The sequence below is a fragment of the Pectinophora gossypiella genome, chromosome 26, assembly GCF_024362695.1.
Source record: "Pectinophora gossypiella chromosome 26, ilPecGoss1.1, whole genome shotgun sequence".
NCBI classification, from domain to species: Eukaryota; Metazoa; Arthropoda; class Insecta; order Lepidoptera; family Gelechiidae; genus Pectinophora; species Pectinophora gossypiella.
This window is the reverse complement of record NC_065429.1, coordinates 755,404-1,043,761: the sequence shown is the minus strand read 5'-3', so window position 1 is coordinate 1,043,761 and position 288,358 is coordinate 755,404. Positions and strand designations below refer to the sequence as shown.

Below are 288,358 nucleotides of genomic sequence, written 5' to 3'. Positions count from 1 at the left end.
ATATTCTATTCTACATCTCTTCTTCGTCAATGGCAAACTAAATAGTATCGGCGCAAAACTTGGCCACAAGTATATATGGCGCTATCTCCAGCGTGCAGGTGTTCGGGCACGCAGGACACGATGTAAGATGTTCCATCGTTTGGGGAACAGTGCCGCACTTGCACTTTAAGTCCGAGCCATCCGAGAAACCCTACCTGAACAAATTGTCCTTACTTCAGCCCACCTGAGTCCGAAGTCTATTTAGAGACTTCCAGGTAAGCCAAGGCAAATCAAGACCGGGCGAAAAATCAAGGCGAAACAAAAGGTTTTGGGAGGTGTACCCGTTCCTGCCAGATCCTGCATCTTTCCTTAGAGCGGTCCTCATCACGTAGAGGCGACACACACTTGGCGAAACTTTTGCGGCCTTTCAGCCTATTCTACATAAGGTACTTATAGGAATAAATAATTATTGTACTTGCAGGTAAAGGCTGAGGCGGGCAAGATTAACGTACAGAGCGTAAGAGAAGTCAGGCGAGTGAACACCAATTCCACACTGACCCCAGACACCGACGCGTCGCAGGTTTCGGGACGCAAATCCGTGGAAACTTTGAGTTGTGATCCCTCCACCAACATAATCTATTACGAAAGCATGGAAACCGTTAAGAAACCGTCGATTATAAACAACTTTGTCGAGAAAGTAAAGAGCGGTATCACCAGTTACCGTTGGGAGCCAGGTACCACCATTATTCGCGTGTAATATTCAGGTTCAGCAATATTCAGTTCCCACGTAAAATCTCGCAAAACTTCCGTAAAAAGAGCTTTATTTAAACACATAATACCGGGTTCTTAACGCGTTAAAATCACGGATATGAGACTCCCGATATTTCAACACTGTTGCAAGTGCTCATCACGGAATGACACACTTCAGGACCCCGATACCGACCCCGTCGGCGTAGTCGACGATTTCCCTCAATCAGCGCTAGGGGTCGATTAATTCTTTCAAATATTTTTCATCTCAGACGACGCCCTGAGCCGCGGTTCGCGCCCAACTGGGCACCCTCAGGCCTGTTGTCTTAAACGTTGTACTGGATGAGAGTCTTCAGCGCTCGCCATTTGTCCGGCCAAGTAGTTAATGCCATCTGCGGCAAATCTACATTAAGTCAGGTTAAAAAAAACACGGGATGACTGATGAAATTGTAGTAGAGTAGGTAAATCCATAATTTTCTAAGGGCAAACATATCTGTATACTCTTCTTCTTTGCCGCTTGTTTCTGATGTCGGAATGTTCGGAATTCACTACGACAAACCGCACTCATTGTGTCCTCGCGTTTTATCACCGTCTTATATCCCTGAATTTAACGCGGTAAGAACCCGGTATTGTGTTTAAATTATGATAATAACCGAGTATACCTCAAACAAGAGTTTTATTACCTAAGCAGATAAGACCAGAGTATAAGAAAGAACAGTTTGAAAAAGAAAAGCAGCCAATGTCCTTACTATTAAAGAGTTTGGGAACATTCCCAGAAACGGCACATAACCTTTTTAGTAGAAAATATGCAGATTTGAAATGGCAACACTGTAATTTCAAAAGTTTTAAAAAAATAAATGGAATGGGTTTTTGAAATCAGAAATTCGCACCAATAGTTTCGTAATTACGTAAACTGCCAGTCTTTTATACTCAACGTTCTTTTTTTAACAATATCCATTTAGCGCATTTATTTTTCTATCGTGCGGGTATTGAGGCAATGACCATGGGTTACTATTAAGCCGCAAAAGGGCCCGAACATTGCTCATGTAACGACTACATTTAAGTAAACCGAAGCACGCATTTTAACGCTACTATCACATAGTATCTTCATGCAATATGTTTTATAGTCTGTACGATTGTAATTCAAACCGGTGTTGCCAATTTCGACATGGTAAAATTACCTTTTTATTAGTAAATGCTTCTAGTTTAAAACTCCGATGAAGAACGACATTCCTAATAAATGAAATACATTTAGCATTAGGTACTAAATATTTGAACTAAAAAAAATAATTCTTGGGGGTTTCAAAGGACAGTATTTTTATAAAGTGTCCGTATAAACTCGGTGCAACTCCAAAAAGTGGTCAAACTCTAGAAATAAGAAAATGTTTTTCAATTTTAGGAGGTTATATTTTTGCACTAAACAATTTTCGTCAACAAAAAGTTGAAAATTAACGGCTGGAATCCATAAATTTAAAATTTGCTACGTTTCTACATTTCTACAGTATTTGACCACACCTTTCCTGTTTTTTTAACTGCATTTTATGAAAGTTATTTTGGGATTTTTTTAAGTTTTGTTTTTTTATAGTGTTTTTGTGACGTGTCATTATTTGTCAGGTTTTTTATTTTTTTGTAATATATGACTGGAAATCCCGTATATTTGTTTAATTTTATATAAATTCGTATACACAGAAACGAAAACCCTTTTGTATGTAGTACTTTTGCAAGTAGCGCTTTGTTTTCTGAAAAAACTATGTCCCTTTCCTTTTCGGCGGATAAGAAAATGACGGAACTTAAAATAAAATTAGGTGTCTGCAGGAATCGGGGCCAGTGATTATTGACTTTCAGTGTTCACCCATGGTATAAGAAAACCAGGTATGCTCAATCCTATGAAAAGCTGCCATTGCTAGCCGTCTGATGACGTAAGTGTTACCAATGCGTTGCTATATATATTAAATTGGTAAATTTTATTTTTGAAAATTAAGTGAATTACTGACTAATGTATTTAATTACTATTATTTGTCCCATGTATAAAAAAAAAACATTAAAACTGTAAATCAATCTTTTACTAAAAGTTCAAAATTGCCTTGCAAAGTAAATTAAAAACACTGGTCGTGGGTAATTTATTTTTTACGAAATGGCAACGCAGGGTCGGATAACGTTTGGGCTAACCTTGAAATGTTAGCTGTCACTTTTGATCATACTACAATGGAACTGCCCAGGTAACCTACCTACTTATATTTTTCAAAAAGCGAAGTCTAATACCAAGTCTAATACAAGAATCACATAAAATAGACACATATTTTATAAGAATTTAGAATGAAATGTAGGTACTTACCTACTTGCAGGCTCCCAAGAATTTTTTGACGGTCGAACGAGACACTGAAAGGCGTAGTCATTAGGGGTAAAATCACTCTTATATCGCACAACTAGATAATATAGTACACTACATCCTTAGAATCATAGTAACACTCTCACATAGTTTGATATAACAATAACACACGCGTTAATTGAGGCACAGATTCGCGCGAAAACCGATGTGTTCGCTACGAAGGTTCGCGGTAGACTAACTTAACGAACTTCAGTGATTGACGAATATGACGAACTTCAATGCGCACTCGATGACGCACACAAGATGGCGCCACCCTGCGGGCTACGTGCGCGCAACTTAGTAACTGTTACTCAAAACAGCAACCGTAATATTTTGTTTATTATTTCTTAAAATATAAGACTGTAATTACGACGACATAATATAAATAAGTTCTGCTATATTATAATAATAATGTATTCCCATGTTGATTATAATTAATAACCACCGAAAAAGAACGCTATGGCATAGAATAGACTATGTATACATATAGAACGGCGACTCTCCGCTCCCCACCAACGGCTGCGCTAGGTTTACCTCACCCCCTCGGTCTTACTTTAGTCTTCAATCGTATGGCGTCAGACGTCACACACACAGATGCGCGTGTACGATAACGTTAATGTGTAGTGTCGAGAAAACGAGATATTTTGATGAAGTGTCCGGTGTGTGGCTATGATTACTCCAGGTTCACCAGATACCCATGCTGCTCCAATGCCATGTAAATAAAATACCAAAATTCTTACTCTGATAAAAATGTCTTTAATTACGTATTTACAATAATAATTATTACAGTTACCAATTAGTGTAAAAGCATTTTAAAACATGGCTTCTCTTAAAATAATAATATACTTACCTAGAAGGTATTTTAACTTTATAAGTCATTATAAATAACTTAAAATAGACTGGTTCTTTTATTATTTAATAAATTCTAATGTTCTAATTCTAATGCTGCTTGTCTTCCCGGGCATGTCGTAAAAACCGACAGAGGGATTGTGTCCTCCAACATGATGGACTAATGTTATGGGCGATAGGCTGATCACTTATCACCATAAGGTTCATCATATCCAGCTTACGACATCGTATCAACAGTGGCTGCAAGTTGTCTTTGATTACTTGTGGCTCTGCCCACCCCAGTAGGGATTACGGGCGTGAGTTTATGTATGTATGTCTAATGTTGTCATCGTAACGAAAACTTTGACGGATGATTTAGACCACAATTTTAAGTTGATATCAAATGGAATTTTACGTCGAAATGTTATCTCCCTAGCGTCATCCTGTTTTTCACAGGGTCCGCTTACCTAACCTGAACATTTGACAGGTCCGGTTTTTTACAGAAGCGACTGCCTGTCTGACCTTCCAAGCCGCGAAGGGAAAACCAGCCCAATACAGGTTAGGTCAGGTCCCCCTTACGACCCACACGATAGAAGATGGATTTTTTAGCATTGTATAGTAACCACTATCTTTTGGCACCATCAGTTATCTTAAATCTATTACCGGGAGAGCCCTCAGCACTCCCCATTTGTCCGGCCATATAGTAAATGCTATCCGAGGTCAATATTAATAATTATCTCTGCATTTTTGTTTACTTAAGTAAATTTAAGTTTGTTAATATGGCGCCTAATATAGAAATAAGTACTTAGATGTTTTCTTTCTTACACAGAGTGTTAGTGACATCGTATCAAAAACTTTGAAGCATGATTCAGACCATGATTCCGAGTTGATATCTAGTCAAGTTTCCCGTCACAAAATGACGTGAATTCTCTATGTCTAATGTTGTCAGTTGTCAGGTATCACATTATTTTAAAAGTTGAATAAAGCCAATATTTTGGTACTTAATGACTTTATTTATTACTCAAAAATATGGAACTAAAAATAATTAATGAATTCCACTTGATATACAATCAGAATCATCCCTTAATCATCCCCCTCAGTATTCGTTACGATGTCACTAACACCTATACCTACTTGTATGGCTACCTGTATGTACTTGCACGAGATGTAAGTGACATCGTAACAAATACTGAGGGGGATGATTCAGCTCATTATTCTTAGTTAATATCAAGTGGAAGTTTCCATCGCAAAATTATAGAATTGAATTATTAAAAAACACTAAAATTTTCATGAATTTTCCGACAGGAAATTCCACTTGATATTAACTCAGAATCATGGTCTGAATCATCACCCTCAGTATTCGTTACGATGTCACTAACACCCTGTATACATCGTCGAAAATACTTCTACATAAAGGAGTAGTCAAATAGTCCTTGTAATAAGTATTTACAATTGGGTCGTGTAACTAGGTTCAAGATAAATTATGAAATTCTGATTACTAAATAAAGACAGATCTAGAACTAACGAAAACATTTTCTTTTTTCTATTTAACTTATTTATGAATTTTAATTAAGACAAACGTAATAATATGTCCGAAATTTTATCACGTTTTTCTTTGACGTCACAGTGTGCTTTTTCATACAAATTCCGTAGTAATTTCGCGTTTTGGCGTTTAGTAAAACGTAACTGATTTGACTAGTTCGAAACTAGCCTATTAATAATTAAATTAAGTATAATATCACTTTATACGAATGAACCCTCTGGCATCAGTACTCCTGAAAAGAAAAAAAAGAAAATAGCCTTAATATAATGTAAGTTTAAGAATATGTATCGGAGGAGCTCGGTGGCGCAGCGGTAAACGCGCTCGGTCTGCGATTGTTGAAGTTAAGCAACTTTCGCAAAGGCCGGTCATATGATGGGTGACCACAAAAAAAATCATCTCGAACTCCTCCGTGCTTCGGACGGCACGTTAAGCCGTTGGTCCAGGCTGCATTAGCAGTCGTTAATAACCACCAATCCGCACTGGGCCCGCGTGGTCGTTTAAGGCCCGTACTCCCTATCCATCCATAGGGAAGGCCCGTGCCCCAGCAGTGGGGACGTTAATGGGCTGGTGATGATGATAAGAATATGTTGTTGTGTGTATTGAAGGGAAGAGAGGAAGGGGTAGACCTAGGAGAACATTTATGAAACAAAAGAGAAGGTGCAGGTCGTGTCGTATCAGAAGGTGAAGGGTTTGGCGGGAAGAAGAGAAGAATGGCGATTACTCCACCGACAAGAGCGCAGCTCTTAAATAAAGAGAGAGAGAAGAATATGTGGACAGAAAGGGTTACTAATGAAAAAGAGCTAGTAAGAGTAAGGGAAAAGAGGCAAATATTGAGAGTTATTGAGGACAGAAGAGGCAAAATGATTGGACACTTAATAAGACACGACGAATTTATTAAAAAACATCATAAAAGGAAAGAGAGGAAGGGGAAGACCAAGAAGAGCTTACATGGAACAGATTAAAGAGAAGGCGAACGTCGTGTCTTATAGGGAAATGAAATAATTGGCATTTGACAAGAATGGATAATGCTACTCCGACAAGAGCGTGGCTTCTGCACGATCTGGAGGTCTGGGTTCGATTCCCGGTGGGGACATTGTCGAAATCACTTTGTGAGACTGTCCTTTGTTTGGTAAAGACTATTCAAGCTTGAATCACCTGATTGTCCGAAAAAGTAAGATGATTCCTTGCTTCGGAGGGCACGTTAAGCCGTTGGTCCCGGCTATTAGCCGTAAAAACACCTCCACCAACCCGCATTAGAGCAGCATGGTGGAGTATGCTCCATACCCCCTCCGGTTGATTGAGGGGAGGCTGTGCCCAGCAGTGGGACGTGTATAGGCTGTTTATGTATGTATGTAATTTTTAAAATACTTATGCGAATCTGTCAAGTAGCCAACAGCTGTGAGATTATGTTTATGTACATTACCTGCTATGCAAGCAGTCATGAAACATATCCCGCACCCAGCAAAAAACGCTCTCAACGCCACCTGAATCAGAATAAAAAAAAAAAAAGTAATAAACATGATACTAGTAATAAACAGAATAATAAAACAAAATAGTAACGAAAACTGGAAGAACTGGGAAACTGAGGAAACTGGGATTAAGCTCATTTGTCTGAGTTAATATCAAGTGGAATTTTCTACCGCAAAAGTTAAAAAGAAACTAAAAAAAACATGAATTTTGCGACGGAAAAATCCACATGATATTAACTCAGAATCATGGTCTGAATCATCCCCCTGAGTATTCGTTACGATGTCACTAGCACCCTATACATGTATGTATATACAGGATGTTAGTGACGTCGTGGCGAAAATTTTGAGGTATGATTCAGACCATTATTCTGAGTTAATATCAAGTGGAATTTTCCATTTTGTCACGTTTTTCTAGACGTAACAGGGGGCCTACCGGCTAATTCGCCGAACTTCGGCGACTTGAAAACGATTCAGATAAATCGAAGTTCGGCGTTTGGTACCGGGTAATTTCCGATGTTCATTGCAATCTGGATGAAAATCAATCCATAGATAATAATAGACATATTAGAGGGGTGCATGATTGAACGAATGACTTTTGGTCTTGCGTTCCGTTGAGACATTTGGTAAACATTTAATATTTTATATCATTATGAAATTAAAAAATACAGACTAATTTTGTATGTTATTTTTATTAATTGATAATATTTTTAGTTAATCACTTTGTAAAGTCTTACAAATGTTTAAAACAAAAGGAAAATGCAACGACGGATTTTTCTTTTGCAACTGAAGTAATGAAACGCAAAAAAAAAAGAAAAATGACGTTATGTTATATCAGCTGACATACTTGAATTCGCGCCGAATGCAACAGTTTTATCTTCTCAGAATTTATACAATAACAACAATAACGAAAGAAATGTAAGTAAATTATTAATCTAGTAGTAGTAAGAAACAAGTCAAGAAAGAATAGTCACATAATGAACCTATTCATTGTTCAACAACATAAATAGTTTGTTGGAAACTTGTAAATGTATCTTTTTGTTTTTCTAGATCACCGATTTACTACCTACTAGATCTGAGAGTCGGAGGCTAGACATGGAGGAGCGACTTGTTTCAGCAGTTAACAAGCTGGCTGGCTACAGCTGCTGAAGCTAATAGCAAGGCCGCGGATATGCAAACAGAGTTGCTTCGGCTGCTGCTGGAGGAAGCTAGGTGAAGACCAATATAAGGTAATTTACTCAAACTTATTAAAAATTGTATGGAATTGGAGCAAGTAGGAGAAGTTTATAAGGATCACGACACTTAGTGGTCTGTCCTTACTGCCTACCCCGCCAGGGATGTAGCATAAAGATTGTATGTATGTTATATACCCAAATTTACCTCCTTGATCAGCATATTTTACTCCATACTAGCAAGAATAAAGGCCAAATATAAATATCCTTATACCTTTGTATGTGCTACTTTATTACATTCCAAAATATTTCCTTTACATTGTATTTCATTCCATTAGAGTCGGCTAGTGTTCCTAAACTTTTAATTCATGAAGGACCACTTTACAAAATTTTTGTCTTGCCGGGATCACCCAAATGAATAAAGTAATAACTAAAGGATTATAACTAGTCTATAAAGACTATTACTAATGTACATGATAGACGTCATAAAAACTTTGTCATATTGTGACTGTTTATATTTCGCATGTATTTTATATGAATTAATGGATTTATTTATTACAGGTTAAAGAATAGCAGCATGACGATTCTCAAGAACAAAGACACTAGCGAAGAACGAAGATACAAACTAAGTTAAAATACTTAAGTAAAAACATATGTATTCAATAAACTTGTATGTAAATATTTAAGCTAAAGTATAAGTACTCCATTTATGTTATTTAAGTGAAGTTGTATTTAATTTAAATACTTAAGTTTGGTCATGTTATTTAAGTGAGTTTGTCTAGGGGTAACATTAAAGTACATTAAAGACAAAGCAACTAGATATCATTTTACCAAGAACTATTTTGAAACAAAAATAATATAGCATCACGCTTCTATTCCCGAAGGGGTAAGCAGAGGTGTATAGTATATGTATACACCCACTCCTTGCCAACTACTATCTAATAAAAGGATTTGTATAGGTGTATTGATGAAGATGTTGGATGCAATTAACTTATATTTCCATATTATAGTAAGAATTGGGAACAATATTATATTTGTAGTATGTTCTAATTGATTACATTTCTTTGATCCACTCGCAGGGCTTTTTTGACTATACTATTACACATTACAAATAGTCTAGTCCAATAAGGCCCCGCAAGCTTGTATTTATACAAAATAAATGGATTTATTTATTACAAGTTAAAGATAGATGGATAAACTACTTTATTAAGCACAATGGACACAAGATTAGAAAAAATGTATCTACTTGAGAGATAGGTTGGTTAATGAGAGGGGTGTAATGAAACAAATTATGTAATAACACAAAATAAATAAATATGCATAATGAAAATAGTTTATTTGATGTCAATAAAGAAAGGTTTGTTTAGATGTTGTATTATTGAATAACAAATCTGCCACTTTTGATTACACCACACTGACTTCATAATTTACATTTCAAGGACCACACAAGTCCGCTTAATGAACTTAAACATATTAAAATTAAGGAGATGTTCCTTTTCCCTTCTCAAAGTGCTGTTGTTCCAAATATGGTTATCTTGGCTAGTAGTCTAGCACTAACACTCCCATTGGATGCATCATAAATGTAATGCTCATATCTCCATCACAAACCTGAAAATTAAAATATTTTTAGTGACTCAATCATAAGAATCAAAACAAATGTAGCTAGTTAAAGGCATGATTCTTACCAACATAACATGCAATGAATGGTAATACTTGCTATTGAAGAAGGCCTCTTCCCACTTGTGAGGTTGGATAATGGCAATTTGTGTGCCATGGATGCATCCAAGTACTCCAAGAAATCCAAATTTGTCATTAAAACCTCTGGAGACTTCTATATGCTCAGTTTTTGTCCGAGGAAACTTGATATATTATCTCACGATTGCAGGCTGATTGAGGGCATTTGTCACTGTAATTATAACATACAGATATTATATTGGATTCATGTAATGTTGTAGTATAACTTTAATTATCAAAATATAAGGTAAAATATAACATAATATAGTAACCACCTACCTTAAAGTCGATTGCACAGTTGTAGAGCATTGGACCTTCAGATATGGTCCTAAGTCATGATACAAAGTCCGATATGCATCTTTTGATAATCTAAAATTACCAATGTAGCTACTCTCTGAAACAAAACAAAATAGATAAGTATGAAATGATCAAAAATGGCTTCTAGTAAGTTCAGCAACTTTTCCTCTGTAAACATTGAGCCACTTGTCAGAAATAATGTTATAAATAGATGTACCTGTGAGAAGTATATACCGGCTTTTCTCTCGAAGTATCCTGCAATCGATTTGCTCAAGATTCTGAAGACATTTTCTTCCGCAGCAGCCCATAAAACAACTATCTCCATGACACTGTATTTAGGTATTTAAACACGAAAATCCACGCCGATATCAATTTTATATTGATTAAGATGTTCCTAAAATTTGTCGCCCACCGTAAATAGCTCCTAATATTGGTGAAAAACAGTGAAAATAAGAAATTAAAATTGATCACGGTTACTGAAAAGTGCCCGGCTTCAACTGACACTTCCAATGGGAATCGGCTTCAGACGCCGAACTTCGATTTTTTACGCGGTAGCGATTTTAGTGTCAAAAGTACTGAAATCATTCGTTCAATCGGCTTGCCGAACTTCATGTGACGTCACGAATCGGGGATCGCCATCTTGGCTGCTTACGCGGTACGACAGAATCAAATCGATGTTCGATTTGCTCCAATCTGAATCGGCTTCGTCTTAGCCGGTAGCCCCCCAGGTTGCTTTTTCATACAAATTCCATAGTAATAATTTCGTATTTTGACGTTTAGTGAAAAGTAACTGATTTGACTAGTTGGAAACTAGCCTATTGGGTTAGTCGTGGGTTTAGGCAGTCCAGGGTACTCACGCTTGCCAAGACCTCCCTCTGGTTCGGCGCCAGGGCTGCGATGGCTCCAATCATGATGCCGGCTGATGATGGGTTGGTGAACCCGCAGAGGGAGTAGGTCGCGATCAGCTCGCCGCGAGGCTGCGGGGAGACATAGTCAGGATTAAGGGTTAATATAATGGAATAGAATGGAAGGATTTTTCCCGCTAATTCCCGTTCCCGTGGGAATTTTGGGAATTCCTTTCTAAGTGCACCTCTACGGTACCTAAGCTACGTCCCTTCCAAATTTTAAGTGCCTACGTTTAGCCGTTTGGGCTGTGCGTTGATATGTCAGTCAGTCAGTTTCTCCTTTTATATATTTAGATTAATTCAAATTAAAAAAAGCGAGCGATATAGCCTGCGCGCGCTCCCACTTACTTCTTACCGACTTACGCCCACTTAGACTAAAGTGAGACGCAGAGAGACGCAAGAATAAGTCACGTCAAAAAAAACGCACCGCCCTAGAGCCGCCAATGATGTTATCCATCCCTCAGTCACCCAACACTTACAGACAGTAATCCCTCTTTCTTCATCTCCCCCATCCGCTGGTAGGCCACGAACTCATTGACTATGGTCTTCAACCCGATGAGGGTGCCCACCAGTTCGCACTCCTCCCAAGGAACACCTGTAACCAACATATAGAATATCAAAAAAAAAAATCAAAAATCATTTATTTCAGACATGATGGTCCATATTAAGTACATTAATTAATTACACACTTAAAAAAAAAAAATCAAAATTAAAACCAAAATTAAAATACAATAAAATTAAAATTACTAGTAGTTTTTGTTTGTCAGTAAATAGAATAGAATAGAACAGTTTATTTGCTAGAAAACAGTATCCGGGTGAGAGCCTTCAGCGCTCCCCATTTGTCCGGCCAAGAAGTTAATGCCATCTGCGGCAAATCTATAATAAGTCACGTCAAAAAAAAAAAACAGTAAGTACAATTTTATGACCGGTGTTTTCAGCTTAGGTACACGTTTGTAAGCATGCAAGAATCAAATTGTCGTTAATATAAAAAATAATAATAATGATAACACATCATCATCATCATCAGCCGTACGACGCCCAATGCTGGGCATAGGCCTCCCAATTAAAATTAAATAAAATTAAAAATGTTAAAGTCCGAATTTGATTTTTTTTTATCCCTACTTTAAACGCGGTAAGAACCCGTTATTATGTGTTTTAATTCCGAATTTGAAAAAATTCATCAAAATCAAATTCAAAATTATCTGTATTCAATAGGTAACATAGTTACACTTTGAATCGTCATTTTATAATATAAGTATGTAGTCGTTACACGAGTCATGTCAGGGGCCTTTGGCGGCTCAATAATAACCCTGACACGAGGGTTGATGGGGTTGGTAATTTACCTCACAACCCACACGGTAGAAGATTGATCGATAATGGGTAAATGAATGATTTTATTGCAGTTGAGTTATGCAACCGCTTATTATCTTTAATAATGCATACGCTCCCCGGCCAAATTACCGTGAATGGGTTTGGTGGGTCTTCAAAACAAGTGAAAGGGGTTACAAATGTTGTAATTCACTCGTAAAATACTAAAATAATAATAAATAATTAACTACAATAAAACTAACTAACTAAGTAACTGTAATTAGGTAACTACAATAAATTTCATTTCATTTCGCGTTTCGATCATAACGTATCGTTTCCTCTACAACCGCTCTACAGAAACCCTAGGGTTGATGGGGTTGGTAATCCACCTCACAACCCCTACTTCCCCTGCACATTGACGATCAACTTTGGCGATATATCTCACCCATCAGCCAGCAAAGCGGTATGAAGACTTTGCCCATAATCCACTCGAGGCTCAGCTCCGGGAAGCCGAGCAGCCCGCCGCTGTACCCCAGAACTCCGTTGAGGAACGCGATCAGCGACACGAAGGCGACCAAATTGGCGATGATGTTCAACACCAACGCGATACCGTTGGTCGCACCCCGCGTCGCGGCTGATAACGCTGATTGGTCCTGGCTAGAAAGAGCATCGAATTCATTTATTTACCAGCTTGTGTTGACTTTTAGCCGCTGGTCCCGGCTATTAGCCGTAAAAACACAGCCACCAACCCGCAGTGGAGCAGCATGGTGGGGAATGCTCCATACCTCCTTCGGTTTATTGAGGGAAGGCCTGTGCCCAGCAGTGGGACGTATATAGACTGTTTATGTTATGTTGTGTTGTTTTGTGTTATGTTATGTATGTTGTATACTAATTAGATTGTGCCCGCGGCTTCGCTCGCGTCAAATTCGGGGTAACACGGGTCCCCTTTCCTAATGTACTTTACTTACTTACCACTTCTCAAAGGTTTCCTACTTTTAAAACTGCTTAAAGTCCCATATAAAATTTCACCTGGTTGGGGGCTTGATTTAAAAAAAAAAATGCACATTTCTTTTTTGGTCACAAAATCGTACCTGACAATGGGCTGTATGTTAGTGACGGTGGTAAGCGACCGCTTGGTTTCCGGCATAAGCAGCTTGGAGAGGCAGACGGCGGCTGGTGCTGACATCACGCTCGCGGTCACCAGGTGGGCTGGCTCCGCGCCGAAGCCTATATAGGCCGCGAGAATCGTGCCTGGAAGCATTTTTTTTGACATGATTTATTGTAGATTTGCCGCAGATGGCATTAACTACTTGGCCGGACAAATGGGGAGCGCTGAAGCACGGGTCATCTTACTTTCGGACAATCAGGTGATCAGCCTGTAATGTCCTAACCAAACTAGGGACCACAAAGTAATATTTGTGATATGAACCCACCGGGATTTGAACTCGGGACCTCTTAACATGGGACAAATTAAATAAAAAGGTTAACGTCGTGTCTTATAGGGAAGTCAAGGAATCGGCCTTTGATAGACTGGATTGGAAAATGCTACACCGACAAGAGCGTGGCTCTTAAATTGATGATGATGAGTAAGAAAACGTGTCATCACTAATTTAAGAGCCACGCTCTTGTCAGTGTAGCATTCTCCATGATACTTTTTAGGGATAAATAGGGCAGTGGTTTCCCTCTTGCCTTCTGCAGTACTCTGTCTGACGCGAGTGGGATGGCGCCCAGAGTAGTCTATTTCAAAGCCGTACTAGGACTCCATAGAAGGAAAGCTAGAAGGAAAGAGAGGAAGGGGAAGACCAAGAAGAGCTTACATGGAACATATTAAAGAAAAGGTTAACGTCGTGTCTTATAGGGAAGTCAAGGAATTGACCTTTGATAGACTGGAATGGAAAATGCTGCACCGACAAGAGCGTGGCTCTTAAATTGATGATGATAATGACTAGGACTCCTGTCCTCCGCCTCTGAATAGAACACGTGTACTTATCAATATTAATTTTATCTATTTAGATATGAAAACTCGTTTAGCCATTATTACAAAGGTTTTTTTAATAACTCTATGTGTTAAGTAGCCGATTTAGATATAGCTAGATAAAGATAAATTATCTACGTTATTATATCTACCTAGTGCCGACAGCTGGTGACTAGCCGGGTCATAAGATTGATATCTTTTATAGTGATGTGCCGGATCGTTAAAAATGTATATCCGCGGATACGGATCTGAATACGGATATTTAGTGTAAAGATCCGCGGATACGGATACGGATCTTTATTTTCTTAAACAAAAAAAGATTAAAGTTTTAGTTATTTCATTGTTATATTAAAAGTGATATTTTATCTTGCTTTCATTATAAAGATCTATCTATCTAAATGTTTGTAATATAAAGGTGCAAAATATTTGATTTTAAGAAATAAAAACAATCTGAATGGAATTTTATAGTTTTTTATTTAATAATTCTACTTAATCACCTGAAAAAGATCCGTAAAAGATCCGCGTGAAAAGTAACGGACACGGATACGGATATGGATTTTTCTTTTATCTCGGATATCCGCGGATACGGATACGGATATTCGGAACATCACTTATCTTTTATAAGGGCTTGTTACACCCACCTGTCTGATAAGCTACACGTGTCAAGGTCACGGGTGGTTACCATGGAATACTCCTCACCAACGCACTTCTATCGTGTGGGTTGTGAGGTGGATTACCAACCCCATCAACCCTGGTGTCGGAGTTACTATTGAGACGCCAAAGGCCCCTGACATGGCTTATCGTCCCTTAGCTTACAACACCGCTTAAGTCATTTTTACCAACTTTACAGGAGACGAAATAAAATGTCTTATTTAAAATATCTGTAGATTTTTTTATTGCTACTTAATACATACTCTAGTTAGCGGTTAATAAATAATTATTTATACTTATTTTGACGATTTACTTTATTTTAACCTTTATTTTCTTCATCCAATGGCATTAATATGTAAAAACCGCCAATTTTCGACTTGAGCGGTGTTGTAAGCTAAGGGACGTTATGTAACGACTACGTAAGATCATTAAGTAATAACCGGGACCAACAACGACTTACGTACTTAAGTACATCAGTAAACAGAAACCGGTACTAACGGCTTAACGTTCCTTCCGAAGCACGGATCATCTTACTTAGTAGGATCTTCTTCTATCGGGGTTGTGAGGTGGATTACCAACCCCATCAACCCTGGTGTCGGGGTTATTATTGAGCCGCCAAAGGCCCCTGACATGACTCATGTAACGAATACGTACTTACATCAGTAAACAGTAACCGGGACCAACGGCTTAACGTGCCTTCCGAAGCACGGATCATCTTACTTTTGGACAATCAGGTGGCCAGTCTAATCTAATTTTTCATTTTGAACGTGAACTTCTGGGCCACCCTATATAACGAGTATTTAAATAATTAAGTATGTTTGCTTTTATAACCTTATAGGTGCTAATTCCTGTAAATACCATCTAATTTTATTTTAAGTTATATCTGTCATTTTCTTATCCGCCGAGAAGGAAAGGGACGGGTAATCGACAAGCATAAAATTTATGGAACACACGTCAATTTTAAGCACAAATCTAAACCAAACGTCTAAAAATTTTACAACCGTCAATAACCCGACACAGTTAAGTAGACAGCACGTCAAACGGATTGCATACCAGCGACGTACCTTTTGATTCGCCCGGGTTATTCATTCATTTACTCATTCTTCCTAAAATTAAGAGCTGTGAATCATCGGTCCCTTTCCTTTTCGACGGATATGAAAATGACGGATAGAACTTAAAATAAAATTAGGCGGTGTCTGCAGGAATCGGGGCCATAACATACATAAATAATTAATTATGTATGTTATAAGATATAAAAGTGACCTTGACATACATTTATGCAGTTTAGTTTTATAAGGTCAAAACAGTAAGGTCAAATACTTATGATTTAAACATAATATTTTTATTCTACTAATATTACATACATACATACATAAACTCACGCCTATTTCCCACCGGGGTAAGCAGAGACTATAGAATTCCATTAGCTTCGATTCTGACACACTTCTCTTGCTTCCGAACAACACAACACTAATATTATTATATATTATTATCTTAAGTGCAGTTTTCTTGGCCTCCATGAACAGCCTCCGTGGTCTAGTGGTTAGAGCGTTAGGCTCACGATCTGGAGGTCCGGGTTCGATTCCCGTTGAGGACATTGTCGAAATCACTTTGTGAGTCTGTCCTTTGTTTGGTAAGGACTTTTCAGGCTTGAATCACCTGATTGTCCGAAAAAGTAAGATGATTCCGTGCTTCGGAGGGCACGTTAAGCCGTTGGTCCCGGCTATTAGCCGTAAAAACACCTCCACCAACCCGCAGTGGAGCAGCGTGGTGGAGTATGCTCCATACCCCCTCCGGTTGATTGAGGGGAGGCCTGTGCCCAGCAGTGGGACGTATATAGGCAGTTTATTATATTATCTGAAGTGCAGTTTTCTTGGCCTCCATGAACAGCCTCCATGGTCTAGTGGTTAGAGCGTTAGGCTCACGATCTGGAGGTCCGGGTTCGATTCCCGATGGGGATATTGTCGAAATCACTTTGTGAGACTGTCCTTTGTTTGGTAAGGTTCAGGCTTCAATCACCTGATTGTCCGAAAAAGTAAGATGATTCCGTGCTTCGGAGGGCACGTTAAGCCGTTAGTTCCGGCTATTAGCCGTAAAAACACCACCAACCCGCAGTTGAGCATCGTGGCAATTTGTAACAAATTGTAATAATGATTCTGTTTTGTTAAAATAATGAATGAATAAACATACATAAGTACATAAACTCACGCCTATTTCCCACCGGCGTAAGCAGAGACTATAGAATTCCATTTGCTTCGATCCTGACACACTTCTCTTGCCTCCTCCACACTCATCACTCGCTTCATACACGCACGCCGGTTCAGAGTAGATCGTATTGAACCTTTTCTAAGGACATCATGAATGAATAAAAAAGGTGATTTTAAAAAGGTGGTTTTTTGTAATTATTTCTTTTTATTTTGGTGCAATAAAGTGTATTTGTATTGTATTGTATTGTATTGTGATTTATGACATTTTCAACTGTTTTTTATTACATTGGATATGTATAAAGATCTTGTTGGCATGTCCGGCTTTCGGACTCAATCCGGGGTTTTCACGCGTCTTGTCCTGTTTTCCAAATTTTAGAGATGGCAACCCTATGTTGAACCAGCTGGCGCGGGGGTCACCACCGCGGTCCGCGGTTTTATTTTCTTTCTTTCCTTTCTTTCTTTTCTTTCCTTTCTTTCCTTTCTTTCCTTTCTTTCCTTTCTTTCCTTTCTTTCCTTTCTTTCCTTTCTTTCCTTTCTTTCCTTTCTTTCCTTTCATTCACTTCTTCCTCTTCTTTCTTTTCTTTATATAGATAATTACTGCGATGGGGAGAGTTACCTCTGTAAACGTAATATTATTCTTTATTCAATTGTAAATGCACTCACCAGATACAGTGGCGAATCCTGAAGCCATCACGACGTGAATCTCCGACGGGGTGAGCAGGGACAGGTACGGTTTGATAAGCAATACCGATTCTGTCTGCAAACATAACAGATAACGTAAGATGTTAGTGACATCGTAACGAAAACTTTGAGTGATGTTTCAGGCAATTTCCGTCGCATAAGTATGGAACGGTAAATAATTGAAAAAAAAACTAACATTTTCATGAATTTTTCGACAAGAAAATCCACTTGATATCAACTCAGAATCATGGTTTGAATCATCCCCCTCAGTATTAGTTACGATGTCACTAACACCCTATTGTAAAGTACTTATGACTACTTGTATGTACTTGTACAGGGTGTAAATGTCACCGTAACAAATATAGGGGGATGATGAGTCAATGGCCCCGATTCCTGCAGACACCGCCTAATTTTATTTTAAGTTATATCCGTCATGTTCATATCCGTCGAAAAGGAAAGGGACGGATGATTCACAGCTCTTAATTTTAGGAAGAATGAGTAAATGAATGAATAACCCGGGCGAATCAAAAGGTACGTCGCTGGTATGCAAACCATTGTGTCGGGTTATTGGCGGATGTAAAACTTTTAGACGGTTGGTTTAGATTTGTGCTTAAAATTGACGTGTGTTCCATAAATTTTATGCTTGTCGATTACCCGTCCCTTTCCTTTTCGGCGGATAAGAAAATGACAGATATAACTTAAAATAAAATTAGTTGGTATTTACAGGAATTAGCACCAATATCAAGTGAATTTTTAAATTATTTTCCGTTCCATACTTTTCTGGTGGATAATTCCACACGATATCAACTCATAATGATGGCCTGAATCATCCCTCAAAGTTCATCATCATCATATTCACCAACATTCCAAGGACGTGAATTTTATTATTGAAAATTAAGTGAATTACTGACTAATGTATTTAATTACTATTACTTGTCACATACGTAGGTATATATAAAAATCATTAAAACTGTAAGCAACCCTTTTACTAAATGTTCAAAATTTCCTTGCAAAGTAAATATATAAACATTGGTCGTGGGTAATTTATTTTTTACGAAATAGCAACGCAGGGTGAGATGACGTCAGCTGGGGTAACCTTGAAATGTTAGCTGTCACTTTTGAGCATATCTGGGGGGTTAAAATGGCCACATCGAAGCAATTCATCTAAGAAAGCAATATTGCAATTTGACATTTGTTTGCATTGCGCACTTACTTTTATATACTTATGCGGAAATGTCAAATTGTAATATTGCTTTTTTTAGATGAATTACTTCGATGTGGCCATTTTAACCTCCCGACGACCCGATCACTCTAGCCATAGAGGCAGCCAATCAGCTCGCGACACCAAACACTTCAGGACCCCGATACCGACCCCGCCGGCGTGGTCGACGATTTCCCTCAATCAGCGCTTATCGCTATCGACCCTTTCAAATATTTTCCCTCTCAGACAACGCCCTGAGCCGAGGTTCGCGCCCAACTGGGCACCCTCAGGCCTGTTGTCTTAAACGTTGTACCGGGTGAGAGACTTCAGCGCTCCCCATTTGTCCGGCCAAGTAGTTAATGCCATCTGCGGCAAATCTACAATAAGTCACGTCAAAAAAATGGCCATTTTAACCCCCCAGGTCTTATACCATGAGCCATACCATGCCAAGAAATACGTTGCCCACACAAATGACGCTCTCGCACACGGTGGTGCCGGTGGCAGACTTGAGGAGGTGCCCCAGCTTCAGCACGAACCACTGCAGCGCACCCCAGAAGAACAGCACCTCGACTAACATGCTGAAGAAGAAGATTACTGGCAGGGTCTGGAAGGAGACAATAGTTCATTTAAGTACTTGTTTTTTTTGTAATTAGTAGTAGCAGGGCTGGTTTTCCCTTCGGGATTACGACGCCCTGAGCCGAGGTTCACGAAATGGCAACGCAGAGTGGGAGCTCGGTGGCGCAGCGGTTAACGCGCTCGGTCTGCGATTGTTGAAGTTAAGCAACTTTCGCAAAGGCCGGTCATAGGATGGGTGACCACAAAAGAAAAAGAAAAAACATCTCGAGCTCCTCCGTTGGTCCCGGCTGCATTAGCAGTCGTTTATAACCACCAATCCGCACTGGGCCCGCGTGATGGTTTAAGGCCCGATCTCCCTATCCATCCATAGGGAAGGCCCGTGCCCCAGCAGTGGGGACGTTAATGGGCTGGTGATGATGACGATGATGATGAGCCGAGGTTCGCGCCCAACTGGGCACCCTCAGGCCTGTTGTCTTAAACGTTGTACCGGGTGAGAGCCTTCAGCGGTCCCCATTTGTCCGGCCAAGTAGTTAATACCATTTGCGGCAAACCTTAAATAAGTCACGTCAAAAAAAAGTTAGAGGACAATAATGGTCATCATTAGTATCACATCATCAACATCATCATCAGCCGTACGACGCCCACTGCTGGGCATAGGCCTCCCGCAAGGATCTCCACGACGATCGGTCCTGCGCTGCCCGCATCCAGCGGCTTCCCGCGACCTTCACCAGTTCCTCGGTCCACCTTGTAGCGGGCCTACCCACTGAGCGTCGTCCGACACGTGGTCGCCACTCCAGAACCCTTCCGCCCCAGCGGCCATCGGTTCTCCTCGCTTTGTGTATTAGTATCACTTTATTTACTTCCACATAGTTTTTGTATCACGATTAGATAAAGTCACAGCATAAGGTTCACTCACGGCAACGTCACGGTATTCGTAACGGTTACACAGTCTCTCGTGTTTTTTGTTTTTTTCGTGATATTTTTGAAGCTCTGAAGAGAGTTAGCGACTCTGATGGAAGCAGGTAAGGAGTTCTTTTTTTTTGTTGACGTGACTTATTGTAGATTTGCCGCAGATAGCATTAATTACTTGGCCGGACAAATGGGGAGCGCTGAAGGCTCTCACCCGGTGGTAAGGAGTTCCATAAACGCACAGCTTGCACAGTAACAGACTGGCCGTAGTAGTCAGTTCTCCTGATAGATGATCCGAGTATTTTACTTAGTACATCGGTAAATAGTAACCGGGACCAACGGCTTAACGTGCCTTCCGAAGCACGGATCATCTCACTTTTTGGACTATCAGGCGATCAGCCTGTAATGTCCTAACCAAACTAGGGATCACAAAGTGATAAGTCCCCACCGGGTTTCGAACCCGGGACCTCCGGATCGTGAGCGCTCAACCACTGCGATAATGAATAGACCATCTTGCTCAGTATAAATTCCTTCTTCCTTCCTCATGATGATACGACAAGTATTAAAGTACTTACACTAAAAGCGAAGACACCTTCAGTTCTGACCAGCAAATCACCAAAAGTGAAAGCAGCTCCCTCTATACCGTATGACAGAAACGTAGCCACCTGTGAACAGAATTGACAATCATAGTCACAGTAATGACTAATGACACATTTTAATCCTTTTCTTCTCTCGTGTGAGAGGTGGATTACCAACCTCATCAACTCTGGTGTCAGGGTTACTATTGAGCCGCCAAAGGCCCCTAACATGGCTTATGTAACGACTACTTAATTAAAGCACATAGCAACGGGTTCTTACCGGGAGTCTCATATCTCCATTTAAACGCGGTAAGAACCCGTTACTATGTGCTTTAATTCAATCAATCAATCAATCAATCAATCAATCAATCAATAATACAATAATTATGATAATAACCGCGTAAACTTAAAACAATGTAACGACTACTTACTTACATCAACGACTCAACGGTTCCTCAGTTATTAAACAACTTAAGTAATGGCCCCGATTCCTGCAGACACCGCCTAATTTTATTTTAAGTTATATCCGTCATTTTCATATCCGTCGAAAAGGAAAGGGACGGATGATTCACAGCTCTTAATTTAAGGAAGAATGAGTAAATAAATGAATAACCCGGGCGAATCAAAAGGTACGTCGCTGGTATGCAATCCGTTTGACGTGCTTTCTACTTAACTGTGTCGGGTTATTGACGGATGTAAAATTTTTAGACGGTTGGTTTAGATTTGTGCTTAAAATTGACGTGTGTTCCATAAATTTTATGCTTGTCGATTACCCGTCCCTTTCCTTTTCGGCGGATAAGAAAATGACAGATATAACTTAAATTAACATTAGATGGTATTTACAGGAATTAGCACCATTTTATTCCTTTTCTTCTCTCTTGTGAGAGGTGGATTACCAACCTCATCAACCCTGGTGTCAAGGTCTGGTGGTGGATTGAGCCGCTAAAGGCCCCTGACATGGCTTATGTAACTTACTTACATCAACGACTCAACGGTTCCTCAGTTATTAAATAACTTAAGTAATGTATGCCTAAGCACATTGATGTAAAGGATGTGTGTTGGCAACCCCAACATTAAATTTATATTTTCTTTACTGTGACAACATTTTGTCTTAACTTCCGTTCTTGCTCTCCATTTAACTACTGTAAGTAATGTAAACATTTTTTGTACGAATTTTAATTAAATTCAGTGAGTTTTGCATACTTCTGCACGTTTCAATCTCAGCCTTAGCTTCAGATAACCAGCCCTTACAGCCATTAGGAACCTTACACCCCAAACCCAAACAATGTGTTGCTGTTGCAGTTTCATGTCATTTCTCCTCCTCAGAACCATAACACGTTGTGAAATGACGTAGATTCAAAAATGTTACATTGACCTTACAATACAATACAATACTTACATACAATACAACACTTTATTGCACCAAAATAAAAATAAATAATTACAAAATGACTCTTAACTAAGTACATGGCAAATGGCGGCCTTATCGCTTAAAGCGATTTCTTCCAGACAACCATAAGGTGAGGGAAAATGACCTTCAACAAGTTTATCCATCTTCTTCTTCATATCGTGTGGGTTATGAGGTGGATAACCAAACTTCTCAACCCTGGAGTTCCCTGATAGTTTATCCATGATAATTACGTTGAATAAATGATTCTGATTTCTGAACAAACGCGTTTTTTTTCGTAGTCTACCCAGTCAATGGTACGAAAACCTTCGTGAGCGAGCCCGACTCACACTTAGCCGCCTTTTTTTTCTTTTTTTCCTTTTTTATCTTTTTTTTTCTTTCTTTGCTTACCTTGTCAGAGAAGCACTGCAAGGCGACCCGTCCAGTGTCCCACCTGATGAAGATGATGCCGAAGACGAACTGGATGAGCAGCGCCATCAGCACCGTGCGCCAGTTCACGCGACCGGGGTGGGCAGAGAACACCCAGCCTGAAGGACAGATGAAGTTAAGGTCGACTTTTTTTTTGAGTCACATGAATGCATGAGATTAACTGATAAGTATTAGGCAACCAAATTAAAAATCGTTTATGTTCTTTTTTAAAGAACGTCGTCTAGGGCCCTGTGCCGAGGTTTTTCTTACAGCTTTTTTTCCCCGGCTAAACAGGTTGTGAGCTGCACAGTAGTTTTAGGCGGATAAGGCGTTCGTTCGTCGTTAGCTGACATTGTACTGTTCGCGGATGACACTTCTCTTATATTTAAAATCGATAGAAAGTTAGAGGAACTTGACGAAGCAAACAGCGCTGTGTCGCAGGTTCTAAGCTGGTTTACAGTACTTAAATAACCTAGTTCTAAATGCTAAGAAAACGAAGTGTATTAAATTTGTTCTACCAAACGTAAAGAAAGTAAATAATAACATTAAAATTAACGACGAGAAACTAGATTTTGTTGAACACACCGTTTTCTTAGGAATTACTGTAGATTCAAAACTTCAATGGGGCCCACATATTGTATCACTAGCGGGCAAGCTAAGTTCAGCAGCATATGCCGTCAGAAGAATCCGACAACTCACAGATGTACCCACTGCTAGACTTGTCTACTTCAGCTACTTCCACAGCATAATGTCTGACGGTATTTTATTGTGGGGTCGAGCCGCTGATGTAGAAACTATTTTCATTACTCAAAAAAGGGCAGTTCGCGCTATTTATAATCTGCGTTGTCGGGACTCTTTAAGGGAGCTGTTTAAAGAAATAAATATACTGACGGTCGCAAGTCAATATATTTATGAAAACATTATGTATGTGCGTAAAAATGTATCTCTCCTTCCGAGAAACTGTGAAAGGCATACTTACAATACAAGGAATAAAAATAAAATTGTTGTTCAAAATTCTAGATTAAGTAAATTAAATTCATCTTTTTTGGGGTTATGTGTATACGTTTTTACAATAAAATACCAAATTTAAAGCTCACGTGATGCTTACTTTATGTAAAAAAGCCTATTATAAGATTAATGATTACCTAAATGATAAAAATGTCTGGTATTGAATGTGTTCCTCTAGTTATTAAATAACTTGTAATGTACCCTCATTGATTTAAAAGATGTGTTGCTGTTGCAGTTTCTTGTCATTTCTTCTCCTCAGCCATAACGCCTTGCGAAATGACGTAAATTCAAAAATGTTACATTGACCTTCAACAAGTTTATCCATGATAATTACGTTCTTCTTCTATCGTGTGGGTTTTGAGGCAAATTACTAACCTCATCAACCCTGGTGTCAGGGTTACTATTGAGCCGCCAAAGGCCCCTGACATGACTCATTTATAACGACTACGTACTTACACAGTAAGTAGTAACCGGGACCAACGGCTTAACGTGCCTTCCGAAGCACGGATCGTCTTACTTTCGGACAATCAGGTGATCAGCCTGTAATGTCCTAACCAAACTAGGGACCACAAAGTAATTTTTGTGATATGTCCCCACTGGGAATCGAACCCAGGACCTCCGGATCGTGAGTCCAACGCTCAACCACTGGACCACGGAGGCCGTTAATTACGTTGAATAAATGATTCTGATTCTGATTCTGGTTATGTAAAAAATGACAAATCGTATAAGTATAGAATTGAAAATATTAAAAAATAACTGAATTGTACGACGGAAAATTCTACTTGATATTAACTCAGAATCATGATCTGAATCATCCCCCTCAGTATAAGTTACCTACGATGTCACTAACACCCTGTATAGGTATTTTAAGTATTCCTTATTCAGTCAATTCCTTATTCAAATCAGTGCCATAATCTAGCTACAGCTAGGCATTAGCTGAGCTGCAGCCGTTTCGGCATTATTTATAATTATATTGTTAATTACTAACTATCACTGACTTCATAGAAAAATGTTTTCGATTCTGCTCCGCACCACCCAAATCCCCTGGTAGTTGCGGCTTCCGAGTACATTCCGCTTAGGGACGGTACTGAAAAGTATCGGCGTCCGATGGACGTAATATACGATCCCGACACCAAACCAAACACTTCAGGTCCCCGATACCGACTCCGCCGGCGTGGTCGACGATTTCCCTCATTCAGCGCTTATCGCTATCGACCCACTAGGGTCGATTAATTCTTTCAAATATTTTTCCTCTCAGACGACGCCCTGAGCCGAGGTTCGCGCCCAACTGGGCACCCTCAGGCCTGTTGTCTTAAACGTTGTACCGGGTGAGAGCCTTCAGTGCTCCCCATTTGTCCGGCCAAGTAGTTAATGCCATCAGCGGCAAATCTACTACAAGTCAAGGTGGAAAACACACTGGTACTCACCTAAAAGCAAGATGATGGAGAGTCCACTGAGCGACACCAGCCTGTGAGGGGCTGCCCACGTGTCCCACAGCAGGAACCCCACCAGCGCCCCGAGGATGACCAGCGACAGACACCAGCGGAACCATCTGGAACACATCTGATGGTTAACACGGGTTGAAAAGTATCGGCGTCCGAAGGACGTAATATACAATTCCGACGACCCGATTACTCTAGCCATAGAGGCGGTTACTCGAATTTTGTACTCATAGCTATAGTAATTGTCCTATGGACTAAATGGAATGGAATGGAACGGAATGAAATGAAATGGAATGAAATGGAATGAAATGAAATGGAATGAAATGGAATGAAATGGAATGAAATGGAATGAAATGGAATGAAATGGAATGAAATGGAATGAAATGGAATGAAATGGAATGAAATGGAATGAAATGGAATGAAATGGAATGAAATGGAATGAAATGGAATGAAATGGAATGAAATGGAATGAAATGAAATGGAATGAAATGGAATGGAATGAAACGGAATGGAATGGAATGGAATGAAATGAAATGGAATGAAATGAAATGGACCTTGCTGATTTAAGACCTGAGTGGCGTCAGTGTGTCAAAACAGGGGTGGCCACCTTTGAGCAAAATCGTCTGAAAGAGCTCGACGAAAAACGCCAAACACGCAAGGATCGTCCCAAACCCATCTATAGCTACACCTTCAACTCGGATGGACAGCTATTCTGCCTCCAATGTGACCGGGTTTTCAGAACAAAGTTTGGCTTTGCCAGTCACATTCATAGACGACGCCCTGAGCCGAGGTTCGCGCCCAACTGGGCACCCTCAGGCCTGTTGTCTTAAACGTTGTACCGGGTGAGAGCCTTCAGCGCTCCCCATTTGTCCGGCCAAGTAGTTAATGCCATCTGCGGCAAATCTACAATAAGTCACGTCAAAAAAAAAAACCAGTCACGTTCGACCGCACGAGAGAAGAGACTCAGGTCGCCTTTGTCAGATACGACAAGGAGGACAATACATATTGTTGTACTCACGCGAATTTCCACAACGCACTGAACTGTGACTCCACCTTGCTCCAGACTACTGTCTCGAACCACTTCCCCAGGTATCTCTTCACCACCATAAAGTATATGATGAAGAAGTATACTATACTTAATAACGCTATCAAACTCCCGAAGCCGTGGCATAGTTCCAGTGGCTCGTTGTCTGCGAACAAAAAAAACAAAGAGGTATTGATATTTGCCGGACTCGATTCCCAGTGGAGATTATATATCACAAAAATTACTTTGTGATCCCTAGTTTGGTTAGGACATTACAGGCTGATCACCTGATTGTCCGAAAGTAAGATGATCCGTGCTTCGGAAGGCAGGTTACGCCGTTGGCCCCGCTACTATTTACTGATGTGAGTCAGTAATGACATGAGCCATATCAGGGGCCTATGGCGGCTGAATAATAACCCTTACACCAGGGTTGATGGGGTTGGTAATGCACCTCACAATCCACACGATAGAAGAAGAAGTAGGATAACCAATGTTTACTTATGCAGGGTGTTAGTGGCATCGCAACGAAAACTTTCAGGGGTGATTCAGACTATGATTCTGATTTGATATCAAGTAGAATTTCCCATCGCAAAAGTATGGCAGTCAAAAAAATTATTTGCATGAATTTTCCGATAGCAAATTCCACTTGATGTCAACTCAGAATCGTAGTCTGAATCATCTCCCTCAGTATTTATTACAGTGTCGCTAACACTCATACGTATTTGTATGGGGCGTAAGTAACATCATAACGTATACTTAGGGCGTGAGGTGTCACAACCCACACGATAAGAAGGACTTGCCTGAATTAGATGAAATGTTTTTTCGTTTTACTTTCACTAACATGTGTCGAGTGATTTAAACACAATTGTGAAGTAATATACTTATCTACAGACTCAAGTAAACAATTCTTTATGGTGCCAAATTGTATAATCGGCATTCTTCTATTATTTCCTATCGAGCTATAAAACTGATTAATTTGAAACCACAATCGTATGCAGGGCCGACTTTAAACTATTTGAGGCCCTGGGCACATTAGGATCATGGGGCCCCTATGACCTAAAGAAAACACTATTTCGTTATAATAGATAAAGAAAGTAGACAAACTCGGTTCTAAATTTATTTTATTTAGTTATTAACTATAAAAAAACAGGAAAAATAAAAAATAATCTACAAAAGTAACTCGCTTAGCAAATAAATTCTATGTTGATTGCAAAGGTACCCTTCTAGATTTAAGATGAGCAAAATCGTTAATCACTTCTTCAAAATCTATGGTATTGAGAATATCACATTCTATGGACATCAGTGACAAACTACTAATAATCTCTCTTTAAGCATTGTACTTCTTAGTTCATTTTTTATTCGTTAGTATAGTATTATAATATCTGTGGTATTACGTTTGACGTTCGATTACGATTATACGATTTGGTAATCTGGCAGGAACTAGGGGGCCCCATTCGAACGCGGGGCCCTGGGCACGTGCCCATAGTGCCCAGTGGGAAAGAGGGGCCTGATCGTATGAAGTAATTTTATACTTAGACGGCTGCTACTCTCTAGGTGTCCGAATCGGCGGTCATTGTATTTTGTCGGAGTATTTGAGTTGTTGATTAGTATTTTGTTTTGCCGCGGGGGTGGGCGCCTCTTATTTAAGTAGGCCGGAGTGAGATGGTGGCTGAGTTCGAATAGGGACCCAGACCTACGGGGTATAACGTAGAACTGTTGCCCAGGGATACGGGTGAAGACCTCAACGGTTGCAGATACGAAGATGGGAGCTATCAGTACGGCAATGCAGGACGGAAGGGGCAAGTCACAGGATCTAGAACCTGACAGAGGGCAGCAGTAACTGTCAGTACTTTTCAGAGGCGGAGGACAGGAGTCTTAGTACGGCTTTGAAATAGTCTACTCTGGGCGCCATTCCACTCGCGTCAGACAGAGTACTGCGGAAGGCAAGAGGGAAACCACTGCCCTATTTTTCCCTAAAAAAGTAGCATGGAAATGCTGCACCGACAAGAGCGTGGCTCTTAAATTGATGATGATGATTTGAGTTGTAATCAACCGTGGTAGCCCATTTGGCAGAACGGTTGCCTCTCACTTTGAGGTCACCGATTCGACTGCACAGGCCTAAACCAATGATCGCCGCTAAAAACCCCTGAGATGACTCATATAACGACTACGCACTTCCATCAGTAAGTAGTATCTAACCGGGACCAACGGCTTAACGTGCCTTCCGAAGCACGGATCGTCTTATTTTCGGACAGTCAGGTGATCAGCCTTAATGTCCTAACCAAACTAGAAACCACAAAGTAACTTTTGTGATATGTCCCCACCGGGAATCGAACCCAAGACCGGATCGTGAGCCCAACGCTCAGCCACTGGACCACGAAGACCGTTCGATCAATGCACGTGCAATATATTCGCTAGCATCAGCATTTTTTTATTATAAGGCGCCCGAACGAACGAACGAGTGCCCTCTACACCGGTTCCCAGGTGGCATAGCCGAGCTGCATTGTGTGACGGATGCGGCAGAGACTTGGTTGGGGGAGCTTAAGCTGGATATTATGATCCACGCAGGATATTTTTAGTTTTGTCTGCCATACGCAATTATTACTTATTATTATTACAACGCGAGCGGTAGCAAGCAACACCGTTTTAGCAGCTTCGTGTCTGGAAGGAATACAGTAAACAGTTACTCACTAAGAGTCATCCAGTAGTATAAACATCCAAAGAAGAACCCTATCACGAGCCCGTTGATGACGAACAGGGTGACAGTCTTCATGGCCTGGCTGTTCTTCTTGAAGAAGTCTTCAGTTGAGGAACCAGCTCGGAGTAGTGTGGTCTCCAGCCAACCAGAGGGTTCGTAGTCCAAGTTCTCGTGGCTTATCTGCGGGGCAGTTAAAATCACAGTCAGACAAACAAACAGACACTAGGCGCAGTTTTCACTAACACAGTTGCCTCGACCATTATAGACGACGATACGGCTCACCTATCACGTTGGTCTAACAGAAGGTTCGGTGAGGAGGTACTTAGTTCATCTTGCGATGTATGTACCTCTGACTACCCCAATTGGGATAGGTTCTCTGTTTTACTCATAAAATGTTATGTACTAATTTAACATGGCATACTGTTACTAAGTACCCTAACCTACTGTTACCTTATGCCTTCTAATCTTTATGCCTTATATCAATAGGAGAACTATATTTAAGTAGGTATACTTAATGACAAAGTATGCCAAAACACCATTAAGTATGTCAAATTATCATTATGAAAGAAAATTATAGGCCAAACACAATATGACAAATTAAAATATGGCAAAAAAAATTAGGAGAACAAATTAATGGAATCCTTTGGGATGTAAGTAGTTGTGAGCTTGTGTTAAGATTATGTTAGATAACTCTACATAATCCACATAAACTCTACTCTCTAACTCTACATAAAACTCTAGATAACTGCTTCTATTTGCATAAATAACATAATATAAGCTCACCATCATATCCCACCGGGGTGAGCAGAGACTATGGAATTCCATCATATCATATTTTTTTACGTATTTTTAATACATACATACATAAACTCACGCCCGTAATCCCTAATGGGGTGGGCAGAGCCACAAGTAATCAAAGACAACTTGCAGCCACTGTTGATACGAAGTCCAAAGATGGATATGATGATGAACCTTATGGTGATAAGGGATCAGCCTATCGCCCATAACATTAGTCCATCATGTTAGAGGACACACGTATTTTTAATGTAAGTACTTAAATAAAATAAAATACTTACCTCTTTTTTCTTATTAAATTAATTACCCACGACGGAACGGAGCAGGTATATGCGTTTAGGGTGAGAGATGTTTGTTTGTGTGTGCGTTTGTGCAAAGTAATGTTCCCACCTATCTTCTAAACTAATGATCCGATTTTGATGCGGTTTTCAATAACGGGTTTGTTAACATAAAAGCATTTCTATTGTAAAATACAAACCTCTCCGTTCCTTTTTTCAACGTCTCCCATCTCGATTTCGCCACCATTTTGCTGCTAAAACAAACAAAAAGAAACATTTTTATTACAAATAAACTTCGAAAACGGTCCCATCTCAATTGATCACTTTTCATTAGGGAAAGTATTTTTTTTCAACAAAAAATACTTTATTGCTATTTTTGAAAAATAGTTTTTATTTTTCCAAAATGTAATTACATTATGTTTCTGACGGCATTCCCTACTTGGCTGACATATGGGGAAGATATGGGAAGCGCTGGGGGCTTTCACCCGATATTATTAAAGCACCAGGTGCTTGAGGGGTGGAAATATAGGGTAGTTTTCAAACCAGTCAAATCAGTTACTTTTTATGCTTTTTACTGTACGTCAAAATACGAAATTACTACGGGATTTGTATGAACAAGCAAGCTGTGACGTCACGGGAAAACGTGACAAAATGTCGGACTCATTATTACATTTTTCTTTAAGTACTTATAAAAAAAACATAAATATGTTAAGTAGGCAAAGAAACCGTTTTTGTCACCTTTATTTTATTTTATTCGGGTAGCTTACAGCCTCTTTTACAAAGTAGATATTTATATGTGTAAGCAAACGCCAATTACAAAGCTACCACAGGTGAACGAACACACCACCACAGGTGGTTTAGATGTGTCTTTAATTGGTAATCAGAACTTTATAATTTATCTTTGATTTAAGAAACTACCCAATAAAAAGAGTTAATTGGGCAAAATCAAATTCAGAAGACAGATATCTACTGTCTTTATTTAGTAATCAGAATTTAACTACCCAATGAGGGACTTTCCAATCGGCATTCCCCAAAAACACGATAGATGGCGTTGTTAAGGTTTTTCTTCGTTTAAACTTCTAATTTTATGAATAACAGACATTACATCTTTTATCTTTGGTTTTGGGTATAAATGATGACCCTTTTTATTACACGAAGGTACAATTACAATTTCCACCCATTATTATTCTGTACAAAATAAAGAGAAGCAATTTAGGTAGCAACATCATTCTATACATAATGGTGATGTAAACATCAAGCAACAATTAGTTTCATATACTTAATGCTTCTGATATTACATTACATTTTTGAATAATTATGTACCCCAGCAATGAGAAAATGGTGCTAATTCCTGTAAACACCATCTAAATTTATTTTAAGTTATATCTGTCATTTTCTTATCCGCCGAAAAGGAAAGGGACGGGTAATCGACAAGCATAAAATTTATGGAACATACGTCAATTTTAAGCACAAATCTAAAACAACCGTCTAAAAAATTACATTGGCCAATAACCCGCCAAAATTATGTTGACAGCACACGTCAAACGGTTTGCATACCAGCGAGATACCTTTTTAATTCGCCCGGGTTATTCATTCATTTACTCATTCTTCCTAAAATTAAGAGCTGTCAATCATCCGTCCCTTTCCTTTTCGGCGGATAAGAAAATGACAGGTATAACTTAAAGTAGAATTAGGAGGTGTCTGCAGGAATCGGAGCCAATAAGAAATTATCACGGTAAAAGTGAACAACGCCATCATTGGAAAAAGTCTTTAAAACAATACCTACCTGTATCAGCAATAATATAACCATAATAATATAATAAAACACAATTTTAATAAAAAATAAATCGAATAGAATTCCGTCCAATGGGAAATAGGTGAGATTGACAAACTTTGACAAAATTGTAACTACTTAGAAGTACGAAGAACAACTGAACAAATACACCTTGCTCTATTTATGATATAATTTAAATAATGTTTATTTATTTAATATTAATCCAAATATTGATCAATAAGGTCTTCAAGATATCGTTTGACAAATGTAAATAAAAAACAAGGTAATGGTCACAGCTTAGTTACTTTGTGAGTAATTGTGAGGGCTGCCAACCTGGAGGAAAAAAGAATAATGGCCGCGATTCCTGCACACACCGCTTAATTTTATTTTAAGTTATGCCTGTCATTTTCTTATCCGCTGAAAAGGAAAGGGACGGATGATTGACAACTGTTAATTTTAAAATGAACGCATAACCCGGGCGAATAAAACAGGCATTTCGCTCATATGCAATCCGTTTGACGTGTGCTGTCAACTTAATTCTGTCGGGTTATTGGGCAATATAAAATTTTGGGTTTTTAAACTTCTGCTTAAAATTGACATGTGTTCCATAAATTTCATGCCTGTCGATTACCCGTCCCTTTCCTTTTCGGCGGATAAGAAAATGACAGGTATGACTTAAAATAAAATTAGATGGTGTGTACCTACTGGAATCAGCACCATTATTAGCACTAATAATAACGTAATGGTAACACTCCGCCCCGCACCGATTCGTATCGGGTGCCGACCTCACCCCCTCTGAGTCTTACTTTAGTCTAAATGGCTGTAAACCGCTGAGGAGTGAGGGGGATGGTGGACTGACTGTCTTGCTCTTACGCGTTAGGAGGCATAATGGTGCTAATTAATGCACACGCCATCTAATTTTATTTTAAGTTATACCTGTCATTTTTCTTATCCGTTTAAAAAGAAAGGGACGGGTAATCGACAGGCATAAAAATTATGGAATACACGTCAATTTTCAGCAGGAATCTAAAACAACCATCCAAAAATTTTACTCCGGCCATTAAGTATAATAATAACCCGACAGAATTAAGTAGACAGCACGTCAAATGGATCGCATACCAGCGAGATGCTTATTTTATTCGCATGAGTTATTCATTCATTTTAAAATTAACTTGTTGACAATCATCCATCCCTTTTCTTTTCGGTGGATAAGAAAATGACGGGTATAACTTAAAATAAAATTAGATAGCGTCTACAGGAATCGGGGCCACTGTAAGAATAACAGATTTTTATGAAGTATGAGTGTTATGTATGTATATTAGTATGTCAATAAAAATTACAAAATCAAATCATACCTTTAATGTAGTAATATTAAATGCACTTATAACAATCATAAATGTAGATTTTCCAAACAGGATTAATATTTTATTTATTTAAACTATGCTTATCACGAAAAGCATAACCTATCAAAAATTTACTTTATGACTTTTTAAAGGTTTTTTATAGTAACCACTGGGTTTTTTTAGTAACGGATAAATATTTAATGAAGTAGGTAATTTTATAACGTTGCAATAAAGACTTAAAACATATTAAACAACGCGTAACATTTCAAGAAAACAACTTTATCACTGTAATGTTATTTTTATAGTATGTTTGCTATTGTGAACATGATTCAGCTTGTTGGAAGCAGTAAACTGAAAAATAATATTTCACGTTTACACAACTGGCCTGTTGAAGTCACGTTTATTCGCAATATGGCTTATCGTAATTGGCCGAAGGTTTGCAACAATATTGCGTTGCCATTGTAAAATGGTCTCGGCGATTTTGAAAAATTAGAAACCTTTTCTCTGTTACCGTTTTTTATATGATCTCTATCGGCCGGCGGCGTTCACTACACGGCTGTTCAAATGAGAAGTCCTCGCTCTTGCTTAGTTATTGTTGGTTCACAAGAATGTCTCCCTTTTTAGATATATTAAGTAATATTCTTTTAAGTGAAATCTAAAATATATTTCCTTACTTACTTAAATGTATTTTGTGCAATTCACGACAAAAATATATGGTGTTATGGTGTTACAAATAATGAGGGGGATGATTTCAAAAAAAAAAGGTATGAACCTCGCCGAAAGTCTTATGTTGGAGAGAAGAGGCGCCCATAGCGATAACGCTCCAAGAGAGAAAACACTTACCACGCTGGCGGGGTCAGTATCAAACTCTGGCCAAATACACAGAGAACGCCTTTCGATTTGAAAATTAAGTAGGAGAGATGCTTAGTTAGTCGTCAAGTTATACCGATGTGTTATGTTTACTATCGCAAAGTCAAACTTGTTTTTTAAGGACAAATAAAGGTGTAACATTTAAAAACTGCTAATAACGAACTTGATAAAAAAACCCGGTTTGATGCCACTTTTTTTGTGACGTGACTTATTGTAGATTTGCAGCAGATGGCATTAACTACTTGGCCGGACAAATGGGGAGCGCTGAAGGCTCTCACCCGGTACAACGTTTAAGACGGCCTGAGGGTGCCCAGTTGGGCGCGAACATCGGCTCAGGGCGTCGTCTGAGAGGGAAAATATTGAAAGAATTAATCGACCCTAGTGGGACGATAGCGATAACCTCTGATTGAGGGAAATTGTTGACCACGCCGGCGGGGTCGGTATCGGGGTCCTGAAGATGGGTGATTTTACGAAAGTAAAACAACTTACCATGGGCTTTGATTCCGCCGAATAGAGGACGTCCATTTTGATCAGATTTCACTCACTTAAAAGTATTTTAAGTAAACTATTTCACTTGTCACGTGACCACAGGTAAACTATGTTTTTCCACTAAATGTCTGAGATTAATCCGCCATTCCATTTTACCTGAAAAAAAAGGAATTTTAACTTTTTTTTTTAACACGACATATAACACAACATAAGGGGATCTTCCCATTTCATTAAAGCGAAAGCTCGTCGACATGTGGATTCTGCCCATCCTAACCTACGGTGCCCAGACCTGAGTCAAAAGTCCAGGCTCAAGGTTTGCCAAAGAGCGATTGAGTTAGGTGTCAAACGAATTGATCGAGTCCGAAACAGAACACTGGGCTCAAAAACGGGAATCGCTGATGTGGGGCGAAAAGCCGCCAGACTCAAATGGGATTGGGCCGAACATGTTTGTCCCATGCACCCTGAGCGGTGGGCACGGATCGTCATGCATTGGGTGCCTCATGACGGGTACAAGCGTCGTGGTAGACCGCGTGAAGACTTGGACGCTTGCCAGAGGGACTGGCCGGAGTAGGCAAAGGATCGCAAAAAATGGAAAGAGGAAGGGGAGGCTTTTGCCCAGCAGTGGGATCTTGTAGGCTAGATTAGATTAGATTTAACATAACACACGTACAACCGGATCTGCATGACAACCACACCGGGCGCGGCGCGAATTATATTGAACGCTTGGACCAATGGCGGGTACAGTCATGAGCAATATAATGTACCCACTTTAGGACTCTGTCGCACTAACATATTTGACATTTAGTGAGACTTACAGTTCAATTTGTCAAAAAAGTTAATGTGACATGGTACCAAAGTGTACTTATACATAATTAATGCTCGTGACCGTACAGGCGTCGGTATTGTTATTGGCGGCCCAATAATTACCCGGACATCAACGTTAATAAGCTTGGTAATCCACCTCACAACCCACACGATAGAAGAATACTAATTGAAGGATAGGGAGTGGAATTCTTTGCCGTCTTCTCTATTTCCGAATGCATATAAGTAACCCGGGTGCTTTCAAGGCCAGAGAGAACAGGCACCTTCTGGGCTCGCTCCATCTTAGGCCTCGTCAACCTTCGGGCAAGTCTAGGGCCAAGAGCAAACCCATCAAAGATAAAAATAATATCCTAAACTTATCTGCCCCGGTAGGGCTATAAAGCAATTTGTTTACAGTTGCTGTTAATAAAATGACTTAAGTGTTTGATAAAATGAAGTAATCATAATTTCATAACACATTTCCACAGTTAAACAAACACGCCTGGTTGTAAAACAAATATTATTTATCCTAAAACATTTCCATTCATACTTTATAAACTTTATAATAGTAAGTATAAGAAAACAAAAAACAGAATTGTATGGAACATTTCTGATTACTCATATTAAAAAAAATATTTGTGTCATACTTATTAAATATGCATAGCTTATCACCATTTTATGTTTTTTTTAAAGTACGTCTACTGCCCTGTGCCGAGGTTTTCTTCGCCGGTTCAGAGTACTGAACCTTTTCTAAGGATATCTCCAATTTGGTCAATGTAAGTCCTCTAGGTCTTCCTCTGCCAGCCCTACCATCAACTTTTATTTTATATACCGCTTTCGCAATTCTATTATCCTTCATCCGCTCTACGTGTCCAAACCAACCTAACATGCGCAAATGTCAAATAGCAATATTGCTTTTTTGGATGAATTGCTTCGATGTGGCAATTTTAACCCCTTGATTGCTTGTGGCTCTGCCCATCCCGATAGGGACTACGGACGTAATGTGAATTATCTGTCTGTCAGTGTAATATGTTTAGATACAAGCTCCGCCTAGTTTGGGCACCTCTGTTCATTTGGATATATTTTTAATATAAGTACCCATCCTATTTTATATGCCTCATTGTATTGTTTTCTGGTAATAAAAACATTTTTCATTTTCATTTTTCATAAGTACTAAATATGATTAAATGTTTGATTTGTGTGTCTGCCCATCCCAGTTAGGACTAGAAGCGCGAATTGATTGCATGTCATCATTTTTCACAGGGTTTAGGTAAGCTAAACTGAAGATTTGACAGGTCCGATTTTTACAGAAGCGACTGCCTGTCTGACCTTCCAAGCAAGGTAAAACCAGCCCAATACACGTTAGGTCATATACCTCCGAAAATGCATTTCTCGGGAATGTGGGTTTCCTCACGATGTTTTCCTCCACCGCTGGTTGCTTTTGTATTGATTGTATGTATGTCAGACAAATAGATACGTCTAGATTGCTAAATAAATATGTATGGTAGTTATTTACGTAATATGCAATATTTGTATGCCTGTCTGTCCGTCTATGTCACATTTTACACTGAATATACAATAAATACGTACAGATATCAACTCACGCGAATAATTCCTAATAGGGTGGGCAAAAGAAGAAATAAATAATCAAAGAAAACTCGAAGTCCGACAGATTGATATAGGTAATGAACTTCATGGTAACAAGGAAATAAAGAAAGAAAAAATATTTATTCGACAAACTTATTGTTTTCACATATGAAAAAACAAAATAATACAATTATGAATGTATGCCGAAACGGTTCCGCCTCAGCATAATGCCATAGCCTAGACTATGACGCTGATTTTCAGTTGGAACCGGTAAGGTAATCAGAGAACACATCAAACAAAAAGTGTACACGAAGTCTAAGCACATTTTGAATTTTCTAATTAAGTAAATACATATTTTAAATGAACGTGCTGAAAAGTATAATATATTTTTAATAATAAAACTAAATAAAATGAAAGGTATTCGTGTATGTTTGTATTCTTATATGTCAGTATTTAGTATGTAGTGCAAAATATATAAGCAAGCAAGCAAGGGATCTCCTATCGCACATAACAATTGTCCAACATGTTAGAAAGGGCACAATCCTTCTGTCGGGTTTTACGACAAATCTGGGAAACGCTTTAAGTATATTTTTGTCTTCACTATCAGTAAAAAGTATTCAACATTTCGTGTATATGTTAGCTAAAAAAGAATACAACAAATAGTCTTTCAGTTTTCGCTTCTCTCGACAACAATCGTCTTCACTTGTTTTTCTTTCCTCGTAGTCGCAGACGGAACACCCGCCAAAACGTTTTTCTCTTAAAAAGTGACGTAACGTTCCTTTTTTGAAATTGCCAACATATATTATTAAAACAAAATACTTAAACCAAAAAAATAAGTATACGATTGGACGATTAGATAGAAAAATAATTCCGTACTGATAAATTCACGAAACGAAAAAACACCAACTGTCACAATAAAACCGACAAATTAACGTTATACTTAAATACAAAAATAGTTTTGTTACGAAAACACACAGAAATAAATAACAATGCGACAATAGGTACTTACATTTAAAAAAGAATAAACAGGTTTTTAAAGATACCACGTTCGATTAAAAAAATATCAAACACCACATGAGAGCAAATAATTATCCCAACGATTAAGAGACATTACTTTTTTACTTTTAAAAAAAATATTTTATTTTCAGCAATCATTGACACTGATAAGAAATCCTGAGCTCATACATAACGCCATCTATGAACACAACAGTGAACCAAGTAGGTATTTTAGTAGGTACTTTTTGCCGTGGTTTTAAGCTTTTTTTTATAATAAAAAAGAAAGAAAACGTTTGTTTTTTCGTTTTTTTAAATTTACTAATGGTTTTAAGAAACACACCTTCACTTCACAAAATCTTGCAGATATAACTGAGCAATATCACAGCAATGAAAACTATCTCTTACGTATCTATGATAGATAACATAGTTTGTCCATTATCTTAATTTTTTAGGGTTCCTCTAACAATGAGGAATTTTCCAATAAGTATTAGTTATTTTAGTGCTTTTTATAAGAAGAGATGGCGCTCAAATAGAAAGAAAGAAGAAAGAAAGTATTTATTATTTATTATTACTTACACAAAATCACAATTTCTCAATTTTTTCAATTTTTTTTTCTCTTTTGTTTTGTATTTTGTTTTTTTCCTGTTTGTGCAATAAAATATTTGTTATGTTATGTTAATTATTAACAAAAACGTAAAAGAAACAGAAAAATAATAATAAAATACAAAATATTGGTCGTAACAGTCATGTGGCGGTGGTGGACGTCCTCAATAAATGGACATCGCTCAACATATCACTTTTGGAAGTTTATTTACTTAAGCAAATGATTTAAAACGAAATGAATCAGTCCGTTTATTTGCACTATTTATTAGTTATAATTTCATTTTTCTATTTAATAAGAAGAAATACTAAGTACTTACAGAGAATCAAAGTCAAAGTATTTATTGTGGTTGTGGCTCATTATGTGAGTAAATAGGTACAATCAAAGAGCAAAAGTGCAGTCACTGAGCCAAGCGAATTATTTGTGAAATTATGAACCATTAGTTGTCATAATTACAAAATTTATGTAATATATTGCATTACCTACATAGTCGAATCGTGATTGCCTGTAATGTCTACGTAAATTGTAAATAAATAAATAACAGCCTACGTGGTCTAGTGGTTAGAGCGTTAGGCTCATGATCTGGAGGTTCGGGTTCGATTCCCGATGGGGACATTGTCGAAATCACTTTGTGAGACTGTCCTTTGTTTGGTAAGGACTTTTCAGGCTTGAATCACCTGATTGTCCGAAAAAGTAAGATGATTCCGTGCTTCGGAGGGCACGTTAAGCCGTTGGTCCCGGCTATTAGCCGTAAAAACACCTCCACCAACCCGCAGAGGAGCAGCGTGGTGGAGTATGCTCCATACACCCTCCGGTTGATTGAGGGGAGGCCTGTGCCCAGCAGTGGGACGTATATAGGCTGTTTATGAGGTGGTTTTGGTTTGGTCTATTACAAAAACGACATGTTCTTCTTCTATCGTGTGGGTTGTGAGGTGGAGTACCAACCTCATCAACCTTGGTGTCAGGGTTACTATTGAGCCGCCAAAGGCCCCTGACATGGCTCATGTAACGACATGTTACCAGGGGCCTGTTTAATAAAACTTAAAATTGTAAATTACAAAGACAATTTGATGTACATTACGTAGCTAATATGAAACTGCAAAATATTCGTGATCACACACTCCGCAATGTACATCAAATTGTCATTGTAATTTACAATTGTAAGTTTTATTAAACAGGCCCCAGGAGGTCTTAAATGCAACCAGTTAATTTATTACCTAGAACGGCCTCCGTGGTCCAGTGGTTGAGCGTTGTGCTCACGATCCGGAGGTGTCGGGTTCGAAAAAATACTTTGTGATCCCTAGTTTGGTTAGGACATTGCAGGCTGATCACCTGAATGTCCGAAAGTAAGATGATACGTGCTTCGGAAGGCACATTAAGCCGTTGGTCCCGGTTACTACTTACTGATGTAAGTACGTAGTCGTTACATGAGACACGTCAGGGGCCGTTGGCGGCTCAATAATAACCCTGACACCAGGGTTGATGAGGTTGATCATCCACCTCATAACCCACACGATAGAAGAAGAAAGAGTTAATTTAATACTTTGCAATAAACTGATTGGACTTTTGCAGCTTATCGTACAAGTAGTGAACTTGTATGTACCTTTGATACACTTAAAACTCACGCCCGAAATGCCTATTGGGGTAGGCAGATCCACAAAACCAAGAGACAACATGCAGCTTGTGAGCTACGGTGGTAGCTGATGAATATGAAGTGGACTGTATAACTAAATGAAATGAAGGAATAACAGATACTTAGCTTTGAGAATTATTTAATATATTTTCACCAGTCACCAAAAAAGCAAACGACAAGAAGTAAAACAAAATCAACATACAAAACGTCAAAAAAGAATAAATATAAAAAACATAATAATATAAAAAGATTACAAAGAATGAAGCTTCAAAATTTTTTGACATGCAATAAAGAAGATTTGATTAGGATTACTACATACAATATTGACACATACACTCACGTCTCTAATCCCTAATGGGGTAGACAGAGCTACAAGTAATCAAAGATAACGTGCAGCCACGGTTGATACGAAGAAGAAGAAACTGATTGGACTTTTGCACCTTATCGTACATATTATCGTAAAAATAAGATGTTTTTTTAAGTTTCCTTATTCGTGTTTTTCCTCAAGATGTTAACATTGTAATCAGTGATGTAAATAGAATATTCCCAGAGTGGGAAAGTTCCCGCTTTAAAAACTATGACTTCAAAAAAGGAGGAAGTTCTCAATTCGACCGTTTTTTTTTTCAATTTGATTTTTCGTGTGCTCTGTTCTCTGCGTAGAGATGGTAATAAAGTTATTTCTACGTAAGATTTGCGCCTTTTTAGTGCCGGGAACAGAAAGGACAGGTTATCAAATAGACGGAAATACATTGTTTGTGTTGTGGTAAAGATAGCTTCGATAGCTCCAGTGGTGTACGTAAACATAGGTCGCGTTGGTTGTTTGAGCGAAAAGGGCGGTTATGCAAAAATATCCTAAAGACAAGTAACAGAGGGAAGGTGGGAAAAACTTACAGATGCGCTGCAAAACGGAGATTTATATCCCCGGGGATACCGTTGCTCGACGAGGGCCCTCGGAGATGATGATTCAGATGGCTGCGTGCACTTTTATGATGATAATTGTATTTTGTTTGGTCGGCCGGCACACTCACGCACGGTTGTTGAAGCAAGAAGAGAATGAATGATTCGGAAATTTGAGTGAGCGTGTTCGATGAATGAATGAGCGCTGCCGGGTGATAGGAAAGGGTAGGAAGCGAGAATGACTGATACTTGAACAACTTTTTAACAGAAAATGAGAAATCAACGTAATATTATTAATCGCCTTTGAGTTCCCAAATCACCTATCAATTTGATAAATAATAATATCAAATAAATGCGCATTTGATCGCAATTTCGGACAATTACCTTTGTAGGTACTTCCCTTATTGCTCATTATCTCATAGTACCTATCTTTATTATTCAAATCAACCGTGATTAATTTATATACTTACCTTTCTGATAATTATTTATCAAATTATCTATCTGCCACGCCCCTTTGCATACAGGCTGTTTACTAAATAACATAACATAAATTCACGACTATAACCCAATTGGGGTAGGTAATCAGAGGTTGATTGTTCTACCTAGAACGCGAACAGAAGCGCAAAGACATTCACCACTATACCGACCAGTCACCCTATTGAACACTGAACTGATATTAGGCAGCTAAATTACCCAATTGTATAAAAATATTTTATGTTTATTTTTTAAAAGAACGTCTAGAGCCCTGTGCCGAAGTTTTTCTTGCAGCTTCTTTTCCCCGGCTATACAGGTTGTGAGAAGCTGCAGTAGTTTTAGGCGGATGAGACGTTCGTTATGTAAAAATTGTCGATTCAAAGTGTAACATGTTACCTACTGAATAGATATTTTTGAATTTAAATGTGAACATTCTCGGTCTGGACCACTCAGTGGACATGTTCTTTGACACAGAATCGTGACATCGAAACGAATATTGAGAGGGATGATTTAGACCATAACCCTGAGTTAATATCAAGTTGAATTTTCCGTCGCAAAATAAGTGTTTTTTTTTTGTTATTATCAATTCTATACTCTATACTTTTGCGATGGAAAAGTCCACTTGATATTAACTCAGAATAATGAGCTAAATCATCCCTCTGGTATTCGTTACGATGTCACTTACACCCCGTTCAAGGGCGTACAGGTAGTCATACAAGTACGGTCACGAGCATTAATATGTACTTATATACACTTTGGTACCATGTCACAATAACTTTTTTGACAAATTGCATTGTAAGTCTCACTAAATGTCAAATATGTTAGTGCGACAGAGTCCTAAAGTGGGTACATTATATTGCTCATGACTGTACGTATGGGTTTTAGTGACATCGTAACGAATTTTTTAAAATTATTTTTGGTTCCATACTTTTGCGACGGAAAAATCCGCTTGATGTCAACTAAGAATCATGGTCTGGATCGTCCCTCAAAGTTTTCGTTACGATGCCCCTTTGGGAATATTCACGGCAACAGCAAATCTCTGATCATGACGTCACATATCCTGGCCCAGTTTCTTTTGACAAATATGGCGTCGAACTAGGGTAAGGTGGTGCAAGAGTGCGCAGGCGATAAGAGTGCGCATATGGCTCTGTGCAAAAACTGAAAGATATTTGCTGCTAATTTCAATCATGTTTTGAACACCTACTATGCCGGTTTACACTCCCCAAAAATAATCGCGATTGAGTAAAAACTGTGTCTCTCAGGTAAGCTCGAAGTTTTTTAATGCTTTTTATGTTAAATATCAACTATTTCAATGTGTGATTGTTTCAAAAAACAACCCATTACAAGTATTTGATTACAATTATTAAACAACCTAACCTGTCAACTTGCCGCTCGAAAGAAATAATTATAATCGCTGCGCAGAGATGGTGCTAGTAAAGTCATTACTGCGATTTGAGAAAAAATGTAAGAGTGCGCACTACGAGGGTGTGTAAGATGGCGCGTGCGTACTCTTACACTACGGTGGATATTTTAGTGATTTCTAATTTTTATGCAATTTTTATTGACTTGCAGCATTACCAGAAGATAAAGGAAAACTGACCGACAAAATTGTCCACTTTCGTTATTAGAAAGAAGAAGCTCGTAAATGCGTCAATGGAGGTGAAGTAAGAGATCGGTTGCTAAATCTCTTGGAATTGCGGTATCTACTTTAAGAAAGAGGTTGCTCAGAACTTCAATTGCAACCAAATCAGGAAGATATGATCTTACATTTCCGATAGAAGTAGAACAAAAAACCAAAAAAGCCTCGATTAGATTTTAAGACGCCTAAAAAGCCTAAGAATGCTCCCAAAATAAAAAAGTGAAAATGTGGAGGGTGCGACGTAATATATAAAAAACCTATTGATGAAGACTGTATTGAGTGCTCCGGATGCAAAAACTGGTGGCATGAAAAATGTACAGCGTATACAAGCGTAGGAGCTTACATGTGCCTTTTGCGTGGACAAATAAACTGCGCACTCTTATCCGTCTCATAGCGCACTCTTACACACACCTGAGTGTAAGAGTGCGCAAATCTCATTTTGTGATTTAATTGAAATACGTCCAAAGATAATTATTATAGATGAAAATAATATATTCCAAATAATAGTCTATTAGTTACTGTATAATATTTAATAGAGTTGATTTTCCTAATTGCTTTTGTTTTATTTTTAGAACTAATTGAACTTTAAGTGCGCACTCCTGCACCACCTTACCCTACTTTCACGTTGACATAATGCATGCAAATGACAATGGGCACATTTGTATGAAACTTGGTCCAAGAACCTCCACTGATGAGACTTATTTATTATATACGAATGTACCTATTCGGTGGTTTAAACCGGTATAGGTGCAATAGTGTTATACTTAATGAAAGCTTATACTTTCCCTATGATTCTGGCAAAGTTCTACCAGATTCTGTTCCGGGGTTCTTTTTCTACAGCCATGTTTGTCCTGGCTAAAAATGTGATAAAATACAGTGGGGGACTAAAATCGACTCAAGATTTGTTGCTCAGTTACTAAATCTACATAGCGAGGACAAACACGGCCGTAGAAAAAGAATCCCGGGACAGAATCTGATAGAATTTTGCTAGAATCATAGGGAAAGTATAAGCTTTCATTACATATAATTAGGACTCAAACGAACTTACCTGTTAAGTGATGTTTGATTCCAATTATGCGAGGGTGTCAACCGAAGACGATTACATATTTACTTGCAGCAGTACATGAGCATGTACCATCTTCATCACACATTTAGAGTATAAGCCTAGAAAGAAAACTATGATCTCCCGTCTCGCTCCCGCCTCGCCTAGCGGCCCATGCGTCCCGATCATTATTTAAGAGTTAAAGGATTTTGTGACGTAATTCATGAACATTTTATTATAATGTTTTTGGGGTTTGGGTGGGTTGGGACGATGTAATCGTCTTCGGTTGACACCCTCGCATAATTGGAATCAAACATATAAGTCTCATCAGTGGAGGTTCTTGGACCAGTTTCGCCCATTCTCCTTAGCAACTTTTGTTTCTTACTGGCCACAAGTCGCCCGCGCATTTTACTTCTGCGTGAACATACAATACTTACATGTAGGAACGCCTATTTCCCACTGGGGTGAGCAGAGACTATGGAATTCCACTTGCTTCGATCCTGACACACTTATTCTTTTTTTTTTCGCTTTGATGGGTTTGCTCTTGGCCCCAGACTTGCCCGAAAGCGACAAGGCTTGACATAGAGCTCGCCCAGATGCCTGTTCACTCTGGCCTTGAAAGCACCCGGGTTATATGCATTCGGGAATACAGAAGACGGCAGAGAATTCCACTCCTTACCACCTTCCCCTCCTTTTCTTGCTTCTTCCACATTCATCAATCGTTTCATACACGCACGCCGTTTCAGAGTAGATCGTACTAAACCTTTTCTAAGAACATTTCAATTTGGTCAATGTAAGTCCTTCTAGGTCTTCCTCGGCCAGCCCTACCATCAACCTTCGCTTTATACACCGCTTTCGTAATCCTATTATCCTTCATCCGCCCGTGTCCAAACCAACTTAACGTTCCCTTCTCAATCTTAGTCACTATATCGTCTTTTACACCACATCTCTCTCTTATCACACTGTTTCTCACTCTATCAATTTGACACCGCTGAAAACCTCCAATTCATGTAATTAATGAAGACCACACATTTTGACCTGTACTTATTGAAACTAGCATGTCTATTGCTAGGTTTTGGTAACAAACATCACAACCGAACGTTATTTTTCAAAAACGCGCTATATGCGTCGCGCTGTGAAAACTTTGATAGCGCGTTCTAGGCCATCTGCGTTGAATTAATAGGCTACATTAAGCTAACTTCGGGCGCATCAGCGTCGTGCCGACTAGGAGTCGAAGTGGTCGTCACGGTCGGAGATAATCATCATTAATTCCTCCTATCCACTTCCTGAACAATTCACATAAAAGTCGTCGTTTTACCGCGAGCCACCTAACACGTAAGTGCAAGCGAGATAGAAAATCTGCGCGCTCTCCCTTTTACTCCTCAGCGCGATTAAAGACTAAAGTAAGACCGAGAGGGGGGAGGTCGGCGCCCGATACGAATTGGTGCGGGGGGGAGTTACAATTATATAAAAAAAAGCAGAAAAATAATTTCTTTTCTTAATGTTTTTCTTAAACTAGTTACTGGAGACCCCGCTCTTCCATAAAACAGTAGTAAATAGGTAAGAAAGTTTTGTTACCTTTAAGTTTTATAAATAAGCAATTTTTAAAGAATGTTTGTATGATGTGTACACACACACACACAGAGAGTGTGTAAGTGTGGGCGTGCTCGGGCAATGAGGGTAGAGGCCTCCTGTCCTGTCATTATTTGGTTGAAGTAGTAAATAATAAGGAAAATGCACTCTGATAACCTTGAAAGATTAATGCATGACTAGAATTGGCAAGTAATCGTTTAAGATTGAAGACTCATCTAGTAATTACATAGAGAAACAATATATTTACGTCATCTTTATGGACATAAGTCTCCATTCGACTGATCATCATCGCGCACGGGACAGCCCCAACCTTGCTCTCTGTTCGATTGTTGATGAGAGCCCCTATTTGCGTCGCTGCTGTGGACTGCACGCACCCAAATGTATTATAAGTTTTTCTTCTTCTATCGCGTGGGTTGTGAGGTGGATTACCAACCCCATCAATAACTTAAGTTAGGTACATAGGTTTTTGATATTGTACTTATGTTATTTTTGACGTTATTTTATGTTATTTTTGAGGAGCTCGGTGGCGCAGCGGTAAACGCGCTCGGTCTGCGATTGTTAAAGTTAAGCAACTTCCGCAAAGGCCCGTCATAGGATGGGTGACCACAAAAAAAAAAAGTTTTCATCTCGAGCTCCTCCGTGCTTCGGAAGGCACGTTAAGCCGTTGGTCCCGCGTGATGGTTTAAGGCCCGATCTCCCTATCCATCCATAGGGAAGGCCCGTGCCCCAGCAGTGGGGACGTTAATGGGCTGATGATGATGATGTTATTTTTATTTTATAAGTACTAATACTACAAATAATTAAGTCACTTACTAACACATATGAGTCAATGGTTACTTCGAATAAAGATTTATTTATTATGTAGAACGGCCTCTGTGGTCCAGTGGTTGAGCGTTGGACTCACGATCCTAAGGCCCCGGGTTCGAATCCCGGTGGGGACATATCACAAAAATCACTTTGTGATCCCTAGTTTGGTTAGGACATTACAGGCTGATCACCTGATCATCCGAAAATAAGATGATCCGTGCTTCGGAAGGCACGTTAAGCCGTTGGTCCCGGTTACTATTTACTGATGTAAGTAAGTGAGTAATCGTTACATGAGCCATGTCAGGGACCTTTGGCGGCTCAATAGTAACCCTGACACCAGGGTTGATGAGGTTGGTATTCCCCCTCACAACCCACACGATAAGAAGATCGTCATTATCTCCCTAGCATTATCCCATTTTTCACAGGTTTTTACAGAAGCGACTGCCTGTCTGACCTTCGAACCCGCGAGGGGAAAACCAGCCCAATACAGGTTAGGTCACATACCTCCGGAAATGCATTTCTCGGGAATGTGGGGCGTCTCCATTCAATTGGAGAATAAAAAGTGTGCGTAAAAGACGATATAGTGACTAAGATTGAGAAGGGAATGTTAGGTTGGTTTGGACACGAACGGATGAAGGATAACAGGATTACGAAAGCGGTACATACTATAAAGCGACGGTTGGCGGTAGGGCTAGCAGATGGAGATGTCTTTAGAAAAACTTCAGTACGACCCAATCATCATCATCAACACTTAAAGAGCCACGCTCTTGTCGGTGTAGCATTTTCCTCCATGCTATTTTAGGGAAAAACGGCAGTGGTTTCCCTCTTGCCTTCCGCCCCGCAGTACTCTGTCTGACGCAAGTGGGATGGCGTCCAGAGTAGCCTATTACAAAGCCATATTAGGACTCCTGTCCTCGACAGAGTCCTGACAGTTACTGCTGCCCTCTGTCAGGTTCCAGGTTACAGTCCCTGTGACTTGCCCCTTCCGTCCTGCATTGCCGTACCGATGGCCGACGACCCAATACCTAATGTATTTTTAATATGATTTAAGTGCAATAAAGAGTTATTGTATTGTATCTACTCTGAACTGACGTGGGTGATGAAACGATTGATGAATGTGGAGGAAGCAAGAGGAGTGAGTCAGGATCGAAGCAAGTGGAATTCCATAGTCTCTGCTTACCCCGGTGGGAAATAGGCGTGAGTTTATGTATGTATGTACTACGCGTAGTAGGGACACTCCCTGCCCCGCACCGATACGAGCTTGGAACGAGGTTGATTTACCTCACCCCCGCGATGGGGGCCACTTTAGTATATTCAAGCAGTAAGCCCGTAAAGAGTAAGTGAGCGCGCATGGGCTGTTTGTCTCCCTCGCACGCACGGAGAATAAGACACACTGTAAGAACGAGATTTTTGTATGGAGAGTTCGGGCTGGGTTGGAGGCAACACTTTATTTAAAAAAAGGTTATTTTTATAATCCACAATTCACCATAATCCTACCCTATTACATAATTTTCTGCTTACCCCTATTAGGGATGCGAGCGTGAGTTTACGTAATTTATATTAAAACAACTTTTTTATCGATCCAGTTGTGATAAGTTCTATAAGTAAGTAATTAAAAATTCCGTCATACCTCAACACAAAACGTTTCCAAAAAAACACATCACTAATATGCACTAAAACTAAAATGTGTTCTTTAAAGAACCTTAACTTTTAAAAAGTATATCACGTGTACTATAAAAGACCTCCAGCCACGTCCGCCCGCTTACGCTGAGCGCGCCAAACTGATTCCAACCATGCGATTTTATGTAAATTACTGTAAATAACCTTAAAATGTCGAGATAGTAATGTAATGGCCAAGAAAACAGGTCTGTAAAGACATGAATAGGTAAGTAACTCACGCCCGTAACTCTTTTCAGGGTGGGCAGAGCCAAAAGTCACCAGAAGACAATTTGCAGCAAGCAGCAACACTTGGCTTTGGAAGATAAATCAGTACTTATAAAGTACAGAAAGAAGGAAGGAAGTCTGTATTCACTGAATCAATTTTCTTTTGGGTTTTACCTGAGATTTTTACTATGTCCAGGTGCGCCTCTGTGGTCCAAGCATTGGGCTCACGATCCGGAGGACCTGGGTTCGATTCTCGGTGGGGACACGTGTGGCATAAATCACTTTATTGCACTGTCTGTTGAGGTCACGATATTGCATAGACATTTACTGGAAAATACAGACGATTCCGTGCTTTGGAAGACACGTTAACTGTTGGTTCTGGAAGCGCAATCGGCGGCCTTACTACTGAAATAGTAAACTAACATACTTCATCGGGAATAGAACCTGGATCACCCTGATTTAACAAGAGAGGCATTTAATAACTAAGCCACAGTTCGTCTCAGGATGTATTGTAAACGTGAACCATTGAAGTGGTTTCCGTGAGAAGTCAGTGGCTGCGTGTTGACAAAATGGCGCGCATTGTTCATGAACTCACTAACTGAGAAGTGACAATGGTAACGTAACATAAACAGCCTATAAACATTTATAAAAAGTCACTCTTATCCTGTGGTACGGTCACGATTACTAATATGTATAAATAAGTACTTACTTTGAAACCATGTCACATTAACTTTTTTGACAAATTAAACCTTATGTCTTAGTAAATGTCAAAGATGATAGTGCGACAGAGGTCTAAAGTGGGTACATAGGATATTGCTCATAACTTTACACCAGCTTGCTTCTCAAACCGGGTAAGAGCCTTCAGCGCTCCCCATTTGTCCGGCCAAGTAGTTAATGCCATCTGCGGCAAATCTACAAAAAGAACGCCAAAAAAAAATTGCTTCTCAAACGGAAAGCGCCCGGTTCGTATTCAAAACTACCGCTTTTCGCTATCGACCCACTAGGATCGATTAATTCTTTCAAATATTTTCCTCTCAGAAGACGCCCTGAGCCGCGGTTCGCGCCCAACTGAGCAACCTCAGGCCTGTTATCTTAAATTTTGTACCGGATGAGAGCCCTCAGCGCTCCCCATTTGTCCGGCCAAGTAGTTAATGTTATTTGCGGCAAATCTACAATTAATCCCGTCATAAAAAACCTAAGGTACCAGATTTACAACAATCATTATTTAATTTATCATAAGCGCAGTTTTCACTAAATAGTTGGCTCGACCATTATAGACGGCGATACAGCTCACCTATCACGTTGCCAGTAGTTTTAGGTGGATGAGACGTTTGTTATTTAAGTAAGTACAGAATTACGATTCAAAGTGTAACTATGTTACTTACTGATAAAAGATGTTTGTGAATTTGAATTTAAATCAATCTTCACTGACCGAGACAACGAATATACTTACTTAAAAGTAAATAATTTTCATAAAACAGGAATGCAATGAACCAATTACGATATCTTTGACGTTTTTATGACCACTACAGTAATCTTTATTGCGGGTTGATTGTGCTAATCCTAAAATACCTTGCGACAGCTGATTGCGTATCATTTGATTAAAATATACCTATTGGAGGTCCAATAACTATTGTCGATAGGAACTAGTGGAAATACCTCTGATTATGACGCGCTTAAGGATAAAGATAAATAATTGACATAGGATCACGCCTGTATCTCTAAAGGGGTTGGTAGAGGTGTAAAATTTACACACCCACTCTTCGCCAGCTATGTCTATAGCACTTAAATAATATATAATTTACTTAACATTATATACAGGGTATATATTGAGGAGCTCGGTGGCGCAGCGGTTAACGCGCTCGGTCTGCGATTGTTGAAGTTAAGCAACTTTCGCAAAGGCCGGTCATAGGATGGGTGACCACAAAAAAAAAGTTTTTATCTCGAGCTCCTCCGTGCTTCGGAAGGCACGTTAAGCCGTTGGTCCCGGCTGCATTAGCAGTCGTTAATAACCATCAATCCGCACTTTGCCCGCGTGGTGGTTTAAGACCCGATCTCCCTATCCATCCATAGGGAAGGCCCGTGCCCCAGCAGTGGGGACGTTAATGGGCTGGTGATGATGATGATGATGATTTATATAGAATTACGCCTATATCTCGAAGGGGTAAGCATAGGTGTTTAGCTAAACACTCACTTTCCGGCTTTATTAGCTTTATTAGCTCGCCTTTAGGCATATCTTCTTCTTATCGTGTGGGTTGTGAGGTGGAATACCAACCTCATCAACCCTGGCGTCAGTGTTATTATTGAGCCGCCAAAGGCCCCTGACATGGCTCATGTAACGACTATTTGCTACTTGCTTATAGGCAGATAAGACCATATGACAAGAAATAACATTTGAAAAAGCAAAGCAGTCAAAGAGTTTTTACAACGAGAACATTTCTACATCACTGGTGATTTCAATTACCTATGATCCAAACATGAATTAGAACTCATCATCATCACTAATTTAAGAGCCACGCTCTTGTCGGTGTAGCATTTTCCTCCATGCTACTTTTTTAGGGAAAAATAGGGCAGTGGTTTCCCGCTTGCCTTCCGCCCCGCAGTACTCTGTCTGACGCGAGTGGGATGGCGCCCAGAGTAGTTAGGTAGTCTATTACAAAGTCATACTAGGACTCCTGTCCTCCGCCTCTGAATAGTACTGACAGTTACTGCTGCCCTCTGTCAGGTCCCAGGTTACAGTCCCTGTGACTTGCCCCTTCCGTCCTGCATTGCCGTACCGATGGCTCCCATCTTCGCCTCTGCAACTGTTGAGGTCTTCACCCGTATCACTGGGCAAGGGAATTAGAACTCATAAAGTCGAATTCAGTACCTAGTTCAGTACCCGAGCCGGGATTCAAACCAGTAAGACTACGATGCGTGATCCCAAAACAGGGATTTTATGAATTATGTTTGAATACTTTGAAAATTATGCTACAGGTTTCATACATGCGTTTTTTTATCACCACGAGGTCATTGACCGCGAATGTAATGATGGTAATGATATAATTACAGGAGCCATCGACCGACTAATCTACTAGATACCTGAAGGACAAACGACAAAACAATAGGTAATCGTACCGTAAGTAACTACTAAATAAAGAAAAGTAAAACTATCCAAATAAAGAAAAGCAATATAGGTAGTAACATAATTCTATATTATAATCTGATCCAAATATCAGGCAATATTTTTTTTTATATTATTATTATTATTTTTTATGTTTCTGCCATTACATTGTATTTTGGAATAAAAATACATACACATACATAAACTCACGCCTATTTCCCACCGGGATAAGCAGAGACTATAGAGTTCCATTTGCTTCGATCCTGACACACTTCTCTTGCTTCCTCCACATTCATCAATCGCTTCATACACGCACGCCGGTTCAGAGAAGATCGTACTAAACCAAAAAATAATAAAAGTAATGAGAAAATTGCCTGCGTGGTGGTTTAAGGCCCGATCTCCCTATTCATCCATAGGGAAGGCCCGTGCCCCAGCAGTGGGGACGTTAATGGGCTGATAATGATGATGAGAAAATTATCACGTTAAAGCTGTACAGCGCCATCTATGTTGTGTTTGGGGAAAGTAGCCTGGAAAATCCCTCTTTGCTTCAATGTGGCCTTAGCTTGCGGTCTGCAATCGATACTAAGGGTATAGTAAGCGAGTCAGTCGATGTGTCCTGGTGCCACCTGCCGATAATCATGTTTTTAGGTGAGGGCCTGGATGACTGGTTTAAGGACTGTTCAAGGTGAGTTTGACGAAAGAATGTTTTTTGACTCACGAGTACTAATTTGTATACATTTTGAAACCATGTCACATTAACTTTTTTGACAAATTAAACTGTAAGTCTCATCAAATGTCAAATATGATAGTGCGACAAGGTTCTAAACTGGGTACTGTTCAGGAGGCGGGCCTATTGGCATTAGGTCCCGGGTTCGAATCCCGGTGAGGAGATATCACAAAAAGCACTTTGTGATCCCATGTTTGGTTAGGACATTACAGGCTGATCACCTGATTGTCCGAAATTAAGATGATCCGTGCTTCGGAAGGCACGTTAAGCTATTGGTCCCGGTTACTACTTACTGATGTAAGAGCCGCCAAAGGCCCCTGACATGGCTCATGTAACGACTACGTACATCAGTAAGCAGTAACCTGGACCAACGGCGTAACGTGCCTTCCGAAGCACGGATCATCTTACTGTCGGACAATCAGGTGATCAGCCTGTAATGTCCTAACCAAACTAGGGATAACAAAGTGATTGTCCCCATCGGGATTCAAATCCGGGGCCTCCGTTCGTGAGCCCAACGCTCAACCACTGGACCACAGAGGCCGTTATTATAAAGCGATAATAGTTGCAAACGCCTGCACAATCTAGACAACGCGCTCCAACACTATTGCTTTTATAATTTGTCAGGCACTTATTAATACTCAACCATCACAATCATTGTTAGTACAGGCACAGCTAGGACTGCGGTAGGGTCAGCGTCAGAATGGCCGGTCACTAGCCCTTCGTAAAATTCGTATTTATCGTTGAAATTATGACCAATAATTGCTGTCTAATTGCTTCCTTTTAGTTCCGTCAAAATAAAATTATTTCGTCAAAATATGAAAATATAATCTACATTATGTACATTAGAGTGTACATAATTTAGCTCGTTTCATCCTAAAGGCTAAAAGGAAAATTGATCGATACTTTACTCCCTCAGTATTCGTTACGGTGTCACTAAGAACCTGAATAGATATACCTACAGGGTGTTAGTGACATCGTAACGTAAACATTGGGATATCAACCTCAAAATCATGGTCTGAATCATCCCCCTCAGTATTCGTTACTAAGTCACTAACACCCTGTATACTTATTCTCGGGTAAATAAATCAAACAATATTTAACTAACATATATATTTATTTACAAATACAATCCATACATTTACCTTAACTACCATCTAGCTACGGCATGCAGTAACTACCTGCAATATAATAATATGGTATAAAATCTTATATAAAATATAACATTTTTTTTTAATACTCCGTACAGCAACGCGTGGGGCGTGCGTGAGGCACTCTTAAGGCACCTGCGTTAAACTCATCATCTTCAACGTTATCCTGTTTCTCACAGGGTCCAGTTTTTCACAGAAGCGACTGCCTGTCTGACCTTCCAACCCACAAAGGAAAAACCAGCCCAATTCAGGTCAGTTCACATATCTCCGAAATGCATTTCTCGGGTATGTGGGTTTTCTGACGACGTTTTCCTTCACCGCTGAGCACGTGATAATCATTTATGATCCAAACATGAATTCGAAAAGATTTCGAAAATCATAGGTTTAGGCCCGTGCTGGATTCGAACCTGCGACCTTACAGTGAGAATCAAGTGTTCTACCAACTGGGCTACCACGGCTAAATAATCTTTTTTTAGGGTTCCGAACCACTAAAGGTAAAACGGAATCATTGAAGGATCACTTTTTTAACATCTAATTTGCCAAAGATGTTTCTAATTTTCAATGATATGAAAAACTGCCAATGGGTGAATATCAAAATGTGTCGTTTGGTGGCGACTGTCATATAATTTTTTCGTGAAAAATTGGGAATTGAAAAATTCCTTTTTCATGTCGGAACCGAGGATCCTTTTGGATCTTTTTCACGTCGGAACCCAATTTTTCACGAAAAAATAATATGAAATTTCGCCATCAAACTTGAAATTTTGATATTCACCCCAATACAAAAGAAAAAATCATCAAAATCGAACCTGTCCCTGGCAAGTTAGAAGTGAACTCCTTCATTGACTCCACTAACGAGTTCAACACTAAGACAAATAATTGATAGAAATTAATTTTACGACAATTGGCTATTTGACAGTTTTCAGATAAGTATTGTAAAACGCTTATTCTATGCCTCTTAAAATATTTCTAAAATGAAAAGAAAATGAAATAAAACCTGTAAATTAATAATTAAATGGAATGGTGGAATGTTGATGATGGGGTGTTGGATGATGGTGATGTGATAAATGAAATGTTTCGATTTTTTTTTGTTTTATTTTTCGAAAAAGCTTAATATAATAGAAATCAACGTATTCTTCATTTTAAAATTTCGCGCGAAAACGTTTGGTCACGTGACATTTCGCCCAGTGACGTCACATTTCAATGAAAAAAAAAACTGTCAAACAGTATAACTTGAAACCTGACAGATAGTTTGTTTATTTTGTAAAGGTTCAATACGATCTACTCTGAACCGGCGTGCGTGTATGAAGTGAATGATGAATGTGGAGGAAGCAAGAGAAGTGTGTCAGGATCGAAGCAAATGGAATTCTATAGTCTCTGCTTACCCCGGTGGGAAATAGGCGTGAGTTTATGTATGTATGTGTGACGTCACCAAACTCAATCATGGCCGCCAAATAACCGCGTTCTTATTTTGTAAAAATCAAATTTTTAAAAATGATCTTAATAAAGTTAAACTATTGGATGATTATCGTTAAATGAGAAACTACTATTTCGGACATATTTCATATTTTCAAATCAAATCATTTATTTGCGGTAAATGTGGTACATTGGTTGTTATATATGACTAAATTAAAGTTTCACACATTTAACCAAAACAATATTGGTATGCAAATACAGAGAGATTAATTATTACATTTTGTGATCAAGAAATTCACTGACACTATAAAAAGGATTCTCGCTCAGTAGCTTAAACAAAGATCGTCTAAACACTCTTACAGGCAGGCCTCTGATACTTTCTGGCAGTTTATTAAAGATTTTTGTACACATAAACAGTTCAACTGTCAAATAGCCAATTCCCTTCAAACTTTTCATCATTGCACAATAACTATATACTATCCATAATCTATTCACAAAATACCATCTTACTTTTACCAACAAGATTATAAACAAGATTTATTTATTACGAACATAATAAACTCATCACCCTCATGCCCTTATTGCGCTCAAGGTGGAGTCGACACAACAGTGGACAAGAATGCTAGGACACTCCTGGCGCATCCTGTTTCTTGACAATGGCCCCGATTCCTGCAGACACCGCCTAATTTTATTTTAAGTTATATCCGTCAGTTTCATATCCGTCGAAAAGGAAAGGGACGGATGATTCACAGCTCTTAATTTTAGGAAGAATGAGTAAATTAATGAATAACCCGAGCGAATCAAAAAGGTACGTCACTGGTATGCAATCCGTTTGACATGCTGTCTACCAACTGTGTCGGGTTATTGACTGATGTAAAATTTTTAGACGGTTGTTTTAGATTTGTGCTTAAAATTGACGTGTGTTCCATAAATTTTACGCTTGTCGATTACCCGTCCCTTTCCTTTTCGGCGGATAAGAAAATGACAGATATAACTTAAAATAAAATTAGATGGTATTTACAGGAATTAGCACCAATAACTTGATAAAAAAAATAACATTCATCGCCTGGGGCGTTACATGTTCTATAAACAAATAACAATTATTGATACAACAATCAAAATTAACATTAAAGCTAATAAATAGCTGCACAGGTTAAATCATGGTACAAGAAAACCAGGTATGCTCAATCCTATGAAAAGCCAATTGCTAGCCCTTTGATGACGTAAGTGTTACCACTAAATTGGTATCTCCAACATTCCAAGGACGTAAATTTTATTATTGAAAAATAAGTGAATAGGCTACTTGACAACCTAGTCAAATGAGATACTTTTTACGAAACGTCAAAACGAAAGTTTCCTTTGGAGTTTGTATGGAAATACTGTCCTGTGACGTCATCAATAAAAGCGGTCAAACGTCGTACTCATTGTTACATAATTCGAATAAGTCGAAAAGTAAAATGAGATTGATTTTTGATCATCTTAGATTGGCTTCTATTTCTATATTAGCATTTTATGATTTATCTTTGACCCAGTCAAATATCCAATTACTGACTAATGTATTTAATTACTATTACTTGTCACATACATAAACATCATTAAAACTGTAAGAAAATATTTTACTAAAAGTTCAAAATTTCCTTGCAAAGTAAATTAAAAACATTGGACGTGGGTAATTTATTTTTTACGAAATGGCAACGCAGGGTCGGATGACGTCAGCTGGGCTAACCTTGAAATGTTAGCTGTCACTTTTGAGTATACCCGGTTTTCTTATACCATGGGTTAAATTAAATATTAAATATACCTTTTTTTCCTTTACAAACAAAGTTAGGTCAATGACCGACTTTATCAAACCTAGTATTAGGTCATTCAACTGCTGTGAACCGTTTCGCCGTCTGTTACGGTCGACAATCAACTGCGTTCATTGACAACATTGAAGATTACAATTAACACAGCAGTTATATTTTAGTATGTACAACAGTGGCGCCATATTAACGCGTAAAACACCGCCTAGCGGGCGAACTGCGAAGCTTTTGACAGTTCACCTGCTGTATTCAAAATGGCGGATTTCTCTTTTTGAAATTTAAACACAAAATGGTCGTTCTAAATCGACGCTTAACAAAATACGCTTAAATAAGGAATACAAATCAAAATTATACTCTAATTATTATTTAAACAATTATAACTACTCTTTGTATTAGTTTCATGAGGCGATAGTTAGTACTAACTTAATTCAACATGGCGTTTGAACATCATCATCATCATCATCAGCCCATTAACGTCCCCACTGCTGAGACACGGGCCTTCCCTATGGATGGATAGGGAGATCGGGCCTTAAACCATCACGCGGGCCCAGTGCGGATTGGTGGTTATTAACGACTGCCAATGCAGCCGAGACCAACGGCTTAACGTGCCTTCCGAAGCACGGAGAAGCTCGAGATAAAAACTTTTTTGTTTCTTTTTTGTGGTCACCCATCCTATGACCGGCCTTTGCGAAAGTTGCTTAACTTCAACAATCGCATACCGAGCGCGTTTACCGCTGCGCCACCGAGCTCCGGCGAGCATTTGAACATAACTACTAATAATTACCTTTATGCACGACTGAGTAGTGGCTACACAGGCCACTGACTAAGAGGTCCCGGGATCAATTTAAGAGGCGAGTTTTTCCAAATTGACTCCTTTTTTTAAAGTTACCCACCCACTTGTGTAGCGGCGTGGAGGTCTGTGCCCAGCAGTGGGACGTATATAGGCTGTTTATGTCAAATCCGAGAGCATAGGTACTAAGATTAACATACATATACACTACATCACGCCTATTTCCCGTCGGGGTGGACACCACGGAATTCCACTTACGGTGATCCTGAAACACCACTTTCGCTTCTACCCTCATCAAAGTTATGCACATACTTCGAGATACATTCTAATTCTAACATTTGAGTATTACTAAAGAGGAAACATAATATAACCACACCTCACCGAGCTTTCTGTTAGCACAACGTGATAGGTGGTGTAACCGAAATAAACTGCACTTGAGATAATAACTCATTGGTGCAAGTTGGACTTATTGGTGCAAGTTGGACTCATTGGTGCAAGTTGGACTCATTGCTGCAAGTTGGAACCAGCGCTTCTACCGACATCCTATAAACAAATAGACACAAAATAGCTTCAGTTTTTTCCTAAAATAGTGTCCGAATCGTGTTGTAAGGGTGGTATCAATAAACCAACCTCAGCTGAGACTACCCCTCAAGATCATGCTCAAGTCCCTGTTTTTATATGAGAACTGTCACATTGACATGATCTTGAGGGCAGTCTCAAAGCTGAAATTAGTTTTATTATAAGATTAATGACTACCTAAATGATAAAAATGTCTGGTATTAAATGCGTTCCTCTAGTTATTAAATAACTTGTAATAAATACCCTCATTGATTTAAAAGATGTGTTGCTGTTGCAGTTTCTTGTCATTTCTTCTCCTCAGCCTTAACACCTTGGGAAATGAAACCTTACGAATTGTATGCAGATAAAATAGATATCTTCTTCACATCTGTTCCTCGAATCAAAAAGACTGTTTTATCTATAACAGATACTTTTTAATCATTGTAAGTTGTTACTTTTTCTAGCTCTAATTTAATTTTGTAATTAAGTACCTAAAGTATTAGTGCACGTTGTGTCCACCTGTAAGTGGCGAGGCGCTTAGTTTTTTATATGTATTAACTGCAAACTGTAACCATGTACCAGTGTACTTGCCGTTGGTTGACCAAATAAATAAATAAATGACGTGAATTCAAAAATTTTACATTGACCTGCAACAATTTTATCCACGATAATTACGTTGAATGAATGATTCTGATTTCTGTTTAATACCACCCTTAATACGTATAGATTAAGTTGATAGCGAGTACAAGTTCGTTCCCTCAAATTGAGACGTTCATCATCATCATCACCAGCCCATTAACGTCCCCACTGCTGGGGCACGGGCCTTCCCTATGGATGGATAGGGAGATCGGGCCTTAAACCACCACGCGGGCCCAGTGCGGATTGATGGTTATTAACGACTGCTAATGCAGCCGGGACCAACGGCTTAACGTGCCTTCCGAAGCACGGAGGAGCTCGAGATGAAAACTTTTTTTTTGTGGTCACCCATCCTATGACCGGCCTTTGCGAAAGTTGCTTTACTTCAACAATCGCAAACCGAGCGCGGTAACCGCTGCGCCACCGAGCTCCGATAACGGGGTTACATATGATGTACTATTTAAAGCAAAGAAACTATTTTGATTTTTTTGATTTTGAAATAATGTGCAATATCGGTACACGCTATCGCTCAGTGACAAGATGTGCGCCGCGGACGTTTCTCTTACAGAGATCGGTGGTCTATTTGTTTATAAAGGACGGTGGTGTTCTACCCGTTGTGGGCGGGCGCGGCGGGCGGCGTGGGCGCGGTGGGCGCCAGTAGCAGCGTGTGCGGGTCCAGGCTGTGCAGGCGGAAGGTGCCGTGGTCGGGCAGGTGGCGCACCAGCTCGTCCGACAGACGCACGCGGGACCCGTGCGGCCCGCACACCAGCACCGTCTCGCACTCCTGGCCACAATGCAACAAATTCAAATTCAAAAATATCTTTATTCAGTAGGTAACATAGTTACACTTTGAATCGTCAATTTTTACATAACGAACGTCTCATCCGCCTAAAACTACTGCAGCTCACAACCTGTATAGCCGGGGAAAAGTAGCTGCAAGAAAAACCTCGGTACAGGGCCTTAGACGTTCTTTAAAAAAAAAACCTCACCTTGGCGGGCTCGGGCAGCAGCGCCCGCAGCTTGTGCGCCAGCTCCGCCGCCCGGCAGGCGTGCAGGTACAGCGCGCTGTACACGCCGCCTGCGTGTGCGCACACGTACAGCGTGAGGCGCGGCGCGATGCGTCTGCACACAAACAAACTATTATTACAAATTTATTTATTTTATTAACGAGTCCGTGAGTCCGTGGTCCAGTTGTTGAGCGTTGGGCTCACGTTCCAGAGGTCCCGGGTTCGAATCCCGGTGGGGCAAAGCACAATAATTTTAACGCGTAAAATACCGCCTAGCGGACGAACTGCGAAACTTTTCACAGTTCACCTGCCAGAATCAAAATGGCGGATTTCTCTTTTTGAAATTTAAACACAAAAAGGTCGTTCTAAATCGACTCTAACAAAATACGCTTAAATAAGGAATACAAGTCAAAATTATATTCTAATTATTATTTCAACAATTACAACTACTCTTTGTATTCGTTTTTAGTTTTCCTGTTCGGCGCGTCCTTGCCGCGGGGGTGAGCGCCTCTCACTTCAGTAGGCCGGAGTGAGATAATGGCCGAGTTCGAATAGGAACCCAGACCTACGGGTATAACGTAGAACCCTTGCCCAAGGATACGGGTGAAGACCTCAACGGTTGCAGAGGCGAAGATGGGAGCTATCGGTACGGCAATGCAGGACGGAAGGAACAAGTCACAGGAACCTGACAGAGGGCAGCAGTAACTGTCAGTACTATGGCTTTGTAATAGACTACTCTGGGCGCCATCCCACTCGCGTCAGACAGAGTACTGCGGGGCGGAAGGCAAGAGGGAAACCACTGCCCTATTTTTTTCCTAAAAAGTAGCATGGAGAGTTAGAAGAATGCTACACCGACAAGAGCGTGGCTCTTAAATTAGTGAGGAGCTTTTTCAAAAAGCCCTAACGTATCGGCTGTTTCTGTTGTGTTACTTGTACTCACTTAGCGTGCAGTGCGTTGAATAGGCGGATGCCGTCGGCGAGTCCACAAATCTGGATGATGTCATCGCGAGACAGCCTGCAACAAATATCGTGTTATTCAGACGCGGAAGACAGGAGTCCAAACACGGCTTTAAAATATGATGATGATCTCCGACCGATTTCGGCCATGGCGACCACTCAGAAACCAGAATCATTTATTTAACGTAATTATCATGGATAAACTTGTTGAAGGTCAATGTAACAGTTTTGAATTTACGTCATTTCCCAATGTGTTATGGCTGAGGAGAAGAAATGAAAAGAAACTGCAACAGCAACACATCTTTTAAATCAATGAGGGTACATTACAAGTTATTTAATAACTAGAGGAACACATTCAATACCAGACACGTCGACTCGTTATTATTATTATTGCGTATGGCAGACAAAAATACAATATCCCGCGTGGACCATATATCCAGCTGAAGCTCCCCTAACCAAGTCTCTGCCGCATTCGTCACACAATGCAGCTCGGCTATGCCACCTGGGAATCGGTGCAGAGGGCACTCGTTCACTACGTGAGATAGGGTTTGATCCGGGTGACCACATTCACAGTATGGCGACTCCTTTAAGCCCCATTTATGTAGGTGATGGTTCGACTTTCCATGGTTGGTCCTACACCGGTTCAGTCGGGTCCAGATTTTTCGTTTGGAGTCAAAGCCAGGGACCCTCCGCGCGGGATCCTGAATAAGGTCCGAGTTTGTGCCGTCGAACATGTTCCACTCCAGCCTCCACGTATCTTCCACACTGAATTGACTTCGACTCTAAGGGTGGTATTAATAAACTAATCTAGAATAGAATAGAATAGAAAAAGTTTATTATAAAAGGACAAGATATAATAGGATATGATATAATAGATGTGTTAGGATAATCTCAGCTGAGACTGCCCTGAAGATCATGTCAATGTGACAGTTCTCATATAAAAACAGAGACTTGAGCATGATCTTGAGGGCAGTCTCAGCTGAGATTATCCTAACATATCTATTATATCATATCCTATTATATCTTGTCCATTTATAATAAACTTTTTCTATTCTATTCTATTCTAGATTCGTTTATTAATACCACCCTTAATCGGCACGACGCTGATGCGCCCGAAGATGGCTTATGTAAACATCTATTATGACTTTCGGCGAGTGGAACGGGAGATCGCTTATCAATCGTGATGGTGGCGCCTGTCCTGCTCGCGAACTTCATCGTTATGATCTGGATTAGTGGATGAGTTGAACAAACTTCCTTTTATTTTTTTTATTTATTGCCATTTGCAGCAAACCACAATAAGTAGTGTCAAAAAAAGTATACCTGAGCAAGTCAGCGCCACAGAAGTTGGTGAAGGTGACCGCATGCTGCGCGAACCGGTTCCTGCTGAGCCACTGCTGCGTGTCCGCTGCAGACGCGTCCTTCGACAGGCCGCAGTGCTGTGTGGCAGACACAATCAGTGTTAATCAAAACACATAATACCGGGTTCTTACCGTGTTATTATCAGGAATATGAGACCCCCGATATTTCAACACTGTCGCAAATGCCATGATCACGGGATGACTGATGAGATTGGAGTGGAGTAGGTAGATCCATAATTTTCTAATGGCAAACATATCTGTCTACCCTCTTTGTCGCAATGGACAATCCCAGCACGGGCCTAAACCAATGATTTTAGATTATTTGTCGAATTCGTGTTTGTATTATAAGTACATTATTATCACGTGCTCAGCGGTGAAGGAAAACATCGTGAGGGAGTCCACATTGCCGAGAAATGCGTTCCGAAGGTATGTGACCTCACCTGTATTGGGCTAGTTTTCCCTTGGCGGGTTGGAAGGTCAGAAATGCAGTCGCTTCTGTAAAAAACCGGACCTGTCTAATCTTCAGGTTAGGTAAGCGGGCCCTGTGAAAACGTCCTAACCAAACTAGGGGTCATAAAGTGAAGTACCAATTAGTACAAGTCACAAGTGCATTCTTCTCTCTTTTTTTTAAATAAATTATTCTCTCGTTTGACCACAATCTCACGAACCTGTTGGTAAGTAACGGTGTGGTCTAACTATTGTGCCGTAACTATTGAGCCGCCAGAGGCCCCTGACATGGCTCATGTAACGATTACTCACTTACATCAGTAAATAGTAACCGGGACCAACGGCTTAACGTGCCTTCCGAAGCACGGATCTACTTACTTTCGGACAATCAGGTGATCAGCCTGTAATGTTCTATAATCACTGTGTCCCCACCGGGATTTGAACCCGGGACCGCTCGCTTACCTGGTCAGGGTCCTCGGCTGCCTGCGGCAGGTCGGGCAGGATGGCACCGGGGGAGTGGCACGGCGGAGTCGTCACCTTCATCTCACCACCACTGTGGACAACATAACATAATTAAAACACATAATAACAGGTTCTTACATAAACTCACGCCCGTAATCCCTAATGGGGTGGGCAGGTTCTTACCGCGTTTCAAGCAGGGACTCCCGGGAGTCTCATATCCCGCGACAATACCCCCGGGAGATAATAACCGCGTAAACTTAAAACAACATAACATAACATCACGACTATATCCCAATCGGGGTAGTCAGAGGTACATCCATCGCAAGATGAACTAAGTAAATTAAATACCCGAACTATTTAATAGAAGGGGATGATTCAGACCATGATTCTGAGTAGATATGAAGTGGATTTTTGCTGTCGAGTTTTTTAGTGTTTCCTTTTTAATAGGTTCAAAATTATTTAACTAATCGATGTGGAAAATTGTATAATAATAGATTTTTTCAAATTTAGAATTAGATAAATAGTAATACATTAATTAGTTATACATTCCTTTTTAATTATTTCCATTTCCATACTTTTGCGATGGAAAATTCTACTTGATACCAACTCAGAATCATGGTCTGAACCATCCCTTAAAGTTTTCGTTACGATGTCACTAACACCCTGTATACATAAACAGCCTATATACGTCCCACTGCTGGGCACAGGCCTCCCCTCAATCAACCAGAGGGGGGTATGGAGTATATTCCACCACGCGGGTCCACTGCGGGGTTGGTGGAGGTGTTTTACGGCTAATAGCCAGGACCAAAGTCTTAACATGCCCTCCGAAGCACGGAATCATCTTACCCTACCCTGTATACATACATTCTTTATTCCAGTCCAACAAAAACTACAACAAAACACAAAACCTTCTAACACTTCTTCTATCGTGTGGGTTGTGAGGTGGATAACCAACCTCATCAACCCTGGTGTCAGGGTTAATTTCACAGTAGGTTAAGTTCTTTTATCACAAAAAAAAAATTAAAAACCCCCTGACTAGAAATAAAGTAAGCTAATAGCATACCAGCTCAGTGATTCCAGAACACATTAGTGTTTCAAATGTCAGATCCCACATATGCTTGCAAGCAAACTGAGCGTGTAAAATTCCTATCACACCTAACAAACGACCTGATGACCTTGAAGACCTGAACCGATTTCCACCAAACGTAGCTAAGAACACTCTCGTCTCATATACCTTTCAAACAAAAACAACCGCATTAAAATCGGATCATCCGTTTGGGGGCTACGATGCCACAGACAGACACATACACATTTACACAGACACGTCAAACTTATAACACCCCGTCGTTTTTGCGTAGGGGGTTAAAAATACTCGACTTCACAATGAATTGTCAACCACACAACATGGCGGTCTGCACGCGACTGCTAGCCACTTGTCCGGGCCAATTGTGGGGCATTGATCTCCCAATTATAGTAAATAGTAGAGGCAATTAAACGCTCAGAGCGCAGGATCTTGTTTCGTAAACAATGGCCCCGATTCCTGCAGACATCTCTTAATTTTACTTTAAGTTATACCTGTCATTTTCTTATCCGCCGAAAAGGAAAGGGACGGATGATTGACAGCTCTTAATTTTAGGAAGAATGAGTAAATAAATGAATAACCCGGGCGAATTTTTAGACGGTTGTTTTAGATTTGTGCTTAAAATTGACGTGTGTTCCATAAATTTTATGCTTGTCGATTACCCGTCCCTTTCCTTTTCGGCGGATAAGAAAATGACAGATATAACTTAAAATAAAATTAGATGGTATTTACAGGAATTAGCACTAATGACTCATAAAAGGGCTTTAATTAAGCTGCCTAAGAGAGGGATTTATTATCGCATTTATGATACCTTCTGAGAGCCATCATCATCAGGGATTCTCTTAAAATGCATAAATGGTTTTGTCATAATTTTAATTATCATAATCCTTTTCGCATAACGTTTTTAAGCATAATAGTACTTTCCCATAATAACATCTAAGAATACAGGTTTGTTAGGTATAACTTATTTTTAGACTAATATTTGTTGGTATAAATTTGATTCGCATATAAATAGGTATCCATAATTCTTTTTTAAAATAATAGTGTTTCGTCATAATTTTTACAAGGCATAACAGTAGTAGGTTAGGGTGCGGCGGGGGTGGCCCTTGGGCCACCCCTACACCGCCAGCATGTTTATCTTACACACGAAAAGTATACTGAATGATCACCAACAGCATGAAATAGAGTCAAAAAATATAAAAGTCACAATCATGAACCAAATGCAGCCAAGGAAAAAGTAAGTTTCGGAAATGTTCAAAGTTGTGCCAAAACTTTTCTTATTCGGAGTATAGTTTTTATGCTTATAATACTTATGCTTATATGTCATTATTGTTATTAATTATTATGCTTATGGTAGTTATGAGTTTCAAAATTATGCTTAAAAAGTTATGACAAATTAATACTATGCGTAACTAATAATAGGACAAGTAACATTATGCCATGGTAAATTATTACATAAAAAAAATATGCGTAAAAATAGAGAACCTCATCATCATCATCAGCCCATTAACGTCCCCACTGCTGGGGCACGGGCCTTCCCTATGGATGGATATCAACGACTGCTAATGCAGCCGGAACCAACGGCTTAACGTACCTTCCGAAGCACGGAGGAGCTCGAGATGAAAACTTTGTTTTGTGGTCACCTATCCTATGACCGGCCTTTGCGAAAGTTGCTTAACTTCAACAATCGCAGACCGAGCTCGTTTACCGCTGCGCCTCCGAGCTCTTCATGAGAGCCATCAGCCCAGTAGTTAATGCTCATGAGGCATCGACAATAAGTCACTTCATTAAAAAATCTTTGGAAGGTAATTCTTAAAATAATAAAATAAGTAGGTACATCTTTTTAAATAGTATTTTCTAGTTATTTGAAAACCCTAGGTTGGTGTATCGGCTTAATGACGATGTGAGATTGACGGGATTGGGCGAATCAACCTAACCAACCTATATAAAGATTTTATCTATCTAACTAATCTCCTTGAGTTATACTTTTATATTGATACTTTATGTACGCTGATTTCCAAAAACGTAATTAATTAAAACACATAATAACGGATTCTTACCGCGTTTAAAGCAGGCATATGAGACTCCCGATATTATGTGTTTTAATTATGATAATAACCGCGTAAACTTAAAACAATGTGAAAACTTAATTATTTAGTAATGGGTTTATGTTCGCTTTCAAACTGTATTTTGTTCTAATTAACCTCACTATCACAAACAAGCAGTTTTCATCGTTTTCAACCATCCTGACTACTTTTTTTATGAACTAGACGAGATCCCGAAAATTACGGGATCCCGGGAGATTGGAAATATATACCACGGGATCGCGATATAAAATTTGCGATCTCGAGTCGGGATTTCATTTCCTAGGCACAGGCCTCCCCTCAATCAACCGGAGGGGGTATGGAGCCACCACGCTGCTCCACTGCGGGTTCCCGGTGATATTATAATAATAAATTATTACCTGGACCGGGAAGAGCTCCTACTGTCGTCCGAATCATTATCTGAGCTATGTGCACTAGACATTATCACACTTTACGATATACTGACGACGACAGACAATCGCAGCGAAGCAAAAAGTTTTTTCTGTAACTACCCGCATTTAGTTTTTTATTTCGCTTATTGATTTCGCTAATATACTGACGGTCGTATTAGAAAACCAGGTATGCTCAAAACTGAGAGCTAGCAATTTAAGGTTAGCCTACATTGCCATTTCGTAACATAAATTACCCACTACAAAAGTAAAGTGCTAAATCACTTTGGTTGTCATTATAAGCGTTAAACAGTACTAACATTTATATTTTGTTGCTTTTTGTTTTCAGAATTTGCCTTTCAACTGTTTTAAGACAGTAGTTAAACAAAAACTTTACAAAAAAGGTTATTATAAAGTTAGTGATTATTTAGAAGATATGAATGCATGGGATTAACTGTCTGAGAACTGATAATAGGCAGCTAAATTACTCAATTGTATAAAAATATTTTATGTTTATTTATTTTTTTAAAGAACGTCGCCGAGGTTTTTCTTGCAGCTTCTTTTCCCGGCTATACAGGTTGTGAGAAGCTGCAGTAGTTTTAGGCGGATGAGACGTTCGTTATGTAAAAATTGACGATTCAAAATGTAACTATGTTACCTACTGAGTAAAGATATTTTTGAATTTGAATTTAAATTGATGATGATAACATGCCGAATACTGCATCTCTCTTTAGTAAATTTTCACTTGCTTAGCAGCAGAAGGAATTGCGTAGTGTTTTCACTGGGGGTACTCGCCAAGTACGCAGCTATAAATAGATTTGGCATCCGACTTATAAACAGACTACTGCAAAAATTGCAATATTCATCACATAAGACAACATAAGCTCACGACTATATCCCAATTGGGGTAGTCAGAGGTACGATAAGCTGCAAAAGTCCAATTTATTGCAAAGTAATTACATTATCCTTTTACAACCGAAGGAACAAAATCTTTGCTAGGTCTTTAAAATGTTAGTGGCATCTTTTCTTACTGTGTAAAGACCTTTAGAAAAATACGGATAAATGTCCTAGCTTAGCTGGTCTTCAGCAATCAGACCCTCACAATCGTGTTATCTCGGGTGTATAGGGTTAACAGTCCAGACAGGTTTGCATGATAACTAGTGATGTGTCGGATCGTTAAAAATGTATATCCGCGGATACGGATTTGAATACGGATATTTAGTGTAAAGATCCACGGATACGGATACGGATCTGTACTTTCTTAAAAAAAAAAAGTTTAAAGTTTTAGTTATTTCATTGTTATAAAAGTGATATTTTATCTTGCTTTCATTATAAAGATCTATCTATCTAAATGTTTGCAATATAAAGGTGCCAAATATTTGATTTTAAGAAACAAAAACAATCTAAATGAAATTTTATAGTTTTTTATTTAATAATTCTACTTAATCACCTGAAAAAGATCCGTAAAAGATCCGCGTGAAAAGTGACGGACACGGATACGGATTTTTCTTTTATCTCGGATATCCACGGATACGGATATTCGGAACATCACTAATGATAACCAAACCGCGCGCGGCGCGAATTATATCGAGCGCTTCGACCAATAAACGATACGAATGCTACCTACGTAGATGGACGTCAAACGGCTAGTGGTCGAAAGCTTCGACATAATTCGCAATTGTCATGCAGAGCCTACTGGTTACATGTCGTTTCTGTAATACACCAAAAACACCTACAAAAACATAAATTAATTTACGATAAAAACTATAAAAACATTAATATAAACATGAATACCCTAACCCGCAGTGGAGCAGCGTGGTGGAGTATGCTCCATACCCCCTCCGGTTGATTGAGGGGAGGTCTGTGCCCAGCAGTGGGACGTGTATAAGCTGTTTATGATGATTTATGATGATAAACATGAATATATAAAAATAACCAGCCTCCGTGGTCTAGTGGTTAGAGCGTTAGGCTCACGATCTGGTGGTCCGGGTTCGATTCCCGATGGGGACATTGTCGAAATCACTTTGTGAGACTGTCCTTTGTTTGGTAAGGACTTTTCAGGCTTGAATCACCTGATTGTCTGAAAAAGTAAGATGATTCTGTGCTTCGGAGGGCACGTTAAGCCGTTGGTCCCGGCTATTAGCCGTAAAAACACCACCAACCCGCGTTGGAGCAGCGTGGTGGCTGCTCCATACCCCCTCCGATCGTTTGAGGGGAGGCCTGTGCCCAGCAGTGGGTCGTGTATAGGCTGTTTGTGTTATGTTACGATAAACTGTACTCACTCAGTGCAGTAATACGGCTTCATCTGGCTCGAGGAGGCGAGTAAGGCTGTGAAAAAAAAATGGTTATGGTAAACTGAAGTTCATACAACATAACATTATCTTTACTCAAACTTTTGAGAAGGAAACAAAACAATTTAAAATGACAACATCATATCCCGTTATTCACACTTATATGTATCAACAGTGGCTGCAAGTTGTCTTTGATTACTTGTGGCTCTGCCCACCCCATTAGGGATTACGGGCGTGAGTTTATGTATGTATGTATGTCACACTTATATGTGGAATAAAATGACGGGTATAACTTAAAATTAGGAGGTGTCTGCAGGAATCGGGGCCACTAGATAACTAGCTTTATTTTCACCAAGTATTTTAGGGTAACCTGTAATCCGCTTCCCCGATACCGACCCCGCCGGCGTGGTCGACGATTTCCCTCATTCAGCGCTTATCGCTACCGACCCACTAGGGTCGATTAATTCTTTCAAATATTTTTCCTCTCAGACGACGCCCTGAGCCGAGGTTTGCGCCCAACTGGGCAGACAGGCCTGTTGTCTTAAACGTTGTACCGGGTGAGAGCCTTCAGCGCTTCCCATTTGCCCGGCCAAGTAGTTAATGCCATCTGCGGCAAATCTACAATAAGTCACGTCAAAAAAAATAATGTAATCGGCTTAAGTTCTTGTTTTTTAACATACGCCTAACCTAAATAAATAAAAATAAAAAACAGTATATACACGCATTCCTCACCAGCTGTTTAAGTCCCATTTAATATATGCCTATTGCCATTAACCAAACAAACCCTGAGAACAAATCTTGTAAACCACGTGATATCAATTATTTACGATCCAAACACAAATTCAAAGTCATAAAATCGGAATTCAGTGGTTTAGAGCACGGGGCGGGTTTCGAACCCGTTACACTACTCTAAGTTCTTTAAGTCAGTAAGTTATGCCAAATACTCTGTCATACACAGAATAGTTTCAACCTACGAGAAGAGTTTTGCTTACGCAGATATCTTCTTTCTAAAACGAAATGAATTTATAGAAAAAGTAAGATGATTCCGTGCTTCGGAGGGCATGTTAAGCCGTTGGTCCCGGCTATTAGTGGTGGAGTATGCTCCATACCCCCTCCGGTTGATTGAGGGGAGGCCTGTGCCCACCGGTGGGACGTATATAGGCTGTTTATGTTTATGTATGTATGAATTTATAGAATTCATCGTCAGACAGTTTCCTATATTTGATAACGAACAGGATGACACATCATCTCTCCCTCTTTATTTAAGAGCTGCGCTCTTGTCGGTGGAGTAATCGCCATTACTCCATAGATAGGGCGTGAAGAACGGTGGTTGCCCCAATCGCCTTCCGTTCCGCAGACACATCATAGCAGACGTAATTTATTTTCTTTAAAATCTGTAACATGCAGACATACATCATACATACATACATTACACCTTTCTTCACCTACTTCACACACATGCATACACACCCTAACAATCTCACACACCGATCTCTCTGTGCAACACGTGTATTCCTATATATTTTTTTATTTTTTTTTTCCATTTCATCTCATTTTATCAGCTGTTTTTAATTAAGTATAAGTCTTATGTATTCGCTCTTATTATAATGTAAAATTTGATTTGTCATACTTTTTAATTGGCCAACAAGAATTTAAGCTATGTAATGATATAAATTATGTTAGCTGTAAAGTATGCAAGAAACAATATTTTTTATTTTTTTAATTTTATTTTTATAAGCCATAAATTCAGATACAATATTTTTTATTTTTATACAACTTCCATTGTTCGGCGGTAACGTTTAGGTATATATCTGTGTGCCCATTGGCAAAGGCGTCCCCCAATCTATTCCACTCACTCCTCCTTGCATTAAGCTAAATAAAATCTAAATAATAAAAAAACGGACCTCTAAATAAAAAAGAATTCTTACCAGGTTGATTCAAAACAGGTTTATTAACAGCGCTGGGGCTTCCAACCGACTTTGGCGCCAAACTGGAACAAATAAAAGGCATTTGAGTCGTAGTATACACATTATTATTAGTGTAGTTTCCAACTATTATATTTTATTTTTTTATTTTTATTTTATTTTATTTGGGTAGCCCTCAGCCTTTTTTACAAAATGAATACTTGTAAATACAAACAAATCCCAATGAAAAGCTACCACAAGTGAAAGAACTAGTCAAATCAGTTACTTTTTACTAAACGTCAAAACACGAAATGACTATGGAAATTGTATGAAAAAGCAACCTAAGTAAGGCTTTAAGTTTATACTATCTGGTTGACCAATCCCTTGCCTAAGGGATAGGTACACGAAAGCACCTATGAGGCTGGCATGATCACACAGGGTGTTCAAAGCCTCGTTAAAAATAAGAAAAAAAAAAAAAGCAGCCTGCGACGTCATGGGAAAACGTGACAAAATGTCGCGCTTATTATTGCATTTGTCTTTAAAATTCATAAATAAGTTAAATAGAAGAAAACAACATGTTTTTTGTCACCTCTAGATCTGTCTTTATTTAGTAAATCAGAACCAACCTGCTTCAAGATAAATTATGAAATTCTAATTACTAAATAAAGACAGATCTAAAGGTGACAAAAAACTTGGTTCAAGATACATACACATATATAAACTCACGCCTATTTCCCACCGGGGTAAGCAGAGACTAGGAAGGTCTTATCTACCGTCCGTCCGTTTATGTATGTGTGAATGTATCATGAACCTAGTACACGACCCAATTAATTTCAATCACGCTCCTTAAATAAAGTTAAGTAGCGTTCAAAAAATACTAATCAATCAATCAGGAGATTGATCATAGACACGAATTTGAAACATCAACATCAATAAGGGTGTATCATTGCACAGTGTGAAATTTAGGGTCGATTGCGGACATGTATATTTTATTCGTCCATCGTATAGATCCAGTGACGACCTTCAACTTCTGGAAAGAAACTACATCTCTATTAATTTTAGTTTTGAAGTTATTTTAAAACTCGAGAAAACTCCATAGAAACCATAGAAATGCGCTATTTCGTTTAAAATACATGATTTTGCAATGTTATAAATGGAAACGTAAAAGGGTACGTTATTTTTATTATTTCAGTCGAAAAAGAAACAAAAAAATTCATAAACGAAAAGAAGAACCGCGATTTTCCGGAAAACTAAAAATTTTTTTTTTCGGTACATCTTACTGAATTAGCATTTATTTTTAACTTGAATAGTTTTATATCATAATGGGACATACTACAAAAAAGAATCAGACGTGAATAATGCAGGACTTCGGAAATATTGTATTTTTATTTTTGTGATTAGGGCTGTCACTTACTCGTCGATAACTTTTGACTGTCAATTTGTAATTTTTCTAATATGAGAATAAAAATGTAGTTTATCTCTTTAATTAATAATACGTTTTGAAATTATTATATTAGATAATAATTAAGGTTATGGTTTCGTACTGTGGTCAAACCCAAGGCCTCAGTCTTATAGATTTTGCCGTCCACTTAAAATACAATATCGTACAGAGTCCACAGCTTTAATATTCGACGAAAAAAATAGAGTTGAGGGGGAAATAAAGGATCTCACTACCATTTATGACGAAACAAATGTAGGAAATAATGTATTTGGTAATCCACAATTATATTTAACTCTTATTGATGGAAAAGTATTTACTGCCATTACTGAAAACAGTTCGCAGTTACGATGCGCATGTTGTGGTGCTACATGCACGGAATTTAACAAGCTTGACAATATTTCCCGTAGACCAGTTAACCCGAAACGTTGCTTCACGGACTGAGCCCCTTGCATGCATGGATTAGGATATTTGAGTTCTTACTTCATTTAGGGTATAAAAACGATCCCGTAGTACAAAAATGGAGAGTACCAAAAAAATCTATTAAAGGTAAGATTGTAGAAGAGCGGAAGAAAAATATCCAAAATGAAATAAGAACACAAATGGGTTTGTTAGTAGATGTTGTTCGTCCAAATTCTGGAACAACTAACGATGGCAATACAGCTCGTAAGGCGCTATCTGATTCACATCGTAAAACCTTTGCAAACATGCTAGGTATAGAGCAATGGCTAGTAGATGATTTGCACACCATATTGGTAGTGTTATCATGTGGCTTAGATATCGATGCCGATAAATTGGGATTCTCTTAAAATGCATAAATGTTTTTGTCATAATTTTAATTATCATAATACTTTTTGCATAACGTTTTTTAGCATAATAGTACTTTCCCATAATAACATCTAGGAATACTGGTTTGTTAGGTATAACTTATTTTTGGACTAATATTTGTTGGTATGAATTTGATTCGCATATAAATAAGTATCCATAATTCTTTTTTAGAATAATAGTGTTTTGTCATAATTTTTACAAGGCATAACAGTAGGTTAGGGTGCGGCGGGGGTGGCCCTTGGGCCACCCCTACGCCGCCAGCATGTTTATCTTACATACGAAAAGTATACTGAATCATGACCAACAGCATGAAATAGTGTCAAAAAATATAAAAAGTCACAATCATGAACCAAATGCAGCCAAGGAAAACTAAGTTTCGAAAATGTTCAAAGTTGTGCCAAAACTTTTTGAAATTTATTCGCATATCATATAAATATATATGATTATTGTCATTAATTATTATGATTATAGTAGTTATGAGTTTCAAAATTATGCTTAAAAAGTTATGACAAATTAATACTATGCGTAACTAATAATAGGACAAGTAATAGTATGCCATGGTAAATTATTACATAAAATTTTATGAGTGAAAATAGAGAACCCGATAAATTCCACGAATTCTGTGCAACACTGCCTGCAAAATACGTGGAAAAATACAGTTGGTGTTATATGTCGGTCACATTGCATAAGATATTAGCTCACGGGAGCGAAATTATAAAAGCAAATACCTTACCAATAGGTATGCTTTCTGAGCAGGCTGGAGAATCCCGCAACAAGTTCTGGCGGTATGACCGTGAACATCACACAAGGAAAATGGACCGAAAATCAACAATTATTGACCTTTTCCACCGCGCTTTAGAATCTTCCGATCCGTTTCTTTCAATAAGCTCGCTGAATAGACATAACAAAAAACACAAACCTTTACTTCTTTCTGATAAAGTTGTTAATCTTTTAAAACCAACAGAAAATACACGGATTGATGACGACCTACAAAATGCTTTAGCAGAAACCATTAACCTTGATAATAGTGTACAAAATGTAAATTTAAAGACTGAAATGAAATTATATTCCGATGCCGAAGAATAATAAACAAAAATCCATGCATTACAAAAATGAAGTTGCAATTATATTAAAGTGGCTTATATTGTTATAGAACTATTAAACCTATGCCAATCGATAGAAAATATTATTATAAACAACAAATGTTCTTTGACAAAATGTTGTAAATGTTATACTTTCTGAGTTATTTCCGTTTGAAACACTAAAGAATTTTTTTTTTTCATTTATACATTGCAAGTTTAGGTATGAGTAGCTTCACACAAAAAAGGTCGACGTCTTTTATTTAATAAGTAAAAGACAAACTACGACTTTTAATACATTTAAGTAGGTAGCTTTATATTTTTAGTTACTTAATATGTGTCAACCCTATTTCCATAGAAAATTAAGAAATCCTTAGAAACGTAATATCTCCGAAGTCTAACTAGTTAGGTGAGCAATTTTTTGTGATATTATTAAGATATATTTTCCTAATGTTTGAAGCATTAAATTAACTGCTAAATCGAAGACACTCAAGAGAAATAACGGTTTTTCTGAAAAACACTTAAACTGCAATATTTATCTCTATGTAGTACGTACAAAGCTGTAATTTTGTGCATAGGTATATTTAACGGTATTACATTATAAAAAAATTACAATGTGTAAATAACATTATTAGTTTTGAAGTAATTAACAATACCTATTTTTGATGACGTCAGCAAATATTTATATACCTCTATAACTGATACACATAGCCCCACGGTTACTTCCCCGAAGTTTTAGTCCTATCCTAGACCTATCGATTAGAAATCTTAGATAAACATGTCCGGAATCGACCCTAAATTTCACACTGTGCATTGGTGTGTAGTACGACGTTGGCGCGTTCTAATTTTGTACAGCGACATCTAGTGGCTCATTGATAGAACTTTTGTCAGTCTATAGTCATTTTTGACATTTAAAATCAAAGATTTATAGCTAGATTATGACTTAAGAGTTATAGTATACAGCTTTGTGGGAAACAGACGTAAACGTAGCAACACGCGTGTATCTCAAAAGGGGTAGGCAGATATCAGATATACCCACTTCTCATCAGCTATATCTAAATCCCATGTAATATGGGGTAAGCCTATTGCCACCGAGCATGAATCCCAGAAACCACATGATATATTAATTATTTATGGTCCAAACATGAATTCACACTATTTTATTCGCCCGGGTTGTATTCATTTTAAAATTCACATTCATACCTACATCTGATTCATTTTTGACAGACAAGAAAATGACAGGTATAACATAAAATAAATTTAGGAAGTGTCTGCAGGAATCTGGGCCATTATTTGTAAAAAAATCTCCAAGATTTTTGTACAGTTCTCAAATTTTCGTAGTGCCCTCAGGGTAAAGTACATTGTCGGCATATTATACCACCAGTCATGGCGTTCAACTTGTTAAAATAATAACAAAACTATCTTATCTAAGTAGAATCTCATCTAGTTGTTGATTTTATAAATAAATTATTTTATCTCAGATAACGTAGATTACCTATATTATGCTACCTGATAATATTTGTGTATAGGAAGTTTAAAATCATGTCATATAATATAATAAACATACGTAAATAGCCTAACATTCCACTGCAGGGCACAGGCCTCCAATCAAACAGAACTTCATAAAAAAAAATGTTTTAGATCTGTCTTTATTCAGTAATCAGAATTTCATAATTACACTTACATTAGTACACGACCCCATTTCTTTAGAGCAAAGAAGTTATGAAACATAAGTCCCCCAAAAGTTTCCAGTTTGTACAGTTCTACAAAACTGTTTCCCTATCTGTACAATTGTACAGGCTTGTGTATTGTATGGGATGTATTGTAATATGAACTGTATATTTACAGTGCTCGCCTCGCCGGTCTAACGTGGACGTTGGCGGCGTTCAAGCGGCGCGCCAGCTCCCTGTACGTCGTGGGGTCCGCTTCGATCTCGACTTCGGCCTTCAGGAGCGCGAACTTCATCCTCCACCCTCGCGCCTGCACACCGTGCAGCAGCCGCGCCTTCAGCACCACCCCGCGCCCCAAATGCCTGGCACTAAGTCTCTGCTCTAGCACGAGCATTCTACTCGTCAGCTATAATCCTGCCTCGTCAGGTTGAAGAAGATGAACGCTCCCGAACCGATCCTGTAGCCCGCCCCGCCCGATACCACCATAGTTGACCCACGGACCGCCTCAACAACCATTTGTTCAGCTAAATGTACACGATTTGCACTCAACTCGATTTTATGTTCACTTGTCTAACATTATTGAGGGAATGGCGCATGGAATTGTCGCTGTCACAGTCACAATTACGCACTGTTTCGTTTTATATTGCAATAATATCACTGTGTAATCGTTTCGAAACACTTGAAGTTGTTATTTTACAACTGAAATGTTGTTGCGAGCGAATAAAATAGCGAAACGTCGCAAAAACAAAAGGAGTACACGACGGACCGAGTGACACAAGCGAATGGTAGGCAATAGTAGGTGCGAGCGTTGATTGGCGGGCGAGCAGAGAACGCGCGCTGATTGGCTACGATCCGGTTCGAGTCGGTTCGCGGGGCCTGCGACCGGCTGTCGTCGGTGCAGCGCGACGTCACTTTAGTGATGTACACCGCTCGACATTTTTATTATCGAATCGGTTTTTTCCGTTTAGTATCTTTCCTCTTTTATTACGAAATCCTTTTTTTATTAAAATTGACTATTTCGTTCGCTTAAATTGTTAAAGCAGTTAACATGTTTATTTTTAGCTCAAGGCGGTCAATACTAAATTGACCGAGCGAACTAAAAGGATCGACAAAGAACCGGATATAATCACAAATGCAGTTTTGGCCAATTGAGTGTCAATTCGTCGTTCCTATGCTATCCAGTTCGTTAATAAACTGGACTTCATCGCTTGTTTCCAAGTAACAAAGGCTAGTTTTGCCCTGTGTAAATAATTCCATGGTTTTAACCGCGATTAAATTATAAACGGTGTTATGTAAAAAACGCTTTAATTACAAAGGTAGGTTAGGTTTATATATTTTTAAGGAACATTTTATTTATAAAAATCAACCTTCCGATATAGAAACCAGTGTTCAGCTTTTGGATTTTTGACACCACTTAGATCGTATCGCTTAAAAGGTGTTCTCGCGATATTTTTACGTATCGGTCATCTGTCATATCTATTCAAACAAGAAATAACGTTTGTTTTTCGAGAGATTCGCAACAGATAGTGGATTCTCGCCCATCTCTATGGAAAGCCAAGCCCCTCCAAGACCTCCGACAACATTACGAATGCAGTTTTCTTCCGTCAGTTACCGCAAATATAATAGGTATAGCCTACCTACCCTGTTACATAACATAAAACTATTTTTAGCCGTGTGTCTGTGTTGGACATAGATTTGGTTATTGAGAATGAGGGGTATTTACCCTATAGCCGTAATCCCACCGGGGTGGAAGGCACAAGCTATCAGAGGACAATTTAATACATTTGGTATTAAATAATGATTAAGATGAAATGCATTATGGCAGTTTAAATAAGGACGGGTACAGAAATACCCACGATTAGGATAACTTTACAATCACTGTGGTCCTGTGGTTAATCTGCTAGCTTCTCGAGTAAAGAGTGCTGGTTCGATTGAGTTCTTAATTCACCTTAAGTGCAGTTTTCACTAACACAGTTACGGCTCACCACCTATCTCGTTAGTCTAACAGATAGCTCGGTAAGGTGTGGGCAAGTGGGTTAGTTCATCTAGCGACAGATGTATCTCTGACTACCCCAATAAGGATATAGTCGTGAGCAAAGAGAATGCAAAACATTAGGCGAGGCAGAGGCAATGCCCTCGAGTAAATCTTGTATTGTAAATAGGTTACGACGCTTAGCGGAGCGTGAACTACGGTAAACACAGAGTTGCGTAGCTCTAGACAGCATGGCAGCTAAATTTAAAGCACTCCTCGAACAGAGTCTTGAAAAAATAATAAGTTAATGCTAACTGCTCACCACCTGTCACGTCGATCTAACAGAAAACTCGGTGAGGTGTGAGTACTTAGTTCAAATTGCGATGGATGTACCTCTGATGATAAGATCGGTCATTGATCTCACAACACACACGAGAGAATAACACCATTGGACTCAAATTATACTGCTAAACCACCATAAGGTTCATCATATCCAGCTTACGACATCGTATCAACAGTGGCTGTCAGTTGTCTTTGATTACTTGTGGCTCTGCCCACCCCATTAGGTATTATGGGCGTGAGTGTATGTATGTATGTATACTGTTAAACGACGAAGAAATAAGATTACTAGAATCTAAGATGTAAAATATAAACGTAACCTTCATGAAATTACTCCTAAACTATCACTCTATATTTTACTAATCCGCTTCAAACGGTTCACGCTCGAAATCCACACAGACGAACAACCGTGGTTGTAATACCAAAATAAAGTTGGAAAGGCCCTAACGCGCATTTTGTATGAGAACCGCTGTCGTCGGTTCAACCCCGCTCTCTTTTACTACTACTGCTGCAAACAGATAACTACAATAGCTCTACTGCTTCTCAAATTCCACAGCCACAACGTATATTTTATGTGATAGGTTGCAATTTCATCATTGCTTTTCGTAAAGTATTGGATACAAAAATATTTTTAGATAAATAGACGATCATGCAAAGGTTTAGCTTTCCTGTGATAAGGAGAATGAAATCGCATGAAGGTCGATATTTTAAGTTTTTGCCCTGAAGGTTATAATGCACAAGACGACCTTTTAATGTACTATCGCGGAGCTCTGTGCGTGGTAAAGTTAGCGGACGAGTGAAGTGCAAAGTTGATGTATGAACTATTTGCTCATACTTATATGGCGCGCGTTTCACGCTCACTTCGCCCTTCCTACCTCTTTCTTCTATTGTGCGAACAAGTATCTACATATAGACGAGCACAATTCACCAAAATGGAGGCGTAATGGTTAGATCTATTAGACGCGTTGATTGCAGGACGCAAGGTTTTATCTACATTGTGCGTCCTGTCCTGTCGATAGATTGAATAACATCAGTAGAAAATTCTGGTTATGAACCACATCCCGCTCTGTTGAATGTCATGGTAAACCAGAATGTTTAAGATTGCGAAGAGTATTTAAGATTGTGAGTTGTTGCGAAGCGGCTGCTTGTCTAACCTTCCAACCCGCGTAAGGAAAACCAGCCCAATACAAGTTAGGTCACATAACTCCGAAAAAAGCATTTCTGGGGAATGTGGGTTTCCTCATGATGTTTTCTTTCACCGCTGAGCACGTGATAGTATTTTATGATCCAAACATGAATTCGAAAACAAATTCAACAATCATTGATTTAGGCATGTGCTGGATTCGAACCTACGACCTCAAAGTGAGAGGCAAGCGTTCTACCAACTGGGCTACCACGATTCTACAAGAAAAAGAAGTATTATTACGAACGTGCCTTCTTGTTTTAAATGATTTATTTAAACTCCTTCCAGGCAGTGCTAAAGAAATGAACGCGAAGGAAGATTCAATCCAAGCAACATTGCAAGGACAGCTATATATAGATTTTGAATACACTCATGACAAATGTGAACAAGACTTGTTGAAAAATACAAAACAATGCTATAAATAGTTTGTTCATCCGTCGCATACAAATGAGTGGCAAGGGAACATCGCAATTGAGATCTATTAAGCAACAGAGATAATTATACCCGCAGGCCGAAGGGCTAACATTGGAACGCTGCGTGTTTGTAATTTATCAATCGACGTTGCTAGTGCATCCAGGATACTTTTCAAATTTGCAGCTACGTAACTGCAAGTTTGTTACACCAACATAAACTAATCAGGGGGTTTAAATGGCAATTAATCTAAAAAGTAATATTGCAATTTGACAGTAATCATATAAAAGTAAGTGCGCAATGCAAACAAATTTCAAACAGCATTATTGCTTTCTTACATGAATTGCTTCGATGTGGCCATTTTAAACCCCCTGATTAGTATGTTATGTTGGTGTAACAAACTGGCTGTTGCCAGCGACTACTTAAAAAATCCAGGACAAGGATTGTTTTAAATAAACATATCCGCATTTCCTACAAATCGTCGCGTATAAAATCGAGGTTTTGTTGAATTAAATCACCTTTGAATGACATTTTCAAAAAGGTGCTTAAGTTTTCACTACAGGCGGCGACATATTCAAATTCAAAAAAATCTTTATTCAGTAGGTAACATAGTTACACTTTGAATCAATTTTTACATAACGAACGTCTCATCCGCCTCAAACTAACGGAGCTTCTCACAACCTGTGTAGTCGGACAAAAGTAACTGCAAGAAAAACCTCGGCACAGGGCCCTAGAAGTTCTTAAAAAAACATAAGATATTGTTATACAGTTCAGTAATTTGACTGCCTAATATGGGTTCCCAGACTTCCTGATCTTCTAAATAATTAATAAGCTTCTAAATATTTTTTTTTAAATACGTAGGTTAAAGCCACTGATTAAGACAGCACCATTATAAATTTTGCTAACCCTAAAAGACACGACAATCTGCCTACTAGTTCCAAACACGTGAGCGATCAGGTGCAAAGACCCAATTTGGGCGGTGAAAACCAGATCCTATATAAACAAACACGGGGCGAATCACGCGCAGCGAATCATCGTCGAGTGGCGGAAAAATCTTCGAGCCGTGAGAGGTGAATTGAATTGTATTGTTGATTCTGATAATTGAGATACTTGGACAATATTCATGATAAATTCAATGGAAAGTTACAAAGAAACATGCATTTTTGAAAGAGAAAAAGGCGTTTTGCACTACAGAGCACGGAAATACAAAAATAAGAAGAAACATTCAACAAAAGGAATGAGTGAAAATAGAATGGTGGTGTAGTGGTTTTAAAAAAATATCTTATTCAGCATAAGCCGTTAGTCAAACATAATCCTAAGGCTGCGTTTCCAACAAAGATAACAGAAGTTGCGTAGAGATGTGTTTGTTAAACACTATTAGAATCGATTAATAGGAGCTGCGCTGAGAGAGATCTTCTTCTTCTAAATTCAAAATTCAAAAATATTTATTTTTCAAAATTGGCTTGAATAGTCAGTGCTTTTTGAACGTCAAAAATTAAATTACATATTATGTAACTAGCTGTTAAACTACTACCACATCGGAATCTGTAACGCTGAGGGAAAGACGGGCGTTCTATCGTGTGATGTGGGTTGTGAGGTGGATTACCAACCTAATAAACCCTATAGTTAAGATTGCTGAGGAGATATGCCTAAAGGAGGTTAAGATATGGAAGTAGTTCTTTTGGTTCTTAGCAAACACATCCCTCGATACGCAGCGTCGCACTTCTTAGGTGGAAAAGCAGCCTTGCGCTGGTCAATGTTGAACAATGATCTAAAGAAATACTTGTTTAGTTAGAAAAGAGCATTCCTATCCTGCGACCAAACCTACGATGTGCATTGTCAGCAGTTTATTTATTCATTACATGTAAATCTCCACTTACTTATTTTTCTCTTCGACATCTGCGGACCCTTGCCACATCGTAGCCGATTGGTCCCAGTTCCAGCTATAACCAAAATGCCTGTCTTCATTAAATGTCACCTAAAATTTTTACATCGATTATTAAGCTTAAGCTATATCAACAAGTCTCTGCCGCATCCGTCACTCAATGCAGTTCGGCTATGCCACCTGGGAACCGGTGTAGAGGGCACTCGTTCACTATGGGAGATAGGGTTACGTCGATCATTTTGTGCTATACCAGACGCTAGGATTTAGTCTGGACCAATGAGGGACATTTCCATTCATACAAACACTTTTTCCTGGCCTAGCGTATCACATTTCGCCAAATGCAAGTAGTTAAGTCAGGGAAATGTAGGAAATACGGTAATACAATGAAGGAAAAAAGGATTGGAATTTGGTATATTGTTGTTTTAAATTTCATCGCCTTGGTTCTTTGGGTATTCAAACAACTTACAAAGTTATCTGCAGAGTAGGTACATAACTGAAGAAGATACATATACGTTTCAAAAACCACGTTTTCTCATCATAATCACATGAGCAGAAAATAGTACTCAATTTGTGAATGGCTGTCATCGTTAAGAGAAAGACTGCGTTTTTACATACACAAACACAAGATCATGCCTATTTCCCGTCTCGTTAGCAACGGGCTGCATCAATTAACCGACTGCCACGACCAGGTCGGGATCATCTAAGAACCGGTGAGCGATCCGGTTGGAACCGCCTCAGCGACTTCGCCTGAGCACATGCTACGTGATATAATGTGTGTCAGGAACATTGAACTTGTTGGCTTTGTAACGTTACACGACATTTATTGATGCTGTAGGTAGATTTTTTCTGTGATGATCTCACATTGATTCTTTTTCTATCTTTGTCCGGTCAAGTAGTTAATGCCATCTGCGGCAAATCAACAATAAGTCACGTCAAAAAAAAACTTCTATCGTGTGGTGGATTACCAACCTTATCAACCCTGGTGTCAAGGTTATTATTGAGCCGCCAAAGGCCCCTGGCATGATTCATATTCATGTAACAACTACGTACTTTCATCAGTAAGTAGTTCAACGGTTTAAAGTGCCGTTCGAAGCACGGATCATTTAACTTTCGGACAATTGGGTTATCAGCCTGCAACCTGCAAGGTTCTAACTAAACCAGGGCTTACAAAGTAATTTTTGTGATATGTCCTCACCGAGATTTGAACCCAGGAAGTCGGGATTGTGAGTACAACGCTCAACCATTGGACATTTCACGACATTACAGTGTAGAAGCGCCAATGCGCCGTGAAACTTTCATAATAATATAATCTGACTTAAGAAACATAATTACAAATAAGCATAAGGTAACTTAACTATGTATACTTAAACAGTAAACAATATCAAAACATAAGCTAAGTTCCCTTTGCCTGCCAGAATGGGCAAATCGAAACAAAAATTCTTGACATTCACAAAGACATACCTTACAGGCAGTACATACAAAGTAGCCCGCATAGAACGGAGCTCTCATAACATCCAATTGCTACAATTCATTGGTCTAATTTTAGGGTTTGAGCGCTCAAGTGATCATATTACATGCATTCACGTGACAGTTATTGTAATAAATGGCACAAATATGTTTGGAATGGATAAACAACTATGTATCTAGCTAGTGAATAACGTACCGGCAGTTTTATGTTTGGTTTAGGGTTATAACGCTTATTGAAACATTAAAAATTCGTCATAAAAGCGGTTAATTTTGTAAACACAGTCGTGTCACAGCCCTATTCATTAAATCGGCAGAGACGTGTGCCCAGAAGACGTACCTACTGTTGGCAACACCAACACAGAACTTATATTTAAAAAATATAAACTTAGATTTTGTTGACGTCACTACCTGTTTAACATCCGTGTCTGTACTATACGCTCTGTATTGCTCCGTGTCTTACCGCTATTAAACGTGTTCTCTTCAAGTACCAAAGATGTTTACTTTGTAGTGAAGACAGCTCCAAACCTACAAGCTACCCCACAGTCCACTTGCCCCAGCTGACACCTACCTTTTCCAGTTTTAAGAAATATAAATAATATATCAAGTAAAATAGGTATAAAACCGGAAAATATCGATAAATTTTGTTTATGATTGTATGCAGCACTATTGAAGTTTTTTTTTCCTTTTTCATTTTGGCGGTATTTGTTTGAAATTCGAACAATGTCCTCCAGTCTGTTTTCTTATTCATTAGTTTATAAAAAGTTTGTAATGAAGAAGTTTGACATAATTTTCGAGGCTTTCCAGGTATTAATTTGTATATCCTTACTTTCTCCCTCTCCTAACGACTGGGAAAGACATTCAGCTGCTGTCATTTCGAGAAGGACTAACTCCCTAACTTGATGGGTTACAGAAATCTTCGTAAGCGTTTTGTGAAATCACATTCCTTAATGATAACGGACTTTCCAGGCTAGGTTCTCCATGAGAGGGATTTAGCTGATTACTCTAAAGTTAATATCAAGGGAAATTTTCCATCGCAAAAGTATAGAATTTAAAAAGAAAAACACAAAAGACATGAATTTTGCGATGGAAAATTCCACTTGGTATTAACTCGGAGTCATGGTCTGAATCATCCCCCTCAGTATTCGTTACGATGTCACTAACACCCTGTATTTTTTGGGGAACGCAGCTTGGAAAGACCATCATTATCTTTTGAATTACTTCTGATGTTAGCCATCTTGATATTCTGGGATTACAGAAGTAAGTATATTGGACCTGCTTTAATTCTACCACTTACCTGCTGACTTACCTTCACTTCATCTCCAACAAATAGCTTAATTGTATCTTGTTATCTTACTTGTAAATAAATTACATTGTATTGTCTTACAATTGTGTTTAAAAATACGGCATTTGACTAGGTCAAAGATAAATTACAAAAAGCTTATCTAGAAAACGAAGTCTGTGATCCTTGATCAAAAACCAATCTCATTTTAAATTTCGACTTATTTTCGAATTTTAATTACTAATTAAGTAACAATGAGTACGACGTTTGACCGCTTTTATTGATGACGTCACAGGACAGTATATCCATAAAAAATCGAAAATTTTCGTTTTGACATTTCGTTAAAAGTATCTCATATGACTAGAGTGGAAAATAGCAAAATTCCATTAAATTTCGTTTTGGGTAGTATAATAAACTGCCTATATACGTGCCACTGCTGGGCACAGGCCTCCCCTGAATCAACCGGAGGGGGTATGGAGCATACTCCACCACGCTGCTCCACTGCGGGTTGGTGGAGGTGTTTTTACGGCTAATAGCCGGGACCAACGGCTTAACGTGCCTTCCGAAGCAAGGAATCATCTTACTTTTTCGGACAATCAGGTGATTCAAGCCTGAAAAGTCCTTACCAAACAAAGGACAGTCTCACAAAGTGATTTCGACAATGTCCCCATCGGGAATCGAACCCGGATCTCCAGATCTTGAGCCTAACGCTCTAACCACTAGACCACGGAGGCTGTTATTTATGAAATTACTAAATTGTTAACTAAAACCTCGAATAGTACAATAACTTCTTTAATTCTACAGTTTACAAATCAAATAGCTATCTATACCAGTATAATATTATTGAGATATGTAAAAAAGGCGCGAATCGCTCAACCATCGAAAAGCTTCTCTTTCAAGTCCCCCGCCATGACAGTCTTCAACCCAATGTTGCCAACAAAATAAAAACAGATTTAAAACTAAATAACTTATTTTTAAATTTTAATCAGGAAAAACGTAATAATAAGTCCGACAATTGGGTCGTGTACTAGGTTCAAGATAAATTATGAAATTCTGATTACTAAATAAAGACAGATCTAAGACTAACGAAAAACATTTTCTTTTTTCTATTTAATTTATTTATGAATTTTAATCAAGAAAACGTAATAATAAGTCCGACATTTTATCACGTATTTCAATGACGTCACAGTGTGCTTTTTCATACAAATTCCATAGTAATTTCACGTTTAGATGTTGAGTAAAAAGTAACTGATTTGACTAGTTGGAACCAAGCTATATTGTGCCTAGCAGAAGGATGTGTGTTACATTTGCTATAATATGTAAGATGTTCTGGTAGATGGTGACTTACCACAGGTCTGGCGAGTATGGTGGTGAGGTGGTTACCAGCGATGGTGGCGGCAGCAGCGCATCGTTAGATAGCTGTGGACAAACATAACATAAGTTCACGACTATATCCCAATTGGGGTAGTCAGAGGTACTGGGAGGTTTTCTAGCCACGTCTTTCCCTCAGCGTTACAGATTCCGATGTGGTAGTAGTTTTACAGCTAGTTACATAATATGTAATTTAATTATGTTTAACGTTCAAAAAGCGCTAACTTTGTAAGCCAATTTTGAAAAATAAATATTTTTGAATTGTTTTTTTTTTTACATCCGTCGCAAGATGAATTAAGTACCCACGCCTCACCGAGCTTTCTGTTACTGTGTATTGACGCAATTCATCTAAGAAAGCAATATTGCAATGCAAACTTATGTAACTAAGTAAGTAAAATGGTTATTTTTCATAAACATAACATACATACATACATAAACTCACGCCCGTAATCCCTAATGGGGTGGGCAGAGCCACAGGTAATCAAAGACAACTTGCAGCCACTGTTGATACGATGTCGTAAGCTGGATATGATGAACCTTATGGTGATAAGGGATCAGCCTATCGCCCATAACATAAGTCCATCATGTTAGAGGACACAATCCCTCTGTCGGTTTTTACGACATGCCCGGGAAGACAAGCAGCTGAATGTTTTCTATGTTTTTTATTTGCTCCCAGAACAGCATAGAAGCAAAACATAAACTGCCTATATACGTCCCACTGCTGGGCACAGGCCTCCCCTCATTCAACCGGAGGGGGTATACATAGAGCATTCCACCACGCTGCTCCACTGCGGGTTGGTGGAGGTTTTACGGCTAATAGCCGGGAACAACGGCTTAACGTGCCCTCCGAAGCACGGATTTTTTTTTCATAAAAATACAGTAAATATTGGTATAATAAAAACCCCACAAAACCAATTCCTCCGTTTGTCTATGGGAGTGGAGTTCATTTAATGTTATTATGTTTTAAAATGTTGTGAAATAGCAATATTGCTTTATTAGGTTCGTTAAACCCCCCAACCACAACAGTTAGACCAACATGATAGATGAAAATTAAAATTATTATAATATATTAGATTTTCTTTTTATTAATATTTTTTCTTTTTATTGTTAACTTGATATTATTCAAATTTTAAATATTATAACAGTATTCATTGTCAGCACCCTCACTTTTGGCTCTCTGCATACAACTTTTGGATGGTAGTTGGTATCCTTAGCTCAGGTTTAAAACTTTTAGGAATTACAGCTGACTCATAATAATTAATTACTTATAAATGTAAACAAATATCGTCATATATTTAAGGCTTTAATGGTACAAATAAAGATATTATTTATCAATTGTGTAGGCTTACCGTGGTGAGTACGGTCGCCTCGCACCCCGGCTGGTATTTCTCCAAGTCCGAGCGAGGCCGCCTCATCACCTTCTCTCTGTCTTGCTTGTGCTTCCTGTCTGCGCCTTTTAGCTTGAACACCTGAGGGTAGGACGAGAAATATTAGTTTGGAGACGATGATTGTTGTAATTGTGTAGGTGAAGCCGCAGGGAGCGTTAGAATGGAAACTTTATTTCACATTGTTAGGGTTCGTAATGTTTATTTTATTATGATTAGATTATAAAACTTAATAACAGACGGAATAAAGTCGTGAATCTTTGTCACGACTTTATTATTTTTAATTTGCAACTGGCAAATGATTTAATTTGTTTTTATTTTGATTTCTTCTTTTTCGAACGGGAACGTTTTCCCGCTTTTTAAAAAGGCGGTGACGTGGAATTTTGTTCGGTTACGGTAATCTGCTATGAAGAGTTTCGCAAAGGCCGGTCATAGGATGGGTGACCACAAAAAAAAGTTTTCATCTCGAGCTCCTCCGTGCTTCGGAAGGCACGTTAAGCCGTTGGTCCCGGCTGCATTAGCAGTCGTTAATAACCACCAATCCGCACTGGGCCCGCGTGGTGGTTTAAGGCCCGATCTCCTTATCTATCCATAGGGAAGGCCCGTGCCCCAGCAGCGGGGACGTTAATGGGCTGGTGATGATGAGGGCTATAAATTATTTTCTATCTAACAGTATGTATGTATTTAAAACAAGCGGTCAGTTCCCACCTTGATCTGGCAGGCGGCGGCGTGCAGTCGGTTGTGGTCGTCGCTGGCGAGGTATGTCTCCACCTGGATGCGGAAGGGGACCCCTTTCTCGCCGCCATGCTTCTTCGCTGTGAACTCCGTCGAGATGCAGTTAACCTGGTTACGAGAAAAGGAAAAAAAAATGAAATTTACAGTACCATGTTATAATTTTAAAAAAATGTAAAACATGTTTGGATTTCCTCCACCAATCCGCAGTGGAGCAGCGTGGTGGAGTATGCTCCATACCCCCTCCGGTTGATTGAGGGGAGGCCTGTGCCCAGCAGTGGGACGTATGTTATGTATGTTTGGATCATAAATGATTATCACGTGGTCAGTGATGAAGGAAATCATCGTGAGGAAATCCACATCCCCGAGAAACGCATATCATCGCAAAAGTGTAGAATTGAAAATAGTTTAGAAAAGCACAAAAAAGTCGTGAATATTGCGACGGAAAATTCCACTTGATTTCAACTCAGAATCATGGTCTGAATCATCCCCTTCAATATTCATTACGGTGTCGCTAACACCCATACCTACTTGTATGGCTACCTGTACGTACTTATACATGGTGTACAGTCATGAGCAATATAATGTACCCACTTTAGGACTCTGTCGCACTAACATATTTGACATTTAGTGAGACTTACAGTTCAATTTGTCAAAAAAGTTAATGTGACATGGTACCAAAGTGTATACATATTAATGCTCGTGACCGTACACAGCATCTACAAATGAGTAATTTAACAAAACAGTGTTTTTAAACATGTTACCTTGATTAAAACACATAATAACGGGTTCTTACCGCGTTTAAATCAGGGATATGAGACTCCCGATATTTCGACACTGTTGCAAGTGCCATGATCACGGGACGACTGATGAGATTGGAGTGGAGTAGGTAGATCCATAATTTTCTACGGGCAGACATATCTGTCTACCCTCTTTCTTTGCCGCTTGTTTATGAATTTGATATCGGAATGTGAATATCCCTGATTTAAACGCGGTAAGAACCCGTTGGTATGTGTTTTAATAGGCTAGTTTCCAACTAGTCAAATCAGTATCAGTCTTTTGTAATGAATAAATAAATAAAACACGTTCAGCTGCTTCTCTTCCCGGGCATGTCGTAAAAACCGACAGAGGGATTGTGTCCTCTAACATGATGGACTAATGTTATGGGCGATAGGCTGATCCCTTATCACCATAAGGTTCATCATATCCATCTTTGGACTTCGTATCAACGGTGGCTGCAAGTTGTCTTTGATTACTTGTGTCTCTGCTCACCCCATTAGGGATTACGGGCGTGAGTTTATGTATGTATGTAAATAAATAAAAATAAAATAATAAAATAGTCACTTTTTACTAAACGTCAAAACACGAAATGACTATGTAATTTGTATGAAAAAGCAAAATGTGACGTCATAGGAAAATATGATAAATGGTCGGACTTATTATTACGTTTATCTTCATTAAAATTCATAAATAAGTTAAATAAAAAAAAAGAAAATGCTTTTCGTTATTTCTAGTTCTATCTTTATTTAGTAATCAGAATTTCATAATTTATCTTGATCCTGGTACACGACCCAATTATAAAACAATGTATAGTCCGTTCAAGAATGATCTTCATAAAAGGTAAACAAATATGGCTGCCGATATTTTTTATCTGTGTCAAACTGCATACTAGTGAAGTGCTGAATTGATTTTAGCTCAAGTTATTTTATCAAAATGAACTGACTCTCTTGGGTTGTTTGAATATTTTGTATGATAATATTAAAATATATATTGTATGTTTCTTTGTGGTTACACTAACTCACTTTGAAAGTCATTTTTTCTGCGCATTTCGGCTTATTAAGTACAGTACACTCACTTAAGTTATTCACGGAACTGACTCGTTTTCCTGACCTGAATGAAATGTCTCATCGCTAATCGTCAAATTGACAGCTAGCCACAGATTAACAAGAATTTATGATGTCAACTTTTTTGTGTGAGGTTTGGTTTGATTTTTTATTTTACATGAAAAAATGTGTTTTTAATAATTATTTTACGTTAATTTCACATTGAGCTAAGAAATCATACATCTATTGAGTGCTACGTATGTTATTAGAAGAATACGTTGCGTAGTTTAGGTGAAATTCGAACATTCTTTGTAGTAACAGGTTTGCCGTGTTACCTTGATGTACACGCCGACGTCCTTGGTGGGGTCCCAGAACACGTGCAGAGCGTTGAGGCAAGATGGCTGCTCGACGCGGATCACCCCGTAGGACAGCGGCACATCCACCTGCAGGAGAAATATCACCATTACACATAAGCTCAGATACTTCAGACACTTTGGGAACATTCCCGGTAACAGCACAGCTCCGGTCGCGTTGTGCAAACATCGTTAGCGCGTTCTAGGCCTGCATTAAATGATGTGCGCGCCATCTGTTGGATACGCGCGGAATTAGCTCGTCAACTAGCTACGCCACAATGGTGATACCTCTAGTATCCGCTCGCTGGGCCGCTCGGCGTGCCACTGCGCAATCTGCTCACGCTCCATGTACTGCAAGCGACGCTCGTGGAAGCAAATCTTGATCACGCTCTGGAAAATAATTGATTTAGTTAACATCTAGAATGAGGAGCTCGGTGGCGCAGCGGTAAACGCGCTCGGTCTGCGATTGTTGAAGTTAAGCAACTTTCGCAAAGGCCGGTCATAGGATGGGTGACCACAAAAAAAAAAGTTTTCATGTCAAGCTCCTCCGTGCTTCGGAAGGCACGTTAAGCCGTTGGTCCCGGCTGCATTAGCAGTCGTTAATAACCATCAATCCGCACTGGGCCAGCGTGATGGTTTAAGGCCCGATCTCCCTATCCATCCATAGGGAAGGCCCGTGCCCCAGCAGTGGGGACGTTAATGAGCTGATGATGATGAACATCTAGTATAGTCTATATCATAGAGTAACTAATAATCATACCCCGGACACTTCATACAAACAACCTTGTTTTACACAGACACTACACATTGACATTATCAACATATGCAAGTGTTTTTTTTTTCTTTTTTGACGTGACTTATTGTAGATTTGCCGCAGGTGGCATTAACTACTTGGCCGGACAAATGGGGAGCGCTGAAGGCTCTCATCCGGTACAACGTTTAAGACAACAGGCCTGAGGGTGCCCAGTTGGGCGCGAGGTCAGTGGTTTCCCTCTTGCCTTCCGCCCCGCAGTACTCTGTCTGACGCGAGTGGGATGGCGCCCAGAGTAGTCTATTACAAAGCCGTACTAGGACTCCTGTCCTCCGCCTCTGAATAGTACTGACAGTTACTACTGCCCTTTGTCAGGTTCCAGGTTACAGTCCCTGTGACTTGCCCCTTCCGTCCTGCATTGCCGTACCGATGGCCCACGACCCAATACCTCATCATCATCATCAGCCCATTAACGTCCCCACTGCTGGGGCACGGGCCTTCCCTATGGATGGATAGGGAGATCGGGCCTTAAACCATCACGCGGGCCCAGTGCGGACTGATGTTTATTAACGACTACTAATGCAGCCGGGACCAACGGCTAAACGTGCCTTCCGAAGCACGGAGGAGCTCGAGATGAAAATTTTTTTTTGTGGTCACCCATCCTAAATTTTCCTGTACCCAAAGGTTGCCTGGAAGAAATTGCTGCATGAGCAATAAGGCCGCCTGTTGTGCTTTTCTGTATATGTTGTCCTTATCTCTGTATTTTGTGTCCATTGTGCTCAATAAAGTATTTTATCTATCTATCTATCTATCTATCCAATGACCGGCCTTTGCGAAAGTTGCTTTACTGCAACAATCGCAGACCGATCGCGTTAACCGCTGCGCCACCGAGCTCCTCGCCTACCTAATGTATTTTAATATGATTTAAGTGCAATAAAGAGTTTTACCTTGAGTATTTTGCCCTTGTAGTGTGACAGGTCCCCCAGCTTCTTCAGTTTGATCTCGTACGGCTGTCCCTGGTTCAGATACGTGAGGGTCTCTTCGTTCTGTTTGGTCGCGATAGATGTCGCTGCCGCTAGCACGTATTGGAACCTGTTGGGTAGAACCATGGTATAAGAAGACCAGGTATGCTCAAGCCGCGACAGACATCATCTGTCTCTTTCTGTGCAGTACTGTGAGAGAGTGACGGGTGACGTATGTCGAAGCGAGAGAGTCGCGCGCTTACGGTGCTAAGCCCGCTGGTATGCTCAATCCTATGACAAGACGCCATTGCTAGCCCTTTAATGACGAAAGTGTTACCATTAAATCGGTATCTCCAACATTCCAAGGACGTAAATTTTATTATTGAAAATTACGTGAATTACTGACTAATGTATTTAATAACTATTATTTGTCACATATATAAAAATCATTAAAACTGTACGTAAATATTTTACTAAAACCACAAAATTTCCTTGCATAGTAAATTAAAAAACATTGGACGTGGGTAATTTATTCTTTACGAAATGGCAACGCAGGGCGGGATGACGTCGGCTGGGCTAACCTTGAAATATCAGCTGTCACTTTTAAGCATACCTGGGGGGTTAAAATGGCCACATCGACAATTCATCTAAGAAAGCAATATTGCAATTTGAAAACAAGTGCGCAATGCAAACAAATAAATAAATTTCAATAAAATTAATTTAATAATAAAAAAATAAGAAGAAAAAAAATCTCTTAAATTAATTTAATAGTATTTTATCATATTTTTTTCTTTTTCATTTTTAGGTTTTTTTTTACACCCTGTATTTGTTTGCCAGTACCTGGTGTCATCCTTGAAGCTAGGTTCGATGCGTTGAGGCACCGGCGAGTGCAGGAACCCATCCAGGGAGCTGACTGGAGAGCACATCAGCAGCCCGGCATCTGGAGGATATAGGCCACACTACTACATGACCATAGAATAAGGAATAACACTACGTATAGAACGGCAACTCTCCGCTCCCCACCAGCGACTGAGCTAGGTTTACCTCACCCCCTCGGTCTACAATCGGGAAAGTTTGGGAGTAAGGGAAGGAAATTAGGAATATCTAGGATACTATTACTACGGAAGGGGCATGGGTTGTACTAATAGTAGCTCGAGGGTCCAGGAGGTGGTATACCAATCTCATCAACCCTGGTGTCAGGGTTATTATTGAGCCGCCAAAGACCCCTGACATGGCTCATGTAACGATTACGCACTTACATCGGTAAGTAGTAACTGGGACCAACGGCTTAACGTGCTGATGCACGGATCATCTTACTTTCGGACAATCAAGTGATCAGCGTGTAATGTCCTAACCAAAATAGGGACCACAAAGTGATTTTTGTGATATGTCCCCACCGGGATTCGAACCCGGGGCCTCCGGATCTTGAGCCCAACGCTCAACCACTCGACCACGGAGGCAGTTATTTGCTTTGCAGTTTAAGTATGAACTATTTGCTCACACTTGTATGGCCCACATTTCGCGCTCATTTGACCCTGCCAACTACATTCTTCTATTTCGCGTACTTACTCTTGGTCTCGTGGTTTCCCGGAGAATGGTACCCTGAGACGGGCACCAACGCGCCGGGCGGCAGGCTCGGCTGGCACTGCATACTCTCTGGGTTGCCTGCACATGAATAAACATAATTTAAATAATGTTATTCTCTTGGTTCTGTGTGTGGCGGACCCAACCAGTAGCCGAGCTAGTTGCGCCCACGACCAACAGATGGCGCACATCATATAACGCAGACGGCCCGAAACGCGCTAACGAAGTTTTCTCAGCGTGACGCGTATATACAACTTTCAATCAATCAATCAATAATACTTTATTGCACAACGACATATACAAAGGACATAAACATACGAATAAAAACATAAGCACAACAAGCGGCCTTATTGTAAAACAGCAATTTCTGCCAGGCAATTTTACGGTGAAAGACGATTATGCATTGGAGCACGGGCTGGTGCAATAAACTAATGTTTAACAATACAGTTTAATGATACAACAAACATACAAAAAACTACCGACACATATCACTGACGCACCGTCATTGCCCTGTTTTAAGTCTCGACTCAAACGCTGGCTTCTTGAGCATACGTTCTATAGTTATAACGAATTTATTTCATTTAACTCATAATTTTATTTTAATATTTAAGAAAGACTTCTTTATTGCGCTATTGTATTCGTTTTATGATTGTTATTATTTTATTTTGTTTTTAATGTGTAATGAATGATACCAAATGAATTATTCTACTAGTAGAATGTAACCTAGATTATATACGACATATGACATGTAATACGAACTATTACGAATAAATGAATATGAATATGGATACCAACATAACTAAAGAAGATTAATAAATAATATATACTTATGCGGTATACCCATATATATAAACATACACACATATACATACATACAAAAAGCCTATACAATATAATCAACTTTCAACATAACACCGTTGGATCGTCGATCCCTAGTCACATTACCAACTTGTGGCTAGCGGGGTGCTATGCTCAGTTCCGTAACACGAAAACATCCTTTGGCGGCAGCACACTCTCGCCACACTCCATAACACCTCACTTTACACGCGCATCTGTGTGTGAAGTCTGACGCCATACGATTGAAGACTAAAGTAAGACCCAGGAGGTAAGGTAAAGCTCAGCCTAGCTCAGCCTCTGGTGCAGCAGAATTGCCGTTCTATACGTAGTCAGTGGCTGCAAGTTGTCTTTGATTACTTGTGGCTCTGCCCACCCCATTTGGGATTACGGGCGTGAGTTTATGTATGTATGTATGTATACGTAGTCGTCATGATCATCTCCCTAGCATTATCCCGTTTTCCACAGGGTCCGCTTCTTCTTCTTCTTCTATCGTGTGAGTTGTGAGGTGGAGTACCAACCTCATCAACCCTGGTGTCAGGGTTACTATTAAGCCGCCAAAGGCCCCTGACATGACTCATGTAACGACTACTTACTTACATCAGTAAGTAGTAACCGGGACCAACGGCTTAACGTGCCTTCCGACGCACGGATCATCTTACTTTCGGACAATCAGCCTGTAATGTCCTAACCAAACTAGGGACCACAAAGTATTTTTTGTGATATGTCCCCACTGGAAATCGAACCGAGGACCTCCGGATCATGAGCCCAACGCTCAACCACTGGACCACGGAGGTCGTTGAGGGTCCGCTTACCTAGCATGAAGATTTGACAAGTCCGGTTTTTAACAGAAGCGACCGCCTGTCTGACCTTCCAAGGAAGGGAAAACCAGCCCAATGCAGGTCACATACCTCCGAAAATGCACGCGTTTTGTTCTATACATAGTATTATTCCTTATTCATACCTTTGGCGCCAAACGCCCATAAATCATCAGACGGCCAGGAACACGTCGCCATACGTACCATGCTGAGCCATGATGTTAGCATGCGGCGAGGACTGGCAGCCGTCGTCCATACCGTCACGACCGTCCACCACCATGCTGGTGATCTGCAACGTCAATATTCCTCTAGATATTAACTCAGAATAATGAGCTGAATCACCCCTCAAAGTTTTCATTACGATGTCACTAACACCCCGTAAAAAAATAATTGTTGCTTTAGATCAGATCATGTATAGAATTATGTTGCTACCTATATTGCTTCAGTTTATTTTGATTAGAATATTTCAAATTTAAAAATATCTTTATTCAGTAGGTCATAAAAAGAAAAGACGGCGGGATTCACGCTAGGAAGAAGAAGAAGAATAAATATATAAACACCACATTCACACATACATGCAAACGCACACACACAAACACACACACACACACACACACACACACATACACACACACACACACTTACACTCGGACACACACTACTCCCAATCTTATTATTATCATTTTTGGGTACTAGCCTTAAACCATGCTAAGATGTTTCATATTTTTATTTTTACTGATACTTTCTTTTCAAAAAATAATTTTCTGGCCTCTTTCGTTTAGCTTCGCTTTTAAAAATATATAACGATGTTCCAGAACTCTAGGGAAACCTATAAATAGCTTAAGTTTAGATAATAAGTGTTGTTAAATATGTTTTTATAATGCTGTTGGTTTTCTCAATAAAAATAAAAAAAAAAAAAAGAAGAAGAAGAAGTAAGTAATATGGGGACCTCAGGATCGTGAGCCCAAAGCTCAACCACTGGACAATCCAACTTATGAGGAACACCCACCTGTCTATCATCGGGGCGGCGCGTGTACCGGCGTGGCGGAGACAGCACGGCGCCTGTGGGTGACGGCGCCTCCTGTTTGAACACCGCCAGGGACGGCAACGATAGCAGCGCCTCACTGCGGATACGGAATAGAAACTTTTTTTTTATGTGGTCTGGTCATCCGGATCAAAGCCGTTCAGCCGTTGGTCCCGGCTTAAAAACACCTCCACCAACCCGCAGTGGAACAGCGTGGTGGTGTATGCTCCATACCCCCTGCGGTTGATTGTGAAGAGGCCTGTGCCCAGCAGTAGGACGTATATAGGCTGAATATGTTGTATGTTTTATAACTATATATTACCGCCCGCCATCTATCGAGAGATTTTAAGACGACGTAACAACAGTACACCGCCATCTATCGACAGATTGTAAACCGACGTAACAACAGTATACCGCCATCTATCGGTAGACATGAAAATACAGTTTGAGGTTTACGCGGTTATTACGTAATACCACAATACAATGCGATTTGATTTATTTTATTCGCTCGGGTAAATTAACAGTTTGTGGCAGGAAAACTGTACGTTTTGAGGACGCTCATCTTTATAATAAGTTACCATCCTACATAGAAAATACTACGTCATCTTCAAATCCCAGCTGCGTAAACATAATAATATCATGTGTACCATAGAGTAATATTGTAAAACTTTAAGTAACTAAATGAACAACCTGTATCTATGAACGCTAATCCCTTCCTTTAACTAGTTTGTCGATGAGCGATAGGTAGTCATACTTCACTCAAACTCGTAAACAATGTATCGAAGCGATGTCTTTCTTGTTTTTGGTAAGTTTTTATATGCATACCCTCTCTGCCAGCTCAACAGCACATATCTATCTTTTGTTAAAACATTTAGTTCTCATGTTAAGTGACTATATGTAGTTTTTTTATGAGAATAAAGTTCTTTAAACTGAACAGTTGTCAATCATCTGTCCCTTTCCTTTTCGACGTATAAGAAAAAGAACATAGTACACCGCCATCTATCGGCAGCTTTTAACATTACTTAGTAACAGTATAAACTCACTTCATGGATAGCTCGCCAGGTAAATCCAGGTCGAGGTCGTTGACCTGCCAGCCCGGCGACATGTGGGACGATGATGAGCTGGTGCCGCTGCCGCCCATGTCTCCCAGAGCCGCTGGAAATGTAGGCACAATATTAGTAAAAGTGGAATATGCTTCATATCTCCTCCGGTTGATTTAAAGTCCACGGTATGGGACGTAAAAAGGGAATTTCGTAACCAGTTCGTGGCGGGCGTTCGTAACCATGGCAACCGTGACGCGAGCGGCGCGAATTATATCGAAGGCTTCGTCCAGTAGACGCAGCAAACTCTATTTACGTAGATAGAAGTCGCGTGGCTATTGGTCGAAGCCCCGCAGTCGAGCCCCTGAAGAAATAGATATCAATAGGTAGAAATTGATTTATAATTACTTAGTTAAATAACAATTATATGCGGCGGAAATTAAAACTACGTGTTGTCACAAAGAGATAATTTAAATAAAAAAATGTGACTCAGACGGGTCTTGAACCCGCAGCTCATGTCAAGCCGGGACTACTGCTGCTACTGTTTTTATTCTTTTTTACGTGTCGCTGTTTAATTCTATGTTAGTATATATTTTTTGCGTTGGTTTACAGCGACATCTATCGGTCTTTGAATTACTGTGCTACATTTTTCGATACTCAGAAATCAGAAATCAGAATCATTTATTCAACGTAATTATCATGGATAAACTTGTTGAAGGTCAATGTAACATTTTTGAATTTACGTCATTTCGCAAGGTGTTATGGCTGAGGAGAAGAAATGACAAGAAACTGCAACAGCAACACATCTTTTAAAAACCAATGAGGATATACATTACAAGTTATTTAATAACTAGAGGAACACATTCAATACCAGACATTTTTATCATTTAGGTAGTCATTAATCTTATAATAAGCTTTTTTACATAAAGTAAGCTTCACGTGAGCTTTAAATTTATTTTCTGACAAATTTAAAATATTATCTGGTATTTTATTGTAAAAACGTATACATAACCCCAAAAAAGATGAATTTAATTTACTTAATCTAGAATTTTGAATAGCAATTTTATGTTTATTTCTTGTATTGTAAGTATGCCTTTCACAGTTTCTCGGAAGGAGAGATAAGTTTTTACGTACATACATAATGTTTTCATATATATATTGACTTGCGACCGTCAGTATATTTATTTCTTTAAACAGCTCCCTCAAAGAGTCCCGACAACGCAGCTTATAAATAGCGCGAACTGCTCTTTTTTGAATGATGAAAATAGTTTCTACATCAGCGGCTCGACCCCACAGCAAAATACCGTAAGACATTATGCTGTGGAAGTAGCTGAAGTAGACAAGTCTAGCAGTGGGTACATCTGTGAGTTGTCGGATCCTTCTGACGGCATATGCTGCTGAACTTAGCTTGCCCGCTAGTGATACAATATGTGGGCCCCATTGAAGTTTTGAATCTACAGTAATTCCTAAGAAAACTGTGTGTTCAACAAAATCTAGTTTCTCATCGTTAATTTTAATGTTATTATTTACTTTCTTTACGTTTGGTAGAACAAATTTAATACACTTCGTTTTCTTAGCATTTAGAACTAGGTTATTTACTGTAAACCAACTTAGAACCTGCGACACAGCGCTGTTTGCTTCGTCAAATTCCTCTAACTTTCTGTCGATTTTAAATATAAGAGAAGTGTCATCCGCGAACAGCACAATGTCAGCTTGGTTCTGTACTACATAAGGTAAATCATTTATGTACACTAAAAAAAGAAACGGACCCAAAATGGATCCTTGAGGAACTCCCATTTGAACATGAGAGCCCGAAGAAGTTGTACTATTGATTTGTACCTTTTGTATCCTACCACCTAGATATGAATTTAACAAACTGAGAGCTCCATTATTTAGTCCATAGTGCCTCAATTTCAAAAGCAAGGTCTCGTGATCCACGCAGTCGAACGCCTTAGACAAGTCACAGAATACTCCTACGGCATTCTGCGACTTCTCCCAAGCATCGAAAATGTGTCGAACAAATGTCACACTCGCGTCTGTTGTAGACCGACCCTTAGTAAAACCAAACTGCTGGCTGTGGAGTAAGTTATTTAAATTAAAATGACATAGCAGTTGGTCGAGAATAATTTTCTCGAAAATTTTACTAAGTACTGGTAGAATAGAAACCGGTCTATAATTCGTGGGGTCTGATTTTGTGCCCGATTTAAAAAGAGGTATAACTTTACTGATTTTCATTAAATTTGGAAAAGTGCCATTTTCAACACTCATATTAAAAATGTAAGCTAGATATGGTGCTAAGATATCAATAACAGAGCTCATCAATTTGACAGACAATCCCCATAAATCTTTCGAGGTTTTAAGTTTCAGCTGTTTGAATACTTTAACAATACTACTCGGATCAACGCGTTTAAAATCAAATAATTCAGTGCAAGCAGTAACATTACTTTTTAATAATATATCAGCTTGAACAGGAGAGGACCTGAGAGATTCTGTAGTTTTTACAGGGATGTTCGTGAAGAATTTATCAAAAACTTCAGCTACATCTTTATCTTGTTTTACTAACCCAGTGCCCGATTCTATATTGTATTCTAATTCACGCGGTTTAGAAGCCTTTGTTTCACTATTTATTACTTGCCAAACTGCCTTTATTTTATTATCCGCGGTCTTTATTTTACTACTAATATGCATCTGTTTGGCTGTATAACACACTCTTCGAAATATTTTAGAATAATTTTTGACGTAGCTTTTGAAACTATCAGCGTGTGTATACGTTTTTTCCTCATATAAAGAATAAAGAGTATTTCTACTTTTGCGAATGCCTACGGTAGCCCAGTCACTGAACTTGAATGATTGACTGTTGGTAACTACCTTTTGAGGAAAATTATTTTCAAATTCTTTATGGATAATAGTGAAGAAATCCCTGTAAAAATCGTCAGGATTGTCTGTATCAAAGTTTGGACAAGGTAAGTTACTAATAAGACTATTTCGATATTTCTCTATCCGATTATCAGTGATGGGTCGAGTACTAAATTTAATTTTTTGCACATTTTTAAGTACTGGAAAACTAACCAACTGCCCACTGTGATCAGACTTAAAACAGTTAAGGATACTGTTATCTTGGAAATCACAATTGCAAAAAATGTTATCTAAACATGAGGCAGTTGTTTCTGTAATTCTAGTTGGCTCCATAAATATATTAACAAGGTTAAATGATGTAAACAAACTTAGAAATCTAGTTGTAATTGTATCTACTTCATATAAATCAACGTTAAAATCTCCACACACTATAATGGATTTATTACCTTTGGATATGACCTTCAGTACATTTTCCATCACTGATTCAAAAACTGTGAAGTTAGCACTGTATGGGGGTCTGTATACGGCCACAACAATATGTTTCTCTGTTTCTATACATGAAATCTCCATAGTGCCCTCTATCGAAAGTCCAGTAATATCTTTGCGTTCTTTATATTTTAAACTATTTCTGATAAAAATAAGGGAGCCACCACGTATTTTGATCTTTCGACAGAAAGCGCTAGCCAAATGATAATTTTCTAAACCGAATAACAATTCATAATCCTTAAACCAATGCTCAGTAATACATAAAATGTCAATAAAAAATGTCTCTAAAAATAATTCTATGTCCAATTCTTTGCCAGAGAAGCCTTGAATATTTTGGTGAACTAGTTTTAATATTCCAAGCTTCTCTTTTGTCTTATTGTCTAGTTTAAAGATGAAGTACCATTCGTGGTACATGGCTGACTACCGTCAATAAAAGGTTTTGTACTGTAGAAGACAGTACAGTCAATAAGTTTACTGCCTGGTCTGGCAGAAATGTCTGTAATATAAAAAACTAGTACTGAACATATAATTTTTTTAAAGTACTTAGATAGATATATTCTATCTGTCGTTATTAAACAATTTTGAATAAACTTATTCAAATCTAAATAAATAATATTACTGTGATGACAGGTTCTGTTGTAAAGGTGTTGGTTGAGAGAAAATATATAATTATTTTCCTCACTAGCTAATGAATTTGAGTATGGAAACGAACAAATAATTAAGTTTCCACACTCAACAGTCATTAGCGACCTATGATACTTAGTTAACTGCTGTTTTGTGAGCCCTGTACTATTGCCTACTAAAAGAATAACGGTAGTGTTCGCATCATATTTACACTGGAATAGTTTTGTGATGATTTGTGAATATGACGCGCCAGGCATGCACACATTAATAATGTCATGATCAAAAGAGTTTTTTAAAAGTGGTCCTAAACCTATGCCTATATCGTCCGAGAACACAACAGTCTTTTTCGTTAGACGCGGGACAAAGTCTTTCTGGGGCGCGACGTTGTCCGGCAATGCGGTCGCGACCTTTCCGGGCCCTCGCAGCGCCCCACCTGGCGGCGCAGCGGGCGGGGGCGCCGCAGGCGCTTGCGCCGCGGAAGGCGGCACTGCCGCTGACGCCCCGCGCCTCGAGGCTCCGCGGACTCTGACCCTCCGCGGCTCGGCTCCCGGCGGCACATCACCGGCCGGCGCGACACTCGGCAGCGCGGCACACGGCGGCTCGTTGTTGGGCGGTGCGGTGTCGCACATCACTGCGGACAGCGGCGCACCGTCGGGGAGCACGACACCGCGTTTCGCAGCTCTTCGCGGTGTGGCCCTTGCCGGCGCAGCACTAGGCAACGCGGCAATAGGCGGCGCGGCTCTGCGTGTCGCAACCCTACGCGATGTGGCCCTTGCCGGCGCAGCACTAGGCGACGCGGCACTGGGCGGCGCGGCTCTGCGTGTCGCAGCCCTACGCGATGCAGTCCTGGCCGGCGCAGCAATAGGCGACGCGGCGATGGGCGGTGCGGCTCTGCGTGTCGCAGCCCTACGCGATGCAGCCCTGGCCGGCGCAGCAATAGGCGACGCAGCACTGGGCGGCGCGGCTCTGCGTCTCGCAGCCCTACGGGGCGCGGTACCTCGCGGAGCGGTCTCGCGCAGCGTGGTACATGCGGCGCTAGTGGACGGTGAGGCTCCAGAAATTACGACCAACCCCCCGCGCTGCAAATCCTCGCTAGACTCGCTGCTTGTTTTGGCGCGGAGTGTTTCCAGCTCCAGGTTTCGGTCGTGCACCAGAGACTCAAGCCGTTCCGTATTAATAACCAGGGACTCTGTTGCCTTGATGTGTTCAGTGATTTCCTTCTGTGCATTCCCATATAATTGCTGTAAACGTGCTAATTGGCGTTGGAGCTCACAATTTTCTTGTCTCAATTTATGTGTTTCTTCACAACCTTCATCATCATCACTATATTTATCACTCATTGAGGTGAGATCTATGGTCATGGACTCATTATTTTGGCAATTTTCTCCACGGACTAACTCATTGTATAACGCCATAGTGTGTTGTGACTCGTTGATGGAATGTTCGTCCTCATGAGCTTTTATTGTATTGTAGGCTATAGCAACCTGTTGCTCCAGTTCTCTGATACGATTTAGAGCAGCCTCATGGTTGTTTCGACATTCATCCTGTGAGTTGATCACGGATTGTAAGTAGTCCCGTTGGTGTTGCAAGTCCTTATACCGACCATCTAACTCGGTGAGCTCGTTCTTTAAAGACAGTATTCTATTATTTACATTAATTACTTCTGCCTCACTCTCTTCATGTTCTTCTAGAAGCTTCTTGCATTCTTCTTGAGACGCCTGTAGTTCAAGAAGGGCTTGCTTCAGTTTTTGTTCTAAGTCCTTTTTGCTGCAGGGAGCCATACTAGACAGAATCTGAAATAATAAAGGAAAGGCAGCAGTAACTATTCCAAGAAAAATAGAAAATACCTATAATATTGTTAATAATATTTTACTTAGCAATCTGCAATAAGTACTTATTGCGTACGTACACAAAGCATTTTGTTATGTAGGTACCTACATAACAAAATGCTTTGTGTACGTTATTTACGGTTTAAGAAATTTATTTCTCCAAAAGAATACAATTCACTTAACTAGAGAAATACAATATACCTTAAATTAAAATTATGTTAGTGTACGTTATTTACGTCTAATTTGTGGAGTAAAAAGTTATGTTTTACACTGCTACAATATACAATATAATGAAAACAATATAATGTTATTGTAAGTGTGTAAATAAATAGAAAAACATTGTGTGTTTCCGTTTTTTTGTCGTCAACTATGTTTCTACTTAACGTCAAAACAAAGCGAGACTACAACGGCGCCGGGTGTGAGGTTGGACTTTAATCTCTGGTGTGATCTGTGTACTGTTATGTTATAGCAATAATATTTATCGCTAGCTAATGTAATAATATGGAACAAAGCAATACTCCCCAGGTTTTAGTCCGTATTTTCGAATTTGTAACGTCGGTGTCCGTTGGTCTCCGTACGACAATCAGCTGATTTGAATTTACACCAATATTTCCACTTCAAATACACAAATTTCTATTTTACACACTTTATATACTAAAATTAACACAAATACAAGTAAATTAGTCGACTAAAAACTATGATTATAATAAAAATACGAAATTAAAACTAAGATACGCGTCTTGACATTTACGCGTCAGTGTTGCCAAAAAAATACTTTCGACAACAACATTGACATTAAGATGCACAGATGAACTAAGGATCTTTAAATCCGCTAGATGGCGTTGTCTGCGACAGACCCGTTGGGGTAATAGGAAGGGTTGATAATATTTTTTTATTTTAGAGTCTCTAGATTTTCAAGTAGCGGCAAACAGGCGTAGAGTTTAATTTACTTAGTTTTATTTATAGAAAAAGTAACAGTTTCGATCACCGAAATGCTGTGCTGTGCTACATACACTCCTTCCTTCTTTCGTGTCGATGACAAGTCGAACAACGTAATTTATGATTCATCATCATCAATTTAAGAGCCACGCTCTTGTCGGTGCAGCATTTTCCATGCTACTTTTTTAGGGAAAAATAGGGCAGTGGTTTCCCTCTTGCCTTCCGCCCCAATTTATGATTAATCAGTCCAAAATGCTACCACGGCAATAGCACGGGCGGAAGCGCTCATCAAGTCCACCCGTGTACAGGTTTCAGGGCACAGTGGACAGGCGATTAGGTGAGACATGGTCTGCGGAGCTGCTCCACACTCACACAGAAGGTCCGCCACTACGAGGGCGAGATGGCTACACTTACGCCATCTATTGTCGTCGAAATGAATATAGCGAGGGTTCTTTCACCCATGACATACTTGCCCAGGCTTGACAACACATGCGGGTACGCCGATACAAGTAAGAATCATCCACATAACATCCAAAGTGATTTAAGTATGGATGTTACCGACGCGAAACCAATTATCTCAAAGATTTCAAATCATGAATTATAATTATTTCGTTCCAGAATAATTTAGTTAAGTTGAACTTTTAATTAACTGTTGCCCCTAAGATAAACTTGGTTGTTTACTCAAACAATAATTGCCTAACTAAGTACATTAGCAAAGAACATTAGTTTTATCAAGCTTTGTCATTTGTTTACATTCATTTCCGAAAGATGGCGCTATGTCATTTCTTTATTTAATATTTTATTTACTCTCTGATGACCGACTGGGAAATACCCCGAACACTTCATAAAAAACGCCTCGTTTTACACAGACACTACACATTGACGTTATCGTACACGCGCATCTATGTGTGTGACGTCGAACGCTCATACGATTGAAGACTAAAGTAAGACCGAGGGGGTGAGGTAAACCTAGCTCAGACGCTGGTGGGGAGCGAAGACTTGCCGTTCTATACGTAGTATTATTCCTTTTTCTATGCACGATGTTTTTCTCCACCGCTGATCAGGTGCCAAACATTTAAAAGATCCTGACATGAATTCGAAAATGATTGGTTTAGTACAAAATACAATGTGATAATAATTATTTATTGAAAATAAAAGGCTCCAGTCTTACTCCGAAACTTAAATCGTTACATCATTTTCTAACTACCCCCCTGTTTATATGAGTATTTGGTCATTGGTACTATTTAATGTAATGTATTTATTTGTGAATGTGGGTTATTTACTTTTTTCTCAACCAATAATTACCAATGCCTCTTTGCCTATTCAATAATTGTAATTACTTAATAAATAAAGCAATTATATCTCTCTCAGAACATGCAAGATCATTGTATTGACATTATCTAAATGTAGTATAAATAATGCATGTGTCGTTTCGTTATCTGTGGTACTTTGACCTGGCGTTGATGAACTAGTTGGATCCACTTTCTGCGCGTGCGATTCTTCAGTCTCTATTATGGCCTAGTGGCGTTTATTGATTACAAGCACACCACGCACGAGTAATCATGTTTTACTGACTTCTTGTCACTGGTTGCCTGGAAGATTTTTTTAATTGCTGTTTAGCAATAAGGCTGCCTATTGTGCTTATTTTTATTCGTATGTTTATGTCCTTTGTACATGTCGTTGTGCAATAAAGTATTATTAAATTGAATTGAATTTTCTGCCCAGCAATAAGGTCGCCTATTGTATTGCATTCCTTTTCGTGTGCGTTTAAATTGCTTTATGTATAGTAAAAATATTTGCTTCGATTTGATTTTTTGAATAAATTCGTCGTTGTCATGTCAGGACGGAAGGCAAGAGGGAAACCACTACCCAATTTTTACCTAAAAAGTAGCATGGAGAATGCTACACCAACAAAAGCGTGGCTCTTAAATTAGTGATGATGATGATGATGTCGTGTCAGAAGTGGGTAATCGTGTTGCCTTAGTTCTTTTGTCTTTTCTCTGCCTCTCCCGATGGAGATATGAGACTTGAATCTAGTCTTCTGTTATCGTACGGGTTACGAGGTGGATTACCAACCTCATCGACCCTGGTGTCAAGGTTATTATTGAGCCGCCAACTTACATCAGTAAATGGTAACCGAGACCAACGGCTTAACGTGACTTAACTGTCCGACAATCGGTTGATAAGCCTCCTATAATGTTCGAAACAAACTAGAGCTCACAAAGTTATTTGAATATAGTGTATCGTTTTCTTATCTATGGAACTTTGACCTGGGGCCGGCTGGGTAACTGGTCTGAACCACTTAGAACGCGTGCTCTGTCAAATATTGTCTAATGATTAAGATTACTTACGATTGGCTAATATTTTTGTTTTGGTCCCCTTATCTTAACGAGGAACTTTCCAGGTCACGTTCTCCAGAAAAAAAAATATAAATGGCGTTGTCCAAAAACGTGATAAAAGTATTTCCCCAATGCCCAGCAGGGGCGTATAGAAAAAAAATATTGTTTGACATATAAAAACGCTTGGCGAGCATGTCTCTGCTTACTCCTTCGGAGATACAGACGTGACGCTGTGTTATGTAATGGTATAATTATGTATAATCTACAAAACCAAAACCAATAACTACCGTAAGCGTTGTAAGTGATGCTTGCGTACGCATGCGCGCCGAACTCCGCGAACCTCCGTCCTTGTCTCGCCTCATGAGCCGCGAATTGTAGCACCGCTGCGGCCGACACGCGCTCCGCTTGCGAATTGCTCGTGTCTTCCACCATCTTGGTTTTTTAAATGCTCAATAGATGGCAGTAGTAGCTCAGCGAGTTAATTTGCAACTCGACCGGTAGATGGCAGCAGTTGAAGGTAATTATGTCTGTAGTAGCTTCAGTATTATATTAGTAGACAGTAAAATTCGGAGAGATTTGTCTTCTGTCTTTTTATATTACCCAATGAGATCTTGACTGCTTTGAGATCATCGCATACTTGAACAGACAAAAGTAGCTTCTTTACTTTCTTCTTCAGCAGAATACAGATGGTACTTTCAACATAGAAATGCTTGCAAAAACGTGCCAGTAGATGGCGCTATGTTTAATTCTTGGCGTCGATGTCTTCAGATGCCACTAGATGGAGCTAATTCGCGGTGTCGAAACGTAATCACAGATGGCGTTTTTAACTTATGCGAATTTCAAATTGTAGACGATGATTGGTTCACTTTTTAGTCTTTTATTAATAGTTTATGTATTGAGTTCCTGTCAGAAAACACTGGCATATCTTAACGTCCACAAATACGTTTGTTTTGACAAGGGCCAGTGCATCTTCGGGGATTTGATGCCGCGCCTCGATTTTGTCATCTTATTTTTTGTTCACTTTCCACTGAATCGCTGTTAGGATAGCAAAGAAATTGGTAAATTAACAGATTAAAGCATTCGTCTTCAACACGAACGGTTTATGCACGTTTCCAGGAAAACTCTCTCTCATTCTTAAAGATAAGCATCTAAAGATAAAAGCAATATTGCTATTTGACATTTGTTTGCATTGCGCACTTACGTTTAATTGCAATATTGCTTTTCTAGATGAATTGCTTCGATGTGGCCATTTTAACCCCCTGTACTGTCTGTTTTCTTTGTATATGTTTCTTTTGTCTGATCTGTTGTGTAAAAATAAATAAATAAATAAACTTTGTATATATACACGTATCCATCCATAGGGAAAGCCCGTGCCCCAGCAGTGGGGACGTTAATGGGCTGATGATGATGATGATGTACACGTACTCTAATATTACCTGTGGATAGGCCACTATAGGAATATTGATAACGATAGTCCTTACAATTCAAAAAAATCAAAATCAAAATAGTTTATTTGCTTTAAATAGTACATCATAATAACCCCGTTATTGGGACTTCCTAGTAAGCCTCATGTAAAGACCTGTGTCAGGAAGCCCCGAAATTTTCAGGAACAATTGTCAGGAACAATACTATAAATAATATTGGTGTGTAACGATAGTATTGTATTGATTTGATATGATGTAGCGATAGTATCGTATTGTATTGATTTGATTTGATGTGGCGATAGTATCGTATTGTATTGATTTGATTTGATGTAGCGATAGTATCGTATTGTATTGATTTGATTTGATGTACCGATAGTATCGTATTGTATTAATTTGATTTGATGTAGCGATAGTATCGTATTGTATTTAGTACTCTATTACAAGTACCTCGGTTACTTAAAAGAAACCCCAACACTGGAAATTGTAATGTTACTTCCAAAAATACACTATTTGTTTATTGATCTAAAAAAAATAAGTTTAAGAACTAAAACCTCACTGCGATAAATCATGCTCTAATTTTGGTTTTTAAACTTATATCTTTATTTATAATATTTTAGATCTTATTTGTTAAGATAACGTACTTCCGATACGTGTGTACGTATGCATGATTTGGAGATAAAACCTATCTGAAATATGTCTGAGCAGTCATATTATCAATTCAACGTCATTATCGAGTAAATACAAGGAAACCCGCAAGTAAAGACCATATTTGACATGTGCAAATTAAGCCTTTTCATTTGATACCCAACACACTGCCATTCGAAATTAAAATCAATTTTCGTCCTCAGTTTATGTCCACTAGAGGGCGCCATATTGAATTCAGCGTGACGTCACATAGCCTAGAACCACCGGACAATCAAGACGCTTCTAACGACACCTCATTTGTCAAATTCTGACAGGTGGTTTAGAAGTTAGGTTGGAACAGACGTGCATACATCCGCCCTGTAGTTCCGGGCGTAAGAATAGGGCTACGGTACCTGTCGCAAGAGGCGAGGGGACACTGGAGATCGTGAGTGGTAAGGGCGGGGGCCCGAACCGCTCATCACACGGTCTCCGGGAGGGACGGCAATGTGACATGGCCTCGCGTTGCTGTAAACGCGGGATGGCGTAGGGGTGGGGATCTACCCCGGGACGCGCCTTTAATAATAAGCGCGAGGGAAGCACCGGTGCGTTCGTTAGAGATCCCGGAGCTTCCCGACATGCGCAGCAGAGGGCCATCGGAGGGGTTTTAGTCGGTAAGAGTCCGACATAACCTCGTCGCTCCCCCGGGTGGCGAGGTATCCATGAGGATTTCCCCTTCGTTACCCAAAAAAAAAAAAGACGTGCATACATGCATACAATATAATATAATACAATATAATACAATAATACAATATAATATGTATGCATGTTATGGGCGATAGGCTGATCCCTTATGACCATAAGTTTATCATATCCAGCTTACGACATCGTATCAACAGTGGCTGCAAGTTGTCTTTGATAACTTGTAGCTCTGCCCACCCCATTAGGGATTACGGGCGTGAGTTTATGTATGTATGTATGTACATGCATACAAAATTACAAACATAGCGGTCAAACACATAACCTTCCTTTTTGCTTTATTGATAATTTTCAAAGTCAAGAATCGATATTCTAACTATTAGCGACAGTAAACCACTCCTCGCCAGCCATGTTTAAGTCGAGCCTATTGCCATTAACCGGACACAGACCCTAAAAAACCACGTGATATCAATTATCTATGATCCAAACAAGAACTCCAACTCATAAAGTCGAATTTTGTTTTTTTCTTTATCTTAACAGCCTCTGTGGTCTAGTGGTAAGAGCGTTAGGCTCACGATCTGGAGGTCCGGGTTCGATTCCCGATGGGGACATTGTCGAAATCACTTTGTGAGACTATCCTATGTTTGGTAAGGACTTTTCAGGCTTGAATCACCTGATTGTCCGAAAAAGTAAGTTGATTCCGTGCTTCAGAGGGCACGTTAAGCCGTTGGTCCCGGCTATTAGCCGTAAAAACACCTCCACCAACCCGCAGTGGAGCAGCGTGGTGGAGTATGCTCCATACCCTCTCCGGTTGACTGAGAGGAGGCCTGTGCCCAGCAGTGGGACGTAATAGGCTATTTATTTTATGTATGTCTTTATCTTAGTGACTAGGATTGAGAAGGGAATGTTAGGTTCGTTTGGACACGTAGAGCGGATGAAGGATAATAGAATTGCAAAAGCGGTATATAAAGCGAAAGTTGATGGTAGGGCTGGCAGAGGAAGACCTAGAAGGACTTACATTGACCAAATTGGAGATGTCCTTAGAAAAGGTTCAATACGATCTACTTTGAACCGGCGTGCGTGTATGAAGCGATTGATGAATGTGGAGGAAGCAAGAGAAGTGTGTCAGGATCGAAGCAAATGGAATTCTATAGTCTCTGCTTACCCCGGTGGGAAATAGGCGTGAGTTTATGTATGTGAATGTATGTTCTTTATCTTATCTTAATATCCTGAAATGGCATTCACCTTTAATTACTATGTAACCGTTTAATCTCAGTTTTATAACTCGCGAATGATGTAACCATGTGGAAAATCGTAATATTCGTAAAAAATAGTACCGCATGTTTATAACGCCTGCACGTTTGCTAAGAGCAATGGCTTCGAAGTACCTATTTGCATTCATATTTCATAAGAAAATTTTTAGCTAAGCATTCTTGTAACATCATTACTGACATCATTACATCTTGGCAAGTCATATATTGAGTTTTACTCCAAAACCACTCTAAACCATCTTAACATGGTCCAAACCGAGCCGGATGTGAGGAATAATAGATCAACTGTTGTTATCTTCGTTAAAAACAGTGGAAATACGGATCAATAAAGGACGAGTAGTGGATCGCATTGAGGTTAACAACGTGCTATTGTTCGAAGTGGAATTTACTCAAGGATTACAAATTACAAGGTGTTAAGTGTGGATAAAATAATCAAATAAGTATAACCCAACACTCTAAGGTAGTATTAAGGTATAAAATATTACGATTTATAAGGTTAGTACAATACTTATTACATTCTGTTCACATTCCTTTGTTATGTATGATAGATCGTACTTGTTTGTTTATCGAAGATTCCTTTCATTTACTATAAACCTGTTGCATTGTGATTAGCTTTATGATATTGCATACATTTGCATAAAATAAGTTAAAATTGTACTTAGAACAGTATAGTTAGTACTCATCTGTACTTCATTATTTTGACTTAGTTACCTATCCTAGCTTTTCACGTATTTTCTGTGCATAGGTATTATGGTACTACCATAAAAGTGTTGTTGTATTAAGTATATCTAGATAAACAAGAATTTAGTTAAGGTTAGTGGTACTAAATAGCATAGAATAGCAATTAGTACATTTTGGCATTATATACATTCCAGGTTGACCGGTCGCTTGCCTCCTAGAATGTCGGAATCTGAGGATGAACCCGCTAAGAACCCTAAGGATGTACTAAAGGAGCTGATAAAGAGAAGGGGAAGCTATAAAGGTCGATTAACCATCTTTATTAATTACCTAAACGAGTTGAGCGCTGAAACTTTGACTGCTACTGGTGCAAAAGAATTGCAATTACGGTTAAATAAACAAGAATCTTTATATGATAGTTACGACTCAATACAATTACAATTAGAATGTTTAACCGAAGACGTCGAAGCTCAGTATAGTGCGCGCAATGAATTCGAGTCACAATATTATAAGGCTTTGGCTTGTGCTCAGGATTTATTGTGCAAATTCAATAAAAATTGTGATGACTCATCGGAAAGTGATGGTAAGAGCACCCGTGCAAGTACCCGTCCTCAGCTTGTCAGGTTGCCTACAATACAATTGCCAAAGTTTAGCGGTCGTTATGAAAATTGGCTAGAATTTCGTGACACTTTCACTAGTCTCATACACTCAAACGAAAGCATCGATGAAATAAATAAGTTTCATTATTTGCGAGCATCTTTGGAGGGGTCAGCTGCCGTGGTAATACAGTCAATGGAATTTTCTGCCAGCAATTATAATGTGGCGTGGAAACTTTTGCGCGAAAGGTTTGATAATAAACGTTTATTAGTACAAAATCATGTCTCAGCGTTATTTAATATTGAAAATATAACCAAAGAATGTTCTATAACATTAAAGCTTTTAATTGACCAGTTAAATAAAAACATAAGGGCATTACAATCATTAGGTGAACCTGTCCATCACTGGGATACCTTATTAATTTATATTATAACTCAAAAGTTGGACGCGAAAACCTTTCGAGAGTGGGAAGAACATAAAGGTTCCACACAGAAAGATGACTCGATTACTTTTGATTCATTTATCACGTTCATTCGTCAGCGAGCTGATCTGATTGAAACTTTAGAGTTATCGCGTAATCAGTCAAATAAATCAAACAATAAAATTAAAACTATGGTATCCATACAAGGCAATCCAAATACAACTTCTAACACGACTGGTTCACAGTCATCATGTAAAGTTTGTCCTAAATGTAAAAATGATCACAATTTAAGTCAATGCCCTCAATTTCTTGCTTTGACTAACGAAGCTCGGCTTAAATTGCTACCAAGCTACAAAGTTTGCTTCAACTGTTTTCGGTCAGGTCATTTTGCAAACCATTGCAAAAAGCCATCTTGTAAAATATGTAAACGCCGTCATAACACACTAATTCATTTATCAGAACCTAGAACTAATAATAACGTACAAAATCAAAATGTTACCTCAATTGAAACGGAGCCCTCACTGCCGCCACCTCCGCCCTTGAACACTTTGTCTGCTAATGTCACTTCCTCGGGTGATACAAAGCAGCATGATGTAATTTTATCCACTGCATTAATCAAAGTGTACAATGATGATAATCGCGAGTACATAGTCCGCGCCGTATTAGATAGCGGCAGCACATCATGTCTCATCACTGAGAAACTGTGTCAACAGTTGAATTTAAAAACTCGCGAAATTAACCGTACGATACTGGGTATCAATAACGTAACTTCTCGCATAGGTAAACTAGGTCACGTGAACATAAAATCACTTCGCGAAAATTATGCTACGGATATTAATTGCTTTGTTCTGCCCTCAATTACCGATCGTGTTCCCGGACGTGAAATTGATATCACTCATCTAAGACTACCCTCTAACATTTGTTTAGCTGACCCCACATTCTACAAGCCAGCTGATATCGATATTTTGCTTGGCGCTGATCTCTTTTGGGATTTGTTAGGGTCCGAGAAAATTAAGCTAGGCGATAAATTACCAATACTTTATGACACGAAATTAGGGTGGATTATTTCCGGCCCCATTTCTAGCGGCCATTTTACACTGTTGTCGAATGATATTAGGTGCAATCTTACCACACTGTCTGACACAGATGGCAGTATCGGCGACAGTGGAATCAATTTAACTCGATTTTGGCAACTAGAAGAAGTCAATTCGCTGTCAAATCACTACTCGCCTGCTGAAAAATTATGCGAGGAACATTTTGTTAAAAATGTATCACGTCTTGAAGACGGACGTTTTTGTGTCCGCATTCCGCTTAAGCAGAATCCTGCAGTTTTGGGAAATTCACTTGAAAAAGCTACACAATGTTTATTTTCATTAGAGCGTCGACTAAAGGTTAATCCTGAACTAAGTAAAATGTACTATGCTTTTATGTCAGAATATCAATCTTTAGGTCACATGTCGGAACGTCAACTCAATTTAAACCATCATGCATATTATATACCGCATCACGGGGTTTTACGAGAAAACAGCACTACCACAAAACTAAGGGTAGTCTATAATGCGAGTTGTCCAACATCTTCTGGAGTTTCCTATAATGATATTCAGATGATTGGCCCAACGGTGCAGGACGATTTACTGGCTATATTGCTTCGTTTCAGACAGCACAAATACATTTTATCCGCAGATGTAGAAAAAATGTACAGGCAAGTCGTCGTCCACCCGTCTGACAGGCATTTACAGCAAATAGTATGGCGCAATAATACAAGTGAGCCCGTTAAAATCTTTGAATTGCACACGGTTACATATGGTACGACAAGCGCTCCATTTCTGGCAACAAGATGTCTTAAACAAATTGGTCTTGACTGTAGCAAAGAGAAAATCGCGGAAATAATTCAACATGACTTCTACGTCGATGATCTGCTTACTGGGGGTGATGATCTCAATCATGTCATTAATATACGCAAGGAGGTCACAAATGAGCTGGCTTCAGCTGGAATGCCATTACGGAAATGGAAGTCAAATGAGCCTAAATTAGTGCCTGAGACTTTCCATACACCACTTGATTTAAATTTCGGATCTCAAGAGCCAAGCAAATTATTAGGTTTAGGTTGGCATGCAGATTCTGACGAACTCTGCTTTCCGATAGGTGATTTTATTTCAAATGGCAACACCAAGCGTGCAATACTTTCCGTAATTGCTCAAATTTTCGATCCCCTAGGTTTGTTGTCACCTATTGTGATAACTATGAAAATGTTACTGCAAACGTTGTGGTTGCAGAAAATTTCATGGGATGAACCGTTATCTCCAGACATTCACAAACTATGGTGTGATATTATCAAAAATTTGTCACTACTAAATGACATTCGAATACCTCGCAGAGTTATCTGTGAACATCATAAAGCGTTACAATTACACATCTTTTCAGACGCTTCTGAGCGTGCGTATGGTGCGTGCGCATATGTTCGTAGCGTTAGCAATGATGGAGAGGTCTCGGTAAGTGTGTTAATGGGTAAGAGTCGAGTGGCACCAATCAAACCTACCACTATTCCAAGATTGGAGTTGTGTGGTGTTCTTGTTGCGACTCGTCTCTATGAGAAGATCGTTAGTTCACTTCGAGTTCAATTCAATGAAGTCTATCTTTGGACCGACTCAACCATTGTGTTGGGATGGCTACAGATGTTGCCTTCAAAACTTCAGCCCTTTGTACGAAACCGTGTAGCTGAAATTTTAGACAAGGCAGGTAGTTGCACCTGGCACCATGTTCCTACAAATCAGAATCCAGCAGATCTGATATCCCGAGGTATGGATATTAGCGTTCTGCAAAACTCTGATTTATGGTGGAGCGGTCCCAATTTTTTGAGGCAGGAACCAATTCAAACACCTTCTCAACCTAAACACACTGAAAGGTTACCTGAGACTAAACCCGATCTTTCATTGCACGCAGTTGTTAATGATACGACCATTAACAATGAGTTCATTACCTTTAATCGTTTCTCTAATTATTCGCGTCTTGTTCGTTCCGTAGCTTACGTTCTACGATTTGTAAAGCGTTGTAAAAAACAACCTTTAACAAGTGATTTCTTAAGTCAAGACGAATTGCAGGAAGCGTTAAATTTGATAATTACGAAGTGTCAAGACGAGTCCTTTTCTGAGTATAAAGTACTTTTACGTAAAGAAACTTTGCCGAAAAAGAGTCCATTGGTCAAATTTAATGTTTATTTGGACGAAAACAAAATAATGCGCGTAGGCGGTCGTCTTGACAATTCTGAATTTAATTACAATAAAAAACACCCTATAATCATACAGTCCACTCATGTTTTCACTAAATTGCTGTTTGAATCGGAGCACAAAAAGATGATGCATGCTGGCCCACAACTTTTGTTGGCATCTATCAGAGAATTTTACTGGCCCATAGGAGGACGGAACCTTGCGAAGTCCTGCTACCACAAGTGTGTCCGTTGCACTCGCATGAAAGGGAAGATAGTAAATCCTGTTATGGGTAACTTACCACGGCAGCGTCTCCTTTCAGGCGGCGCTGTTTTTGAAAACGTAGGGGTTGATTACGCCGGTCCTATTTTGAGTGCTAGTCGTCAGGGCCGTGGATGTAGGCTGGTCAAGGTGTACATCGCGATCTTTATATGTTTTTCCACTAAGGCCATTCATTTGGAATTGGTAAGTGACCTGACCAGTAACCACTATTTAATGGCATTGCGTCGTTTCATTGCGCGTAGGGGAAAACCCCTAAATATTTACTCCGACAACGGCACCTCATTTGTCGGTGCCTATAACGATCTTTCAAAATTTTTAAAGGCTAATTGCAATTCTTTAAGCGAAAGTGCAGCTAATGAAAGTATTCGGTTCCACTTTATACCGGCATATTCTCCTCATTTCGGGGGTCTCTGGGAGGCAGGCGTCAAGTCGACCAAGTATCATTTAAGAAGAGTGTTGGGAAATTGTGCCTTAACATATGAAGAGCTAAACACCACACTAACACAAATTGAGGCGATACTGAATTCGCGGCCGCTTACTCCGCTGTCGTCTGATCCTGCTGATTGCACCCCACTGACGCCGGGGCATTTTATTATTGGGCGTCCTATGACATGCTTACCGCAACCAGACCATCTCGATCGTTCTACTACCTCTTTATCTCGTTTCCAACGCATAGAACAGCTGCGCCAACATTTTTGGTCAAGATGGAGCAAGGAGTACGTTGCTGAGTTGCAACAAAGAGTCAAATGGCGCTCCTGCAAGGATGGACTGGAGCTGAACAGCCTTGTCGTGGTGAAAGAGGACAACCTGCCGCCGCTGAAATGGAGACTTGGCAGAATAGTCGCCGTGCACCCTGGTCCAGATGGCATCGTTCGTGTCGCCGACATTCGCACTTCTACTGGAGTCATCCGCAGGGCCTTTAGCAAAATTTGCCCTCTGCCTGTACCTTCAGCTTCTGTTTGAAAACATAGATGTTTCCAACGCCGGGGGGCATGTTTATAACGCCTGCACGTTTGCTAAGAGCAATGGCTTCGAAGTACCTATTTGCATTCATATTTCATAAGAAAATTTTTAGCTAAGCATTCTTGTAACATCATTACTGACATCATTACATCTTGGCAAGTCATATATTGAGTTTTACTCCAAAACCACTCTAAACCATCTTAACACCGCATAGACTAAAGAATAAGACTATTCTTATAAATAACTGATAAATTGTTAAATAATCACGGACAATAATCTGCTGATACGAGAAATGATCAGAAAAACGTGATTCTATTAATAATTCTTATCTACAGTTGACATAAAATGACGTACCTATACAGAGTGTTAGTGACATCGTAAAACTTTGAGGGATGATTCAGACCATAATTCTGATTTGATATCAAGTGGAATTTTCCGTCGCAAAAGTATGGAACTGAAAATAATAATAAAAAATAAAATTTCATGAATTTTTCGACAGGAAATTCCACTTGATATCAACTCAGAATCATGGTCTGAACCATACCCCTCAGTATTCGTTACGGTGTCACTAACACCCATACCTACTTGTATGGTACCTGTATGTACCTGTATGGAGTGTAAGTGACATCGTAACGAACAGCTTATCTTAATGATTCAGCGAGGAGAACCGATGGCCCAAAACTTGGCAACAACTATGTCGCTATCTGCAGCGCTCATCAGATCCTCCTGCGTGCAGCGCCTAGTGCATAGTAATGATATGGTATATAAAATAAAAAACTTATGGAATACTGAAACTATGAGCTTAAGACTATCGAATATCATTCTAAGCAACTATCTCCAAAAAATACATACTTAAGATTACGCATATTAGTAGCCCAGTTGGAAGAACGGTTGACTATCACTGTAAGGCCGCAGGTTCGAATCCAGCACGGCCTAAACCTATGATGTTCGTTTTTCGAATTGATGTTTGGATCATAAACTCTCACGTGCTCAGCGATGAAGGAAAACATCGTGAGGAAACTCACATACCCGAGAAATGCGTTTTGGAGGTATGTGACCTAACCTGTGTTGGGCTGGTTTTCCTTTCGCGTGTTGGAAGGTCAGACAGGCAGTCGCTTTTGTAAAAAACCGGACCTGTCAAATCGTCAGGTTAGGTACCTAAGCGGAACTCGTGAAAACGGGATAACATTAATTAACATTAGTAAAGATTTGTTTTTTTTTTAATTAAGATAGGTTTGCTCTTGACTTCGTTCTTCCACGAGGAGAAGAGATCGACGTTGGAACGAGCTTACCCAGAAAATGCCTATTCACCCGTGATTTAAAGGACCCCAGGTTATAAGATACAGGAAACACCGACGCCGGCAGCCCATTCCATTCCTTGGCTGTGCGCATTATGAAGGATGAAGCGAAGCGCTTGGTGCGGATTAGTGGTACATACATAAACAGCTTATATACGTCCCACTGCTGGGCACAGGCCTTCCCTCAATCAACCGGAGGGGGTATGGAGCATACTCCACCACGCTGCTCCAATGCGGGTTGATTGTTGGGCGGATTAGTGGTATGTCAACCAAATAAGGATGTTAACCCGCCGTACGAGTCGAAATTGTTTGTGTATTTATACACGTAATAAACTGACTCCCGTGACCAGAGATGGGTGCTAAACACAAGATCGTGTGATGGTTATAAATTTATTTGCTCTAGGCATTACCGCATTACGTCAGAGAGGTGTGGTTTGGCTAAACATGGCCGGAGTATTTGCAAAAGGGGCGTGTTGTTACCAGTGCTCTGTTTAACATAAACATAAACTGCCTATATACGTCCCATTGCTGGACACAGGCCTCCCCTCAATCAACCGGAGAGGGTATGGAGCATACTCCACCACGCTGCTGCACTGCGGGTTGGTGGAGGTGTTTTTACGGCTAATAGCCGGGACCAACGGCTTAACGTGCCCTCCGAAGCACGGAATCAACTTACTTTTTCGGACAATCAGGTGATTCAAGCCTGAAAAGTCCTTACCAAACATAGGATAGTCTCACAAAGTGATTTCGACAATGTCCCCATCGGGAATCGAACCCGGACCTCCAGATCGTGAGCCTAACGCTCTAACCATTAGACCACGGAGGCTGTTCTGCTCTAGTGCTCTGTTTATCTTCTTTTTTTTTGACGTGACTTATTGTAGATTTGCCGCAGATGGCATTAACTACTTGGCCGGACAAATGGGGAGCGCTGAAAGCTCCCACCCGGTACAACGTTTAAGACAACAGGCCTGAGGGTGCCCAGTTGGGCGCAAACCTCGGCTCGGGGCGTCGTCTGAGAGGAAAAATATTTGAAAGAATTAACCGAACCTAGTGGGCCGATAGCGATAAGCGCTGAATGAGGGAAATCGTCGACCACGCCGGCGGGGTCGGTATCGGGGTCCGTGTCGGGGGAAGTGTTTGGTGTCGCGAGCTGATCGGCTGCTTGTATGGCTCTGTTTATCAAAACTTACAAGTCTACACGTTCACAAGTAACGACTAAATTACGTTTATCAAGAAACGTAGAGGGATTGTAATTAACACTTGTAACATGTAATATAGAAAGAAAGAAAGAAACGTTTATTATAAAGGGACACCACAGTAACAAATAACAAATAATTATATAATTACATGTGTAGTTTTGATGGACACATACTTGGAAGTGTTTTTCTTATTCTCCTTATATGTATTATATTGTATAGGCCAGGGGTGGCCAACAGGTCGATCGCGACTGTTAAGACCAGTCAATCGTAGCAAGGCAAAAAATATAAATGGGTCGTTCTTCTTTTTTATCGACAATGATCTGTCTTACATACTGCTTTTAATAAGTTATGTTTTAGAATTTTATTTCATGTTTCCATTGTCCAAAAATATAGTTATCTTATTATACTCAAAATACAAGCAAAATACGGGCCACTCTGTCACAATATTTTTTGGAATGCGCCTGCAGAGAAAAGTATGTTACCAAGATAAAGAGAACCACTAAATAGTCCTCTACGGACAGATCTTTATATGATGTTTTAAAATATTTATTGCCGTTATAATTTTAAAGATGTTAAGTCCGATTAATTGGGAAAATGTCTTTTTATTGTCGATAAAAAAGAAGAACGACCCAAATACGTAAACCAGACTGTCCCACGTAATCACCTACTGCTGGACGCATCATCTTGTATAATTTTTCAACCGTCACGGTATTTATCCTCTGTCTTTTGTTTTCGGCTCGCGATGACCAATAAGCAGGAAGCGTGCGGGACGCGGGGGAGGGTCGGGAGGGTTTCAGTCAGTTGACTAACAGTTGACGACAGAGACTACCGGGGTAACGACGTTTCAACGATTGTCGATGTAAATCACGATTAGACTTTCTATTAGGCACGCCTCATAATTGTAATTTTCACACTTATGTTTTTCTCTAAAATAAAAAATGCTACATGATTGTGTACTCAACTATGCTGTTTCATTTAAGATTCCAGAAGTAGGTATGTAATTGGTAGATCGCGCAGGGTCTCGTTATTGAACAAGAGATCTTGGGTCCAATCAAGTTGGCCACCCCTGGTATAGGCTATTTGTATGTATGTATGTGTTTATATATGTGTGTATATGTATACATAATCATCATCATCATTAACGTCCCCACTGCTGAGGGCCTTCCCTATGGATGGATAGGGAGCACGAGCCTTGAACCACCACGCGGGCCCAGCGCGGATTGATGGTTATTAACGACTGCTAATGCAGCCGGGACCAACGGCTTAACGTGCCTTCCGAAGCACGGAGGAGCTCGAGATGAAAACTTTCTTTTTTTTTTGTGGTTACCCATCCTATGACCGGCCTTTGCGAAAGTTGCTTAACTTCAACAATCGCAGACCGAGCGCGTTTACCGCTGCGCCACCGAGCTCCTCACTACTGTTTGACGTAATGCAAAGAAATTATAACTTTATTATAAGCTAGCAGTGTCAATGACTTAAAGTGACATTTTATCTCGTTTTTGTATAAAAAGAAAAAGTAAGAAAGAAAGTGTAAACAAGTATTTGTTTACACTTTTTGACTATACGATCCCGACGACCCGATTACTCTAGCCATAGAGGCGGCCAATCAGCTCGCGACAACAAACATTTCCCCGCCGATAGCGACCCCGCCGGCGTGGTCGGCGATTTCCCTCATTCAGCGCTTATCGCTATAGGCCCACTAGGGGAGTCAGGTGATGCAGTTGCCCAGGATGGACCACTAGGAGGTCCCCTTCCACCCTCAAAATCAAAGTCCCTGATTGGGATATATTCGTAAGCTTATATTGTTTTGTTTTTCATATAATAGATAATGTTTTATATACTTACCCACCGGGGTAAGCAGAGACTATAGAAATCCATTTGCTTCGATCCTGACACACTTCTCTTACCCCGGTGGGAAATAGGCGTGAGTTTATGTATGTATGTATGTTTTATATTATACTTTGTTCATTGCACGCTACAGATTTTACATTTTCCACCCAATCCCCGCCATTAGAACACAATACAGCCCGTCACTTTACACTATTTTCCCACTACTCACTATTTATACACTATTTATCCACTATTACACCACTATTCACTACACTGAGCGCTATTACGTTAAAGCAGCATATTTTGTTACACTTTGTATTATATTATCGAACTTTTACGGGTCAAAGATTACTTATTTTTAACACGTTTTTCACCTAAATCTCGTCATAAGACTAGTTATTTTTAAAATGTAAACGACTGCCAAATCGCTAGGCCGAAATTGATAAGGTTCAAATTGAGATTTATGGATAAATTATTAAACGAATGCGTTAAGAAGCCACGGAAGCCGTGGTGTCACTGTGTAAAGATACGTATTGTAACAGCAGTACAAATAAGTTTAGTTTATTATCACTTGAATTGGCAAAGAGTAGGTTGTGGTAGACGCGACACCGGTTAGTTTTAGATTGTTCCTAGATTCTGTTGTCTCTGTGAGGCTGTCGGATCGTTTGTTTCATTTCTATTCCCTATAAATAGAAAAGTAGCATGGAAAATGCTGCACCGACAAGAGCGCAGCTCTTAAATAAAGAGAGAGTAATCGCCATTCCTCGCTTCTTCCCGCCAAAACCTTCCTGATACGACACGACCTGCACCTTCTCTTTTATTTGTTTCATAAATGATCTCCTAGGTCTTCCCCTTCCTGTCTTCCCTTCAGACTGGCCGGACTGGCTGGACTTCAGGATGAGTGGCTATGTATACTATAATTCTCTGCCTAGGTATGATGCTATGTTAAGGGTGTATCCGCCCCAAAAGGCAGCAATGTCACATCTGCATCTTACATGATCTTTGCCCACGCCGGCACGTCGATGTTATATCAACACAGACTATACTCCCAGACGCGATTCCAACTTAAACTGGAGCACAGATAGACAGGTCGCGACCCCTGAGGTCCTGGTTACAACCAGATAGACAGACCTCCAATCCCTAACTGAGCGGGAACCACAAGCACACCCGAGCTGTAGGAAAGTGAGATACTATGAAAGGATAAAGAATGGGAATTTGATTGTTTATGGTATGAATGGAGGATGGTTAATGAATGGGACGTAAGGCAGTTTTAAAAAGTAAGAAAGGGGAGTCTATGGTGCGATGTCGGTCGGGTTAGAGGATTTTGTTAAAAGGAGTAAAGATATTTAAAATATCGGTTATTTCGGCACTTCATACAAAACACCTCGTTTTACGCACACAATCCACATTGACGTTATCGTACACGCGCATCTGTGTGTGTGACGTCTGACGCCCGTACGATTGGAAACTAAAGTAAGACCAAGAGGGGGTGAGGTAAACCTAGCTCAGCCGCTGGTGGGGAGCGGAGAGTTGCCGTTCTACACGTAGTATTATTCCTTATTCTATTCCCATATAGTATGCTAGTTTTCCCTTCCAAGGTTGCGTGAAGGTCATGGGCTCAGGGGAAAAAAGCTGCAAGAAAACCATCGGCAAAGGGCCCCAGTTGGGACCTAGTTTAAAAAAAAAAGTTTAATGTCCTTTCAATCTGGAAGAATATGGATGATCTGGACGACTGGGTTCGATTCCTGATGAATCACTTTGTGAGACTGTCCTTTGTTTGGTAAGGATATTGCAGGCTTGAATCACCTGATTGTCTGAAAAAGTAAGATGATTCCGTGCTTCGGAAGGCACGCTAAGCCCGGGCTACTAGCTCAAACACCTCCACCAACCCGCAGTGGAGCAGCATGGTGGGGTATGATACCCCCTCCGGTTGATTGAGGGGAGGCCTGTGCCCAGCAGTGGGACGTGTATAGGCTGTTTATGTTTATGAATTTGACATCATCATCGATTTAAGAGCCACGCGCTTGTCGGTGTAGCATTTTCCATTCCAGTCTATCAAAGGCCAATTCCTTGGCTTCCCTATAAGACACGACGTCAACCTTTTCTTTAATCTGTTCCATGTAAGGTCTTCTTGGTCTATGAATGTGACATTAACCACAGAAATGTGTCTAGTTCAAGCTGGTCTTATGACATAACAATGTCTTTTTGACTATCTTTTCATTAGTGTGGTTAATTTCATTTGTTCTTAATTACAAATGCCGTTACGGTATCCAAGAATTTTGTAATCACAAACATGTATTTGAATATTATGTTAGTTTAGTTGAAACGTATTTTAACAAAATAATCCAGGCAAATTCCAAGTACCTAGAGTAAATAATTGATTGAAAGAGCCACGCTCTTGTCGGTGTAGCTTTTTCCATGCTACTTTTTAAGGAAAAATAGGGCAGTGGTTTCCCTCTTGCCTTCCATCCCGCAGTACTCTGTTTGACGCGAGTGGGATGGCGCCCAGGGTCATCATCGTCAGCCCATTAACGTCCCCAACTGCTGGGGCACGGGCCTTTCCTATGGATGGGTAGGGAGATCGGACCTTAAACCACCACGCGGGCCCAGTGCGGATTGATGGTTATTAACGACTGCTAATGCAGCCGGGACCAACGGCTTAACGTGCCTTCCGAAGCACGGAGGAGCTCGAGATGAAAACGTTTTTTTTTTTGTGGTCACCCATCCTATGACCGGCCTTTGCGAAAGTTGCTTAACTTCAACAATCGCAGACCGAGCGCGTTTATCGCTGCGCCACCGAGCTCCTCAGGCGCCCAGGGTAGTCTATTTCAAAGCCGTACTAGGACTCCTGTCCTCTGCCTCTGAATAGTACTGACAGATGCTGCTACGCTCTGTCAGGTTGCAGGTATGGCGATATTATGAAGATAGTACTTTAAAAAAGAGGCTACCCTACATATGTACTGAAAAGTTTGCCAAACAAAAGTAAATTTAAAAAAAGCATAGAATAAGGAATAATACTACGTATAGAACGGCAACTCTCCACTCCCCACCAGCGTCTGAGCTAGGTTTACCTCGCGGTAGGTAGATAGAAAGAAAGAAGAAAGAAAGAAAGAAAGAAAGAAACATTTATTATTTAGGACACCACAGACACGGATTACATATAATGACATCACATCAGAAGTCAACGCACACACGAAATATTTTCTATATAGAAACATGGAAAACGAACACAGAAACTTATACCTAGATCGCGGGCACACTCCCCGAAGTGCAGTCTGTAGAATATCGACATACTGGCGACTTTTAAATACACTATCGCGGAGCTCCGTGCGTCGTAAAGTTTGCGGACGAGTAGAGTGCAAAGTTGAAGTATAAACTATTTGCTCATACTTGCCTTCTTCTTCTTCTATCGTGTGGGTTGTAAGGTGAATAACCAACCTCATCAACCCTGGTGTCAGGGTCATTATTGAGCCGCCAAAGGCCACTGACATGGCTCATATAACGACTACTTACTTACATCAGTAAGTAGTAACCGGGACCAACGGCTTAACGTGTCTTCCGAAGCACGGATCATCTTACTTTTTGGACAATTAGGTGATCAGCCTATAATGTCCTAACCAAACTGATTCACCTAACCAAAGGGATCACAAAGTGATTTTTGTGATATGTCCCCACCGGGATTCGAACCCGGGTCCTCCGGATCGTGAGCCCAACGCTCAACCACTCACTGGGCCCTTCCAACCACTTCCTTCTATTCCGTGGATAAAACGGAATACTAGAAAAAGTTCCTAAAAAGAAACAAAAAGAGTCCACTCACCCATAACCTTTTTCGGCGGCACCTTCCTCTGGACTTTCTCCTCGTCTTCCCGCATCATCTTGCCCCCCTCCTGCCACTTCCGCTTCCGGCCCTCCCGCTCCTCCATATACAGCTCCTCGTCCCTGCCCATCATTGTCAGCCTGACACTAGACTCCCAGGTAAACGGATCGTCTTTCCTCCCCTCATGCATAATAGTCAAGTCCTGCAGCTCTTCATGAAATGCCATTACCACGCCATCACACTTAAACAAATGTCACTATATGAATGATGAAATGAATGATTCTTGGACAGTTCTTAAACACTTAGAAGAGAACGAAGAATGAGTTGTAGAGCTTCTTAATTCCGGTCGTTTCTCTTTGACGGTGGCTTTGGAGTAGTTCGTTGTCAATGGTCATAGGCATAGTGGGGTTATCGCTGTGTGTGTGGGGCGGGAGGCCAAGGCACTTGTTCGTGAACCGGCTGCCGATCAGGTAGGTCTGCTGCAGAGCAGGGGTCTCCATGGGGCACTCTTGGGTAGATGCGAACCGAGTATTGTCGATTCTGAACGATTGCGCGCGTCGAGGTGATACTACGGCTCCTGGAAAGATTGGAGAAAAGCGTTAGAATCCATGATGGTCCTGTTGGCAAAACGCGAGACTTGTTTAGTGTCACGGGTTCAAAACCCGATTTCGGCTCCAAACCAAATTACATTAGACATACATACATAAACTCACGCCTATTTCCCACCGGGGTAAGCAGAGACTATAGAATTCCATTTGCTTCGATCCTGACGCACTTCTCTTGCTTCCTCCACACTCATCAATCGCTTCATACACGCACGCCGGTTCAGAGTAGACCGTATTAAACCTTTTCTAAGGACATCTCCAGTTTGGTCATCGTAATTAGATTAGAATAGAATAGAAATAGTTTATTATAAAAGGGCGCCACACACAAAAAAAAGACAACAACATCATATCAAATTTCCACTAAAACAATTACAAAAAAGCAGGACGGATGTTAGCTGAAATGATCATAAGGTGGTGGTGGACGTCCTGAGATAAAAGGGCGTCACTCAGCACAAGTCGCGGCGTGAACCACGACGCTGGTATTATGTGGACCCTGTTGGGTGACGCACGAACATCGTGTTCCATATACATGTGTTAATGGTGTACATAAATTATAACATAATACCAAATTACTTTAATAGAGTTAGAGTGTACATAAACAAATATTATGACAAAGATGTAACGTAAATACTTAAGGTTAGAACACAAAAGATAGTTATTAATGTAGGTATAACTAGTAAATAAATGTAGTACACACATACATACATACATAAACTCATGCCTATTTCCCACCGGGGTAAGCAGAGACTATAGAAAATAAACAAATAAATATAAAAAAAAGAAGGAAAAAAATGTAATGTGTAATGTTTGTGTGTGTGTAATGTATGTATGTGTGTGTGTGTGTGTGTGTGTGTGTGTGTGTGTGTGTGTGTGTGTGTGTGTAAAAATGTGTGTGTGTGTATAAAAATGTGTGTGTATGTGTGTATGTAATGTGTGTGTGTGTGTAATGTGTGTGTGTGTGTGTGTGTGTGTATGTGTAATGTAATGTATGTTCTTTATAGAAATAAATGTAGTAATATAAACAAATACGAATTCCATGAATGTGTATTGTGTAGTCTGTTTGTGTGAACTCTTTATTTTTCACTTTCCTTCCACCGACTGTAATTGGAATACCATTGTATTTAAGTCTATAAATTATGTAATACAAACTGGATTAAAAAAAAAGAAAAGAAAGAAACATGAAACAGTAGGACTAGGGCCCTGTGCTGGGAGGTTTTCTGGCCACGTCTTTCCCTCAGCGTTACAGATTCCGATGTTGTAGTAGTTTTACAGCTAGTTACATAATATGTAATTATTTTTTTTTTGACGTTCAAAAAGCGCTATCTTTGTAAGCCAATTTTGAAAAATAAATACAACATAACTTAAACAGCCTATATACGTCCCACTGCTGGGCACAGGCCTCCCCTCAAACAACCGGAGAAAAAAAAAAATGAATTTTTTGTTAGTACCTATCTATCGCGCGCGCCGCACCCTGAATCTATCTCGGTCGTAAAGTCAGTTGATATCATCTCAGAATCGTGGTCTGAATCATCCCCCTCAGTATTCGTTACGATGTCACTAACACCCTGCATAATATTCCACATATGATGACGGAGTGTGTACAGTCATGAGCAATATAATGTACCCACTTGTGGATTCTGTCGCACTAACATATTTGAGATTTAGTGAGACTTACAGTTCAATTTGTCAAAAAAGTTAATGTGACATGGTACCAAAGTGTATACATATTAATGCTCGTGACCGTACGCCGTGATCATGGCACTTGCAACATACATACATACATAAACTCACGCCCGAAATCCCAAATGGGGTGGGCAGAGCCACAAGTAATCAAAGACAACTTGCAGCCACTGTTGATACGAAGTCCTAAGATGGATATGATGAACCTTATGGTGATAAGGGATCAGCCTATCGCCCATACCATTAGTCCATCATGTTAGAGGACGCAATCCCTCTGTCGGTTTTTACGACATGCCCGGGAAGACAAGCAGCTGAACGTGTTCTATGTTTTGTTGGCACTTGCAACAGTGTTGAAATATCGGTTTTGTATTACGGCCTCTGTGGTCCAGTGGTTGAGCGTTGAGATCACGATCCGGAGGTCCCGGGTTCGAATCCCGGTGGGGACATATCACAAAGAGGACGCACGGAGCGTCATAAAGTTTGCGGACGAGTGGAGTGCAAAGTTGAAGTATGAACTATTTGCTCATACTTGTATGGCGCGCGTTTCGCGGTCACTTGGCCCTCCAACCTCTTTCTGCTATTCCGTGGTTTAAAATACTCTTGACCTGGTCTTTCTTCAAACCACATACATTCCTGTTTACGATAATTTAATTTATTTTTAAATACTTTTAGATAATAACACGTCACTTCAAAGATAAATGAAGCCGTGATCTTAAAATGTCAAGGAAAAAAGCTACATAACAGCATCACGCCTGTGAAACTAGGCAGTAGGCAGAGGGGGTGGGGAAGTTGAACTTAAATTGTAACTTCGCCCGGGTTATTCATTCATTTACTCATTCTTCCTAAAATTAAGAGCTGTCAATCATCCGTCCCTTTCCTTTTCGGCGGATAAGAAAATGACAGGTATAACTTAAAGTAAAATTAGGAGGTGTCTGCAGGAATCGGGCCAATATGGAGAACTGTCAACATTTAGGAACACTCAACAGTGTTGCCGCCTAAATATTATGACCTTCTAGTTTCTGTCCTCGTTATAACCAGAACCGACTTACAGAATTTAGACATTATCACAACACTTTATTAAACGATTTAATAGCACAAATCGATCCAAAAATCAACCACTAATGAAGACTTTGTCAAAGATGTGTTTACTCAAAGACCGGTCACGTTATCTAAATGAGCATAATAATTAATAATGTTTGAATGGACTGCAATAGGACACTAGGGAACATAGACTCATCAGTTATTTGATATTCTTCCGATGGGCAAAGATTAAAGATTTAGGCAGACAGGACAAAAACATATATACTGGGTGTTAGTGACATCGTAACGAATACTGAGGGGGGTGGTTCAGACCATGATTCTGAGTTGATATCAAGTGGAATTTCGTGTCAAAAAATTCATGAAAATTTTTCTTTTCTTTTTAATTATTTTCCAATCCATACTTTTGCGACGGAAATTTCTACTTGATATCAACTCAGAATCATGGCCTGAACCACCCCTCAAAGTTTTCGTTACGATGTCACTAACACCCTGTATATTATATTGTACCTACTATTATACCCAGTGGCGTTCTTTGGAATATTCCTGATGTAAATAGTCTTTAATAGTAAGGAGTGATTCCTTATAACCATAAGGTTCATCATATCCAACTTACGATATCGTATCAACAGTGGCTGCAAGTTGTCTTTGATTACTTGTGGCTCTGCCCACCCCATTAGGGATTACGGGCGTGAGTTTATGTATGTATATAATAGTAAAGACACTAACTGTTGCCCTGCTTTTTTTTTCAAATTGTTTTTCTTGTATTCTGATCCTATCTGCTAAAGACTAGGTAATCAAAATCTTTTTACATAACTTGTGTGCCTTTACTGCACATAAATGTGAACTGCAAATCACAGACTACGACGACAAATCACGTACATTCGAAAAATAAGCAAAGAGCAAGGAACCTTGACATGCAGATGCGATACTCCGCTGATTGGCACGATACCTACGAGCCACGTTTGAACACCGTGCTCAATACAGCTCATCATTCCTCCACATGCCTACCGCCCATTTTCCTATTAGGGAATTGCGTCTGGGTTCTGGATCGAGTTGGGTTTGCATGGTAACTTGGAGTTCACGGATGATTTTGGGCAATGACATCGGGTCGGAGAGGTGAAGGTCGAAATCAAGAGAATAATTCATTTACTTTATTTTAATAAAGTATTAAGTTCTACCTGTCATTTCCTTATCCGCCGAAAAAGAAAGGGACGGATGATTGAGAGCTGTTAATTTTCAAATATTTGAGTGAATGAATTAATATCCCGGGCTAAACAAATAGGCTGGTATGCAACCCGTTTGAAGTGTGCTGCCAACTTAATTTAGAATGTTGTTTAGAGGGTTGTTTTAGATTTCTGCCTAAAACTGATGTTTATTCCATAAATTTTATGGCTGTCGATTACCCGTACCTTTCCTTTCCGGCGGATAAGAAAGTGACAGGTATAACTATAATTAGATGGTGTTTAAAGGAATTAGCACAATAAACTATTTATTGTACACATTAATATAGTTAATAATGACAAAAGAAAAAATAGGTACCAAGGTGGCTTTGTCTCTAAAAGAGATCTCTTTCAGTCAACCCCGCATGGTGTGAGAGGTCAATAAAAGTGGGAAGGCACAAAGTGTACAAAAAAAAGAAACGTATATACATACATACAAATATATACATTTAATTAAAGGCAAAATAGGCAGACCTTGGTGACGTATGGGTACTAAGTTCATCTTGCGATGGATGTATCTCTGACTACCCCGATAGGGATATAATATAGTCGTGAGTTTATGTTGACGCCTGTAACTTGATTTAATAAGTCTCTGATAAAAAACGCCTGATAAAGAATATCCCTCACAGAGGCCATGGCAAATTAGGCAAAATCTACCTACTTTGGTCGGTTCTGCGACGTTTCTATTAGACTATGACAACATTAGCCCTGTATGGATTTGACACAGATTTTATATTGATGCGTCAATATTATGATTAGGAATCATTTGTTAACATAAAATAATTATATTTTATTATGTAATAATAACAAAGAAAGAATGTTCAAAACCAGGCCAACAGGTTTTTTTTTTGCTAATCTGAGAGTCAGCCAAGTAAAAAAAAAACTAATAACTAATACTTACAAAAAAGAAATAGGCTAGTTTCCAACTAGTCAAATCAGTCAGTTACTTTTTACTAAACGTCAGAACCCGAAATTACTATGGAATTTGTATGAAAAAGCAACCTGTGACGTCATAGAAAAACGTGACAGAATGTCGCAATTATTATAACATTTGTTTTTATTAAAATTCACAGATAAGTTAAATAGAAAAAAGAAAATGTTTTTGTCACCTTTAGACCTGTCTTTATTTAGTAATCAGAATTTCATAATTTATCTTTGACCTAGGAAACTACCTAATAGTCAGTAGTCAAAATAAATACATTAAAAAATAAATAAAAAAGTCAAATTAAAAGACCAATAGGTGAATTTAAATAAAGAAATAGAATGCAAGCAGGTAGGGATACCATTGTAAAAAGAAATACTTACATTGAAAGTAAAAAGAAAAACATTATAACAAAAGAATTAGCATTTCAAAATTAAACCATTTTAAAACTGTTTCTTTTTTAATTAAAATAGAGAGAGATACTTTCTTTTACTATTTTTTACTTCTTTTGTTACTTTTTTTATCGAAATAACATAGTAATTATGTATTATATCCCGAAAAAAAAAACAAAGTAAATAGGAATAAAACCAATGCCCTTAGTTTTAAGACTAAGTGAAGAGGTGTAATGAAAAATTTTCCATGCCACGTTGACAGCCAGTAAAGAAACAATCCACATAGACTTTCCCGCCATTCAAACACAATATCCTCACCTTTTTCACGAGTCCGGTAATCACACTTCACTTGTCCAAAAAAAGTCCTTATTTAATCACAAATTAATAAATCAAAGCCATATTGGCGAACAACCACATTAGAACCGCCATTCTCCTACCGTCTCCGTCTTTAAAATACATTCCTAATCCACCATTTTGATTTTGTTCACCATACGTCGTAAATTCGTAATTCGCGCGTTTTACAACTCGACTCCGTTTAAAAACTACAAAAAAGGTATTTTAAGGGTGCACCTTTTTTGTAATTTTAATGAATGTTTTTTTTTAATTAATTAATTGTTTTATTTTTATATTTTTTAAGAAGTAACTTTTTAATTTTACTTTTTAAAGTATACAGACTGCTACCGTCAGGGTCTGGGAGTAAATTGGCGCTGGTAAATGATTGTGGCGACTTGAGAATTGGCTGGCCAATCGCGAGTCGGTGCGGTGGATGTCGAGAATTGGACTAGTTGCTGCAGGGTCAAATAACCGCGGGTCAAGATGGCGCTGGGTACTGCTAAATTGCTGTTGGGTTCTGTAGGTAAGTACTTGATTTACTGAGTTATTTTTTTTTTGGAGCAGCGTAGTGGAGTACGCTCTATAGCCCTCGGGTTGATAGAGGAAAGCCTGTGCCCAGCAGTGGGACGTATACAGGGTGATAGTGACATTGTAACGAATACTCAGGGGGATGATTCAGACCGTGATTCTGAGTTGATATCAAGTGGAATTTTCCGTCGCAAAATTAATGTTTTTTTTTTAATTATTTTCCATTCCGTACTTTTGCGACGGAAAATTCCACTTGATATCAACTCAGAATCATGGGCTAAATCACCCCTCAAAGTTTTCGTTACGACGTCACTAGCACACTGTGTAGGCTATTTAAGTTTAAATGTTGTATTAACGTTAAACTTAGGTTAGCTTGACGAGGAAAATCACGAGTAGATATTCCAAAATGTACCAATACCTACAGCTTCTTTAAACAAAACTCACGCCTATTTCCCACCGGGGTAAGCAGAGACTATGGATTTCCATTTGCTTCGATCCTGACACACTTCTCTTCCTTCGTCCACATTCATTAATCGTTTCATATACGCACGCCGGTTCAGAGTAGATCGTACTGAACCTTTTCTAAGGACATCTCCAATTTGATCAATGTTAGTCCTTCTAGGAAACGACATATATACATAAAAGAATAAAAACAAAACTTTATTTAGTGTGCATATTATTGTAGTTCAAATAAGTAATTAACAAGTACTTAAGTAATTACTTCGTCAACAAAGGTCCGGTCCAGCAGACACATCATAATTTTAATTCAAGTTATACCCGTCATTTTCTTACCCACCGAAAAGGAAAGGGATGGACGATTGACAACTGTTAATTTCAAAATGAATAACCCGGGCAAATAACATAGGCATCCCGCTAATATTCTTAGTCAACCTGTTTGACATATTATGCTGTCAACTTAATTCTGTCGGGTTATTGGTCAATACAAAATTTTGAGAGGGGTTTTTAAATTTCTGCCTCAAATTGACGTGTGTAACGCAAATTTTATTTATTTACTTACTAAAGTATTCAATACACATGTAATCACAGGCCCGTCGATTGCCCGTCTCTTTCAGACCAGACTAGCCCAACCTTTTAGTAAATTGCAAATTATTCTCTCAGGTCCATTCGCTATGTCTGTTAAAATATATAATAAGATTCCAAAAGCCTTGCAAGACATCACCGAAATAAATCAATTCAAAAAAAATTAAAACAGTATCTAATGGACAAAAGTTTTTATACTCTGCAGGAGTTTTTTAATGATTAGTTGTTTAAGTACTTTAGTTTTACGTCTAAATTATGTATACTTGTTATTATTTATTATGTTTAAGCCTAAAAAATATGCTTTAACTCTCCTTTAAATTGCTGTGCCCAATACAGGTCCGTATGTGTTACTTACCTTATATTACCAACCTCCTACCATGTGGAACGCAATAAATGATATGATTATGATTTCTTTTTCGGCGGATAAGAAAATGACAGGTATGACAAAATAAAATTAGATGCTGTGTACTGGAGTCACCAACAATAATGTAACTGCAGATGTCAGTTTTGTCTGCAAAGTGTACAGTCAAAGCCATTAGTCACCGTGATCCTGTAGTACACCAAATAAGTAAGGAGCTCGGTGGCGCAGCGGTAAACGCGCTCGGTCTGCGATTGTTGAAGTTAACCGACTTTCGCAAAGGCCAGTCATAGGATGGGTGACCACAAAAAAAGTTTTCATCTCGAGATCCTCCGTGCTTCAGAAGGCAAGTTAAGCCGTTGGTCCCAGCTGCATTACCAGTGTTTGAGTAACCATCAATCCGCACTGAGCCCGCGTTATGGTTTAAGGCCCGATCTCCCTATCCATCCATAGGGAAGGCCCGTGCCCCAGCAGTGGGGACGTTAATGGGCTGATGATGATGATGACTCCACCGACAAGAGCGCAGCTCTTAAATAAAGAGAGAGAGGAGACGAAGTATTACTCTTTATTCTATGATTTAGGCCCGTTGCTATTGGGTCTTCTGTCTATCAGTTCGAAAACCTTCAAAATGCTATTTCAAAAAGTCCTTGTGACAAAAGCAACATACATGCATAAACGGCCTATATACGTCCCACTGCTGGGCACAGGCCTCCCGTCAATCAACCGGAGGGGGTATGGAGCATACTTCACCACGCTGCTCCAATGCGGGTTGGTGGAGGTGTTTTTACGGCTAATAGCCGGGACCAACGGCTTAACGTGCCCTCCAAATCACGAAATCATCTTACTTTTTCGGGAAATCAGGTGATTAAGCCTGAAAAGTCCTTACCAAACAAAGGACAGTCTCACAAAGTGATTTCGACAATGTCCCCTTCGGGAATCGAATCCCGACCTCCAGATCATGAGCCTAACGCTCTAACCACTGGACCACGGAGGCTGTTTAAGCAACATGGTTGATTAATTAATTCCTTAAGCGTCTGCCCAGCGTCTCCAAACACGTGTCTGATGACGGTAATTTGAACTCGTTAAAGTAATTTGCGCTTGAATTTGAACAATTTGCGAATTCACGCACGAGAAGGCCTCCACTACGGGAAGTGAGGTTTTGGGAACAGTCTCTGTTAAATGGCCAATAATACAAATACAGGATGTTAGTGACATCGTAACGAATGAGGGGGATGATTCAGACCATGATTCTGAGTTGATAAGTGGATTTTTCCGTCGCAAAATTCATAATATTTTCTTGTGTTTTTTTAAATTATTTCCAATTCTATACTTTTACCATGGAAAATTCCACTCGATAGTAACTCAGAATAATCAGCTGAATCGTGCCCCTCGATGCGTTACGATGTAACTTCGCACTATCTTATAAAATATACATTGCCGGTAAATTGGCTATGGAATTTGAGAAGCAGTAGAGCTATCGTAGTTATCTGTTTGCAGGAGTAGTGGTAAAAGAGAGTGGGGTTGAACCGACGACAGCGGTTCTCATACACAATGCGCGTGAAGGCCTTTCCTACCTCTTTTCTTCTATTCCGTATACACACGGCCTCCGTGGTCCAGTGGATGAGCGTTGGGCTCACGATCCGGAGGTCCCGGGTTCGAATCCCGGTGGGGACCACAAAATTCACTTTGTAATCCCTAGTTTATTTAGGACATTACACGCTGATCACCTGATTGTCCAAAAAAGTAAGATGATCCGTGCGTGAAGGCACGTTAAGCCGTTGGTCCCGGTTACTATTTACTGATGTAAGTAAATAGTCTTTACATGAGCCACGTCAGGGCCTTTGGCGGCTCAGTAATAACCCTGACATGAGCCATGTTAGGTTGGTAATTAACCTCACAACCCACACGTTAGAAGAAGAGTGAATAATACGTAAAATTCATAGTAGGTATACGACTATAATCCCAATTGGGGTAGTCAGAGGTACATCCATCGCAAGATGAACTAAGTACCCACACCTCACCGAGCTTTCTGTTAGACCAACGTGATAGGTGAGCTGTATCGCCGTCTATAATGCTCGAGCCACCGGCCGCAAAAACGGACTTTGCTTGTATGATCCCATGATTTTTCCATAGCAATTAAACGCAATAGCCTTAACGAGTGTGTGGCAGTGTCGCTGGAGCCTAATTGATGTTTGTTGTGCCAATTAAATACATCTTGGGAGCTTGGCGAATTTTAAACTTCAATAAACTACTTTGTAACATATGTTTTGTCGTTTGGTACTACCACGGTTTTCTTTCAAATATTTATCCTCAGACGACGCCCTGAGCCGAGGTTCGCGCCCAACTGGGCACCCTCAGGCTTGTTGTCTTAAACGTTGAACCGGGTGAGAGCCTTCAGCGCTCCCTATTTGTCCGGCCAAGTAGTTAATGCCGGCCAAGTAGTGGCCGTAAGTTGTCATTGGCACTGCCCACCCTATTCCGGACTACGGGCGTGAATTTATGTATGTGTACAATATTTACTTACCATCAAAACACTAGCCGAGCACCACCAAACTCCACTTCTACTCCAGTCAAATGTCTTCAGAATCCCCACCAATTATCTTCATTACAGTCTCTGGCATTAACAGATAGGTTGTTGCCATTTAACGTTCTTAAAAAAAAAAGATATGACTGTCTCTCTCTAACGCGCGGAGACGGCTGTCTTCTGTCGCAAATGACGCACAGGCAGGTCTGTAAAAAAAGAAAAAACTTTATTATTTTACTACTTTTCACTTTCACTTTTCAGGTTTGAATCACCTGATTATCCGAAAAAGTAAGATGATTCCGCGGTTCGGAGGGCACGTTAAGCCGTTGGTCTCGAATATTAGCCGTAAAAACACCTCCACCAACCCGCATTGGAGCAGCGTGGTGGAGTATGCTCCATACCCCCTCCGGTTGATTGCGGGGAGGCCTGTGCCCAGCAGTGGGACGTATAGTATAGGCTGGTTATGTTATGTTACTTAATTATTATATTAAGAAATGTAAAACAGCCTCTGTGGTCTAAAGGCACACCCAGGACACTTCATACAAAACACCTCGTTTTACGGCCTCCGTGGTCCAGTGGTTGAGCGTTGGGCTCACGATCCGGAGGTCCTGGGTTCGATTCCCAGTGGGGACATATCACAAAAATTACTTTGTGGTCCCTAGTTTGGTTAGGACATTACAGGCTGATCACCTGATTGTCCGAAAGTAAGACGATCCGTGCTTCGGAAGGCACGTTAAGCCGTTGGTCCCGGTTACTACTTACTATGTAAGTACGTAGTCGTTATAAATGAGTCATGTCAGGGGCCTTTGGCGGCTCAATAGTAACCCTGACACCAGGGTTGATGAGGTTGGTAATTCGCCTCACAACCCACACGATAGAAGAAGAACCTCGTTTTACACAGACACCACACATTGACGTTATCGTACACGCGCATCTGTGTGTGTGACGTCTTCCGCACATACGATTGAAGACTAAAGTAACACCTACAAAATTTTGTGTGTACACAATTTTTTTTTTGTGTGTACTATTTATATAAGTAGGTATATATGTTAGGTTATGTATATAGGTTAGGTATATATTATATTTGTAAGTATGTTATATATTTATTTGCATGTATTTATTGGTAAGTTGTACTTATAGTTTGTACCCGCAATCTTTCAATTTTCTTTTTTTACATTTTTCCTCACCTTACGGTTGTCTGGAAGAAATCGCTTTAAGCGATAAGGCCGCCATTTGCCATGTACTTAGTTAAGATACTTTTTGTAATTATTTCTTTTATATTTTGGTGCAATAAAGTGTATTTGTATTGTATTGTAAGACCTAAGGGGGATGAGGTAAACCTAGCTCAGCCGCTGGGGAGGGGAGAGTTGCCGTTCTAAACGTAGGCAACTCTGTACAGCGCCATCTACATTTTTATTTGGGAACGTAGCTTGGAAAGTCCCACATTAGCAGTCGCTTCTATTGTCCATGATGACGTCAACCCTTCTTGTGGTATCCGCATCAAACCAGCTGGTTCTTGTATACCTAGTCATAGAATAAGGGATCCTACAAAAAACATTCTGTGAAAAATTAGCCAAGTCTCGATGAAGCTGCTTGTTTTTAATCTCTAAAAAGTAGTGAAATTTAGACAAAGTCGTGCCAAATCTAAGGTTCCTTACTGCGATCTTTATTTAACTATAAACTAAACTAAACTCTGTAAAATAATTTCAAACAACAACCCTCATAAGCACTTCCTGACTAACAGAGTAGTAGCAGCGTGGAACGGGCTGCCGCAGGACGTGGTCTCCGCTTCTAGCGTCAACACCTTCAAAAACAAATTGGACAATTACCATAAAACAGAGAAAGGAAAACACAACTGAATAGTTGAATACAGGCACTTAGCGGTGAAAACTGCCTGCCTGAGTTAATAATAATAATAAGTTAATGTTGTGTGACTTAGCCGTTGAAGGGTACATGCACAAGGGTACATAACCAGGTGCTCCATGACACCGTTGCACCAATCTAACCTAAATGACCTACAGACTGGAAATTTTGGATTTTAAGTGATTATAGCTTACTGGATGACGAAAATTTGTGCGTTTTGTGGGGTTAAAATGGCCAAATCGAAGCAATTCATCTAAGAAAGCAATATTGCTATTTGACAGTTGTTTGCATTGCGCACTTACTTTTATACATATGTGCAAATGTCAAATTGCAATATTGCTTTCTTAGATGATTTGCTTCGATGTGGCCATTTTAACTCCCCTGATTTTATCTAGTTCTCAAATAGGGGCCTGAAAATACGGCAAAATGGGTCCAGATGTGGCACCTGTACTTTTTAATAAAGCACATTTACAAACACGCAGCGGACGACCAATCAGAGCGCCTGCCCGGCTAGCTCAGTCGGTAGAGCATGAGACTCTTAATCTCAGGTCGTGGGTTCGAGCCCCACGTTGGGCGCCAAATTTAGGTTGAATGTGTTAGGCAGAAATTAAACTGATACGATTTTATTATCACTGTTTAATCTTGTCAAATCTAGTTCTAAAAACTATTGAAAGTAATTTATCATAAAATCGTATCAGTTTAATTTCTGCCTAACACATTCAACGTAAACAGTAAAAGATGGTACGGCAGTGTTTGCTTCGCGCTCGACTTGGCGGGTGCACTGCTGTGCCCCTCAATAATACTACACCTAGCTCAAGGTTACTTAAAGGCTATTGTTGGTAAAACGTGATGCTCAGCAGATCAATGGTCAATTGCCAAGCCTATTAATCTAAGCCCCGATGCAATTTCCTGAAAAAGAGGATTGGTTTGACCGACACAGATAATGTGCCATTCCTGATAATGTTCTCAAATTGAGAATGTTCTTGTCGTAAAAACTCTTCAATAGTAAGGTCATTGGCTGCTTTTCTTTGTCAAATTATTCTTTCTTGTCCGGTCTTATCTGCCTAAAGGTTAGTGATTATTGAGAGGACATGAATGCATGGGATTAACTGTCTGAGAACTGATATTAGGCAGCTAAATTACTCAATTGTATAACAATATTTTTTAAAAAAAAAAAAAGAACGTATAGGGCCCTGTGCCGAGGTTTTTCTTGCAGCTTCTTTTCCCCGGCTATACAGGTTGTGAGAAGCTGCAGTAGTTTTAGGCGGATGAGACGTTCGTTATGTAAAAATTGACGATTCAAAGTGTAACTATGTTACCTACTGAATAAAGATATTTTTGAATTTAATAAAGTTCTTTTTACATAAGTTTTGCACCGTTTTAGTGCCGGGAACGTTCCCAAAATGGGAACTACTGTCTTCTATCCTGTGGGTTGTGAGGTGGATAACCAACCAGCAACCTTGGTCAGGCTTACTACTGCGCCGCCAAAGGCCCCTGACATGGGTCATGTAACGACTACATACTTACATCAGTATATAGTAACCGGGACCAACTGATTAACGCGCCTTCCAAAGAACGGATCATCTTACTTTCGGACAGTCTGGTGATCAGCCTGTAATGTCCTAACCAAAATAGGGATCACAAAGTGATTTTAGGATCACAAAGGGATCACAAAGGGACATAACATGACTGTAGTTATTACCGTATTATCCTAAATACAGTCGCAGGTTCAACTCCAGCACAGTCCTAAACCAACGATTGTCGAATTTGTTTTCGAATTCACGTTTGGATCATAAGTTATTACGTGCTCAGCGGTGGAGGAAAACATCGTGAGGAAACCCACATTCCCGACAAATGCATTTTCAGAGGTATGTGGCCTGTTTCCCTTCGCGGGTTGGAAGGTCAGACAGGCAGTCGCTTCTGTAAAAAACCAGATCTGTCAAATCTACAGGTTAGGTAAGCGGACCCTGTGAAAAACGGGATAATGTTATGGAGATGATGATGATGACACCGTTTCCCGTAACAGAAGCATCTTAAGGTATCGCAAAAATCTAAAACGCCACGTGAAGGAAGAGGGTCATTCAACAAATTGTCTTAAACGATGTGAATTGGCTGACTGTGAGCTGTTATGGACCTTAGCACGAGCGTCACAAGAGTTATGGGAGGATGGAGTGATATGTCGTCGACCAAGTATAGGCTAAAGTGATATTTATTGTGGCCCGATTCAGTTGGAACCGGATTTCGCAAGTGCTGGGCGGTGTGCTGGCAGAATACTCGTGGGTTCCTTTGCTTGAAAACAAAAAGGTTCTCTTTTCGTATTCTGGTAAGTTCTAGATTTATACCGCGTTTTCTTAAAATGGCGCTTGATTTTAAAGCTGATTTTTTTAAGTGCTAAAGTGAGTAATGAAATAAAATTGTCTATTCAATTAGACAAAAAACATTTAAAGTAAATACATTGACAGAAAAAAATAAGTACTTATATAGTATGTCATTATATATTTACAGTGTCTTTTCTTAATTGTAGATAAGTCAAAATATTTTAAGAATGTAAGTTTTCAGTAGGTATCCTTTCTGGGTCTAAATGTGGTAAAAAGAAATCTAACATAAACAGCCTATATACAACCAGCCCAATACAGGTCCGAAGTATTTGAGTAAATTAAATCATCAAAAACGTAATTCAAATAGCGAACACCTAAATAAATAGTCTGCAGCTAAAGCTATGGAAATTTTCGTTCGCTCTAAATATTATTTCCATAATAAAGATTTCATTATAAAACTCTCCCTAAAAATTAATAATGAAAAAATATTCACAGGTATTTTTCCGAAAATATCGGCGAGGCCAATGCGCGGCGCGGCGTAAGAAACTCTATGTACAATTTTCGGTATGGAAAATTGATCTATAAAATACCTTGTACTTTTTTTTAAATTATTAAAAATTAAAAACTATAGAATAAATAAAAAAATAAATATAGAACAAGACTCACCAAAACGCGTCGCACGCACTAACCGCGGCGGCGCGAAACTCAACCATTTTGAGTCTATCTCAAAAGCGTTCGATGGTCAAAAACCCCGCCAAAAATGATTTTCTTTTTTTTTAATTTTTACTTTTTAATTTGAAGCGGGCAAAGGCGTCGGCGCTCGAGGACGATCTGGATTGCAGCTAGTTTAAATTGTTACAATGAGGGGGATTGACAATTGGACAGATAGCTATGTCGGTTGAATAGTGACGTCGATTCTTTTTGGGTGCAGCTCACGTCGGCTAAGTATTACCACAGAATGTATATGTAGTACGTATTATATTACATATTTCTTATTATATACAAAAAACACCTCCACCAACCCGCAGTGGAGTAGCATAGTGGAGTATGCTTCATACCCCCGCCGGTGGATTGAGGGGAAGCCTGTGCCCAGCAATGGGACGTATATAGGCTGTGTATGTTATTATGTATTTTTGTAAAAGATTTAAGGTGTCCAACTCAATGATTTTCATGTGCATTTTTCTTGAACGGTGAAGGAAAACTTTTGAAAATAATTGAGTTGGACACCAGAATCAGAATTCTCAGAGAATTTTCAGTCAGAATTCTTTGATTTAAATTTTGTCTTCGTAAGGAAATACTTCCTAAGTAATGCTTTGAAGCATCTCTCCGTTTTCCACTTCTCCCGATCTTGAACTAGACAGGTTGTTAGGTGCCGAGACAAACCTCTGTGGTTTAACGGCATCATTCAAACTATGTATTTATATTAAGGATATAAAGAAAATAAATAAAAAAATAAAAACTCTTTCCAAGATATTCATCCAACTCGTCACGCCGTCCGCTACGTAGCTGCTACTCACACCTGCGACGCCGTCCCATCACTAGAGCTAATAAAATACCGTGATAAGTACATGACGTTGTGTCCACTAGATTCGGGTGTGATTGATAAAAAAAATCGTGTCATATGGCGTAACGAAATGTTGTCTGGAAGAAATTGCTAAGTAATAATGCTGCCAATTGCCGTGTCATGTACTTACCTATTCAAGTAAATGCATTTTATTGTATCCTAACAAATCTAATTATGCTATTTGTTTATGTAATAACGTAGGTACCTATATTATGACACTTACGATCATCCCTAGTTGGATGCTGTGGTAACCCAGTTGGTAGAACGCTTGCCTCTCACTTTGAGGTCGCAGGTTCGAATCCAGCACAGGCCTAAACCAATGATTGAACGTCGTGTCTTATAAGGAAGTGAAAGAATTGGCCATTGATAGACAAGAACGGAGAATTGCTACACCTTGAAAATTGCGGAATGCTCCATACTTCCCCCTCTCCCATTGTAGGGAAGTGGGGGGTTAGAGAGAGACAAAAAGTAGCCTATGTCACTCTCCATCCCTTCAACTATCTTCACTTAAAAAATCACGTCAATTCGTCGCTCCGTTTTGCCGTGAGACGGACAATCAAACAGACAGACACACACATACACTTTCTCATTTATAATATTAGTATGGATTGTGGATTATAAATACACATTCATCATCATTGAGGAGCTCGGTGGCGCAGCGGTAAACGCGCTCGGACTGCGATTGTTGAAGTTAAGCAACTTTCGCAAAGGCCGGTCATAGGATGGGTGACCACAAAAAAAAATCATCTCGAGCTCCTCCCTGCTTCGGAAGGCACGTTAAGCCGTTGGTCCCGGCTGCATTAGATAGATAGATAGATGATAGATAGATATAGCCTTTATTATGGACTTATTGTAACAATTTTTTTTTTTTTTAGCTTATACATAATATTAAAAAAGAAATAATAGGGAAGGCCCGTGCCCCAGCAGTGGGGACGTTAATAATGGGCTGATGATGATGATGATGATGACACATACATCATACATAAGATCACGCCTATTACCCTTTAGGGTAGGCAGAGACCACGGAAAAAAGGAAAATAAAAACAACATTTTATTTACGAAATATATTGATTTGATTTTTTGATTATTGATTTGACATCAGTATATAGGGTGTTAGTGACATCGTAACGAATACTGAGAGGGTTGATACAGACCATGATTCTGAGTTAATATCAAGTAGAATTTTCCGCCGCAAAAGTATGGAACCGAAAACAATTTAAAAAAACACTAAAACTTTCATGAGTTTTCCGACAAGAAATTCCACTTGATGTCAACTCGGAATCATTTTCTGAATCATCCCCCTCAGAATTTGTTACGGTGTCACTAACACCAATACGCACTTGTATGGCTATCTAATACTTGTACAGGTTGCAAGTGACGTCGTAACGAATACTGAGGGGGATGATTAAGCTCATTATTCTGAATTAATATCAAGTGGAATTTTCCATCACAAAAGTGTAGAATTCAAAATAACTTAAAAAAAACATGAAATTTGCGACGGAAAATTCCACTTGATATTACCTCAGAATCATGGTCTGAATAATCCCCCTCAGTATTCGTTATGATGTCACTAACACCCTGTCTTTATAGGTTATGTAGGACATTACAGGCTGATCACCCGATTGTCCGAAAATAAGATGATCCGTGCTACCAAAGGCACGTTATACCTTTATATTATCCCTTATAACACGTAGTCGTTGCCATGTCAGGGGTCTTTGGCAGCTCAATGATAACCCTGACCCAGGGTTGCTGAGGTTGGTCCACATCACAACCCACACGGTAGAAGACAACACTATAAAAAGCCACTGAAAACTTCAAAATGGTGATTTAAGGAAGGCACTCCCTGTAGCTTAGTCCTTGATTTAAGTCCACCAGCTTTTAAATTGGAGAAGCAGTAGAAAATCCTCTTCGCCCTAGCATGCACTAGGGCCATAGAACACATGATACACGGTTCTTTTAGCATATAAATATTGTATCCGGTACACAAATACGGGCTTTCAGTATCACTGTCTTCATTATCAACATCTCTTTTACTTTTATACGGCCTCGCTCCAAATTTTACTTTAGGGAAATTCTCTTTTAGATAAATTAATAATTCACTGTCAACCCCACTTAACGCACAATCGGTGGTTTGGCTGCGAGTACCCCAAGCTCCACCTTGTTGGGTCTTAGCTACGTTGTCAATAGCCAACATAGCGGAGTGTTGAACGGGATGGTCACCGTTAAAGAACGATGCAGCCACAACGCTGTCAGTCGACGGATCAACAATTACCGTTGCATTAGTCTTGAGGAGAATCTCTGCTGAGTGGTCAGTGACCTTTAAGTGCCAGCGTTGCACTTCAAAAGCCACAGTCATGAATTTTGTATGCAATTTCATTTCCTCGTTCGAAAAGAAATTGTCACTGACAAGTTTCTCATAATACTTGTTCGGATGGAAGTTACATGACCATAACAGTTGATTATACTGTCGCTTCACCTTCGGAGCGTACATTGGTACAGAAAGGTCTTTGAAATACTCAAATATATCTTTCAATTCTGGTACATTGATTTCTAAATACTCCTGTATGGAAGACATACCATTCAGGTAGTGTGTTGGACACAACAACACTTCCCTTTTTCTCACTCTTTTCAAGTGGTGCAAGCCTTTTAAAGGTACCTTCTCGTTTAAGATCAATATTGTCTTTGACAGGTCTTTTGGATTCCTCACATGACCGACGTAAACTTGAATAAGGGGCACTGGCTTCTCGAAATCGTCACCCAAAATTGCTTTTAAACTTTTGCATCTTTTAATGTTTTTTATGTGCGAATCTATTGTTTTTGATATATCGTCTTCGATTTTCGGCTTTTTCGTTGGAGGTTCTTTATCTTTAGGTAATGGTTCCATATTTTTTTCGGTGACTCGTAATTTCCTAGTTTATCCGCAGCAGCCTCGCGTCCGATTTTCGCTGAAAAGAAAAAAAATCAACACACTATTGCATTAAACACACTGTTTTTTTCACTGCACACAAATAGGTAATCACTATTAATGAAAAAGCACTGAAGCACTAAAATATTATCATTAAAAAAAAAGAATCGCAAAGATGTCGCTTGTGTCGCATGTCTACTTCAAATAAAAAATATCTGTACCTCAAATAAAAAAATAAAAGTAAAATTCGGATGATTATTAGGGTTGGAGGGGGGGCAAGAAGGAAACCACTGCCCTATTTGTCCCTAAAAAGTAGCATGGAGAATACTACACCGACAAGAGCATGGCTCTTATGGCAGGATTATGGATGTCTAAGTTTAAATTTTAAAAAGTAAGTATTTTAAATAGTTTGAGTAAAATAATCGCTGCGGGCAGCGCAGGACCGATCGTCGTGGAGATCCTTGGGGAAGGCCTATGCCCAACAGTTGGCGTCGTACGGCTGATGATGATGAGTAAAATAATAGTATAAAACAGTTTGAATAATATAAAATGTTTTTTTTTTTATAGAAGATTCCAAGGCGGAGTTTTCACTAACACCGTTGGCATAGACGGCGATACGGCTCACCTATCACGTTGGTCTAACAGAAAGCTCGGTGAGGTGTGGGTACTTAGTTCATCTTGCGATGGATGCACCTCTGACTACCCCAATTGGGATATATTCGTGAGCTTATGTTATGCGAGATTTCAACGTGGAGTGTGGTACAATTCCTCAGAATATGGAAAACATATATGTTTACACCCCACGCAGTGTTGGCTGGAAGAGATCTCTTGGAGATAAGTCCACCTTTTGTACCTATTTTTTTTTGTCATTATTAACTATATTTAGTTTATGTGACAACCACTATATGAGACGCCTCAAAAGGACGCACATATGGGATAACATACAGTAGCACCTTAATGAAGGCACCCTTCTAATGAGGGGGCCTGTCCTGCACGTTACTAAAACCAAACTATCAAAACTGCTTATGGTCAGTCTATTTGTTACTATTGAGCCGCCAAAGGCCCCTGACATGACTCATGTAACAACTACTTACTTACATCAATAAGTAGTAACTGGGACCAACGGCTTAAGATGCCTTCCGAAGCATGGATCATCTTACTTTCAGACAATCTGGTGATCAGCCAGTAATGTTGTAACCAGAATAGGGACCACAAAGTGATTTTTGTGATATCTCCCTACATCGTGATCGTGAGCCCAGCACTCAACCAATGGACCACGGAGGTCGGTCGGAGTTTGAGACGGAGGTCGTAAAAGTGTACAATGACAACAAATGTCAAATAGCAATATTGCTTTTTTTTGGTGAATTGCTTCAATGTGGCCTGTTTATTATTTTTTTAAAGTACATAAGTACCATCTAATTTTATTTTAAGTTATACTTGTCATTTTCTTATCTGCAGAAGAGGAATTATTTTTTATTTTACGTAACTTCTTTACTAACATAATACAACCTGTGACATTTGAATAAATAAATCTATTATTTTTCATTTTTTTTTTATTGAAACTGAGAAAAAAAGAAATGTATTTTTCATTATCATATCACCCAAATGTTGCCTGGAAGAAATTGCTACCTTAGCGATAAGGCTGGCTTTTTTATTTTAAATTTGTTTTCCTGTGTTTTATAATATGTTCATTTTATGCTATAAAGAATTGTGTAGGTAACTGTATTAGATTATGTAGCATACTAATAGTTAAATGTTTGTCTTTTGTTTTTATTTTCTGCCTATTCAAAGCTCTGCCTACCCCATTATGATTTATAAGCGCGAAGTTTTAGGTGCTGGTAAGAAAAATAATAAATATGCTTTTGTTATAAGATTCCAATAAGGATATAGGTATATCTATACTCAAATGTGGCTTGTTAATATTAATTCACACTTACTTCATAGCTCATTCCATGTTTGTTTTAGATATGGTAATGACGGCTTTTATCTGTTACGATTAAGACTATACATTGACCTAAAGGACATATTAATAATAGCTTTTTCATTCTACTACTGCTATTACGAAGTTAGTTGTTAATTTCCGAACGCCTTGAATAAAATTAGGCGTTAATTACGCATGTATTTGACACAAAATACGTAATTATATGCCGAAGAAATCTCTAACTTTCGAGGTTTGACCAAATGATCGACAAAAAAACCTCTTAAGATTGGCTTTTACATTTGTCCGATAAACTAAAGTTGAAAAATATAATAATTTTACTAATAATGCATAATTACAGACGCTCAGTCGCTATATTCTGCAAATAAAGCGTAAAATACGAAAAATACTTCAAAAAATTACCTGAACGTGGACTTCGGAATTCGTAGCTTTATCGCCCTCAAAATCTATTTTTTGTCACCGCAGAAGATAAATCACACTTTCCAACTGTCGTAGAATAAACAATACTTTGCAAAATCGTGTTATTCACAAGAAAACTTTGATTTTAAACACACACAAAATGTGAGAACGCAGCAGCCATTAGACAGGTGATAGATTGATTCCATTGGAAATTATAAATTGTAAATAATGCCACGCCATTGGTTGAAATGTTATCATACAGACAACTAACCAATCAGATAACGAGTTGGTCTGACGTTTCCTAAATGAGAACTTGTTTTGATAACGTTCCATTTCATTCTTGCCTTTTATCTAGTGTTGCTAGCTTTGACAGCAAAAAAATGATAAAAGTTAACCCTAAGACATTACGCAAAAGTAGGGTTCCTCAAAAAAATATAGATGACGCTGTGTAATGTTGACTTCGATTAAGCTTCTAATTTCATGGATAACAAATTTTAACGTTGTTTTTGGGTATACATGACGACCCTTGTTGTTAAACCCAGGCACAACACATCCACCCATTATTGTTTTGATCAAAATGAGAGAAGCAATATAAGTAGCAAGCAACATGATTCTATTCCTCTTCCGTTTCATTATATTATTAAATAATTATATACAAGTGAATTGAGAAAATAGGTAATTATCCCATTGGAGTTATAATAATAATAATAAATTCAAATTAAAAAAAATAGTTATACAGCGCCATCTACTCTTTTTTACGTGGGCTGAAAAGTTCCTCATTACGTTCTATTTTTATAGATTTTCGTAAAGATTAAAAATTATATTTATACCTACTGTTTGATCTGCAGTCTAGGTATTCATTATAATATATTATGTTGGTACGGTCGGCGCACGTTCCGATGAGCCCAGTTTAATTCAATATGAAGGCATATCAGCTTGAATCACCTGTTCGAAAGTTAAAAGGAGAATTATAAAGTGTCTGCAAACTGCAGTCTTGTATTATGTAAAACATAAAAAAACAATGGAAAACTTAACACGTTCACTGTGTAACTGAAAATTAGATATCGACCCCTCACGTGCAATGTTATTTTTTCAATAAACGAATTTATGTACATAGACAAACTGTGGCAAAAGACAACAATCTGAAAAGTTTCCCGTCGGACTTTCCCCAGAGCCCCACATATGGGACACGCACATACGTTTCAAATTTAGTGCCTCATATGTGGTTCATACAAAGTGAACGTGTTAATAATGCGCTAATATCTTAGAATGTACTCTTTTTACATTGTAATCTTTTATTTGACGTAACTTTTTATTATGTCCTTTCTAACATCATGGGGACTTGTTATTATAAGGTTCAGGGTCTATATTAAAATCCATAATTGAAAATGCCTATATTGAAAATCCGTAATCATTTAAACACATAATCATTAAAATCCATAACTATAAAATATATATATTTCAAAAGTATATCTTTAATATACATAATTTCAATATAAATAACGATTAAAAAATATAATTAACACCCTTAATTTTAATACCCATAAAAGTTGAAACCCGTACTCTTAATATAATAATAAATGGTTGCCCTCCAGCATAAAAGAAACGAAAATACACTGAAAGATCAGATAATAGTATTTTATGCAACAGTTGTATAAGAAGGGTCAAAAAATGCGAGTGGCGTGAGTTGCGATGTGAGCCTTGGCGAACATCGCAATAAGAGACGCCACGAGCATTTTTTGACCTAGTTATACAACGTTGCATACAATACTTTTTCTACGACGACGTAATTTTAAACGAAACACAAAAATTTTCCAATTTATTTTCCAACGCGCGGGAAAATGGCGGCAAATGTATACTTTTTTTTATAGTATATCTATGGCACCAAACAAAGTAAAGGTGCCAGTTTCCAGGTCAAAAAAAAAAAAAACAACAACAATGCTTTTTTGGCGACATTATAGTACAGTTACACTTTGTAAACAATGCTTTTATAGGCCATAGAGCGTACACTTTTTCAAAGAGTTTAATTATGTATGTACTTATATTAGACTTTTTGGTTATTTAAATGCCAGATTAAAGTAGAGGAGTAGAAAAAATAAATAATATTATACATCACAAAAATTAGTACCTAAATAAAACTGAATTTTAACTGCTATTGCTGCGAACTTAAATTATTTTTAAGCCTCATTTATGATTTGTCAGCTCGACGTACAATAAATAATAATTATAAATGATTTTGTAAATAAATGTTGATTTTACCATTACCACTCTTTCAATTCATTCATAGTTCATACCTACCTATTACACTAAAATCTTTAACGCTATGTTCTGTCCAGAGACAGGTATTAACTACATATGTTAAAATTATGGATTTGCAGATTTATTGCTTTTTATGCTATGAATTTTAAAGTTATAATTTTTAAAATTATGGATTTTCATTAATAAGCTTAATAATGATATATATTTTTATGTTATTCATTCTAATGGGTATGCAAATTACAATCATGTCAAGTCTGTTATGGATTTTCAATATAGGGTTATTAATTTTATGCAACTTAAGGGACACCCTAAGGTTCATCGTATCCATCTTAGGACATAATATCAACAGTGGCTGCCAGTAAGCTTTGCATTACGCCCAGAGCCACAGCTCTTACCGTCTCGTTACCGATTACCGGTATGCATTTATGTACGTACTTATTATTGGTTTGGCATTAACTATTTGGCCGGAGTGTAGACTATTATATCCGTAAAACAAATGTAAGCACTTACATAAACGCACATTGGCGCAGCGGTAAACGCGCTCGGTCTGCGATTGTTGAAGTTAAGCAACTTTCGCAAAGGCCGGTCATGGTCACGGTGATGGGGTTGGTAGAAGAATTGAGTAAATACCTATATTGTATCGTAATGTACTACTAGGTACCATTTGAAACAAGTGTACCTACGTCCAAGTTATATTCAGAGTCCATTAGCGTTAATCCGTGCTCGCAGAATATAATCTCCGGATCCCTGAAGCAATTACTCAAATATTGATAGAAGAACATAGACATATCTACTTCTAACCGTATCTAGGTGGAGATAATAAGCGTCAGCCGTGCAAAAAGCTTCCTTACATCGATGAGTAGGTATATGAAAATAATTGTTTAAGTAACATATTCCCATCCGGACATTAAACCTAAAACCTCCGGATAGCGAGTCTAATGCGCTATGTCGTTACACCACTTTACTGTTAATAAAACAAAAAGTATGTCCATATAATAATAGTTTATTGATTAATTGATAAGTTTAAAGTATAAAAGGTAAAAATACTATTATGGTATTACAAAATCATCAAGCGTCATTTATTATAATATACAAAAACTGTTTTAACATATTGAAACTAAGTACAAAATGCCTGAAAGACTACAAAACGGTATTTTAGCCAGATTCATCGTCGAAAGTAGACACGCAGTGTGTGATCTGAGGCCTAATCGTATAGCTCAGTTTCTATTTTTAGAAATCCTATCCTGTATTTGGATGAAGCCTGCACGGCATCCCAACCACGGTAATTATAACGAGGGTTACGACCAGTAGGCGCCGCGAATGCTATCTACGTGGATGGGCGGCTTGCGATTATTAGTCAAAGCCCTCGATATAGTTCGCGCCACAACCAGCGCGCGGCGCGGTTGCCGCGCGAGGGCTGTTAATTATTTTATATTTTTGCCAATCAATGGATAACATCGTATCTGTCAAGATTGAAACTGAGATACACGTACACCCCCCTGGAATCTATTTACTCTCGATGGTTTGGAACCATGCTTGGCAGGTCTCCATAGCTATGTCGCAAAGAGCATTCAAAGCTCTACCAGTTGAGTCGTATTCTGCAAGCAAAGAAAGAAGTATAATTAATGGCAAGTACTTAAGTCACCAGAATCCTCATTTCAGAGTTAGGTCGCAGGTCAGGGAAAAAACGGGTGACTTCCGGTCCGGTTCGTTCTTGGAGCAAAGGTTGGCCATCGCTATTCAGCACGGTAATGCGGCGAGCGTTATGGGCACCTTCCACCGGGAACGGTCTTTTTTTTTTTTTTTTTTTTTTTTTTTTTTTGACGTGACTTATTGTAGATTTGCCGCAGATGGCATTAACTACTTGGCCGGACAAATGGGGAGCGCTGAAGGCTCTCACCCGGTACAACGTTTAAGACAACAGGCCTGAGGGTGCCCAGTTGGGCGCGAACCTCGGCTCAGGGCGTCGTCTGAGAGGAAAAATATTTGAAAGAATTAATCGACCCTAGTGGGTCGATAGCGATAAGCGCTGAATGAGGGAAATCGTCGACCACGCCGGCGGGGTCGGTATCGGCCGGCGGGGTCGGTATCGGCGGGAACGGTCAGAGGCGGGTTATTTATGAACTAAGTTTTTTTTGATAATTTTATGATTCTAAAATTAATGTATCAATTAAAATAATATTACAGTACTTAAGTTAAAGCAAGACAAACGAAGCAGTTTTCACTACAACATAATAATTAATTAATTAAAATAAAAAATAATAATAATAAAAAATAAAAATAATAATATTTTTTATTTTATTATTATTTTTATTATTATTAATTTTGATATTATGGAGGGCAATACGGCTCACCACCTATTACGTCCAAACATGAAGTCGGTAACAATACGAAAATCATTGGTTTAAACATGCTGGGATTCAAACATGAAACCTAACTATTGAGCCGCCAAAGGCCCCTGACATGGCTCACGTAACGACTACTTGCTTACATCAGTAAGTAATAACTGGGACCAACGACTTAACGTGCCTTCTGAAGCACAAATCATCTTACTTTCGGACAACCTGGTGATCAGTCAGTAATGTCTTAACCAAACTAGGGACCACAAAGTAATTTTAGTGAAACCGGCAATCGAACCCGGGACCTCCGGATCGTGAGCCCAACGCTCAACCACTGGACCACGGAGGTCGTTTACGGTAAATAATTTATATGAAAACAAAGGTACGCACCAATAACATTTCCTCTTTTCCCAAAATTCGGAATCATTTTGCTTTTTCGGACAATCAGGTGATTCAAGCCTGAAATGTCCTAACCAATCAAAGGACAGTCTCACAAAGTGATTTCGACAATGTCCCCATCGGGAATCGAACCCGGACCTTCAGATCGTGAGCACAACGCTCAACCACTGGACCACGGAGGTCGTTAACAGTCGGAGCTGCTTAATAATTTATATGAAAACAAAGGTACGTACCAACAACGTTTCCTCTTTTCCCAAAAATGGATCCATTGAATGGTGGTTTCCTGTAGTTGGCTTCTCCCTCAATGATGACGCAGAAGACAACGGCGAGGACACAAAACGCAAGAGTTACACGCATCGTGAAAGTTATATCTAGATTACTCTTAAGTCTGTAGTCTACAAGAACTTCTGGAAGAATGCTTCATGAATCTATTTTTCTGCAGCTTTTATAGCAACAGTCTTATTTAGTTATAACCGCATTGCCTAGACTCATCTTCAGCCTAAACGACATTGTGTGGACAAGATGAAAAATAAATTCTATTAAGGTTCTCTTAGCAGCGTGGTTGGTGCTAGGTATGTTATGTATACATATCAAATGTATTACCGAAAAGAACAATAATAATATTGTAATCACTTTAAAATTAAGTCATAATATTACTGTCTAACAATCGATATGCGAATCGATATCTGTGATAATCGATTCGCAAGTCGATATTTGCGTATCGACGATACGTCACTTTTGAATATGGCGGCGAAGCGTCAATACGGTTGGTGATATAAAATAAAACTTGTGAAAAATCTATTAATACAAAATTAAACGAGTATCGTCCAAAAATACGAGTTTTACTTCTGAACTGATTATAGTTCAGAAGTGGGATACCTTTTAAAAAAACGCCCAAGAGTTGGATTGTCAGGTAAAATAAGCATAGAATCTGGTAAGTGTGCACATTGTTTCTAAAGTGTATTTATTGGTTTAAAACAAATTCTAATACGTGTGTGTTTGGGAAGTAATTTATATTTGGGTACAGTTTTGCCAATGCTAATGTAGCAATTTATTTTCGTTAAGTTTTCTAAAATCAAATAACGGATATCTAATAAAAGCGAATGGTTATGAACGTCTGATGGAGTATCTACGAATGGGAAATTACGAATACAATACCTACGAAATATTGATTGAATATTGATGACTGGTCATAAGTAATAGTATTCAATTTGCATTGATTTATATTAGTATCTGACAAACTTACCTACACGTTTATAGTATGTGTACCCACTTTCCGCCAGCTACATATGTTAAATATACAAAAAAAATATATAGCGAAAAGAAACTAATACCCACTATTCATAAACTTATTATCTTTATTTTTATGTTACCGTCGCTCATAGGTAACCAAAACATTTAAGTTTTAGTTGTCATTATGTTGGATTACTTAATCTTACCTATGCCACTATACCTATCTACTTACTTAATGTTATAATTGGATACTTACAGTTACTGTTGGAATTTCAGCAATCAGTTTATTCCTGTGATCCCTATCCTTCCTAAAATCGTAGGAATGAATCAAAGTAGGGCTTATGATCTGAACGCTAAACAAAATCGAAGAACCATAACTCCCCCTGGTGAACCGCCTAACTCAATGCGAAAGTCACGTTCAGTGATGCGACGTCATACATTACGTCGCTTATCCACTCGCAGTAGGTCACCGATTAGAGACAGGTCGCGTTCGCCACCCCGTACACCATCACGTACTCGAAGTAGCAAGGCTCCATCAAGAGTTGTGTCCACACCCAGGCGTACGTCGTATACCCGCGGTAGGACGTCTTCTTATAGAGATAGCATCCGCGAGAATGTACTTGTTCACTTTCGAGAACAAAGCAGCAGTCGGCGTTCTAGATCATACTCAGACGGTCGTGAAAGCGGGTCAGATCATCGCTCATTTAAAAGCAGACAGACCGTGACATCGCGCCGTAGTAGGTCTCGTTCTCGAAGACCAGATCGTAGTGGTAGAAAGCGACAGCACTCTGATTCCTCTACGTCCCCAGAAATTCATCGAGCAAGAGCAGATAAAGTAATGACCGATAGGAGCAAGGCAGGGCCTACAAATGAATTTAACTTACTGGAAAAACTAGTAAATGCTCTAAGTGACAGGAACAACCGGAGTGACCAGGGACCCGGAAGCCATGCATCTCAAAATATTATACCTGAGTTCGATCCACAAGCGAGGACACAGACAATGAAGGAATGGTTAACTAAGATAGACGAGTCAGCTCACATATATGGATGGTCGGAACGTCAAACAATATTTTACGCCTTACCAAGATTGCGAGGTCTTGCTAAACGTTGGTATGATGGATTGACCAGCGTCAGATATAACTGGACTGAGTGGCGCGAGAAGTTAATATCGGCATTTCCATGCGAACACAATTACGCAGACCTGTTATCGGAAATGCTAGGTAGGAAAACACGTCGTAACGAAACTCTGGAGGAGTACTATTACGACAAAATTATGCTTATAAATAGGTGCGAATTAAACGGAAAAAAGGCTGTCGATTGCCTCACTCAAGGGATATTTGACCCAAATGTCAGGATGAATGTTCAGGGTGCTAACTTACAGGATCCTGCAGGCGTACTGCAATACTTTAGGAACATCACAAGTAAAGTAGCTGAAATGCCAAGGAAATTAGGGCAATTTAATTATAACCACAATGACCAGATGAACAAGAAGAATGTTGAATCTTCTTCGCGAAAACCACCTTCGGCAAACCAAGTTACATGTTATAACTGCGGCGAGAATGGACATATCGTCTCTAGATGCCCAAAAGAAGTAGTAAAATGTAGGAAATGTCGACGGTACGGTCACAAAGAAACCAATTGTCCAGGACAACCTGATACTGGAACAACAAAGGAACAATCAACCAAAACAACGCCAGCGACTATTACTAAAAATATTCTTAATATTACGACTGCAGGCACAGGTAGTGACAAATATTTTAAACCGATAACGGTTAACGGGAAAGCAATGACATCGTTCGTAGATCTAGGAAGTCAATGTACGTTACTTGGAGAAGATATCGGACGAGAGTTAGAGTTAGAAATTGATCATACGAACTTACCGACGTTAAAAGGATTTGCCAGCGGGACTCTCACTCCCAGCGGACGAGTAAATGTTCAAATCGGTCTAGACGGGTTAAATGAGAGTGTGGAGGCATATTTAGTAGATCGAAGTGCTTTACCTGCTGACGTTTTAGTAGGACAGTCGTTAACAGAACTACCTCAAGTCAGAGCATGCAAAACGAACGACAAGTTAGTATTTTATAAGGACTTAGGGACGGATTATACAAAATATCCTGTTTATAGTGGCGAGGAATTACTCGTGCATGGTGCTCAGACGTTGGACGTTAACACGACAGTCGATATTTCGGGTTCCATATACATTGATACTGAACCGTGTTTGAGAGAAGGTGGAGAATATTTAATTTTACCAGGTATATACTCTATAAATCATGGTAGAGGCTCAGTAGTCGTCATAGGTTTGAGTATCGAGCCGTTTAAATTAACAAAGGGTGCATTATTAGCTCGCGCTGCGTTGGTTTCAAACACTGATATACCTCGCATCGATAATCATAAGGACAGCTTTATGGCCATTAATTCGATAACATTTGAGGAAACCTCCAATACCATTGCTAAAGAGCAAATTCGCATGAATGATAATCTAGACTTGGAGGTGAAAAACCAGTTGTGTGACTTACTTAATAACAACCGCGATCGTTTCGCGTTCGGGCTTGATGAGCTAGGCAAGACCACATGTACGGAAATGCACATCGAATTGAAAGATCATTCACCAGTGACATATAGGCCGTACCGGCTGTCCGTCTCGGAACGCAATAAGGTGAATGATATAATTGGAACGATGTTGGCCAACGGAATCATTCGTGAGTCCTCTTCGGAATATGCCAGCCCGATAATTCTAGTCCCTAAGAAGAGCGGCGAGGTGAGGTTATGCGTCGATTATAGGGCGCTAAATCGGAAAACTATTAAAGAAAAATTTCCGATGCCTTTAATCGACGATCAGATTGATAGCTTGTCGGGACAGGTATACTTCACAACGCTTGACCTCACCTCGGGTTACCACCAAGTGCCTGTGGCAGAAGAATCCAAGCATCTGACAGCATTTGTGACGCCCGATGGGCATTATGAATATAATCGGATGCCCTTCGGACTCACAAATGCACCGGCTGTGTTCCAAAGGCTCATTCTTAAATTACTCAAACAGCGCAAAATACCAGGTGTATTGGCATACATGGACGATATTATTATATCATCGGAAACCATTAAAGAAGGCATGGAAAGACTTGAAGCGGTTCTTGACCTTTTGAAAGAGGCCAACTTGACCCTGAATCTTGCTAAATGCAGTTTCTTCCAGACCACCATACAGTATCTAGGATTTGAAATTTCCTCTGAAGGGGTAAGACCTGGAGAGGAAAAGACAAAAGCTGTGGCCAACTTCAAGACACCTCAGAATGTCCACGAAGTGAGGCAGTTCATAGGCCTCTCGAGTTTCTTTAGACGGTTTGTTAATGGTTTCGCAACTATTGCAAGACCTCTGACCTTACTCACAAAAGCTAACACCAAGTGGACTTGGGGTCATGAGCAAGAAGATGCCTTTAACAAGCTCAAGGAAATTTTGATCACCCGGCCAGTGCTTGCCATATACAACGTGAAGTATGACACGGAATTGCATACTGATGCAAGCTCAAGCGGTTTGGGGGGAATATTATTACAACGCGCGGATAAGAACTCACCACTTCGACCGGTGGCTTACTTCAGCAGGCAGACGACAGCAGACGAGCAACGTTTTCATTCTTATGAGTTGGAGACTTTAGCTGTCGTCGCCTCACTGAAAAGGTTCAGAGTATATCTTCTTGGTATTGAGTTTAAAATCGTCACCGACTGTAACGCCTTGCGCACAACTCTTATTAAAAGAGATCTCATACCACGAATAGCCAGATGGTGGCTACTTGTCCAAGAATTTACGTTTATAATTGAATATAAGCCTGGATCTCAAATGGCACATGCAGACGCGTTAAGCAGGAATGCTATTGCAGACAATGACACAACACTTTCCGTTTTGCAAGTAGGAGAAGTGCACTGGCTACAGTCAGTACAGATGAGCGACCCTCGTTTATGTCACATAAAAGCTATATTAGACTCGAAGAGCCCGGAAGCTAAGGATGTTCACGACAATTATGTATTAAAAGACAACAAGATATATAGAAAGGTTAACGGAGAACTCCGATGGGCGGTCCCTAAGGATGCCAGGTGGAGAATCTTGCAACAGTGCCATGACGATGCGGGCCATTTTTCCAATGAAAAGACTTTAGAGAAACTTCGACGGGATTATTGGTTCCCCAGGATGACCCAGTTTGCAAAAAAATATGTAAGGGCATGCATACCATGCGCCCATGCAAAGCAACCGGGAGGGAAGAAACAAGGTCTCTTACACCCTATCCCAAAACCGACTTGCCCGTTTCAATGTCTTCATACTGACCACTTAGGTCCATTCATAAAAAGCAAACGCGGAAATTTGTATGTCCTAGGTATTATAGATAGTTTCTCTAAGTTTATAATATTGCGCGCGGTGAAAAACACTAAAAGTAAAACTACTATATCCGTGCTCCGTGATGTTTTCGCACTCTTTGGAACACCTAAACAGCTTATTTCAGACAGAGGCACGAGCTTCACTTCTAATGAATTTAAAGCGTATATCGAGTCTATTGGAATCAAACACACGTTGAATGCGGTAGCCACGCCGCGTGCAAATGGTCAGATCGAACGGTACAACCGTTCCATACTGGCCTCACTCACAGCTCTGTGTCATGATACTGATGATCGGGACTGGGACATTAAAATTAGTCAGGTTCAATGGAGCTTAAACAACACAGTTAACCAAACAACATGCAAAAGTCCAACTGAGATATTATTTGGTAAACCTTCGGTAAACGTTACGGAAGGTCAATTGCATGAAATAAACCTAGCAAAAGAAATTGCACCAGAAACGATAGAGAACATTCGTAAAGAAGTTACCATAAACATACAAGAACAGCAGGAAAAGATGAAGACGCGATACGACCAGAAGAGAGCAAAAGCTAGATTATATAAAGTGGGAGATCTCGTGATGATTCAAAAGAATTCTAAAACTCCAGGTGAAAGTCATAAACTAGTTCCCGCATTTAGTGGGCCCTACCGGGTGTCCGCGGTCTTAGATCATGATCGGTACGAAATAAGTAGTGTACAAGGATACGCTAAGAAAAATTACACAAACGTATTCTCAGTAGATAAGATAAAACCCTGGGTACGATTTGCGGAGTCAGAGTCCGAAAGCGAGTACGGTGATAGCGAATGATTAGTTGCAAAATGGTTCAGATTATTAGTTTTAGTCTTAAATGGTAACTATATTACTTAGTTCTTATTATTTGGCAAATATTATTATTACTGTTATTCCCACGTTTTCCTATCCCAATTGATAAACTGAAAGATTGCCGCTGATGACTGAACGTGACCTGACCAGTGGAAGCCGAGCAATCCAGTTGCGTTACTTATGGCAAGCAGAACTCGTACAAATCAGACACACTGATGATGATGACCAGAGGCCGCCCCATCGAGTTGCAGATTTAGCTGGATGTTGCCGTTTATTTAAGAATCAAAATAAGCTCCTTGCGCGGGCACGTAGATGTGACAATAGTTGGGCCGTGGCTCCTTGCGCGGGCACACGTACGCCAAATACCTAAATACTTTATTAGCCGTAGCTCCTTGTGTGGGCGCACATAGCCTGATACTAGTTAGTCGATGGCCGTAGCTCCTTGCGTGGGCATACGGACCCGAATGCTAGCTAGCCGAAGGCTATAGCTCCTTGCGTGGGCATACAGTGCACATATATAACCGGGTTGAGTCCGTAGCTCCTTGCGTGGGCATACGGACCCGAATGCTAGCTAGCCGAAGGCTATAGCTCCTTGCGTGGGCATACAGTGCACATATATAACCGGGTTGAGTCCGTAGCTCCTTGCGCGGGCAAACGGCACCCGCGTGTTAACAGCTCCTTGCGTGGGCTAGCGGTTCCCGTTTACAAGATGAAACCAAACCAAACGGAGCTTCAGGCAGCCACGCGGTATCCAGATTCCTCCTAAATAGTGAACTAGATCAACTCTTTTGTAAATCTAATCAGTCCGAAATGTTTCGTGTAAACAAGGTCTTTTAGTGTAAATCAGTGAAATGGAAGTGATAGTTTTACTTTTCTTTAATTGAAAAAGAACAAATCTAAGGATTATAATGTTTTTTTAATAGTATTTAGTAGTTCGTCATATCACATATCAATCGATGTATTAGATAATTAAAAAAAAAACAAGTAATTGAATGGGGTCATTCTAAACGTAGGATGGCCGAATACTAATTACCGACTAATTTCAGGATTATGTAAAAATTAAAATTTGTTCTACATAGTTATTATGGGTTAATACCCATTATAAATATCACAATTATAAATATATTTATAATTATAAATATATTTATTGATTGATTTTCTAATTTCGTGAATTGTTTGATAATGACGTGTTTATCATAAATAATTATTCTCAGAGTAATATGAGACTCTACCGAGTCTGTGACTCTGTTACTAACTAAAATTGTCTCCTTTGTCGTCTTTGGGTCTTTGTATAACGGACACACATATTCCAGTTGTTGTCGACCTCTAATGTTATTATATTTGAATTAATTTATTTATAATTGTAATTAGTTTATTTATAATTGTAATTAGTGTGGGGTCGTCTTGACTAGGTGTCTGGGACAGACACTGAATCAGGATGGCCGACTGTAATCACTTTAAAATTAAGTCATAATATTACTGTCTAACAATCGATATGCGAATCGATATCTGTGATAATCGATTCGCAAGTCGATATTTGCGTATCGACGATACGTCACTTTTGAATATGGCGGCGAAGCGTCAATACGGTTGGTGATATAAAATAAAACTTGTGAAAAATCTATTAATACAAAATTAAACGAGTATCGTCCAAAAATACGAGTTTTACTTCTGAACTGATTATAATATATTATGTAAGTAGATAATAATTATGTAATATTCTCAATGTTTTAAATAGAAAAGCACAATTATATTTTTTTTGTTAATGGCGCCCAAAAAGGGGCGTCGTGAATAAAAAAGATTTGTTAAAAAAACACAAAACACGTCTATAAACATTTTACGTTCTCGCATAGCACTGAAACATTACTTATTTCCCAACCACTTCATGCCCAAAAAATTATGCCAGTACGTATAATTAACTGAGAAAAGTATCTATTATACAAAAGATTCTTCATTACACCTAACTCAGTGATATTATTTTTAATCAGGCTTATTTAAACTATTAATTTCAGATAAGCTCTATAGTACTAAAATGCATTACTAATTCCCTTAGATATAGAATGTTCCACGCCAATATTGGTCTTCGATATTATGCACTAACAAAGTTTCAGTCCCTTTGGGACCTCTAACTCTGTCAACATGTGGTCAGCATCCAATAATCCAATAATTGAGTGGACGTTACCATGTCCCGGATTCACAGTATAAATTGGCGCGAAAATCGCCATCTTGCATCAGTTGACGTTCAGCCGTCTAAGGGTTACCAGCTAAAAAAAACCTTATCTAGTAAAGTAAGTGTTCTTTCTGATTATCAATCTTATTACGCGCAAATAATACACATAATATATTAACAGTAAGAAAAGGTAGGTAACTGTGGCCTTTTAGCAAGGGACGGTTTCTTCCTGGCATCTTTTAAGCTCGATGCACACAGATCCAGGAAAGCGGGTAGATTATTCTTTCCCGCTCTGTCTACTGTTTTCATTTTAAATTATTTCATATTTACTTTATCAGATGGCCGGAGACATGATCAGGTTCACAATCGGCGTGGTCTGCGTGGTCGCCGTGCTTCTATCATTGGCGGAGCTAACCGAGGCCAACTATAAAAATGCACCAATGAACGGAATCATGTTCGGAAAGAGGGGACCTTCAGCCGGTAAGTGAATATAGGTATTTTTCTATCTTTAACGAATTGTTCCTATTGTCACTTTGGAAGATAAATTAAATGAAGTATTAAATCTTTACAAAATACAAGGCTGTTGGTTAACTTATCTGAAACTTGTGGCTCTTTTAACGATCAATTATTATGTGCGTAACTTTGAATATAGATATAGAACTACCAGTATCAATAGAATTATGTTTTCAACAAAAGTGTATTGACTAAGGAGGATAAGTTGTTATCCTATTCAGATGTTTTACCTAAAATAATCCCTCTGTTAGGCATTTTTTCCGGCCTGCCGGAGGATATTTCCCATTATCTTGAATCCTGACGTCTAAAAACGCAACAATGAAGCGCTTTAACTAAAATTTGACAATTTTTGTTATTAAAGTTGCTTTTTTAGATGAGTCACTTTAATAAAAAGGCCATTTTAAAATATGTGAGGTATTATATCTATCAGGTACTTTAACATGTTGCTTGTTTTCTTCAGCTGAATACGATAACCGGGGCAAAACGTTCACGGCTCTCTGCGAAATCGCAACTGAAGCTTGCCAAGCGTGGTTCCCGTCTCAAGAGAACAAGTGAACTTAGGCCGACTCACGGATTATGTCAACGATCTGCATTCTTGTTTCTTGAACGACGCGCATTGATATATTGCTTCGTTGTAAAACAATAAAATAAAAATAATTCTCAATGACCGAGCGATGTATAGTAAATACAGCGATGTCTTCATAGATCATATACCTATTTTAATGTATAATTATAGGAGTCTTAAAATTATATTGTGTTTAGTTTTAAATTACGAAAATTGTTTAGCTAAAATAATATTTCAACAGCTTGTCTTAAAAAGTATTTTAAGGCTGGAGTAGACAATTGAGAAATTTTATTTGATAAATAAACACTTCAGCGTCAAAAAGATATTTGGTGTCCTTTTTATTTTATTAAGTATCAAGTTTGGCGACTCGTATCACTCTGAGAAAAGAAAGAAGGTTTTCCGTATTCCCATTGATTATTAAGTATATGAAACACCATGCTCTAACCAAATGATAGGTAGTTTCAATGGTTTACCGCATCACGCTAGTAAAAGACATGAGTTGATAACAACGCACAACATAGCAACAAGCTTGTATTCCCAGCGGGCCTAGCACCGTAAGCACGCGACTCTTTCTCGCCGCGACAGAGATCGTCTCTTTATGTGCAGTACTCTGATAGAGTGATGGGTGTCGTATGTCGAGGCGAGAAAGAGTCGCGTGCTTACGGTGCTAAGCCCGCAAGTAGCCACTCGCAAATCCACTCCTCGCCACCTATGTTTAAGTCCCATTTAACAAGGGGCGCTCCTTTTGCCATGTGGTTCATGTTCAGGGCTCATATCCTTAAAACACATGGTATCAATTTTCTATAATTTAAACATTAATTTAACTCATAACGTCGATTTCAGTGGTTTACAGTGTTTTTCGTTGAGAATCTACATACATACACTATGTAAGATCACATCTATTCCTATCGGGGTAGGCAGAGACTATAGAATTCCACTTACTACGATCCTGACACCACTTTTGCATCTTCCACTCTCATCGGAGACTGCATGCTCGCCGGTTTAAAATACTTTTGACCAGGTCTTTATTTAAAACATCCTGGATTGGTTCCGAATCTTTAATAAAATAAATGTCGAATAAAAAAAATATAGATAAACCTGTTTTTATTAAATTGACACTTATTTGATTTGATTAGTTCATAGTTAGTCGAATGAGGGGTTAACAAAATAGGTCATCAGTATAACTGCGTAGAATGGAACGTGGTTTTGACCCAAATTGGAATATTTTGTCACGGCAACACCCGTGGGAATTTTATGATAAGAAAAACTTTCGATTTGTATTGTTGCATGTTTGTTTTTATGTTCATATCAGTTTCTTATAAGAATTTCCATTTCCTTATGGAAATTATGAGAGTCTCTCAGCTTGGGAAAACTAGTTGAAACAGTCGCATTTCGAGTGTCGCGAAATGTATTGATAAACGCGATTTTTATCACTTTGACACATGTCAATAACAATGCAGTGACGTTTTGCATTTGGGAAAAATTAGCTAATTTCGAATCTACCTTTAATTATAAAATGTATTTACAAAGCTGCGAACTCGTCCAATTATTTATAAAGTTATAATAATATAGCAAAATGACTACGAAGGAGCTTTATACTAAGGTATGCAAACTTTTTGCTTCGTATTTTAGTTTTGAAAATCCAATTCCTAATACAAATCCAATAGGATTTCGAATTTGGAATATATTTGGTTACTTTTTGTTTTTCGTTAATTTGTACAATTGCGCTATTCATTTGGAGCCTAGTTTTAAACGCAAATATGATGCCACTTGAGCATAGTATGTCAGTATGTTAGTAAGCATTTTTCTAATGAATAATTCATTTTGATGTAATATTCGTGATTCCGTTAGATATTACAAGATTTGATTACACGCTCACTGGTTTATCTATGTAATTTACGGTTTGATAATATTTGTTTTTAATTTTATGATGAGATCATTGTGGTAATGGGTGGCTAATTCATACAGCCACATGGATATTCTTTAGTATCTTGTTATGGGACTATTCTAAATAAACTTAGGTTTATGTTCTCCACTAAACCACAGTGGAGATACGTGGTGGACTAAGCTCTGTACCAGTCTGGTTAACGAGAGGAAGACCTGTGCTTAGCAGTGGGACATTATGCCTACATAGGCTTAAACAACTGATTCCTTTTTCTGTCTATCACTTCAAAGCAGACCTTAAACTTGAATACCCCTTATTGTTGGAATGATACATTAACAATTAACCCAGTTTATTTAACATTTAAAAGTACAATTTAATTTTCTTTTTTTTGTTTTTTTTTTAAATATTTAATATTGTTTTCATAGTTCGCATTACACTGTATGCTATATGTACCTTTGTTAATGAATAATAATAAATATAACATCTTAAATTGAACGTATATTTTTATTGAGTTGTTTAAAATTTAATTTCTTGGCGTACAATGCTTAGAAAATAGAATATTTAACATTCAATAACGTCCCTAGGGTGCCCGAATATGGGTGGAGCACCCAGGGAAAGTATGGGAGAGTGCAACGGTGACGTCCGACTACCGCTCCGGTGTGCTGATTGTCAAGGTGGACTCCAGCCAGGAGATCCGTCAGATTAAGGTATGTGGGAAGAAAAGAAACCTTTTTTTTTTTTTTTCTTGGTTTAAACTACAATCAGTCCTCTAGACTATAAGCAGTTTCGTTAAGTGGATAGATGACGTGTCAGGAGCCACAACCAATGTCACAGCCTCCCACTTTATACGACATGGCTTCTCTTCAGTCGTTTCACCACATTTACGTGGTCTATAAGCTCTGATGCGAGGGGATTCGGATGATCGGCTAGTCGCTCTAGATGTTTCTTTTGATGTTTCCAAAGCATTTCCATGTAATGTAACGTTCCTGCGAATGCTCGGCGTTATGTTACGGGTAAATGCTCCCTCTCTCCCTCTCCCTCCGCGTCACCCCGCAACCGCGCATCGCCCACGTGGCTCGACGAAATGTTACACCAATACGCTCGACGAAATGTTACACCAATATGCTCGTTGGTTTGTAACAAAGAGCCCAGCGTTTAGTTCGTAAGAGGATGATACACTAGAACATATCATAGAGCGGCTCGTTGTTCTGTTACAAGTAAATGTTGTAGTCTATACTCACCTTAAGAGTACACTACACTGCGCTCCAAAACGGGTATCACTGATGTAGGGAAAATGTCCGCCAAACTGAAGTGGGACTGGGCCGGACACGTTTGTCGGATGCATCCGGAGCGATGGGCGCGGGTCGTTACCCACTGGATACTTCAAGGCGGGCATAGAAGTCGAGGAAGACCGCGTAAAAGATGGTGTGACGACCTCAATGCTTATCGGAAGGATTGGCTGGAGATGGCGCAAAGTCGAGAGGAGTGAAAAAATCAAGGGGAGGCCTTTGCCCAGCAGTGGGATCGTATAGGCTAAATAAGATAAGAACTAAGAGTACCCGTGGTAGCTGTTGCTAGAACGCTTGCCTCTCACTTTGAGGTCGCAGGTTCGAATCCAGCACAGGCCCAAACCAATGATTGTCGAATTTGTTTTCGAATTCATGTTTGGATCATAAATGATTATCACGTTTAGCAGTGAAGGAAAACATCGTGTGGAATCCCACATTCCCGAGAAATGCATTTTCGGAGGTATGTGACCTAACCTGTATTGGGTTGGTTTTCCCTTCGCGGGTTGGAAGGTAAGTAAAGACTTCGCCAACAAACTGTCTTCCGGCTTGGCGAATGTGTTTAAAATTGCCCCTGACATGGCTTATGTAACTTACATCAGTAAGGAAGTAAGTAGTCGTTACATGAGCCATGTCAGGGGCCTTTGACGGCTCAATAATAACCCTGACACCAGGGTTGATGAGGTTGGTACTCCATCTCAAAACCCACACGATAGAATATTAAATAAATAAAATTAAAAGACAGGCTGTCGCTTCTGTAAAAAACCGGACCTGTCAAATCGTCGTTAGGTAAGTGGTCAACACTTTACCTAATTCTGAGTTGAGTCTATGTTTGCTAGAGTTCTACAAAAATGATTTATTTTTATAGATTTTCAACTTAAGTTTTGACTTACATCCATTCCTTCTACAGATCACTGATGAGAAGCAGATGCCTCCACTGAGGAACCCATCACTCCTCATCGGTCAGAACGACCTCACCTCTCTGTCTTATCTGCATGAGCCTGCCGTACTGCACAACCTTAAAGTCAGGTAAGCAATAACAGCATGAGTATATCTAAATAGGGGTAGTCAGAGGTACATCCATCGCAAGTTCAAATTCAATTCAAATTCAAAAATATCTTTATTCAGTAGGTAACATAGTTACACTTTAAATCGTCAATTTTTACATAACGAACGTCTCATCCGCCTAAAACTACTGCAGCTCACAACCTGGCCCCGATTCCTGCAGACACCTCCTAATTTTACTTTAAGTTATACCTGTCATTTTCTTATCCGCCGAAACAGAAAGGGACGAATGATTGACAGCTTTTAGAAAGAATGAGTAAATGAATGAATAACCTGGCCGTTCTAAAAAGGTCTCTCGCACGGTTTGGTACGGATTGCATACCAATGCAAACCGTTTGACGTGTGCTGTCAACTTAATTCTGTCGAGTTATTAGCCAATGCAAAATGTATATAGGTTTATTTTAGATTTGTGCTTAAAATTGACATGTGTTCCATAAATTTTATGCTTGTCGATTACCTGTCCCTTTCCTTTTCGGCGGAAAAGAAAACGATAGATATAACTTAAAATAAAACAAGATGGTGTTTACAGGAATTAGCACCAATGTTTCAATTGAAAATATAACAAAATCCTTTCGAAAATACCTTACATATCCAATTCCATGCATTGATAATATCTTATAAATAAATAATCAATAGTCAATAAGTACAGTCATGAGCAATATAATGTATCCACTTTAGGACTCTGTCGCACTAACATATTTGACATTCAGTGAGACTTACAGTTCAATTTGTCAAAAAACTTTATGTGACATGGTACCAAAGTGTATACATATTAATGCTCGTGATCGTACAGCTATTGAAACACGGACTTACATTCGTATTTAGATTAATTAGGCCGGTAGTAACTCTAAACATGTGTAATTCATGGAACCCATACAACTGTCACACATACGGTTTAAATTGGATGATATCATTTCGGTTGGATGGCGTAATCCCGATTATTTGTAACTCTGCCCACCCCCATAGGGGACTAATGATCGGAGGACAACTCGACAACTCGCCGTAAAGACTGTTACCGTGGTGTAAGAAAACTAGGGGGGTTAAAAAGGCCACATAGGTGCTCCTAAATATAAAACGCGCATATAAAAGTAAGTGCGCAATGCAAACAAATGTCAAATAGCAATATTGCTTTCTTAGATGAATTGCTTCGATGTGGCCATTTTTACCCCCCCTGTACGCTCAGTCCTATGACAAGCCGCCATTGTTAGCCCCAAAGAGTAAAGTAATAATAGGGAAGTGTCTGCAATGTGATGATGATCCAGCCGATTTCGGCTACGGCAACTGCTTCAACTCCGACGTTCATGTGCTCGCATGTGGCTTATGTAGCCAATCTTATTGGAAAAGATCCTCGCACATAGTGGGCATGTGAGTACACCATTTAAATATGCATAATTGATCGCCGCAGGCGGTCGGGCTTTCAATTCATCGCGCTTGGCGTCAAGCTCTAAGCGCCGTCGATGTTCAAATTCATAAACTTTGGTGTGAACCAAAGCTCTCCATTCCGGGCGATTAGCGGCTAGATTTTCCCACTGACATGGCTCAATGCCGCACTTTTTCATGTGCCGCTTTAGCACGTCTTTGTACCTAAGGAGTTGTCCAGCGTGCTTGCGCTTGCCTTCCTCAAGTTCACAATAAAAGACGCGCTTCGCCACTCGCTGCTCAGTCATTCGTGACACGTGTCCGCACCAACGTAGCTGCCGCCTCATGAGATAGAACTCAATGCCACCTACGCTAGCTCTGCGCAACACTTCGGTATTCCGTACGCGATCAGACCATCGAATCCCTAGAATCCTCCGCAGACATTTAAGGTGGAAGCGATCTAGCATAATGCAATGTAATTCGTACCTGTCTCTTATTACGTGTGACCATCTTATAAGAAGACCAGGTTTGCTCAATCCTATGACAAGCCGCCATTGCTAGGCGTTTGATGACGTTAGTGTTACCACTATGTTACCATCACATTGGTATCTCCAACATTCCAAGGACGTAAATTTTATTATTGAAAATTAAGCGAATTACTGACTAATGTATTTAATTACTATTACTTGTCACATATATAAAAAAATATTAAAACTGTAAGTAAATCTTTTACTAATAAAAAGTAAATATAAAAGCATTATTCGTGGGTAATTTATTTTTTGCGAAATGGCAACGCAGGGTGGGATGACGTCAGCTGGGCTAACCTTGAAATGTTAGCTGTCACTTTTGAGCATAAGTACCTGGTTTTCTTATACCACGATTGTTACTAACTTGACGCGTAAATATATAGGATGTATTCAATATACAGGGTGTTAGTGACATCGTAATGAAAACTTTAAAACTTTACGGCTATACAGGTTGTGAGAAGCTGCAGTAGTTTTAGGCGGATGAGACGCTCGTTATGTAAAAATTGACGATTCAAAGTGTAACTATGTTACTACTTTTTGCGCGCTACACTGCAGCTGTACAAGTGTACTATATCCTCTGCCGAAGGTTGTCTGGAAGAGTTTGCCCACCTTAGAATAAGTTTACCCTGTAAATGTTTTGTGAATTTGTGTGCAGTAAAGTGTTTTATTATTATTATTATTATGTTACCTACTGAATAAAGATATAATTGAATTTGAATTTGAGGGATGATTCAGACCATGATTCTAAGTTGATATCAAGTGGAATTACCATCGCAAGAGTATGGAACTAAAATTTAGGAATCACAATGTGATTATTCACTAAAATCGCGCGGCACTCCCGTTCTGATAAAGCATTGGCTGTTGCCGCCCATTTCCGCTGGTATTGTGATTGTGACCAGTGCTGTGCCGTTCCTAGGAATTTTCCCAGAGTGGGAATATTCCCGTTGTAAAAACTCTTTAATAGCAAGGACACTGCATTCCTTTTTGTGAACAAATAATACTCTAACTTCCAAAAAATAGCCGATACTTTATTGCCTTCTTTTTCTATCTTGTGGGTTACTATTGAGCCGCCAAAGGCCCCTGACATGACTCATGTAACGATTACTTACATCAGTACGTAGTAACCGGGACCAACGGCTTAACGTGCCTTCCGAAGCACGGATCATCTTACTTTCGGACAATCAGGTGATCAGTCTGTAATGTCCTAACCAAACTAGGGATCACAAAGTAATTTTTGTGATTTGTCCCCACCGGGATTCGAACCCGGGACATCCGGATCGTGAGCCTAACGCTCTACCACTGGACCACGGAGGCCGTTAAAAAAGTAATGGTACCTGATGGTACTCTAACCGGCGATGATTAATGTAGCATGACATTGGTTCCAGGTTTTGTGACCGCAACGCCATCTACACCTATTGCGGGATTGTTCTGGTCGCCATCAACCCTTACTATGATTTACCCATTTATGGTAAGTTTAGAACCCCGATCCCCGATACCGATAATAGAAGAAAGAGGATGGAAAGTGAGCGCCATGTATGAGGAAATAGCTCATACTCCAACTTTGCACTCCACTCGTCCGCAAACTATACGACGCACAAACCTCCGCTATAGTATATTAAAAGGGCTTCTTATGCATTACAACCTGCAGGGCAATAAATCAAATATCGACTATCATGCAAGGACAACTCTCCCACACAGGAAGACTAAAAACCTTAGTATGCTCGGCTATTTATCATAAAATGTAGTGTATTGCGAAAAGTAATGATAAAATCGCAGCCTATCACATAAAATGCTCATTGCCGGTAAAGTGGCTATGGAATTTGAGAAGCAGTAGAGCTATCGTAATTATTTGTTTGCAGGAGTAGTAGGTACTGAAAGAGTATGGGGTTGAACCGGCGGCGACAGCGGGTCTCATACAAAATTAGCTTCAAAACGTTTTTTCGATTCTGCTCCGCACCACCCAAATCCCCTGGTAGTTGCGGCTTCCGAATACATCCCGCTTAGGGACGGTACTGAAAAGTATCGGCGTCGGAAGGACGCAATATACGATCCCGACGACCCGATTACTCTAGCCATAGAGGCAGCCAATCAGCTCGCGACACCAAACACTTCAGGACCCCGATACCGATCCCGCCGGCATGGTCAACCATGTCCCTCAATCAGCGCTTATCGCTATCGACCCTCTAGGGTCGATTAATTCTTTCAAATATTCTTCCTCTCAGACGACGCCCTGAGCCAAAGTTCGCGCCCAACTGGGCACTTTGTACCGGGTGAGAGCCTTCAGCGCTCCCCATTTGCCCGGTCAAGTAGTTAATACCATCTGCGGCAAATCTACAATTAGTCACGTCAAAAAAAAAAATTATTACGTCCTTCGGACGCCGATACTTTTCAGTACCGTCCCTAAGCGGTTTATGTTATTGTCATGTGTCATTTGTAGGTGATGAGACAATCATGGCGTACCGTGGCCAGGCCATGGGTGACCTCGATCCTCACATCTTCGCCGTGTCAGAGGAGGCCTACACCAAGCTGGAGCGGGAGACCAGGGATCAGAGTATCATAGGTAAGAAATGCGACGGGTTTTGAAATGATACATAAACAGCCTATATACGTCCCACTGCTGGGCACAGGCCTCCCCCCAATCAACCGGAGGGGGTATGGAACATATTCCACCACGCTGCTTCAATGCGGGTTGGTGGAGGTGTTTTTACGGCTAATAGCCGGGACCAACGGCTTAACGTGCCCTCCGAAGCATGGAATCATCTTACTTTTTCGAACAATCAGGTGATTCAAGCCTGAAAAGTCCTTACCAAACAAAGGACAGTCTCACAAAGTGATTTCGGCAATGTCCCCATCGGGAATCGAACCCGGACCTCCAGATCGTGAGCCTAACGCGCTCTAACCACTAGACCATGGAGGCTGCTTATCGATGATAATTACTTTGAATAAGTGATTCTGATCTCATCACCAATACATTTTTATTATTTTCTTTTTTTCCTGTTTTTTTTTATGTATGTATTTTATTTCCAAGTGAGTGGCGAATCAGGCGCAGGCAAGACGGTCTCTGCCAAGTACGCGATGAGGTACTTCGCGGCTGTGGGCGGGAACGCCAGCGAAACCCAAGTGGAGAGAAAGGTTTTGGCTTCCAGCCCCATTATGGAGGTATGCTTCCATTATCCAATATTTTCTTTTTACGTAACTTATTGTAGATTTGCCGCAAATGGCATTAACTACTTGGCTGGACAAATGGGAAGAGCTGAAGGCTCTCACCCGGTACAACGTTTAAAACAACAGGCCTGAGAGTGCCCAGTTGGGCGCGAAACTCGACTCAGGGCGTCGTCTGAGAGGAAAAATATTTGAAAGAATTAATTGACCCTGGTGGGTCGATAGCGATAAGCGCTGATTGAGGGAAGTCGTCGACTACGCCGGCGGGGTCCTAAAGTGTTTCCTGAAAAATTTGAGACTCTTAACACTTGTAGTTTCTATGATATTATGATGAGTGAGTCAGTCAGTGAGTGAGTGACTTATTGCTTTTATGCATTCACCATATTCTCATCTTCCAGGCAATAGGCAACGCGAAGACAACTCGCAACGACAACTCCTCCCGGTTCGGCAAGTTCATAGAGATCCACTTCGACAGCCAGTACCGAATATCCGGCGCCAGCATGCGCACCTACCTGCTGGAGAAGTCGCGTGTGGTGTACCAGAGCGCTGGCGAGCGCAACTACCACGTATTCTACCAGCTCTGCGCAGCGCACAAGCACATGCCAGAGCTACAACTTGGTAAGACCAAAATTGAGCTTTCAAATGACGTATTCAGGGTCGGTCTACTCGGTCTTCTAGCAAAAGACCACGTTGAAGATATGATAAATCGTAAAAGACTACAGAAGACCATCGAGTTCTACCAGATTTGCATATAAGCTGATGTCAGAGTTGCAGGCAGATGTGTTTGAGCTTAGGTCTACTCGTTTTACTGTCAAAAGACCATAGATATTCACTTAAAAAAGCTTCATGAATGAGATGGTAAGTAGGCAAGTCCAAAGTTGAGGTTTTTAGGGACGGTCTACTCGGTCTACTGCGAAAAGACCATGGGATTTTTGCGAAAAAGGAATTCAGTATGTTATGTTTGTTTCCAGATCACCAGGACTCCTTCCAATACCTCAACCAGGGGGGTAGTCCGAACATCGATGGTGTCGACGATCTGAAAACTTTCAATGAGACCAAAAATGCATTAACTACTTTAGGTAAGCTCACGCATTATCCAGATAATTCACGTCAAAAAAAATACATGCATCTAAGAGGATAAAAACTGCCCATCTCTCCCATCAGGTGTCGCTACTGTTGAGTGTTCTTAAATTTTGACAGTTCTCCATACTATTTGAGTAAACAAACATATTGTTTTGATTATATTTTTACACTATAACCTTTTGCGCAGCGTTTAACTGCAAAATCATAGTGTCATATTAATTCCCTAAAGATCGGAAAGAAGAATACTTAGAAAAACTTGTTTTTAATCAAAACAGCCTTTTTCCAACTGATGGCTTTTCTTTTTCGTAACTACTTCTGCCTTTGTCTCACCAACACTCTCTCTTCCAGGAGTGACAGAGACGGAGCAGCAGAACATGTTCACAGTGCTGGCGTGCATCCTCCACCTGGGCAACGTGGAACTGGCCTGCGAGCCCGATGGACCCACCACCGATACTCAGGATGGGGCGTATATCAATGTAAGTATAACCCTGGACTCTCCATACAAAAATCTCCTGGCCACCGCGTGCCGCTCACTTGCAACAGTGTCGAAATATCGGGAGTCTCATATCCTTGCTTTAAACGCGGTAAGAACCCGTTATTATGTGTTTTAATTACGATAATGGTGCTAATTCCTGCAAACAGCAACTAATTTCATTTTATGTCTGTCATTTTCTTATCCGTTGAAAAGGGTAATCGACAAGCATAAAATTTATGGGTCACACGTCAATTTTAAGCATAAATCTAAAACAACCGTCTAAAAATTTTACATTGGCCAATAACCCGCCAGAATTATGTTGACAGCACACGTCAAACGGTTTGCATACCAGCGAGATACCTTTTTGATTTGCCCGGGTTATTCATTCATTTACTCATTCTTCCTAAAATTAAGAGCTGTCCATCATCCGTTCCTTTCCTTTTCGGCGGATAAGAAAATGACGGGTATAACTTAAAGTGAAATTAGGAGGTGTCTGCGGGAATCGGGGTCAATAACCGCGTAAAGTTAAAACACAATTTAATTTCTGTCTAACACATTCAACCTAGACAACTAACGTGTGCCAATTTTGAGGTTTGTCCACGTATTTATCGGATACTACAGATCGTGTTGCGTTTTGTATTTATTCCAGTCAAACGACAAACACCTAACAACAGTGTGCTCGCTTCTTGGCATATCAAAAGCGGAGCTCGCTAGGTGGCTGACGCACCGCCGCATAGCATCAGCACATGAGGTCATAGTGTCCAGAATGGACGTGCAAAGGTACCCTCATTTTATTTTATTTCATCAACATGATTCTTAACAAACTGCAAGACGGTGACGGTGACGGTGTTTGCGTTTTCTTGATTCCCAAGCAAAGCGTAGGTGAAAGAGTTGGCTTTGTCATGGGACCTTACAAATTTCGTCAAAGTCAACTCACACTCACATTCCTGAGAAATGTATTTTCGGAGGTATGTGACCTAACCTGTATTGGGCTGGTTTTCCCTTCGCGGGTTGGAAGGTCAGACAGGCAGTCGCTTCTGTAAAAAACCGTACCTGTCAAATCTACAGGTTAGGTAAGCGGACCCTGTGAACAACGGGATAACGCTTTTGAGTAATTGATTTTGATTTGACAGGGCCGCCTTCGCCCGAGATGCCCTGGCCAAGAGGATGTATGGGGAGCTGTTTGCTTGGCTCGTGCGTGCTGTCAATAGAGCACTGGATACTGGACATGCTAAAAAGCACTTTATTGGTGAGTAGACTACAGTAGACCTTAATATTAGTAGACCGCAGTAGACCACACACTTGGATGTTTCGAAAATGGGTTGCAGTGTTGTTTTTGTGTTGGTAAACTACTAAAATAATAATTAAACAAATAATCGCACTGTTCGTGAGTAGTTGATGAGACAGTCTACTGAGTAGAACGTAGTCTACTATGAAAACCACAGTAGACCATAGGAAATTAATCAAAATTGTGGTGGTTAGACCGTTGGGATCACGATGTGGAGGTCTCGAGTTCGATGGGGACATCGTAATCACTTTGTGAAACTGTCCTTGGTTTGGTAAGGTCATTGCAGATTTGAACCACCAGATTTTCTGAAATATTTAATAAGATTAAAAGAAGAAGACTACATCTGTCACGTTGGTCTAACAGAACTATCAGCTCTGAGATGTGGGTGCTTAGTTCATCTTGCGATTGATATAGGTCTAAACTGGTTTTTAGAGGGAATCTCGTAAACGAGGTACGCCGCATTGATTGGCATTTATGCCTACTCGGTACGACAGTGCGCTGTGTGTGTTTTTGAGTTTATATGTGGATACCTATCGATATGATTCATTTCAATGTTTTCTGTATTTTTATGTTATTTTTTTTCTGTATTAATGCGACGAATGGGTGCCGAGACAAACCTCTGTAGTTTAACGGCATCATTCAAACCATGTATTTAGATTAAGGATATAATGAAAAAAAAAGGTATATCAATCATAGGTATGGTTACGGGGAGGTGTGGGTACTTAGTTCATCTTGATGTTCCTATGCTTATGTGATGATGTGAATTCCCAGGTGTCCTGGACATTTACGGGTTTGAGACGTTCGAGATCAACTCGTTCGAGCAGTTCTGCATCAACTACGCCAACGAGAAGCTGCAGCAGCAGTTCAATTCGCACGTCTTCAAACTGGAGCAGGACGAGTATATTAAGGTATTTTTTTTTAACAGCCTCCATGGTCTAGTGGTTAGAGCGTTAGGCTCACGATCTGGAGGTCCGGGTTCGATTCCCGATGGGGACATTGTCGAAATCACTTTGTGAGACTGTCCTTTGTTTGGTAAGGACTTTTCTGGCTTGAATCACCTGATTGTCCGAAAAAGTAAGATGATTCCGTGCTTCGGAGGGCACGTTAAGCCGTTGGTCCCGGCTATTAGCCGTAAAAACACCTCCACCAAACCGCACAGCAGCGTGGTGGAGTATGCTCCATACCCCCTCCGGTTGATTGAGGAGGGGCCTGTGCCCAGCAGTGGGACGTATATAGGCTGTTTATGTGTATGTTTTTTTTAAACTGTCTGCGTCGGAACCGGAACTGCCGGCTTTACGACTTTTTTCTGTAGTTGATGGCCCACTGCTGGGACCTTCTCTTTCAAACTATCTCTGTCTTGGGCATCGTTCAATCCCCAAGCATTATCCCGTTTCTCACAGGGTCCGCTTACCTAACCTGAAGATTTGACAGGTCCGGTTTTTTACAGAAGCGACTGCCTGTCTGACCTTCCAATCGAAAACCAGCCCAATACAGGTTAGGTCACATACCGCCGAAAATGTATTTCTCGGGAATGTGGGTTTCCTCACGATGTTTCCCTTCAACGCTGAGCACGTGATAATCATTTGTGATCCAAACATGAATTGGAAAACAAATTCGACAATCATTGGTTTGGGCATTTGTTGGATTCAAACTTGCGCTGGCTTTCCGGAAGCTTTTCATCATCACCAATTTAAGAGCCATATTCTTGTCGGTGTAGCATTCTCCATGCTACTTTTTTGCCTTCCGCTCTGCAGTACTCTGTAGATAAATAGATAAAATACTTTGGACACAAAATACAGAGATAAGGACAGCATATACAGAAAAGCACAACAGGCGGCCTTATTGCTCATGCAGCAATTTCTTTCAGGCAACCTTTGGGTACAGGAAAATTTTGTAAAAGTATAATAATAGCGGGTTAGTGCATTCTAACAAAATAAATAATTAAAAGAACAACCTACATAATAAGTACATTTAACTACATATTTATATTATACATAAATCTAAATATATAAAAGGAGAAACTGACTGACTGACATATCAACGCACAGCCTAAACGGCTAAACGTAGGCACTTGAAATTTGGAAGGGCCGTAGCGTAGGTACCGTAGAGGTGCACTAAGAAAGGAATTCCCGGAATTCCCATAGGAACGGGAATTAGCGGGAAAATCCTTTTGTATGAAAAATCTAAACCGCTTAAGTTAGACGCTTGAAATTTGGCATGCTGGTACCATAGTAAACTTAAAGCTTAGTTGCAACAGGATATTGCAAAATTCCTACGGGAACGGGAGTTAGCGGGAAAAAACATTTGTATGGAAAAATGTAAACTGCATAAGTTAGATGCTTGAAATTTGACATGCACTCCCCACATACAAAGATCTCTCTTTTATAACACGCCACGCGGACGAAGTCGCGGGCAAAAGCTAGTATATATATATGTAGCTTCCGAAAACCCCGGAAACTTTTAGGAGTTTTAACTATCCGTTTCCAGGAGGAAATATCGTGGAAGATGATTGATTTCTACGACAACCAGCCGTGCATAGACCTGATAGAGGACAAGCTGGGAGTCCTGGCGCTCCTGGACGAGGAGTGCCGCGTGCCGCAGGGCTCCGACTTGGGCTTCGTCAGCAAGCTGCACCAGCAGTGTGCCAAGTACCATCACTACGTCAAACCACGGTTCCATAACTCAGGTAACCACATAAGCTCACAACACTAGCGCAAAGAGAAGTCAGAGGTACATCCATCGCAAGATGAACTAAGCACCACCTCACCGAGCTTTCTGCTAACAGAAAGCTCAAAAAAAAAAAGAAAGCAGAGTTGGTGGTGTTGGTCTAAACCAACGTGATAGGTGAGCCGTATCGCCGTCTAGAATGGTCGAGCCAACTGTGTTAGTGACTGCACTAATAACTCATTGGTTTTCATCAACTCAACTCGACTTCTTTTGTTCCAGCATTTATCATAAAACACTTTGCTGACAACGTGGAGTACCAATCCGGTGGGTTCCTGGAAAAGAACAGGGACACAGTGTCGGAGGAGCAGCTGGAGTGCATCAAGACGGCCACCAGCTGCCGGCTCATCCACGCCATGTTCGCAGCGGACAAGACAGAGCAGCACACCGCGACGCTGCCGCCGCCCTCGAGGCGACGGACCACGCCTTCCGTGCCGCCTGCTAGCCTTACTGTGAGTACACACACACACACACACACTAAACACATATTACAAACTAAACACAAAAGGAGAAACTGACTGACTAAATTTAGCTTCGATCGCCATCGACTCGCAAAGAAGAAGAAGAACTAAACACACACACACACACTACACACACATTACACACTAAACACACACACACACACACACACATACACATATATATATACACACACACACACACATACACACACACACACACACACACACACACACACACACACATTACACACTAAACATACACACACACACACACACACACACACACACACACACACACACACACACACTACACACAACAATTTCGACAATCATTGGTGTAGGCCTGCGCTGGATTCGAACCTGCGACCTCAAAGTGAGAGACAAGCGTTCTACCAACTGGGCTACCACGGCTCCAGCCTTGTTCAACATTGAATATGAAAACAAATTGTGTTTTGTGATTCCCCCCAGCAACCCCCCCGGCGCGCGTCCGGGCCGGGCAAGCAGACGGTGGGGTCCCAGTTCCGCGCGTCCCTGTCGGCGCTCATGACCACGCTGTCCGCCACCACGCCGCACTACGTGCGCTGCATCAAGCCCAACGACACCAAGCAGGCCTTCGCCTTCGACCCCGCCCGCGCGGTCAACCAGCTACGGTAATAACTTTATTATTGGGGAGGAGCTCGGTGGCGCTGCGGTAAACGGTCTGCGACTGTTAAGTTAAGCAACTTTCGCAAAGGCCGGTCATAGGGCCACACCACACAAAAAAAAAGTTTTCATCTCGAGCTCCTCCGTGCTTCGGAAGGCACGTTAAGCCGTTGGTCCCGGCTGCATTAGCAGTCGTTAATAACCACCAATCCGCACTGGGCCCGCGTGATGGTTTAAGGCCCGATCTCCCTATCCATCCATAAGGAAGGCCCGTGCCCCAGCAGTGGGGACGTTAATGGGCTGATGATGACGATGATGATATACAGGGTGTTAGTGACTTTTTAGTATTGTAACTAAATTTCCAAACGTAATTGTCACTGTCATATATTGCCGTCTCGCTTTCCGTCTCTCTTCTTCTAATCTTCTCACGCGCAAGGTTTCACCAATTGTTAATTAATTTTTTGTTGCAGAGCGTGTGGTGTGTTGGAGACGATCAGGATATCAGCCGCTGGGTTCCCGTCGAGATGGTTGTACCAAGACTTCTTCCACAGGTATGAGCAATACATAATTAAAGCACATAATAACGGGTTCTTACCGCGTTTAAATGGGGATATGAGACTCCCGATATTTCGACACTGTAGCAAGTGCCATGATCACGGGATGACTGATGAGATTGGAGTGGAGTAGGTAGATCCATAATTTTCTACGGGCAGACATATCTGTCTACCCTCTTTCTTTGCCGCTTGTTTATGTTTTTCATATCGGAATGATCGGAACCATCTGAACTCGCATCAAACTCACTACGACAAACCGCACTCACTGTGTCCTCACGTTTTGTCACCACATTAGGCTGTTTCAAGCTTTTTACAACACCCGTAAGAACCCGTTATTATGTGTTTAATTATGATAATAACCGCGTAAACTTAAATCAATACATGTGGTGATAATAAACATAATACGGACCAGGTCGAAGTGCAGTGATAATGTGCGCTTACCCATTCTTCTATCGTGTGGCTTGTGAGGTGGAGTACCAACCTCATCGACCCTGGTGACAGGGTTACTATTGAGTCGCCAAAGGCCCCTGACATGGCTCTTGTAACGACTACTCACATACATCACTAAGTAGTAACCGGGACCAACGGCTTAACGAGCCTTCCGAAGCACGGATCATCTTACTTTTCGGACAATCTTGTGATCAGCCTGCAATGTCCCAACTAGGGATCACAAAGTGTTTTTTTTTTGTGATATGTCCCCACTGGGATTCGAACCCAGGAACACCCCATCGTGAGCCCAACGCTCAACTACAGGACCACAGTGGCCGTTAAGGTGATGATGATGATTCGATCGATGCTATAGTTAAATATTACTCCATTTTCCAGATATCGTCTGCTCTGCGCGCAGAAGGACATTGATCGTTCCAACATCAAGGCAACTTGCACCAAGATCTTGGAGAAGCAGCTCAAAGACCCGGACAAGTTCCAGTTTGGAGCCACCAAGATTTTCTTCCGAGCTGGACAGGTAAGTGGATGACATTTCTCAAAAAGGCGCTTTCTGGGTATCATCACTAATTTAAGAGCCACGCTCTTGTCGGTGCAGCATTCTCCATTCTTGTCTATCAAAGGCCAATGCTTTCATTTCCTTATAAGACACGACGTTCGTCTTCTCTTTAATCTGTTCCATGTAAGGTCTTCTCGATCTTCCCCTTCCTGTCTTTCCACCTATCTTCCCTTCTATGATGATTTCAATAAATTCGTCGTGTCTTATTAAATGTCTAATCATCTTGCCTCTTCTGTCCTCGATAACTCAATATTTTTCTCCTTCCCTTACTCTTTCTAGCACTTCTTCATTGGTAATCCTGTCCAACTTATTCTTTCCATCCTCCTCCAACATTTCAAAGACTTCTCTGACTCGTGTCCAAGTTTCACATCCATAGAGGGCTATACTCCATACAAATGTTATACATGTACCACCACATTCGTAAAAGCTAAGCTACTCCTAGAGGTTTCCAAAAGTTTTCTCTATAAAATGACGCTAAACATTTAATTATAAACTTTATTTAAATATTTGTATATCTATTTGTAGGTGGAACTTAGAGAACTAACTATAACCTTAACCTGTAACACCAATTTTATGTACCTATGTTCAATGCAAATAAAGAATCTGAATCTGAATCTAAGAGGCCGCTAAGACTAAGAAGGAGGCTGCCGCAGGATCTAGCCAATTCTTCTTCTTCTTCTTCCTATCGTGAATCCCAATTAAGGCCCAAAATAGGAAGCGACACTGGTCGCTTACCTAAAATGATACCTATATACCACAAGACGTGCTTATTATCCGAAGCCATAAAGGCGGGAAGCTATGTGACGGTCGTCGTGCGCAGGTGGCGTACCTGGAGAAGCTGCGCGCGGACGTGCAGCGGCTGTACTGCGTGCGCGTGCAGAGCTGCGTGCGGCGCTTCGTGGCGCGCCGCCGGTACGTGCGGCTCATGGCCGCCATCTGCGGGATACAGGCGCGGGCGCGCGGGTACCTCGCGAGGCTGTGAGTATCGCTTTCATCAATTCAACGGCCTCCGTGGTCCAGTGGTTGAGCGTTGTGCTCACGATCCGGAGGTCCCGGGGTCGATTCCCGATCAGAGATTCAGGCTGATCACCTGATTGTCCAAAAAGTAAAAAGATCCGTGCTTCGGAAGGCACGTTAAGCCGTTGGTCCCGGTTATTACTTACTGATGTAAGTACGTAGTCGTTACATGAGTCATGTCAGGGGCCTATGGCGGCTCAGTAATAACCCTGGCACCAGGGTTGATGGGGTTGGTAATTCACCTCACAATCCACACGATAGAAGAAGTCTCATCCGCCTAATACTGTAGAGCCGGAGAAAAGAAGCTGCAAGAAAAACCTCGGCACAGAACTCTAGACGTTTATCAAAGCTTTGTGGAGGAAGAGTTAGTTCCGCCCGTACATCATAGATGGCGCTTATCGATGCCTAGCAGGTTAAAAATCAATATTGCTATTTGACATTTGTTGTCATTGCGCACTTACTTTTATATGCGCAAATGTCAAATTGCAATATTGCTTTTTAAATGAATTGTATCCATATGGGCTTTCTGGACCCCCTGGAACGTGATAACGAAGTTTGCACAGCGAAGCACATATACAACTTCCAACGTAACACCGTTGAATCGTCGATCAATAGTCATCGCGATATTTAAGACTTCAGGACCCGACTCCGCCCTCTCCCTCATTGAGCGCTTATCGCCATCAATTCATTGCTTCAAATATAATCGTCTCAAAAACACCTTGAGCCGATGTTCCCGCTCAACTGGGCACCATCAGAAATCAGAATTTTATTCAACGTAATTATCATGGATAAACTTGTTGGAGGTCAATGTACCATTTTTGAATTTACGTTATTTCGCAAGGTGTTATGACTGAGGAGAAGAAATGACAAGAAACTGCAACAGCAACACATCTTTTAAATCAATGAGGGTACATTACAAGTTATTTAATAACTAGAGGAACACATTCAATACCAGACATTTTTATCATTTAGGTAATCATTAAGGCCTGTTATCTTAAATACTCCTACCGGGTGAGAGCCCTCAACGCTCCCCATTTATCCGGTGAAATCTACAATAAGTCACGTCAAAAAAGGGCGCCCTTATTGCTAAAGAGCAATTTCACTCCAGTACCATGTCACAAAAGCATGTCATGTTAAGTAGCATGGAGAGTATTTTACAGAAATGCTGCACCGACAAGAGCGTGGCTCTTAAATTGATGATGATGATGACCATGTCACATTAACTTCTTTGACAAATTGAATTGACTGACATATTGAGTTGCCGTCCTATGCATAGTATAGCATCTTCCTTATTCTATGGCAACACCTTTGCTAAAGCTTAAGTTGATCAAAGACACACTTTTAGGTTAAAAGATCGCGCGTTATTCGTATAAAAAAAGTTTAAAAAACTCTATTTGGTTCCCAGCAAAGCGCAAGAAGTCCGTCGCCAGCGCGCCGCCATCAAGATCCAGCGCTACGTCCGCGGCTGGCTGGCCCGCAAGCGCTACCAGCGCCTGCGCAGTCTGTGCATTGGCCTGCAGGCGAGGGCGCGTGGATACCTCGCACGGAGACTTTATAAGGACAAGAGGATGCTTAAGGCGGTATGTATCACATTTTGAGTGTTCTTTCCACCACGTGTCACTTACTGCTGGGCATAGGCCTCCCCTCAATAAACCAGAGGTGGTATGGAGCATACTCCACCACGCTGCTTCACTGCGGGTTGTTTTTCTGACTTGCAGATGTCCAAATATCTTCCAAATATCGAAGGGGTTGGTAGAGGTATTTGGATTCATGGTTAGATCTTAGATAACTCTTACGTAATTGATATCAAGTGGTTTCCAGGATTTGTGCCCGGTTAATGGCGATAAGCTCGCCCCCAACTGGGTACCCTCAGGTCTGTTGTCTTAACTCTTGTATTGGGTGAGAGCCTTCAGCGCTCCTCATTTGTCCGGCCAAGTAGTTGATGCCATTTACAATAAGTCACGTCAAAATTAAACATGGGAATTAAACTTAGCTGACGAGGAGTTAGTGTATATGCTAGATATCTCGGCGTAGCCTTTAGAGGGTACATGTTGCTATATTTTGTGTCCAGAACATCGAACCATCTCTAAACCAACGATTTTTGGTCTCCAGACGATCACAGTGCAGCGCTTCGCTCGCGGCTACCTGGCGCGGCGGCGCGTCAAGAAGATCCGCCGACAGATCATTGTGGCGCAGGCGGCTGTGAGTATACTGCGCACCCAACTAGTTAACCAGCTAGTGCCGCCCATAACCTACAGATGGCGCACATAATTCAATGCAGATGTCCTGAAACGCGCTAACGAAGTTTTCACACAGCGCGACGCATATACAGAGTGTTAGTGACATCGTAAGGTATTCCTTCTCAGTATTCTGAGAGGCATGATTCAGATCATAATTCTGAGTTGATATCATCATCATCATCATTGGCCTTATCGTCTTTCAGATCATAATTCTGAGTTGATAATAAGTAGATTAACCTGTCGGAAAATTTATAAAATTGTGTTTTGAAAATTCTACTTGATATCAACTTAGAATCTGGTCTGAATCATGCCTCAAAGTTTTCGTTACGATGTCACTAATATTCTGTATACAACTTCCAACGTAACACCGTTGGATCGTCGATCCCTAGTCACACTACCAACTTGTGTCCCGGGTTCGAATCCCGGTGGGGACATATCACAAAAATCACTTTGTGATCCCTAGTTTGGTTAGGACATTACAGGCTGATCACCTGATTGTCCGAAAGAAAGATTGTCTTGTAATGTCCTATAACCAAACTAGGGATCACAAAGTGATTTTTGTGATATTTCCCCACCGATTCCAATGTGATAATGATGGTGATATGAAGTTTGTAATAAACCTTTTTCCCTGCAGATCCGTCGCTTCCTCGCCCGTCGCCAGTACAAGCGCCTGCGCATAGAGGCTCGCAGCCTCGACCACGTGAAGACCCTGAACAAGGGTCTAGAGAACAAGATCATCAGCCTGCAGCAGCGTCTGGGGCAAGCCATGGACAAGAACAAGTGTATTGACAGTCTCACCGCGCAGATAGTTGACCTCAAGTGAGTATATCATAATCTACAACCAACTGGAGTACTCAGAGGTACATCCATCGCAAGACGACCTAAGTACCCACACCTTACCTAACTAAGGAGAAACTAAGGAGATTGAATATAATTATCAAAAAGTACAAAATCTATATGAAAATGTCCGTGTGTCGTTAACAGGCCGGTTATAGGATGGGCGACCACAAAAAAAAAACATCTCGAACTCCTCCGTGCTTCGGAAGGCACGTCAAGCCGTTGGTCCCGGCTGCATTAGCAGTCGTTAATAACCATCAATCCGCACTGGGCCCGCGTGATGGTTTAAGGCCCGATCTCCCTATCCATCCATAGGGAAGGCCCGTGCCTCAGCAGTGGGGACGTTAATGGGCTGATGATGATGATGATATGTTATGCTATATACGTCCCACTGCTGGGCACAAGCCTCCCCTCAATCAACCGGAGGGGGTATGCTTTACTGCGGGTTGATGGATGTGTTATTGACGGCTGGTTGCTAATGCCTTCCGGAGTAGGGAACTATCTTAAATACATGTGTTTATATCTTTCTTTTCACAGGGCAAAGTTAGAACTCTTAAAGCTAGTTGAAATAGAAGCTAAAACTCTTCGAGTGGACCTGTCGGACAAGAACAACCTCATTTCATCTCTCAAAGAAGAGTTGGAGAGCGAGCGGGACAGCAACAAGCGGCTTATAGAAGAGAAGAGGGAGATAGAGAAGAAGTACGAAGAAGACAGACGCACGTGGGAAGAGGAAAGTGAGAAGCTAGCGAACGAGCTGAGGAGTAATAAGGAACATTTCGAAATGGCTATTGAGGGTAAGTGACGCTACTACTTCTATCGTGTGGGTTGTGAGGTGGATTACCAAGCCCATCAACCCTGGTGTCAAGGTTACTATTGAGCCGCCAAAGGCACCTGACATAACTCATGTAGCGACTACGTACTTACATCAGTAAATAGTAACCGGGACCAATGGCTTAACGTGCCTTCCGAAACACGGATCTTCTTACTTGTGGACAATCAGATGATCAGCCAGTAATGTCCTAACCAAACTAGGGATCACAAAGTGATTTTTGTGATATGTCCTCACCGGGATTCGTACCTGGGTCCTCCGGATCGTGAGCCTAACGCTCAACAACTGGACCACGGAGGCCGTTAAGTGACGTTAATACAGAAAGAAAGAAACATTTATTATTTCCAGGAACATTTAATACAGCCTATCAAATCTATCTACTCAGCCTATATCAACCCACTGCTGGGTATAGGCCTCCTCTCTTTCACGCCATCCTTTCCGGTCCTGTGCAATTTTCATCCATTGCTTTCCGGCATACCTCACAATGTCATCCGACAGCCGGGCTGGTGGTCTGCCTCGATGGCATACCATCCCTTGGCCACCTTTCAGTAACAGCCTTAGTCCATCTGTTGTCTTTCCGTCTTGCCAAGTGTCCTACCCATCTCCATTTAAGCCTAGCAATTCGTATACTTCGACTTTAGTGCGTTGCCGGAAACTGAAAAAAAAAAAAACGAATAAGTAAATAAAACAACCTCCGTGGTCTAGTGGTTAGAGCGTTAGGCTCACGATCTGGAGGTCCGGGTTCGATTCCCGATGGGGACATTGTCGAAATCACTTTGTGAGACTGTCCTTTGTTTGGTAAGGACTTTTCAGGCTTGAATCACCTGATTGTCCGAAAAAGTAAGATGATTCCGTGCTTCGGAGGGCACGTTAAGCCGTTGGTCCCGGCTATTAGCCGTAAAAACACCTCCACCAACCCGCATTGGAGCAGCGTGGTGGAGTATGCTTCCATACCCCCTCCGGTTGATTGAGGGGAGGCCTGTGCCCAGCAGTGGGACGTATATAGGCTGTTTATGTATGTTAAGTAAATAAAATAAATAACAAATAAAAAAAAACAATATCACCATTACTATGGCATACTAGTTTAATACTTTCGATTAAACTGTCAAAAGATACGAACTTTGATAAGAGATAACGCCAATATTTGATGACTAATTTATTATAACACGAATGTGGTGTGCCGTTCCCGGGAATTTTCCCAAAGTGAGAATATTCCCGCTGTAAAAACTAGTTTCCTAAGTCAAAGATAAATTATAAAATTCTGATTACTAAATGAAGACAGATCTAAAGGTGTCAATTAATAAGTTTAAGAATACTCAACAGTAGCGACACCTAATGGGAGAAATAGGCAGTTTTTATCCTAATTGTTCTTTCTTGTACTCTGATCTTTTTTGCCTAAAGGTTAGGTAATACTTTTTGCATAACTTTTTCGCTTTTTTACTGCCGGGAATTTTGTCCGGCCAAATAGTTAATGCCATCTGCGGCAAATCTACAATAAGTCACATCAAACTGCTGGGAATGTTTCCAAAGTGGGAACATTCTCGCGAACGACACTTCTCTGATTACGCGACATAATCAATATCAATTTTGCTTATCGAGGTTATGAGCTAAAATCCTCAGTTTTAGTAGCAAATACAAGCGTGTTCGCAACGCCGAGCTCCCCATTTGTCCGGCGAAGTAGTGTATAAAGTCGAAAACAAATGTTCGGATAATATACATTGTTTTAAGTTTACGCGGTTATTATCATAATTAAAACACATAATAACGTGTTTTAATTCGGATAATATATTAAAGGTTTATGATGGAAGTAATTACTATAAGCTCCTAAGGCCGAGATTTTCAGATGCAATAGTTAAACAATGTGGTTTCGTTTTTAAATGGACATTCGGCTTTAAGACATTGTGTACACGTGAATGTAGTGTTTATATTTACGAGTCTTGTGCATAAAAACGCACAAAAGTTAAGTTATAAGTTTATCTTGTAAATGGCCCCGATTCCTGCAGACACATCCTAATTTTACTTTAAGTTATACCCGTCATTTTCTTGTCCGCCGAAAAGGAACGGGACGGATGGTTGACAGCTGTTAATTTAACGAAAATGAGTAAATGAATGAATAACCCGAGCGAATCAAAAATGTATGTCGTTATGCAAACGGTTTGACGTGTGTCAACTTAATTCTGTCGGGTTATTGGCCGAGAGAGTTCTTTTAGATTTCTGCTTAAAATTGACGTGTATTCCATAAATTTTATGCTTGTCGATTACCCGTCCCTTTCCTTTTCTGCGGATAAGAAAATGACAGGTATAACTTAAAATAAAATTAGATTGTGTCTACAGGAATTAGCACCAATGTATTGTAAAGTGTGCAATAAAGTGTTGGAAATTATTATTATTTTTAAAAGTTACACAAAAAGACCTTTATTACCTAAAATTTTGGCAAATAAAGAAAGAACAATTTGAAAAGAAAAAGAAGACAGTGCCCTTACTATTAAAGAGTTTTTACGACAGGAACATTTCCACTTTGGGAACATTCCCGGGACCGGCACACCTCTGCTTGTGAATGAACAATATTGAAAAGGATTTAGTTTTTATAAGAAACTCACAAAGTGAACAATAAATCGAAAACGTCTAACTCGGACGGGACTTGAACCCGTTATCCTCAAGCCAGGACAAACGTGAGCGTGAGCATAAGAAAAGAGACATGTCTCTTTCGCACTAAAAGTAAACAGCATAGTACGAAAGAGACGAAAGATATGTCGCTAATCATGCTACGTTAAATAGGGTATAAAAGCTAACCCGGACACTTCATACAAACAACCTCGTTTTACACAGACACCACACATTGACGTTATCGTACACGCGCATCTGTGTGTGTGACGTCTGACGCCAGATTCAAGTCTAAACTGTGTTCGAGGAGTGAGGTAAACCTAGCTCAGACAGTGGTGGGGAGCGGAGAGTTGCCGTTCTATAAGTAATATTTCGTTCGTTTTATGACGTAACCAAGAAATTTGGACGTAATTCCACTCCACTGGTGTAGTGAATAAAAAGGATCAGTAGACGGAACATAACATAAACATCCTATATGCCTATATACGTCCCACTGCTGGGCACAGGCCTACCCTCAATTGACTGGGGGAGCATACTTCGCCACGCTGCTCCACAGCGGGTTGGTGGAAGCATTTCGGCTAGTATCCTGGGTTGACACCAGGGTTGATGGGGTTGGTGATCCACTTCTCAAACCTGGGACCAACGGCTTAACCTTCCAAAGTACGGAAAGCATTTTTCCGCAATGTCCTAGCCGAACAAAGGCCAGTCTGAAAGTGATTTTCGACAGTGTCCCTATCGGGAATCGAACCCGGACCAGGTTAGCCCAATGCTAGACCTCGGAGGTGGTTGATAGGCGTTTAGAATTATTCAAGTCGAGAATAATGGTGGTACCTGAAGATGCTGTAATGGAATTGGCCAACGAAGCAGCTCGTGATGATACAAGCGAGTGGCGGAAGCAGTTTGAACATAGAGCTAAATTCTGGAAAGGTAGGTGCGGCCAGGTTAAATTGGCCACATCGAAGCAATTCATCTAAAGCAATATTGCAATTTGTCATTTCAAATTATTACACAAACACTGGTCAGTCCAAAATACCGCCCCCTCTCGTACCTGGTTCAAAGGTGCCCATTATACTGGCCGCGTTACCGCGCACTATTTTTAACGAATTTTAAGAAACCCGCGCACTATTTTAAGAAATTAATATTTTAACTTTGGCATCACAATATATCTTTGAAAACTTAATATATGTAAAAAAACATATAGGATTATTTGCAAAAAATAGCGATCGGCACATTGTTAATACCAGGAATAAAAATAAACTTGCTTTACAAGTCAGTCGATTACATAAAATTACTAAATCTTTTAAGGGGCAATGTATACGTTTTTACAATAAGATTCCCATTGACATTCAGAATTTGCCTTTCAACTGCTTTAAGACAGTAGTTAAACAAAAACTTTACAAAAAAGGTTATTACAAAGTTAGTGATTATTTGGAAGATATGAATGCATGGGATTAACTGTCTGAGAACTGATATTAGGCAGCTAAATTACTCAATTGTATATCAATATTTTATGTTTATTTTTTTAAAGAACGTCTAGGGCCCGAGGTTTTTCTTGCAGCTTCTTTTCCCCGGCTATACAGGTTGTGAGAAGCTGCAGTAGTTTTAGGCGGATGAGACGTTCGTTATGTAAAAATTGACGATTCAAAGTGTAACTATGTTACCTACTGAATAAAGATATTTTTGAATTTGAATTTGAATTACAAGGAAACCTGTTGAACCAGGAACGAGCTGGCGCGGGGGTCACTACTACTATTTGAAATTTGTTAGCATGGTGACATTTCGGTGCCTCAAAGGCTTAAAAGTCTTCACAGCTTTCTTAAAGAGGTGGCTCCATCAGATTCCGAACCTAGCCAAGCCCGCTTAAATCTTTGGCGGCAGAAGTGTTCTCCCACCCCTTTTATCTTATTATATTATAAGCTTATTATAAGATTAATGATTACCTAACTGATAAAAAAATCTGGTTCCTCTAGTTATTAAATAACTTGTAATGTACCCTCATTGATTTAAAAGATATGTTGCTGTTGCAGTTTCTTGTCATTTCTTCTCCTCAGCCATAACAACTTGCGAAATGACGTAAATTCAAAAATGTAACATTGACCTTCAACAAGTTTATCCATGATAATTACGTTGAATAAATGATTCTGATTTCTGATTATCGCCCCATTGGAAAGCCTCCCACCAGGAAGCAGATATCAACTCAGAATCATGGTCTGAATCATGCCCCTCAGTATTCGTTACGATGTCACTAACACCCTATCTACTTGTATGGCTACTTGTTTGTACTTGCACAGGGTGTAAGTGACATCGTAACAAATACTGAGACGGAAGATTCAGCTCATTATTCTGAGTTAATATTAAGTGGAATTAATTAAAAAATAAAACAAAAAAAATACAACAATTTTGCGACGGAAAATTCCACAAAAATTCGTATTTTTCAAAATTGGCTTACAAAGTTAGCGCTTTTTGAACATCAAAAAATCAAATTACATAATGGTGCTAATTCCTGTAAATACCATCTAATTTTATTTTAAGTTATATCTGTCATTTTCTTATCCGCCGAAAAGGAAAGGGACGGGTAATCGACAAGCATAAAATTTATGGAACACACGTCAATTTTAAGCACAAATCTAAACCAACCGTCTAAAAATTTTACATCTGTCAATAACCCGACACATTCATTTACTCATTCTTCCTAAAATTAAGAGCTGTGAATCATCCGTCCCTTTCCTTTTCGACGGATATGAAAATGACGGATATAACTTTAAATAAAATTAGGCGGTGTCTGCAGGAATCGGGGCCATTATGTAACTAGCTGTAATACTACTACCACATCGGAATCTGTAACGCTGAGGGAAAGACGTGGCTAGAAAACCTCCCAGCAAAGGCCCTAGTCCTACTGTTTCATGTTTTCCTTTCTATTCTTTTTTTTTAAGTCCACTTGATATCAACTCAGAATCATGCCCTGAATCATCCCCCTCAGTATTCGTTACGACGTCACTAATACCCTGAATATTCCACTTCCACAGAGAGAGACAAACAACATGAGACGGAGAAGAAAGCCCTCAGCGCGGAGCTCGAAGCGGAGAGACAGAGTCGGCAGAAGTTACTCTCATCACAATACGAGCTGCAAGAACGTCTCGACTCCATACAAAGGTATAACCCCGACAAACTCAAAATTACGGCCAAGTATTTTTTTTATTTATTTATTTATTTCACATATACATAGTCATTACAGATAAACCAAATCGACAATGTATGCAAACTATTTACTAAAAAACTTTAGACTGATATTAGTGAATTCCGCCAACGAACATGTATATAAATCTGTGTCCGGGTTTTCTTGAGCTATTTCGTTAATCGCGCGAGTAGCCCGGGCAATAGGTGAGTGCTTCCCGAGGTTGGTACGACCAATACCTACTGCGAACATTGTAGGAAGACGCCTAGCCGAATGTTCATGCTATTTGCGGCAAATCTACAATAAGTCAAAAGGCCCCTAGCATTATCCCGTTTTTCACAGGGTCCGTTTACCTAATGGGTGAATATCAAAATGTGCCAAGTTTGGTGGCGAACTTTCATATTACTTTTTCGTGAAAAATTGAGTTCCGACATGAAAAAGGATCCAAAAGGATCCTGGGTTCCGACGTCCATGATCCTTTTGGATCCTTTTTCATGTCGGAACCCAATTTTTCACGAAAAAATAATATGAAAGTTCGCCACCAAACTTGAAATTTTGATATTCACCCTAATATGAAGATTTCACAGGCCCGGTTTTTTACAGAAGCGACTGCCTGTCTGTCAAAAATCAATCATCCACCTAAAACTATTGCAGCTTCTCACAACCTGTATAGCCGAGGAAAAGTAGCTGCAATTAAACCTCGGCACGGGGCCCTAGACGTTCATAAAAAAATACAATTTCAGTTTGTCAATTTTAGTATGTCTTTAAATAGAATTCCATAGTCTCTGGTTACCCCGGTGGGAAATAGGCGTGAGTTTATGTATGTATGTCCAATTTCAGTAATTTGGCTGTTTAATTTTGATCCCCAGGCGGTTATTCCCATGCATTTTTTATACACATTCTTCCATCCTCATAATTCTCTTTTTTATGTTTTTCTTTACAATTCTTTCTGTTTCAGAGCGCCCCCCACCAAAGAGCACAGAAGATCGTTGTCAGATGCCAGCAATAACTCACAACAGGAGACCACTGTTGAAGATGTAAGAAATTTATATTTTGAAGGAACTTCTTCTATCGTGTGGATTGTGAGGTGAATTACCAACCCCATCAACCCTGGTGTCAGGGTTATTACTGAGCCGCCATAGGCCCCTGACATGACTCATGTAACGACTACGTACTTACATCAGTAAGTAATAACCGGGGCCAACGTCCGAAGCACGGATCTTTTTACTTTTTAGACAATCAGGTGATCAGCCTGTATTTTCCTAACCAAACTAGGGATCACAAAGTGACTTTTGTGATTTGTCCCCACCGGGATTCGAACCCGGGACCTCCGGAGCGTGCGCTCAACCACTGGACCACGGAGGCTGTTGAAGGAACTAAAACATTAAGACACCCGTATAAACTTACCCACCACATAGACACACCCTCATGAATGAATTACACCATTGAGGGATGATTTAAATCATAATTCTGAGTTGATACCAAGTGGAAATTTCCGTCGCAAAATATGGAACTGAAAATTATTAGAAAAAAACATAAAAAAAAATCATGAATTTTTTGACAGGAAATTTCGCTTGATATCAATTCAGAATCATGGTCTGAATAATCCACCTCAGGATCTGTTACGGTGTCCCTAACACCCATACGTACTTGTATGTCTAACTATATGGGGTGTAAGTGACATCGTAACCAATACTGAGGGGGATGATTCAGCTCATTATTCTGATTTAGTATCAAGTGCATCTATCACAAAAGTATGGAATTGAAAATAAACAAACAAAATCATTTTCATTTTATATCAACTCAGAATCATGGTCTGTATCATCCCCCTTAGTATTCGTTACGATGTCACTAACACCCTGTCTTTGTAATAGGCTAGTTTCCAACTAGTCAAATCAGTTACTTTTTACTAAACGTCAAAACACGAAATTACTATGGAATTTGTATGAAAAAGCACACTGTGACGTCATAGAAAAACGTGACAAAATGTCGGACTTATTATTACGTTTTTCCTGATTAAAATTCATAAATAAGTTTAATAGAAAAAAGAAAATGTTTTTCATTAGTTTTAGATGTGTCTTTATTTAGTAATCAGAATTTCATAATTTATCTTGAACCTAGTACACAACCCAATTATGTATGTTATCGTGCAGGACTATGGCTACGGGTCGGTGCGCTCCGTGGAGACGACGCGGCCCGCGCTTGAGGCTGTCAACTGGTCTGCTGGCTCCCAGAATGGACCCGCGCCGGTAAGCTTACAAACTGGTTGCAATATTTTTTATATAAAAAAAACTATACAATACAATATCTAAACGCCTTATTGCACGTATACAAACAAAATTTAAAACAATTAGGTACGTAAGGTGTTTTTAAAGGTATTATTTTTATATTTTTAATTGAAACGTAAAAAACTAATTTGAATATTTTTGCTTTTCTTTTTTTATTTTTTTTATTTCGCCAAAAGTAGGCTGAATGGCATTTATACCTTTGCGTTAGCTTAGTTTGTATTATGTTTTTATTAAATAATTACTTTTGAGTAGTACTGACAGTTACTGCTGCCCTCTGTCAGAAAAAAAAAATATCTCCATATGTATTTTAGAGCCTTATAAAGGCATTATCAGAGCACCTAGCATAGGGCGAAAATGTGTTGAAACGTCACTTATTTTCGCCTTTTAAACCTTCCCTAGACCTCCACAAACATTTCAATACCAAGATAAGGTAGATCCGTTCAGCCGTTCTCGAGTTTTAGCGAGACTAACGAACAGCAATTCATTTTTATTTATATAGATTACTTTTGAGTAGTACTGACAGTTACTGCTGCCCTCTGTCAGAAAAAAAAAATATGCTGATTAAAACAATTTTCCTAATCGGTCCCACCGTCAGCCGTCAAATAATCGGAGAACACACATAAAAAAAGATCCCGATGAATTGATATTAACAAACTCTACAATAAAACGTAAATATTAGTAACATACCCAGATAAGTAAATATTACCACAAATATCACTGTTATTACGAATACCAAATATTGTTACTACAAATTATAATAAGAAATGTTGCTTGCTTCTATGCTGTTCTGGGAGCAAATAAAAAACATAGAAAACGTTCAGCTGCTTGTCTTCCCGGGCATGTCGTAAAAACCGACAGAGGGATTGTGTCATCTAACATGATGGACTAATGTTATGGGCGATAGGCTGATCCCTTACGACCATAAGGTTCATCATATCCAGCTTACGACATCGTATCAACAGTGGCTGCAAGTTGTCTTTGATTACTTGTGGCTCTGCCCACCCCATTAGGGATTACGGGCGTGAGTTTATGTATGTATGTATGTATAATAAGAAATGTTAATAATATCGAATACAACAACTAGTCTCGACAAAATCTGTCTTCACTTGTTTTTTCTTCGTAGTCCCAGACGGAACACCCGCCAAAATGTTTTCTTCTTAAAAAGTGACGTGACGTTCCTTTTTTGAAATTGCCAACATTGACAACCTCCCTTTTTTTGAAGGTTAAAAATAACATACAATGTTCCAGATCGCCGACGCGGGGTTGGTGCTCAGAATGCAGAACAGAATATCAGCGCTGCAGAGCGAGCTGTCCAGGACCGCTAAGCGAGCCAACGACCTGGAAGAGAGACTCATGAGTAAGTAACATACACACACACAAATATATATACATATATAACATCCTGTATATACATGCCCATGATTCTGAGTTGATATTAAGTGGAATTTTCCATCGCAAAAGTTTGGAATCGCTCAGTGGGTAAGCCCGCTACAAGGTGGACCGACGATCTGGTGAAGGTCGCGGGAAGCCGCTGGATGCGGGCAGCGCAGGACCGATCTTCGTGGAGATCCTTGGGGGAGGCCTATGCCCAGCAGTGGGCGTCGTACGGCTGATGATGATGATGGAAATATGTAAAGGAAAATAGTTTAAAAAAAACATAAACAAAAACATAAATTTTCCGAATCATGGTCTTGAATCATCCCCCTCAGTATTCGTTACGATGTCACTAACACCCTGTAAATGTCGTGGCTAGATCTTAAATATCGTTAATGCACGCGGTGTCCATGTTATGCGGTGTAATAAAATGGGAATAGTCGATTCATTTCTTACATTCAAAATTATTTACCTAATCGATATGAAAAATTGTACAATTACATCAATTCATCGATTATAACATCAATCAAGTTTTAAATATAATCGAAACCAGCGCCACTACCGGTGGATTATGTTACTAATTTTACTATATGATTGCCAACGTTTGGGCATATCATGAAGCAATCATGCATTTAGTTGCTCATATCGTTAAACGTTTTGTGTTCATTGATCTGGCCAAACTACATCATGACGTGGCCAACGTGTGATATTCTATTTCATGAAATATGACCATTTCATGAAATGATCGAGCACATTATGAAATGATTAATTCTAAGATCTGACCATGACATATATACTCAGAATCATGAGCGGAATCATCCCTCAGTATTCGGTACGATGTAACTAACACCCTGCATACCTACATCGCAGTTATAATTGGTCAACATTTAAATGTCTCTCAGCCTCGTTCCAAACGCACTATATTGTTACATGATAAGTTCAAATTCAAATTCAAAAATATCTTTATTCAGTGGGTAACATAGTTACACTTTGAATCGTCAATTTTTACATAACGAACGTCTCATCCGCCTAAAACTACTGCAGCTTCTCACAACCTGTATAGCCGGGGAAAAGAAGCTGCAAGAAAAACCTCGGCACAGGGCCCTAAAAGCATCTACCACATGACATTCGCTGCAGTTAGGTGATACCTTCTTCATAAGATCTTCTTCACATTAGATGCATAGATGATGATGATGTCCACCCAGACGTATCCGTCGACGGCGACACCTTCAGCTGGTGTTAGCCTGGGCTCTTGCATGGGCGCGGGCGTGACTAGCAAAACCAAATTTGGTTTTAAAAGTCCTGTTGCAAGAAGCACAATAGGGAGTCCCATTTGTGTTATAAGTGTAATGGTAGGAAGCTTTCGGAGTTTTTCGGATCTGGCGTTTGGCGTCAAGATCTAGAGGTCCGTAGGTCTAGATGCATAGACAAAGCGCGAAATGCGCAATTGAGTTTGGAGTGTCCGTGGCTCACGTTCGATAGGTCTCCCATAATACCAGCGCCGCGGCCCGTGCTAAGCACGTGTCACGGCATTATGCTGAGGGAGATCCTTTTTTTATTTTGGGCGCCTCCATTGTGTATTTAATGTCTGTATTATTTGTCTTTTTGTCTTTGTTTTTTTTTTTTTTTTTTTAATTTCTGCAATGTTAGTTTGTAAATGTGGCGTCCAATATGGAAATAAATATTTTCTTTCTTTTCTTTCTTTTAACCCGAAAACGCTCCACAGGCCGGCTGTCATCTGCACCGAGCAACCCCAACGTGGAGCGCTTCAAGGTGGAGGAGCTGGAGATGGAGAACAAGAAGCTTCGAGAGCACCTGGATCGGCTGCGGGCCACCGGGGACAGCCTCCTCTTGTCCAAGGAAGTCATAGGTAAGTCGACCTCCGTGGTCCAGTGGTTGAGCGTTGTGCTCACTATCCAGAGGTCCCGGGTTCGAATCCCGGTGGGGACATATCACAAAAATCACTTTGTGATCCCTAGTTTGGTTAGGACATTATAGTCTGATCACCTGATTGTCCAAAAAGTAAGATGATCTACTAAATGCATGATTACTTCATGATATGGCCAAACGTTGTCAATTATATCGTAAAATTAGTACCATTATCCTCCGATAGTGGCGCTAGTGTCGATTATATTTAAAACTTAATTGATATTGTAATCGATGAATCAAAGTAATTGTACAATCCCCCATATCAAATATGTACATAATTTTGAACCTAAGAAATTAATCGACTATTCGCATTTTTATTACACCACATAACATGGACACCGCCTGCATTAACGATATGGCCAAACGTTGATTGATATATCATTAAACGTTGACGTTTCAACGGTATGGTCAAGTTAGGTTGGCTATTTCATGAAATATGACCATTTCATGAAATGGTCGAACACATCATGAAATGATCAATTCTACGATCTGGCCACGACATATATACAGCTGTGTACGAATGTATAGCTAAGTTTTTGCCCCGTTTTTGTATCAAGCGCTGTATCTACGGTAGATAGATAGATAACACAAACACATAACATAAATAGCCTATATACGTCCCACTGCTGGGCACAGGTCTCCTCTCAATCAACCGGAGAGGGTATGGAGCATACTCCACCACGCTGCAGATAGATAGATAAAATACTTTATTGAGCGCAATGGACACAAAATACAGAGATAAGGACAACATGTACAGAAAAGCACAACAGGCGGCCTTATTGCTCATGCAGCAATTTCTTCTAGGCAACTTTTTTTTTTTTTTTTTTTTTCAGTAGTGGTAAATGTACAGTGGTAACTCGCGTCAGACAGAGTACTGCGGGGCGGAAGGCAAGAGGGAAACCACTGCCCTATTTTTCCCTAAAAAAGTAGCATGGAGAGTATTTTACAGAAATGCTGCACCGACAAGAGCGTGGCTCTTAAATTGATGATGATGAGTGGTAAATCAATGGATGTTATCTTCAGCATTAAAATGAATTCTGTGTTGGCAGCTCAACTTGGCGTGATGCAGAATGAGCTAGACAGAAGACGAGACGAATGTATACAGCTTAAGAGTGTGCTCTCTAACCAGGTAAGGCAGCATTTTTTTTAAATATACATCATCCTCATTTCTTGTTTGTTATTTGTGTTAAATAAATAAATAAATATTAACTGATTATTATAAACGCATCTTTCGTAAGTAGTAGTACTACCTACTTAAGTAATGACGGTTAAATTAGGTATTGTAATTGGCAGCCCTCAGACGTCAAACACACATTGTTTTAAGTTTACGTGGTAATAACCGCGTAAGAACCCGTTTAAAATAGGGATATGAGACTCCCGATATTTCGACACTGTTGCAAGTGCCATGATCACGGGATGACGGGTTCAAATTATCGAGCACGTGGAATCCAGTAGTAGGTGTTGTAAAAAGCTTAAAACGGCCTAATGTGACAAAACGTGAGGACACAGTGAGTGCGGTTTGTCGTAGTGAGTTTAGTGCGAGTTCAGATGGTTCCGAACATTCCGATATCAAAAACATAAACAAGCGGCAAAGAAAGAGGGTAGACAGATATGTCTGCCCGTAGAAAATTATGGATCTATCTACTCCACTCCAATCTCATCAGTCATCCCGTGATCATGGCACTTGCAACAGTGTCGAAATATCGCGAGTCTCATATCCCTATTTTAAACGCGGTAAGAACCTGTTATTATGTGTTTTAGTCACACACACAGCGCGTGTTGATAATGTCAATGTGTAGTGTCTGTGTAAAACGAGGTTGTTTGTATGAAGTGTCCGGGGTGTATCGAGAGACAGGGCAGTGGTCTTACAAACTAACACATTGTTTTAAGCACAGTGTCAACTATCAAAACATCTTCACAGATAACATTATCTTAACTGATAAACACTGGCAAGTGTGATATTTGTTATAATCTAAAGGGTTCTGTACATTTTATTCTTGTCTTTCTCTATCGTTTTTTTTTTTTTGACATGACTTATTGTAGATTTGCCGCAAATGGCATTAACTACTTGGCCGGACAAATGGGGAGCGCTAAGGGCTCTCACTCGGTACAATGTTTTAGATAACAGGCCAGAGGGTGCCCAGTTGGGAGCGACCCTAGTGGGTCGATAGCGATAAGCGCTGATTGAGGGAAACCGTCGACCACGCCGGCGGGTTCGGTATCGGGGTCCTGAAGTGTTTGGTCGCGAGCTGATTGGCCGCCTCTATGGCTTGACGGACAGAGCGAAAAGCTTTGTAGTATTGCATATCATCACTAATTTAAGAGCCACTCTCTTGTCGGTGAAGCATTCCATGCTACTTTTTTTGGAGAAAATAGATCATGGTTTCCCTCTTGCCTTCCGCAGTACTCTGTCTGACGCGAGTGTGATGACGCCCAGAGTAGTCTATTTCAAAGCCGTACTAGGACTCCTATCCGCCTCTGAATAGTACTGACAGTTACTGCTGCCAGAGGGCAGCAGGGACCTGACAGAGGTCAGGTCCCACAGTCCCTGTGACTTGCCCCGTCCTGCATTGCCGTACCGATGGCTTCCATAACATACATAAATACATACATAAACTGCCTATATACGTCCCACTACTGGGCACAGGCCTCCCCTCAATCAACCGTAGGGGGTATGGAGCATACTCCACCACGCTGCTCCACTGCGGTTTGGTAGAGGTATTTTTACGGCTAATAGCCGGGACCAACGGCTTAACGTGCCCTCCGAAGGAATCATCTTACTTTTTCATTCAAGCCTGAAAAGTCCTTCCCAAACAAAGGACAGTCTCACAGTGATTTCGACAATGTCCTCATCGGGCATCGAACCCGGACCTCCAGATCGTGAGTCTAACGCTCTAACCACTAGACCACGGAGGCTGCTGACCACCGATGGCTTCTATCTCCTATATTTCCCGCATTTCATATACGGACCCCTAAAATATAATCGCATATCTCAAGAAAAACATACATGTCCAGTTAGAGGGCCGTCTGTCTGTCCGTTGACTCTATTTACAGTTAAATGATAAATCAAAAATGAATAACTGTAGTGAAATGTATATTTTAAGTGTAATATTGTGTTGTTCAAACCTCGGTATCGGACATGCACCAACGAGTTATTAACTTATCTCAAGTGCAGTTTTCACCAACACAGTTGGCTCGACCATTATAGACGGCGATACGGCTCACCTATCACGTTGGCCTAACAGAAAGCTCTTTGAGGCGTTGGTACTTCGTTCATCTTGCGATGAATGTACCTCTGACTACCCTCATTGTTAAAGTCGTGAACTTATGTTATTGTGTCGAAAAGAAATGTCTGTTTGTCTATCCGATGTTATAGTATATAAGACTTTGTACATGGATTTGCCAATTGTTACCAGTAAGCTTAATCAAGAAAGTAAGGTATGGATAACATTAATATTGTTTGAGATTTCTCTCTCTCTCTCTCTCTCTCTCTATTTAAGAGCTGCGCTCTTGTCGGTGGAGTAATCGCCATTCCTCTCTTCTTCCCGCCAAAACCTTCACCTCCCGATACGACACGACCTGCACCTTCTCTTTTATATGTTTCATAAATGTTCTCCTAGGTCTACCCCTTCCTCTCTTCCCTTCAATTTTTCCTTCTATAATGTTTGTTATAAATGAATCGTGTCGTATCAGGTGGCCTATCATATTTCCTCTCCGGCTCTCGATAGTACTCAATATGGTTCTCCTTTCTTCAACTCTTTCCAGCACTTTTTCATTTGTTTTTTTTTTGTTTGAGATTTACGCTGTTATAATGAGGGTAAAAACTAAAAGCACAAATGTAGGCGGCAGCAATGTTGAGTGTTCCTAAATGTTGACAGTTCTCCATACTGTCCAGCTAAAATTCGTGATTAATTGCTATAAAATGTAAAGCAACGTGGAGTTTTTTTTTACCTTTGATGGGTTTGCTCTTGGCCCCAGACTTGCCCGAAGGCATTGACGAGGTCTAAGATGGAGCGAGCTCGAACTGAAGGTGCCTGTTCACTCTGGCCTTGAAAGCACCCGGGTTATATGCATTCGGATATGCAGAAGACGGCAGAGAATTCCACTCCCTAGCAGTGCGCATAATGAAGGACGATGCGAAGCGCTTTGTGCGAATAGTCGGGACATCCACCAAATAGGGATGGAATGCCATACGTCTGGAAGTCCGAAGATAAAAGGGGGATGGTGGAATGAGCTCGTGTAGATCGCAGGCACACTCCCCGAAGTGCAATCTGTAGAATACCGACATACTGGCGACTTTTCTGGAGTGTATCCCGTCTAAAGGATGACGGGTTTTTTATGCTCTTTGTATGATGATGTTTCATTTCATTATTATGATTGCCTGTCATCATACGGTTCATCAGAATCATCTAAGGACTTTGGAACACCCATACAAAACACCTCGTTTTACACAGACACTACACATTGACGGTATCGTACACGCGCATCTGTGTGTGTGACGTCTGATGCCATACGAGTGAAGACTAAAGTAAGACCGAGGGGGTGAGGTAAACCTAGCTCAGCCGCTGGTGGGGAGCGGAGAGTTGCCGTTCTATACGTAGTGATTTGGTATCAGTAACTGCAAGTTATCTAGTGATTACTTGTGGCTCTTCCCATCCCCTTTTGGGGTTACGAGTGCATGTATGTATTTTTTATACAGGGTGTTATTGAAATCGTAACGAATACTGAGGGGGATGGTTCGGACCTTGATTCTGAGTTGATATCACGAGGAATTTCCTGTCAGAAAATTCATGAAAAGCTTTGTGTCTTTTTAAATTATTTTCAGTTCCATACTTTTGCGATGGAAAATTCCACTTGATATTAACCCAGAATAATGGTTTGAATCATCCCTCAAAGTTTTCGTTACTATGCCACTAACACCATGTATACTTATGTTATAAAATTTTTTGGACAGAAACCATGGTTCCAAGCTCTAAAGAATGTTGTAAGTACGAAATAATAAAATCGATGTCGTCTGCTTCCGTCACTCATTTTAATTATTTTTTTATTACTTACATGTTTTATAAGTTTTGTGTCAATAACTTTTTTTTTCCTCCCATGCTTTCCGTTGCCGCCATTGCATGGTACTTACTTATGTTTTTTTAATATAATTTTTCTTTTTATCGTGTGGGTTGTGAGGTGGAATACCAGCCTCATCAATCCTGGTGTCAGGGTTACTATTGAGCCGCCAAAGGCCCCTGATATGGCTCATGTAACGATTACTCACTTGCATAAGTAAGTAGTAACCGGGACCAACGGCTTAGCGTGCCGTTCGAAGCACGGATCATCTTACTTTCGGACAATTACGTAATCAGCCTGCAATGTCCTAACCAAACTAGGGATTACCACGCGCTCAGCGGTGAAGGAAAACATCGTGAAAAAACCCACATTCCCAAGAAATGTATTTTCGGGTGTGCGTCAAGCTAGCGGCCTCAAAAAAAAAATGGGCACGAAAAAATAATTTGACCATACCAAAAAATAGTACTCTTATTGAAAAAAATAGTACCTGTTGTAAAAAAATTAGTACCATCACGGTTCTGGATTTATAGCCATGTTTTATTGCACTTGCTAGCTTGACGGTGAGCGAAATTTGGCGAGAGTTAACGACAAGGTCTTTCGCTTTGATTTAAACGCCTAAAAATAGTACCGAAATAGTACTCACCCCCCGCAAAATACCGAAATGAGTACTTCAACGGTTCCAAAGTTATAAAGGCAGTTCTTTGATCCCGCTGGCTTGACGTTTTGAAAATACCTATTATCTGAGGAACGCTTGCATACTTTAGTATGTAACTAATGTCAATAAACTCGTATGAAATAGTACTCCCTACCATCATAATTTTGATCCGATTCTCTTTGTAGAAATATGTTAAAAAATCATCATAACCTATGCCATACATTTGTTGTTGATACAGTCACGTAGACAATTACATAACCTCACAATTTATTCGTAAGTATTGCCATCGCCAGTATTGCCATTTTGGAGGTCTACCCTACCATTTCTTTGCACTTCAGAGTGTTGCTATTACAAAAAATTGCTATTGCATACACCCATATGCAATAATTTTAATAGAAAATGGCTGCATGGGTCTAGTTCTTATTGAAAACAATCTGTGATTTTAATACATCATAATACATTTTTAATCTGCTTTTTTATTTTATAATTTATACCTTCATGTTCAATTTGTTACGGATCGAAGTGTTTGTTAATAAATAAAATTTGCAGTATTTGTAGAATAACTCAAAGAGTTTCAACAATGATATTACTTTCATCTGACAACCCTGGCACTTCACCAATTTTTACCCAAAAATGGGGAAAAAATACTAAAATCTGACAACATTCTTCTTGAGCATGTGTAATAATTTTGTTCGCGACTGTACCTGTCTTGATAAATGTATGACATAGGTTATAATGACTTTTTGACATATTTCTACAAAGAGAATCAGGTCGAAATTATGATAGTAGGGAGTACTATTTCATACGAGTTTATTGACATTAGTTACAAACTGAAGTATGCAAGCGTTCCCTAGATAATAGGTATTTTCAAAACGTCAAGCCAGCGGGATCAAAGAACTGCCTTTATAACTTTGGAACCGTTGAAGTACTCATTTCGGTATTTTGCAGGGGGTGAGTACTATTTCGGTACTATTTTTTGGCGTTTAAATCAAAGCGAAAGACCTTGTCGTTAACTCTCGCCAAATTTCGCTCACCGTCAAGCTAGCAAGTGCAATAAAACATGGCTATAAATCCAGAACCGTGATGGTACTATTTTTTTTACAACAGGTACTATTTTTTTCAATAAGAGTACTATTTTTTGGTATGGTCAAATTATTTTTTCGTGCCCATTTTTTTTTTGAGGCCGCTAGCTTGACGCACACATTTTCGGAGGTATGTGACCTAACCTGTATTGGGCTGGTTTTCCCTTCGCCGGTTGGAAGGTCAGACAGGCAGTCGCTTCTGTAAAAAAACGGACCTGTCAAATCTTCAGGTTAGGTAAGCGGACCCTGTGTGAAACCGGATAATGCTAGAGGGACGATGATCTATAAACAGTCTTAAGTAGAACCTTGTCTCAACAGACTACGAACTTGAAGTCGCTGGCGTCTTCCAACTACGGCTCTGACGTGGACATCATCAACGAAGATGGTGAGCTCGCCACGGCGTACGAGGCTCAGAAGGGAATTAACAGGTTAGTTTTCTCTCAAGTATTTTTTTTTTCTTAGAATTGTGGAGGGCGTTAAAATAAAAAAGGGATCTTCCTCAGCATAATGCCGCAACACATGCTCAGCACGGGCCGCGGCGCTGGTCTTATGGGAGACCTATCCTGAGCCACGGATATACCAAAAGATCGATTACATAAGATTACTAAATCTTTTAAGGGGCAATGTATACGTTTTTACAATAAGATTCCCATTGACATTCAGAATTTGCCTTTCAACTGTTTTAAGACAGTAGTTAAACAAAATCTTTACAAAAAAGGTTATTATAAAGTTAGTGATTATTTAGAAGATATGAATGCATGGGATTAACTGTCTGAGAACTGATATTAGGCAGCTAAATTACTCAATTGTATACCAATATTTTATGTTTATTTTTATTTTTTTAAAGAACGTCTAGGGCCCTGTGCCGAGGTTTTTCTTACAGCTTCTTTTCCCCGGCTATACAGGTTGTGAGAAGCTGCAGTAGTTTTAGGCGGATGAGACGTTCGTTATGTAAAAATTGACGATTCAAAGTGTAACTATTACCTACTGAATAAAGATATTTTTGAATTTGAATTTGACTCAATTCTCGCTTTATTTAAGAGCTGCGCTCTTGTCGGTGGAGTAATCGCTATTCCTCTCTTCTCTCCGCCAAATCCTTCACCTCCAGATACGACACGACCTGCACCTTGTCTTTTACTTGTTTCATAAACGTTCTCCTAGGTCTACCCCATTATCTCTTTCCTTCTATGATGACCAAACACAATTACGTACCTAAATATAAACCTCTTAGTGACCATGATTCTGAGTTGATATCAAGTGTTTTTTCCTGTCAGAAAATTCATAAAAAATGGCGTTTTTTTTTTTAAATTACATTCCGTTCCATACTTTTGCGACGAATTCTACTTGATATCAACTCAGAATCATGGCCTGAATCATCCCTCAAAGTTTTCGTTACGCCCCTAACACCCTGTTTATAATTGTTATTTTCCCTGTGTGTTTGTGCAAGAAATATTTTTGCTGTGTTGTAATGTTAATCTATATTTTCTTTCTCTTTCTTCCCAGACAACTGCAAGAAGAATTGTCGGCAGAGAAGCAGTTCTACTCCGAACACATCAGCAAGAGTAAAGCGGAGATTGAGAGGCTGCGAGAACAGAATGAGAAATATCAGAAGTAAGTATTCATTGAGATTTTGACATAACAGAACAAATACTTTATTGCACGCACAGGTAATACAAAACAAAAGAGAAACAGAAATAGCATACATTTTTTATACAGCATCACGCCTGTATCCCCAAAGGGGTGGGCAAAGATAACATAATTTAAGCTCACAACTATATCCCAACGGGGTACAGAGATACATCCATCGCAAGATGAACTAAGTATCCACAGCTCACCGAGTTTTCTGTTAGACCAACGAGATAGGTCTAACAGAAAGCTCGGTGAGGTGTAGGTACTTAGTTCATCTTGCGATGGATGTGCCTCTTAGTTTATGTTGTGTTCAATATCCTTCACTACTTTGTCGTTATTTTCAATGCACATTTCATATAGTCGTTAGGCCGAATGACCTTTTAAAATCTAAACCCAATGAGGGTCTTTTCAGGACCTACCCTTTTCCCAAAAAGAAAAATGGCGGTGTACAGATTTAATGTGATATTTACCTATTTTCTCATTGCCCGGGTATATAATTATTCAAAAATATATAATGGCAGAGGCATAAATACAAATAATTGTTGCTTGATATTTTGATCACATTATGTATACAATTATGTTGCTACTTTATCATCATCATCAGCCGTACGATGCCCACTGCTGGGCATAGGCATCCCCCAAGGATCTCCACGACGATCGGTCCTGCGCTGCCCGCATCCAGCGGCTTCCCGCGACTTTCACCATAGCTTCACTTTATTTTGATCAGAACAATAATGGGTGGAAGATGTCTTGCGCCTGGGTGTAATAATAATGGTCATCAAAACCAGAAAGTCCAGAAACAAAGATAAAAGACGCATATGTCTGTTATCCATGTAATTAGAAAGTTAAACGAAGGCAAGTCCGTACAGCGCCATCTGTATTTTGTTTTTGGGAACGTATCCTGGAAAGTCTTTCATTGTTTATCTATTTTATCTAGAAATTTCGGCCGCAAAAGGTTATGTAGTTTATCTTAGAACACATTAATATCATATCTTTTTCAGTCATGAAGAAAACGAAAAAAAAGTGACAACATTCTGGGATTATTTTAGCAAGATGGCGTACTATTTTCGAAGCTATTGTTTTAATGACAATATTTTTGTAGACCTCACTTTTAGAATTATATTTTCCATGTAGACTTTGTTAGGTTTGGTATGAGTGTTAGCGTAGTTGTACATTTATGAGATCCTTAATTAAAGTTAATTTATTTATTAATAATTTTGTTGAGACATTTTCATTTTATTAAAAACTGACGACACATATCAGGCCGTGAACAAGAGATCTGAAGAAGAAAAAATAACGCGAAGAAATCATAGAAACAAGCGAAAAGAAGATCTATAGAAGTAAACAGTTCTTTTCGGGACTAAAGTGTAACCAAGTTAATAAAAGTCCTTTTGGGACTGAGGTGTGATCAAGTCAATAAAAAGTCCTTTTCAGGACTAAAGTGTAATCAAGTTAATAAAGTACTTTTTGGGGCTAACGTGTAACCAAGGTAATAAAGTCCTTTTGGGGCTAAAGTGTAACCAAGTTAATAAAATCCTTTTGGGACTTAGGTGTGATCAAGTCAATAAAAAGTCCTTTTCAGGACTAAAGTGTAACCAAGTTAATAAAGTCCTTTTTGGGGCTAAAGTGTAACCAAGTTAATAAAGTCCTTTTTAGGGCTAAAGTGTAACCAAGTTAATAAAGTCCTTTTTAGGGCTAAAGTGTAACCAAGTTAATAAAGTCCTTTTTGGGGCTAACGTGTAACCAAGGTAATAAAGTCCTTTTGGGGCTAAAGTGTAACCAAGTTAATAAAGTCCTTTTTTAGGCTAAAGTGTAACCAAGTTAATAAAAAAAGTCCTTTTCAGGTCTAAAGTGTAACCAAGTCAATAAAAAATCCTTTTCGGGACTAAAGTGTAACTAAAGCAATAAAAAGTCCTTTTAGGGACTAAAGTGTAACCAAGTTAACAACAAGTCCTTTTCGGGACTTAAGTGTAACCAAGTTAATAAAAAGTTCTTTTCAGGACTAAAGTGTAACTAAGGCAATAAAAAGTCCTTTTTATGACTAAAGTGTAATCAAGTCAAATAAAATCCACCTTTACAATCCTAAGTCGTCAGAAATCGAGAATCGGTCATCGAAGAAATAAAGATATTTTCAAGATTTACAAAAGCAAACTGTTCAAGAACATGATAACGTGCTATTTGCGGCTAAAGTGTAATCAAGTAAAATACAGTCCTTCTCAGGTCTATAGTGTAACCAAGTCCTATTTGGCGCTAAAGTCATAAAGAACAACACTACGTATAGAACGGTAACTCTCCGCCCGCACCAATCCGTATCGGGCGCGACCTCACCCCTTCTGGGTCTTTAAGGAGCAAGGGAGAGCGCGCGGACTTTCTGTCTCGCTCGCTCTTACACGTCAGGCGGCACACGGCAACAATGAGTTTTCTATATGGAGTGTCCGGGGTATGCTGAAGTACCATGACCAGGCTGAAGATCTAAGACAGAATGGTCTTTTAAAATCTAAACCTCATTATTTATTTATTTGGTACACATACAGCAATACATATCTGAAACTTTTACAGACAGCATTATAAATAGAAAGACTTACTACATTACATACATACATTACATTATTTTACTATTGTGGCTGGAAATTTCTACGTTACGATAAAGAGGCTGTACGTTGTCTCCTAATTACTTGTGTCAGACCACCCCATTCATTTCAGGTCGCAGGTCCGAATCCAGCACAAGCCTAAACCAATGATTCTTGAATTTGTTTTCGAATTCATATTCGTATCATAAATGATTATCACGTGCTCAGCGGTGAAGGAAAACGTCGTAAGGAAACCCACACATACATACATACATAAACTCACGCCCGTAATCCCTGATGGGGTGGGCAGAGCCACAAGTAATCAAAGACAACTTGCAGCCACTGCAAACCCACATTCCCGAGAAATGCAGTTTCGGAGGTATGTGACCTAACCTGTATTGGGCTGGTTTTCCCTTCGCGGGTTGGAAGGTCAGACAGGCAGTCGCTTCTGTAAAAAAACCGGACCTGTCAAAATCTTCAGGTTAGGTAAGCGGACCCTGTGGAAAACGGGATAATGCTAGGGAGATGATGAATAGGTATTTTCCAAGATTTGTAGGTATATGTGTTTATTGAATGATGTTTTCTAGGTTGCTAAGTGCGGAGCTGAGCCAAGAGCCGAAGAACAAGGAGCAGGAGTTCGCGCAGAATGAGATCATCAGATTAGCGGCTGAGAGCTTGGCTCTGCAGGTAAACTATACCATAAATATACAGGGTGTTAGTGACAACGTAACGAATACTGAGGGGGATGATTCAGACCATCATCTTCTTCTATCGTGTGGGTTGTGAGGTGAATTACCAAACTCATCAACCCTGGTTTCAGGATTACTATTGAGCCGCCAAAGACCCCTGACATGACTCATGTAACTACTACGTACTTACATCAGTAAGTAGAAACCGGGACCAACGGCTTAACGTGCCTTCCGAAGCACGGATCATCTTACTTTCGGACAATCTGGTGATCAACCAGTAATGTCATAACCAAACTAGGGACCACAAAGTAATTTTTGTGATATGTCCCCACCCGGAATCGAACCCGGGACCTCCGGATCGTGAGCCCAGCGCTCAACCACTGGACCACGGAAGTCGTTCAGACCATGATTCTGAGTTAATATCAAAAATTTCCTGTAGGAAAATTCATGACAATTTTAGTGTGTTTTTTAATTATTTTCCGTTCGAAACTTTAGCAACGGAAAATTCCACTCGTTTGTACCCTAGCGTATTGTTCATTTAAGTTTTGTTATTGTTTTCTTTTAATTTCGGTTCAATAGTTAACGCAATCTATGATATCCTGTTATTGGCTAAGACACACTATGTAATTTAGATACTTTAACTTTACCTGTAAAACTGCTGTTGGATATGAAAATGAAAAATAATGAAAAATATTTTATTTCACTTTACAGTAGTAAATTCTAAATTAGGGTTGATGACTCCTTTTAAGCATAAAAGCCTGTGTTAGGAGCCAACGCTCTTCCGTAGTAAACAAGTGAATATTTGTAAGATTAGGGTAAGAGTGAAACATTAAATAATAAAATAAAAGAAATAAAAATAAAATCTAGAAATAATACAAAGAAAGTAAATCGCGTGCGCGTGCGTGTGCGTGTGTGTGTGTTTGTGTGTGTGTGTGTGTGTGTGTGTGTGTGTGTGTGTGTGTGTATATTCGAGGGACGGCTATCATCATCATCATCAGCCCATTAAAGTCCCCACTGCTGGGGCACGGGCCTTCCTAAGGATAGATAGGGAGATCGGGCCTTAAACCATCACGCGGGCCCAGTGCGGATTGATGGTTATTAACGACTGCTAATGCAGCCTGGACCAACGGCTTAACGTGCCTTCCGAAGCACGGAGGAGCTCGATATGAAATCTTTTCTTTGTTTTTTTTTTTGTGGTCACCCATCCTATGACCGGCCTTTGCCAAAGTTGCTTAACTTCAAAAATCGCAGACCGAGCGCGTTTACCGCTGCGCCACCGAGCTCCTCCACCACCGAGCGGGAACGGCTATAGCGTACTTTTATGTATGTTTTGTTTTGATTTTTCAACAGGAGCGCGTAGACAAGCTATCAGAGAGCTGCAGGCGGTATAAAAACCAGATACGGCTACTGGTGAACAAGCTGAAGGAGGTCGGCGTCGAGGATGTCAACGACATACTCGAGGGCGGCGGTAAGTTGAGTTCAGTCATGTCTAGAAGATTCGATACCGGGATCCCGGATCCCGAATCCCGAGATACCGGGATCCCGATCATATTTCAGTCCCGAAATTTTCATGTTTAAATTTCATCGGGATCCTGATCGTAGATCAGTCCCGAAATTTTCGCGATTAAATTTAATGAATCCCGGGATTTTCGGGATTTTTTTAATGTAAGCCAATAAAATGTGCGTACGAATGTGTAACTGTCGATATTTTTTTTTTTGCTTAGGTTTGCCAACTAGACAGTTGTGAAAGTATTTCAGAAAAAAATTGTGTTTGTGTTTAAAAACCAGTTTTTTTTTATTTTTCAGACGCAGTAGTCCCCCAGAACGCCTCACTGGTGGAAATAGCTCCGGTGACGCGCAAGAAAGAGAGGGAGTACCTCGGTATGTTCGAGTACAAGATACAAGATGAACCGGCCATCATCAAGAAACTTATATTGGGTATGTCCTAAACACACACACAAACGCGCGCGCCTTCTCAGACACATACAAAAACGCGCGCGCGTGCACAACACACACAGAAACGCCTTGTCTCTCTCATACACACACACAGACGCCTTCTCTCACACATACACACACAGATGCCTTCTCACACACATACACACACAGACGCCTTCTCTCTCATACACACACTTAGACGCCTTCTCACACACATACACACACAGACGCCTTCCCTCTCTCTCTCATACACACACTTAGACGCCTTCTCGCACACATACACACACAGACGCTTTCTCTCTCTCATACACACACACACACAGACGCCTTTTTACACACATACACACACAGACGCCGTCTCTCTCTCTCTCATATACACACTGAGACGCCTTCTCACACACATACACACCCACACGCCTTCTCTCTCTCTCTCTCTCTCTCTCTCTCTCTCTCATACACACACACACACACTCCCACACTCACTTCTTCTATCGTGTGGGTTGTGAGGTTACCAACCTTTTTTTAATTATCTATATAGTTGTATTTGTATAATTTAGTTATCTACCTAAACGATTACGTTGTCTTACACTGCAGATGTTGTGTGCACCTATAATTGGCTTATGTAACAGTCTAATTCCATTTAACTTTTATTTTATGTTTTATTATATAATCTGTTGGTGTACCTTCCTAATAATAACTAAAAAAAATAAAAACCCTAGTGTCAGGGTTATTATTGAGCCGCCAATGGCCCCTGACATGGCTCATGTAACGACTACGTACTATCAGTAAGCAGTAACCGGGACCAACAGCTTAACGTGCCTTCCGAAACACGAATTATCTTACTTTCGGACAATCAGGTGATTATCCTGTAATGTCCTAACCAAACTAGGGCTCACAAAGGGATTTTTGTGATATGTCCCCACTGGGATTCGAACTCAGGATCTCCGGATCGTGCGCCCAACGCTCGACCATTGGACCTCAAATACACACATAGGATTGGATTGGTTAGGTTGGTTGGTGGTAGGGCTGGCAGAGGAAGACCTAGAAGGACGTACATTGACCAAATTGGTCATGTCCTTAGAAAAGGTTCAGTACAATCTACTCTGAACCGGCGTGTGTGTATGAAACGATTGATGAATGCGGAGGAAGCAAGAGAAGTGTGTCAGGATCGAAGCAAATGGATTTCCATAGTCTTAGCTTACTTTGAAATAGGCGTGAGTTTATGTAATTATCCTAACTCTGACCCCCACACATACACTCTCACATACATAAATACATATGCACTTATTTTGATACTGACTTATTATTGTTGTGATTACTTCTACTATTACACTGGCATACACTAAACTCGTATACTCACACATTCATATTGCTACTTAACACACACCCTTCGCTCTAATACTTAGATGTAAGTTTAATTTTAAGTTTCCTTTGGCAAATTATGCGCCAATATCACATGTACCCATTTTTTTACGGTTTCCCAAGATACAGGCTCCGCCTAGTTTGGGAACCTCTGTTCATTTGGATATATTTTTAATATAAGTACTCATCCTATTTTATGTGCCAATTTGTATTGTTTTCTGGTAATAAAAACATTTTTCATTTTTTTTTATATTCTCTCTAGTTTCGAAATTCACAAACAACCTTAATCCTCTACAGACCTCAAACCCCGCGTAGCTGTTACCCTGCTCCCTGGGCTGCCAGCATACATCCTGTTCATGATGCTTCGCCACATGGACCACGTGGATGACGAGCCCAAGATGCACCAGCTGATGAAGGGCGTCCGCTCCGGAGTTAAGAGGACCCTGAAGAAGCGAGCCGACAGCGTCGAGTACAGTGTGCTGTGGCTCGCGAATATGCTCAGGTAACTGAAAAATCACCAATCATCATCAACATCTCCATCATCTCGCATCATCCCGTTTTCCACAGGGTCCACTTACCTAACCTGAAGATTCAACAGGTCCGGTTTTTTACAGAAGCGACTGCCTGTCTGACCTTCCAACTGGTGACGGGAACACCAGCTCAGTACAGGTTAGGTCACATACCTCCGAAAATGCATTTCTCGGGAATGTAGGTTTCCTCACGATGTTTTCCTTCACCGCTGAGCTCGTAATAAACATTTATGACCCAAACATGGATTCGAAAACAAATTCGGCAATCATTGGTTTAGGCGTGTGCTGGATTCAAACCTGCGACTTCAAAGTGAGAGGCAAGCGTTCTACCAATTGGGCTACCACAGCTACACAACAGTAGCGTCACTTGATGGGAGAAATAGGCAGATGTTATCCTCATTGTTGACATGCATTTACTAAAGAGTCGTGGCAGCCCAGTTGGTAGAACGCTTGCCTCTCACTTTGAGGTCGCAGGTCCGAATCCCAGCACAGGTCTAAACCAGTGTAAGTCGAATTTGTTTTCGAACTCATGGATCATAAATGTTTATCACGAGCTCAGCGGTGAAGGAAAACATCGTGAGGAAACCCACATTCCCGAGAAATGCAGTTTCGAAGGTATATGACCTAACCTGTATTGGGCTGGTTTTCCCTTCGCGGGTCGGAAGGTCAGACAGGCAGTCGCTTCTGTAAAAAACCGGACCTGTTGAATCTTCAGGTTAGGTAAGCGGACCCTGTGGAAAACGGGATGATGCTAGGTAGATGATGATGATATGCCTTCACTGACATACTTCAGTATTTTGTGAGTTTATGTGTGTACGGCATTAATATTTATACACTTTGGTACCATGTCACATTAACTTTTTCGACAAGTTGAACTGTAAGTCTCACTAAATGTCAAATATGTTAGTGCGACAGGGTCCTAAAGTGGGTACATTGGTGCTAATTCCTGTAAATACCATCTAATTTTATTTTAAGTTATATCTGTCATTTTCTTATCCGCCGAAAAGGAAAGGGACGGGTAATCGACAAGCATAAAACCTTTTGATTCGCCCGGGTTATTCATTCATTTACTCATTCTTCCTAAAATTAAGAGCTGTGAACCATCCGTCCCTTTCCTTTTCGACGGATATGAAAAAGACGGATATAACTTAAAATAAAACTAGGCGGTGTCTGCAGGAATCGGGGACATTATATTGCTCATGACTGTATGTGTGCAGACTCCTCAACAACCTGCGTCAGTACTCCGGAGACGCGGTCTACCAGAGCCACAACACACCGCGTCAGAACCAGCAGTGCCTGCGCATCTTCGACCTCTCCGAGTACCGGCAAGTGCTCAGCGATACTGCTGTCTCCATATACCAGGGTAAGTAGCCAAGCGAACTCTCCAGGACACGTTCCCCAAAGAAAATACCCCTTCGGCTGCCATCGCAACCAGTTGCAAAGGAAGAATTTTACTCCTTTGTTAACTACGCGCAGTGGAGCAGCGTGGTGGAGTATGCTCCATACCCCCTCCGGTCGATTGAGAGGAGGCCTGTGCCCAGCAGTGGGACGTATATAGGCTGTTTATGTATGTATGTATGTTGGCAACTAGTTGTGTATGAAGAATACCAGTTGCGAATATGTAATCCCTTCTCCATCATGGCAACTAAGTTAGGCAACCATATTTTTATGTATGGGACATACCTAATAGTCTACCATTTATGGTCAGTCACATCTCTAGCGCGAGCAAGCCAACGCGTCTCAATGTTTGGATCTTGTAATTAAATTAATATCCTAAGTAATACAGTTCATTCAATTGTTTGTGTGGGGTTTATTACAATTACCAGCGCTCCCTACATTTACTAGTTGCGAAACGCGGCGATGGCGGCCAAAGGGAAAAATACAGATGGCGAGATTACCTATTTTCTCACTGCTCGGGTACATAATTATTCAAAAATATAATGTAACAGAGGCATAACAGGTGTTAGTGACATCGTAAGGAATACTGAGGGGGTTGATTCAGACCATGATTCTGAGTTAATATCAAGTGGAATTTTCCGTTGCAATAGTATGGAAATGAAAAAAATTTAAAAAAAATACGAAATTTCCGTCAGGAAATTCCACTTGATATCAACTCAGAATCATGGTCTGAATCATCCCCCTGAGTATTAGTTACAATGTCACTAACACCCTGTATATTTTTTATGGTTATATAATTATACGTTCTTACAATAAAATACTAGACATATTTTGAATTTGCCACAAAACAAATTTATGAACAAAAAAGCTTATTAAGATTAATGATTACCTAAATGATAAGAATGCCTGGTATTGAATGTGTTCCTCTAGTTATTAAATAACTTGTAATGTACCCTCATTGATTTAAAAGATGTGTTGCTGTTGCAGTTTCTTGTCATTTCTTCTCCTCAGTCATAACACGTTGCGAAATGATGTAGATTCAATGTTACGTTGACCTTCAACAAGTTTATCCATGATGATTACATTGATTATCTGATTTCTAAGAGACAAGAATTGGTCATCTAATTCTTGATCATTTCGATCCAGAATTAAAACACAGAATAACGGGTTCTTACCGCGTTTAAAATAGGGATATTAGACGAATCAATTCGATTTGATTTGTGATTTCGATTATTATTTTTTTTAGTCGAGGAGTCTCATATTCCTACTTTAAACGCGGTAAGAACCCGTTATTATGTGTTTTAATTATGATAATAACCGCGTAAACTGAAAACAATGTCAGTGTTACTACAAAACAAAGACTAAAAGATAAACTATGTTTAAAATATAATCCGTATACGAAAGAAGTCCCGAAGGCCGCGGTGCTACTGTCGCAGATTCCGCATAGAATTATTATGACTTGTCAAGTTAGTTTCATTCAAATCCGCCGACTTCTTTCGTGGCGCGAAATACTATTTCTAACCTAGTTTATTTTTAGTTTGTGTTTTGTAGTAACACTGCTAATTTCGAACCAGGTCTAATCCTCCTGCTGGAGCGGCAGTTGGAGCGTCTGATCGTCCCGGCTATCCTGGAACACGAGGAGATCAGCGGGCTGTCGGGGCCGGCCCGCGCGGCGCCTTCGCCCCCAGGAGGCGGCGCGGGCCCCACCAAGCTCAAGATGGAGCTGTCAGCAACGCACGACCACCTGCAGACCTTCGCCATAGACACCTCGCTCCGCGTCATGATATTCAAACAGGTCAGTCAGTGCAATTGGGTATTTGACTGGGTCAAAGGTAAATCGTAAAATGCTAATCTGAAAATAGAAGCCAGTCTAAGATGATCAAAACTCAATCTCATTTTACTTTTCGACTTATTTTCGAATTTTATTTATGAATCAAGTAACAATGAGTACGACGTTTGACCGCTTTTATTGATGACGTCACAGGACAGTATTTCCATACAAACTCCAGAAACAACTTTCGTTTTGACGTTTCCAAAAAAGTACCACATTTGACTAGGTTGTCAAGTAGCCTATTCTCTTTAACCCAGGTTTATGTCAACCAAGATGCTTGACAATTTGACATTCTCTATCGAAATTACGTTCTGGCTGATCGCGATTCATTCAATTCATTCATTCATTCTAATCGTGCTAGAGATACATCCATCGCAAGATGAACTAAGCACCCACACCTCACCGAGCTTTCTGTTAGACCAACGTGATAGATGAGCCGTATCGCCGTCTATAATGGTCGAGCCAACTGTGCCAATTCAAATTAAAATCCTAAATTGTCTTCCGTGCTTCGGAAGCCGTTGGTCGTGATGACTACTTACTGATGTAAGTTAGTAGTCATGAGCCATGTCAGGGGTCTTTGGCGGCTCAATAGTAATCCTGACACCAGGGTTGATGAGGTTGTTAATCCACCTCACAACCACATGATAGGAGAAGGTCAGTATGCCGAACGCACTCTCAACCGTTTAGTGTTGCCAGTCAGAGGGTTAACCCACAATGATTATTATTGCGTATGGCAGACAAAATTCTGGATTCTGGTAGGGCTCTAGCTAGAACATCACCGATTGAGAAATTGGTCGGTGTGCTGCGGAACGGAAGGCGATTGGGGCAACCACCGTTCTACTCGCCCTATCTATGGAGTAATGAAGGCGATTACCCCACCGACAAGAGCGCAGCTCTTAAATAAAGAGTGAGGGGGCAGACAAAAATAAAATATCCTGCGTGGATCATATATCCAGCTTAAGCTCCCTCAACCAAGTCTCTGCCGCATCCGTCACACAATGCAGCTCGGCTATGCCACCTGGGAACCGGTGTAGAGGGCACTCGTTCACTATGTGAGATAGAGTTTGACCCACAATGACGATGAAAATATTGTTTATTTTCATCATCTTCACAATACTAACCCATATCATCTCTCGTCTCCAGTTATTCTACTACATCTGCGCGTACAGCCTGAACCAGCTGCTTCTCCGCAAGGATCTGTGCTGCTGGGCGAAGGGGCTGCAGATCAGATACAACATCTCCCACCTTGAGACCTGGATTAAGGAGAATCTCGCTGAGTATGGACAGAAGAGTGTGAGTATACTGGTTTGACTTTTTTTATTTCTTCTTTGTTCTTCTAGTTCTAGTGGTTTGAGCGTTGGGCTCACGATCCGGAGGTCCCGGGTTCAAATCCCGGTGGGGACACATCACGCAAATCACTTTGTGATCCCTAGTTTGGTTAACACATTTCAGGCTGATCACCTAATTGTCCGAAAGAAAGATGATCCGTGCTTCGATGGCCGTTGAGCCGTTGGTTACTACTTACTGATGTGAGTTAGTAGTTGTTACGTGAGCCATGTCAGGGGCTTTTGGCGGCTCAATAGTAACCCTGACACCAGGGTTGATGGGGTTGATAGAAGTTCTAGTTGTTTTGCGTTTTTATTGAAGGTGGAAGAGATCCTGTCGGTACTGAAGCCGATCACGCAGGCTGTTCAGCTGCTGCAGGCACGCAAGTCCATGGCTGACGTGCAGAGCACCGTGGACATGTGCTGCAACCTGACCGCCATGCAAGTCTGCAAGGTCAGTATATCCAAATTCAAAAATATCTTTATTCGATAGGTAACATAGTTACACTTTGAATCGTCAATTTTTACATAACGAACGTCTCATCCGCCTTGGCCGGACAAATGGGGAGCGCTGAAGGCTCTCATCCGGATAGTGGTGTAAATTAGCTATAAGAACTTGTAATAATAAATAAATAAGAAATCCGTCTCATTCCAGATCCTGAACATGTACACACCAGCTGAAGAGTACGAGGTGAAGGTGACACGCGAGTTCATCCACGAGATACAGAAGAAGATGCAGGAGAGAGCCGGCCCGCTCGCTGACAAGGAGCCGGTGAGATAAATAAAATAAAATTTATTTTCTCCTTTTTTTTTGACGTGACTTATTTTAGATTTGCCGCAGATGGCATTAACTACTTGGCCGGACAAATGGGGAGCGCTGATGGCTCTCACCCGGTACACATTATTTTCTCCCACAATGATGAATGAAACATAATTAAAGTACAGAAAAAGATTCTTGCAGACACCTCCTTAACTTTATTTTAAGTTATACCCGTCATTTTCTTAATCGCCGAAAAGGAAAGGGACGGATGATGGACAACTGTTAATTTTAGAATGAAAGAGTAACCCGGGCGAATAAAATATGAATCTCGCTCACATGCAATCCGTTTGACGTGTGCTAACAACTTAATTTTGTCGGGTTATTGGCCAATGTAAAATTTTGGAAGGGTTTTTAAATTTCTGCCTAAAATTAACTTGTGTTATAATAAATTTTATGCCTGAAAATTGCCCGTCCCTTTTCGGCGGATAAGAAAATGACAGTAACTTAAAATAAAATTACATGGTGTGTACTGGACTCGGCACCAATATTGTTTTTTAGGTGAATTGATTCTATGTGGAATTCATAATTTCATGCAACTTTCAATTAAATTACCTCCATCTCTGTTCACAGCAAAACCTCCTCATGGACTCGAAGATGATCTTCTCAGTTCAATTCCCGTTCAGCGCGTCGCCGATCCGGCTTGAAGACATTGAGCTGCCTGAAGTCCTCGGCTTGGACGGCTTGCTCACCAAGATCTAAGCTTCGGCTTTATTATACTACATGCATACATGATGACGATAAGCTTAAAACCTAAAGGTTTACAAAATTCAGCTGAATTATTTACCATAAAATAAACCGTTACAATGGTTATCTCCGCAACATCGACCCGAATACTTTTCCCAGTGTCACTTCGCCGAATTGTCAAATCACCTAAAATGTTGTTGGCAAAAAATGAAACTTAATACTACTGTAGCTTACTCCATATGGAAGTAATATACTCAATATTAGTAATTTTCGGCGAAACGATAATTCGGTCAAAAGTTTGGAGGTGTTAAAATCGGGTTTGATTATGGTGTATAACTTTTTGCGACCGAGATTTTCAGACGCAATAATTACTTGGATTTTAAAAGAACAATCGATCTTACGACTGTTAGGCCAAAACTCGCGTTTTGGTATATAAATGTCTAATACAACTATACATTTCCAATTTTCTACATAACATTCCCAGATGCATTTTAGTTGAAAAATATAATAAAGAAACTAAATACTTATTGATGCAATCATGACAAATCATACACACTTATGCATTCGACGAAATAAAAATAATAATAAAAAACTACATAAGAATAATAAAAATGAAAAACGTTCCAATCGAGACATTGCCATATTTTTGTTTTCTATTTATGATTTTTTTTATTCCATTAAGGTGCCATTTCTTCCATTTTAAAATTATAAAAGCGTCTTTTTTTATTTATATTTCAAATAGGACATTATTGTGAGTGCTTGATTTTTTAAAAAGAACTACAAAATACCTAAAATGCTTTTTTTTCTAAATATGCTATAGCAAATTACTCTAGACCAAAATTCGACCATATGACAAATACTTTTAAGGTTTACATTAGTAGGTATTACTTGATGACGATAAAAAACGAATTAATGAAACAGTAATAGTTCAGTAGGTTAGTTTCTAACTAGTCAAATCAGTTACTTTTTGCTAAACGTCAAAACACGAAATTACTATGGAATTTGTATGAAAAAGCACACTGTGACGTCATAGAAACACGTGATTTTTCTTTATTAAATAATTAATTAAAAAAAAAAGAAAACGTTTTTTGTCACCTTTAAATCTGTCTTTATTTAGTAATCAAAATTTCATAATTTATCTTTGGTTTAGGAAACTACCCAATTTCAGACGCTCGTAATGAGGATATAAACTACCTATTTCTCTCATCAGGTGTCGCTACTGTCGAGTGTTCTTAAATTTTGACAGCTCCCCATACTATTTGAGTAAACATATTGTTTTGGTTATATTTCTACACAATAACCCTTTGCGCAGCGTTTAACTGCAAAATCATAGTGTTATATTTTATTCCCTAAAGATCGGAAAGAAGAAATAAACTACTTTCTTTCCTACAATGGTGGGCAAAGCGAGCAGTCTTCATTATTTAACCATAGTGTGTTTATTTACATAAACAGCCTATATACGTCCCACTGCTGGGCACCGGCCTCTCCTCAATCAACCGGAGGGGGTATGGAGCATACTCCACCACGCTGCTCCAGTGCGGGTTGGTGGAGGTGTTTTTACGGCTAATAGCCGGGACCAACGGCTTAACGTGCTCTCCGAAGCACGGAATCATCTTACTTTTTCGGACAATTAGGTGATTCAAGCCTGAAAAGTCCTTACCAAACAAAGGGCAGTCTCACAAAGTGATTTCGACAATGTCCCCATCGGGTTATTTATTTATTTGTACACAATAAAACACACAAGGAACATACAAAGAAAACAGACAGTACAGGAAAGCTTATCTCTAAACAAAGAGATTTCTTCCAGCTGACCTACTGACAAGAGAGACATTCAATTCAATATAATATTATATACTTTGAATACACACAGGTTTATTGTTATCAAGTAATACACAAAATGCATAATAGAGAAAGTATGTTTTATAGTGCAAAGTAGTTATATGTTAATAGGATCGGTCGACTTAAACTGAAGTAATGTTGAAGGTAGTTTGGCCATACTTTTAAGGAGGCCCCGGTAGTTCAGTTATATAAATATACTTAATTGCACCAAAATAAAAGAAAATAGTTACAAAAGAGACTCAACTAGGTACACGGCAAATGGTGACCTTATCGCTTAAAGCGATTTCTTCCAGACAACCATAAGATTTTACCTCTTTAAAGAATATAAACAGTATTTTTTTTAAAAAGGCTACATTATACGCCCAATAAAATGTCGGCTTAATGACTATACATAGATCGAAAGAATCAAATCAAATCAAATCAAATAAGAATTTCGCATGGATAGGAGGAGGACCTGGTGGTGTAATGGGTCGAGAATGCAATCCCGACTCGAGATCGCAAATTCGAGATCCCGCGGGATTGGAAATATCAATCCCGCAAAATCTCGAAATTTTCGGGATCTCGTCTAGTTCATAACAAAATGTAAAACCTGAATTCTTCAATATTACTAACTAAATAATTATGTTTTCTTTGGATATCAGCATAATCAAAACAAAAAGTATTACTCAAGGAGATTCGCCCAATCCCGTCAATCTCGAATGGGATCTCGTCATATTATGCTTCGGGATTGATCCCGGAAAAATTGACGAGACCTCGCGAGTTCGGGATTGCATTCCCTAGCTGCCGGTTCAAGTCCCGTCTGAGTCAGAATTCTTTTCGACATTTTTTTTTCAGTAAAAAATAATTAACACAATAGCCAGTAAAACATCGTTTCCAATTAGTAAATCTAGAACTAATTTATTTAATTTAAATATTAGTGTTAATAATTAATGTTATATTATTGAACTTTATTGCTATTAAACTATATTTTTTTAAATCAACGAAGTTAATATTTGGGAATAAGTTAAACTTACTCATAGTTACTATTATTATTGTTATATTGAGCCCGATTCCCGCAGACACTTCTTAATTTTATTTTAAGTTATACCTGTCATTTTCTTATCCGCCGTAAAGGAAAGGGACGGATGACTAACATATGTTAATTTTAAAATGGAAGAACAACCCGGGCGAATAAAATAGGCATCTCGGTGATATGCCACCCGTTTCACCCATGCTATCAACGTGATTATGTCGGATTATTGGCCGATATAAAATTTCGGCAGGGATTTTTTTCCTGCCTAAAATTGACGCGTGTTCCATAAATTTTATGCCTGTCGATTACTCGTCCGTTTCCTTTTCGGCGGATAAGAAAATGACAGATATAACTTAAAGTAAAATTAGGTGGTGTCTTCAGGAATTAGCACCATTAATTTAAAAGTAAATAATAAATACCTTAATAGGTTAGTGTGTGTATATATGACTTGCGGACAAAGGGGGTTATAACATAAACATACATAATATATCCTAACCAACCAGTTCACGTAATAGATATCAGAGTATTTGAAAACCTATCATTTTAGTATTACAGTAAACAAGTATTCATATAAATTAATACACTTGTCATCAAAAAAAAAATCGAAGCATTTTCAAATTTTTATTCAACAAAACACAAGTAATTAAATTTCACCTATCACTTTAGTCTAAGAGAAAGCTCGGTGAGGCGTGGGTACTTAGTTCATCTTGCGATCTTCTTCAGGCTGATATCAGGGTCCATTTCAGGCTGATATTAAACAAAATAACAACTATGTATATCCCAACTGGAGTAATCAGAGGTACATACATCGCAAGATGAACTAAGTACCCAGCACACACACCTCACCGAGCTTTCTGTTAGACCAACGTGATAGGTGAGCTGTATCGCCGTCTCCTGTCCGCATCATATATAAACACTCGTCTAACATTCCAATCCCGTATTCCATTTTTTTTTACGGCTTAGATGTTTGCTATTCTAGAGGAAAAGATAATTACTTGGTTCATTATAGGGTTTCGTACATTGATGCAATTTTTGTGATTTTTTTATATGAAACTATTTAAAACGGTAACGACCACCTCGCTGCTCAACAGACCGTTGGCAATCAATGAATAAAGTGGTATATTTTCTAAAAAGGATGACAGTGATATTGCAAAACAAAGGCTACAAATAAACTAGGTTTAAAATACAGGGTGTTAGCGACATGGTAACGAATACTAAGGGGGATGATTCAGACTATGATTCTGAGTTAATAACAAGTGAAATTTTCCGTCGCATAATTTTTTGAAATTATTTTTAATTCTATACTTTTGCGGTGGAGAATTCCACTTGATATTAACTCAGAATAATGAGCTGAATCATCCCCCTCAGTATTCGTTAAAATATAACTACATACAGTAGCCATACAAGTAGGTATAGGTGTTAGTGACACCGTAACGAATACTGAGAGGGATGATTGAGACCATGATTCTAAGTTGATTTCAAGTGGAATTTCCTGTCTGAAAATTGATGAAAATTTTAGAGTTTTTTTAATTATTTTCAGTTCCATACTTTTGCGACGAAAAATTCCACTTGATGTCAACTCAGAATCATAGTCCGAATCATCCCTCAATGCTTTCGTTACTAACACCCTGTATAGTCCATGTCACGAAAGAAGTCCCGCGCTGCGGTGCTATTGTCACAGATTCTGCATAGAATTCTTATGACTTGTCAATAGGCTAATTTCCAACTAGTCAAATCAGTTACTCTTTACTCAACGTCAAAACGGCTTTTCGGCGGGAAACGGGAACGGGACAGTTGCTTTCTTCATTGAGTAATCTAAATAATTAATACGAAGTGGTGTTTTGTGGTTAATGATCGCATTAAGTTAGTCGGAAGACATTCGCGAGTGTTATTATATTGGAGTATTCAAGGAACAAAGTGTATCTGCCTATTTTCGCTTCGTGCCGGGAAGCCGCTTCATAACTCAAAAGTTTATGCGGACTTTTGAGTTAATTCGTTTTGGGGTTCGGAGTAGGAGTCTACTCCGAGGGTGGGGGCTTAGGTTTCATCATCATCACCTTTCATCATTTCATTAATCATCAAGAAAAAAAATACGTCAGACATGGCTGTATGGGCATAGTTCCCTTTGCCTTACCCTTCGGGGAAAACAAAAACAAAAAAAAAATCAACGTCAAAACAAAAAAATACTATGGAATTAGTATGAGAAAGCAACCTACGACGTCATAGAAACACGTGATAAAATTACGGACTTCCGGAACGACGGACTTACGGAATTAGTTTTTCTTGATGAAAATTCATAAATAAGTTAAATAGAAAAAAAGAAAGCGTTTTTCGTTAGTTTCAGATCTGTCTCTATTTAGTAATCAGAATTTCATAATTTATCTTGAAGTACACGACCCAATTAGTTCCATTATAATCCGTTTTCAGTTTTTGTGGCCGCATTATTTTAAACCTAGTTTGTTTTTAATCTTCATTTTGTAATAAAATTGTACATAGTTTAACGGCTATTATTGTTTTAAAACATAAGTTATTTATATATAAGCAAGAAATGTTACCATTATGTATAATATATAAAATATAATAAGGCTAGGTGCTTATGTAAACACAGTTCCACTGAAACTTAAATTGGGTAAATAAAATCATGATGGCGGGTGAAGGAGACAACATGTATAAGAAAACCAACTATGCTCAAAAGTGACAGCTAACATTTCAAGGTTACCCCAGTTGACGTCATCCCGCCCAGCGTTACCATTTCGTAAAAAAAAATACCCACGACCAATGTTTTTATTACTTTGCAAGGCAATTTTGAACTTTAGTAAAAGATTTACTTAAAACACAGAACACGTTCAGCTGCTTCTCTTCCCGGGCATGTCGTAAAAACCGACAGAGGGATTGTGTCCTCTAACATGATGGACTAATGTTATGGGCGATAGGCTGATCCCTTATCACCATAAGGTTCATCATATCCATCTTTGGACTTCGTATCAACAGTGGCTGCAAGTTGTCTTTGATTACTTGTGGCTCTGCCCACCCCATTAGGGATTACGGGCGTGAGTTTATGTATGTATGTATGTATTTACTTACATTTTTTTTTTGTTTTATATATGTGACAAGTAATAGTAACTAAATACATTAGTCAGTAATTCACTTAATCCGTGGAACGTTGAAGATACCAATTTAATGGTAACACAGTGGTAACACTTAGTCATCAAAGGGCTAGCAATGGCGGCTTTTCATAGGCTGGAGCATACCTGGTTTTCGTATACCATGCATTATAATAGCTAGCACGGGTATCGCGCGAGGCGATAAATGAGAAAATAGATTTATTTATCGTGTAGATTTAAGCTTACTTATCACATCGCGTGATAGTCGTGCAGCATATTAATGAAATATGCTCCGATTATGACGTGTAAGGGACAAAAATAACATTCTGAAAAGGGGACATTATGGCCCCGATTCCTGCCGACACCTCTCATTTTATTTGAAGTTATATCCGTCATTTTCTTATCCGCCGAAAAGGAAAGGGACGGGTGGTAAAACACTTAATTTTGAAATGAATGAATAACCCGGGCGAATAAAATAGGCATCTCGCAGACATGCAACGTCTCGTCTTGACGTTTGCTGTCAACTTAATTCTGTCGGGTTATTGACGAATGTGAAATTTTTAATGCGTTGTTTTAGATTTCTGCCTAAAATTGCCGTGTGTTCCATAAATTTTATGCCTGTCGATTACTCGTCCCTTTCGTTTTCGGCGGATAAGAAAATGATAGGTATAACTTAAAATAAAATTAGGTGGTTTTTGTAGGGATTAGCCTATGTAAGAAAGAAAATTTCGAATTTAAAATAACTCTTCACCTGTCTATCTGATGGTCACGGTGTCTTCGCAATATGGCGCGCTCATATTTTTTTTACGTTTGTACTTAATTAGTTAGTTAAATATATATTTAGTTTAGACTGCTCATTGTAGACTTTTTCTAGGTCCGATATGTTCGCCTAATTTCAATATTATCGCCGATTTATCACTTGTATTGTGTCTGCATTCCTGCCAAGTAGTTTATGCAATTACCAGCAAATCTACCATAAGTCACGTGAAAAAAAATGACATACAATAAAAATAGTTTATTATAAAAGGGCATTCAAAAAAAAGACAATAACATCATATTATCAAATTTCCACAAAACAATTACTTACAAAAAAGCAAGACGGATGTTCGTCGAAATGATCATAAGGTGGTGGTGGACGTCCTGAGGTAAAAGAGCCTCACTCAGCACAAGTCGCGGCAAATCAAATATCGTATTATATATTGCACACAAAAAAAAAACATACAAACATTTAGCAACAGTACAAATGGGCGGCCTTATTGCTCTGAAGGAATTTCTTTCAGGCAAAATTTACCAGAAATCAGCCGTATAAACTTAGATGCGGTGCAACAGCAACTGTTGATATAATAATTGTGTTTTCTTTGTAACATGACTTATTGGACATTTTGCATTCACTACTTGACCGGACAAATGGGGAGCATTGGACAAAAAGGACAAAGGTCATCCATTGTCAAACGCACTCTGGGAGTCTTAGAACGAAACGATTGTTTTATAGATACAGTATTTTATGTTCCGTAGCCAAAATGTACTTAAATAATGTTGTTAATGTATAGATTTTTTTTTAATTATTTATCACGTTAATGTCATATATGACAATTTGATTGCTTTAGGAAAGTAATAAAAGGGTAGTTTCCAACTAGTCAAATCTGGGGGGTAAAAATGGCCAAAGCAATATTGCAATTTGACATTTGCGCATATAAAAGTAAGTGTGCAATGCAAACAACTGTCAAATTTTGTTTTCTTAGATGAATTGCTTCGATGTGGCCATTTTAATCCTCCAGTTACTTTTTAGTAAACGTCAAAACACGAAATTACTATGAAATTTGTATGAAAAAGCAACATGTGAAGTCATAGAAAGACGTGACAAAACGTCGCACTTATTATTTCATTTTTCTTTATTTATTTTATTTTATTTGGGTAGCTTACAGCCTTTTTTTACAAAATTAATACTTATAAATACAAACAAATGCCAATGAAAAGCTACCACAAGTGAACATAAAACATTTTAAAATGTCCATACAGACTCAGATACAGCCAGAATTATTTTTTTTATTATTTTATTATTAAAACTCATAAATAAGTTAATTAGAAAAAAGAAAACGTTTTTTGTCTGTCTTTATTTAGTAATCAGAATTTTACAATTTATCTTTGACTTAGGAAACTACCCTATTATAGAACTAAATATTGAAAACTGTAGTTCAATGTAAAGTGGTTCCCGATTCGTAGTTCTACGTACCATTTAAACGTAGAAGCTCAAATTCGCGCGAAGATTACTCTCATAATCGACGTGATATGGGTCGTTCTTCTTTTTTATCGACAATAAAAAGACATTTTCTCGATTTATCGGATTTAACATCTTTAAAATTATAACGGCAATAAATATTTTAAAACATCATATAAAGATGTGTCTGTAGAGGACTATTTAGTGGTTCTCTTTATCTTGGTAACATACTTTTCTTTGCAGGCGCATTCCAAAAAATATTGTGACAGAGTGGCCCTTTTCATCGGAGACAGCATTTCAATTTACCACTCTGTCACATAATTTTGTGAAAAACGATCAAGCTACGTTAATAACTAATTGAGGAACCGATTAGTATTTTGCTTGTATTTTGAGTATAATAAGATAACTATATTTTTGGACAATCAAAACATGAAATAAAATTCTAAAACATAACTTATCAAAAGCAGAACGAAGGACAGATCATTGTCGATAAAAAAGAAGAACAACCCATATATGTTTTTAAGACAACAGGCCTGAGGGTGCCCCATTAGGCGCGAACGTCTGCTCAGGGCGTCGTCTTGAGAGCATTATATTTGAAAGAATTAATCGACTCGATAGCTATACGCGACCGTCGACCACGCCGGCGGGGTCAGCATCAGCGACGCACACCTGCGGGGCTATGCGCAACGTGATAAAATTATCGACCGATTTATTAAATTTTGTCGAAATCAATAAGTTTGGTTTTTTCCCCCAACATGCGTGGCACGTGATTTGGTTCGTATTTTGACAGAACATGACTTATTTGGGCTGCGGTTAAATGTATTATTAATCGGGAACCACTGTCTTACTTAAATTTATCTGTAAAATTGTATATTGGTGCTGATTCCAATACACACCATTTAATTTTATTTTAAGTTATACCTGTCCTTTTCTTATCTGCCGAACAGGAAAGAGACGCACGATTTACAGCTGTTAATTTTAAAATGAATGAGCAGTGGATAATCGACAAGCATAAACTTTATGGCACACTCAGCAGAAATTAAAGAAGCCTCCAAAAATTTTATATGGGTTCAATAACCCGACAGAATTAAGTTGACAGCACACGTGAATAGGTTTGCATATCAGTGAGGTGCCTATTTTCTTCACCCGGGTTATTCATTAATTCATTTTAAAATTAACAGTTGTCAATCATCCGTCCCTTCCCTTTTCGACGGATAATAAAATGATAGGAATAACTTAAAATAACATTAGGAGGCGTCTGCAGGAATCGGGGCCATTATACAGATTTGTTAATAATATGTATTTTTTTCTATATGTGTGTTAAAAAAAATCTTTATTATTATAGGTGCTGAAAAAGACCACAAAAATATATAATATTCTACAAAAAAAAATCATATAACTAATATGAATTTATGAATAAAAAAATGCAATCTATATTAATTATTGGTCAAATTAAAGCTTCAAAAATATGTAGTTAATTATATTATAAATGTGTTACTAAAATATTGAAATTTATATAATTGTTATGAATATATAATATTATACTTAAGTCTTACCTAATATTAAAAAGGCTTTAAATTTTTCAGAATTAATTTTCAACTAAAAGTTACGAGAAACAGTGATTATACAAAATATCATCCACTTTAAAATGTATATTTAAATTATTTATGAATTAACAAAAATGTATTCAATTTGATCTCCTGCGTTCCTTAATTTATATTTAACAAAAGCAATAATTGCATATCTATATATGTTAATATATTTATTATAGCGAATATTAAGTCAATCATATTTAAAGAGAAACACTTTATATACAGAATGTTAGTGAGGTCGTAACGAATATTGAGGAGGATGATTCAGACCATGATTCTGATTTGATATCAAGTGGAATTTCCTGTCGAAAAATTCATTAAAATTTTAGCGCTTTAAAATTAATTTCAGTTCCATACTATGGCGACGGAAAATTCCACTTGATATCAAGCAAGAGCTCAAGAGGGGGGGAGGCACCAGGGTCATGACACCCCCCCTTGATCCGCCCTTGATATCAACTCAGAATAATGGTCTGAATCATCCCTCAAAGTTTTCGTTACGATGTCACTAACACCCTGTATTTAGGTAATTATTTTTATACAGGGTTTTTTTTGTTTACAATTGATTTTTTACACTAGGTACATTCCCAGTTATGTAAACGCTATAAACAGCTAAATATAATATATTAAAATATTATTATTCGGTGAAATGAAAAAAAATGTGAAAAGAAACAATTTATCACTTTGTCGATGCGACGAAATCGAAGTACATAGTCAATAAAAATGATTAATTGAGGGATTTTCCATGCTATGTTCTCCAAAAACAATATAGATGGCGTTGTACAGTTTGCTCGTAATAATTACCTATTTTTCTTATTGCTCGGGTACATAATTATTCAAAAATATGCAATGACAGACAAGAAATAGATTGTTTTAAGTTTACGCTGTTATTATCATAATTAAAACACATAATAACGGGTTCTTACCGCGTTTAAATGGGGATATGAGACTCCCGATATTTCGACACTGTTGCAAGTGCCATGATCACGGGATGACTGATGAGATTGAAGTGGAGTAGGTAGATCCATAATAGTTTGGTGCGAGTTCAGATGGTTCCGAACATTCCGATATCAAAAACATAAACAAGCGGCAAAGAAAGAGGGTAGACAGATATGTCTGCCCGTAGAAAATTATGCATCTACCTACTCCACTCCAATCTCATCAGTCATCCCGTGATCATGGCACTTGCAACAGTGTCGAAATATCGGGAGTCTCATATCCCCATTTAAACGCGGTAAGAACCCGTTATTATGTGTTTTAATTATGAAGAAATAGATAATCGATTTGGATATATTTGGTTGATAAAATGAATATAAGGAGCGGGAAAATAGAACGGCGTCGTTCTTGCTACTCCATTTTGTGTCTATTCTTTTATGATAAATGTGGCCAGCTAGCTAAATTGTTACACCCCGTTTTCGCTAGATGGCGCTTGCCTGTGACACAGACATATAAGTATAAAAAATGATTGTTGCTTGATATTTGGATCAGATTATGTATAGAATAACGTTGCTATCTATATTGCTTATCTTTATTTTGATCAGAATAGTAATGGGTGGAAGGTGTGTTGTGCCTGGGTGTAATAACAAGTGTCATCATTTATACCCAAAAACAAAGGTAAAAGATGCATGAGTCTGTTATCCATGAAATTAGAAGTTTCAACCAAAGCAACTCTGTAAAACGCCATATTTTATTGAGGAATATAACCTGAAAGATCCCTCATTCTTGAAAAAATATATATAAATATAAGTAGTTGGTTCTCAATTAAATATGATTGAAATGTATTATTACTTGTTGAAAACTTACTGATGTAGCAAATTATTATATTGTTCGTAGATAACTAGTTTGATTAAATCACCAAAATCAAGTATTATGTAGCTTTATTTATCTTAGCTCTAAATATATTATATACTTCTCGTCGAAAATTTTGGAAACTTCGCACGTTTATACTTCGAACCGGCGTGCGTGTATGAAACGGTTGATGAATGTGAAGGAAGTAAGAGAAGTGTGTCAGGATCGAAGCAAATAGAATTCCATAGTCTCTGCTTACCCCGGCGGGAAATAGGCGTGAGTTTATGCATGTATGTATGTTTATACTTCGCAATATGATAAGAAAAATATTTCGGAACCATTCATGGTTCATGAATTTTGCGACGGAAAATTACACTTACACACACACTACACACACACCACACTACACTTGACACACTCACTTGACTTTATTACACTTGATATTAACTCAGAATCATGGTTTGAATCATCCCCCTCAGTATTCGTGACGGTATCATTAACACCCTGTACATACACACTACTCGTCTTTTTTTTTTTGCCATGACTTATTGTAGATTTGCCGCAGATGGCATTAACTACTTGGCCGGACAAATGGGGAGCGCTGAAGGCTCTCACCCGGTGACACTACTCGTCAGAACTTTATATGGGTATAAAAAACGTTAAAGCACATAATGGTGCTAATTCCTGTAAATACCATATAATTTTATTTTAAGTTATATCTGTCATTTTCTTATCCTTCGAAAAGAAAAGGGACGGGTAATCGACAAGCATAAAATTTATGGAACACACGTCAATTTTAAGCACAAATCTAAACCAACCGTCTAAAAATTTAACATCCGTCAATAACCCGACACAGTTAAGTAGACAGCACGTCAAACGGATTGCATACCAGCGACGTACCTTTTGATTCGCCCGGGTTATTCATTCATTTACTCATTCTTCCTAAAATTAAGAGCTGTGAATCATCCGTCCCTTTCCTTTTCGACGGATATGAAAATGACGGATATAACTTAAAATAAAATTAGGCGGTGTCTGCAGGAATCGGGGCCAATAACGGGTTCTTGCCGCGTTTAAACGGGGATATGAGACTCCCGATATTTCGACACTGTTTAAGCGCGCATTTAAACGTGGTAAGAACCGTATGTGCATTAATTATGATAATAACCGCGTAAACTTAAAACAATGTATAAAAAACGTTATTTGCGAAAAGCGCGTTAGGGCCTTTCCAACCTTTCTCTTCTACTCCGTGCATGCAAGTGGGTCTTAAAGGAAGAGGTACTTGTATCGTGAGGGTTAGTGTGTGAGGTGGATGACTAACCTCAGCAATCCTGGAAAGGAAACTGTGAAAGAAAACACAAGATAGGTTCTTAAATAGTTTACTTTTAAAAACAAAAACTATCAAATCGTTATCCTTAGAAGTCTATTAACATAAACATTTTTGAGTTTTGCAATCAACCCAATGGAGCTGATTCCTGTATGGTCACGAGTACTAATATGTATACACTTTGAAACCATGTCACATTAACTTTTTTGACAAATTAAACCGTAAGTCTCATTAAATGTCAAATATGATAGTGCGACAGGGTTCTAAAGTGGGTACATGATATTGCTCATGACTGTACACACTATCTAGTTTTATTTTAAGTTACACCTGTCATTTTCTTATCCGCTGAAAAAGAAAGGGACGGGTAATCGACAGGCACAAAATTCATGGAACACGTCAATTTTAGGCAGAAATTTAAAAACTCAAAATTTTATATTTGGCCAATAACCCGACAGAATTAAGCTGACAGCATACGTCAAACGGGTTGCGTATAAGCGAGACGCCTATTTTATTCGCCCGGGCTATTCAGTCATTTTAAAATTAACAGTTGTCAATCATCTGTCAGAAAATGACGGGTCCCATTATATTATATTTATTTACTTAGAGAGCTAACACAGTTTTTTATACACAGTTTTTCCGGCCATATGGTTAATACCACCTGAGGAAATATCACGCAAATCAATAAAAAAAATAACAGGAATGCTCAGAGATAGTTAAACTAGAAAATACACAATTAAAGCACATACTGGCCCCGATTCCTGCAGACATCTCTTAATTTTACTTTAAGTTATACCTGTCATTTTCTTACCCGCCGAAAAGGAAAGGGACGGATGATTGACAGCTCTTAATTTTAGGAAGAATGAGTAAATAAATGAATAACCCGGGCGAATTTTTAGACGGTTGTTTTAGATTTGTGCTTAAAATTGACGTGTGTTCCATAAATTTTATGCTTGTCGATTACCCGTCCCTTTCCTTTTCGGCGGATAAGAAAATGACAGATATAACTTAAAATAAAATTAGATGGTATTTACAGGAATTAGCACCAATAACGGGTTCTTACCGCGTTTAAATGGGGATATCAGTGAACTCACTTAAGAATAGACTTGACGAACATTATAAAAAAACAAAAACCCAAGTGCAGTGACGTACACGCATCAGCTTATTCTGCTAGTGTACTTAATAAATAGTAATAATGATATGAGACTCCCTATGTGCTTTAATTATGATAATAACCGCGTAAACTTAAAACAATGTAGAAAATACACAATTTTTTCTCTATTATAGATTGTAAGGTCTTTGACCGAATGCACCAACACCTTGGTGTCGGAGAATAATTATTTATTTATTTATTATTGAGCCATAACGCTTCTGACATGGCTCATGTAACGACTACATAGGTACTTAAGTAAATAATAGCTGAGACCGCCAGTCTTCTTCTATCGTGTGGGTTGTGAGGTGGAGTACCAACCTCATCAACCCTGGTGTCAGGGTTACTATTGAGCCGCCAAAGGCCTCTGACATGGCTCATGTAACGACTACTAACTTACATCAGTAAGTAGTAACCGGGAGCAAAGACTTAACCGCCGGTCAAACGTGCTTTTCGAAGCACGGAATCAATTTTTATAATAAATCATTTCTTTATTTACTTACTAATTAGAAATTAGATATACAGGGTGGCCCAGAAGTTCAGGTTCAAAATGAAAAATTAGATAGAGGGGCTCATTAGCTACCAGAAACACCCCCATGTATGTTCAGCAATTATTTACGGTTTAGGAGATATGACCCATTTTGTACCTTTTTCTAGATTTTCTACCTTACTTCAGAAATAATCATTTTGTCGCTATCCCTTTCTTAATAATTATTTTATTTTACTTCACAACTATGCCTAAGGCTGTGTACCGCTCAATCAAAGATAATTCAAAGTCAAATCAAAGATAAAAAAAAAGTTATCGGAAGTCAAAGTGAGAATTTGATCAAAATTGTTACAGTTGTTAATACTTCGCCGAAGAATAATAAACACATGAGATTGTCATGGACCCTGAAAGTATTTCTAAAAACTGCTCCATTTAATAGGCTTTTAGAAACATCCAAAAAAAGTACCCTTAATAAGGGCATAAAACTAAGTAATTAGCCCTCAAAGATTGCAAGACAGACAGATTTGAAGGAAAATTTGACATTCTCATACAATGTAGCTGCTTCTTTCTAACGTTGTTAAACAGTCTCACAAAGAGATTTCGACAATGTCCCCACCGGGAATCGAACCCGGACCTCCAGATCGAGAGCCCACTAGACCACGGAGGCTGTGTGTGTATGTGTGTGTGTGTGTGTATAAAAGAGAGAAAAAAGAAGTTGAAGCTACAAGAACAGAAAGAATGGCATAAAAGAGAGGTCTATACCTAGCACTGGGAGGATACAGACTGAGTAGATAGAATACATGAACATAAGTTCATGTATTCTGAACTGGGGTAGTAGAGGTTCCTACATCCCCGAGAAATGAGTTTCGGAGGTATTAGACCTAACCCACCTAAAAGACCTAGAAAGACGTACATTGACCAAATTGGAGATGTCCTTAGAAAAGGTTTAGTACGATCTACTCTGAACCGGCGTGCGTGTATGAAACGATTGATGAATATGGGGGAAGTAAGAGAAGTGTGTCAGGATAGAAGCAAATGGAATTCTATAGTCTCTGCTAACTCTAGTGGGAAATAGGCGTGAGTTTATATATGTATATAAGTGACTTAACCTGTATTAGGCTGGTTTTCCCTTCAGGTCAGAAGGTCAGACAGGCAGTCGCTTCTGTAAAAACCGGCCCTGTCAAACCTTCAAGTTCAGGTTACCTGTGAAAACGGGATAACGCTATGGATATGACAGTAGTCAGAGTTACGATAAGGTGCAAAAGTCCAATCAGTTTCTTGCAAATTAATATATTAACTGGTTGCACTTAAGACCATGGTCGCATGTCGTTTCTGTAATAGACCAAAAACACCTACAAAAACATAAATTTTATAATTATGAGAAGGAATGGTTCATGGTTTCACCACTGTTTACAAATAATTCGCTGGGCTCAGTGACTGCTCTTTTGCTCTTTGATTGTACATCTGTCGCGAGATGAATTAAGTACTCACACACGCTTCACCGAACTTTCTGAACATGTTCCGGAGTAATAGATTAGGATAGAATCAAAGTATTTGACTTCCAATAAGTGTTCTTTGATAATCCAGCATTGAAAATAAACGGTAAAGCATGAGTAAATTTGATTTGTTTGGCTGCTACTTATGTTTTTGAATACGAATAATTTACATCATCTACAAATTCATCATCTTCACTCTCCGATTCGTTATCACACATGTTCCTAATTGCTTCAATTGGCATTTTATCTACAACCTCCTCTTCATCGGAAGAGACGTCTATAGAATCTATATCGTAAACTATCCATTTCTGAATACCACCATTTTTGGTCAAAGTCAACCAATTTCTGTTCAAAATTTTTACTAGATTCACTAACACATACTGTCCTTTATTAGTGTGGGTAGATTTTTGGTGGTTTATTACACCGTAAAGTTCCAAATCGAAGCCGTAATCAGTCTCATTAACAGTAGCTGCAAACTTTAGATTTCTTTCCGTGATAATCAATTCGTATTGTTCTATTCCTATAAGCTGAATTTTGCATATAACATTGACTTTATTCTGTCGCCAAAGAAGTTTCGGTTTACTAACTGAATCTGTAATTGTTTTTGCGTCAGGTTTAATAACACACTTTGCGGAAACCTGGGTCGATTCTGGAGATGTCAAGTCATCAGAATCCAATTCTTTTATTTTCGGCGTCGGTATAATTTGCATGTCGCTCGTAGCAGACTGTATTCGCACGCAAGAGTCAGATTCAGAAACAGAGTCGCTAGATATCTGATCTTTGTTCGAAGATGAGCTCACAACAGAACTGGTGGCGGATTCCTCAGGTTTGATGGCAGGTAGGTTAGCTTGGATAAATTCTTTAGCATTTGGTCGGCTGGATTGTATCGCTGGTCTGAACATCTCCATGAAGTCTTCCGCCATGTTAATGTTCCATTTTTCGTCAGACGTGTCGCTTTCATCTGAGCCCACTAGCGGGACTGATCTGATAGGTTTTTTAGGGAAAATGTCTGCTAAAGGTACCCGAGGAGAATCACTATCCTCAACCAGCGAAGAGGATTTCGATACCTTTTCCCAAGTATCGTCTTCGTTGTCTTCCTTGCTTGCTGCAGCTGCTGTTTTTAAGTCAAGTTGGTTTAAATATTCTATTTCAGTCTCTTCCTCCTGAGCCAAATTGACTTCCATGATCATATCATTGATAATTACGTCTTGTTCGGAATTCGTGTCAATAATAGCAACACCGTATTTATGCCCTCCAGTATGTCTCGCTTTTTCTTTTGTAAAGTATTTAACGAATAGCTGTTTAAGGTCCCCAGATTTGTCTTCGAAGCAATTTATAAACCAATTAGTCGCAAATTCGGTCCAATTTTTCCCAGCGGGCTTCACTCCGATCAACCGGCATTCTATCGCTTGGAAGGGCAGTTGAGTTATAAACTTTTCAGTTATTGGAAACAGGTCATCTCTGGTCACCTCTCTCCAATCTCCCTGGTCTACAAAGAAGCACTTTACTTTGTCATCGTCAATGATGGCGTCGACTCTAGCGCGTTCGAACATGTTATCATCGGGAAGTCTTGCAAGAACAAGGTCGCCTTCGCAAGCTTCCGTCACTTTTTGAGGGTTCTGGGCGACGTACTTTTGAATGTCTTTGACAAGGACGTTGCAGGAGTCTTCAAATTTAACAAGACGAATGAAGAAGTCACCAGGGTTTTCAGCTGACGCAAAAAGAATGGCGGGCATTTCATCTATGTCTAAATGCGCCCACTGTTCTTTGGGCAAGTTTTTCGTCTTTCGAACCACTTTCACAGGCTCAGGTTCTTTGCGAACAACCAACCCACCTTTAGCGCAAAGTTGATCTAGTTTTTTTAAATGTTCCGGATTGGGTATAGCGTGTCTTTCAAGCAACTCTTGCCTGAAGTCATGTCGGACGACAGTTTTCTTCAATGATGTGAGATCTCTGCATGTTTCTAGTGACTCCACGATCACGCAATTCCCTATAGTCATGGCTACGCGTCCAGATAGGTATAGATCGTCATCGCCGTCTGTTATTTTCTTCAGCTGCTGTTCAGCTAACTCCGAAAAGGTTATGTCTTTGTCTTTGGGTTGAATGTTGGCTAATCTTACATGCACTACATGTGTTTCTGGTTCTTTCAGCTCATCGGGGAGGTGGTAAAGATATATGTCTCTCGACCTTTCAAGTTTCTCCTCGTCAATAAGTTTCACTAACACGTAATTCGGGTTCCCTTTCTGGTAATAGCTAAGGATTTTGACCACTTGACACCTGACGAAGAAATTTTGCCTGACAGACACCGCGCAGATGTCCCCGACTTGGGGTATCCCGTGTAGTTGTCTGTTCGATTCCCGGGTATAGTACATGGATATCTTCATGGAAAGCATGTTGTAGTTTTGCGGGTATTTCACTGTTTTGCCATTCGTCACGTTTGTTAGCAACCGTGCGGAATATAACGTTGCTGTGTGATAATGTAGAATTTTGAAAGTTACAACACCGTCTGTGGGCACCCATACTTTTGGCTCGTCGTAATTCTTCAGTATAGCATGGCGTTCCTGGCAGTTCCAAAAATCTGGACATTCGCCGAGTGCCATAAGATTGTCGCATATTGGCACCAGTTTCTTCGCTTTCATCTCGTCTTTCTCTGTTAAAACTTTCGCGCAAACCGCGTCCAAAAGCTCAGGCACTTCTGTCGTACATCTCCTAATAAAATGTAGGATTTTCGGCAATTGTTCGACATTAGTTTCTTCTAGAAGAATTTTTATCCTTACCCCCTGATTTTGCCTTTTGAAAATCGACGCGTAATTATCATTCAAGCAAGCGAACCTTTTGCAAAACATCGAGAACAGATGCGGGAGGGAATAATGAACGAGGTAATGTGCATCTGTGACGTTCATGTGCAGTAAATTCCCGTCGCAACATAAAAGAATCGGGCCAATAAGTGGTTCTTGGTAATCATCCCACGATCCCCGAAGATTATACAAGTCCTGAACGGTCATAGAGCTGTCACAAGCAAAGACGACGTGTCTCGAATTGAGAAGAGCCTTTTCAAGCTCTCTCACTTCTTCGTCTGTCCTGCAAACGATCACTGTTCGTTTGGACGCGTCAATCTGTTGCAAAAAGTTCATGACTGCATTGATTTTGTTCTCTTTAATGACGAAACTAGCTGTTGTACTAGCTTGAGAATATAACACGCATTCTTGGAAAGCGCCAATGCAGATAACCGTGTCTGGAGCTTTCTTCGCAAGAGGCTCCATAAATTCGCACCACACTCTCGAAGCCAGAACATACTGGACCTTAACTTCCTTTACGACACGGGTTTTTAGCATTTCCTTAATCTTGTGCATGAAATATTTGATCTCATTACCGTACACTTCAGAAAGACGTTCGCAATCGTCGAGTACGAAAGTGGTTAGGCGCCGTATATCGACACCGAAGTCACTTTGCAAATACCGCACCAATATGGACGGCGTACAGATCAACAAGTCACAACCGTTCAAAAGAGCAGTCACCATTTCGAGCTCATCCATTCCTGTGTAGAAAGCTAGCACCCCTTCTTTTGTACCCAAAAAGTTTTTAGCTTGACTTGCGACTTCGGAGACAAGATTGGCTGTCGCGCATACAATGATACAAGTAGGCCCTATGCCGTCGATTTGTGAGTCGCGATCTGATATCAAGCGGCACACAGCGGGGAGATAGCCGAGAGTTTTTCCACTACCCCTTGGACTGATCACAAAAGTACTATACCCACGCAATATGGTAAACCAAGTTATGGTTTGCAACATCATCGGTTGATCAACGGACATATTTTTAAGGACCATCTGAATGTGACTGTTGAAAGGGATGTCCCTAATTTTGAAAACAGGAAGAAAACGTTTGTTCATCTTCGAGTGAACCATCAGTACAGGAGTAACTAACTTATCAACGAATACTGACATGTTTGGATCAACATTTTTAAAAGGATTTACGTTGCTTTTAGCTTGAGCCACACTTACAATAGTTTCTTTTTGTGGAGTTTGGATTGGCGCGTATTCAGTCTTCATTTTCTGCAAAACTTCGGACATGTTGTCGTCATCTGAATCGAAAGTTGTGTCAGTCTTCTTAACTTCTTTTTTTACTTCTTCAACACTGGTACTAGAGTCTTTTGTGCTGGTATCAGAGGTTGCAGAGCTATTTAGTGTCCTCGATAAATTTTCCCGGTATCTAAGTAATTTTCGCTTCAACATTGAATTTGTGACTCCTTTCGTTAGAGGCTTGGATGTCACTGAGGATGGTGAAGAAGGCTTTTCTACGGCAATTTTTTGTGTTTCAATCGGGACATTACTCTGTGTTTCCGATACTACTTTTGGAGGAATTCCTTCTTCTGTCTCACAATCAGAGTCAACGTTGCCGTAAATATCTTCTTTACCTTTTTCAATAGGTAACTCTTCTGGGGTTTCCTGTTTCTTTTCAAGTTCGAAGCTCTCATATAATTCATCTTTAGGGACAATTTTCATTGGTAACGAGCTTTGGTTACATTCTGGCGGGCCGTACATTACTCTAGTCTCTGTATGGATGTTATATTCAGGTACTTTGGCTGGTTTTTGATGATTTTTCTTGGCTGTAACGATAATAAGAGTACAGATAAATAAATATGCAAACGGAATACCATAGTCTCTGCTTAGCTGGGAAATAGGCGCGAGTTTATGTATAAATAAGTATTCATGTAGTAAAGTGAGAATACTATGGAAGGATAATTAATGGAAATTTGATTGTTTATGGTATGAATGGAGGATGGTTAACGAATGGGACGGAAGGCAGTTTTAAAAATAAGAAAGGCGAGTCTTTGGTGGGATGTCTGTCAAAGTTAGAGGATAAAGGAAGAAGTTTTTTTTGTGTTAAAATTAATTAAAGTAGAAGGAGTAAAGATATTTAAAATATCCCGTTTTATTTCTATATCCCACATTCATTCACGCCGGATTGGGAGAGCAAAAACATACAGGTGCCTATCATCCCAGGTACATTCTTTCCCTTAAATAAATCGGGGACCAACTTTCAGCCGCGGGTTCACTTGGCAACATTTGGCGCGTGACATGTTGAACAAAGTACTGCACAACATGTTGAAAGTTAGCGCGGAACTTTTGTTTAACAACGTTGTCTGTCTACGCATCTACTACACGTCTGTTGTCGAAAATACGTCGCCAGAGGTTCCTAATGTTGTTGCGCGTCACGTCTCCATTGAACAACAATTGTTGCTCAACTAACGATGTTCTCTTAACAAGTCGCGCGACATCCATACACCATTTTTACCCCCCGACGCTCCTTCTGGGAGAACAACCCTGTCAGTGAGTCAGTGAGTGAGTCAGTCAGGCTGTTGTGCAACGTTGCCGCACATGTTGAACGTTACGTTTGGAGCGTTAATTGTTGCCTAGTGGATACAAGGCTTTCTACAATGTGGAATGCTACCCTCATCAACCCTGGTGTCAGATTACTATTGAGCCGCCAAAGGCCCCTGACATGGCTCATGTAACGACTACTTACTAACATCAGTAAGTAACCGGGACCAACGGCTTAACGTGCATCTTACTTTCGGATAATCAGGTGATCAGCCTGTAAAGTCCTAACCAAAACTGGAATGCAATAAATGATATGATTATGATTAAATAGGTCAGTAACAAAAAAATAACTTACGTTTTTTCGTTTTTCTAGGCTCATGCCATTCATCATTTGCATCTTCTGTCTCTTGACAAACTTCAGGCGTCACATACTTTTGTGGTTCACATTTAAATCTATCAACACTGTCGACACTTTTAACTGTGACTTCTGGATTTTTCTTCTTTCTGTTTACATCTAAGTACACATCTTTAGGCAGTCTTTCACTGAGATCTTTTATGTTGGCTCCATTAGTAAAATATTTCGCAACTGATTCTCTTGTTCTGGGTTCTTTTGAATCAGTTTGGTTATCATCTTTTGCGAGTCTGTTTTCAATCTCAGCATTGTTTTGCTTAAGGCAGTCGGTTGTAAGTTTCTCTCCTCTAGTTATTTTGAGCAATTCAAGCTTCTTCCGTAGAACAGACGTATGTTCTTTAGCTGAATCTCCTTTTTTCGAAGCTCGTCCCAAAGAGTCCGTCTCAATCTCTTTGCACAGTTGAAGGTCTCGCAGCTTTCTTTCAAGCATGTGTTCGGCTGAAACGTCACTATTAGTTCTTCTATTATGCGCTTTAAGGTTTTTGACTGTAAGAGACGATTCCAATCTCTGCGCTGTTTGGAAAACGCTAGTTTGCTTAGTTGCTTGTTTTTGGCATTTCTTTTCTAACTGGTCGATAATGTCTTTTATTTTGTAGTGAGATAGTTTCGTCTTTATATTTCCTGAACTGAGCTCGTCTTCGAATAGTTCCTCGTTGAAGAGAGCGTACCCAGACTTAACCAACAATTTAGACAGTAGACGATATTTACCGTTATCTTTTTTAATTATTATCTCACCGTACTTGTGGATGTTGTCGTCGAAAATTGAGCTTCTGTAACAATATTTTTTTAACAATTATATGGTGGGGACGTCGTAGAAGGGAAGAGAGGAAAGGGAAGACCAAGAAGAGCTTACATGGATGGAACAGACTAAAGAGAAGGCGAATGTTGTGTCTTATAAGGATGTCACGGAATTGGCCTCTGAAGAAAAGAGTGAAGTGTAAAAGGTGGTATTAATAAACTAATCTCAGCTTTGAGACTGCTCTCAAGATCATGTCAATGTGACAGTTCTTATATAAAAACAGGGACTTGAGCATCATCATGAGGGCAATCTCAGCTGAGACTGATTTATTAATATCACCTTAAGTTTTATACAAAACATGTAAATGGGATAAAGCATTTTATATTTTTTTCTGTTCAAACATATGATGACATGTTTCATATAACAATCCATGCTGACTTGGCTTGTAGACAAATGTAGTTGAATGTATATTTAACTTTAATTGTTAGAATCCTTATCTAATCAGTGATCTAATGTAATGTAGCCTATTATTTATATTCATTTATTCACGGCCAAGTCACAAGCAGTTAAGGTGTTACATGGTAGTAGGTACATGTGACGCCCTGCAAGGGTACAGTCATGGTATAAGACCAGGTATGCTTAATCCTATGACAAGCCGCCATTGCTAGCCTTTGACGACGTAAGTGTGACCATTAAATTGGTATCTCCAACATTCCAAGGACGTAAATTTTATTATTGAAAATTAAGTGAATTACTGACTAATGTATATATAAAAAATCATTAAAACTGTAACTCTTTTACTAAAAGTTCAAAGTTTCCTTGCAAAGTAAACACAGGTTGTGGGTAATTTATTTTTTATAAAATGGCAACACAGGGTGGGTTGACGATTTTGAGCATACCTGGTTTTGTTATACAATGGGTACAGTCATGAGCAATATAATGTACCTACTTTAGGACTCTGTCGCACTAACATATTTGACATTAAGTGAGAATTACAGTTCAATTTGTCAAAAAAGTTAATGTGACATGGTACCAAAGTATACATATAAATGCTTGTGACCGTACAGCAACATAAGAGGTGCCAGTTATAACAATATTATTAAGTAACATAGAAAATTATAAATTAAACAACCAAAATTACAAGATCCCAATTAATTTCTTTTTGATGTGACTTATTGTAAATTTAACTCTCATGCCGTACAAAATTTAACATAACAGTCCTGAGGTTACTAGAAGGGGCTTCGTCCAAGAGGATTATATTTGAAATTGATCCCATTTAGAATCCTATAACCTTCCTATTAGAATTATTTTTATTTGATTCCACAGCTGGTCAAAGGATAGATAGATAGATAGAATCTTTATTTAGGTTTAAGACGTTACATAAATTTCTTAATATTAAAATTTGAACATATATGAAATGTAAGACTTAAAACTGTCGTATCGACCCACATAAGGGACAATACGACGCCGATTTTCAGCCAGACCCCTAAAAAGGCTACCCTATGTCCTATAAGAAAAAATATAAATATTCTTACTGTATATATTTTATGGGCTTCAATATCAGCAGTGGTGAAGTGAACAATAAAGAGTTGTCTTCTCATTGAACTCTCATAACACATGGCGGGAACACATGAAAGAAAGAAACTCACCTATTATCGATATGGATTGGGCAGAAGTATATTTCGGTAGCCTCGGCGAAGACTTTCTTCATCAAAACAGTAGCCGCAGGCATCCAGTCTATACACCTCTTCGTCTTCAAAGTATCCTCAAGAAGATCCATGGTCATTTCCAGGGGTACAACGCCGTAAATACCTATTTGTTCGAAGTAGAAATTATCGTCGTTTTCCGAAGTTTTGTCCGGTACCTCTATCCAGATTAAGTGTGGATTTATAAAGTGGACCACCTCCACTTTGTACTTATCCACCTCCATAGCTCTGACTCAAGGAACTACAGGGAAAACGAACAGTATTTTTATGCACATTCGTAGAATGTTTTAGCAAATGCGGCAAAATAATTATTGTTTTGAAAGAAATTGTAGTTGAATGAGCGAATGAAGGTAACTTCTTCAAAATTTCTCATTCATTCCTTTAGTTTATTGTCTATGGTTACCTTGTTACCTAAGACTAAAAACCGGTATTTTGTCGAATAAACTCATTCTGCAAATTATACGCGTAGAAAAAACAAAAACCACACTCTGAATGCAGTTTTTTGGCTTTTTGGCGGGAAACGGGAACGGGACAGTTGCTTTCTTCATTGAATAATCTAAATAATTAATACGAAGTGGTGTTTTGTGGTTAATGATCGCATTAAGTTAGTCGGAAGACATTCGCGAGTGTTATTATATTGGAGTATTCAATAAACAAAGTGTATCTGCCTATTTTCGCTTCGTGTCAGGAAGCCGCTTCATAACTCAAAAGTTTATGCGGACTTTTGAGTTAATTCGTTTGGGGTTCGGAGTAGGAGTCTACTCCGAGGGTGGGGGCTTAGGTTTCATCATCATCACCTTTCATCATTTCATTAATCATCAAGAAAAAAAATACGTCAGACATGGCTGTATGGGCATAGTTCCCTTTGCCTTACCCTTCGGGGAAAACAAAAACAAAAAAAAAAAAAAAAAAATGAATGCAGTTTTTCGATTTCTACACGTCAACTTGACAACTGACTGACACATATCTGTGATGGTTTCGTGGCGTGATAAAATTCGGTAAAATACTGAAAATCTTCACCGAACATTGATTTGTTTACTTTAATATTGTCACAGGAAAAGCGCCAAAGAAAGGTAAGATCAGTTCCTATTTAAATTCACTCTACAAAGTGTACAATTTTGCATAATATACCGGTGACTAAACGTACGCAGATTATGCACAATTTTCATTGTTTTTGTCCCTTCTATCATGATAAACAACACGAAACTGCAGTTTTGCTACTAGTTCAAGGTCTACACTAGCGAAATACGTGAAAATACCGCAACGTTTCCATAGAGATTTTAGTGATTTCTATACTCAATTTTAGATCAATTTACAGTTAACTAGAGTACAAAAAAACTCTCCTTTTTGTTTACCAGCGCACAAAATCTGATCCTGAACAGTTTTCAAGTGTACTTTCCTCGTAAATTAGATTAAATCAATCATGTATGTGTGTGTGTAAGTATGTTTGACCAAAAAGTAGCTATTACAAAATAAAATCATACTAAACATTTTACGATCTGTAAAATTTTGATAGAAGTCTGATAACAATGCAAATATGTACTAGTGTGGTTTTGAAATAGAAACAAGATGTTATGTATGAAGTGTAAAAGTGTTAAACCTCTTGTTAGTACATACATATTGTCACCATAAAATGAAAACCAATGAAAAGGTTTATGTAAACAAAACCACACAATATACTCGATAAATTCAATCCAGGTAAAAATTTGCTGTCTCAATTTTGACTTGGAATCTTCTATTGAGAGTCATCAACCTTAGTGTCAGGGTTATTATTGAGCCGCCAAAGGCCCCATGGCTCATGTAGTGACTACTTACATCATCATAAGGCATACAAATAAACACTGTACTGTGTGGCTTAGGAATAACAATCCCTGAACGAGGTGTAGTGCTGTAGTAATGCTTTCTGTAGTTTTTTTAAATGAAGCATTAGAATAAAATATATGCTTCACAATATTACAATCTAGCCTACAAGCTAATAAGCAATTTATCTTTAACCTAAACTAATCATCATCAATTTAAGAGCCACACTCTTGTCGATGTAGCATTTTCCATTCCAGTCTATCAAAGGCCAATTCCTTGGCTTCCCTATAAGACATGACGTTAACCTTTTCTTTAATCTGTTCCATGTAAGCTCTCCTTGGTCTTCCTCTCTTTCCTTCTAGCTGTCCTTCTATGATGTTTTAACCTAAACTACTATAGATAGATAGTAGCCTTTATTATGAACTTATTCTAAAAAAAAAACAAACATTTTTTTTGTTTTTTTTTTAGCTTTAACTTAATATTTAGAAAAAAAAATTAATTATAAAAATGTTATTTATCTTCTTCGTCCATTTGTCTTTTGACAAATGGCCTCCTCCAGCTCTTTCCACTTATCCCTGTCTCAAACTACTATAAATAAAATATTATTTCCTAAGAGATTGTCCACTCAGATTTATTTAAGGGGAAGACACTTTGCTCATGTGTTCTTATACACATCACTGTCACTGTTTTTTCTTTTTTTCTTCTGTAAAGTGGTGGTTTGATTATATTTTTTTTATCTAATTTTGATTGAGGCTTGAGCCACTCTTAGTGCTTATGCCAGCCTCATATTTAAAAAAAAATAATAAAAAAGTTTATTCAGGTAAAATCTACGACACACATATACATTACAGCCTTTAATGATATATCATTAGATAAAAAAAAATAGACAACAATACAGTGTTAGTGACACCCTAACGAATACTGAGGCGGATGGTTCAGACCATGATTCTGAGTTGATATCAAGTGGAATTTTCAGTCGGAAAATTCATGACATTTTTTTGTGTTTTTTTTTTATTTTTTTCAGTTCCATACTTTTGCGACGGAAAATTCCGCTTGATATCAATTCAGAATCATAGTCTCAATCATCCCTCAAAGTTTTCGTTACGATGTCACTAACATCCTGTATATATGTTTTCTAAAAAAAACCATGTTACATAGATAAAATATAAGAATACTCCCAACAAATTGTTTAATTGTAAGTTTTATACATTTACTGCTTATATTGGCGACCACGTGTCGGAGGACGCTCAGTGGGTAGGCCGGCTACAAGGTGGACCGACGATCTGGTGAAGGTCGCGAGAAGCCGCTGGATGCGAGCAGCGCAGGACCGATCGTCGTGGAGATCCTTGGGGGAGGCCTATGCCCAGCAGTGGGCGTCGTGCGGCTGATGACGATGACTGCTTATATTAGACTGTTTCTTACATATATAAACTCACGCCTATTTCTCACCGGGGTAAGCAGAGACTATGGAATTCCATTTGCTTGGATCCTGACACACTTCTCTTGCTTCCTCCATTTATCAATCGCATCAAAAAAAAATCATATCCTCATATCAAATATCATTTTGTTGTTCAGGTTTTAACACTCAGAAGATCAGAATAATTATTAACCATTGTCGTATGATGTCTTTCTTTGAAGGGGCTTTGGAAGGCAAACAGTAAGACTTATTGTAAGATTAATACAAAGTTCATTTCATCTTCCTCCCCCTAGCATTATCCCGTTTTTCACAGGGTCCGCTTACCTAACCTGAAGATTTGACAGGTCCGGTTTTTTACAGAAGCGACTGCCCGTCTGACCTTCCAATCCGCGAAGGGAAAACCAGCCCAATACAACATAACATAACATAACAAATACTTTATTGCACAAACAGGAAAAAACAAAATACAAAACAAAAGAGAAATAGAATTAGTACAATAGGCGGCCTTATTGCTAAGTAGCAATCTCTTCCAAGTATACAAGTACGTGTACGTGAAGTAAGTGAATACAAGTTAGGTCACATACCTCTGAAAATGCATTTCTCGGGAATGTGGTTTCCTCACGATGTTTTCCTTCACCTCTCATTGGTTTAGGCCGGTGCTGGATGCGAACCTGCGACCTCAAAGTGCTTTAATTATGATAATGGTGCTAATTCCTGTAAATAGCATCTAATTTTATTTTAAGTTATATCTGTCATTTTCTTATCCGCCGAAAAGGAAAGGGACGGGTAATCGACAAGCATAAAATTTATGGAACACACGTCAATTTTAAGCACAAATCTAAACCAACCGTCTAAAAATTTTACATCCGTTAATAACCCGACACAGTTAAGTAGACAGCACGTCCAACGGATTGCATACCAGCGACGTACCTTTTGATTCGCCCGGGTTATTCATTCATTTACTCATTCTTCCTAAAATTAAGAGCTGTGAATCATCCGTCCCTTTCCTTTTCGACGGATATGAAAATGACGGATATAACTAAAATAAAATTAGGCGGTGTCTGCAGGAATCGGGGCCAATAACCGCGTAAACTTAAAACAATGTATAAAGTATATTTGATTTGATTTTGATTTGATTGAGCATACCTGGTCTTATACCATGATATTTGAATGTCTTTACAGTATAGCGATGGGTGTAGCGATCAGTCGGTACACGGAACTGTCGGCCAACGAGCTGCTGGCGCGCTTCTGCTCCTCCGAGGTGATCTGCCCCAACGATCCCTTTTGGAACCAGCTGCTTGCCTTCAATATCACACCCCCGTCTTCCTCGTAAGTACTCCCATTGCGGCGTAGTCCTAATATTAATTAAGTGAACGTGGATGAGGAGCTCGGTGGCGCAGCGGTAAACGCGCTCGGTTTGAGATTGTTGAAGCTAAGCAACTTTCGCAAAGGCCGGTCATAGGATGGGTGACCACAAAAAAAAAGTTTTCATCCCGAGCTCCTCCGTGCTTCGGAAGGCACGTTAAGCCGTTGGTCCCGGCTGCATTAGCAGTCGTTAATAACCATCAATCCGCACTGGGCCCGCGTAGTGGTTTAAGGCCCGATCTCCCTATCCATCCATAGGGAAGGCCCGTGCCCCAGCTGTGGGGACGTTAATGGGCTGATGATGATGAACGGGGATAACAGCCTCCGTGGTCTAGTGAAGGTCCGGGTTCGATTCCCGATGGGGACATTGTCGAAATCACCTTGTGAGACTGTCCTTTGTTTGGTAAGGACTTTTCAGGCTTGAATCACCCGATTGTCCGTAAAAGTAAGATGATTCCGTGCTTCGGAGGGCACGTTAAGCCGTTGGTCCCGGCTATTAGCCGTAAAAACACATCCAAAAAAAAAACACAAAACAAAACAAAGACAAAAACATTTTTGAATATTTGATGATCTACTCTATTCCTTCTTTATTCCAGAGAAGAGCAGCTAATGTTCGACTCGAGTACAGAGGCGCTACTCCAGAAGTTTCTACAGAATAATTTGCAGACAGGCAACCTCGGCTCGCTGGTGCAAGTTTTCATTACACGAGCCACAGAACTCCTAGCTGCCCCTAACAGTGACAAGTATGTTATTTTATCGCCTTTATATTCATCTTTTTCGGGGTTATGTATACGTTTTTGGTTCTCTGTTTTACTCATAAAATTTATTTATTTATTGCAAAGCCACAGGTTATTATAAAAGGTGTTACATAATTAATAAAGTACAAGTGACACCCTGCAAGGGCACAGCAATTTAAAGTATAGAGAGGCTACTAGATACAATAAAAAATAAATGATATTAGTGTTCTATTCTATGTTAGTAAATTTATATAGTGTTAATATGTTAGTTAGTACTTATTATCTATAATATATATATTTTTCTCTACAATTAATCAATAATAGGAACTTTACATATTTTCTTTATCATTAAAAAATTCTGAAATCGTATAATAACACTTATTTTCTAGGAATTGTTTTAATTTTTTGATAAATAAAGAAGGATTTTTTATATTTTTTATGTATTTCGGTAGATGATTATATATTTTGATCATCATATGATGGGGGCTTGTCGCTACCAACTTCATCTTGGTAAAAGATTTTATTATTTTATTTTCATTTCGGTTATTTCTTTTACTATCATTCTCCATAAACGAATATAGTTCGGGGTGTTTATTTATGAATTTACTACTTTCTAATATATAAATACATGTAAGGGTCAATATTTTATGTTTTCTAAAATGCGCCCTAAACGACTCTGTTTGTTTAATATTAGTTATTATTCTCACAATTTTTTTCTGGACAATAAAAATATCATCTACCTCACAACAATTTCCCCAAACAACAATTCCATATGCGAGACGCGAGTATGCATACGCGTAGTAGGCTGTCAAGGCCGTATTGAAGTCTGTTGCTCGTTTTAGCTGCAGGAGAGCATAAGTTACAGATGATAGTTTCTTTTTTAGGGATTGCAGGTGGGGTTTCCAGGTCAAGTTAGTATCTAGCTCGATCCCTAACAGGGTAGCACTTTCAACCAATTCAAGATTTGTATTTTTATACGTGTAGGATGGCAGTTGTAACGGCGTCTTTTGTGCAGGCTTAAATTGGATGATTTTTGTTTTTTTGAGATTGAGTTCTAAGTTGTTCTCTTCTAACCAGGACTGAATTTGATTTAGGGTAGAATTCAATTTATGTATAAGTTCACCCGTATTTGCACATGTTAATAATATAGAGATATCATCCGCGAAAACTACGCATGTTTCTGTTATTTTACTAGGAAGGCTGTTTATGTACAGGAGAAATGATACACAACCCAAAACGCTACCTTGAGGGATGGAGGCATTTGATAGGACTCTATCAGATCTGATATATTCAATTTTACCTGTGCCATAATCAGTATTTTTTTATTTCTACACATTGTGCGCGATTTTCGAGATAAGATTAATTAAGATTAAAATTTTATGTATAATTTAACATGGGATACTATTACTTGTCCTCTTATTAGTTACTCATAATATTATTAAGAAATCTAGCGTGGTCGACATGGAAGTCCTTAAATAGGCTCCGAACACAGGTTGGCCGCTGCAAGGATAATCTCTGCAGGTGGGGATACCTGGTGGATGGTTGCGATGATTGCGAGTGTAGAGTATCACCACAAACTATGGCTCACCTTTTGTGCTATCCTAGGTGCCCTAACACTTGTACTGTTAAAGACCTTTACGAAGCCACTGACAATGCCGTAAGCGTGGCCAATTATTGGTCAGCAAAAATTTAGTATCGATCGCCATCGACTCGCAAAGAAGAAGAGACGCATAATATTAATTTGTCATAACTTTTTAAGCATAACTTTGAAAACCATAACCACTATAAGCATAATAATTAATGATCATAATGATATGTAAGCATAATTATTATAAGCATAAAAACTACACTCCGAATTAGAAAAGTTTTGGCACAACTTTGAACATTTTCGAAACATACTTTTTCCCTGGCTGCATTTGTTTATATTTTTTGACACTATTTCATGCTGTTGGTCTTCATTCAGTATACTTTTCGTGTAAACATGCTGGCGGCCTAGAGGTGGCCCGAGGGCCACCCCCGCCGCACCCTAACCTACTGTTACATCATGCCTTCTGATCTTTATGTCTAATATCAATTAGACGAATAAATAATATACCTTATAACAATAGGATAAAATATATTTATACTTAATAACATAGTATGCCAAAACACTATTATGTCAAATTATTATTATGAAAAAAATAATAGGTCAAACCCAATATGGCAAAAAAAAATTAGGAGAAGAAATGGAATCCCTACGTTTTTACAGTAAAATACCAGACAGTATTTTGAATTTGTCAGAAAATAAATTTAAAGCCCGTGTAAAGCTAACTTTATGTAAAAAGCTTATTATAAGATTAATGATTACTCTGGGCGCCATCCCACTCGCGTCAGACAGAGTACTGCGGGGCGGAAGGCAAGAGGAAAACTGCTCTATTTTTCCCTAAACGAGTAGCAAGGAGAATGCTACACCGACAAGAGCGTGGCTCTTAAATTAATGATGATGATGAATATGTTTCTTTTCTTGTTCTAGTGTAATGCTCGCTTGGCAGACATTCAACGCTCTCTTCGTGATACGGGCAGTGACCAAGTATTTAGTGGAAATGGTCCCAGAGTACGAGGTGTGCAGGCACGTAGATGTCCAGCCGGAGAGAAGGACCAGCCTGGAGGACCATGAGACGGTCAGTACGAGATTATTTTCATATATTTTTAGTTAGCATGAAGGATAATAAATACACATACATACATAAACTCACGCCTATTTCCCACCGGGGTAAGCAGAGACTATAGAATTCCATTTCAATCAGCGCTTATCGCTATCGACCCACTAGGGTCGATTAATTCTTTCAAATATTTTTCCTCTCAGACGACGCCCTGAGCCGAGGTGCGCGCCCAACTGGGCACCCTCAGGCCTGTTGTCTTAAACGTTGTACCGGGTGAGAGCCTTCAGCGCTCCCTATTTGTCCGGCCAAGTAGTCAATGCCATCTGCGGCAAATCTACAATAAGTCACGTCAAAAAAAAAAAGGTCTGTCCGGTTCTTATCTTATCTAGCTTAAGTGTCCCACTGCTGGGCAAAGGCCTCCCTCCATTTCTTCCAGGACTCTCTCCAGTGCCTCCTCAGGCCAGCCTTCCAGGAAAGCATCCAAGTCGTCGCGCCATCTCCGCCTCGGTCTGCCGCGACTGCGTCTGTCTCTATTCGGAGACCATTCTGTGGTGATCTTAGCCCACAGATCGTAAGGCATCCGACAGACGTGACCTGCCCAATCCCACTTCAACTTGGCGCCTGCGTGGACCACGTCCGCAATTTGAGTCTTAGAACGCAACACGGTGTTTCTGACACGATCAGTCCGTTTCACACCCAACATGCTGCGTTCCATTGCTCGCTGGCAGACCTGAAGTTTGGACCTTTGAGCCTTTGTCAAACACCAAGTCTGAGCTCCATAGGTTAATATTGGCAGAATGCACATGTCCACGAGTTTGTTTCTTCATTTTAACAAAATGATATTAATTTCCAGCCCCCCTCAACGCCAGAAGATCTGTCGTCACAGCAAACCCATTCCCCCAAGCTTGTGAGTGGTGAGAGCCGCGTGGAGATGCTGGTCGACGCGCTCATCGGGATCATAATAGATGTACCACCCACGTGAGTCATACCATGTGTTAAGAATTAACTACGTAGATAGATAATTAAAGCACATAACGGGTTCTTACCGCGTTTAAATGGGGATATGAGACTCCCGATATTTCGACACTGTTGCAAGTGCCATGATCACGGGATGACTGATGAGATTGGAGTGGAGTAGGTAGATCCATAATTTTCTACGGGCAGACATATCTGTCTACCCTCTTTCTTTGCCGCTTGTTTATGTTTTTGATATCGGAATGTTCGGAACCATCTGAACTCGCACGAAACTCACTACGACAAACCGCACTCACTGTGTCCTCACGTTTTTTCACCACATTAGGCCGTTTCAAGGTTTTTACAACACCTACTACTGGATTCCACATGCTCGATAATTTGAACCCGTCTTCCCTGTTGAAATTTTTATGTTTTCTGATTTCAATAGCCTCTTTTACGAGTCTGGGGATGTAATGACGTTCTGTCGATAATACGCGGTAAGAACCCGTTATTATGTGCTTTAATTATGATAATGGTGCTAATTCCTGTAAATACCATCTAATTTTATTTTAGGTTATATCTGTCATTTTCTTATCCGCCGAAAAGGAAAGGGACGGGTAATCGACAAGCATAAAATTTATGGAACACACGTCAATTTTAAGCACAAATCTAAAACAACCGTCTAAAAATTCGCCCGGGTTATTCATTTATTTACTCATTCTTCCTAAAATTAAGAGCTGTCAATCATCCGTCCCTTTCCTTTTCGGCGGATAAGAAAATGACAGGTATAACTTAAAGTAAAATTAAGAGATGTCTGCAGGAATCGGGGCCAATAACCGCGTAAACTTAAAACAATGTACGTGGATAGATATACTTACTTGTACTTACCTGCATCAGCTGGTGTCGAGCACCCCCGCGCGCCCCTCCCGCGTCGCCGCGCCGAAGTCATTCTACCATTCATTCGCTCTTTCATACTCACTCGCTCGACCACGCCCACGCGGTAAACGCACAATTTTATCATGTAATTACCAGTATTGAAGAATAATTATTAGGTTTATAGAATCTTTATTTCTTATTAAAGACTTACTTTTATCATGTAAGAAAGAACATCTAAGAAAGCAATATTGCTATTTGACATTTGTTTGCATTGCGAACTCACTTTTATATGCGTAAACCTAACCTAACCAGACTAGGGATCACAAAGTGATTTTTGTGATTTATCCCCACCGGGATTCGAACACGGGACCTCCGGATCGGGAGTCCAACGGTCAACCACTGGACCACAGAGGCCGTTCTTGGGAGATAATGATGGTTATTTGAATAAATCAGCTCAGTGGGTAGGCCCGCTACAAGGTGGACCGACGATCTGGTGAAGGTCGCGGACGGTACTGAAAAGTATCGGCGTCCGAAGGACGTAATATACGATCCCGACGACCCGATTACTCTAGCCATAGAGGCGGTCAATCAGCTCGCGACACCAAACACTTCAGGACCCCGATACCGACCCACTAGGGTTGATTAATTCTTTCAAATATTTTTCCTCTCAGACGACGCCCTGAGCCGAGGTTCGCGCCCAACTGGGCACCCTCAGGCCTGTTGTCTTAAACGTTGTACCGGGTGAGAGCCTTCAGCGCTCCCCATTTGTCCGGCCAAGTATTTAATGCCATCTGCGGCAAATCTACAATAAGTCACGTCAAAAAAAAAATAAAGGTGAAGGTCGCGGGAAGCCGCTGGATGCGGGCAGCGCAGGACCGATTGTCGTGGAGATCCTTGGGGGAGGCCTATGCCCAGCAATCGGCGTCGTACGGCTGATGATGATTAAAATAATAAATCTTTTTTCCATTACAGGTCTAACACGTATTATCTTCATCTAGAATGTATAAACACACTTCTTGTTCTGATGTCAGTGTATATGTTCGCCGGGGTCCATGGACAGTCCAGGCTGATCGAAACCTCGCTTATATTCAGGTAATTAACAATACATTGGCCCCGATTCCTGCAGACACCTCCTAATTTTAAGTTATACCTGTCATCTTCTTATCCGCCGAAAAGGAAAGAGACGGAACATTGACAGTCGTCATCATCAGCCCATTAACGTCCCCACTGCTGGGGCACGGGCCTTCCCTATGGATGGATAGGGAGATCGGGCCTTAAACCATCACGCGGGCCCAGTGCGGATTGATGGTTATTAACGACTGCTAATGCAGCCGGGACCAACGGCTTAACGTGCCTTCCGAAGCACGGAGGAGCTCGAGATGAAAACTTTTTTTTTGTGGTCACCCATCCTATGACCGGTCTTTGCGAAAGTTGCTTTACTGACAGTCGTAAATTTTAGAAATAATAACCCGGGCGAATCAGAAATGTATCCCGCTGGTATGTAAACCGTTTGACGTGCTATCAACTTAATTCTGTCGGGTTATTAGCCAATGTAATTTTTTTATAGGGTTGTTTTAGATTTGCGCTTAATATTGACGTGTGTTCCATAAATTTTATGCTTGTCGATTACCCGTCCCTTTCCTTTTCGGCGGATAAGAAAATGACAGATATAACTTAAAATAAAATTAGATGGTGTTTACAGGAATTAGCACCAATGTAATGCACTAAACCTACAAACCAAATTTAAATATATATATTTTTTTTGTTTTTTTTTTCTAGTTGTAATACCAGATTGTTCATTCCAGAACCCTGTTCCAAGGGCGGTACACGATGCACGGCCCGCTGCTGGTGAAGACCCTCCTCGGCAACCTGTGCAGCATGCAGCCTGCGCCTGCGCACATGTTCGGCACGGGCGGCGCGCACAGCGGCAGCGTGCTCATTGACATCGCATGTACGGCCATAGCGCACAGTCATGAGCAATATTACGTACCCACCTAAGAACCCTGTCGCACTGTCATATTTGACATTTAATGAGACTTACGGTTTAATTTGTCAAAAAAGTTAATGTGACATGGTATCGAAGTGTATACATATTAGTACTCGTGACCGTACAGGGTGTTAGCGACATCGGAACGAACACATTGAGGGATGATTCAGATCATGATTCTGAGTTAATATTAAATGGAATTTTCGTCGCCAAATTCTTGTTTTTTTTTTTAATTATTTTTAATTCAATACTTTTGCGATGGAAAATTCCACTTGATGTAAAGTCAGGGATGATTCAGACCATGATTCTGAATTAATATTAAATGGAATTTTCGTCGCAAAATTCTTGTTTTTTCTTGTGTTTTTTTTTTAATTATTTTTAATTCAATACTTTTGCGATGGAAAATTCCACTTGATGTAAAGTCATGGATGATTCAGACCATGATTCTGAGTTAATATTAAATGGAATTTTCGTCGCAAAATTCTTGATTTTTCTTGTGTTTTTTTTTTTAATTATTTTTAATTCTATACTTTTGCGATGGAAAATTCCACTTGATGTAAAGTCAATATCACGAGCTGAGTCATCCCTAAATGTATTTGTTACGATGTCACTTATACCCCGTACAAGTACATACATACATACATACAGATGTGTTGCTGTTGCAGTTTCTTGTCATTTCTTCTCCTCAGCCATAACACCTTGCGAAATGACGTTAATTCAAAAATGTTACATTGACCTTCAACAAGTTTATCCATGATAATTACGTTGAATAAATGATTCTGATTTCTGATAGCCATACAAGTAGGTATGGGTGTTAGTGACACCGTAACGAATACTGGGGGGATGATTCAGACCATGATTCTGAGGTAATATAAAGTAGAATTATCGCCGACAGAGGGATTGTGTCCTCTAACATGATGGACTAATGTTATGGGCGATAGGCTGATCCCTTATCACCATAAGGTTCATCATATCCAGCTTACGACATCGTATCAACAGTGGCTGCAAGTTGTCTTTGATTACTTGTGGCTCTGCTCACCCCATTAGGGATTTCGGGCGTGAGTTTATGTATGTATGTATCGTCGAAAAGTCATTGTTTTTTTAAATTATTTTCAATTTTATACTTTTGAGATGGAAATTTCGACTTGATATCAACTCAGAAACATGGTCTGAATCATCTTCGAAGTTTTCGTTACGATGTCACTAACATCCTGTATCCCCTTGTGTATAATTACACTCGCATGCACACTTACATTCGACCTGTCTCCATCCCTTTCCTTTTCAGCGGATAAAAAGCATATATAAAAATAATTGTTGCTTGATATTTGGATCACATTATGTATAGAATGCTCGAGAATTGAGGAGCTCGATGGCGCAGTAAACGCGCTCGGTCTGCGATTGTTGAAGTTAAGCAACTTTCGCAAAGGCCGGTCATAGGATGGGTGACCACAAAAAAAAGTTTTCATCTCGAGCTCCTCCGTGCTTCGGAAGGCACGTCAAGCCGTTGGTCCCGGCTGCATTAGCAGTCGTTAATAACCATCAATCCGCACTGGGCCCGCGTGATGGTTTAAGGCCCGATCTCCCTATCCATCCATAGGTAAGGCCCGTGCCCCAGCAGTGGTGACGTTAATGGGCTGATGATGATGATGATGAGCATGGAAAGTCCCTCATTACATACATACATACATAAACTCATGCCCGTAATCCCAAATGGGGTGGGCAGAGCCACAAGTAATCAAAGACAACTTACAGCCACTGTTGATACGAAGTCCTAAGATGGATATAATATGATGGATGGATGGATGGTTATATGTCCCTCATTAGGCTGTAGAAAGACCAAAAAAAGAATAATCACATGTTTTGTTCCACAGCGGGACTCTGGAACATGTTGACCTTCTCCTCACCGACGCAGCAGTCCATCTACACACACCCGCCAGCAGACAGACATGAACTTTTGGATAGGTTTGTATTCTCCATTTAACGGCCTCCGTGGTCCAGTGGTTGAGCGTTGTGCTCACGATCCGCAGGCTCTCCTAACAAAAATCACTTTGTGATCCCTAGTTTGGCTAGGACATTACAGGCTGATTTGCTTCTATGCTGTTCTGGGAGCATATAAAAAACATAGAACACGTTCAGCTGCTTCTCTTCCGGGCATGTCGTAAAAACCGACAGAGGGATTGTGTCCTCTAACATGATGGACTAATGTTATGGGCGATAGGCTGATCCCTTATCACCATAAGGTTCATCATATCCATCTTTGGACTTCGTATCAACAGTGGCTGCAAGTTGTCTTTGATTACTTGTGGCTCTGCCCACCCTATTAGGGATTACGGGCGTGAGTTTATGTATGTATGTATTACAGGCTGATCACCTGATTGTCCACAAGACATGATGATCCGTGCTTCGGAAGGCACGTGAAGCCGTTAGTTACTAAATTCAAATCATTTATTGTGACACACAGATACGTGTGGGTTGTGAGGTGAATTACCAACCTCATCAACCCTGGTGTCAGGGTTACTATTGAGCCGCCAAAGGCCCCTGACATGACTCATGTAACGACTACTTACTTACATCAGTAAGTAGTAACTAACGGCTTAACGTGCCTTTCGAAGCACGGATCTTTTTACTTTCGAACAATCAGGTGATCAGCATGTAATGTCCTAATCAAACTAAGGGTGGTATTAATAAACGAATCTCTGCTGAGACTGCCCTCAAGATCATGCTCAAGTCTCTGTTTTTATATGAGAACTGTCACATTGACATGGTCTTGAGGGCAGTCTCGAAGCTGAGATTAGTTTATTAATACCACCCTAGGGATCACAAGGTTGATGGGTTATAGGTAAAGAAAACCAGGATTATAGGAGTTAACACAGATTTTATTTAGAGAAAGAAAAATAACATACATCGCTATGGAATATCAAATCGAAGAGAGAGTAGTGTTGCTAACAAGAAAATAAATTTAGACAGTTTCGTTTACAAACTAGTCCTATTCTAACACCTGCCCTTAAACTAAACAGTCTTAAATATATTTTAACACCTGCCCTTAAATTGAACAGTGTATGAACCTAACTTCACTACACTACTAAAGTCATTAAACCTAAATTAGTTATACAATTCAAATGTTTTTCCTTTCCCAAAGGCTTTGTCAACACATCAGCTGGCATTTGTTCAGTGCACAGATAATTCAAACTGACAATTTTATCCTTTACAACCTGACGTATAAAATGATGTCTTATATCAATATGTTTACTTCTACTATGATGAACTTGACTATTACACAACTTTAGAGCTGACTGGTTGTCATTATACAAAGTTATACAAAAATATTTATCTAAACATTCATATAAAAAGTTTCTAATAAATATAGCTTCTTTGGCTCCTTCGCATAAGGCCATATATTCAGCCTCTGTGCTGGAAAGTGCCACAGTTCTTTGTTTACGACTTTCCCACGACACAGCTGAACTACCTACTTTGAACATATATCCTGTATAAGAACGTCTATCTAACTGGCTAGATGCCCAATCTGCATCTACATAGCCTATAACAGAAAGTGTAGATTTTTCATATACTATACAATAGTCTATAGTACCTTTTAAATACCTAAGGATACGTTTTGCTGCTGTCCAATGTGCTTCTGAATAACAATTGTTGAATTGGCTCAATAAGCTTGCCGCATGTGTTATATCGGGTCTTGTGCACACAGCTATATACATAATGCAACCTATAAGACTTCTGTATCTTGATTCAGGGTCATTCTGCTTCCCTTTTTCAAACTTCACGCCATTTTCTAATGGAGTGCTCACTGGCTTACAATCAGTCATGTGAAACTGTGCTAAAACATTCTGTATATAGTTTTTTTGATCAAGAGTAATTTTGTTCTGGTCTTGTTTTAATCTCATTCCCAGTATATGTGTAGCTCTGCCAAGATCTTTCATTTCAAACATTCTCATCAGTTCGGATTTCAGTTTCTTCAATTCAGGTGTGTCTTTACAAAAAATCAAGATGTCATCCACATATAATGCTAGTATAATAAGGTTGTTTGCATCATCAGTTTTTATGTAAACACAAGGTTCACCGAGTGATTTTCTGAACTTGAGATCTTTTACTAAAGCATTGTCAATTTTATCATACCAAGCCTTCGACGCTTGTTTCAGCCCATATATTGCTTTCTTCAGTTTAAACACATGATTTTCTTTTCCTGGTATTTTGTATCCTTCTGGCTGAGCCATATATACAGTTTCTGCTAAATCACCATTTAGAAATGCTGTTTTTACATCCATGTGGTTTACTTGCATATCTAAATTGACTGCCAAGGAAAGCAAAGTGCGAATTGTGGAATACCTTACTACAGGAGAGTAGGTTTCTGTGTAGTCTATTCCATACTTCTGGGTAAATCCTTTCGCGACGAGACGTGCTTTGTAGCGCAACAGTTCTCCATCTGCATCTAGCTTTTTCTTGAATACCCATTTGCATTTTACAGCCTTCTTTCCCGCTGGTAGTTCTGATAATTCCCAGGCTTCATTCTTTTCAAAAGATTGATATTCATCTATGATTGCTCTTTTCCAGTGTTCTTTTTCAGGTCCTGATAGTGCTTCTTCAATGGTAAGTGGATCAACGGAGTGATTTGTTACTGTCATTGCCATCACCATCGCTGTAGCATCATCAAGATCTTCATATTCACTCGACGACGTGGCATCTGAAGTCATACCAGGAGACCATGTAACATCTGAAGGACAATAAATATGATGATCACTAACATCAGGACTAGAGTCCTCATTTTCTACAATATTGGGTTGCGGTGATTGCGGCGCCGGCGATTGCAGATCTATGTTATCGGTACTAATACCATCTTCATGATTTATACTGCTTGAGATATCTATCTCACCATCAGTAGTATAATTTATCTGATGTGATTCAATATCTTTATACATTTTTCCTTCTAAAAAATGTACATTTCTAGATTTAATGCAAATAGAGGGATTTTCTGTATCTATTAATCTATAACCTTTCGATTCAGTGCAGTATCCCACAAAGATGTACCTTTTACTTTTCGAATCCAGTTTCTTACATTTTTCACTAGGAATCAAAGCATATGCAATACATCCAAATACTCTCAAATTAGATAAATCAACTTTATTACCAGTCCATTTTTCCTCCGGTGTTGTTCCTCTCACTGCTTTACTTGGCGACTTATTTTTAATATAAATCGCTGTGTTCACTGCTTCTGCCCAGAATCTTTTGTCCATTCCAGCATCTTGTAGCATGCATCGTCCTGCTTCCATAATGGTGCGATTCGCCCTTTCCGCCACACCATTTTGTTGCGGTGAATAGGGTATTGTGGTCTGGTGCTGGATGCCATGCTCTCTTAGGTATGCCTGGAACTGTTTATTGACATATTCAGTGCCATTATCTGTACGAAGGGTCTTTATTTTTAAATCAGTTTGATTTTCTACAAGACTTTTGAAATACTTAAATGTCGGGAACACATCCTCTTTACTTTTGATAAAGTATCCAAAAGTCATTCTCGTGAAATCATCTATGAATGTTAATAGATATCTAGCACCACTAAATGAGGTAACTGGCAGAGGCCCGCACAAATCTGAGTGTATAAGACCTAATTTCTCAGATGCTCTAGTGAAAGACCTTTTTGGGAAAGGTAGTCTGCATTGCTTCCCCTCTATACAAGCTACACAGGGACTATATTCAGTATCAGTGTAATTAATTCCACTAGCCATACCTTGGTTAAGTAAATTCATGCTACGCCTGTTCAGGTGCCCAAGTCTACGATGCCACAGCTCCTGGGTTGCATTCATTTCACATACATGTGCAGTTTCTGAGCCCTCAGTAGTGGACGGAGCCGGTGTCAGACACATTGAGGTCTGCTCGTTTTCATCTTCCGTTTGCATGTCCAATTGATAGACACCATTCACCTTTAGAGCACTTGCTACAACTGTCTCGCCATGGTAAATATTACACTGCTGTGAGTCAAAGTGTACCTGAAGACCTTTGGCAGCCATACTGCCTACAGACAATAAGTTTGTTGACAAGTTCGGAACATAGATAACCTCACTTATTTTTATGCACTGTTTTTGTCCCTTTAACAACAATTTTACGTCACCATGTCCTTCACTGTACATTTTTTGATTGTTTGCAACTGTCACTGAACGTTGAGTGTCCACAACATAGTTTTTTAATAAGTTTTTATTGTTTGTCATATGACATGTTGCACCTGAGTCTACATACCAGGCACTTGAGTTAATGTCCACTGCTAATGCCGTCAACAATGTCCCATTCCACACGGTTTCACACGTATCACTGTTTTTAGCACTGTTATTTGTTTTTGTAGGACAGTTTTTAGCGAAATGGCCTGCTTTCTTACATATAAAGCATTTCAACACCGACTTTGTATATTGTTTGTTAACACTTTTTGACAACAACGCACTTTCCTCTTTGTCAAAATCTCTGCGCATGTTCTCTTGTAACAATTTGCTCTTCACGGTTTCACTGGATAGTTTGATATTTGAATTTTCCAGTGCCATGATTAGCGGGTCGTAATTAGATGGCAAACCACTTAGCATCAACACTGACAAGAAATCATCTTCCAATGGTGCGTTTATATCTCTTAATTGTTGATCCAATTCACAGATATTCAAGAGATACGCTTCCATGTCACTGAATTGTTCTAGTTTCAATCCAAACAGTGTTCTTAGAAGTCCAAGCCGTCTACATAGCCCCCGGTCTTCGTAGGCCGTTTTAAGGTTGGTCCACGCTTGATATCCGGTCAATGCATTTCTCACATGCGAAAAAGCCGCAGGTTGCACCATTAAGCATATTTTAGCGAGAGTTTTCTGCTGCTTCCGTGCATCTTGGACTTTGGGTACACCCGCCACCGACTCTTCGATACATTCCCATAAATCTTCATGTATCAGATACATTCTCATTAGAAATTTCCAATTAGTATAATTCGATAATCCGCTGAGCTTTTCGAAATTAATTGAAATTCCAGAACTCGTAGCTGTAGACGACGAGACCGCGCCCACGCCATCCGCTCCATTGTCCGTTTTTTCCATTTTACCACAGAAATATTATTTGAAAATACGTTTACGCGCGGCCTGGGCCCATAACCTGATGGGTTATAGGTAAAGAAAACCAGGATTATAGGAGTTAACACAGATTTTATTTAGAGAAAGAAAAATAACATACATCGCTATGGAATATCAAATCGAAGAGAGAGTAGTGTTGCTAACAAGAAAATAAATTTAGACAGTTTCGTTTACAAACTAGTCCTATTTGTTTTTTTTTGTGATATGTATATTATCAAATCAAAATCAAATCAAATATACTTTATTGCACAGAACTAAATTTCAACAATCAGACATAACACATGAATACAGTACAATTTGGGCGGCCATTTTCTTTTTTTTTAATTTTTTTTTATATTATATACTTCTTTTATGTACTTTTCAGATTAAAAAGCGACCACCCGGTGGCCAACCAGTCGTGCCTGCTGCTCCTCGCGCTGTCCAACCACTGCATGTCACATAACCTGTACAGAGATGCTTTGTTATGCTGTGAGGATTCATCTGGTAAGTTTTTTTATTTTTTTATTTGAAGAACAGGAATTCTGCAATCCAATATAGCTAGTTATTTTTATTTTATAAGAAATATTTTTTTTTTTCCATAATTCTTAAACAATATCTTTACAGGTGTACCCAATGCGATATCGATACATAAATGCGATTAAATATTTTATAAAACAAAGTATGAACACACACACAACATAACATCTAGTACCAACTGAAATAATTTAGAGACCGTTCTATGAATTTCACCACCGAACAAGTAAATAAGTCAACCTCGTAGTTACGTTCCGCTATATCATTAATGTAGCGCAAGGCCCTAGTGACAGAAATAGAAATACTCATATAGATACTCATATAGAAATAGAAACAGAAATAAAAATAGAAATAAATAATAGAAATACTCTACATACATTAATAGATGGATTTACACAGATCAGCTATCAACAATAGCATGCAAATATTGTTACAATTTAGGTATACTTGTATGCCATGCCATGTACTTGTGAATAGGTGTTTACAGGAATTAGCACCAATTTATATATTTTATTTATTTGTATTTAGTTGTGAGGTGCTCGGTGGCGCAGCGGTTAATGCGCTCGGTCTGCGATTGTTGAAGTTAAGCAACTTTCGCAAAGGCCCGTCATAGGATGGGTGACCACAAAAAAAAAGTTTTCATCTCGAGCTCCTCCGTGCTTCGAAAGGCACGTTAAGCCGTTGGTCCCGGCTGTATTAGCAGTCGTTAATAACCATCAATCCGCAATGGGCCCGCGTGGTGGTTTAAGGCCCGATCTCCATCCATGGGGAAAGCCCGTGCCCCAGCAGTAGGGACGTTAATGAGCTGATGGTGATGATGATTGTTACAATTTAGGTATACTTGTATGCCATGTCATGTACTTGTGAATAGGTGTTTCCGACTCCTGCAAACACCATCTAATTTTATTTTAAGTTATATCTGTCATTAATCTTATCCGCCGAAAAGGAAAGGGACGGGTAATCGACAAGCATAAAATTTATGGAACACACGTCAATTTTAAGCACAAATCTAAAACAACCGTCTAAAAATTTTACATTGGCCCGACAGAATTATGTTGACAGCACACGTCAAACGGTTTGCATACCAGCGAGACCTTTTTAATTCGCCCGCGTTATTCATTCATTTACTCTTTCTTCCTAAAATTAAGAGCTGTCAATCATCCGTCCCTTTCCTTTTCGGCGGATAAGAAAATGACGGGTATAACTTAAAGTAAAATTAGGAGGTGTCTGCAGGAGTCGGGGCCAATATGAAATTTAATTTTTGACGTTCAAAAAGTGCTAACTGTGTAAGCCAATTTTGAATAAATATTTTTGAATATTTGACATACATACATAAACTCACGACTATGGAATTCCATTTGCTTCGATCCTGAAACACTTCTCTTGCTTCCTCCACATTCAATCGCTTCATACACGCCGGTTCAGAGTAGATCGTACTGAACCTTTTCTAAGGACATCTCCAATTTGGTCAATGTACGTCCTTCTAGGGGTGGTATTAATAAACTAATCTCAGCTTCGAGACTGCTCTCAAGATCATGTCAATGTGACAGTTCTCATATAAAAACAGAGACTTGAGCATGATCTTGAGGACAGTCTCAGCTGAGATTCGTTTATTAATACCACCCTAGGTCTTCCTCTGCCAGCCGTACCATCAACTAAAATGTTTGACGTTTATGTTAAATGCCTATTTGTTACAGAAACATCAACAATTACACCACAAAAAGATACGAATGGCGGTGGCTCTCAGATCACGCCGCCACGGATAGACATGGCAGCGGTAAGCACTTTACTATAACCCCCCTTCCCGGTCCCGTATACTACTTACTGATGTAAGTATGTAGTCGTTACGTGAGCCATGTCAGGGGCCTTTGGCGGCTCAGTAATATTCCTTACACCAGGGTTGATGGGGTTGGTAATCCACCTCACAACCCAACGGGACAATTACCTATTTTGTAAAGGCCTCCGTGGTCCACTGGTTAAGCGATGGACTCACGATCCGAAGGTCCCGGGTTCAAATCCCAGGGACAAAACATATAACTCACTTTGTGATACCTAGTTTGGTTAGGACATTACAGGCTGATCACCTGATTGTCCGAAAGTATCAAGTAAACCCTGACACCAGGGTTGATGAGGTTGGTAATCCACCTCACAACCCACACGATAGAAGAACATTAAAAATATATCTGTGTTTAAAAATGAAATAAACTGCACTTTGCAAAAAAGGTTATTATAAAGTTAGTGATTATTTAGAAGATATGAATACATGGGATTAACTGTCTGAGAACTGATATTAGGCAGCTAAATTACTCAATTGTATATCAATATTTTATGTTTATTTTTATTTTTTTTAAAGAACGTCTAGGGCCCTGTGCCGAGGTTTTTCTTGCAGCTTCTTTTCCCCGGCTATACAGGTTGTGAGAAGCTGCAGTAGTTTTAGGCGGATGAGACGTTCGTTATGTAAAAATTGACGATTCAAAGTGTAACTATGTTACCTACATAAACTCACGCCCGTAATCCCTAATGGGGTGGGCAGAGCCGCAAGTAATCAAAGATAACTTGCAGCCACTGTTGATACGACGTCGTAAGCTGGATATTATTATCATTAGCCTGTGTGATCCCACTGTTGGGCAAAGGCCTCCCCCATGTCTTTCCAAGTATCCCGGTACTGTGCGAGCTCTATCCAGTCTTTTCGATAACCGTCGAGATCATCGCGCCATCGTTTCCGGGGTCTACCACGTCTACGGTGTCCGTCCTGTGGTACCCAGTGCGTGATCATCTTTGCGCATCATTCCGGATGCATGCGGCATACGTGTCCAGCCCAGTCCCATTTTAGTCTGGCGGTCTTCCTGCCAACGTCAGCTATACCGGTTTTTGAGCGCAGCACAGTGTTTTTACATACATACATAAACTCACGCCTATTTCCCACCGGGGTAAGCGGAGACTATAGAATTCCATTTGCTTCGATCCTGACACACTTCTCTTGCTTCCTCCACATTCATCAATCGCTTTATACACGCACCCCGGTTCAGAGTAGATCGTATTGAACCTTCTCTAAGGACATCTCCAATTTACACAATGTTTTAACTCGATCAAATTCGCCCATAACATTAGAATAAAGATATTTCTCTTTCTCTATTCTCTCTTTATTTTTTTTTTATTTTTTTTTTTTATTTTATTATTTCTTTTTTCTATTTCTCTTTTGTTTTGTATTTTGTTTTTTCCTGTTTGTGCAATAAAGTATTTGTTATGTTATGTTATATTTTTGAATTTGACTAATTGACTATTTCCAGCTGCACAAGGCTCTATGCGCGACTGCGGGCTGCGAGCACTCTACACTGTTGCTATATGTGATGCTGCACTCATGTAAAGCGTATAAGCGATACGTCACTAACGTTCCCAACATTGAGAATTTGGTGAGTAACAAGCATAAAAAGGCCACATCATACATTTCACAGAAAATACATTTAAAGCTCATATGAAGCTTACTTTATGTCATCGTCAGCCCATTAACGCGTTTTCCGCTGCGCCACCGAGCTTACTTTATGTAAAAAAGCTTATTATAAAAGATTAATGACTACCTAAATGATATAAATGTAGGGAAGGCCCGTGCCCCAGCAGTGGGGACGTTAATGGGCTGATGATGATGATTTTTTTTTTGGGGCACAGCTGAAAATCAGCTTTGAGGCACTCCCTCAATGTCGGAGTGTCACAACATATTGCTGAGCTGACGTCACTTTTTAGAAATACATACATACATACATAAACTCACGCCCGTAATCCCAAATGGGGTGGGCAGAGCCACAAGTAATCAAAGACAACTTGCAGCCACTGTTTTTAGAAATAAGGTTTAATTATTAGGTTCACTCCTTATCATCAGCCGTACGACGCCCACTGCTGGGCATAGGCCTCCCCCAAGGATGGAAGGACGACAATCGGTCCTGCGCTGCCCGCATCCAGCGGCTTCCCGCGACCTTCACCAGATCGTCGGTCCACCTTGTAGCGGGCCTACCCACTGAGCGTCCTCCGACACGTGGTCGCCACTCCAGAACCTTTCCGCCCCATCGGCCATCGGTTCTCCTCGCTATCTGTCCTGGCCACTGCCACTTCAGCTTTGCAATTCTCCGAGCTATGTCGGTGACTTTAGTTCTCCTGCGGATCTCCTCATTTCTGATTCGATCGAGCAGGGAAATACCGAGCATAGCTCTCTCCATTGCCCGCTGAGCGACACCGAGCCTCCTCACGAGACCCATAGTAAGCGGCCACGTTTCACTGCCGTGGGTCATCACTGGCAACACGCACTGGTCAAAGACTTTCCTCTTGAGACACTGAGATATTTTGGACGAGAAGATATTCCGCAGCTTCCCGAACGCTGCCCATCCGAGTTTGATCCGACGAGAGATCTCTTTCTCGAAGTTGGACTTACCTAACTGGATTATTTGTCCTAGGTAAATGTACTGGTCTACAACTTCGAGTGTAACGTTCCCAACCTGAACTGGAGTGGGTGCGACATGGTCGTTGGACATAATTTTTGTCTTTGCCATGTTCATGCTAAGACCCACTCGTTGGGATGCGTTACTGAGATGCTCGAGCATGGTGTTCAGGTCTTCCAGGGTCTCAGCCATTAGGACTATATCATCGGCAAATCGAAGGTGCGTCAGGTACTCGCCGTTGATGTTGATGCCAAATCCTTTCCAGTCCAGAAGCTTAAAAATATCCTCCAATGCAGCAGTGAACAGTTTCGGAGAGATGACATCTCCCTGTCTCACTCCTCGCTGCAGTTGGATCGGATTAGAGCTCTGGTTCTGTACTCGAACTGACATAGTGGCATTTTGGTAGAGGTCCCTTAGCACTTCGATGTACCTATGGTCCACTTGGCACCTCTGAAGAGACTGCAACACCGCCCAGGTCTCGATCGAATCAAAGGCTTTCTCATAGTCCACAAACGCCGAGCAAAGTGGCAGATTGTACTCTTCGGTCTTCTGTATAACCTGCCGCAGCGTATGGATGTGGTCTATGGTGCTAAAGCCTTTTCGGAAACCGGCTTGTTCGGGAGGCTGGAAGTCGTCAAACCTGCAAGCGAGACGATTCGTAATGACCCTCGAAAACAACTTGTAGACATGGCTCAGAAGCGAGATAGGTCTGTAGTTCTTCAGTAGGGCTTTACCTATACCTACTTTTATCCAAAATAAATGATTTCTATTCTATTCTAGATACTGCCGATACTGCAAGTGCTATATAACGCCCCGGATAGCAACTCCCACCACATCTACATGTCCCTAATCGTGCTGTTAATACTAACAGAGGATGACCAGCTGATCAGGAATGTCCATCAGATTGTGAGTACTTTAAAGCATTAGGAGGGCTTCGTCATTGGAGTCCTTTTAAGGGCAAGTCAAAGCGCATTTCCTTGCTTCTATTTCCTCTTCATCATCATAATCTATCTACTCCTTTTCTTCCATAGTATATGTAGTAGTTTAAGTATTGATATTTATTTATTATAACAATTATAATTATGTGTATTATTATTATGTAGTTTATGTAGTCGAAAGTGAATCTATTTTTATACGTACATGTATTCCAATGCTGCACTATCCCGCTATATTACATAATATTCAACATCTCCTATACGTAAAGGTTGCCTGGAAGAGATTGCTACTTAGCAATAAGGCCGCCTATTTTACTCATTATATTTCTCTTTTGTTTTGTATTTTTTTTCCTTTTTGTGCAATAAATTATATGTTATATTATGATTCTTCTCTTATCGTGTGGGTTGTGAGGTGGAATACCAACCTCATCAACCCTGGTGTCAGGGTTATTACTGAGCCGCCAAAGGCCCCTGACATGGCTCATGTAACGTCTACTAACTTACACCCCTATACCTTTATGTTTTCCAACTAAATATTAATGTGTGTTTATTTTAATTTTGTAAATGTATATGTGTGTCGTGCGTTTTACCTCATCATCATCAATTTAAGAGCCACGCTCTTGTCGGTGTAGCATTTTCCATTCCAGTCTATCAAAGGCCAATTCCTTGACTTCCCTATAAGACACGACGTTAACCTTTTCTTTAATCTGTTCCATGTAAACTCTTCTTGGTCTTCCCCTTCCTCTCTTTCCTTCTAGATTTCCTTCTATGAGGTTTTACCTAAACAAACTTTTTTTATTATCTATTGCCAGGCTTTTTGGCGGGAAACGGGAACAGGACAGTTGCTTTCTTCATTGAATAATCTAAATAATTAATACGAAGTGGTGTTTTGTGGTTAATGATCGCATTAAGTTAGTCGGAAGACATTCGCGAGTGTTATTATATCGGAGTATTCAATAAACAAAGTGTATCTACCTATTTTCGCTTCGTGCCAGGAAGCCGCTTCATAACTCGAAAGTTTATGCGGACTTTTGAGTTAATTCGTTCGGGGTTCGGAGTAGGAGTCTACTCCGAGGGTGGGGGCTTAGGTTTCATCATCATCACCTTTCATCATTTCATTAATCATCAAGAAGAAGAATACGTAAGACATGGCTGTATGGGCATAGTTCCCTTTGCCTTACCCTTCGGGGAAAACCAAAACAAAATATCTATTGCCATACAAACTCCAAAGAAAACTTTCGTTTTGACGTTTAAATGTATCTCATTTGACTAGGTTGTCAAGTAGCCTTATTTCCCGTCCACAGATGTTGAAGAACCTGCCCTGGTACACGGAGCGTACGATATCGGAGGTGTCCCTGGGTGGTGTGATGGTGCTGGTGGTGGTGCGTGCGCTGCAGTACAACATGGTGCGAGTGAGAGACAAGTATCTGCACACCAACTGTCTGGCCGCCATAGCCAACATGAGCTGTGAGTTGAGTAACACAGAGTGTTAGTGACATCGTAACGAATATAGGTATACCAGAATCTGATGGCAAATGGGGAAATAAAATTTCTATAGTAAGCAACACTCGGGTAATTGGATGAAAACGTCTTGATACTTTTTATTTTTTACCTATTGACGGACAATATGGACATTCAATCAATCAATCAATAATACTTTATTGCACAACAACATATATAAAGGACATAAACATACGAATAAAACATAAGCACAATAGGCGGCCTTATTGCTAAACAGCAATTTCTGCCAGGCAACCTTAGGGTGAAAGAAGATTATTCATTGGAGCACGGGCTGGTGCAATAAACATATAATGATACATAACAAAAAAAAAATAATATATGAATAATAAATAATATATACTTATCTAAAGAAATAATATAAAAAATACATTATATAAAGTACTTATTGTATGCAATACAGTATTGCTTTCGTTCTGTTTTACTTTTTTACTTTTTTTATGCCATCAGATTCTGGTAGACCTATACTGAGGGGGATGATTCAGACCATCATTCCGAGTTAATATTTTTTTCATTCTATACTTTTGCGATGGAAAATTCCACTTGATATTAACTCAAGAGAATAATCAGCTGAATCATCCTCAGTAGTCGTTACGATGTCACTTAAACCCCGTACAAGTACGTATGTGTGTTAGTGACATCGTAACGAATACTGAGAGGAATGATTCAGACCATGATTCTGAGTTACTATCAAGTGGAATTTTCATCGCAAACGTAGGGTACAAATTTTTTTATGAATTTGCCGACAGAAAATCCCGATTAGAATATTAATTACATTAATTTAACAAAAAGCTTCTATGCTGTTCTGGGAGCAAATAAAAAACATAGAAAACGTTCAGCTGCTTGTCTTCCCGGGCATGTCGTAAAAATCGACAGAGGGATTGTGTCCTCTAACATGATGGACTAATGTTATGGGCGATAGGCTGATCCCTTATCACCATAAGGTTCATCATATCCAGCTAATGACATCGTATCAACAGTGGCTGCAAGTTGTCTTTGATTACTTGTGGCTCTGCCCACCCCATTAGGGATTACGGGCGTGAGTTTATGTATGTATGTATGTAATTTAACAAACTACAACAATCTGACACAATTTGGCTTCCGTCGTCCAGTGGTTTGAGCGTTGGGCTGACGATCCGGAGGCCCCGGGTTCGAATCCCAGTGGGGACATATCACAAAAATCACTTTGTGATTCCTAGTTTGGTTAGGACATTACAGGCTGTTCACCCTATTGTCCGAATGTAAGATGATCCGTTCGGAAGGCACGTTAAGCCGTTGGTCCCGGTTACTACTTGCTGGTGTAAGTGAGTAATCGTTACATGAGCCATGTCAGGGGCCTTTGGCGGCTCAGTAATAACCCTGACACCATAGAAGAAGAAGAAGTGTAGGAGTAAGAAACTTATTAATATATCAATACCATTTTACAGGTGAATTCAGAAATCTACACCCTTACGTCGCGCAGAGATTAATATCATTGTTCGAGACATTAACGAAAAGACGAGCAAGACTATGTAGCGAGATAGAAGGTAATGTATACTTTTTTTTACGTGACTTATTGTAGATTTGCCGCAGATGGCATTAACTACTTGGCCGGACAAATGGGGAGCGCTGAAGGCTCTCACCCGGTATAATGTATACCATGGTATAAGAAACCCACCGGACTTAGTACCGTAAGCGCGCGACTCTTTCTCGCCTCGACATACGTCACCCGTCACTCTCTCACAGTACTGCACAGAAAGAGACAGGTGATCTCTGTCGCGGCGAGAAAGAGTCGCGTGCTTACGTGCCGCTGGTATCCTCAAAAGTGACAGCTACATTTCAAGGTTAGCCCAGCTGACGTCATCCCGCCATGCGTTGCCATTTCGTAAAAAGTAAATTACCCACGACGAATGTTTTTATATTTACTTTGCAAGGAAAATTTGAACTTATAGTAAAAGATTTACATACAAGATTAAAATACATTAGTCAGTAATTCGCTTAATTTTCAATAATAAAATTTACGTCCTTGGAATGTTGGAGATACCAATTTATTGGTAACATTCACGTCATCAATGGGCTAGCAATGGCGGCTTGTCATAGGATTGAGCATACCTGGATTTTTATACCATTATGTATATGTATGTTGTGTTTTATTATTTGTGTGACGTTTCCATATCTCGGACCTGCGGAGTCCCGGACTTTTGGAAGGCGTGAGTGGGGCCGAAGCCAACACGTCGAGGCCTAAGACATCCATCCCCCTAGTATTATCCCGTTCTTCACAGGGTCCGCGTACCTAACCTGAAGATTTGACAGGTCCGGTTTTTTACAGACGCGACTGCCTGTCTGACCTTCCAACCCGCGAAGGGAAAACCAGCCCAATACAGGGTAGGTCACATACCTCCGAAAATGCATTTCTCGGGAATGTGGGTTTCCTCACGATGTTTCCAACACCGGTACCGGACTTGCCCAATGTGTTATTAATCTATCTTAAGTGCAGTTTTCATCAATACAGTTGTCTTGACCATTATAGACGGCGATACGGCTCACCTATCACGTTGGTCTAAATAAAGCTCGATGAATTGTGGGTAATTAATTCATCTTGCGAGATGTACCTCTGATTACTCCAATTGGAAGTACAGTCGTGTGTTTATATTGTTTTTTTTTTGTTTTCAGGTGGTGATATAAATAGTTTAGAATTACCACATCATGCAGAGGAAAAAACAGAAGAAATTGTAAGTTTTTTTTATTAAATAAATCTGTCATGATTTTATTTTCAGTAAATTTTGCACAATAGCATAGTATTATATTAAATCTTTTTATAAAGATATTTATATAAATTACTACGAGTAATTATTTTTTTTTTTTTGATAAAATATAATGAAGTCTATTTTTTTATTACTAAAACACATTTTTTATGAAATGATTGATGAATATGGAGAGAAGTGTGTCAGGATCAAATGGAATTCCATAGTCTCCACTTGAGTGTGAAATAGGCGTGAGTTGAATACATTCATTCATTATCAGCCGTACGACGCCCACTGCTGGGCATAGGCCTCCCCCAAGGATCTCCACGACGATCGGTCCTGCGCTGCCCGCATCCAGCGGCTTCCCGCGACCTTCACCAGATCGTCGGTCCACCTTGTAGCGGGCCTACCCACTGAGCGTCGTCCGACACGTGGTCGCCACTCCAGAACCCTTCCGCCCCATCGGCCATCGGTTCTCCTCGCTATGTGTCCTGCCCACTGCCACTTCGGCTTTGCAATTCTCCGAGCTATGTCGGTGACTTTAGTTCTCCTGCGGATCTCCTCATTTCTGATTCGATCGAGCAGGGAAATACAGCAATATAAGTCCTGCGCTGCCCGCATCCAGCGGCTTCCCGCGACCTTCATCAGATCGTCGGTCCACCGAATACCGTACCGAGTACCGTACCATAACGTACCGGTCCGAGTTGAATACCGTAAATAAAAATATATACACATTGTCTACCCACAGATGGACCACATAAGCGTGCTAGACGAGGTCCTCCGCATGCTGCTGGAGATCATCAACTCGTGCCTCACCCACCAGCTGGTCAACAACCTCAACCTGGTGTACGCGCTGCTGCACAAGCGGCAGCTATTCCAGCATCACCACCACCCCATCACGCAAAACATCGAGATGGTGAGACACGTTAACACCCACCCCAAAAATAGACCGAAAGACCCCCATCGCCCAACATCGAGATGGTAACATATCGAGTGGTCCAGTGGTTGAGCGTTGGACTCACGATCCGGAGGTCCTGGGTTCGATTCCGACATTACAGGCTGATCACCTGATTGTTCGAAAGTAAGATGATCCGTGCTTCAGAAGGCACGTTAAGCTGTTGGTCCCGGTTACTATTTACTGATGTAAGAAATTAGTCGTTACATGAGCCATGTCAGTGGCCTTTGACGGCTCAATAGTAACCCTGACGCCAGGGTTGATGAGGTTGGTACTCCACCTCACAACCCACACGATAGAAGAACTTTTATTCCAGGTGATAGGTTACTTCTCGACGCGGTTGCAGCGGGTGCAGGAAGGCGCTGGCGGAGACCTGGGCGTCACGGAGGTGCTCGCCTGCATCAAGAAAGGGGCTGAGCAGTGGTCCAGCGATAGGTTAAAGGTATGGAGCATACTACTTATATACATTCATACATACATAAACTCACGCCTATTTCACACCTCGGCAAGCAGAGACTATGGGATTCCATTTGCTTCTATCCTGACACACTTCTCTTGCTTCCTCCACATTAAATCGTTTAGAAAGAAAGAAAATATTTATTTCCATATTGGACGCCACATTTACAAACTTAAATTACAGAAATTTTTTAAAAAAAAGATAAATAATACAGACATTAAATACACAATGGAGGCGCCCAAAATAAAAAAAGGATCTCCCTCAGCATAATGCCGTGACACGTGCTTAGCACGGGCCGCGGCGCTGGTATTATGGGAGACCTATCGAACGTGGGCCACGGACACACCAAACTCAATTACGTACCTACTTATATGCAATAAAGAAAATCAGAGTAAATCGTACTGAACCTTTTCTAAGGACATCTCCAGTTTGGTCAATGTAAGTCCTTCTAGGTCTTCCTCTGCCAGCCCTACCACCAACTTTCGCTTTATATACCGCTTTGGTAATCCTATTATCCTTCATCCGCTCGTGTCCAAACCAACTTAACATTCCCTTCTCAATCTTAGTCACTATATCGTCTTGTTAACTTCGCTTAGTCACTATGTTACCTTCGCTTCTTCGACCCTCATCAAAGTCTTCATGCACGCTCACCGGTTTAAAGTACTCTTGACACCTGGTCTTTCTTTAAAACATCCTGGTTTTTTTTTTACAGAAATTCCCCGACTTAAAATTCCGCTACGTAGAAGAGGAGCGACCAGAGGAATTCTTCACGCCCTACGTTTGGGGGCTGATCAGCAATTGCGGAGGAGTGCACTGGGCCAGCGAGGGGGGCGCGCGGGCCGTATCGCAGCTGCTGGCCTGCTGATCTACACCACGGAATAAGGAATAATACTACGTATAGAATGTCAACTCTCCGCTCCCCACCAGCGGCTGAGCTAGGTTTACCTCACCCCCTCGGCCTTACTTTAGTCTTCAATCGTATGGCGTCAGACGTCACACACACAGATACGCGTGTACGATAACGCCAATGTGTAGTGTCTGTGTAAAACGAGGTGTTTTGTATGAAGTGTCCGGGGTTCGACATAGCAGCTGCGCAGGGTGTTAGGCTGTTTTTTTATTTAGTGAGTTTTTTTTTGTGACAGCCCTGAAATACTACACTTTTTTGACACTTGAAGTTTTTTTTTTGTTAAATTATAAAGACTATCCAGAGGCTAGTAAAAAAAAAATAAGGATATAACAGAATGAAACATTTCGCAGGCTACGTACCTCAAAAACAATTTAGATGGCGCTGTACAGTTTTCCCTTCGTTTAACCTTCTAATTTCATGGATGACAGGCATATGCATTCATCTTTGTTTTTGGTTATAAATGATGACCCCTTTTATTACGCCCAGGCCCAATTCCTCCACCCATTATGATTCTGATCAAAATAAAGAGAAACAATATAGGTAGCGACATAATTCTATACATAATGTCATCTAAATATCTCAAGCAATAATTATTTTTATATATGCTTCTGCCATTGCATTGTATTTTGGAATAATTATGCACCCGAGTAATGAGAAAATAGGTGATTATCACGTTAACGCTGTACAGCGCCATCTATATTGGTTTTGGTGAACGTAGCCTAAAACGTAGATTATCTGTCTCAGACACGGTACAAGGTAAAAATATTTTTTTTTTTGTATAAAGTGTCCGGGGTGTGATTTCATTATAGATAGCTTTTTTGTGCTTTTTAAAAAACAGAACAGGGGTTAAAATGGCCGCATCGAAGCAATTCATCTAAGAAAGCAATATTGCAATTTGACATTCGCGCATATAAAAGTAAGTGCGCAATGCAAACAAATATCAAATAGCAGTATTGCTTTCTTAGATGAATTGCTTCGATGTGGCCATTTTAACCCCCCAGTTTTCTTAATTTCAAAAGTGTCAATAACATAACCAGCCTATATACGTCCCACTGCTGGGCACAGGCCTCCCCTCAATCAACCGGAGGGGGTATGGAGCATTCTCCACCACGCTGCTCCAATGCGGGTTGGTGGAGGTGTTTTTACGGCTAATAGCCGGGACCAACGGCTTAACGTGCCCTCCGAAGCACGGAATCAAAAAAAAAAACAACAAAAAAGTGTCAATAACTGACATAATGTATTTTGTTTTTTTAAAGGGAATCCATGACAGTCTTTTTCGCAGAACGCGTGACTAACATCGTAATGTCCCTGGTTCGAATCCCGACTTGGTCCTTAACCACTGAATTCGTTTTTGTAAGTTGTTGTACGGTCACGAGCATTAATATGTATACACTTTGGTACCATGTCACATTAACTTTTTTGACAAATTGAACTATAAGTCTCACTAAATGTCAAATATGTTAGTGCGACAGAGTCCGAAAGTGAGTACATTATATTGCTCATGACTGTATGTTTGTTTGATAATTGATATCACCTGGTTTCCAGGATTCGTGTCCGGTTAATGGCAATAGGGTCGCCCTATTACATGGGACTTAATACCTGGCGAGAAGTCGGTGTATGTACTATAATACACCTCTGCCTACCCCCTTCCGGGATACAGGCGTAATGCTAGGCAAATGGACGAAAAGCGTACAAAAAAATTGGCTATTTTGAAATACTGCATTTATATTATTTCTTTTTTTCAATCTAAATTAAACTTCTTACTGGATTTTGCAGTTTTCACTTACACAGTTGGCTCGACCATTATAGACGGCGATACGGCTCACCTATCGCATTGGTCTAACAGAAAGCTCGGTGAGATGTGGGTACTTAGTTCATCTTGCGATGGATGTGACCCTGACTATAGTTGGCTCGACCATTATAGACGGCGATACGGTTCACCTATCACGTTGGTCTAACAGAAAGCTCGGTGTGTGGGTACTTAGTTCATCTTGCGATGGATGTACCTCTACTATAGTTGGCTCGACCATTATAGACGGCGATACGGCTCACCTATCGCATTGGTCTAACAGAAAGCTCGGTGAGGTGTGGGTACTTAGTTCATCTTGCGATGGATGTACCTCTACTATAGTTGGCTCGACCATTATAGACGGCGATACGGTTCACCTATCACGTTGGTCTAACAGAAAGCTCGGTGAGGTGTGGGTACTTAGTTCATCTTGCGATGGATGTATCTCTGACTACCCCACTGTTATGAAAGCAATATGAAATGAATTAACTAGGTACTCTAATTTCTTAAATATAATAAATCTTTTCCGACCATGGTGCTAATTCCTGTAAATACCATCTAATTTTATTTTAAGTTATATCTGTCATTTTCTTATCCGCCGAAAAGGAAAGGGACGGGTAATCGACAAGCATAAAATTTATGGAACACACGTCAATTTTAAGCACAAATCTAAACCAACCGTCTAAAAATTTTACATCGGTCAATAACCCGACACAGTTAAGTAGACAGCACGTCAAACGGATTGCATACCAGGGACGTACCTTTTGATTCGCCCGGGTTATTCATTCATTTACTCATTCTTCCTAAAATTAAGAGCTGTGAATCATCCGTCCCTTTCCTTTTCGACGCATATGAAAATGACGGATATAACTTAAAATAAAATTAGGCGGTGTCTCCAGGAATCGGGGCCATTGTATTATTATTTTCAAGATTTCACAATTTCTTGTTATTTATAAAGTTAATATTTCGTGTTAAGTATATTCTTTAGAGCTCGACATTTTATCTTCAACGGCAAATCGTGTTAGAACCTATATACGTCCTACTGCAGGGCATAGGCCTCCCTTCCGAACAGGGTATGGACCATACTCCTCAATAAAACTTTATTTTTTTTAATTTTGCTATATTTTTCGGCTTTGTTAGCAAACTCTACAATAAAACGTAAATATTAGTAACATACCCAGTTTTAATCAGTAAAATGTTAAGTACCACAAATATCACTCTTATTACGGAAACCAAATATTATTACTACAAATTATAATAAGAAATATTATACAAAAGAATACAGCAACTAGTTTATCAGTTTTCGCTTCTCTCGACAATCATCGTCTTCAGTCTTCACTTGTTTTTTCTTCGTAGTCCCAGACGGAACACCCGCCAAAAGGTTTTTTTTTCTTAAAAAGTGACGTGACGTTCCTTTTTTGAAATTGCCAACAGCTTTGCGTTCGAAATCATCTAAATCATAGATAATTCATATCACGTGGTTTCCAGGATTTGTGCCCGGTTAATGGTAATAGGCTCGCCCTTTTTACATGGGGCTTAAACAGCAGCACCTACTCCTGTAGGTGTGTATACTGTACACATCTGCCTACCCCTTTAGGGTTATAGGCATGATGCTATGTTATATATTTTTTACCTGTGAAATGTAGAAATCTGTGGTAGGTAAAAAAATCTAACAATTCGGATCTGGATGTCTCTCTCCACCGAACCGCTGTGGAGCAGTGTGGTGGAGTATGCTCTATACCCCCTCCGGTTGATTGAGGGGAGGCCTGTGCCCAGCAGTTAGACATAAATGCTGGCTCTAAAGAACATAACTAGACTATTTGTTATTTAAACATTATTTTGACAGGTTCAAATCATAATTTTTATTGTTTATTGGATGGTAGGTAGTTATAAAACGCAATATAGATATAATTAGTGATAATAAAATATTTATAACAAAAATGTTGTTTCTCTATTTAAATTGAGGTAAAATCTAGTTTAGGTAAATGAAATTCATATTTTTTGGGGTTATGTATACGTTTTTACAACAAAATACCAGGCAGTATTTTGAATTAAAAAATAAATTTAAAGCTCATGTGTACCTAAATGATAAAAAATGCCTGGTATTAAATATGTCCTCTAGTTATTGAATAACTTTTAATTTAAACCTACATTGATTTAAAGATGTGTTGCTGTTGCAGTTTCTTGTCATTTCTTCTCTTCAGCCATAACACATAGCGAAATGACGTAAAAGTTTAATAAATGATTCTGATTTCAGTATTTTATAGGTAAGTCACTACGGTTCTGTGTTTCTGGCTTGCTTCTGAAACGGGGAGCGCCGGTTCGATCCCCGGAACTATTTCACGCTCGTAATAACTAGTAGAGCAACAAGCAATCGGATGACAATTTGCAGCCATTGATATGAATCAATCTTCGGACTTCGTATCAAGAGTGGATGGTGATAAAAGGACACGAGCAGTGTACCGTTACCGGGAATGTCCTCAAAACGGGAATGTTCCTGTTGTATTAGCTCTTAGGGTAATAAATAGTAAGGACAACCGCTGCTTTCTGCATACCTTTTTTTACATAACTGGCGCCTTTTTGTTCCCAAAGTGGGATACATTTCCGGGAACGGCAAATCACTACACAAGCCGCCCTCTGTCCGGTTTTACCACATACAGGCGAAAAGAAGCTGCAGAACGTGTTCTGTTTCTATTTATTCTCCCAATTTGAATCTACAATGAATTACGACTATAATTACACTTTCCCGCCATATTTGACAAATTGACAACTTACTTTATAGTTGCCATATTAAAAAAACGGAAACATTGCCACATTTTTGACCAAGGACCGAATATTGGTCTTTGTTTTTGACAATATCCTTCATGGGGCTGCCAGCAAATGAAGTTGAATATTATATTGGAAGTATTTTACCAAATTCGAATATCACCACATATATGAATATGTCGTCGCCATATCTTAGAATTAATCATTTCATGATGTGTCTGACCATTTCATGAAATAGCCTACAAGCTGACTATATCATACGTGGCTTTGTAAGACAAAGAGTTCAGTTTATTTTAAGACCTGTAAAGTAATACATAAAATGACAGCAGAGCATATATACTGTGACGAAAAATAATCACTCATGTGTCTTCTTTCTTTTGTAACACGTTTTTTATAATGACAGCGTTTTACCTACCAATAAAACGCTTATTAAACATACTTACCATATTCGAAGCCTATATTATTTGAGAGTGGCAACACTGTTTTCCCCTGATTGGTCATATATATATCAGTCCCTGTTACGCATCCCTTTGTCTCTCTCTCTCTCCCCTCCACCTGGCAGTGTACTCGAGAGTGTTGAGAGTTCAGGAGCTTCATTGCGTCTCAAACATAAATAATTAAGAATTTATTTATTTATGCACCAGGCAGAAATAAAAGCTAGGCTTCGAATATGGTAAGTATGTTTAATAAGCGTTTTATTGGTAGGTAAAACGCTGTCATTAAACAACTGTACCGCTATTCGAAGCCTATATTATTTGAGACGTGTCTAGTATCGCCTGGTGGAGGGTCGCCAATGTGATAGATGTGAACTATGAAAATAGAAATGACCCATTATAATGTACTGTGTATGAATAAACAAGTAAGTAGTACTTATGTTAAGCTGGTTTGTGTAAGATAATTATGTAGGTAGGCAGGAATAAGAAAAAATATAAAACAAGGTGGGTAAATGTTCATTTTATTTCACTAAATAAAAACACAGTCTAAACACAACTTTTTCCTCATTTGACTATAAGCAAAGAACATGATTATTAACATATAGAAAAAATAATCACAACGCATATTCGATTAGGTAAACACCTTATGTATCTATCTCTCAAAAACAGAATACAAAAGCAATAAGGCAACTAGAGCTAAATTTCCAGAAAATCATCATAAACATCATATAACAGTGTAGGTATCCAATGAAAGTTATTGCGACACGTAATTACGAACAGAAAAATAACAAGGCATTTGTGTGAATGAATAAGTAAGTAATATAATAACTAAATTGAAAAAAAAAGGTGATCAAATAGGTTGAAATAATCTAGAAACAGCTGATGGAGCAGCTGAAGGTTCTGACCTGATTTCCCGTCTATAGAATCGTGAAAAAGTATTTCCTGTTCTCCAGTTGCCGCGGGCCAAAATGTCATCTAGTGGAAAATTAAGTAGCCAGTCTTTGGACGCGACCGCCGACCGTGTACTGCCTGCAGATGCTTCGATCCCGGCGTTCTTCATGAGACTCTTCACCCAATTTGCGATAACTGTACGCGAAGCGGCTCTGGGCTCTCCACGAACTGTCAAAAATAAATTATTTATTTTACATGTGTCTCTTCTCGATTGCGACAACCTTAATAAAGTTTTAACCCAATAGACCGGACTAAGTGCGTTATTGTCAGGATGACTTAGTAAGCGCCAGCCTGACTGCCTATACTCAAAACAATCAGTTTTAGATCCATAAAGGGGCCAAAATATTATGTAATCATTAACAATAGAACAATAATTTGGATCTATCGACAATAATGTCAGATCATGTACCCTTCGACCAGAACAAAGAAGAAGAATGCATGCAGTTCTCTGTGAACATACATAAAGCGTATTTTCTAGACTAAAGTTATTTGCCAGCCAAGAAGATAACCTATCTACATCCCAAATAGGAGGTTTGGGTTGTTTAGGTTTTTGAATAGAAATTGCTTTGAGTATTCGTGAAACCATTGGGTGTGAACTTAAATTGGTTGAACTATTCGGATCACAAAGAGTAGCTACAACGGACTTATGAAGCAAAATACTGTTGTACGATAGATTTTCTTTTTGGCATAGGTCGGATAAAAACCTAGCTAAGCCCGATCCCGTGGGACGTCGAAATGGTACCTCATTATTCTTAGCCCAATTACACCACCTTTTCCAAGCTGGCAAATAAGTCTTTTTTGTGGAATTTCGCCAACTAGACAAAAGAAGTTTAACTTGATCAGGATTCCAGCCTTTCAAAGCCTGATCCCACCCCCACATTTCCATATTTCTAAGGTCAGCTCTTGTACCCTGGGGGGAGGACGGTGGGTCCTTGTGTCTATCAAAACTTTCTGCAGGTTGCGGACTGTGAACTGGGGGGCCACTGTCCGTTTCCTCAAGTCGGGGCGCCAAAATGCTTTTTCCCAACGGGGCACCACTAACAGAAAGAACCCTGTCGAGTTGTTCAGATGAGCTAGAACTTTGGGGATAAGAAAGGGGGGTGGGAACACCCACGCCAGACTGTAATGCCATTGTCTCGAGAACGCATCGACAAACAAAGCCTTGTGATCCGTCGCGTCTAGGGACACGTATTCGGGCACAACATGGGCACGATGGGATGCAAATAGATCTATAGTCGGCACTCCCAACTTCATGAAGACCTTCTCGGTCAAGTCTGGAAGCAAGTGCCACTCGGGGTGATGAGGATGCGAATCGCGAGATAGGTGGTCTGCTTCTATATTGTACCTGCCCGGGAGGTGGTGCAGTGAAAGATGAATATTGTGTTTTGTCAAAATGTGGTAGATTTGGTAAGTCAACCTCATTAATGGTTTCGAGCGGGTTCCTCCCTGATTGCGGAGGTAGGAGAGCGCAGTCCTGTTGTCCGACTGAATTGATACAGAGGTTTTCGCGAGAAGATGACAGTGTTCCTGGAGCACTTTTAGAATGGCCAGCATCTCTCTCTGATTCGAGTGGAGCTTTAGCTCTTGTGGACTCCACTGGCCGCTTAATCTTTTGTTGTCCAATTGAGCTCCCCACCCCGAACCTGAAGCATCTGTCGATAGGTAGTGCTCGACTGCCGGGGGATGCAAGATCGAATTCTTTGAATAGTGTTTTAGCCACCACTTTATGTTCAACATTGCATTCTCGGATATTGGGAAGCATGTGAGCGGGTCTTTGTTCAATAGGGTATGGCAGTGCTCGAGCAACTCCCTGAAATGAAGTCGCCCATGTGGGACTACCAGACTCGCAAAGTTGAGACTTCCTATTAGACTTTGTAATTCCCTTAAATTGCACTTTTTTCGGGTCAATACCCGAATGAGCTTTTGCTTTACAGAACTTTGCTTTTGATATGGTAAGGTCTTTGTGTTTGTGAACGTGTCCCATATTATCCCCAAGTACTGTATACGATTTTGGGGTTCTAGGATTGACTTCTTGTGATTTATTTGCCAGCCTAAGGATTCTAGTAAATGAATTGCCGTTCTTACCTGTGATTGAAGGACTATTCGATCCTGATTGGCCAGCAGGAAATCGTCCAGATAAATCAAGGCTCGAATGCCCCGACTCCTCAGCGTTTGCGTGACCCAGTTGGTGAAGGTTGCAAAGATCTTTGGTGCCGAAGCTAGACCAAAAGGCAAGCATGTCATCTGCAAGAGCTCGTTGTTGTATATTAGCCGCAGGAATGGCCTGTGACTGGGCGCAATCGGCAGGTGGAAATACGCGTTCGAGAGGTCTATTTTTACTAACCAATCGTTGGGTTGTAAAAAAGTGGGTATTCTGTGGTGGTTGATTAACCTGAACTTGCTGAGATAGACATACTCGTTTAGATTTTTCAAATTGAAAATAGGACGGTAGGTACCGTCGTCCTTTGTTATAAGGAACATGTTGGAAATGAAACTGGGCGACAGTTGTGCACTTTCCAGTATTCGCATATCCTTCATTTCTTGAATATGTGCCTCCATCTCCTCTGAGTAGCGTGTTTGCATGCTTGTTTCCATGTTTGGCATGTAAAGAGGGGGTTTCTTGTAAAAGGGTATGCGGTACCCTTCTGAAATAATTTTTAAAATTGTGGAAGGAGCATTTAAGTTTTTCCAAGCGCAATAAAAGTTTTGAAGCCGCCCAGCTTGAAAGGTTAAGTCAGTTTTTTCGGCCAGTTTGAGCCCTACGGCAAGGGCCCTGCTTGGTATCTCTAATGGTAGTGTTATGCGTCCCTGGGGCTCTTGCCCGAAAATTAGGCCCTGGCGCGGGAAACCTGATAAAATTGGGTAAAAACGATTGGCCGGGAAAAGGGTACATGCCTTGCGAAGGCATAAAATTATAAAACGGCGCTCCATGTCCTGGGGCCATATTGCGAATCCCCGTAGGAGCCGAGTAGTTTAGTATACCTTGCGCAGGTAACTTGCCCGATTTGGGTACTTTCTGACCAGCTTGCGCAGCTGAATATGATTTAGAACCACTGTTCTGCGATTTAACAGGCCAAAACACCTTATTTACACCTCCATATTTTTCTATAACTAAAGACAATGTTTCAGGTTTAAAAAGATTTTCGCAAGTTGGCGGTATTTTACGAATGCTCGTTCTTACGAACTTATCTTTAACCGACCGCAATATTGCGTCTCGGCGTTGCTGAACCAAATCAGCCCTATGGCCACACGCCATTTGTAAAACATCATTAGAAATTTTTTGGAAATCCCCTTGTGAGAAAATCTCCGTAATCTTTGACTCCACAGAGTTTATATCTACCAGGTCAGAGGTTCTGAGCCATGTAAGTAGCACTTTAAAACCATCCTCTGCTGCTTTATGCTGTTTTAACAAACCTTGTGTGATGGCAGCAAATCCCTTTTCTGTAAGTGACAGGTTAGAGAATCTATCGTACGGTTTGAGCTCATCATTGCAATCGAGATCTGTAAACCCGGGGGTAGAACAATATTTTTTCTGCACATCAGAGTAACGTACGTCTGACCAAGAATCAGAGTCGAAATGTTGAATAGAGTTCAATAAATCCAAACTTGCAGAATCAGATTTAAGAACCGCGGGTTCTTTTAAAACCGTGTTTACCGAAATAGTAAAATCACGTGGGGATTGTGAAGGTCCATCTTCATATAATTCTCCACTTACATTAAGAGACACGTCACTTTCATTACCGTCATTATTTTGATTTTGACCAACAAATTGCGACAAAAAGTTTTGAATACCACTTACTTGTTGCGCCAGTGAATTAATAACAGTATTAGAGTCATCTAGGCGACGACGCTTACCGTATCTTTTTGTTTTAGAGGAAACCCTTTTCCTACCAGCATCTGCAACTGCCTCTGGCGCCGCCCTGGACGGGCTTGTTTCCGACTTCGAACTGGAGGAGGATGAGCTATCACTATCCATCTAGCAAGAAAAAACACCAAATCAAAAATCTTTAGGGACAAAATAGCTGTTATTACTTTTTTTTTTTTTTTTTTCGAACGGAAAACCGTTAGGAATAATTGTTAAATTATTAGAATATGAAGTTAACAGCACTCACCTCGGAGTTCTTTTACGACCTTTCAGTGCGAAAAACAAATCGCCAATGAAGCTCCTGAACTCTCAACACTCTCGAGTACACTGCCAGGTGGAGGGGAGAGAGAGAGAGACAAAGGGATGCGTAACAGGGACTGATATATATATGACCAATCAGGGGAAAACAGTGTTGCCACTCTCAAATAATATAGGCTTCGAATAGCGGTACAGTTGTTTAATATAATCTCTTTCGCACTAAAAGTACACAGCTTAGTACGAAAAAGACAAGAGATATATCATTCTAATCATGCTTCGTTTTATAGGGTATAAAAGTGTCTTTAGGGTTTAAGATGTATTGGATAGTTCTTTAAACACCGAAAGTCAATTATCATTACAGTGAACGCAAACATATTATCACAATTGTTTTTGTCTTTTTGCAAATATCCACTTAGAACTTATGTTTGTTGCCAAGTTACATAAATACTAGATATTTACTACAAAAACAAAGACTAAGATATTTTTCATTAACAGTAATAAGATTCTTCTTATATCGTGTGGGATTCCTCGACAATCTTGATGTCAGGGTTATTATTGAGCCACCAAAGGCCCCAAAAAAGCACCAAAGTAATAAGATTGACCACCGTTATTTGAAGAACTATTCATTGTGAATGTGCACGATATCTATACCAAATAAATATTCAATTTTTCATCAAGATTCGTGTAGTGAATAAAATTCAAAATAAGAATTATAATTAGTTAAATTAAAATAATGTCCAAATAGATTGTTAAGCTGGCAACACTTTTCTTCAATCAAAATCAATTCCTACGACGAGTAAAATGTGCGACGTTCGTAAACAAGTGTTTTTTGTTATTATTTTCGCGTTTTCTAAAATTGTGAGCGAAAACTTTGTGCAATATGAAGATAAACTGAAACTTATTAGTGTTTAACCAATTTTATATGAACTGTTACCTTTTTATATTCATAATTTGGCGTTCGAAGGTAAGTGCATTAATGTTTTTATTTATTTTGTCGTTATAATATAATTTTGTAGATATTTGGTATTTTAAAAAACCTCGTGTGTGTTTTTCTTTTTATTTCCAGCTAGCTCTTCTCGGTGTATTGTTTTTCTTATTTGCTTTTAAAAAAAATATATAATTTTAAATATTTTTTTGTAATAAACAGCCAGCATTCAATAAATCGTTACAAAACATTTTACTCCAAAATAAAAGAAAAGTACAAGATATAATTTATAAGTAGGTATACTAATTATGCAAAGAAACATCTTTAAGTACCATAATTCATACAAAGACAAAAATTTTGCAAACTACAAAAGAATTTGACCTCATTTCATAACAATGTGTGTTTATCAAGAGATTATGATGGATGTAACATGCATGTCAACACAACATGCATCAGTATGGGAAGAGTTAAATTGTTCGGCTAATTAGGAAGCTTTTTACATCTGTCCGCGATGTGAATTTTGGGATGAAGTGACATGTATCATAGTAAATATTGTATACGTAATGATGGAAGTAAGTATTACATTTATGGCGTAGCATATTCTGTCTTATTCTATCGTACAATAATTATTATATTAGATTACTCTAAATGAACTAGTTATATAAATAATATGTTATATTATTAAGTATTCCGGACACATCCCAACAAATAAGTTTTATCACTTAATGGGTATTAAACCTCTGTGCCATGTCTGTCATAGGACCAATGATTTTTACCATATATTGGTGGAATGTGCACGGAATTTAGACGTGAGAAGAATGGTTTTTCACTCTCAGGGTGTGATTTCCCTTGGCAACGGAGAAGTCAATTGCTGGATGGCAGAGCCACTATGATGTAAGGCTTTTAGTTTATATTATCTAGTTGACCAATCCTTATACCAACGTGATAGGCGGTGAGCCGTATCGCTGCCTTTAATGGTTCAGCCGACTGTGTTAGATCAAACTGTTCAAGGCTTAAGTTATACAGTCATAAGGCTTTTAAAATCTAAACCAGCCCCCGCGGCAATTATATCGAGGGTTTTGACCAATAGCCGTACGCCGTTTATGTACGTAGATAGCATTCGCTGGCTCTATTGGTCGAAGCTAGGGAATGCAATCCCGACTCGAGATCACAAATTCGAGATCCCGCGGGATTGGGAATATCAATCCCGCGAGATCCCGAAATTTTCAAGATCTGTAGTTCATAAAAAAATGTAAAGTTAGGATGGCTGAAAACGATGAAAACTGCTTGTTTGTGATAGTGAGGTTAATTAAAACAAAATATTTATAAAAAAAACTTTATTCTTCAATATTACTAACTGGATAATTAAGTTTTCTTTGGAAATCAGCATAATCAAAACAAAAAGTATAACTAGAAGATTCGCCCAATCCCGTCAATCTCGAATGGGAACTTGTCATGGTATGCTTCGGGATTGATCTCGAAAAATTAGACGTAATTTCGCGAGATCGGCCTGCAGATGATATTAAAAAACATACATAGTAGATACATGGAGACGAGACATTGTGGTGTCTTCTTGATCAGTTTATTAGCCGCGGAGATGTTTTAAATTAGTTACATCCTGACGAGTTTAAGTTACATACATACATAAATTGACGCGTACGTCAAAACATGACATTACTATGGAAATTGTATGAAAAAGCAACCTGTGGCGTCATAGAAAAACGTGACAAAATGGCGCACTTTATTATTTTTCTCTTTATTACAATGCCTAAATAAGTTAAATAGAAAAAATAAAGCGTTTTTTGTTACCTTTAGATCTCGAAATTTTCGGGATGTCTATTTCATAAAAAAATGTAAAGTTAGGATGGCTGAAAACGATGAAAACTGCTCGTTTGTGATAGTGAAAACAAAAAAACTAAATAATTAAATTTTCGTTGGAAATCAGCATAATCGAAATAAAAAGTATAACTCAAGGAGATTGCCCAATCCCGTCAATCTTGAATAGGATCTCGTCATATTATGCTTCGGGATTGATCCCGCAAAATTAAACGAGATCTCGCGAGATCGGGATTGCATTTCTCACGCCCCTGACGTGGCTCATGTAACTATTGCATACTTAAGTAGAGAGTAGCCAGGACCGACTGCTTTACGTGCCTTCCGAAGCACGGATCCACTTCCGGAAAATCGCGTGATCAGCCTGCGATGTCCTAAGCAAAATAGGGATCACACCAAAAACCTAAAACACCTTCGAAAGTAGCAAAAATACATCGTTACTTCATAACATAACATTTTATTTAAATGTTATAGGCCTAACAGGCCTCCATTGTGGCCGTTATTGGATGACAGCTCAATTATTTATCCATTGACCTCTTTAGCCCGTTGCATTCTTTCGACAGTAGCAGGACAGATTTGGACAGACACACAGCATGAATCTTAATAGAAAACCATATTTAATACCATTTCCTTTTTAACCCACCATTACTTCCTTGCGCGCCATGATGCGAATCGCGGCGCGCGGATCGCGCATTCGAATTACAAAATACGAAGTGTCAAAAGTTATTTTTTCAGTGTTGTGTTTTTATCGTAATTAAAAGTGGAGATGCTGGCCAGTGTTATCGGTTTTTTACGGTGTTTTATAGTGCAAATTTTGAGCTTTAAATTATAATAAATGTTGCGGTTTGCGAACTTAGAGGCACAAGTAAACGGTGAAAAGTTACATTCATAATTAAAAAAGAAATATTAAATGGGGGATATCCTTATAAAAGTATTAGTACGATCTCTAATTTACTCTGAACCGGCGTGCGTATATGAAACTAGTGATGAATTTGGAGCAAGCAAGAGAGGTATGACAGGATTGAAGCAAATGGAATTCCATAGTCATTGTTTACCCTGGTAGGAAATTGGCGTTAGTATAATCCAAACGAAAAAGCTTTATTTACAACATGCGATATTTAAAATCATCTAGTCTGAGACCTAAAACAGTCATGTTAAATACTTCTACTTCTATCGTGTGGGTTGTAGGGTCAGGGTTACTATTGAGCCGCCATGTAACGACTACTAACTTACATCAGTAAGTAGTAACCGGGACCAACGGCTTAACATGCCTTCCAAAGCACGGATCATCTTACTTTCGGACAATCAGGTGATCAGCCTGTAATGTCCTAACCAAACTAGGGACCACAAAGTATTTTTTGTGATATGTCCCCACCGGGAATCGAATCCAGGACCTCCGGATCGTGGGTCCAACGCTCAATCACTGGACCAAGAAGTTCGTTATGTTATACTTAATAGCCGCTAAGCGAAGTCGGAAACTTTGGGCGCCTTGAAAACAGCCGAATGCCGAGGCATCTCCACGTGCAGTGGAGCAGATATGGAGTATGAACAAAATAAATTATTTATTACAAAAGCCACACAATAACATATCTAAAAAAAATCAGAGGCGTTAAAAAGGCCCTATCGAAATTTGGATTTCTTGACATTACGCGCGCTTACATTTTTTTTTTTGATTTGCCCATTCGGTTAGCCAAAGGGAACTTAGCCCACACAGCCTAGTCTTCTGTCATCTTAATCTTTTTTGGAGAAGCACCCAGAAAATGTCTGCAGTCTTCACTCTTCATGTAACGTCCTTAGTTTTAAATATAGCGTCATGTATATTCCGATAAATAATACGCGCGCGCTTACATTTATATGCGCAAGTGTCAAACAGAATAGAAAAGAATTGTTTATTATAACAGGACGCCACACACAATATTGCTTGTTTAATTATTGTATTGTTTATGAGATTGTAAATGGATTGTAACTAACGTTTCTTTTTAAGCTGATGGCCTTGTCGCCAAAGCTAAATAAATTAAAAAAAAACAATATTGCTTTTTAAAATAATTGTTTCAATGTGGTCTTTTTAAGTACCCTGATTTAAAATTTATACAAAGTGACAATTAAAAAAAAAACATTCATATCCATCCGGTAGAGAATCCGGCTAAAAAGCTTACGTAGTTTTATCTAACAGAAATTTCGTGTAATGAATTCTAAATCAGTTCAGTTTAATTTGTGATAATTAATCGATTTATATCTGATGTCACGGTCGTAATCACTATTGGGGTAGGTTAATCCGAAACATAACATTAACAGCCTATATATACGTCCCACTGCTGGGCACAGGCTTCCCTTCAATTATAGATGTAAAACAACCGATTTAAAACGTTTTAAACCAAATGTTGCCGTTTTAAACCCCGAATAAATCGTATTAAACCGTTGAAAACTCGTCTACAACAATAAAAGAACTGTGTTTTAAACTTCATTATGGGCAATATTTGGTCACTTGACGTCATGTTTCGTATTATTAGTTTATAGAATATCAATAGAAAGTACCTATAGAACTAAACACGCTCAGTATATTATTATCAATAACAGTTGTAGTGTATTGCTGATTTATAATAAACGTATCTTTCTTTCTTTCTTTCTTTCTATTGATATTGCTATCCTTGTCTGGGGCGCGTACGTCATCTGAATACAGAGCAAGACAGTCAGTCAATGCAGGACGGTCTGCCTGTACAGAGTGATGGTGTGTTGGCGAGCCAAATCATGGCAGTATACAAAAGGTATACTCTACAACAGTAACTGTATACTTATTAGACATTCAAACGATCTCCGTGCTCCAGTGGTTGAGCGTTGGGCTCACGATCCGGAGGTCCTGGGTTCGATTCTCGGTGGGGACATATCACAAAAATTACTTTGTAGTCCCATGTTTGGTTAGGACATTACAGGCTGATTACCTGATTGTCCGAAAGTAAGATGATCCGTGCTTCGGAAGGCACGTTAAGCCGTTGGTCCCGGTAACTACTTACTGATGTAAGTAAGTAGTCGTTACATGAGCCATGTCAGGGGCCTTTGGCGGCTCAATGGTAACCCTGACGCCAGGGTTGATGAGGTTGGTACTCCGCCTCACAACCCACACGATAGAAGAAGAAGAAGACATTCAAAAATTCTTTACACAGTTTATAGGTACTCCGTTATATCCCTACTTCGGTAAAATCAAGAAAATGTAGTTATAATTATGAAATACATAGTCGTCAACAGCAGCCGTTTTAAACCGAAATAAATGGTTGATTTTTTTAACGGTTTTTTTTTTCGTTTTAAACCGGCCTTACATCTATACCTTCAATCAAGCGGAGGCGATATGGAGCATACTCCATCACAGCATCACTGCGGCACAGCCTGGACATCCCATCCCAGGACTCCATACAAAAATCTCATTGTTACCGTGTGATGCGTAACTCGTAAGTGTGAGTGAGACAGACTCCGCGCGCTGCCCCTTTCTCCTTAGTGGCTTACGGTCGTTTACGACTAAATCACACACTGGACACTTCATACAAACAACCTCGTTTTACACAGACACTACACATTGACGTTATCGTACACGCGCATCTGTGTGTGTGACGTCTGACGCCATACGATTCAGGTCTAAACTATTTTCGAGGGGGGGTGAGGTAAACCTAGCTCAGACACTTATGGGGAGCGGAGAGTTGCCGTTCTATACGTAGTATTATTCCTTATTCTATGATAGCACGCAACCGTCTGCGCTCATGCCAAACTTGTCAAGAAAAATAAATTAAAATAAAAAAGCGTTCGGTCGTCGACACCGTCTGGCAATGATCCAAAGCTCTTGCAGCCAGTTGGCGAAAAGTGCATCACATGCGTCTAGTGAATAGACAATAAAGATCTATTTAAACTTGAAGGAATAGAGAGTCTTGCACCAATGGGTTGTTAATTTATAACACAGTTTGCTCGACCATTGTAGACGGCGATTTGGCTCACTTACC

At 39.6% G+C, this 288,358-nt stretch overlaps 9 protein-coding genes, 3 long non-coding RNA genes and 1 other non-coding gene across 29 annotated transcripts in view; 7 read left to right on the top strand and 6 right to left on the bottom strand.

The window, feature by feature from the left end:
• The window catches only part of LOC126378282 (uncharacterized), an 11,697-nt gene extending 10,939 nt beyond the window's left edge, over positions 1-758 (top strand). The window contains exon 11 of the mRNA XM_050026475.1: positions 461-758. Coding sequence (XP_049882432.1) covers positions 461-736 — 276 coding nt within the window. The 3' untranslated portion in view covers positions 737-758. The remainder of the gene's footprint in view (positions 1-460) is intronic.
• Positions 759-3,827: 3,069 nt separating this feature from the next.
• On the bottom strand, positions 3,828-48,500 carry LOC126378400 (solute carrier family 28 member 3-like). Of its 6 annotated transcripts, XM_050026728.1 has the most exons (17): positions 48,363-48,500; positions 41,172-41,252; positions 34,663-34,818; positions 30,387-30,440; positions 29,107-29,293; positions 26,410-26,581; positions 25,377-25,501; positions 22,924-23,060; positions 21,123-21,212; positions 19,505-19,666; positions 17,844-17,937; positions 13,439-13,598; positions 12,793-13,004; positions 11,519-11,634; positions 10,992-11,111; positions 6,889-6,949; positions 3,828-5,697 (listed from the first exon to the last, which is right to left on the bottom strand). In XM_050026728.1, exons 3-17 carry the CDS (start codon positions 34,696-34,698, stop codon positions 5,666-5,668), a joined length of 1,758 nt encoding a protein of 585 aa, XP_049882685.1. In that variant the 5' UTR covers positions 34,699-34,818; positions 41,172-41,252; positions 48,363-48,500; the 3' UTR covers positions 3,828-5,665. The 6 variants fall into 6 exon arrangements, with proteins under 6 accessions (XP_049882685.1, XP_049882684.1, XP_049882689.1 ...); XM_050026727.1 differs by lacking the exon at positions 41,172-41,252; XM_050026732.1 differs by lacking the exon at positions 41,172-41,252 and having other exon boundaries at positions 30,387-30,437.
• LOC126378584 (uncharacterized) lies at positions 7,402-8,795 on the top strand. The gene is made up of 3 exons (XR_007568108.1): positions 7,402-7,849; positions 7,982-8,160; positions 8,665-8,795. It is a non-coding gene; the product is annotated as an uncharacterized LOC126378584 (long non-coding RNA).
• On the bottom strand, positions 9,006-10,860 carry LOC126378578 (uncharacterized). Of its 2 annotated transcripts, XR_007568101.1 has the most exons (4): positions 10,352-10,859; positions 10,117-10,231; positions 9,789-10,009; positions 9,006-9,711 (listed from the first exon to the last, which is right to left on the bottom strand). It is a non-coding gene; the product is annotated as an uncharacterized LOC126378578 (long non-coding RNA). The 2 variants fall into 2 exon arrangements; XR_007568102.1 differs by lacking the exon at positions 9,006-9,711 and having other exon boundaries at positions 9,741-10,009; positions 10,352-10,860.
• Positions 48,501-53,541: 5,041 nt separating the features above from the next.
• On the bottom strand, positions 53,542-124,749 carry LOC126378369 (transcription factor CP2-like protein 1). Of its 9 annotated transcripts, none has more exons than XR_007568074.1 (22): positions 124,381-124,749; positions 97,005-97,116; positions 95,947-96,061; positions 95,142-95,226; positions 93,271-93,366; positions 92,542-92,641; positions 91,687-91,831; positions 90,277-90,378; positions 89,971-90,078; positions 87,789-87,923; positions 87,045-87,164; positions 85,673-85,743; positions 81,574-81,636; positions 70,798-70,859; positions 68,861-68,906; positions 63,025-63,115; positions 62,078-62,193; positions 60,741-60,815; positions 59,783-59,915; positions 59,405-59,577; positions 58,422-58,804; positions 53,542-58,142 (listed from the first exon to the last, which is right to left on the bottom strand). XR_007568074.1 is itself a non-coding variant. In XM_050026662.1 (22 exons), the coding sequence occupies exons 2-22, from the start codon at positions 106,504-106,506 to the stop codon at positions 58,085-58,087; spliced, it is 2,151 nt and encodes a 716-aa protein (XP_049882619.1). In that variant the 5' UTR covers positions 106,507-107,109; positions 120,694-121,073; the 3' UTR covers positions 53,542-58,084. The 9 variants fall into 9 exon arrangements, 8 of the variants coding, with proteins under 8 accessions (XP_049882619.1, XP_049882620.1, XP_049882621.1 ...); XM_050026662.1 differs by lacking the exons at positions 58,422-58,804; positions 124,381-124,749 and adding exons at positions 106,362-107,109; positions 120,694-121,073; XM_050026663.1 differs by lacking the exons at positions 58,422-58,804; positions 124,381-124,749 and adding exons at positions 106,362-107,109; positions 120,722-121,073.
• LOC126378601 (uncharacterized) lies at positions 63,702-133,318 on the top strand. Its single transcript, XR_007568126.1, has 2 exons — positions 63,702-63,757; positions 133,241-133,318. It is a non-coding gene; the product is annotated as an uncharacterized LOC126378601 (long non-coding RNA).
• LOC126378463 (probable inactive tRNA-specific adenosine deaminase-like protein 3) lies at positions 132,157-146,238 on the bottom strand. 2 transcript variants are annotated; one of them, XR_007568081.1, is made up of 3 exons: positions 146,016-146,230; positions 135,025-135,230; positions 132,157-133,028 (listed from the first exon to the last, which is right to left on the bottom strand). XR_007568081.1 is itself a non-coding variant. In XM_050026842.1 (2 exons), the coding sequence occupies exon 2, from the start codon at positions 143,651-143,653 to the stop codon at positions 142,562-142,564; it is 1,092 nt and encodes a 363-aa protein (XP_049882799.1). In that variant the 5' UTR covers positions 143,654-143,714; positions 146,016-146,238; the 3' UTR covers positions 141,835-142,561. The 2 variants fall into 2 exon arrangements, 1 of the variants encoding a protein (XP_049882799.1); XM_050026842.1 differs by lacking the exons at positions 132,157-133,028; positions 135,025-135,230 and adding an exon at positions 141,835-143,714 and having other exon boundaries at positions 146,016-146,238.
• Positions 137,392-137,463, top strand: Trnak-cuu (transfer RNA lysine (anticodon CUU)). Its single transcript has one exon. It is a non-coding gene; the product is annotated as a tRNA-Lys (tRNA).
• Positions 139,130-160,838, top strand: LOC126378563 (neuropeptide IMFamide). Its single transcript, XM_050027005.1, has 3 exons — positions 139,130-139,210; positions 159,936-160,077; positions 160,571-160,838. The coding sequence occupies exons 2-3, from the start codon at positions 159,936-159,938 to the stop codon at positions 160,663-160,665; spliced, it is 237 nt and encodes a 78-aa protein (XP_049882962.1). The 5' UTR covers positions 139,130-139,210; the 3' UTR covers positions 160,666-160,838.
• Positions 149,778-151,366, bottom strand: LOC126378281 (neuropeptide SIFamide-like). The gene is made up of 2 exons (XM_050026474.1): positions 151,243-151,366; positions 149,778-149,869 (listed from the first exon to the last, which is right to left on the bottom strand). Exons 1-2 carry the CDS (start codon positions 151,364-151,366, stop codon positions 149,778-149,780), a joined length of 216 nt encoding a protein of 71 aa, XP_049882431.1.
• Positions 160,839-161,971: 1,133 nt separating the features above from the next.
• On the top strand, positions 161,972-217,867 carry LOC126378328 (unconventional myosin-Va). 2 transcript variants are annotated; one of them, XM_050026559.1, is made up of 41 exons: positions 161,972-162,278; positions 163,145-163,267; positions 164,757-164,875; positions 168,183-168,265; positions 169,235-169,357; positions 169,826-169,956; positions 170,358-170,577; positions 170,931-171,038; positions 171,391-171,518; positions 172,167-172,297; positions 172,651-172,766; positions 173,577-173,713; positions 175,293-175,491; positions 175,752-175,981; positions 176,459-176,640; positions 177,103-177,183; positions 178,012-178,150; positions 179,010-179,167; positions 180,612-180,786; positions 181,319-181,408; positions 182,081-182,265; positions 182,821-183,077; positions 188,743-188,869; positions 189,850-189,928; positions 191,045-191,140; positions 192,428-192,536; positions 194,280-194,423; positions 195,532-195,611; positions 199,437-199,466; positions 201,596-201,705; positions 202,781-202,888; positions 206,064-206,163; positions 207,516-207,633; positions 207,972-208,103; positions 209,760-209,964; positions 211,210-211,355; positions 212,965-213,185; positions 214,365-214,514; positions 214,869-215,000; positions 215,202-215,318; positions 215,937-217,867. In XM_050026559.1, the coding sequence occupies exons 1-41, from the start codon at positions 162,252-162,254 to the stop codon at positions 216,063-216,065; spliced, it is 5,475 nt and encodes a 1,824-aa protein (XP_049882516.1). In that variant the 5' UTR covers positions 161,972-162,251; the 3' UTR covers positions 216,066-217,867. The 2 variants fall into 2 exon arrangements, with proteins under 2 accessions (XP_049882516.1, XP_049882517.1); XM_050026560.1 differs by lacking the exon at positions 199,437-199,466.
• Positions 217,868-228,960: 11,093 nt separating this feature from the next.
• LOC126378324 (putative ATP-dependent RNA helicase TDRD12) lies at positions 228,961-240,553 on the bottom strand. Its single transcript, XM_050026540.1, has 3 exons — positions 240,176-240,553; positions 237,731-238,557; positions 228,961-236,660 (listed from the first exon to the last, which is right to left on the bottom strand). The coding sequence occupies exons 1-3, from the start codon at positions 240,454-240,456 to the stop codon at positions 232,198-232,200; spliced, it is 5,571 nt and encodes a 1,856-aa protein (XP_049882497.1). The 5' UTR covers positions 240,457-240,553; the 3' UTR covers positions 228,961-232,197.
• Positions 240,554-241,178: 625 nt separating this feature from the next.
• Positions 241,179-272,452, top strand: LOC126378372 (dymeclin). The gene is made up of 18 exons (XM_050026676.1): positions 241,179-241,305; positions 244,632-244,778; positions 245,411-245,557; positions 248,064-248,211; positions 249,047-249,171; positions 250,996-251,115; positions 251,829-251,974; positions 253,882-253,972; positions 259,478-259,596; positions 261,324-261,403; positions 262,917-263,039; positions 264,837-264,962; positions 266,296-266,458; positions 267,937-268,035; positions 269,162-269,220; positions 269,981-270,148; positions 270,504-270,629; positions 271,357-272,452. The coding sequence occupies exons 2-18, from the start codon at positions 244,639-244,641 to the stop codon at positions 271,507-271,509; spliced, it is 2,133 nt and encodes a 710-aa protein (XP_049882633.1). The 5' UTR covers positions 241,179-241,305; positions 244,632-244,638; the 3' UTR covers positions 271,510-272,452.
• The last annotated feature ends 15,906 nt before the right edge of the window (positions 272,453-288,358 follow it).

What these genes read in the sequence shown, in the direction of transcription:
- LOC126378324 (XM_050026540.1), bottom strand. Translation starts at nt 240,456, where the DNA reads ATGGAGGTGGATAAGTACAAAGTGGAGGTGGTCCACTTTATAAATCCA. An exon ending in CCAATCCATATCGATAATAG is followed by an intron (nt 238,558 to 240,175) that starts GTGAGTTTCTTT and finishes ATATTGTTACAG; the next exon opens with AAGCTCAATTTTCGACGACA. An exon ending in GCCTAGAAAAACGAAAAAAC is followed by an intron (nt 236,661 to 237,730) that starts GTAAGTTATTTT and finishes TTATCGTTACAG; the next exon opens with CCAAGAAAAATCATCAAAAA.
- LOC126378372 (XM_050026676.1), top strand. Translation starts at nt 244,639, where the DNA reads ATGGGTGTAGCGATCAGTCGGTACACGGAACTGTCGGCCAACGAGCTG. An exon ending in ATGCTGTGAGGATTCATCTG is followed by an intron (nt 259,597 to 261,323) that starts GTAAGTTTTTTT and finishes TATTTGTTACAG; the next exon opens with AAACATCAACAATTACACCA. An exon ending in GGTCCAGCGATAGGTTAAAG is followed by an intron (nt 270,630 to 271,356) that starts GTATGGAGCATA and finishes TTTTTTTTACAG; the next exon opens with AAATTCCCCGACTTAAAATT.
- LOC126378281 (XM_050026474.1), bottom strand. Translation starts at nt 151,366, where the DNA reads ATGCGTGTAACTCTTGCGTTTTGTGTCCTCGCCGTTGTCTTCTGCGTC. An exon ending in GAAAAGAGGAAACGTTGTTG is followed by an intron (nt 149,870 to 151,242) that starts GTACGTACCTTT and finishes CTTTGCTTGCAG; the next exon opens with AATACGACTCAACTGGTAGA.
- LOC126378563 (XM_050027005.1), top strand. Translation starts at nt 159,936, where the DNA reads ATGGCCGGAGACATGATCAGGTTCACAATCGGCGTGGTCTGCGTGGTC. An exon ending in AAAGAGGGGACCTTCAGCCG is followed by an intron (nt 160,078 to 160,570) that starts GTAAGTGAATAT and finishes TGTTTTCTTCAG; the next exon opens with CTGAATACGATAACCGGGGC.
- LOC126378328 (XM_050026559.1), top strand. Translation starts at nt 162,252, where the DNA reads ATGACTACGAAGGAGCTTTATACTAAG. An exon ending in CGCGCGGTCAACCAGCTACG is followed by an intron (nt 176,641 to 177,102) that starts GTAATAACTTTA and finishes TTTTTGTTGCAG; the next exon opens with AGCGTGTGGTGTGTTGGAGA. An exon ending in GCGTCATGATATTCAAACAG is followed by an intron (nt 213,186 to 214,364) that starts GTCAGTCAGTGC and finishes TCTCGTCTCCAG; the next exon opens with TTATTCTACTACATCTGCGC.
- LOC126378463 (XM_050026842.1), bottom strand. Translation starts at nt 143,653, where the DNA reads ATGGAACCATTACCTAAAGATAAAGAACCTCCAACGAAAAAGCCGAAA.
- LOC126378400 (XM_050026726.1), bottom strand. Translation starts at nt 33,354, where the DNA reads ATGATTGTTATAAGTGCATTTAATATTACTACATTAAAG. An exon ending in TGCAGTGCTTCTCTGACAAG is followed by an intron (nt 21,213 to 22,923) that starts GTAAGCAAAGAA and finishes TTCTGTTCACAG; the next exon opens with GTGGCTACGTTTCTGTCATA. An exon ending in ACCGCTTTGCTGGCTGATGG is followed by an intron (nt 11,635 to 12,792) that starts GTGAGATATATC and finishes TGTTGGTTACAG; the next exon opens with GTGTTCCTTGGGAGGAGTGC.
- LOC126378369 (XM_050026659.1), bottom strand. Translation starts at nt 124,606, where the DNA reads ATGGCATTTCATGAAGAGCTGCAGGACTTGACTATTATGCATGAGGGG. An exon ending in AGCTTCAAGGATGACACCAG is followed by an intron (nt 91,832 to 92,541) that starts GTACTGGCAAAC and finishes TCTACCCAACAG; the next exon opens with GTTCCAATACGTGCTAGCGG. An exon ending in CAGCCGAGGACCCTGACCAG is followed by an intron (nt 62,194 to 63,024) that starts GTAAGCGAGCGG and finishes TCTGCCACACAG; the next exon opens with CACTGCGGCCTGTCGAAGGA.